Source organism: Colius striatus, chromosome 18, assembly GCF_028858725.1.
Source record: "Colius striatus isolate bColStr4 chromosome 18, bColStr4.1.hap1, whole genome shotgun sequence".
Classification (NCBI taxonomy): domain Eukaryota; kingdom Metazoa; phylum Chordata; class Aves; order Coliiformes; family Coliidae; genus Colius; species Colius striatus.
The window spans coordinates 128178-373315 of NC_084776.1; the positions used below are offsets into that span (position 1 = coordinate 128178).

The 245138-nt window shown below is 44.3% G+C and overlaps 12 protein-coding genes and 1 long non-coding RNA gene across 37 annotated transcripts; 7 read left to right on the forward strand and 6 right to left on the reverse strand.

Annotated features, from left to right (window-relative positions):
• Positions 1–14288: 14288 nt before the first annotated feature.
• Positions 14289–18682, reverse strand: LOC133627149 (uncharacterized). Its single transcript, XR_009819964.1, has 4 exons — positions 18263–18682; positions 16429–16734; positions 16163–16278; positions 14289–15497 (listed from the first exon to the last, which is right to left on the reverse strand). It is a non-coding gene; the product is annotated as an uncharacterized LOC133627149 (long non-coding RNA).
• On the forward strand, positions 18640–45983 carry CSNK1D (casein kinase 1 delta). Of its 6 annotated transcripts, none has more exons than XM_062010460.1 (10): positions 18640–19180; positions 20890–21108; positions 29007–29117; positions 29990–30138; positions 30600–30828; positions 31197–31367; positions 32040–32188; positions 32708–32879; positions 36415–36554; positions 42895–45983. In XM_062010460.1, exons 3-10 carry the CDS (start codon positions 29102–29104, stop codon positions 42943–42945), a joined length of 1077 nt encoding a protein of 358 aa, XP_061866444.1. In that variant the 5' UTR covers positions 18640–19180; positions 20890–21108; positions 29007–29101; the 3' UTR covers positions 42946–45983. The 6 variants fall into 6 exon arrangements, with proteins under 6 accessions (XP_061866444.1, XP_061866445.1, XP_061866447.1 ...); XM_062010461.1 differs by having other exon boundaries at positions 18640–19012; XM_062010463.1 differs by having other exon boundaries at positions 18640–19012; positions 20931–21108.
• A 5842-nt stretch (positions 45984–51825) lies between these two features.
• SLC16A3 (solute carrier family 16 member 3) lies at positions 51826–64066 on the reverse strand. Of its 2 annotated transcripts, none has more exons than XM_062010589.1 (5): positions 63898–64066; positions 57036–57279; positions 56422–56565; positions 55288–56055; positions 51826–53990 (listed from the first exon to the last, which is right to left on the reverse strand). In XM_062010589.1, exons 2-5 carry the CDS (start codon positions 57256–57258, stop codon positions 53704–53706), a joined length of 1422 nt encoding a protein of 473 aa, XP_061866573.1. In that variant the 5' UTR covers positions 57259–57279; positions 63898–64066; the 3' UTR covers positions 51826–53703. The 2 variants fall into 2 exon arrangements, with proteins under 2 accessions (XP_061866573.1, XP_061866574.1); XM_062010590.1 differs by lacking the exon at positions 63898–64066 and adding an exon at positions 58621–58723.
• On the forward strand, positions 62980–94828 carry CCDC57 (coiled-coil domain containing 57). Of its 11 annotated transcripts, XM_062010593.1 has the most exons (11): positions 69044–69236; positions 69375–69467; positions 69632–69853; positions 73964–74065; positions 75535–75721; positions 77280–77380; positions 79545–79773; positions 81000–81136; positions 84209–84331; positions 85700–85922; positions 93543–94828. In XM_062010593.1, exons 4-11 carry the CDS (start codon positions 73991–73993, stop codon positions 93761–93763), a joined length of 1296 nt encoding a protein of 431 aa, XP_061866577.1. In that variant the 5' UTR covers positions 69044–69236; positions 69375–69467; positions 69632–69853; positions 73964–73990; the 3' UTR covers positions 93764–94828. The 11 variants fall into 11 exon arrangements, with proteins under 11 accessions (XP_061866580.1, XP_061866575.1, XP_061866581.1 ...); XM_062010596.1 differs by lacking the exons at positions 69044–69236; positions 69375–69467 and adding an exon at positions 62980–63279; XM_062010591.1 differs by lacking the exons at positions 69044–69236; positions 69375–69467 and adding an exon at positions 64183–64407.
• A 2079-nt stretch (positions 94829–96907) lies between these two features.
• On the forward strand, positions 96908–137005 carry FASN (fatty acid synthase). The gene is made up of 43 exons (XM_062010588.1): positions 96908–97048; positions 102826–102972; positions 103764–103916; positions 105032–105205; positions 106089–106289; positions 106731–106853; positions 107470–107585; positions 107843–107977; positions 109909–110368; positions 110735–110922; positions 111660–111849; positions 113119–113213; positions 113631–113765; positions 114062–114265; positions 116238–116353; positions 116794–116969; positions 117307–117498; positions 117767–117847; positions 117939–118124; positions 118407–118586; positions 118825–119028; positions 120028–120338; positions 120490–120873; positions 121703–121867; positions 122066–122184; positions 122291–122445; positions 122793–122996; positions 123982–124132; positions 124609–124787; positions 125357–125476; positions 125625–125747; positions 127070–127293; positions 127556–127757; positions 128716–128867; positions 129344–129435; positions 129588–129739; positions 130022–130264; positions 130686–130874; positions 131391–131618; positions 132066–132286; positions 132869–132967; positions 133090–133341; positions 134089–137005. The coding sequence occupies exons 2-43, from the start codon at positions 102846–102848 to the stop codon at positions 134224–134226; spliced, it is 7539 nt and encodes a 2512-aa protein (XP_061866572.1). The 5' UTR covers positions 96908–97048; positions 102826–102845; the 3' UTR covers positions 134227–137005.
• Positions 137006–138549: 1544 nt separating this feature from the next.
• DUS1L (dihydrouridine synthase 1 like) lies at positions 138550–152827 on the forward strand. Of its 2 annotated transcripts, none has more exons than XM_062011069.1 (13): positions 138550–138857; positions 140389–140497; positions 141412–141462; positions 143154–143266; positions 144004–144086; positions 144254–144357; positions 145310–145454; positions 146053–146149; positions 146512–146600; positions 147328–147494; positions 148624–148661; positions 149820–149895; positions 152675–152827. In XM_062011069.1, exons 1-13 carry the CDS (start codon positions 138621–138623, stop codon positions 152728–152730), a joined length of 1365 nt encoding a protein of 454 aa, XP_061867053.1. In that variant the 5' UTR covers positions 138550–138620; the 3' UTR covers positions 152731–152827. The 2 variants fall into 2 exon arrangements, with proteins under 2 accessions (XP_061867053.1, XP_061867052.1); XM_062011068.1 differs by lacking the exon at positions 152675–152827 and adding an exon at positions 150213–150546.
• A 3156-nt stretch (positions 152828–155983) lies between these two features.
• On the reverse strand, positions 155984–165218 carry GPS1 (G protein pathway suppressor 1). 5 transcript variants are annotated; one of them, XM_062011062.1, is made up of 14 exons: positions 165066–165218; positions 163115–163207; positions 162476–162657; positions 161269–161433; positions 160952–161087; positions 160715–160792; positions 160328–160388; positions 159869–159954; positions 159329–159423; positions 158136–158241; positions 157720–157800; positions 157462–157599; positions 157090–157224; positions 155984–156354 (listed from the first exon to the last, which is right to left on the reverse strand). In XM_062011062.1, exons 1-14 carry the CDS (start codon positions 165189–165191, stop codon positions 156280–156282), a joined length of 1557 nt encoding a protein of 518 aa, XP_061867046.1. In that variant the 5' UTR covers positions 165192–165218; the 3' UTR covers positions 155984–156279. The 5 variants fall into 5 exon arrangements, with proteins under 5 accessions (XP_061867046.1, XP_061867050.1, XP_061867047.1 ...); XM_062011066.1 differs by lacking the exon at positions 165066–165218 and adding an exon at positions 164717–164928; XM_062011063.1 differs by lacking the exon at positions 165066–165218 and adding an exon at positions 164577–164684.
• A 223-nt stretch (positions 165219–165441) lies between these two features.
• Positions 165442–173346, forward strand: RFNG (RFNG O-fucosylpeptide 3-beta-N-acetylglucosaminyltransferase). Its single transcript, XM_010195301.2, has 8 exons — positions 165442–165932; positions 166789–166837; positions 167347–167449; positions 167773–167926; positions 168904–168992; positions 169081–169246; positions 170456–170541; positions 170764–173346. The coding sequence occupies exons 1-8, from the start codon at positions 165507–165509 to the stop codon at positions 170828–170830; spliced, it is 1140 nt and encodes a 379-aa protein (XP_010193603.2). The 5' UTR covers positions 165442–165506; the 3' UTR covers positions 170831–173346.
• A 950-nt stretch (positions 173347–174296) lies between these two features.
• On the forward strand, positions 174297–176784 carry DCXR (dicarbonyl and L-xylulose reductase). Its single transcript, XM_062010548.1, has 8 exons — positions 174297–174380; positions 174479–174576; positions 174694–174848; positions 175142–175184; positions 175506–175605; positions 175757–175821; positions 175916–176033; positions 176488–176784. The coding sequence occupies exons 1-8, from the start codon at positions 174323–174325 to the stop codon at positions 176589–176591; spliced, it is 741 nt and encodes a 246-aa protein (XP_061866532.1). The 5' UTR covers positions 174297–174322; the 3' UTR covers positions 176592–176784.
• On the reverse strand, positions 174695–184185 carry RAC3 (Rac family small GTPase 3). Of its 3 annotated transcripts, none has more exons than XM_062010550.1 (6): positions 182009–182138; positions 179682–179753; positions 179295–179412; positions 178593–178655; positions 177978–178137; positions 174695–176714 (listed from the first exon to the last, which is right to left on the reverse strand). In XM_062010550.1, the coding sequence occupies exons 1-6, from the start codon at positions 182041–182043 to the stop codon at positions 176677–176679; spliced, it is 486 nt and encodes a 161-aa protein (XP_061866534.1). In that variant the 5' UTR covers positions 182044–182138; the 3' UTR covers positions 174695–176676. The 3 variants fall into 3 exon arrangements, with proteins under 3 accessions (XP_061866534.1, XP_061866535.1, XP_061866533.1); XM_062010551.1 differs by lacking the exons at positions 174695–176714; positions 182009–182138 and adding exons at positions 176779–177860; positions 184104–184185; XM_062010549.1 differs by lacking the exon at positions 174695–176714 and adding an exon at positions 176779–177860.
• On the reverse strand, positions 184011–195211 carry LRRC45 (leucine rich repeat containing 45). Its single transcript, XM_062010547.1, has 17 exons — positions 194986–195211; positions 193968–194029; positions 193032–193102; positions 192544–192722; positions 191124–191252; positions 190560–190672; positions 189593–189651; positions 189395–189472; positions 188531–188666; positions 188179–188256; positions 187895–188006; positions 187650–187720; positions 186680–186772; positions 186036–186128; positions 184966–185139; positions 184724–184871; positions 184011–184336 (listed from the first exon to the last, which is right to left on the reverse strand). Exons 1-17 carry the CDS (start codon positions 195191–195193, stop codon positions 184140–184142), a joined length of 2001 nt encoding a protein of 666 aa, XP_061866531.1. The 5' UTR covers positions 195194–195211; the 3' UTR covers positions 184011–184139.
• Positions 195212–195233: 22 nt separating this feature from the next.
• On the forward strand, positions 195234–196950 carry CENPX (centromere protein X). Its single transcript, XM_062010554.1, has 5 exons — positions 195234–195308; positions 195584–195635; positions 195708–195761; positions 196039–196127; positions 196262–196950. The coding sequence occupies exons 1-5, from the start codon at positions 195279–195281 to the stop codon at positions 196274–196276; spliced, it is 240 nt and encodes a 79-aa protein (XP_061866538.1). The 5' UTR covers positions 195234–195278; the 3' UTR covers positions 196277–196950.
• On the reverse strand, positions 196751–239150 carry ASPSCR1 (ASPSCR1 tether for SLC2A4, UBX domain containing). 2 transcript variants are annotated; one of them, XM_062010552.1, is made up of 16 exons: positions 239031–239150; positions 238895–238950; positions 237826–237937; positions 234335–234435; positions 227385–227442; positions 226491–226564; positions 225306–225738; positions 220270–220409; positions 217868–217949; positions 216767–216833; positions 215816–215878; positions 215456–215508; positions 203014–203065; positions 202239–202308; positions 201733–201920; positions 196751–200362 (listed from the first exon to the last, which is right to left on the reverse strand). In XM_062010552.1, the coding sequence occupies exons 1-16, from the start codon at positions 239127–239129 to the stop codon at positions 200349–200351; spliced, it is 1662 nt and encodes a 553-aa protein (XP_061866536.1). In that variant the 5' UTR covers positions 239130–239150; the 3' UTR covers positions 196751–200348. The 2 variants fall into 2 exon arrangements, with proteins under 2 accessions (XP_061866536.1, XP_061866537.1); XM_062010553.1 differs by lacking the exon at positions 238895–238950.
• Positions 239151–245138: the final 5988 nt, after the last annotated feature.

A 245138-nucleotide genomic window follows, 5' to 3' on the forward strand; every position in this document is an offset into this window, starting at 1 on the left:
TTTGATTGTTTTTGGAGAGAGTTGGAGGAGATTTGGGGTTTTTTGGGGGGGATTTGGGGGCTTTTGGGGTTTTTGGGGGATTTATTTTGGGGGGACTGGAGAGGATTTGGGGGTTTCTGGGGGGCTTTTGTGTTTTTTTGGGGTGATTTGAGGGGATTTGGAGACTTTGGGGATTGTTTGGGGGGATATTTTGGGGGGTTTGGGTGGATTTTGACATTTTTGGGGGGGTTGGAGAGAATTTGGGGGCTTTTTGGGGGGGATTTGGGAGGTTTTGGGATGCTCTGGGGGGATTTGAGGGGGATTGTTGGGATTTGGGGGCTTTTGAGGTCGGGGGGAGTTGGGGTTTGGTTTTTTGGGGGGATTTGGGAGGCTTATTTGTGGGGGTTTTAGGGTGGGATTTGGGTCTTTGGAAGGGGTCAGAGAGGATCTGGGGGATAATTTTGCGGGGATTTTGGTTTTGGGGGGCATTTTGAGGCATCATTTTTGAGGGGGAGGATTTGGGGGGGTTTTGGGGGGATCCCAGTACCTTTGAAGCAAGTGATGAAGTTCTTCACTTTGGTGTCATCCAGGAAAAGCTGCAGAAAAAAAGGGGAAAAGCCTCAAAATCCCAAAGCAGGTGCAAGGGCCAAATGGGATCTGGCTGGGATCCATCCAGGGGCCATCCAGGCTCTGCCCTGGGTCCATTTACAGTCTTTTTATGGGGGTTTTGTCCAGGATCCATTTTGTCTCTGGGCTGGGATCCATCCAGGTTGTGTCCTGGGTCCATTTAGAGCCTTTTGGGGAGGGGTGGGTTTGTCTGGGATCCATCCAGGCTCTGCCCTGGGTCCATTTAGGGTCTTTTGGGGGGCGGGGGTTGTCCAGGATCTGTTTTGTCTCTGGGCTGGGATCCATCCAGGTTGTGTCCTGGGTCCATTTAGGGTCTTTTTGGGGAGGGGTTATCAAGGATCTGTTTTGTCTCTGGGCTGGGATCCATCCAGGTTGTGCCCTGGGTCCATTTAGGGTCTTTTTGGGGAGGGGTTATCCAGGATCTGTTTTGTCTCTGGGCTGGGATCCATCCAGGTTGTGCCCTGGGTCCATTTAGGGTCTTTTTGGGGGGGGTTGTCCAGGATCTGTTTTGTCTCTGGGCTGGGATCCATCCAGGCTGTATCCTGGGTCTATTCAGAGCCTTTTGGGGAGGGGGAGGTTGCCTGGGATCCATTTGGGATCCATCCAGCCTCTGCTCTGGGTCCATTTAGGTCTTTTTGGGGGAGACTGTCCAGGATCTGTTTGGGTTCTGTGCTGAGATCCAGTTGGGATCCATCCGGCATCCATCCAGCCTCTATCCTGGGTCCGTTGAGGTCTTTTTTTTGGGGGGTTCTGCCCAGGATCCATTGGGGATCCTCTCGGATCCTTACAGACACCCCTTTAACCCTATAGACACCCACATATATCCCTAGAGACATCCCATAACCCTACTGACACTCATACAGACACCCCCTTAACCTTACAGACACCCCCTTAACCCTATAGACACCCACATATATCCCTAGAGACATCCCATAACCCTACTGACACTCCTACGTACCCCTAGAGATACCCCCATAACCTTACAGACACCCCCTTAACCCTATAGACACCCCCATAGATCCCTATAGGCATCCCCCATAACCATATAGGCACCCACATATATCCCTATAGACACCCCCATAACCCTACTGACACACACACACGTATCCCTATAGACACACACATGACCATACAGACACCCCCATAACTCTGTAGGCACCCACATATATCCCTATAGGCATCCCCGAAGCCTATAGACACCATATATATCTCCCCATAGCCTTCTCATAGCCCCTATAGCCCCTTCATAGCCCCCCATAGCCTTCTCATAGTCCCTGTAGCCCCTTCATAGCCCCCCATAGCCTTCTCATAGTCCCTGTAGCCCCTTCATAGCCTCCTCAGAGCCCCTATAGCCCCTTCATAGCCCCCCATAGCATCCTCATAGCCCCTATAGCCCCCTCATAGCCCCCCATAGTCTCTTCATAGCCCCTATAGCCACTATAAACCCCTCATAGCTCCCATAGCCCCCCATAGCATCCTCATAGCCCCTATAGCCCCTTCATAGCCCCCCATAGCCCTCATAGCCCCCATAGCCTCCTCATAGCCCCCGTAGCCTCAGCATAGCCCCTACAGCCCCCCATAGCCCCCCATAGCCCCCTTATAGCCCATATAGCCCCCCGTAGCCCATATAGCCCGCCGTAGCCCCCCGCAGTCCCCCACTGACGGGCTCCAGAGGGAACGAGCAGCACCGGCCAGACGCTTTTTATTCACACGCCGTGGGGGGAGGGGCGGGGGGTGGTGCCTCTGGACCCCTCCCCCCAATCTGGATCCCCCCCCCCACGCCCCCGGCCCACGCGCGGGGAGGGTCCCACAGCCGCCGGGGTGGGGGGGCTCGGGGAGATGCTCGGAGTCGGCTTCATAATAAATAAAAGGCTGAAACGGAAAAAAAGGGAGAAAAAGGGGAAAAAGAGAGAGGGGAAATACAAAAGCTGAGGGGGGGTAGGGTTAAATGGGAACAGAGGAAGTGGGGACCCCTCCCGGCCCTGGGGGACCCCCCCCACACACCAGTGTCACCCCCCACCCTCCCCCTGTGCCCCCTCCCCCCCACGCCTGGCAGTGAGCAGAGCTGGGAGGTAGCGCTGGGGGTCCCCCCACCCCGGGACCCCCCTCACCCTGTGACATCCACCTCGGGGACCCCCTGCGCCTTGGGGACCCCCCCACCTCGGTGACCCACCTTGAGGACCTCCCCTCCCCCTGGGGACACCCATCTTGGGGATCCCCCCTCACCCTGGGGACCCTCCCTCCCTACTTTGGGGACACCCCCACCTTAGTGACACCCACCTTGGGGACCCCTCCACCTTAAGGACTCCCACTTTGGGGACGTCTCCCTTCACTTTGGGGACCCCTCACCTTAAGGACACCCTCCCATTCAGTGACACCCCCCCCCCCCACCTTCCACCTTGGGGACATCCCCCTCAACTTTGGGGACCCCTCCCACCTTAAGGACTCCCACTTTGGGGACCCCTCCCCTGGGGACACCCACCACTTTGGGGACCCCCTTCCTTGTGACACCCACCTTGAAGACCCTCCACTTTGGGCCCCCCCCCCCCCTTCCCCTCCATGGCTCCCCCAACCCTGAGGAGAAATCAGCATCTGGGTTGATAATTAGGGGCTTCTAATTAATAACTCTCGTTATACATCTCTGGACTCTGATGGGTGTCCTGTCCCACCCCACCCCCTCCCCACCCATGGGTGCTCCTGGGGTGCCCCCTCCCCTGTGGGTGCCCCCCACCCTCACCATCCCATGTCACCCGACGGCACTTGGGGGTGGCTTTGGGGGGCTTGGGGGGCACCTCCCGGTGCCAGGTGGGTGGGGATGGGGGAGATGAGGGCACTGAGGGGTCCAGGAGGGGGTGTTGGGTGCCACTGGGGGTGGGTGGGTGCTGGAGGAGGTGATGGGCACCAAGGTGGGTGCAAGAGGAGCAGGAGGAGATGATGGGTGCCAAGATGGGTCCAGAAAGAACAGGACAAGATGAGGGGGGCACCAAGCTGGGTTGGGCAGGGGGAGGTGATGGGCACCAGAACAGGTCCAGGAGAAGCAAGATGGTGCCAAGATGGGATGGGCAGGAGCAGGAGGAGATGGTGGGCACCAAGATGGGTCAAGCTGGGCAAAGAGATGAGGGGCACCAGGACTGGTTGGTCAGAACCAGAAGGAGATTGAGGGTGCCAAGGTGCATCCAGGAGAAGCAAGAGGTGATGGGGGCCAAGATGAGCTGAGCAGGGCCTGGAGAAGGTGATGGGAGCCAAGATGGGCTGGGCAGGACCTGGAGAAGGTGATGGGGGCCAAGATGGGCTGGGCAGGACCTGGAGAAGGTGATGGGGGCCAAGATGAGCTGGGCAGGACCTGGAGAAGGTGATGGGTGCCAAGATGAGCTGGGCAGGACCTGGAGAAGGTGATGGGTGCCAAGATGAGCTGGGCAGGACCTGGAGAAGGTGATGGGAGCCAAGATGAGCTGGGCAGGACCTGGAGAAGGTGATGGGAGTCAAGATGGGCTCGGCAGGACCTGGAGAAGGTGATGGGAGCCAAGATGAGTTGGGCAGGAGGAGATGAGGGGCACCAAAAATAGGTCCAGGAGGACCAGAAAGTGATGGGTGCCAAGTTGGGTTGGGCAGGACCAGGAAGAGATGGTGGGCACCAAGATGGATCAAGCTGGGCCAAGAAGAGATGAGGGACACCAGGAGTGGTTGGTCAGCACAGGAAGGAGATTGTGGGTGCCAAGGTGGGTCCAAGAGGACCAGAAGATGATGGGTGCCAAGATGGGCTGAGCAGGAGATAAGGGGCACCAAGATGGGTTGGGCAGGAGATGATGGGCACCAAAATGGGTCCAGGAGGACCAGGAGGAGATGATGGGTGCCAAGGTGGGTCAGGTAGAGCCAAGAAGAGATGAAAGGTGCCAAGGTGGGTTGGTCAGGACCAGGAGGAGATGATGGGCACCAAAGATGGGTCCAGCAGGGCCAAGCAGATGTGAGGGGCATCGAGATGGTTCCAGGAGAAGTGGAGGGCATCATGAGTGGCAAAACATTCCCAGCAGGACCAGAAGGACAGGACAGATGCCAAGATGTGTCTGGCAGGACCGAGCAGAGATGGCAGGATGCCAAGATGAGTTGGGAAGGACCAGGAGGAGACAATGGGCACCGAGTCCAGCAGGGCCAAGCAGAGATGACAGGATGCCAAGATGGGTTGGTCAGGAGCAGGAGGAGGTGATGGGCACCAAGATGGTTTGGTCAGGAGCAGGAAGAGGTGATGGGCACCAAGATGGGTCCAGTAGGAGCAGGAGGAGGTGATGGGCACCAAGATGAGTCAGTCAGGAGGAGGTGATGGGCACCAAGATGGGTCCATCAGGAGCAGGAGGAGGTGATGGGTACGAAGACGAGTCAGTTGGGAGCAGGAGGAGATGATGGGCACCAAAACCAAGCAGCGATTCCAGATGCCAAGATGAGCTGGGCTGGACCAGAAGAGATGATGAGTGTCAAGATGTGTCTTTCAAAGCTGAGATGATGGGTCCTGTGGTGGGTCCAGCAGGGCCAAGCAGACATGGTGGTGCTGAGACAGGTCCTCTGGGGCCAGGGTCAGGTGAGATGGGTACAACGCTGCCGGGGATGGCCACCGTGACCTCCCCAGCTCCTCCAGCACCCCAAGGGTGGGCCACTGGCCACCACCAGCCACCCAGGGCACGGGGGGCATCCCCAGCACCCACTCCTGGGCCAATCCAGCTCCACCATGAGCCCCCATGGGCTGGGCCTCTCCTGGCACAGGGCCACTTGTCCCTCTGGTCCCCTGATGGACCTTCCCTGGGTGCTCCACTCCCGCACCAGCGGCTTCTCCCACCCCTGCGGGTGCCCACAGCTTCCAGCACCCTCCCCCGAGGCTGTCACCCACTCCCCAGCACACCAGGGCTGGAGGTGCCACTCGTCCCCCTCAGAGAGGTGGGCAGTGAGATGGCCAGAAGGTCGTGGGGTGGGGCCACTGTGGCGGGGTGAGCAGGCCACGAGCCGCCCAGCACCCTCCTCCCGCGGGGGTCCAGGCTGGTGCTGGAGGGGAGGGGGCTGAGGTGGGGCTATAGGACACCCTCCATGAAGCTGGTGTCCAGGTGCTGGATGAGCACCCGCAGGAAGGACATCTCCTTGCGGGTGTTCTCGAAGATGATCTGCGGGTCGTCCGACTGGCAGCGCAGGCAGTTGGGGGCCATCACCATGGCCAGGTTATTCACGTCCATCTTGGTGACGGCCACGTTGGCCGGCTGCACGAACACCTGGAGGAGCAGGAGCAGGGTGGGGATAGGGGAGCAACAGCTTGGACCTCCTGGTTCTCTGATGGAGGGTCACCATAGGGTCACCCCATATCAATGTGGGGAAACCCAGGTTACCTCAAGAGAGGAAACCAGGCTGGGAGGTCACTCTGTGGTGGGAGGAGAAAGGTGGTGATGGGTGAGGACCACATGGACCTTCTGGTTCCTAGATGAGCTGAGGAACAATGTGGTGTTGCCTCAAAGACACTGGCTTGGTGTTCTGGTTTAGCAAGGAGCAGCTTTTGGCTTAGTAACAGGGGGAGCGGGTTGCAGTGAAGACCCGAGAAAGAGTTTGCGGACTCTCCCCCGGCTCCTGGGTTCACACCCACCTCCGGCCCGGCTGGGCCAATCTGGCGCCTCTGCCAGCACTATTTAGGGGACGGGAATTTGAAATGCGAGGCAGGAGGTGTAAGAGTGACACGAGATGGAGGCGACCATGCAGACCCTTCAGCCAGAGAAGGAGGAAGGAAGGAGAAGCAACAGACCAGAGACCCCTCTGCAAGCCGTGGCGAGAATGCAGCTGTGCCCCTGCAGCCTATGGAGATCCATGGCAGGAGCGAGAGTTACCAGCAGCTCCATGTGAGTGAGCCCGGACGGGAGAGGAACTGTGTGGGGAGGGGCCATGGCCCAGGCCGTGCTGGAGAGCCTGCACGCCGCAGAGCAGCCCCACACGAGAGGCAGAGACGAGCTGCAGCCTTTGGAGTCAGTGGGCATCGGAGCAGCCCGTGCAGGGCTGCCATGCGTGTGAGTTACCCCACGGACTCGCAGGGAGGGCTGGTGTGGAGTTCACCTGTCCTGAGGAGGGACAAACGGCAGAAGCTATCGGGAACAGACTAACTGAAACCCCCACTGCCTGTCCCCCCCGAACCGTTCAGGGGGGGACAAGGTAAAAACCCCGGGATCAGGGCTCTGAGCCCGGGAAGAGGGGAGGGGTGGCAAGAAGGTGTTCTTCAAAAGGCTGGTTGGACTCTTCATTGATGTATTACTCTGGGTTGTTTCATTTTGGTTATGTTTTGGGTTTTTGGGGGTATGTTTTAGTTGATGTTGCATTAAATTATTTTCTGTTTTCTTCCCCAAACCGAGTGGCCTGCTCTGTTTTGTCCTGAACCTTAAGCGGCAATTAAGCTCTCCCTGCCCTCGAGCAGTCCTCAGCCTCAGGTACTCTAATCTTGGTCTTTGTTCCCTGATGGGCCTAAACCATGACACAGACACAATAGATCACAAAGACACCACAAAAACACAGACAGCACATTGCAAAGGGGATCATTTCAATGGAGCAATATTACTACCTCAGAAGTGACAACATTCACAGCAAAAAATTGTTCCTAGAAATTGTGCCAACTCCCTTCAATATCTGCTCCTGCTCATTTCTATGTCTTGCTACCAACGCCCACAGCCATTTCCTCCAGACGACCTCCCGAGTCGGCTTCCCTCTAAAAATACACCTGCCAGGAAAATGCTCCTCGGGAACGGCGTTCCCGGAGGAGTGGAGAATCCATGGCCCTGCCTGACGAAAACCCCGGCCCCTGGTCGCTCCGAGCCCAAACTTTGGCGATGATCGTCGCCTCGCAGAGCAACCGGGACCGAGGAAAAAAACCCCAGCCGGAGGGAAAAAAAAAAAAAAAACCCTGGCTGGGGATTTTTTATTCTATTAAAAATGTGAAAATTGAAAAACCTGAAAAAGAAACAATTTCAAACTGCAATTCAAACCCCATAACCCCCTCCCCTCCACCCCACCGAACCCTGCCTCAACTCCACCCTCCTCCTGCCCACCCACAGCAATGGCACCTCAAAGCTACGTCACTCTCCAGAAATATCATTTGCGAGGGCCTCGAAGGGGGCCCTGCCTGCCAAAGCCTTGGCTGTAAACAACTAAGACAACTACATACAGGGTAAGAGAAAACAAACCCCAACCAACAGCAGCTTCATTACTATAGGTTTCATCATACACACGCTAAAGGCAAAAACAAGGCACAGTTCTGCCACACCAACACCTAAACATTCTACCGACTAGACCCTTCTCCCACAGCCTTGATGCTACACAGCTCTGTCTGAGGCCAAAGCATCGGGCTTCAAAGTAATAACTGACACGCTGCTTCACACCAACCCCCATAACCCTTGGCTTTGCTTTGATTCCAAGAAACTTGACACGAGCGCTCTCCCCAGGAATCCCGACCGGCCCCTGATGCTGACCTCACACTCTGCTTTACCCTACATGCTCAGGCAGAGCGGCTCCACTCCACACCCGTGGGCAAACACCGACACCACGTGAAAGAACACATAGACAACATAAAGACAACAGGGAACTGGGCTCAGAGATGCCCCGGCCACAGATGATGTTGACTGGAAAGACCTAGAGGATGCTACATTGAAGGGAGAAGGCTCTATAGTGGCCTCCCCAAAGAGGGTAGATGAAATGGACCAGGCCTGCACCAGAGGACCGCCCCGGACCAGAGATCCTGAGGACATGAGGAAGAAGTCTGGGTCCATGCAAAGGGATGGCTGAAGCACGGAGCCGCTGATGCGGCCAGAAGCGGTACTGCAGAAGAGTACGGTCGGGAATCTTCCAAGATGTGAGATGGATCTACGCTTAAGGATGGCTACGCAAGAAGAGCTTGACTCACACTGCATCAGTGATTAGTGTTCAAGACCCTGAGGATGCTGCCCGAGATCCAGACCTTGCCGCTGAAGAGCAAAGAGTGAAGAACGAGGAGGCCCGAGGAAGCTGACATGGGGAAGTCAGACGACATGAGACATACACAGAGGCTGGAGCCGCTCTGCCTGGGCCATGCTGCCATTGTCCTGAGAAGTAACTGCCTCCCTCTCCTTAACTTGTGGGGACTGGCTATGGAACATTGCTCTCCTCTACACAACCTTTGAAACACCTCCCTCTGACTCCCAACCTTGTTCCCTCCTCCCTGCCCCAACACTGCATTGTCCCTGTATTTAACTGGCAAGCACAATAGAAACTTGAAAACACAGCAAAAGTCAAGTCGCTACTGAAGCCCAAAACCATACTCACTCCACAAAGCCCCAGGCACGCCCCAAAGCCCCTGAAAACCAAAACTCCAAAGTCCAGGCTCTACACAAAAACCCTCTCTGTAACTCCTACCCTTGTCCCCTCCTCCCAGCCCCAACACAGCATTATCCCGGTACTTAATTTGCAAAGAATCACAGATCCGATTCCAAAAGTTGGCGGGTGCCACTGTGATGCGCTGGAGAACTTCAAGATGTGAAGCCGATCCACAGTTTAAGTTCCTTATGCAAGAAAAGCGGCACCTGACCAGCACTGAATCATGAGGTTTGTTCTTCGAGACCTCAGGGAAGGTGCTCAAGTCACGTGCCGTGGTCCTCAAGTGCAAAGAAGACTTTGAGATTCGAGGAAATCCTGAGATGGAAAGGACAGACAACACGACAACCCACACAGAAGCTGGAACCGCCCTGCCCGGCACATCCTGACTGCCTCTTAAAACCTAACCCTAACTATTTCCTTGCCTAAAGGAGGGGGTTCCCAAACAACCTCTCTCCACTGCTACCCTAAAAACCCCATCCTGCAATTCTCAACATCACCTCCCCCTCCTTGCCCCTCCCCGACCCTTTCGCTCAACTTAACTTGCGTGATGCTCTGAAGTCCATCTCTGTGGAAATTACGTCGCTCACTGAGGCCTTTCTTCGGGTGCCACGTTCTTCCTGGGGGTCGGCAACCTGATCAAAAGAAATCCCACGAATGGGGCAAATGGTGAGCATCGCATCAGTCTACACCGATCTCTGCTCCGACAACCACTCCCTCCAAAGGCAGAGGTGTTCCGCTCACCCTGCTCCTTCCGGAGTCCCACACGGCTGTCGTCATCCCTTAGGCGCCGGAGATTCAAAGACAGAAAATAACTGTGGCGCTTCTTCGAATGCGCCGGCCCTCACACCCTCGTCGCTACCGGCCCGGCTCACTGCAAATGCTCCGAAGGCTGCCCTCATGGCCCCTGAAAAACAAGAAAAACAATTCACTGCCTTGCAGCAAGACAGCTTTAAACACCATCGGGGATCACACTTGCCTCACATTTTCAGCCTCCTCCTCAGTGTGTGGCTTCACCCTTCCAGGCATCTTATGGCACCTGCGAAAAGATACAAACAAGAAACTAGAACACATGATGAGATACTGAACAAACCCACAGGGATCCCCAGCTCTGGCTCCTTTACCTCGGCCTCTAGCCCTCCACCTGGCTCGTGGTCCTGCTGCATCAGGCTGAGGGTCCTCCTGTGAGACACAAATGAGGAAATCTGGTAAATTCATCAACCATGATCCCTGAAAACAGCTGCTTTAGCCCCCGGTCTCCACTCACCTGGCAGAGTCCTCTCAGATGCCCCTGTCCTGCCTCCGTCGTGCCTTCGAACCCTCAGAACAGAACACAAACACAGCATCATGTATCTCAAGACAGATAGACAATAAGTAACCCAAAGGCACAACCACAAACAGTTCCAGAGCTCAACACTCTACAAAGCTGCTCAGAATTCAACTCCAGCCTGTCATGACAGCAAATCCCTAATGTTGGGCCTCACATCCCCTGGGCAGAGCGGCTCTGAGCCCGACATCCATGTGCTGAGACCGACACTGCAGGGAACATGGACACTGACATACAAATAGGAGACAAGTCCCGGTGACAGAACACCGAACTGGAAATGCCATTGAGCAAAAAGGCCCGTGGGGCCGAGATGCTGAAGCCAGAGGATCCTGGAGCAGCCCCACACAGGGGCAAAGGTAATGGCCTGGGATGAGAAGTTCCTGTCCAGACAGATGATGGATGCATGAGAAGCCTGGCTTCAAGGCTGAGAAAGCCACAGATGAAGGGAACTAGACTCTGTCTGAAAAAGGATGACTCGAGAACGCAGCGGCTGATGTCGTGGAACGGGACCAATAGAAAACTTCAAGATGTGAAACCGATCCATGGTTTCTGATGCCAGAAAAGCAGCGGCCGATCACCACCAGAATGGTGAGAACGACGATGAGAGACACCCGAGTCACGTGCCATGCTCCTTGAACACAAGGAGGATTTCAGGACCTGAGGAAGTTCTGAGACACAGAAAGCAGACTACAGGACAACACACACAGAGGCTGCAACCGCCCTGCCCGGCCTATGTTAGCTGTCTCCTAAAAGCTCACCCTAGCCCTTCCCTTTCCCAAAGCAGATGGTTCCCAAAGAGCCTCTCTCCTCTGCTCCCCTAGAACCCCCACCTTACGATGTCCGACACGGTCTGCCCCTCGTCTCCCCCTCCCCGATCCCGTCCCTCAACTTAACTCTCGTATAGTCTAAAGCCCATCTTCGCTAAAACCAGGGTCTGCCTGCGGGCGCCACGCTCCTCTTGGGCATCTGCAAAGAGAGAAAGAGAAACCCCACAAATGGGGCAAGTGGTGAGCATTGGGGTGACAGATGTCAACCTCCGCTCTGACAGTCATCCCCGATAGCCTGAGAGGTTCCACTCACTGGTTCGTTCCCGAGTCCGACACCGCTGCTGTTGTCCCTTAGGCGTCTGAGATTCAAAGACAGAAAATAACCATGGCGCTTCTCCAAAAGCACCGGCCCCGACACCCTCCTCGCTACCGGCCTGGCTCACCTCAAATGCTCTGGAGGCTGTCCTCACGGTCCCTGAAAAACAAGAAAAACAATTCACTGCTTTGCAGCAGGAGAGTTTTAAACACCAAGGGGGATCACATCTGCCTCACCTTTTCAGCCTCCTCCTCAGTGTGTAGCATCACCCCTCCGAGGCATCTTATGGCATCTGCAAAAAACACAAACAAGAAACTAAAACACATAACGAGATACTGAACCAACCCACAGGGATCCCCATCTCTGGCTCCTTTACCTTGGCTTCTAACCCTCCATGTGGGTCATTCCATCCTGCTGCATCAGGCTCGGGGACCTCCTGCGAGATACAAATGAGGAAATCTTGTAACTTCATCACCAATGGCCCCTGAAAACAGCTGCTTTAGCCCTCACTCTCTGCTCACCTGGCCGAGTCCTCTCCAGTGCCAATTACCTGTCTCCATCATGCCTTCGAACCTTCAAAACAGAACACAAACACAGCATCATGTAGCAGTACATCTGCCCATCCCCATTTTCTTGCTCTCCCCACGCCATCGCCCACTTTCTCTCGGCGATCCGCTCGATCCCCAGGTCACTCTCTGGAGTACAGCTTTTTTCTCTGCGTCTGCGAAAACAGATAGAAAACAAATCACCCAAGAGCCCAACCACAGACCAACAGTTCCAAAGCTCGACACTCTACAAAGCTGTTCAGAACTCAACTCCAGGCTGGCATTACAACAAATCCCCTAACGCTGGGCCTCACACCCCCTGGGCAGAGCGGCTCCGAGCCCGACGCCCACATGCTGACACTGACACTGCAGGGAACGTGGATGCTGACACAGAAATAGGAGACGAGTCCCGGTGACAGAACGCCAAAATGGAAATGCCATTGAGCAAAAAGGCCGGTGGGACTGCGACGGTAAAGTGAGGAGGCTCTAGGGCAGCCGCACGCAGAGGCAAAAGCAACGGCCGGGGATGACAAGTTCCTGTCCAGACAGATGATAAATGCACGAGAAGTGTGGCTTCGAGACTGAAGAACGAGAAGATGAAGGGAACTAGACTGAAAAAGGATGATTCGGAAGCGCAGTGGCTGATGCTGTGGAATGGGACCAAAAGAAAACTTCAAGAGACAAAAATCAACCCGAAGTTTAAGCTTCTAATGCAAGAAAAGCAGCTCCATATCGGCACCAGAATGCTGAGAATCATCCTTTGAGACAGTAGCGATGATATCTGAGCCTTGAGCACAAAAAGGATTAGGGGACTCGAGAAAGTCCCGAGACACAGAAGACAGACTCTGGTATATGACACACAGAGGCTGGAGCCACCCGGCCCGGTGTACACTGGCTGCCTGCTAAAAGTTGACCCTCTCCCCTTCCTTGCCCATAGGAGATGGCTCCCAAATGGCCACTCCCCTCTGCTCCCTTTAAACCCCAAACCTGCAGTCCCCGACCCCATCTCCCCCTCCCTATACTCTGCTTTCACAGGGCCAAAGGGTCGATTCTGACCACGTCAGCTGACGTGTTCCTGAGAAATAGCTGAAAGGATCCCCGCGCCCGGTGTTACAGGCGTCACTGCGCATGCGCAGCTGCAGCGCCGTCACGGGCGTCACTGCGCATGCGCGTGTCTCGGGTCGCAGGACCGCAGTTTGTCCACATGGCGGCGGTACCGAGCACCAGCTATTACCGGGCGCGGCCGTTCCGGCTCTTCGCCACGGGATGGCGCTACCGGCTATCGGCCATCGACAGGGGCTGCGGTACCGGCTCTTCGCCACGGGATGGCGCTACCGGCTATCGGCCATCGACAGGGGCTGCGGTACCGGCTTTTCGCCACGGAGCGAAGGCACCGGGTAAATTGTCAGGGTCGACGCTGCAGCGCGCGGCTGCGGAGCTGCACTAACGGGCCGTAAGGCGGGCACTCTGTCAAAGCCCTGGAGGTGGTGGGGCGGTGCATCTTCAGTTACATTACCCACAATAATTGTTAGAAGGCAAGGCAATTTTGGTAGAACATAAGTCCCCCGGGTTCCACCCATTGGGTGTCAGAGGGGCCGCGGGCGGCTGGGCTTAGACTCTGAGTGATATCCACATCAATCTTGACAATCGATACTGCAGGACAACTATAATCCAGTGAATGGAACACGAGTAGTCAACAGCCAAATTACAACTAACGTTAACATACCAAAGACAGTTCTGTATACTGCAGAAGTCAGTCGCTGATATTCGAAAATCACAGTTCACCTACCAAGGTATCAAGATACTAGAGCTGCCAGAATGTTTTTAACTTAGCAGCCAGCTTACTATTAAAGGGATTTGTGTCCCTGTTGTATGGAACCAAGCATATACCCAAATTCCAATACCAAAAGTCCCCATGAGGCACGGAAGGGGAGGAAGTTACTTCTCAGGACAAGTACATACTTGACGATTTATGACTTCTTAGATTAGCAAAGAAAGGGTTAGTTTGGAGAAGTAGAGTCATTAGCTTTATTTGTTTTTCACAATTGATTCTTCTACACACAGAGCATATGGTTACCATGAAAGTCAGTAGTTTTAAACATTCGTTCGCTTGGTAACACTCATTTAGCAGCTTCATGTTAATGGAAATAAGGAAAAAAATTAAAAGTGGTAGAGGGAACAAAAGTAGGCGCAGAAGAAACAATTAAAATCAATTGGTATTAGGGAAATAAAGGGGAAAAGTTGTGAAATGAGGACAGAAACTAAAACAGATACAGAAAGAAAAAAAAAACCTAGGAAAGGCAATGGAAACAAATAGAGCAAAGACAGCAAATGGATAGAAGGCAACAGACAAATTTAAAGGCTGAGAAGATTAAGGAAATAATAAAAACATTGAAAATTAGCATGAGTGAACTAAAATGGACATTCAGAACAGAAATCTAAGCAGCCCGGGTTGCATTCTTCGGGAACAGAAGGCCATGACCTCAGCCCCACAGCACATTACCCTCTGCCCCGGACCCAACAGCTGGAAAAGTGGCCCCAGGGCGTAAAGAAGGCGACAAAGGGTTGTGCCTTTGCGTCTGGCAGAAATGCCAGCGGTGAGTCTGCTTTGAGGCTCAGTGCCCTTTATATATAAAATAAATAGAGAGATTTGTCTATTCCAACACTTCACAGCCTTATATATAGTTTAAGTAATTATTTTCAACCCCCTCTGCATAACATGTTTAGTTCCGTGCTTTTAGTCTGTACCACCTGTCTTCTACTGGAGCTATGTCCCAAGGAGGATAGAATGACAGAACAGAATTGGGTCCTGTGAGATCCCTTTTCTAAAACGTCTCTGGTTGCAAAGCAAATGGTTTACTATAAGCTCCTGACAAGCTGGTCCTCTTGTTAGTCTCTCTGTAAGGAAAAAAAGCAGCCACAACAAACTAAACAAAGACATAATGTAAACTTAAAAATTTAGAAGATACTTACCAGTTGAGAAAGAATTTTTAAAAAGGGAGGCAAGGTAGATAAATTCAGATGTGGGACAGAAAAAAAAACAACACAAAACATTTGATAAAACCTTGTCTCCTTTCTGTGAGGTCGAGGATTCCCCCGTACTTTTCTTGGGAGCGTGTTTGGAAAACTCCCCTCTGAGCGCAGACACCCTTCCAAGATACCCCTGTCATTGACAGTGGGTGATTTTCTCTCAGTCAGCTTCAGAGGGTAAGTACTATTAATCTCTACTACATAAGTAATCGTTAAGCCAGCTTTAAACTGTTTGTTCAATTAACAATGAGTAGTAGCTACAGTCCTAATATCATGTAGTAAGTGTTCCTTTAACCCCTCACCAACTTAAGCACAAACCCTATATATTTACCCTGATTGAGGCTGTGACTAAAACATACGTCCTATTCCAATCGTATCATCCTGTTAAAATAAAATTCTGTTTCGTTATACTTTCTGAGTTTGCCACCCTGACCCTGGGCACAGGGGATGCTGAGCTGTGGTATCGAAATGTGTCTGCGAGATGAAGGCGCCGGGGCGCTTTGCTCGCCCTGATGTCGCTCTTCGGGGCTCATCTTGTCCCTCTGCCTCTGAAAAACAAATAGAACGCAAGTCGCCCACATGCTGAGCTGCAGACAAACAGTTCTGGAGTTCTACTTTCCCTTCAGAGTCCAAATCCACCTTGCCATTCAATAAAAGCCCTAATGTCAGGCCTCACCCGGAACCCTTAAAGCCTTGAATGTTCCATCTGCTTCTCTGCTGATGAACAGCCACAATCTCCAAGAGTTCAAGTGATTTCCGTAACTGCTACGAAAGCGACCCTCTGCCCGCCCCGCCACCGCCCGGTCCTTCTGACGGGACTCTACAACCGCTGCGGAAATGGTCGAGGCTTAGAGACCTACACTCGGTGCCCATCTGCCCGGCCCGACTCTACAACCCCGGGCAGAGCGGCTCCGAGCCAAATGTACGCACACAGAGATGGATACCACGTGGAATGTGGGCAATGTGACGCAAAAGTGAGAAGACTTGGCGAGAAGGACACTGGGACCAAAGACGTGATCGAGCAAAAAGACCTACAAGTTTGTGACTCTGAAGCGAGGAGGCTCTACGGCAGCCCCATAAAGAGGTGAAGCTAACAGCCCGTGATGAGAAGTTACTGTCCTAAAAGAGACGATGGATGCGAAAGAACCCAGCCAGAATGACAGGGACAGATTCATTCAAGATACTAATGCTAAACCCTTGGAGATGATCTTACCTCCGGTCCCACTAAAGGAGATGACACTAGCAACTCACACAGCTTATGACAAGAGTGCTGACAAACAGAAGGTATTGGGTTCTACCAAAGGAGGAACTCCAGCAAAACGCAGTGCACTTGGAATAAAAGAAAGAAATGGCACACTGTTAAATCCTCTCGCTGCCTCTGAATGCTCAATACAAATATGCTGACCTCAAAAAATATCTATCCAAGTTTACTTTCTAAAATATTCTCAGCTCAGTCTGGAGCAATCTGAAAGCTCTTACCTCATTTGGCATTCTCTGCTTTGCTTGAGGTCCAAATGCACCTTCCCTAACAGATTAACTTCAGTCAGGTTCTCGAGAGAGACATCGGCAGCATGCTGACTCCAGGGCAGACCGGGAGCAGAATAATCTTCCCTGGGTGGGGACCGTGGCTCATACACCTGGCTCCTGCCTGCTACTCATCATCGACACCAGGGAAGGAGGGGGGCGTTCCACCGGGAGCTGTAAAGGCTGGAAGTGGAGTGGCAGTGTGATTTCTTCTCTGCCTCAGGTTTACAGTGTGTAAAGCACAGGATGGAAAGAGGCAGCCTGCCAAGAAAGGATGATATTGATCACATAGTAATGATTTAAACTTGGCTTTCCCAGAGTATAGACCGAGAAAATAAATGCCAACCTAAACCATGCAGGATAGTACTTTGTGAAGTGAAAAACTATCAAGACCATTGAACTTGAACCTCTGCCTCCCAGCCTCACCAAGGGCATGTTTTATGAAATGGATGGGATCACAGATAGTGGTGACTCCACCAATAAAGAGGCAGCAAGGGGGCTTAACAGCACCAATCAGAGCTTTGCAAAACCAGGCTGTGCAGCAAAGGGGCTGAAAGGACCAATCAGAACTTATTTGACCCTTGTTTGCTTTTAGCTCAGTACATACACTTAACAGGTTTATCAATATCAACTTCTCTGCCCTCGGTGGCACAAGGTTGGAGTTAGAGACATTTAATGTATGACATAAGGCAGGGTATATGTTAGAGAGAGCAGGGGAATGGGGAAGTCTATACCCTCACCTAATGGGCAAAGGAGGACGGTCACGAGTGGTTGGGAAGTTGGGAGAAAAACAGGCTGCACCCTGCAGCAAGTTGAGACCCCACAGGGGAATGAATGTGCCAGTGGGCTCTGTCTTAATTCAAATAAAGCAAAACACACCTCCATCCTGAAGGCTACCCACCTCCAAGGTGCCACCACTCCTCCTTCAGCCTGCACCCTGAATTTTTTGTAAGCTCTATCCTTTAAATGTGAGTTCATGAAAGGTGAATGCGACAGGACCAATCGTGGCAAATTTGGCATCGCTCAAAATTGAAACCAAGCCGCACCTAAGCTCCCACCTTGGGTGAGGAGAGTTAGAACACAAGGGGCTTTATTTTCTGCCACACTACTCATCCCCTTTTAAGATCACAGAGACATTGTAAAAAAGATGAAAATAGTCAGCCAGAAGATAAGAAATGAGAAGAAAAAAACAAGTGGATGCCAGAAAAAGGGTGGGAAGCCCTGCAGTATCCCAGACGAACACAGAGTTCTTGCTTGGCTTTGCAAAACCCTCAGGGCCGCAGTGCCCTGCAGCTTCTGTGCTGCAACCCCATCTAGTGCCATGAAACTCCGGCTTTTCCAATGGAGAGAGTACCCAGCAGTCAAAAAGGTTAAAAATGGGAACAGATATCGGATAAAGGCTGACATATTTTTAAAAAAGAAAAAGAACAAGATTAAGACAAGGGTGGAACAAGGTGAACTGGAATAGCAGTGTAAGAAATGTTGCTGTTGTTTTTGCAGGAATAGAGCCAAAGACATTAAGACAAAGAATTTCTACCATTATCTGTTTCCTTGTAGTGTTAAGCGATTGGCTGATGAGTCTTAAATCTTAAGACTGTGGGGGTACGGGCGTTAAGATAAAAAGCACCAGGTATCCCCTGAAGGCACTGTAGGCGCCTCGGGAAGCACCTAATCAATGGGGAAACGGGGGGGAGGGACCTTGCGGCCGGGATAGGGAATAAAAAGCCGAATGTTGTACCCGTCAGGTGTGCCTACTAGCTAGGACACCTGCTCTTGCAAGAACGCTTACTGGAAGTGCTTCACTGCAGAGTCCGACCTGAGTATTTCACGAGAAAACTTGTTTCTTACAGCAGCAAAATCAACAACAGCAACAGTGCAACAGCAGCCGGCCTGCTGCACGGCCCCGCTCGGGCCTGAGGGGAAGCTCTGCGTTGGGTCTTCTTCTTTCCGTTACACTGGCCGGTTTTGGGGCGCTTTCCTCCGCTTCTGGCGGAACTGCCGCACGCGGAGCTTCTGCTGCGGAGAGCCCACAAGCGCCGGGCCAGCTGGAGGACCTCAGGCCCACGGAGCCTGCCCTTGGGAGGACTGAAAGGTGCCCTGTCCAGAGAGTGTCATTTCCGGGAGCCTCAGCGGCACTTCCTGTTTGGTGGAGGACTTGAGATCCATGGAGTGCGGCTCCTGGGGGACTGAGCGACTCGGAATGAGGCGCCGCTCTGGCCCCAGGAACTCGCGGTCGAGGGGGCGCTTCCGGGGCTGCCGGAAGCGCACGTGACGGCACGGGCCGGTGCCGACGCGTTGGTGGCGGCTGTCGGTGCAGCGCGGGGTTGTCGCCGCGAGATGGCGGAGCGCCCGTCAGTTCTCCGCGCTCTGCGGGCAGCAGTGGCGGGTGCGGAGCGCCGTCGGAGCCCTGGCGGTGCCGGTTCCCCCCAGGTCGCATCTCTCCGGGGCTCTGCTTTGCGGCGGTACCGGTACCTCTCGCCGCGAAGGCCACGGGGCCGGAGGCACAGGAGCTGTCCCGCGGGCGTTCCGTGAGGTAACGGTAAGTTACCGAAACGGCCTCGTTTGCTCATTCCCTGTTCCCGCGGCCGCGCCCGGGGAGGAGCCGCGTCTGGATCCTCGGACGCACGGGGACGAAACCCCGAATAACGGAGACGGGATGGAATAGCTGCTGTCATCGCAGAGTCGCTCAGGAGGCCGACTAGGAGGTGTAAGTACCATCGTTGCGGTGAGGGATGATCACATTGAGCTGCCCGCCGCGGGTCCTCCTCCTGCTGTTGTTACAACGGTGCTGCTGCGACACCGTTATTGCACAGATTTAATGTTGCAGCTGTTAAGTGGGAATTGTTCGTGATGCCCAAACTGGGTTATAAATGCTTTTAAAGTTCAGTTTTACTGTGCACTGATAAAATTTACTATATCCTGGTTTTCCTTGAGTTCTACCTGGGAGCGAAGACATGGGTTTTACTAGTAGTCATGGTGGGGAGTGGCATCCTGTCTCGATGAGAGTGTAGCAGGGTTTAAAGTATGACAGTGTTTTAGAGTTACGTCGTCGGCTGCTGCTAAAATAAGTTTACGTCTGTGTGCTCTTTCTGGGGACAGAGCTGCAGTTGATTTTTTTTTTTTTCAATAATTCTACTTTGTGGGGCACGGGTAGATACTGGTGTCCTGAAATCAAAAGATGGCTTTTTCCTACCATCTCAGCTACTGCTGCTATTGCTGGAATACACTGAGGAGTACCATTTGTGATGGGATCTATCTTAACTGAGTAATATCCTACAGGTAGTAATTGCTTCAGTTCTCTCTAGATCTTTTAACCTCTGGCCTTCCTTTTAAATAAAGCCCAACAAATATTTACTTTTACACAGCTGTAACTTGGATGTTAGTTTTATACATAAATGCACCGTGTCTACCTAACAGCTATCTCTTTCATTACTTGCTATCAAAAGTGATCCATGTGTTATACCAATACTGAATATCTGGATAGCTCTGTGTCTTCTGCCTCAGTTTTCAAAATTTGCAAGAATATAATTGGTGATACTGTAAAACCTCGAGGTAATCGTGTGGCTCTCCTCTTCGATTGGTTTGCTGAAAAATGCAGCACTAAATCTCTTAATTTGAAGAATTTTTCCCATTGTGGAATTTGCAGTAAAATGGTTGACGAGTCTGGTACTGCAGGATGCGGTACTATGACACGTTCCTTAATCTCCCTGAAGTCCTGTACAAATCTATCTACTGTGTTATGTTCTTCATCAATTCAATTTTTTGCAACAAGGAGCAGGGTGGTGTTGTATGGAGATTAATGTTTCGTGACCATACCATTTATCAAAACCTCACAAAACTGGTTTTGAATACTTGGACATGTGTCACTGGGGATGGGTTACTGTTTTATTGCTGGGGGAACACCTTCCCTTTGTTTTTATCTGCAGAGGTTGCACCGACTTTGATGATCCCTCATATGTTCTTGCACGACTCCACAATATTTCTGCAACTCCTTTCAATTCTGAAAGTGTTTCTAATTCACTTTTAGTTAGATTTTGATTTTCTTTTATCACATTCACCCTCGTAATAATTGAATCTGTCCCTTCTGTTGGCAACCTTATTTTCACATGGAAGGCCTGCAACAGAGCTCTTCCCAAGAGACACCCTGTCGAGTCTTCAGCAAGTACCAGTCTTCCTCATACTCTCTTCATTCCAATGGTCTTGTTTTCTAATGTCCAGTGACATTAGAAGTTTAGTCAAGAGTCCTTTTTGCCTGCCCTGCTATGCCTCCTACCAATACTTGGTCTTTTGCACAGCATCCTTTGGGTACATAACTTAGGAGCGACAGGGTAGCATTAGCATCTACCAGGAATACTATTTCTTTACTTTCAATGTTCTGCATTATATGTCCTTCTTGATTTGATTTTTGTTTTCCAGAGGGAGTATGTAACCGGTACCGCTTCTGGACTTTCTTCTAGTCACTGGGAACTTGCTTGGGAATGCTGATCAGATCGATACATTGGTCCTTCTGCACCGCTCCATGAGGACGCAGAAGGCAGTCCCGTTGCATGTGTCCCAAGTTCCCACAGGAATAACGTTCACGAGCTGCTCCTGGGTTTCTCCACCGTGGACTTGGTACAGAACACACGGCATCAGGTCAATACAGTCCCATCCTCCTCCTTCCCCAGGGAGCCCATTCTCCATTCCTGTCCTGCAGTTTCTTTTGCCAGCACTGCTGCCGATAAATTTGCCTGCTATTTCTTTAACTTCTCTTTTGCCTCTATTCCTCTGTTTATTTTTTTCTCTCTCCCCTTCTGTCATATACAAACATTGATACACTCAGTAGCTGTGGTGTATTTTGTCCTTGTCAACCCAGCAGATGTTTCTTTAACTATTTCTGGCTGTCTGGGGCTGCCTGTCCCACAAATAAGCTGATAGCGAGTGCCTCACGGAAGTCCCCCTCCACTTTAATAAAGCTTGCCTGAGTCTCCCCAAATAATTGCTGGGGTGTTCATCCATTTTTTTGTCAGTATTCCCTCACCTTTGTCTGATTTACTCCTATTTCAGCACAGGCCCATGTTGCTTCTACTAAGTTTTGCAATGCTTGTTCATGAGCAGCCTTTCCCTTTGGTCTGCCGTAGTCCCAATTACGACTGGTTATGGGTCCAGAGGCTCTCCCACCTCCTCTTTGAGCCAATTCCCTATCTTTTTGAAATATTTTTTTCTCACCAGCTCAAAATAATTCCCTTAGTAATATCACAGTCTCCCCTCCGTTTAGGTTATACCCAGTATCATGTAAGGTGGGAGCAATTACTGTCTTAAGGGGGCTGCACAGCAGCCAGAGGCTGGGGGTCACTTTCTCTCACAGATGGTTCTGGTCGCTGCTATTCGAGTTTCATTCTGGAGGTTTTAACATAACTAACAACTGTAGAAATTAAAATACCAGAAACCAGGGATGCTGGCGGGAAGAAGCCACAGACACCCCACGGCATGATGGCATTTGGACAAGTGCCACAGCCCAGGTTGGGCACTCTGAGATTTTTGCCCTCCAGCTCCACTGGCCCCTATTTTTCCTGGAACCCCAAATTCCTGGAGGAGCAAAACCGCAGATACTCCCTTGGCCAACAGAAGCTGTGACTGCAGGGACGCAGGCAAGCAGCGGCAGGGACGGCTGTGCCGCAGCACGTATGCTGCGTGATGCTGAAAGGCCGGGGTGGGTCTCACACCCCTGGTACAGAGAATGTTATTCTGCAGGTGACGCAGAGCTGTCTGTAGCATCTGCACGACACACTCACCGCAGCACAGTTGGGGTTCCTGGATAGAAAATTAGGGAACCCCACACGGCGCTGCACCTGTGCCTCCCACACACAGGACTGGCCACCCAGCCACCGGGCAATGCCAAAACCGCAAAGCCCCTTGAATGCTCCAGTCGTGCAAACCAGTTACTGGGCCTAGCACTGCTCTGCTGCGGCGTTTATCTCGCCCCATGCACCCCCACGGCCACATCCTGTGGCCATTGCTGCAGAGCAGATGGGACCGGTGGGAAAGAAGTGGCAGGAGAATGAAAACCGTATTCTGGTTTGGGTTTGTGGTACACCGAGGAGCCTGGTCCTTTGGTGTGGCTCTGCACTTTGTGTTCAGCGTGGAACACAAAGCTTTCCTTAAATATATATAAATCACTTCAGATTATGTATTAATATGTAACGAATATATATTAAGATATATGAAGTTCTGTTGGATAGGATGTGACTACATCATTTAATGTTGTACTGGTAGTAATGAGCTTCACTGGGAATGACTTGCTGTAAATGCCAGCAAGTCCAGCCCAGTCACTCTGGCTCCAAAACAAGAGGTCCCATGGGGTGGAAAACACGAGGGTAGGGCTGAAAATAAGAAGTCACCAGAAACTGTCCTGAGCTTTGTCATTTGCATCTGAGCAGTTGGAGCGGTGGGAATGAACAAAACTGAATGCCCAGAGAGATGGACTGTGGTGCAATGGGCTGGGGATGGAGCACAGCTGCATAGGTCTTCCTCTCAATATATGGGATTTTGGGGCATTGTAATTACCTCAGCAGTCCTGCTGGCCTAATCACAGAGAATACAGGCGTGACTGGGAGAAAAACAGCCAAAGCCCTGCAATGTTCAGTACAAAGATCCCTTCCAGTTTTGAGTCAGCAGTGCTTTAGAAACACTTCCCGTGCAAAAAACGCAGCCATCTTCCGTAGGAAAACTCTACGATACCACATCCTGACATGTAAAATGTTTTGCTGGTATTCGATCGCTCTCTACGCAGCAGGACTCAGACCTTGATAGTGCAGGGAGGAATATGCTACACATGCCAGCCACCTGAAGAGGGATGGGACGGTCCCATCAGCTTCCTAATGCGTGCATTCGGCGACTCACTCCTCCGTGTGCACTGACGCTGCAGGCCCCTAACAACCACCCTCTACAGAAAAACATGGGTACCCAGGTACTCACGTAGCCTAATACTCCTGCTACGGCCCTAACGCTTACCGCGAGGCGCACACTGCAGCTCCGGCTAGACAGGCGAGGGGCGCGCGGCCGGCAGCCACGCCTGAGCGCCACAGCGGACGGCGCCCGCCCGCCAGCGCCGCGGCGCCCCGCCCCCGTTGCTAGGGAAGTGAGGTCACGCAGTATGGCGGCTCGGAGCCGAAGTGGCTGAAGGCAGGTCTTGTGGGGAATCCGCGTCCATCCTTCCCAGGAGTTACGGTGCCGGTGCTGCCTGTGTCGCTGTTAGCGAGCGGTGCGACCAAAGGCGCGATGGCATCAGGAACCGCAGGGCTGTGAGGCAGCAGAGCGCGAGTCGGCAGGGAGGACAAAGTAACAGAACCGGGTCGGGCACGAACCGAGCAGCCGCCATGGAGCTGAGGGTTGGGAACCGGTACCGACTGGGCCGAAAGATCGGGAGTGGCTCCTTCGGGGACATCTACCTGGGTAAGGCGAGTGTGTCGCTGGGGACGTACCTGGCGGGTCTGTGGCTCTGTGGAGAGCGTCGGGGGCCGGGGGTTGAGGTGGACTCTGCTCGCTGCCGTGCCAGCTCCCAGCCCCCGGCGATGCTGGGCCGGGGGCAACCCCCGAGACCTCATTTCACCCTGTCTGGAGCGCAGGTTGTGCTGCCGTCCAAGAGATGCCCTTTAATATGAACTACCTTGCTAGGGGCACAGCGACAGATTCCGTTGACATCGTGTCCTAATTTGGACAGCGCAGAAGTCGGGAATTTTGGCTTATTTAGCTGCCTCTTCCCATTGTTGTCTTGTGACCTTGGACACCGTTAATCTTTTGATCTGTAAACCAGGAATAAGGGTATAAATCCTCTCATTTGGAAAAAAAAAAACCCAACAAACCGAAACAACTCCAACCCAATACCGACCATGTTCGGAAAAATATTTTGGGAAAGAACCGTGTACATCAGGGTTAAACATCACTGCAGTTGACTGGGAAAAATCGCCGTCATGGGGATGTTTGTTTCTCCCGCAAAGCCTAAAAAAAATTACACAGCTACAGTTGACGAGATTACCGTTAAAAAGAACTTCTCCGATCCTTCAAAGAATGCTTGTAGTTTGGCTATCCTGTTGCTTAAATGCAGTCTTAATACCTTATTGCGTATATCTTATTGCCTTCCCGTGATTTCTATGAAATTGTAAAATTTGCAGCATCGGCATTGTCTCTGCCTGTCTGTTTATGTAGCTCGCTGTCGTAACGGCTCACCCTTTATGATTATGACAAGCAATGGTGGGTAAGTTTTGAAAGCAAATGTTTTTAAAATAACATATTCTGCAAATTCTCAAATCATGTGTTAAATCTAGAGATATATAAATTGTATAGCCTACCACATAGAAACGAGTACTCTGCGTTTGAAAATTGTGGTAACTGAGAAAAGAAAGTAAAAAAGTTGGGGGCGGGATGAGAGGGAAGATGGAACTTACAGGGGCTCAGGCATGTTAATGACATACGTCTGGAGGGACTAACTAATATGTGTGGTATGTTTGGCAGCATACGCAGTATGAGAGGTGGTTTTTCATCCTAGACAGCAGTGCTTCATGTTGCAGTGCACAGCTCTCTTTCCAAAATAATTGGTTAGCTAAAGCTGCTTGTTTACAGATAATGAAAAACTAGTTGTGTATGCCTGGTGAAAAAAATCTGTGTTTTTAGCTGAAGGCCTGCGGTTGTCTAGAGGCGGAGAATGTGTTTGTTTCTCTCTGCAATGCTTGCATAAAAGGTCAAAGACTGTCGTGAGAGAGACGGGGGTAACGCTTGTGCAGAAAGTCTTCATTAGCTACCATTGGGATTTTGGGTGTAGATTAAGACAGTGATTCAGTTCTGAAATTTAGTTTCTTAGATGATCTGATAAACTCCTACTTTAGCTTTTAGCTGCTGCTCAGGCAAGTCAGTTTATATTATAGTATAATTTTAAATTGCAAGGAAAATAAACATTTTTATCTTTATGTGTACAGCCCACACCGATAAAGCTGCACAGGAATTAATAGTTCTCTGTATATTGGTACTACTGCCGTGATGCACTTTGCACAGGATTTGCTCATCCTCATTTTTTTCTCCTTTTTATCTCTTTAAGTAGCCAGCCTGGATTTACTTTTAGAGCTTGCTGTTACATGGATTTCTTTTTCTCAAAAACTGAAGCCTTTTGTAGAGGCCCAGTTGGTTTGACGACTGTCATCTGGTACAACAGGCACTTGAAATCTGTGCTTTTTGTGGCAATGAAAGGAATTTTTTTTAAAGAAAAACTAACGGGTTTCTACTTATTTGTTCAGATTGTGCAGTAGGACATGAAGGCCTTAAAATAACTTTTAACGTTCTTTCAGCAGTCAGGGTTATTTCTCTCTTTTTTTAAGTACATATGCTTTCTGATAGCCCCTAGTGAATTTGTAGATATCTCAATGTAAATTTCCATCTCAGTTCTGTGCTTTGAAAAGGAAGATCTTATTATTACATTATCAGATCGGGAGACTGGAACGTCTTCCTTATGAGGAAAGGCTGTGGGACCTGGGGCCGTTTCATCTAGAGAAGAGGAGACTGCTGGGGGGGTGGGTCCTCATTAATAGTTACAAATATCTAAAGGGTAGGTGTCAGGAAGTTGGGGCAGCACTTTTTTCTGTTTTATCTAGTGACAGGACAAGGGGTGATGGAAAGAAACTGCGACGAGGTGATGGAAAGAAACTGGAACAACAAAAAAAAGTTCCATTTAAATATAAGGAAAAACTCTTTCACTGGTCAAGTGAGGGAGCCCTGGCACAGGCTGCCCAGGGAGGGTGTGGAGTCTCCTTCTCAGGAGGTTTTCAAAACCCGCCTGGACACGTTCCTGCTTGGCCTGATCTAGGTGGACCTGCTTCGGCAAGGAGGTTTGAATAGATGATCTCTGGTCCCTTCCAACCCCCACCATTCTGTGACTCTGTAATTACTTTTGTCTGTTTCCAGTCCCGCCGTTCTTTTGTTGGTTTTGTTAATGCAGGAGTAGAGGGGAAGGACCTTATTTTTTTCAATTAGTTCTTTGGAATATGGAGTTGATGATTCTGTTGTTATTGTCCTAGTTCTTTCGTATTCTCTTCTGTTCTCCCTCATGCCTCAAAATACGTCTTCTGGAACTTGGAATGGCCCCAGCTTTGCTTGCTTGGAAGAGCGGGGTCAGCGGGACAGAGTTTTGAAATGTAAGGCTCTGTTGTAAATAAAGGAGTGTGGACATCTTTAAAATGATAAAATTTAGTGATTTGTACCTGCGTCTTTTGAAGGTACCTTCCAGAAGCAAAGATGAAATTTGTGGAATCACAGATATTATAAACAGTGTAAAACAAGGGCAAGAGCATCGGGAAGTGAGGGGAGAGTGCCAGAGTAAGCATTTGTTTTATTGCTCAGTCCACGAGGTCAAATAGTTATGAGTCTTGAAGGCAATGCAGTTGCTGTGCTTTCATTATTTTTGCTCTCTATATAATTTTTTCTTAAGAATGACTTTTGTGTTGTAAACTAGTTGAAAAAAAAAATCCAAGACTTTCCTTATGGGAGAGGATGTCGCAATTCCAAGTACGTTGGAATTTTTCCATTTTAAAGGAAACACTTTCGTGACTAGGCTTTCGCTTACAAATGGTGACTTCTCATTTTACTGCTCGTTACTGCTTTTTAATTACTGACTCTTCTTGTAATACTGCTTCTTGCTACCTCTCAAATATTATATTTTCCTTAAAGGAAGCTAGGCTTTTGGTAGTTATGGAATGATCTTAGAAATTCCATCTGGATGTTTAAGTGGACTCGGATATTTTAATTTATTTATTTTAATACGAAAATTCAGGTCTCAAATGAGAGGTTTTATATGGAGTTCAGGCTAAGGATCTTGGCTACGTTAGGTGATAAAGGCCTCTCAGGAAAAGAAACTTCCTAAGAGATGACCTGCTAAGTTGAGACCGTGGTCTGCCTAGTAAAGGTTTAGTACTGTGTTGAGCAGAACTCGATACTGCTAATAAAGGTCTCGATTCTTCCTGCAGGTTTTTGTGTTTGTACTAATCAAACATAAAACTCTGTAGCTGTCTCTAAAAATTAGTATAGGCAGACTGCAATTGGTGTCTATTTTGAATTTGAAAATTTAAAAAGAAACCAAACCCAGCCCAAACCAAAACTCACTCTCTGGGGCTGATCACTCATGGAATAGTATTGTCTTGGGTCCACACTTTCCCTGATCTTGGCTACTGTGGAACTGAGGAGAACAGGTACTAAATGTAGGGATGAGCAAGAAACCACAGAGTTCTGTGATTCAAAATCAAGACTCCTATTTGTTTGAGGTGGGGATTAGCTCAGAACATAACGTCTTCCTCTTTGTGTTGTTGATCTGTCCAGTTACATTTCTGGATTGATAGGCACCATAGCTCATTTAGAGTTCACCTAAACAACACATTCATAAAGTGTGAAAACTTTAGATTATAGATTGAAGAGTTTCCAGATCCTGCTACAGCACTGTGACCAAATTAGCCTGCTGCCTGTTCTACCAGTTACTAAGTGTCACATGGGACGGATATATTCTTTTTCTTTGCATATTCGAACTGTTCACCTTGAGTTGCGCTTATTGTAGGTAGAGTGAGCTTCAGATGGTTTGTTTTCTTGCGGTGTATTATGACATCCCCAATAAATATTGATCCTGGTGTTCGCTCAGAACAGCTCACTGTACCAGTGGTGCCACTTTAATATTGATGTATGCATGCTCACAGAAAGACATTTTATTAACCTAGAAAACCAACCAAAAAAACTCGCTTTAGATAGAGCTCATAGATAATTCCATACACCAACAGTTGCTTGTGAAATGAAGAGTCATGCCCATTTCAAGGTGTGTTAGCCTGTCTTCGTTAGCCGTGGTTAGCCTGACTTTATAGGCAAAAAGCTAGAAAGCTCTGCTGCTTAATCTCAGGAACAAGATTTTACAGTTAAAATAGTTAGATCAACAGGTAAGCCAATTTTTCGGTCTCTGGATTCCTGAGGCAATAATTTTATTAGATTAAAAAAATATGTAGAAAAGAGAAGAGACAAGTTCTTGATTCTAAATGGTCCACCTCCCAACCAGATAAAATCATGAGGCGTCAGAATACATCTGGAGTATGTTGAGATTTAGAAAAGTTGTAGTCTCTGTGTCTGAGATGTGAGAGGAGGTGATCTGAATTCCTAGCCTATCTTACCTTGGCAGGGGTATATGCTGCACCTATAAACATTCATTCTGAGCACTTCCACCGCAAACTGGAACTGGAAAGACCACCCCTCAAAAGATGCAGTCTTTTCTTTATTTTTCAAGTGGAATAGCAGCAGTTTTGGCTTCTCCTGCTACGGTGTCTGATAGATGTGTCATAAACTGCCAATCTGTTTGAGAGAATATGTAAGACTTTAGAGGTATTTTTACATAATCGTGTCTGAAGGTATTGAACAATTGCTGGATGTTTGCTATCAAGAAGTAGTTTGTCAATATTAATTTTGTTTCTGTCTTGACAAAGAAATGCATCCTAAAAAAGTATTTTGACCAGTGTTTTCAATTCTTCTTGTTTTAGGAACAGATATTGCTGCTGGGGAGGAGGTTGCAATTAAGCTGGAATGTGTGAAAACCAAACATCCTCAGCTCCACATCGAGAGTAAAATCTACAAAATGATGCAGGGTGGAGGCAAGCAAATTATTTTCCTTCTTCAGAGATTTAACTGATTTTTTGTTATATATGTTAGTATTATGTCTTCTGAGTTAAAAATATCTCCTTGCTCTGAGAATTTTAAGACAGGGTGGCCTCAGTAGTAGAGTGAAGTAGTTTTGTGGCTGCTGTGTGGAACTCTGCTAGGATAACTCACTCGTATGTTTTAAAACTCTGCAAATAACATGGGACATAAACTTTGTGTAGTTTTTTTGCTTTTGTTCCGTAGTCTCTTGAGTTCTTTCTGAAGCTCAGTATCTCAAGTGCAAAATACAGTAATCGTACATCTAGGAATGGATGATAGTGTGTATTTCCGTGTAGTTATGTTTTAATTCCCGCATCATTCGGTCAACCCGCTGCAAAGTCAGAGGTATTTTACGGTCATCTTATAGACTTTGATGCTACAAAGTTAATTTGTATAGTCTGCAGTAATAATATTCAGCGGTTTGTCATTGTCTTTATTTTCAGGCTTCCAGTTTGCTTCTTATTGCCGTCTTGAACACTACATGAGTATTAATACTTGTAAAAGGCGTAACATTCAAATCCAAAAAACCCCACTAAGTACTTTCAAGTTATGAGCTAAGCACAAAGGCTGGGAGTTTTCTGGAGAAGAGGAAAAGTGCTATATTCAGACCTCTGTTTATATAATTTTATATTGGTTCCGCTGTGAAATTGTCAAACTTTTCATTTTTGAATGGCTTAAAGTAGCATAAACTATTGAGTTTCATTGTAAATACAGACATTTTCAGTAACGTCCCTCTTAGAATTCTTCTTACTAGCCTTGAAGATTTGTGTATATGAACTGTGTTCATCAAATTGTTATACTGAACAAACTCTTTCATTTTTTCTAGTGGGTATTCCCACAATTAAGTGGTGTGGAGCTGAAGGGGACTACAATGTAATGGTGATGGAGCTGTTGGGACCGAGTCTTGAAGATCTCTTCAATTTTTGTTCAAGGAAATTTAGTCTCAAGACCGTCTTGTTACTTGCTGACCAGATGGTAAGAAACTGCTTTGTTGATTTGATAGCGCAGTGTGTTGTGATATTGAAATTTCTTGAGGGACTGTAACCAGCTATGTTTTATTCTTGTAAATTAGAGGTGAATAGGCTGTATCATTAATGGAAAGACTCAAAGTTAGTTTTGTTTCTGTAAAGTGTCCCATCAAAAGTGGTTACAGTCTTAATTTGATTTTTGAACGCCAGATCTGCGCTGTTGGCAAATCAGGTGTTGCATTGCTGAAAGATGGAGAAAGCTTTTGGGAACAAATGTGAAATAGATAAAGGGAAAGAGCTGGAGAGAATGTTTATTATCATCTTCTAAATTATGTTCTCCTTGATGTTTTTGCATGTTACAATAAAAAATTCCTTTGCCTTTTATCGTTAAGACAGCATTGCTAGTGTTGTTCTAAGAAAAAAATGAAATGTGTATGATGATCTTTTTTTTTCTTCCTCTGTATTTAGATTAGTCGAATTGAATATATTCACTCCAAGAACTTCATTCACCGAGATGTGAAGCCAGATAATTTCTTAATGGGCTTGGGGAAGAAGGGCAATCTTGTCTACATAATAGACTTTGGATTAGCAAAGAAGTATCGAGATGCGCGAACTCACCAACATATTCCGTATCGTGAAAATAAAAACTTAACGGGAACGGCCCGTTACGCGTCCATCAACACTCATCTTGGAATTGGTGAGCTGGTGAAATCAATAAATAGAAGCTTTAAGTGTCAATGCGCATAATTTTAGTGCAAGTGGGTATTGGTTTATAGAAACATAGAAGACAGGCCCTATTTCTGTCAGTAGCAGTGCAACGTGCCTGGCCTCTTGTCTCTTGATTGGGTGGGATTCGGTCAGTTTGTAATTCTCAGGAGTTAGCACATTTTTTTAAGAATTGCAAGGGTGATGGGCTTTTCCTTGTGCTAGATGACTTTATTGTGGGCATAGTAACTCTGTTATCTCTTGTTTTTCTAGGGGTTTTTGTGACAGTCTTGTTGCACAGTCTTTTGTTTTTGCGGTTTTTTTGAAACCTAATGAGTCCACTTTTTTATGCTGTTGTAGAGCAATCTCGCAGAGATGACTTGGAGTCCTTGGGCTATGTACTGATGTATTTTAACCTGGGCTCCCTCCCCTGGCAGGGACTGAAAGCAGCAACAAAGAGGCAGAAATACGAACGTATCAGTGAAAAGAAAATGTCTACACCCATTGAGGTTTTGTGTAAAGGCTATCCTTGTAAGTTATGCTTTTGTGATACTAGGCCTACACGTTCGTGTTCTAGTGGTATTTCTTTTTTTCTTTACGCTGATTTCTATCAGTCTTTTTTTACTGCTTTTTTTTTTCCAGAATATTACAAATCTAAAATTGTGGTACTTCCCATCTAAGTCTCGTTCATAGAATCAGAGAATCATAGATTAGATGGGCACTAAGACTTAGATGGGAAGTTTGTAAGGGTCCCCTAGATTTTGTGAGGTAGCAGACATGAATCTTTATGTGACTTAACAACAAAGAGATGCCGTTCCATGTCCTGCAGGAAATGGTGTTTAAATGTACTAAAAGCAAAAACCAGGCAAAAAAAAAAAGTCTTTTCTTTGCTCAACTGTAATTTTAAACCTGCCCCCAGCCACAAGTGTTTGTTGAAGGACACTAGTATTGGATCCTGTCTGCTCTCGATGTGAGATCTATGCCTACTCTGTGACAGACAAATTATTTCCTTTTCAGCATTGACTTGATAGACGGGCTGTAGTGTTGCCATCAGTAGATTTCTAGTGTTGGGTCATCATTCTTTTTCTTACACTTAGGAGATTCCCTGTTGACTTTGGGGTGACTGGGGTTTGGGTTTTTTTGTAATTCTGTTACAAAAAGCAAATGTGAAGGAAAAAAAAAACAGGCTTTCTTTTATTGCAGCTGAATTTGCCACATACTTGAATTTCTGTCGTTCTTTGCGCTTTGATGACAAACCAGACTATTCCTATCTAAGGCAATTATTCAGAAACCTCTTCCACCGACAAGGGTTCTCCTACGACTATGTGTTTGACTGGAACATGCTGAAATTTGTGAGTAGCTGACGTAGCTTTCAAAAGTACTGTTGGTTTGGGATTTTTTTTTTTTAATTGTAATGGTATTTTATGTTTATTTTTTCAGTTTCAGTATTGCCTTTTTCCTCCCAGAAGCTCTGTTGTCTAGAAAAAAAAAATGAGGAAAGGCAAGAGGTACAGAAGCCACGAGATAGGGTTGAATGACAACTAAGTTGGAAATTACACAGTTTTAAATGTGTAAGGCTTCTGAGATACCTCCTTCAGGACAGTTGCCAGGCTAGGTTGCAGAATTACTGTTTTCTCCACCTTGATCTTCAGCACGGATCATTTGCAACTGTTGAGGAGGTCTCCAGCTACCGTAACACTATATGCATACATCAGCATTTTGAAGACTATCCTAGCAGTTTTATGAACAAAATTTATGGCAGTTCATGAGAAATTAAAACAAAATCTTGAATGTCCTAGCAAAATTCAGTTCACTGGTTGTCTGCTTCTTTATTTTCAGAATTTTTTTTGTTCATTCATCTTGACTCATAGGGTGCAAGCAGAGCGGCTGAAGATGCTGAACATGAAAGACGAGAACGAGAGGAGAGATTGAGACATACACGAAATCCAGCTGTGCGTGGGTTACCCTCCACTGCATCTGGCAGGCTGAGAGGAACGCAAGATGTAGCTCCTCCTGCCCCTCTTACCCCAACTTCACATGCTGGTAAGTAAGCAAATCATAGAATCATAGAATGGTAGGGGTTGGAAGGGGCCTTTAGAGATCATCTTGTCCAACCCCCCTGCAGAAGCAGATCAGCCTAGATCAGGTCGCATAGGAACATGTCCAGGCGGGTCTCGAAGACCTCCAAGGAAGGAGACTCCACAACCCCTCTGGGCAGCCTGTTCCACTGCTCCATCACCCTCACTGTGAAATGTTTTTTTCTTATATTTAAGTGGAACTTTTTGTGTTCCAGCTTCATCCCATCACCCCTTGTCCTGTTACTAGCTACTGTAGAGAAAAGGGATGCTCCAATCTCCTGATACCCACCATTTAGACGTTTGTAAATATTAATAAGATCCCCCTTCAGTCTTTTCTAGACTAAAGTGCCCCAGTTCCTGCAGCCTTTCCTCGTATGAAAGATGTTCCAGTCCCCTGGTCATCTTGGTGGCCCTGTGCTGGACTCTCTCCAGAAGTTCTCTGTCCCTCTTGTGCTGAGGAGCCCAGAACTGGAGACAGGACTCCAGATGAGGCCTCACCAGGGCAGAGTAGAGGGGGAGAAGAACCTCCCTTGACCTGCTGGCTACACTGTTCTTGATGCATCCCAGGATGCCGTTGGCTGCCTTGGCCACAAGGGCACGTTGCTGGATCATATTTAGTTTCTTATTGATCAGGACTTCCAGGTCTCTCTCTGCAGAGCTGCTCTTCAGCAGTTCGACCCCCAGCCTGTACTGGTGCATTGGGTTGTTCCTTCCCAGATGCAGGACTCTGCACTTGTCCTTGTTGAACCTCAGGAGGTTCCTCTCTGTCCAACTCTCAAGCCGGTTGAGATCCTGCTGCATGCCAGCACAGCCTCTGGGGAATCAACCAGTCCTCCGAGTTTGGTGTCAGCGAACTTGCCAAGGGTACCCTCAGTCCCCTCATCCAGGTCGCTGATGAAGATGTTGAACAAGACTGGCCTCAGAACCGATCCCTGTGGAACTCCACTGGCCACAGGCCTCCAACTCGCCTCTGTCCCATTGATCACCACTCTCTGAGCTCTGTCATTCAGCCAGCTCTCGATCCACCTCGCTGTCTACTCCTCCAAGCCACACTGCCTGAGCTTTCTGATGAGGATGTTGTGGGAGACAGTGTCAAAAGCCTTGCTGAAGTCAAGGTAGATGAGATCCACTGCTCTCCCCTCATCTAGCCAGCTGGTTATGCACTCATAGAAGGCATCAGGTTGGTCAAACAGGATTTCTCGTTGGTGAATCCATGTTGACTCCCCCTGATAACCATCTTTTTCTTCATATGTTTAGTGATAACATTCAGGATGAGTTGTTCCATCACGTTTCCAGGGACTGGAGGTGAGGCTGACCAGCCTGGAGTTTCGTGGGTCATTCTTCTTGCACTTTTTGAAGACCGGCGTGACATTGGCCTTTCTCCAGTCCTCAGGCACTTCGTCTGTCCTCCACAGTTGTTCAAAACTGATGGAGAGAGGCTTAGCAATCACATCAGCCAGCTCTCTCAGCACTCTAGGATGCATCCCATCAGGACCCATTGACTTACGAGCCTTAAGCTTGGCCAACAAGTCTTTAACCTCTTCCTCTTCCACCCAGGGCAAGTCCTCTGCTGTCCTGGCCATCCTGTTATCCTTGCAGGACTGGGCTTTCCAAGGGCCAGCCTTAGCCGTAAAGACTGAAGCAAAGAAGGCATTCAGTACCTCAGCCTTCTCTGCATCCTCAGACATCAGGGCACCCTCTTTGATCAGCGGGGGGCCAACATTCCCCCTTGTCATCCTTCTGCTGCTGATGTACTTGAAAAATGCCTCATTACTGTCCTTAATGTCCCTGGCTAAATTTAATTCTAGAAGGGCTCTAGCCTTCCTAGTTGCACTCCTGCATGCCCTGGCAATGTTCCTATACTCTTCCCAAGAAGCCAGCCCCTGTTTCCACCTCTCACAGATGCTGCTTTCTGCCTGAGTTGACCCAGCGGATCCTTGCTCATCCATGGACACCTCCTACCTCCTTTTCCTCCTTTCTTTCACATTGGGACACACTGATCCTGGACTTGGAGGAAGTGGTGCTTGAAGGTTGACCAGCTCTCTTGGGCACTTCTACCTTCTAGAATCATATCCTGTGATAATCTGTCCAAGCGGGTCTTTGAACAGGCCAAAGTCGGCTCACCTAAAATCCAGGGTCATGGTCCTGCCTCTGCCACACAGGATCTTGAACTCTACCATCTCGTGGTCGCTGCAGCTGAGGTTGCCTCCAACCTTCACATTCCCAACCAGACTCTCCTTATTTGTCAGTACTGGGTCCAGCAGCACACCCCTCCTCGTTGGTTCTTCGATCACCTGCGACAGGAAGTTGTGGTCAACAATCTGCAGGAACCTCCTGGACTGCGTGTGCTTGGCTGTGTGGCTTTCCCAGCAAATATCAGGGTGGTTGAAGTCTCCTGTGAGGACCAGGGACTGTGATCGTGAGGCAGCTCTCAGTTGTTCGTGGAAGGCCTCATCCACTTCCTCCTCCTGATCAGGTGGCCTGTAGCAAACTCCTACAGCAATATCGCCTGCCTTGCCCTGCCCATTAATTTTTACCCGTAAGCACTCTACCCGCTCCTCATCCCCACCCAGACAGAGTTCGGTACACGTTAATTGCTCTCTCACATAGAGGGCAACTCCATCTCCTTGCAATCCATAGCCATCCATGGCCGTGCTCCGGTCACGGCAGCCATCCCACCACGTCTCTGTGACCACAATGAGGTCATAGCCCTGCATCCGCACCCACATCTCCTGTTCCTGCTGCTCATTCCCCAGGCTGTGTGCATTGGTGTAGAGGCAGCACAGGGTCTTACTCAAACACGCAGGTTTCCCTGGACGGGTTCAGGAGATTCCTCCCCGGTTTGGCTCTCCCTCAAGGGTAGTCAGCCTTCCACGTCTCAGGACAATGTGCGGATGAAGGGCACTTAATAACGCATTCCCTGTCCCACCCTGTTTCCCGGCTAGAGAGGACAGCTTGTTCTATTTTGCTTCTACTCCCACCCCCCAAGTCCCTTAGTTTAAAGACCTCTTTATTAAGTTTACTAGCCTACTCCCAAATACCGCAGTGCCCTGATGGGAGAGATGAATCCCATCCTATCCTATCAAGCTATAGTCCCCAGGGAAGGATCTGTTGTCGTAGAATCCAAAACCAGCCTTTCAGCCAGGAGTTCTGAATGCCTGAATAGGTGCATCTTGTAGACTACTATAATTTGCAGTTTGTCCCTAATTGTTGGAAATTCAAAATTAGAATTAGGAAGCCTGATTGGTATTTGTCTCTGATCAGTATTAGGCTTTTTAGTTTGTTTTTTTTTCTCTCCCTCTTACCCTGAAGGTAACTGCATATGCTCATGACCTCCCAATTGCTACTCAGATTTCTGTTAATTGTAAAAAAAAGGCCTTGATTTCTCTTGTTTATCTCTGGAGGTTTTTATATGCAAACAGCGAGAGTGCAGTTTTTCCCATGACTGTGTTAATGGCCTTATTTCTTGTTACAAGAATCTAATGCGATTTTTCTCACAGCCAACACCTCTCCTCGGCCGGTATCTGGTATGGAACGAGAAAGGAAAGTGAGTATGAGATTGCATCGTGGTGCCCCAGTCAATATCTCGTCGTCTGACTTAACAGGCCGACAAGATACCTCTCGCATGTCAACTTCGCAGGTAAAACAAATTGCTGTGTAATGGAAAAATGAGGTTGATGAGTTAATTTGCTGAAAGAACCAATCAATGTGATTTCGTATTGATTATTCACGTGATGTTTACTCATATAAATACTTGACATTTTAACTGAATTTTGTGATGGAGCTGTAGACTACTGTAAAGAAAGTGTCTTTTTTTTTTTTTACCTTACCAGCAATAAGCACGAAATACAATAGTATTAATTCATTGCTGCATGACATAATGCAAAGTCCTAGAGATACAGCATTTTTACCTACAGTTGCGGTGATTAGCTCCTTAGCTCATTAGTCTTCTCAAATCTATTATCAATGAGGAAGCGGAATAAGTTAGAGGCAGTTGTGAGTCACGTTTCAAGTTCGACAGAGCAGAGAATATTGGTGCAGAATAGACTAGAAATGGCGAAGAACAGAAAAGTGCAAAAGTGAAGGTACACTGTGGTGCAGTACGATAATTCAGAGCTGATAAAAAGCCACGTACGTGGATGATGGTTATGTCACAGAAGGCTCATTCGAGGAGGATGGCAGGAGGCTGAATGATATTCATACCTGTAGTCAACACTGAAATCATCTTTGCTGGTCACAGTGACTTAGCAAAGAGATTTTAGTAATGCTTTTGTTTAAGACTCACAAACAATGTTTAAATATATTTTTAACTCTTTATGTTATAGCTGAAACATTCTTTTTCCAGGGTATTGACACAGATTTGTCCTAAGTAGGGTGTGACCTGGCTTTGTACAGCTTACCTTCAGCCTTACCTACAGAACAGGAACTCGCCTATACTGTAGGCATGCTGCAATATTACTGGGAGAGCAGTCTGTTATGGGTACTGGTGCAGTCACCTGGAGGTTTTCCCATCACACCTCAATGCTGTGCTGGAATTCTAGCTGCATAATGTTTTCCATCGATTCATTTTCTTCCTCGTTGACAGAGCATCTTGAAAAAAAATTGAACTTGGTTCCTTTTGGCTGCGTCATTTAATTGGCAGAGTTAATTGTTTTGAGTAGTACATGTTCTTACTTAGAAAATCTTACTGCTAGATGGAGGCCAGGTGGGTATCTCTAATGAAGACTGAGATTGGAGAACTAGATTGGAGAAACGATTCTGCTGTAACAAAAGTGAAGTTGGATTTTTTGGGGTTAGTGTTCAGCTGAATTAATTGTTTCACCATGTAGCTGCACAAACGCTTGTGCTTGCACAAGGGGTGAATGGTTTTGGAGCAGTAATGACCGGTTGAGTGTAGGAGATGGGTGAGATTTTCTGTGTTGCCTTTGGTGGCAGTTTCTGCAGCCTTAAATTGTTCACTGCACTACAGTTCTTGCCACTGGAAACTCTCACATTGATATTTAGTGCAATATGTAGTGTGTGGATGGCAGAGAGTGGGTGCAGACATCAGGAAAAGCTTTTTTACTATGATGATGGGCAAGAACTGGAACAGGTTGCACTAAGAGGTTGTTGGGTCTCTGTCTTCTGAATTATTTGGAACCCAGTTGAACGTGGTCCTGTGCAGCCTGCTCCAGTTGACTGCACGTGGGATAGTGGGATTGGACGAGACGATCTCCAGGTATCCTGTCTGACCTCGACTGTTCTGTGAGGTGTTGATGCCAAGTTTCCCCTGAACTTTAATATAAAAATGGTTTCCTGGCAAAGTGTGTAGGTCCAGGGTTTGTCTCTGGCATTCTGGACACATCCCAGATGCTTTGTCTCTTTTACCAGTCAGATAAATAATTAATGGGAGCGGCAGAATTAAGTGCAGTGATGTTACTTAACTATGTTAGGTGAGAGTACATCTTAAAATTTTTTGCTATATTACTGACACGTAGTTCAGTGTGCACTTGATGCTTTTCTAAACATTGTACAGTATGAGTAATCCAGGTGAGTTTGCAGATATGTTTTGGTTCTGCCTAACTCTTAAAATGGGAATATTCTGAGATTGTGTAGGACTGTGAGAGTTTTTTGAGTAGTCTTTGGATATCCAGATACATAGTTTGTGGTGTGGGCAAACAGTACAGTCTGGCTTAATGGCACATTTCCATACACACTGTTTTGTCACTCTGTTCCAAGTATGGGATCACCCAGTTGACTTCTTTACAATCCCAGTGGCAGCCCACTCAGAGGAGATCCCCACTGGGCTGCCACTGGGATTGTAAAGAAGTCAACTGGGTGATCCCATACTTGGAACAGTGGGGATCTCCCCTGAGTTTGTTCAAATTAATCATTCGTGATCTGTTGTATTCATTTAGTTCTTCTCAAGGTGGCGAACCACTGCTGATCTCCCCTCACGGTGAGGGGAGTAACACTGAGTAACAGTGTGTCTCTGTAGTATAATGTCATCCGTACTGCTTCTTATGAGAGAACGATAAAAAACAGCAGCTGTTTCTCCGTGCTCGTTCCAGAGTGTGTGAGTTTGCTTTGTAAGCCTTAAGTAACTATGCTATCACTGTTCCTTTTTCAGGAAGTGCTTAGACCATGCTCCTGGTAGAAAGCAGCTTTTAAAGTTTACTATGCGAGATCTATAGATGTCATGTTAAGAATTACTTTTGTTAGAGTTGTTAATTATAACCTGATAAATTGGATTTTTTATTTTATTTGGATGCGTTGATTCAGTAAAGCTAGACATACAGATATTCTGTATAGAACCCAAGTTGTCTTGTGGAAGATAAGTCTCAGAGAAATGTGAATGCTCACAGGAAAATGGTAGTTGGTAAGGAGAGCAAAATAGGTATCACGTATATTCCCCGCCTACTGTCCGCATAGTGCCTAAATCATTCTTACTAGAAAGATTACCACTTTGTAATGCTGAGTAGCGAGTGTTTATTGGATTAACAACTAGCATGCATATGAATTGGTTCAGGAAATATGTTTCTGGTGAAATTATATAAATCCTGTGGCACATGTTGTTTTACGTGAAAGTGAACGCAGCAGCTGAAAGCCTGGAGGTCGTGAGATGTTGAATAGCGATAAACATTAGTGAGAGCTGGGCAGTCCTGTAAAGCCTATTCGAATAAAATGTATATTACTGCAGCACTCCAAAACCTTATGAGGATGAAGGAGCGGAGCCCTTTGTCCTGTATGTGGTATGCAGTGACTGAGGAGTCTTCAGATGTAAGGTTGAAAAGGTTGATGTCATAACGAAAGGGCGTAATTTCATCCTTGACTCTGTGTGTGATACGACAGTGAACAGAAAATGAGAGGTTATTTCATGTCATTAATGAGATGGATGCCGGAATATTATGCTCGGTTCGGTTCTCTGTATCTTAAGTTGTTGAAAAATTTTAAGTAACACAGAGCCATAAAAATTGAGTTTGGGAAAACACATTGTACAATGCAAGAGTTTGAAATCAGTCTGAAAGGTAAGAGATCATCTGGACTTAGTAGGTGTAGTATTTTAGAGACAATGATTTTAACAAAAACTGATATTTAGGTAGAAAATGTGTGAAAAACCTATTGCATAAAACCACTCACCTTCAAAGAAAACCAAAAAACTGGAAGTCTACATGAAAGCAATTAGCCACCGAAACAACTTTTAAAAAGTACATCATCTGGCCCTTTCCATCAAAAATGGATTCATTTCTAGGTGGTGTATTCAGATCTAGCAAGCCTCAGCTACATGTCTATGTACAACAAAGAGATGTGATCTGTGCAGAAAATCATTCCAGCTGTTCAAAGATCCTTCTGCTCTTAGGTCTACAAATGACTTATTCACTAAGTCTCTTTACATAGTCTTTAAATGTTAAGAAACATAGTAAATGAGGTAAATGAGTATTCCAGTAAGGGCTGCTTTGAATCAGTTCCGTTGGTCCACAATGCACAGATTACATCCTGAAAGCAGCGATCGTCTCAAGGGTGTAGTAGGGTTCATTTCCTTTCACAGACTGTTTGATCCGACTGTTTATGATATACAGTAAGTTGTTTTAATTTTTTTTTTCTGAATGTAGCATGTTCAACACCAAGCTGTGTGTAACTCCTACTGCTGATAGAGATATTCTCTCCATAGTTGGGAGAAAATATTGGCGTGCTGCACAAAGAAATATTTGATTAAGTCTCTTTGATGGGAGTAGGTTCTACAAGATTGTAACCAACACCAGCGTTGAGCAGCTGAGATGTTGTACCGTTTCCCGGGCTGAAAAGAAACATGCTTCCAATGCCTCTGCATTTGTCATCTCATGAGCAAATCTTTCTCCTTATATCCATCCTCACAGGCATCATACTCAGCATTGTTCTTCTGACCCTGGCAGCTTTCTTTGAGGAATAACAATTTGTTCCTTTTACGTATCTCTTAATATTGAAAGAAATGTCTTATAGAGGTATAAAGTCAGAGCTCCTCAAAAGACACATTTGCTACTGCAGTTTTAGGTTGGATGTGTGTTAGACATCTTTATATACTGGGGCAGTGGAACCGTTACAAATTGCTGTCTTTTCCCCTACCTCAGAATAGCATTCCTTTCGAACACCACGGCAAGTAGCTGCTCGTCTCCTTTCGTTGGAAGGCAGCACTGGGTGAGTGCTTCTCATTGGACACCAAAACTTTGTATGGGGTGGGGAAAAAAAAAATCTTTGGAAACATCCAACTTCGGTTCTTCTCCTCATGTTACAAAATAGCCGTGCCTGTGCCTTCTGGTCAGATGCTTGGTGGAGCATTGTTTTTTCTCTACCTTAAAACTAAATTTCCTTCCAAAAATGGCATTTTTGCTGCTGTTCCTCTTGGACTCTTAAGCAGAATTGAGCAAAATGGTAACTTTAATAGTGTCTAAAATTATTCAAGCATTGACGATAAAATAGCAAAGTGTAAATTTTAGCTGTGTGGGAATTACCTATCTTTCCAGGAATGTTCATGCAGCAGCGTGACATCCATTCAAAAACCACATCTGCTTCTGAATTGTAAAACCAAAATACTTGTGTGAAGATTCAATTTACTATATTACTCAAATGAGGCTCTATCTTGTCATTAATGGAATGTTCTACTACGGCCGTTTCCATTTTTCACTGTTTTATATTCTTCTCCATTCGTTATGAGCTGACATTTTAAAAATACTCAGATCTATTCAGATCTGTATTTTAAAAATGTTCACATAGCGATGAGAATATTTTGAACGTGAGCATCTCAGGTAGACAGACTTGGATTTGGGTATTTAGAACTTCTTTCCACTGTTGAGTGTAGTAGAAGTTTCTGCCTTTCTGTGCGCAGCTTTTGGCTTTTTAGTCTGTTCTGCTTTTGGCAACAACAGGTTTCATCAGGGAAGTAATAAGTTTCAGTTGGAATCTGAACCTTGATGGCTGAAGGATGCTTTCTCAAGTATTTCAGGAGCTTCTTTGCTTTGCTTCCTCATTAAAAAAAAGGCTGTTCCTTAATAAATTCTGTTGTATAACTCCGTCTGCCGCCTCACTTTCTCTATAAAGCCTCAGCTTGCGCTAATCCAGTATCTCTAGTTGGTGAAGAATCCTGCTGTTCCTCTTCTGTTTTCTCCTCCTGCTTTGTATGCTTGGCTGACTCTGCGCAACGTGCTTTGTAAACAGTTTTTAACATTAAAAAGATCCATCTGTGAATGTCGGCTTAACACTTTAAACAGTTTCAAGTTCAATTATCAGACTTTCATCATCAATTTAAAAAAAATAATTAAAGAGAAAAAAACAACCAAACAAAAAAAGGCAGACCTAAAGCTTTGCATTGGAAAGCTTGTGTGCAGGATACGTGCAGATTCTGATCTACAATGTGTCTACATTGCTTGGCCTCTACCGTATGCTTTGTTGTCTGTAGCTGTTCACAACTGAAATTAATACTGAATACGGATTAGACTACTTAAGACCTTTCTCACTTCTTAAATTGGAGTGATGTGTGGTTGTTTTGCACAGTGAAAGTATTCTTGAAAGAATGTTACTCTCTCAATGGAGTCGGTCAAGCTATGGAAGTGATACGTCCTTTGATACAGTGTCCCATGGAAAATGAAAAGCTGTTGAAAATAATTAATTTTTTTTACCCTCTTAGTGGGTGTTTTTTTCCACAAAATAATTATTCATTCAGGCTATTTGTATGCATTGGCAGCGTTTTTTTCATCTGGTTTGTTCTTCCGTGCATGTTTATGCTTTGCTTACTTCAAACCATCCCTTCTGTCTGGAAAGGTGAATTTTTCATGTTAATAATACAGGAGGAAAATGCAGGCAACTTCACCTAGCTACAGGTGGGTGTGAAACATTGTATAGCTCTTTGTATTTTAACCTGGTACACTTACCTTTGGCAACAAATTATTTACAAGTACATTGAGAGCCACTTTTATGTTAACTGGGAGGATGTGTGCTGATGTTGTCTTGTTTTTTGGCTTTGGTAGATTCCTGCTCGGGTAACTACCAGTGTTCTCCAGTCTGCTGTGCACCGATGAACATTATTTTGCCATGGAGGGCAGATAATGCATGGCTGATCTCCTATGTTACCAATGGCTTTACTAGCAAAAATACCCTAAACTAGAGCGGAAACATTACAATTGGAGTTCTCCATGTGACTTAAAAGGCCCTTGGAGGAACATGGACAGACTCCAGCAGCTGCCATTACAGGACGCTTTTGCCAGAAACCCAGTGACCTTAAGAGAACCCTGTGGTAACGGGGCTGGATAAGAAAGATGGTTTACAGAGTTGACCGCCTGTTATCGGATGGCCGTTTCCATTTTCCCTCCACAGGCGGTAGACTTTACCCCCTTTTTATTATTCTACTGTAACTATAAATCTTTTACTTGGTTTAAGAAAGTTTTTTGTATCATTTTGCTAAAATTATTGGCTTAATTCTCTGTAAAGAACTCTTGCTTTTGTCTGATTTACAAAATGTAGAATATAAACAAACCTAAACTAAAGACAATGACTTGAAATTTCTTGCTTAAAAACATCGATCTGGCAGGGAACGTGTAAATGAATCAAAACCATCTGACTTATTTTAAATGTTTACTTATTTGTATGGTCCCATTCTGATCGAGACGGTTTTCTCGTGACATTTTCAAAACTGTTAGAATTTTACTGTTTGCTGTCTTCATTCCCACTTCACTTTCCATGTAACACAAAGGAATTTTTAATGCTTGTTCTTTTTCATAAAAGATAACTAAATTCCCTGCAGGATATTGTAAGTATAGTCGAGGTGGTGATAATGGATTTCTCTTGTTGTAAAGAAAAAGTGAAAGGCTCTAGCATTTGATGGATTTAGAAATTGAAAGCTTGTCCTATCTCTCTGCTTCGTTTGGGTAAATGGATCGTTTCAAACATTGTTTTTATTGGTAAAATTTTGTTTCCTGCACTCTGAGGCGGGTGAGCTTGGAGGGTGTTGCAAGTGGAAAATACACGTTGCTACTGAATCTTTGCTGAATTTGCACATTTCGTTCAGCATCCACGTGTTTAAAGATTAGTAAATAAATTGATTTAGGACTTCTGTTTTGTGCCAAGACTCAGAAAAGTTAATTACTTAATTTTAAAAACATCCTCAAAACAACTTCTTCTTGCTGTGAAATCCTGAGAATTTTTGCAATTTGGGTGTGTGCCATATTTCATTTCTAACTGTATTCAACCTGAATGTCCCCTGAATCATTAGCTGGGAATGAATGAATCCACACGCTTAAGTTGTCCAATAAACTGTTGCAGATGTTGTTTGCACCTGCCGGTTATGGAATATGGGAGATGTTTCCTATAGTTTGTTACTGTAAACAGTCTCACAAAATGAAAGTAGGTATTCTGTCTTCACAGTACTTGTAACAGTATCAGAAGTACTGTGTATACCAAAATGACTGAAGTAATGGGAAGATCCGTGTTGGAAATGAAAGCGTACGCAGAGATTTTGTTTGAACAGTTAGGTATTTTGAGAAGTTCTTCTCTGCTTGAAAACAAATTTCTTTAAAGGCCTATTGGTCTTCAGATTTTTATGAAGAGTAATTTTTATTGTTTTGGTGGTTTTCCCTTCTCAGAAGTCGACCTATTAAGGATTAGTCTTTGGATGTTTTCAGATCATTGGCTACTTGCTTGTATGTACTCTGGATCTGACTGGGGAAACCTGTGTTTGGGGAACAGCATAGTGGAAAAGCTGAAGAGTTTTATCCGTGGATAAGTTTGCATAAGAGAATTATTTCCTCAGTTACTATAAAATTCAGTATTTTAGGCATGTGCGCTATTATTTGAACAGTTTTACACTTCACTGTGCTTTCCTTGTAAATATCTGTGGTTAATAATGTACTGTTAGAAGGACTTAAAAAGGCAGCCTCTTTATTCTCTCTGTATCTGGAACATTAGATTGCTGTACTATACTTAAAAGTTGACTGCAGATTTCTAGAACTGTACTCACTTGTGGGCAATTTTTGTCCTTCATAATAGTTAAATTCCATCATGCAGAAAATAATCTGTCTATATAAACCTGTGTATTGGAAACCATATCTCAGAGCGCTTCGTTTGTACTACCACTGTATTTGTGTACTTCAGCAATTGTGTAAATACAATCATAATAACTTCTGGTTAAGTTTGGTTTTACTTACTTCCAATGAATCCTTACTCTTGGTGCAACTCCTTTTTTTCTTTTTTCCTTTTTTTTGTTTCTGTTTTGATCTGGGTTTTTTGTTAAGGAGTGTCTTTAACTACAAAGAGCATTGTTGCAATCATGTGAAGACATTGTTGTGATACTAAAACTTTGAAGGATTTCTGTAGTCACGGTCAGAATGCAGCAGTCAGGATATGCTGAAGGAAAGAGAAGGCATTTGCTTCTTTGTTCACAATAAGCTTCTCTCTCTTTAAAGGTAAATGGTTTTGTTTGGATATTACTTTTTTGCAGAAGTAGTTTTTACAAACGCTTTCTCCTAACACATAACATTCGAAGTATGGGAAGAGAATTGCTATGGACACTTGATCAGATATGGGAGCTAAGATAAAGGCGAGGAAAATATTGAGCTCTACCCACAAGGCCACATATAATAAAAGGGCTGTCTTTTGCTCTGTGGTTCTCAAAAGTCTATTCGTAGTGTGAGGACAAATGCACCTTCAAGAATTGACTGTTTCTGATTAGCAGGCCTTTAAAAGCTGGAAGGATATTTAATTTATGCTTACACTTTTCATTTAGAACTGGCTGTGTGCTTTTATATGGAAAACACTACGCGTGCTGCTGTTTTACGTTTCTGGACGGTTACAGAGTCCCTGAATTCTTTATGGTACACATACTCTGAAAACAGTTGAAAATAAATGTCACACTTTAAGAGAGATATTAAATAAAAGCATTTAAGGGGCCCATATATTTCTCATTAATTTTATCAAAGTACTCAAAATGTTCCTTGGACAAAGGCATGTGGAACTCAGAGGCATATCATCTTTCATTCTCCACTGGGGAAAAATACCATAAGCACAGCTATTGTCTTCTTTTCCCCACGTTCCAAACGTCCGAGTGGCAGCTCCTCTATACAAATCTGTCAAAGGTACCACTTCCAGAAATTGAATTTCCCAAAGGAATCTTTACAATGAATTTACACACTTGTAAGTAGATTGTGGCTAGAGCATACGTGTTCATTTCAAGAATATTTATTTTCTCTTTGTAAAATAATGAAAGGTAATTATTTTATTAACTTTTGCTTTGCAAAAGCAGCACTTCCTTTGAACAAAGTACCAAGTGAAAGCAGACAACGCTGTTGCTTTTTTAATAGTGCTGACCCATCTAGTCAGAAATCTAGATTTAATCCACTTGTGAGGAAGTGTAATTTGCCATGAACTTAATCTTATGGCAAAGTAGCTTCTAAAATTCACCAGATGAAACAGGTTAATAATAAAAAGGTTTTGCTGTTAAAGAACGTAGTACACTTCACTCTGGTTCACTCAAATTACTGGCATTGCACGTCTCTGTCTAGATATAAGTGATTGTATGAACCCGAATTGTATGGACTATTTGTGTTGTTGACTAGTTTTGTACCAGGAGAATGCTCAAAGGCCCCATCTTCAGTTAGAATCCTTTTCACAACAAAATCGTACTAACCTTATCAGCAAATATTTGCACGGGGGTAATATGACTTTTTTTTCAGAAACTGATGGGTTTTTCCTGCTTAATCTTATTAAAACTGGTATACTTTTTTTTTTCTTTCTTTTAATGAAACCATTGCATGCTGCAGGCAGAGAGACAACAGCACATTAGATGAGATCTATATATACACGATCTACAACAATATGCACTCTGGGAAAACAAAGCAAAACAAAAACCCCCCACGAACTTTTTTTTTTAAGATACTGTTCTTTGTTAATCTCATTTTGGGCAAATTTTTGACTCAAAATGCATAGAAAATACATAGGCCTGAGGAATATAACCATAATGGATAAATAGGAATGGGGAAAAAGCAGAAATTATGTATGTCATCCTAAAGCATGAAGCCCTAGTCTACTGTGTCTTTGCTGTGACTAATCCAGGATACTTGGGGTGGGATGTAGACCAAAACGGCGATTAGTTCGGTATGTTATGCACTAGAAAGAAAATGTCTCGTCCTGATCTTATAACTAGATAAAACAGTTTAATTACAGTCTTCAGCTTGATTCGGAGCTGCAAGGGCTCAAAGGCAGCGCAGAACTTCTGCAGTCTCACATAATCCTTAAGGAAAAGATAAACCAGCTATTCACAATATTTTGAGGTCACGTGCAGATGTTTGGTTTTTTTTAAAGACCACAAATAAAAAACATTTCTCTGCTCTCAATGCTAAGAAACTATATTTAAGTTTGTCTGATCTTAGGACACGTTTTTCGGCAAGACTGAGAAGTCTTTTCCTATTTAGGAATTTTTACTACTAAAATCTACATATGCATCTTCACTGTATCCAGAGTTTTCCAGTGAAAAGCTTTAAACTGCTGAAACAGTTCCGTACTGCTCCAAAGCATCCATCTAAGGACAGTGAGGAAAGCTGCCAGCTGGAATGTTGCTGCGATGATGAAGATCAGTCAAAAAGACAAACAGCACGTAAACTAGAGGTAAGTAGCTTTTTACTCGGTCTAATTTTCCATACTTCTTCAGACGACTGCAGGACTGCCAACCCCACAGACTGCATCACTAAAGAGATACTTTTAAGAGCTGTGACTGTTGCAGTAGATGCCATTTTGCTACCTGCATTCTATCCCAGGAGCGTTGAGAAACCTTCTAAAATAATATATTCCACAGCCATTGCTTCTCATATGCAGTTCCTCTCCTATTGTCAAAGTTCTTTACTCTTCACATGTTGGTGGGTCGCCTTCCTTCAACAGATCCAGCAGCAGAAATACAGCTGTGCAGCTCAGGTCATGTTTGTTTTCCTCCACAGCGAATGGCTTGACTCCTTTCTTTCAGACTTCAAAAGTACCATAGGCAAAGATAAACTTTTTGGTTTCTCTGTCACAAGGATGTGCTGACTGCATGCTAATAAATTCTGTCTTTTTAGTCTACCTGGTAACATTCCTGTAGTAGGATATGTTGTGTTCTGGCCAGATGGGTAGCAAAGCAGTTGATTACACCTTCAGTCTTGCCACAAACACTAGCATAAAAAAGGTAGTCATATCTTTATTCAGACATGACGTTTAATGTGAACTAGACCTGTGATCTTTTCACTGTGAATACACAAACTTTTTAGGCTGAGACTAGAGAGATTTGTTCAAAATTTCTTAGCGGAGATACTTAGAATTAGGTACAAATAGGTGTGACCCTTTCAGATAGCTTCTAGACAGACAACAAAATGTAGGTCGTTACACTGGAGAGACTGAAATTCAAATTCATTTGGCTGTAGCCTTGAGATTGTACCCTGACGGGCCATAGCTGGGTACCGTAGGAGCCAAAAAAGCTCCCCCATAACTGTATTCTTAAACCATGTTTTCTTGGGAGCTTTCAAGTTCTAAAAGAGCATCACTTCACAATAAAGACCTACCTTGCTGGTAGGTCAGTACTCTGAATACTTAGGGCTTTTTAAGTTATAGCAGTTCATAAAACTTTACCGGCAAACAAAATGTAGAGCATGCTTCAGAGGACAAGAAAGACACTTTCTACTTGGAGCACCACAAAATTAGTAGCTATTATTTCCACATTGATGCTTTAAAATAGTCTTAAGGATTGTTTACAGCAGGAGACAATTTCCACTTTGGCATGGGCCAAACTATGGGGCATGGCAAAAGTGGTCCCTGTGCCCATGTTAAATTACGGCTGTCCGTAATTACGGCTGTCAGCTTGATGTCACCTCTTATTTTCTTCTCTGTAAGCACTACACTTCTGTGTAGCATATGCAAATGAAGCCCAATCTCCAAATCTAGTTGTTAAAAGATTTTTTTTTGCTTATTTTCTCACACCCACAGTTTTTGACAACCAAATATTTATTTGCTACATCTGCAATAGTTTACTAGAAAAGCATTTTAAAAAATCTAAATATAAATGTACACGTTACATTAAAGTGCATTAAAAAGAAACAAAAATCATCTAATTTGCACAAAACTGTACTCCCATAATCCTAAAGACAGAGCAGACACAGACACACAACACATGACTCGGTACTCACCGCTGTAACACGTAAGAGTCTGCGCTCTCCTGAAAGCCCTGTTTGTGATTGGCTACCAAAATGAAGCTTTTTTTTGGGATGAAACAAAGTTGCTTGTGTGGGTGTATTTTGGATTTTCATTTTGAAGCTTGATTGTTTGGTATGGGGAGTATTTTCATTTATTTTAAGAGGGTGGTTTTCCATTGTCTACCACATGTTTGGATGGGGTTTAATATGAATAAGCACAAGATCTGTCCAGTCCATCGTACCATACCTTCACACCATCTCAAGTCTCAGCTTTAGGGAACCTGCTGCTTTAGGAACTGCTGAAGACTTGTAGTAATGTATTTAAGGACTGGAGAAAAAGAAACTCTAGAGATTGCGAATTTTGAACAGATAAATGCATCACCTGAAGATTTATAGTTCCTCTGAGATCTAGGCTGCAAATAGCTGCAAGGTATTTAGAAAATTTTAAAAAGCAAAATTACCTTTGTGTAAGAGGAGTAAGAAAATAGTTTTAACTCTGCATGGTGAATTGTCTAATCGGGTAGACCATCTCTGTTCTACTCTACTTTTTTTGCATGTTTGATATATATAGATTGATACATACATTTATGTATGATGTATATACATATATGTATGTATGCACACATATACGCACCTCTTTATATATTCCTTGTGTGTTTCAGACATTTATACACAAACTCTCTCCTTGCATTAGGAAATTAAGATCATTACATGACCAAACATAGAATATTTTAACCATAAATCCTATAGCATACCATTTATAGATTATACAAAGATCTTTAAATTACAGTAGCTTGTACACTAAAAGACTGTTCATTAGTTTCAGATAAATAATCTAAGAAATATCTTGTTTTATAAGTATTATACTTTTTTTTGCCCTTGTGTTTTCCAATTGTTTGTCTGAGACCTGAATAGAATTTTGAATAGATTCACAAGTCATGTGTCTAAAGAAATTTTATGTGTTCCAATAGTGCATGATGCAAGAGCAGATTATAATGTTGTCTTTGGGATGCTGGGCATTTCATTTGTGTAATTACCCACCTTCCCTTTCCCCTTTTTCTCCTCTTTTTTTCAAATCACATTTTAAGCAGGGGAAGGCTAAACAAAGGTTCATCGAGGTACATGCTGCATGGTACTGTTCTGCTTGTGTCCCTGGGCAGTTAGTGTCTCTTTAACAATGCTTCTTAACTCCAACCATGCACGTTCTCAAACTAATGTGAAAGGGCCCATCTCACAAACTGCTCTTAAGGGGAGTGTTGGTGGTAGTGGTGAAAGAAAAAGTGTACCAAAAATACTTGGAGATGTTTAAAAGCAATTCCTTGTGAATCTACAATAAGCAAGATTTAAGTTTATAAGGATCCAAGCTAGTCTTGGGTCAAATACAGTCCTCCTTCTATATGTAACAGCTCCTGGCTGGTGTTCTGAGACAGTGCTGAGAACTGAAGGACTTGCTGCCTTTTTTTTTTAATCTTTTTTTTTTTTTTAACACCTTGGGGTTGGAAGGAAGGAGGCCTGTAAAACAGGAGCTCAATGTAAAAGCCTTGCTGGCCGTGTCCATAGGAGCAGCTGGCTACGTGCCTCTCAGCACAGTCCAGCATACCGGCCCACAGTTGTCCAGGCTGATGCCCAGGTTTCCTTCCCGTCGGTATAATCAATTTCTTTGCAATGAAATAAAGACAGATGGCTCGCACACACCTGGTATCAACCCTGAATGGGACATAATGAAGCAGAGACCTTAACTGGCTCCAGAACTCCGAAGTACTCTCAAGCCTGCCAGGTTCAATGTTGCTAAGAGCTCTGTTAGGGGTTTCTTGTCTCTGTTGATTTTATAGCCTGTGTGAAACTGCTAAGCAAATCGAATTCTGACTCTCATTTCTCAAGGCTGACAAGAGAGTCCTGTGATTTTGGTCTCTGTCATGCAGTAAGCATCTCCTGCCCTCACAAATACTGCGATCCATTGGCAGGTCTGTGCTGAAAATAGCGCAAGAGCACAAGCAATGCTACTTCAGAGTAGTTCATCTTTGAGTCGAGGAAAAAAACTTGTATAGGCCAACGAGGCACTGTCTGTGAACACTAGATTTGCTTTAGAAGTTATTTGTGGTGTGTTGTTGAAATGTCTTCGCCTCGTTTTTATAACTTCCTCTTCTGTCCCAGTAACAAAACTGTAAGGTAACACTTGCTGTTTCCAGCTTAACCATAAAGGCATTATGTATGGAAAATGAAACATAGTCTGAATAGTGAGCGTGATAAGCCCAGATTTTCAAGATGTTACAGACAATCTGCAGAATGTTTGGAAATTTAAAATTGTGCCAAAACCTGGTGTCAAAGGAAATTCAGTTCTGTGGTAACAGTATAGTATTGTCTAGCAAAGAAACACAGTCATCAAAACCTGCAGCGAGACAAAAATGGCTAGTTGAGAATGGGAATTCACCTTTGGGAAGATGTCTAGTTTTTGCTTTTAGAAACAGAACAGGGAACTCCAATCTGAAAGCTGTATCAAGCCTTCACGTGTCACCCGAAACAGCCTCCAGGGATACCCATAAACTGATAGGTGGATTCCATTTTCCTCATGCCCTTTGGATGGAGCAGTGTTGTGTGCTTCCTCCTGGAGCCAGCAGTGTTACGTTTCAAGAACCGATTTAGTCTTTAGCGAACTGGAGCTAAGTATGGTGACCAAGTGCTTACGACTAGGACATGCCAGCACAATTCCTTGCCAGTAATGAAAGGTTTTTAAGTAATGCGCTAGAGGCGATATAAAAATAAACAGTTTATTCAGTGCAGCAACCGTTTCTTTTTAAATTTACTTAAGAAAAGGAAAAGATCCTAACTTTTTAATTTCTATGCAAGGTTGTCCTAACAATGTGAAGCCATTGTGGCAAAAACAAAAGAAAAAAAAACAACTACCATAATGGAAGTGGGTATCTGAGAGAGTTCCATTAGGGAATGGTTTGTGGTTTTGGCACTTTGTTAGATTTACTGTGTGTTTCTGTTAAAATGGTCAAGTATGAAATAACTAATTATGTTACTTTTGAAAGGGATACAGGGCTTTAAAGGATGAGGATCTTTTAGTTTTCGGTTATTAAACAGAATAATTTTGGCACCTGAAAGCCAATATTCCTTTGCTACCAATAAGAAAACTGAATTGAACCAACTGAAAACTGAAAACAGTTGGTCTCTTTTGAAGATTGTTACTGCAGTCACAAAGCCTAGAGAGCTTTTTAGAAACATATCATGCAGTAGCATGATTTTGTATAAAAATATATTTCTTGAATGTGTTCGGGTGGGAAAAAAAAGAGAATGTTTCCTTTTACCTCTTCTATTCAGTGTCCTCACAATGAGTCTTTTCCCTTTCTGCGTTTCTTCAAATGGGCTGTCACTGCTGTGTCTGATCTGTTTGTTTCTCCTCTTTCCTCCATACCAAAGTCAGAGAAGATTTTAAGCCTGCCCAGAGACTCTTCATTCTGTTTGTGCAATGAGTAGCAGAGCCGACCTCATTCTTGATTGGTCCTTATGCACTACCGTCATAAACACGATCAACAGTTATATCGTGTTACCTCAACCAGAAGGAGTGGCACCTTGAACTTCATAGATTAAGCAAAAAGGATAGGGAAATGAGGTAAAGGAAAAATAAATAAATAAATAGAATTCACACCTTATGACCTTTCTGTGTTCCTAACATTGTGTTTTATAAAATAGCTAATGTGTTTCAAAGTAGTCCAGTCCCTTCCCTAAGTATACCCATGCTAATTTCTAGGTCATCTGGAAACTTACACTGTTTATTTCATATACAAAATGGACACTCTTTCAGAAGATTCTGCTAAACCTAATGACCGTCTCCTCCCTGTTACTTGTAATATTTTTCAATGCCGCAGGCAAACTGTTCTGAAAACCATGTATGTAAATGTAGGCTAACTTTGCTTACGGTCTGACAGGATTGATTCTGCTCATTTTCGTTTCTTTCATTACTCCCTTGGATTACTGCTTGTGTGATCTGCAGAGGATAGTATCTGCAATGTGCCTTTCCACATACAGTATTTCCAGATGATAATTACAAATATTACAGGCTTAGACAAAACTCAGAAAGACACTTACATGAATCAAAGTAACATATATTACCAAAATTAAATTAGGACTGAACTAATTATTCTAAAATTTTTTAAAAAAAGTTAAAAAAACCTAATGGGGAGACTTGTAAGTTCCTGAGATTTTTCTCCGTCTCAAACTCTTTCCCCTTCACAAAGAACACAGAAAGGGAAATTATATTTAGCTGCACAACACAGCAATTTCACCAACATTGTCTGAAAACATACATACAATTCCATTTAAAATATAATCGTCTTATGTCTCTTCCGTGTGAGCAGTTTCTGGTGATGCATAGCAAGACTCTACTTGTGTTTATAAAAGCTTTTTAGTTTACATAGAAAGTATAACCATGACACCCCACCTTTTACTGATAGAGCTAATTTTCTGATAAAAAGTTTATCTAGCTCATCAGCTTTTGGAGGGGCCCGATGAGGTGACCAGCTTCCAGTTAATAAAGCAGATGACCCAGCCCTAAACTAGTTCTATTTCTAAAATAAATAGCAATGAAAATCTTTCTTTTCTAAACGCTTTGTCGGTTTCCTGTCATGCTCACACACACGTTTCTGGGTTAGTTACAACTTCGCCATTTTTTTCAGGCTCATCTTTCAGAAACTGCTCCACTTCAATAGAGTCCACCTTGGCATCTTCAGGAGTTTTGTCTTCAGATTTGTTTAATTCCTCTCTTTCTGCTGCCTCTTCTTTTGTATGTGGTTCTTCTGATTTTTTCTTGATGCAGAAGAAATTTCCCAAGGCCAATACCAGGGCAGAGGTGGTAACTTCAATTCCAGCAATAATAAAAACAAACATGTACCTCCCTGTTGCATCCAAGAGTTTTCCTGAAAAAGACAACACTCCAGGTAATTAACAACTGTGATTGTCTCGCCATAAAACTTTCTCTGCTTTTTTTTTACACATTTAAATGACTCTGGTCTATCTATGACTATCTAAGCAAGGTTTTTGAAACAGCATTTTAACAAGTCTGTCACAAAATATATCTCAATTATTTCAGTTCAGTTTGTTCGCTGACATTATGTCACATCCCTGCACACAGAGAGTCACTCAATTCAGCTGGAATACAAACAGCTTCGCCTTCGTATGCGAGAATAAAATGCCATATATTTCAGATAAAAATATGCACATCCATGGCTGGGATCTGCATCATCGGCTTCCTTTCTCTCCCAGTCTCATTTCCTTTCCTGCATGGGCAGTGCACTGTCTGCTTAAAATGCACATCTTATGTCATAGTTGCTCTGGAGTAACTGACTGACTGATGCTTTAGTCAAGTTAAATTTTCCCAGGACTTAGTGGAAATGAAAGAACGGGAGGGAGGATGTGAAGAAGTGCCTCTCCAAACCTGAAGATCAGAGGGAGTAGTGCATAGTACTGTTTTTCCCATGAGGGGTTCTGTCACAAGATACTTGGTGCTTTTTTAATGTCCAATATAAATATTAAACATTTTATGGCAGTGAACTTGGTGGGGTTTGGGTGGGGTGTTTTTTTTCAAAACCAGCTCTGTAAAATGTATGGTCTCTGCCGTACTTAATTTGCAATTTTTAATTCAAATTAGGGAATCTGAATATTTCATAATGTCCCCTTATTCTTGGGTTGTGGCCTGTCTTCCTTAAAAGAGTGCAGTTTTATAGTTCTTGTAAGATTTTTTTTTCCCCCTTCCTCCTTCTGACCTCCTCTTTCTTCCTCCTAATCAACTGTGGCTTTAGAGAATCCATCCTACTACTTTCCAAAGAAAATTGACAAGTTTCATATTCTGAATCTCAACTCCAAGGAGGTCTGATCTTCCCAAAAGTTACTCGCTGTGTGTATAAAACTCATATAATATTAGCCATGTACTAATACGAGATCCCGTGTAGGCTTTCAGTGGAGAAAGAGCAGCATATCTAGACTGCAATTCAATCAATCTTGAAACAGATCCAAGAACGAAAATATCCATCCCACCCTGTCTTGGACTATTTCAGATTGTAGCTATAGAAAGTCATCGAAGCATGTGCAACGCTAACCCAGTATGCACTTCTTGAGTGACTTGTGTTGTCTTTTTGTCTGCTGTCTTATCACACAATTCGTGTAAATGGATGCAGCGCAAATTATTTTGAATTCTGGCCTAAACAGAATACTTACCCGCTGATGGTGGGCCAATTAGAACAGCCATAGCTTCTGCCAGGAGCACTAAACCGATGGCACTGGAAAACTTCTGAGTACCAACAATAGCCATGAGAACTTCAAACTGAAGAGCACCTACCATTCCATAAGAAATGCCAAAGAAAATGCAAAAGACCACCAGGCCACCGTAATCGGCAGACATGGAACCCATGAGATCTGTAAAGCCATTGAAAATCATAGCAAAACTGAAAAGGTAGACACAGCGTGGTCTAACCCATTTAAGACCAGCTACCATTCCACAAATAGGCCGAGCGAAAATATCAATGAATCCCAGAATAGTCAGAAGAAAAGCTGCTTTGGTGTCTTGATACCCTAAATCCTTGGCATAACTTACAACAAAAACTGGGGGAACAAAGAGGCCAAGCACCATGATAGATGCTGCTAGAGTGTAGATTACAAAACCACCATCTTTAAACACACTGAAATCCAGAAGTTTTTTCTTCACTTTCTTCTCAGCTGGTTCTTTGGTAGCTTCAGACTTTTTGGGTGGCTCCAAAGGTCTCATTAGTGCTCCGCATACGCAGCAGTTGAGCAGCATCCCACCCAATATGAGAAATCCTCCTCTCCAACCGTACTCATGTTGCAGAATCTGTCCCAGTGGAGAGAGAGCGCAAAGAAACACTGGACTCCCAGCAGCAGACAGGCCATTGGCTAAGGGCCGTCGTTTGTCAAAGTAACGATTTAACATGATGAGCGAAGGCTGAAAGTTTAGTGCCAGACCCAACCCTGTAACAGAATGTACATAAAAATTAATACTGGCCTACCATATCACTGTTTAAAAAAATATAATTACAGTTTTTCTGATTCATGACTTTAAAAGAGTTTTATTTCAAATGGACAAAAGGATTCTGAGGTAACATTTTTAAAAGCATTCCATGTCCATAATATTCTTGTTATTCAGTGGATACACTTCACTGATAACAGCAGTGACTATTACACATACCAGAAAAATTAACACTCATTAAAAAAAAATGACAGTTTAATTGCACATTTAGCTGCCATCTTTATAAAAGCCCATTTGTCACTTATACAAAATTCTGACCTAAAGCTAAGACATTGGCTAACTCATTTTCAACCATGCACGCTACTTACCAGTAATCACACCTGCAGTTAGATAGATCTGAACAATGCTCGTGCAGAAGGAGGCTATCACCATCCCCATTGAGGCAAAAAGGCCACCCACCAGCATGACAGGGCGACATCCAAAGCGATTGACGCATACACTACATAGTGGACCTAGGCAAGAACACCAAGTTACAATTGCTGAGATAAACCAATTTTTGCAATTACTGATGGCAGTTTGCATTTCTCGTTTGTGGAGTTGGCGATGTTGTTTACATCTGGAGTCGACCTTAAAGGTCTTCTCCAATCTAAATGATTCTAGGATTCTTTCTGTACTTTGTACTGTCAAGGCTGATCTGTAAGAGGGTTCTTTCTACAGTCAAATACTTAGTCTTTTTTTGTCTTCAGTGCCACGCAATTTTTCTTTTTCGTCATCTTTAGTAGCTACTGAGCATTGATTTTATATGCAAGCTGGATGTGCTAACCAACTTTCAGATTTATATGATAAATAATAATTCTTCTTTGAATGCCTTACTTGCACACAAAAAATGATATGCAGTCACAATTCATGCCCTAAATGGCTGTATACTTTACAAGCATCACTGTATGACGCAATGCCGTTTCCAAACCAGAAAACTACCTACCTGTTCCATAAAGCATGGCCAAGAGAATGGAGGAAATCCATGCAGTGTCGCTATATCCAATGCCAAATTCCCGGATAAGCTCTTTAAAAAAGACACTAACTGCCTTAGGAAAGGCATAGGAGAATCCTGTGATGATAAAACAGCCAAAAAGGACAGCCCAGCCCCAGCCTCCATCAGGAGCTTTAACACCAGATGGACCATCATCAGCTACTACAGCTCCCATGATGAAGCCGGAGAGTGTTCCCTAAGAAACAAAAAGGAATTAAAGTCAGTAGATGAGGGGGAAAGTATCTAACCAAAATAGGCAGAAATCGCCCTGCAGTTAAAGTTACTAATAGGATATGGATCTGTTTTAAATATGAATCTTGAAGATGCAGAGAAATTTTGACTATTCCTTGTTCAGGGTTAGTCCTTATAAAACTTGGAAAAACTACATAAAAATGAGATGCGCACAGTTGGGTTTTTAAATGAACATCCATCCCCTCACAGCTCGCTCAGTCAAAACTGGATTTCAACTGAGTCACCATTTTGTAGTAAAACTGAAGGCATTACAGCAATTCAGGGGTGTATTTGATTTTCACAAATACATAATAACTACTGCATTAAAGTCTGCAGGACTTTTCATAAAAGGCCTTGTAACGTGAAGCTCGTGGACCATTCACTTAGGAGACCTGGATGCAAAATCCTGGTGCATTACAGGTATTCTGCACAATAGCAGACGAATCACACAGGCTTGCTTTTCTCTGCTGAGGACAGTAATACAGCCCTGATGCACCGATATCTTGAAAAGAGAGACAGCTCCCTTTGAGCTTCTAATGACCTATCAGTCTTCACACATCAAGTAGGTACATAAACTAAACTGCAATGAAAATCTGCACAGGCGGGTTTTGTGGATGATGGGACTTAGTAACTGCAGCAATGCTCAGTATCAGCGTCTGCATGATACTTCCACTGATATTACATTGTCAGCACAATTTTTAACTTTTATTCGATGACTCTTCACATCTTCTGTACGCAGCCACAAGCATCTTGGCATCTAAACAATAAAATCTCTCCTGAGAATGTTATATACTAGACAGCAAAGCTGCAAAGCTTTAAGAGAGATGCAAGGGGATAAAAAGACACTGAGAAGGCAGATAAAATGTCCTTGTATGTAGAGAGTGCTTGGAGGTATTGCATCACAGCAGTTACCTTTTTGTGGGGTCTATGTATTACAGAAGTCTTGAAAATGTTGACGTGAGCTTCTAGCAAGTTATACATTAAATCATACATGTACAAAAATGGACCATTTCTTTAAAATGCAATTGATTACTCCTAACAGGTCAATGTTTCTCTACAATGGTATGTAAAAGGGAAGCACAATTGCACATCAGAAACGGCGTTCATTGCTGAAGAATGCTTCTGCTTTCAGAAGTATAGGTCTGCATAGTGATTGTTGTGCATCGGGAATTACATAGTTCTTACAGCTGCACTTCATAACCAGATTACTATGGCATAACGTTCTGGCCGATACAGACTCGTCTGGACGACAGAGCACCGCGCAGGCCTGTATGAACACACTATGGCACTTAGATTAGGAACTTACCGCAGCAGCCGGCGTACCGAGCCCGGTGCAAACGCGGCCTGGAGGAAGGCGCGGGTACCCCCTGCGCCATCTGCACGGAGCTGTGGCGCCGCACGAGCGACGGCACATGGCGGCCCCGCGTGGCCTCGGCGCTGTGACGTGCGGCGGCGCGGGACAGCCCGGGAGGGGGCGCGCGCGGCCGGCCGCCGCACTGAGACGTGCGGGACGTGACCGGGCGGGCGGGCGGGGCGCTACCGTAATTGCCGGAGAGGCAGCGGCGCGCATCGCGCAGGCTGCGCGCCCGCCCCGCGCGGCGCGGTTTCCCCGGCTGGGTCGCCGCCGGGCTAAGGCCACGCTCCCGGACGCTGCTCGCGGCCGCGGCACGCACGCCGCGGGGCCCGGGTTTCTCAGAGGCGGTGGCAACACTCCCCTGCCGTTCTTGTGCTCTTCCTTGCCCAGGGGAGCAGGTTAACCTGCAAGGGACTTATTTTATTCCACCAACAGCCCTTTGCGTGCCCTACGAGGAACAGATACTAAAACGATTTTATGTTCTGCTGTAATGAAAGAGCTGGACTTGCAAACGTGGGGGAACCTGGCCTACTCCCAGCATTTCATAAAAATAAATCAACGGGGACAGAATAACGTCCATTTACTCTTCCTGACATGTCTATTACCATGTTTTTCTTAAAAATCACCATGAAACAACACAGCAGATCTTCAAACACCATCTTTTTATGCACACGCATACATCAACCTTGTTCATGTGGTTTCATCCGCCTGTAGTTCATGTTAACACATCAAAATTAAGAGACCATTAACCAGAGCTAAATGAGCCCTGTCTCCGTAAACACAGCAAAAGTTCCCTTCAATCTCCTGTGATGTGCCTTGCTACAGTAGACTGTATTCACCTCCTTAAGAACTAGTAAGGAAGAAGCCAGGAGGTTCCCGTGTGAAACGTGCAAACTAGGAGGGGGAGGTGAGCTCATGGTTTATTTGCACAGGCGAAGTTTTTATTCCTAATTTCACTTCAGCACTGGGATACTGGCAAAGCCTGCTAAGACAGGAGGCTACTGCTTAACTATTTCAACAGTTTGTTTTGCTTTGCTTTCTGCTTTTGATAGCTCAGCCCTGCTTAGAAGCAAAGGATTAGATTTAACTGGCTGCAGCTGTTTCAGTATCTCTACAACAGACGTTGACAGTAGTTACTCCACGTTCTCGTATCATAAATGGGTTCTTGCTTTGGTAAAGTGTAAAACAAAAGGATGTAGCTAAATCTATGGGGTTTCATGCTCCTGAGATTATCTTTCCTGTTGCCATGGAAACTAATGCAGGATCAGTTTGGAGGAAAATATTAGGTGATTGTAGGGTACCATTGTGGGCGATGTGTTTGGTGCGATGATACTGTGTATATAAAAGGGGAGCATTTTTGTTATAAAAAGGAGCAGCTAGACATGGCAAGAATCTAATATTGGTGTGCACCCAATACCTTTATTGGCCATCAAACAGTACTTTATGGTCAGAATTATGTGTAGGAAGGACATTTGTGAGTATGCAAGCTGACCCGTATAGCTTGAGAACTTTCCCTGAAGTATTGTTTTTTTTCACTATGGCAGAAATCTACCCAACCTTGGATTCCTAGAATAGAAATAAACAATGGCTATCAAAACTAAAACAGAACTTTCCATATAGGGAACCCAGTTGAGACTGGAGCTCAGTCTAGAATCTCACTAGGCTGAAAACTACAATTGCAAAATGAGGAGATGGTCTAAGCTGAGCAATGCAGAAATCCTCCTTTGTTTTTTATTGGTGGAAGGGAGAGAATAATGATTCCCTCTTCATAGGGTGCTGGGAGTATGGATACACTGAAAAGTGTAAGCTGCTCAATCCTGTCTTAGGAGTCATAAACCTCCTATATTTGCCCAAGGGTAGGAAAATCTAAGCAGACTAAAGAAAATATGTATGTTATCCTTGGTTTTGAGTGAGGAATCCTAAGACTGACCTACTCTATTGAAATTTTGCAGGGAATGGCTCCTGTAAAACCAATTTTATTTTTATATCATTCAGACCGTGGTGATGGCTAGCCCTCTACACATAAAATAACTACCCTTTGCATTGACATCACTGACATGTCTATTCAGCATGACTTTAACTTCTGATGCTCTAAAGCACTAATACATGTATCTTTATCTATTACAGCTCATTCTTAGGTATTTCTCACAAGCCATTTTGACTTGCCACTCGTATGACATAGTAGTGCGGTTCTTTTGGCTTATCCACTTAAATACCAGCCAACTGAATTATACATTAATTTCCAAATGCTGCTGCAAACTCCTATTACCTACTAAATCATTACCGTATTTATCAATGCCTGCCCTGACCTCCTGTCCTCCAGACGAGGCCCTGTAGTAACTTTCACTCTCCCATTTTGGCCTCCTCTGTTTTATCAGAGACAGTTTTCCAGTTCTGCTATATCTGCCTTTCTTAAGGGTTTGCCAGCTTTCACCATTACCTCATCTCTCTCTCAAAACTCCTGGATAAACCACACTGGAATTCTGTGCTGTGTATAGAGCTATAGGTGATATTCCATACCAACACTTACTATTAAACAATCTCTAGTCCCCACTTAGCCTCAAACCATTTTAGTGTTCACTGCTACAGCACAGTAACATACCTCAAATTTGCCAGCTGACTGCATGACACAGTAAATTCACACTACAATTTTAGGTACAGCAAATAAAACTAACCAGTATATTACCTGAGCAAAGTGCTCTACAGAGCAAGTTGTGCTTATATATTTATTTATTGTATATATACAATGAAAATGTTAGAATCCTGTTCTTTACATTGTCTGGCAAAACCAGATTATATTATAGTTTTTGTTTCTTAGAGATTTTAAAATTTTTCCTTAATGAATATGTTATCAACAAGTACCCCTAACTTACATTGGGCCACAAGCAATAGAATAAGCCACCGATCTGCATGCTACCTCTATAAAGAAGATGTATTAATGTGGCTTTCTTATTAACAAGAAAGAAAAGCTCTTTTGAGATAAATACTTGCATTAATTTTTTCTTTATTTACAAATACAACAGTAACTAACAGTTCAATCTTCTCAGGCACCACCTTTGAAACAGATATACTTTTTCTATAACAATAGCATTGTCAGCCTTCCTATTTGATGTCTCCATATCACATGCCCAGTTTCTGGAGAAGTGGACTTATTTATCTAAAGCCTATGGGTTTTCATACACCGCATCCATTACCGTAAGTGCATTAATGTCAGCATCGCAGCAACCAGAGAGCATATGGCCTTTCTGTATGCACCAAAAAAGTGACAAACATGCCTTCGGTTGCACTTGAATTTTCTGGCTGCTTTCAAAAATTGGAGTTGCAGAATCCCAACCTCAGTTGAATACTTACAATTCATTCTTTGTGTATTATGAAAATTAATTTCAGCCTTGCTGCTATGGTGGCCTTCGAACGTGTCAGAACTTCAGAAAAATGTAAATTATTGCCAATTTTTCAGAGTAGAAAAAAATATCCATATTTAGCCTAGTATAAAACCAAAAAGTTATAGAGATAAATACTAATTAACTGTCCGGCCTTGTCACTAGCTGGGCATATGAGCTAAATTTTGTGGAATGCAATGGAACTAACCCTATACAGACTAACTCTTCCAGGCACATGCACTGTATCTCAAGCTAGGTTACCACATGTAGCTGAATTTAGTGGGAAATTATCATCTGGCCAAGCAGTGTCATTTTACACAATCCTTTTGGACGGTGCAGCTGCACGATATGGTCTCATACATTAAGATACACAAATTCACACTTCAGTCACAATTTTAAATGTCACCTTAATATTTTTATCATTTTCCTTGAGTTACACTTCTGACAACCCCAACAGGTGTACTGTACTCATAGAGTGCCTTACATTTTTAAACTGCTGACTGTCACGCCTTAACAAACTACCGCTCCCTCTGAAATAAACATTGCAAAATCATACACGACTTCACTCTCTGACATCCTAAACTAAACGGTTTTCCAACTGCTTTACACAAAAAGCACGCAAACACGCTGACCAAGGGTGTATTTCCACAACTAGTGCGCCGGTGAGGAAGTTGTATTGATGTCATTCAGCCTCACCTTTGTGCTTGTGTGCGCTTTTTCTTTTCTCCACAGGACCATTTAGAATAAGACAAGCCCAAGACTTTGTCATGTAGATTACGACCAGAAGCAAAAAAGGGCTTTTTCCCAACAGATGCAGAGGGTCTGCTGCCGCCCGCCGGGTGGGGGAGGAGCGGAGTCGGGAGAACAACACTGGCGGTCGCGGCGCCGCCAACGGCAACGGCCACGGCCGCCCGCGCGGCGCTCCGGGGCGGGCACGTAGCCCGCGCCGCCCGCAGCCGACACGGCTCCCGCGGAGTGCTCGGGTCGCCGCCGCTGGTGGCTCACGCAGCCCAGAGACGTGACCGCGCGATTTCACGTCCAAGCTCCTCACGGATCTCAGAGCGCTCGCAGAACCGGGTAACGGAGCTCACGTTCGGGACTCCGGCGATGCCCTTATGAGGGGACGGTCCCTCAGACCGCGCGTCGCTCGCTTTGGCGGATCTGAGCTGTCACCGCTGTGACAGAGGGAACTCCGGAATTCACCCTCCGGGACTCGACAACAAAATGAAAGGTGAGCGGCAGCGAAGGAATCGTGGAGGTGGGGATGGACGCGGAGACGGATCCTCGTCGCCCCATACCGGTCGGAAGCCAGCGATGGCGGGAACAAAGCCCGAGCTGGCGGATGCCTCACCAGCCACCGGCGCGGCACTGTACGTGCGCCGGGGCTGGCGGCAACGCGCGCCTAGGCGTGACCCGACCGCCAAAGGGGGGACAGCGCTCTCCCGCAGCACCCGGAGCGGGGCTTGGGCGCCAGCACCGCTCAGCGCCCGGACAGCGCCTTTAGGCTGACACCGACGGGCAGCGCGGTTTTACCGAGGCAAAAATGAGCTCGGCTGGCCCGATGTGCGGAGAGAAACGCAGACGGCGGGGAAGGGAGATCGGGGATGCGCCCCGCCGTCCCGCGTGCGGTGGCGCCCAGGGGACGAGAACAGTCCGCGCCGTGCCCACTGCAGCCCCGCGCAGCCTCGCGCTCGCCCAAAGCTTCGGCCGCGCATCCCGGACAGCCCCGCGCGGGGATGCTCCCTCGCCCTGCCCGGCGCTCCGGAGTCGGTTCGCCGGGCTCCGAACCCGCCCCCGGGCGCCAGCCACGCACTCCGCAGCGTCGCGCACGACGGCTCCTACTCAGTACCTGAGTCACGTCCCGCGCCTCGGCTTGAAGATGCCCGTGCTCGCGCCGAACGGCTGCCCCGCTTTCCCCGTGCGCCCGGACGGACCCGCCCCGGCCCGTCTGCGCCCCGCCGGCTGCCGAGAGCCTCGGCGCGGCGCGTCTGGAGCCGCTCGCCCCTCCCACGCCGGAGCGGGGGTGCCGGGTCCTAGCGCCGCCACGTGACCCCTTCCCGCCGCTACAGGTTCGCCCGCGCAGGGGCGCCTCGGCCGCGTGCGGCGCGGCCTGGCTCCGCCGGCGCCCCGGCAGCGGGGCCGCGGGAGCGGCCTGGGCGCTGAGGGCCGTTGGGCCTCGGGCCTGGAGCCGACACGGGCCTTGCGTCGTGATGTTCCACCCGCTTGGGATGCTGCCGCGGCTGCCGAGAGGAGCAGGGCTGCGCAGTGAACTTAAACGTATGAATTGGCTTTCGCAGGCGAAGTTTGTATCGTGGTGCCGGTCCGGGGGGCCATCGCGGTTTCTTCATTGTCTTCTCACGTGAGACTCTTCAGAGTTTACTTTCTTTTTTGCTTACTCGCTTTTGATTGTGATATTGTGCCTTCTGCGGATAACTTAGAGGCTTCCCTCCTCATCCTTCACCAGGGGGACGCCGCTTGCAGATATACCTGCTTGACGTCTCTTCCCTTTTACATCCCGATGGAGTGGGTTTTCTGCACCGAAAGTGGCTGTACTGCTGTTCGTATAAATGTTGAATTGTAAAGCTGAATGTCTGTAAATATCGCTATTACTTAGCATCCACACAAGTTGCAATGGACTTCTAAAGCGCAGTACAGAAAGTGGCACTCCTTAAGTTGCTCAGGGCTTACAGAATTCGGGAGTAGGTGCTCCATGGTTGGACTTGGTGATCTGGAAGGTCTTTTTCAACCTAAACGAATCTATGATTCTATGATTGATGCCACCCATTTTAGGATACACAGGGGTGGGGCTCTAACTAGCAGTGGATAGATAGGATACGGGATTGTTTTGTGAGAGCTATGGTGTCGCACAGTAGCTTCGCAGATTTTAGAAGCTACTCACTGAAATCAAGTGATACGGAGGGAGAATCGGAAACTTTCAATACCATGGAAGTATCCATGCAACAGAGGGCATCAAGTACACTCTTGGTTAGCATTCAGTCATAGAAGACTCACCATTTAAGAGATCAGTGGGTTTTTTTCTAGGCGCAGAAGGGTGTCACTGCAGTTCCTCTTTCAGAGGTGAACATCCGTAGGTCGCAGATCAGTTGCTGAAAAAACTGACTGGTGACCTATTCTCTCACTTTTGTAGCTAACAGCTCCTATTGTGTTTGAGGAATGCATTTTCCGTAAGAGATGTGTTCACAGAGGATGGTGTGCCAGGGTAAATGACAACCCTCAACATCAGCACCTAGATCATTGGGTTTGATTCTGTATTGAACAAGGCAGTAGTGTGAGCAGAACACGGGGTGGCTGTGCTTGCAGAAGCCTGCACGGATTCTGGATAACGTCATAAACGGTTGGAACAGAAAAAGGCACAAAACCCTTACCTGTTAGATGGACTTATGTTGTATGTGTTTAAGCATTAAATATGCAGTATACTTATGCTTATGAGTAAAGAGAATATTGAAGTGCAGCAAAGAGAACTCAAAAAACAGTGACACGAGGTGTCTGAACTACAAAAAGAGCTTTGAAAAATTATTCTTTACAGTCCTAATTTTTTTAAAATTCAGCATCTTAGTATTGTTCATCTGTAAGTGCCACTTGCTACAGATACTCTCAAAGTGTTGTGGACCTCATGACGTTGGCTTATACTTAATAGATGCTAGATTCCACCAACCCTCCACTAAAAAAGCTTTTTCGCTCTGTAATGCCTTACCTAGTATCCAAACAAATAAGGATCCCGATGGGTTCTTTTTTAACATATTTTGTATCGGTAAAGACAGAGGATGCTGGAGATTTTTGCACAGTCAGGCTTCCAAAAAGGCAGAAGTGACTGGAATGTTGTTGTTGTGGAGTATAAATAGGAAGAGGGTAGCTGACATTAGGACAAAACTTCAGTGCTGTGGAACTTAGGGCTTCTGATGGCAAGTGTCTTCCCCATCACCTCCTGAACTGTAGAAATGCTTCTGTGCATTCTGTTTTGGGAGGTTGTTGCTTCATGTTCCAAATTCCAGCTGTACTCTGCTATTCCTGTGGTTTGTAGGTGAGTCCCAAATGTTACCTTAAAAGTACCTGTAAACGTTCATTCTTATTAAGCCTTTCTAGATATTTTAAGGCTATATATTCTTATCTTATCTTGAATGGAGTTTCTTGCATTAATTTCAGATTATCAGTGTTTTTAAGAATGTTGACAGAAGCATGGAACATTTAAAATTGTTTCATACATGGCTAATTGCGATGCACAATGCACACACCTCTGCCTTTGATTCAAAAGGTAAACGTAGCAAGTCACACTGTACAAATAGCCCTGTTAAGATCTTTACTGCAAAAGGGTCAGTAATATTCAGAGTTGAGATTTCAATAGTTTTTTAGTTTCTTTCTAAAGCAAGTGTGAAAGTAAGATCTCTTTATGTATAGACTTTCAGGGTGCAGTTGAGGAACATTAACTATACCTACAAAGATGTGTACAGTCTCCAAAAACCCACATTTGTTGGTTGTACAGGCAGACGTGGAAAAGAGAGTCATGGAAATCAAATTCTTGTAGCCTGGATGAAACTGGAATTTAATTGTGTCAAGTAGTTCCTAAATTACAGGACCTAAATTTCAGAGAGGTTCAGAAGTTCCTCTGGAGTTCTTTGCAAGCTATAAAGTAGACTGCTTTCATTTAGAGGATCATATTTAAAATGTTAGTTGTGAATTTTTAATATATGTTGTTTGTATACTGTATACCAAATACATTCCTCAGGGTTCCATGGAGATGTTTATTCGTTTGAAGGAAAGTTGCACTTGAAAGGCTTTTCTGTATCACATTTTAATTTTTATGTTTCATCAAGGTAGACTATGTTGGTAATTGTTTACTAAGTCCTTGCATGATATTTCTCATAAATCTGTTCCTCTGATTGTCCAAGTAAGCATCTTTAGAGTGTGCCATGGCTCTCATGTGGACTATCTTGGAACCAGTTTTCCATAGAAACAAGAATGAGGGTGGCAGGATAAATAGTTTTTGTCATCCTGAGTCTTGTCTTGATACCAAGTTGGGGTGTGCTAAGTTGGATATAGCCTTTGGACTGGAATCTTAAAAGTGCTCGTAGAATATTTGTAGCCAGGGTATACTCTGCTTTTCTTCTCTGAAGTGCAGCATTTTCACAGGGTGGGTGCATTTTATTTCTTTGTGAAGGTACTCTTAACTGTTGCTATTTCACAGTACACTGATGGGGCCAAAGACTTGTGCTCAGAAATTGTAACTCCGAAGGTGGTTCTAAAGGTGGCTGAAATGTACATTTAGCCTAAATCTTACTTGAACTCACTACTGTTTGAGAAGAACAGAACATCCGTCTCTGTCTTCTAAATTCCTGATCATTTTTGTTGAAAGGGAAAAAAGGTTCATTTCCATCTATGAAACCATGACATTTTCTGCATTCATTTTAGGTGTATACAGGTTTCAACATTGATACCAAAAGCCATGTTGTAACTTTTTGTAGACTGTATCTTTTTGACTCACCATTAGGATCAAAATTTACCCATTTCAAACACTATTGAATCACTGGAAACTACCAGTTACTCTTTTGTGGAAAGGACGTGCCTTCACATGACTAGGGGCTGTCTGAAGGTACCCTGGAGAAGATGACAGCTAATTTGAAAGGGGTGGGGAGGAAAGGTTGCAAACGACAATGCCGTTTATAGGTTTTGCAAGTCTGGGGTAAGACACAGGGAGAAGTATGCCATCAGTCAGTATGGTGTATGGATTTAGACATCTGCCTACTATGTACTGATTGTGATGAAATCCTTTGAGAGGCCCACTGCAGACCATAAATTATGCTGAACAAATGAACTAAATCCCTTTAATAATTGTAGTATTCTGAAATTACATGTATATATACTTCATGTAGCTAAATAGAACTTTATATATTTTTTTAAAAATCAAATTATTAGTTCTGATTCTAATTTTCAGTAATAGTTACTAATGGAAATAAACACCTCCTTTCTTTAGGTCACATGGGGTGAGGAAATATAGTTCTCTTCTGGTGGCCTAAGAAAAGATCTGTAAGAATTACTGATAATATTTTCTTTAAATTAGTGTCCTTCAGATGTAATTCATGCAACATTCAGGTTTCTGAAAGGTCTCCCATCAGGCAAAGCTGTTTATAGAATCCGGAAACATGAAAAAGTGACAGAGCATTACAGGAAATTTGCCTCATGACTTCTAGACAAATGAGTCATCTAGAGTGACTAAGGGAAAGTCATGCTTTACGCCCAGTTCTTGTGTTGCATTTTCCCCTGTCTCACGGAGACAATGTAGTCCGGTTTAGCTGATATATATTTTAATAATGAAATGCCTTGGTAGCAGAACAGATCTGTGCCGTGTGACCTTGTGTTGCAGTTGGCCTGAGCTTGTTTCACAAGCTTTTTAAAGTTTTTCACAGAACGCAGTGGGAGTCAGGAGAGAATGGGAAGTTTATTCCCTGTTTGCTGTCATTCCTAAACGCTGTATCTGAAATGTGCAAGATCCTTGATGATCTGCGCTAGGGAGGAATTGTTCAATACTAAATGTCTGATAAACAAAGCATTTTAGGAAGACGAACAAGTAAATGAGATTTGAGAACGTGAAACAAGTGTTGGCTGTGCTTTGGGAGAAGGAGGTGTTACTGAAAGAGACCAGGGCTATAAAGGGAAGTGTGCATATGCTCACGGTGGGGAGGAGGAGCTGCCGGGCGTTAACAGAGAGATTAAATGGAGAAAGGACGGGAAGAATTTAATGTCAGATGTCTGGAAGTGAATGCAGTGAGAAAAACCAAGAAGCGCTGGTTTGTTAAGCACGAAGGGAGGCAATGAGGGGAAACGCGATCCCTAGCAGAGCTTGTGCTGGAGCGTGAGGCGGCTCGCAGCCCAGGAGCGCGGAGCGGGCCGGGCCCGGGCGCCGCGGAGGTTGAACAGACGGCTGGGGCGGAGCGGGACGGGGCCGGCAGAGCACACGCGGGGCCGCGGTTGCCATGGAGACGGGCACGCCAAGGCCTGGCGGAACTCGCCGCGGTTCCCGTCAGGCGCGGCCCGCGGCCGCGAGCGGAAGGACGCGCGGGTTCGTGCCGGGAGGAGCCGAGCCGCGGCTGGGCCGCTCCGCGGGTGCCATCGGAAGGCACAGCGGCCGCACAGCGTGTTATTGTGCCGCAGGTTGTTCTTCAGAGCTCCCAAGTGCGTCTTACGCCGTTTTCTCTGGGGATCTGTTTTCTTTCTGTACCCTTACTGCTTCTAAGTGCCTTCTGTGCGCTGCCACTGCGTCCCAGGCGTTGTCTCGTGCTACCGTGTGCTCATCTCTGCTGCCTCCTCCAGGAGACTTGACCGCGTCAGTCTGCCTGTCACGTGCTTTCCTGCCTCAGAGCATCTGACCCTCTGGATCCTCCATGGCCACAGCTACACTGTTAGGTAGTTGTACAGTCTCATTGTTGCAAAAAAGGAAAAGGAAATCATGTACTCAGGTGGTCTTGGTTCTGTCACTGCTTCATCAATGAAAACAGTTGTGGCTAGACACACTTAAGTGATACTAACTATATGTCGGTTTCTTTCACCTCTTTTTCTCTGCCTTTCAGAACTACAGAAAACCTGATTTATTACCTCTGTTGGTTTGTTATGCACACTCTTGGAACAATAAGGATATGCTATAAGGATAGCAAGGAAGAGAGAGGCAAGAACAGCTCCATAAAGCTTTACACCCCTTTGGCAAATAGGATTTGTATGGAAGTCTGAAGGTTCTCAAGTACTACACTGAAATGTTCTTCAGCATCACCTTGTTCTCCTTATTTGGTTGAAAAGTAAGTAGCTCGCACATGGCATCTAACTTCTTGTTGTTGAAGTAGCATTTTAGTGGTAACACTTACGGAACCTCCAGTGAGTCAGACATGCCAGCTGCATTCAATTTTGTGTTATTTATGGCCAAACCATCATTTTCCTATGGTAAAGAAGCTGATACGAGTCCCATTAGGCCCTTATGTGAGGGAACAGGAGTACTTATCAATTGCCTCTTTCTGGATGTGCTTGGAGAAAGTGGTTGAATTGTAATGGGTATCTTTGCTGTTAGGTTGTATGGGTAAACTGTGCTTGTTGTAAGATCATGCCTCTTACTTATGTGTATGCTGTTTCCTATTAAAAGGAATTTGTTAATGTCAGTGCATATAGGTTTTTTATCTTTATTTGATTTGGGTGGAGAGAGGAAAAGAAGTCAGATATAGGTAGTCTTTTTAACTGTGGTAGCCATCAAATGCATTGGAGCAACAGTAGCTGAGAGGAAGATAACAGAAAGAAAAAATCTGTCTTATCATTGCATGTCAAAGGCAGGGAGGCAGTGCTGTTTATGGATTTCCACTATGGTGACTTCTACAAAAAAAAAATAAATCTATTTCTGCTTACCCAAATGAAGAGGGTACTACTTACACTATTTTTTCAACAAAGATTGTCAACGAGAAGTAGAATAACAAGGAAGAGAAACAAAATTTTATTTTAATTGTCTTAGGGCTGGCTGTGAAATCTAGGTTAGCAAAATTGAAAGATCACCAGGTCCTTTTCTCCTTTACTAGTGTTTGAGTGTACCTGGAAAGAGCAAGCTTGAATTTTTTTATACTTGTCACATCAAATGATCAGAGACTTTTTTTTTTTTAATAATAATGAAGAGTTAAGAGTTGTCTAGTTTGTTTATGAAGAAAAATGTTGTTTCAATTGTTGCATCCTTTAGCATAGCATAGGGAGTTTGCATCATGTTTGCTAAACTGGAAATCTCTCTTTCATTTAAAGAGATTAAAGAGCCACTATTTGAAATTCACGCTTGTCTGATTTGTGTTCTGCATCCCAGTGTTTATCCAGATGAGATTATCTGTGACCACTGACACAGAATAATACTGTAGAGTTAGAGAAGCTTTATTGCTGTATAGGCTCCAGATATTTGGGAAAAATCTGTGGAAAGATCTGAACAGAAATTACTTTTCTCTCTCCTCTCCCACGACTCCCCTCCCTGCCTTTTCCTCTGCCCCTCCCCTCTCCCTTCTTTAGTTTTTTTAAGTGATCTCAACAGGGGTCTGGAAATCCTCAAAGGTCACCAGCTGGTTTATGTTACTGTCCTTTTGGTGCATATGCAAAATCATTTAAAGTCAGCAGGAATTTTATATGGAACATAGAATGGAAGGAGGAGCTTGAATACTATAGCAGATAGTAACAGAACAAGGGGTGATGGGATGAAGCTGGAACACCAAAAGTTCCACTTAAACATAAGAAAAAACTATTTCACCGTGAGAGTGACAGAGCAGTGGAACAGGCTGCCCAGAGGGGTTGTGGAGTCTCCTTCTTTGGAGGTCTTCAAGACCCGCCCGGCCATGTTCCTGTGCGACCTGATCTAGGTGAACCTGCTTCTGCAGAGGGGTTGGACGAGATGATCTCTACAGGTCCCTTCCAACCCCTACCATTCTATGATTCTATGAGTGTTTGACACCCAACATTGCCTCTTTGCCAGGCTGAGCTGGACACTGATTGCTGAGCAGTACAGCAATTCTTCTGATCTACCCTGCCCTGGAGAGTTGTGGGATGAACAAGAGTGATATAAAAGTGTCTGTCTATACTACTCTGAGACAATTTCTATTAAAATTTAAATGCCTGAGTGTTGACTATAGGATTCAAGTGAAGTGTAAATTTAAAAGCAACATCTAGCAGAATATGAAAGTGAATATGCATTTACTTGTTTGTGACTAATTCTAGGTTGCAGTTCTGTCTATGTAGTTATAATAAGATCAACCTAACCAAATGCAGCGGTTGTTCAACTATGTAAAGTAACTGTCATTTGGGTTGAAAGTTATCTGAAGGTTGTATGATATCAATACGTGTCTGTTCATCCATGTAACATGCTGCACCAAGCTTTGCACGGATTAATCCAAGGCTTGAAAAGGTTCTGTGTATCATTAGACAGTTTACTGGTCATGGTAACAGTATCTCTTTGAACTTACTTTGAAATGCTGACCTCACTGACTTTCTTCCAGTGTATCTCAGATGAACTTCTTTTTTCTCTTGATTGCAAATAAAAATACTGGGGGGAGAAGAAGAAAAGATATGAAGCTACTTCCATTTTTAAGTGTATGTAAAAGCTTGTATTTCCCTGGGCAGCCCTTATTTTGCAATTTCTTTTGTAAGAGAAATTTTTGAGTGCAGGAGGAACTCTGTTATACTTAAGTGAAAGTCTTGCACTACTTCTTAGCAAATCACCAATATTTCATATGCAACTAACTTTTGAAGGATAGTTTTGAGAAGTAGGATATGCTGTTTTAGTTGGTTTTAACTGGTGTATGAGAAAAAACATTTATCATGGCTATTTCTTTAGGAAGTTATATCTTGTGCTTATGTTTTATTATTTTTTAAAAATTTACATGTCTGTGCCTCATTAGGTCACCAGAGATTGGTCTTTAGTGTAAATTTGTTTTATCTTTGTATATAGTTCTAGAAACAGTCACATAGATCAGAGTATGTGAACCTGAAACATCCATGGAGAGAAAAATCCAAGAACTGGAAAGATAACTTGCTTGTTAGAAGCGGGTATAAGAATAGGGACAAAAAATGATATGTTGCTGTAGTGCCACCTAGCAGTCCTGCTTTCAGTTTTAAAATTAGAATGTTCTGGTTTAACATTGCTGTTAGTTGTATAAGGTTTTTTTTTTCTCTTTCGCCTTAAGTTGATGAAATTTGTAACAATTTAGAAAAATACGGCCTGCTTGTGTAGTAGCTGTTGCTTTGCTTGCCTGACAGCTGCCCCTTGTAAGGAACTCATAAGATTGTGTTTAGTAATCTGGGATTGTGCAAGATTATTTTATGTAGACAGCACACTGCTACATTTGTTAACCTTGAATCTGCAGGAGGGATCAGCATCTAGAAAGTGTAGGCAGCTTTAGACAAGATGGGTAAATGTATGTTGGTTATCATGCTCTTAATTGGAAGGCTTTTTTTCCCCCTTTGTGGTCTTATATTACTGTCATTTCATCATGAAAAGATAAACTTAGTAAGAGTAAAATTTGACCTTGAGCTGTGATATCTTAGGGAGCCATTATGCCACCTCTGTATATCGTGGACTTTAAAGAACAACAAAACCTTATTTGTTTTTGTATAAAAGCATATGGGCTCCTCATCTAATATATGCTATTTCTCCTAACTTTTTTTTTCTTCCTCTAGTGTGATATCTTCATAGTTTATGACTTAACAGCTGAAGAAGCGCATCTTACATACTTGCCATTAGGTCTCTTTCTGTTAGTATTTATTGGTCTCTATTTAAAATTTTTAACAGAAATTGTGGGAAAAAAAAAAGGTCGAAACAGCTTATTTAGGGGTTTTTTTGTGTGTGTGTAGGTCAAGACTGTTTGCTTCTACTTGCTAAGTAGAGTGTCCAGTTAAAAAACTAACGGAACAACCAAACCCCACAAAACAAAAACAAAAACTACACAGCTTTTATCACTGGGGAGATACAGCACTTTTCTGTTTCTCTAAAAGTTAAAAGAAAGTTCAGATATTTCCATAATGGATAATTTTTGACATGTTACAAATACTCAAATGTCTGCAAAGGAATTGAACAGTAATGTCTGGAAGGCAGTACATTGTTTTTTCTTTTAAAAAATTTCCCCCCACCCCCATGACTATGGGGTGTCATCCTGTTTTACAAAGGATGCCAAAGGATGCTGATGTGTTTCTTTAAATTCCCCTTTGCTGCAGTCTGCATTAAGGCACCTACCACAGGCCAGATGATAGGTTTCATTCAACACATTCTGCTTCTCCTTAGAGCAGAGAAAGATTACGCAATGATGAAACCCCTTGAACAGAGTTTAAAATAACCTGTGGCAGTATAGTGTTTCCATCAGTATCATTGTACTAGTATTACCTATCTGTTGCTTCCCTTGTAGGAACTGCTAGCCTAATTTGATGCAGAAATGAAGAAGAGAGAATGCGAGTTTCAAAAGCAAACAACTGAAATGGGTAATTTGGATCAGTCCCATGAAGTTAAGGTATTTTTTTTTTTGATCTATCATCTTTTACTCACAGAATGAATGCATGTATTAACAGTCTTAAGTCATTCTTGTGTGAAACACATGAAAAAAATTACTGATGCTGTTTTCCCTCCACCTATATGTTGGACTAATTGCTTCCAGGGTAGCGGGAAGCGAGGGTATTTATGGGATGTGTCATCATTTCATTCATAGTGACTGTTTTTTTCCTACACAATCAAAACTATATATTGGCCCGTGAAAGGCTGGTCTTGCCCTTCTAAGGCTAGTAATAAAATATAGACATCTCTAGCCTGGAATACACGTAGATGAAGTGTCATGAGCTTCATTGTAGCAAAAGGAGCAAGCTGAATATAGACAGTTACTCCAAAACAGGACAATGTACTCTACCATCATAGCACATGAGAATGGGAAGAATAATTTTCTGGAATGTTCCTGAGCCTCTGTGTTAGTGGCAAGTCAGGGTAGATTTTAAAGTTGTAAAGCTAAATTATTAAAGCAGTAGTTCACAATATTAATTTACCACCTGCGTAAAGCAATGTCTTCTAGTATGACAAACTATTTTTTCTTTCATGGTTACTTCTTGGAATATATATATTTTTTAAAAGCTATTCAAAATAGCAAACTTAATGCTGTTTTGAAGCCATGCTGAAGGATAATGCACAGTGAGTAGAAAATTGCTTTTTGTAAAAGATGAAAGGTAGAGTGTTCTGCAGTGCACCCTACTGGGCAGCTACAGGTGCTCAACAGTGTAGGGTGTTGATAGTTAAGAGTATATTAACAGAGCTCGTTGAAAAAAGCAGTGTTAAGCAAGCCTGATGGTTTCTGTATAGTTCCACAAGTCAGGCCTCAGTGTCTTTTGTGAAGGCAGAGCTTCAGTCATTACGTGACTGATGTTCCTTTACACTGTTAGCTTATCTGTAACTGATGTGTACTTATTTCAGAATTTAAGTCCTTAGAGGGTTTCTAGATGTCATCCATTGTCCAGGTTGTCTAGACGTAATCCATACTCTCCTTCCCCCTTTCCAGTTTAGGAAAGGATGTTGAGCTTCTTAATGTTCTTGTGAGCAAATGATCTCCAATGACATTTTCAAGAATTTGGCAGGTCAGAAAGAGGACTGCTGTTGAGCCAGTAAGTTCTTTGAGGAGTTGAGTGTCCATGATTGGAAGAGATAGAGGTAGCACACTTCAAAGAGCAACAGTGATAAGACAGAAGCATTTCTGTGGCCATCTTCCTCCCCATCTGTTCCTCCTCTCTCATCTCAAGTTCTCATTGTTGCTTTTCCTTTTTTGTTTCCCCTGGCATATCCACAGAATAAACAGATCTCTTTCTTTTCTTCTTATGGTTCTTTTCTCCCAATTCTGTTCACAGACTGAAAGTATTAGGATCTCTGCATGTGGTGTTGTGAATAGAATATGTGCTGTTCATTAAAGAGGGACTGTTTTTACGTTGCACTTGTATTTTACAGATATTTCAATATGATGGTAAAAATTCTCTGAGCAAAGATATTTCTACCTTGGAAATAAAAAAACTGCAGGAGCAGAATGCCAGCCTTCGGGCTGCTGTTGCTCAAATGAGGAAAGAAATGGAGAGTCTTGATGAGCAGATGTTGTCCTCTCTTCCTCTGACGGAAAACAGACAGCATGCAGAGCAAGGTGAGTACTCTTGCCATAGAGCTGTAAATTCAATTTAGGAAGTGTAATGTTCACAGTCCCGACCTATGAGGAGTACCCAGTCGAACAAATGTGTAAAGGTCATGACCATGGGGTTCTCAGGATTCCACAACATAAGTACACAGGGATCTGCGATTCTGAGAATTTCTTTATTACAAACTACTACATAATTATTAGTAGTAAAAACAAATACACACACATGCTATAAATACTGCAAAATTTCCTCTAGGAAAGCAAATTATATATATATTTATACATATGTATATTCCAGGAGTAAGGCAAATATATGTGTATTACAAGTTATTTCAGAATTCCAACTAGTGAAGCAAATGTGCAGAATCATGGAATTATGTTGGTTTGGATCACCTGGTCCAACCGCACTGGCATGGCCAGAGACATCTTTCACTTGGTAATGGGATAACAAACTCTTATTTCTTTTGTGTTTTTAAAAACAGGCAAGACGTAATTTTTTTCTGTAAAAATAAGATGGATTTGATGAAAGGTATTTTGACGTGCCAACTATTTTGCTGTCATTATGCTTCTCAGTTTTAGTGTTGGAGTGAGACTGGATCTGTATGTTACCAATTTGTGGAATTGGTTTTAAACTGTCATTTATGTGATAGTGTGAAATCACAAGCTAATGAAGTGTGCAAGCATCTTTAATAAATAGAAACATATTCTAGCTTTGTTAGTAGTGACAATTAAAGAAAAACCTGCATTAATTTTAAATAAAAAGACAAATTCAAGCCTGAGAGTTTTTGTCACAGGTAGCTAAAGTTAGTCCACTGTTTTTTGAAGACATTACAGTCCAAAATGTAAAAGGTTTACCGCTGCTAGAGGTTAGGTGTAACAAAGAGAAGCAAAAATCTTTGTCACATGATAAAGATAAGCTTTCAGAAATGTATTGTCGTTTTCTTTATGGCTGAAGTACTTTGTTAAACTAAAATAAACTCTCCTTTTTAAACTGTCCTTTTGAAAAATGTACAGGGATTATATTCAATTAGTAAAAGAGGTGATAATATTACGTGTGATTTTTATTTTCTTTTAAGACAATGGGAGAGTAGCTTGGAGGGGTACTTCTGGTTATATACATCAATGTGTTCAGACTTGCATTTTTACTGGAACTAAGAAGAGATTTTTTTTTTTTAACCTACTGGTATTTTTCAACTGTGATTCAAAGAAGCTACTGTATCTGAATTATTCTTGCTGTACTCAGTATTGCTGGTTTCCCAAGAATTGTTAAATAAGGCAGTATTGGAATAATTTAAAACTCTGTGCTTCTTCCCTGCAATTTGACTTTTCTAATGTGTCATTACACTGTGTCAAACAGTGTCATTAATGTGTCAAACATTTCCGTGTTGCATAGCTGACCGATACTTGTGTGCTGTGAGACTATACTGTTTCTTCAGCTCTGTTCACATCTACTAAAGTGATCTGCATGTACATTAATGAGACAAAGTTCTGAAGCAGCCATCATTAGGAAAACCTATACTCTGTATAAATGCATACACATTCATATTATATACCTCTTCTCTTTTAGGTTCAGTGTGCACAAACAAAATTTCAACTGAAACCCCTTTGAGCAGTATCAAAGTCAGGTCAGCTAACTCAGATTTTGTAGTAAGTCCAGACACAGAAAAGGTATGAAGAGGTTTAAACTGCCTAAAATATCTGTATGTACGTGTATGTGTCATTAAACACTTAGCATATTGGTTTTATCTGAATAAATATTAAAACCTGAAGCAATATACACTTAATGTGGTCAGTTAGTAATGAGTGTAAATTATGTGAGATACAGCAACACTTTTTTCAGCCAAACTTAGGCTCATTCTTTCCAGGGAGTAAATTTTCAGTAGTCATTCCCTGGCATAAGTCGCTCTTAATCTTTCAAGCCCTTCTTGATATTCTTCTCTTTCGAGTTCCAGGTTTGTAAACTGCTGTGTAGTTTAAACTCCTAGAGTTTCCCATTGTAAACCCATATTTTAGCCTTTTTAAAAAATACCAGCGTCCTTTAATATGCCTCGTAACAAACTCATTAGTGATGAAACTGTAGCTACTGGGTCACCGCTAGACTCTGGCGAGAAAGTCCTGTGAAGCCTCCCTTGGAGACACACGCAGACGCGGCTGAACGCGCGGTTGGGGGGCAGATGCCTTTTCCTTGGAGAGCCTCGGAGGAGGCGGTCGCGGCGCTCGCTGCCGCCGGGGGGCGGTACGGCTGCGCCGGCGGGGCCAGCCCGCAGTCCGGCCGCCGGGGGCTCCTGCGCCTGCCCCGTGGGCTGCCAGGGGATAACGCGACGTGAACAGAAGGAACTGAGCAGCGATTAGGAGCCCTCACCACTCACGAAAGAAAAGCTTGCCGGCCCTAGTAGTGTTTTTCCTTAGTTCTGGGATTTACAAATGTCATTCCCATTCTGCTATTTTAAAGAGTAGGAACAGTATCAGCAATGAAGTAGGACAGAGGCATCTCAGGAAATAAAGAAACTGAAGACTAGGACAAATGTCTAATACAATGTAAGGAGTAAGTCGCTATATATTCTCCACTGTCTGTCTCCCAGTAATTTCATGGTGCAGTAAACAAGAGTCTAAAGTAAGATAGGTTAAGAGACAGTTTTAAAATATGGAGTTTCTAATTTTCAGGTCATCTCTCAAATCTAGCTATTTATGTTTCATGCTTTAATCTTACTGTTAAGACTCACCAGTAACCATCTGAGTTCAAGAAAATGGAAATAATAACTAAGTAATAAATAAAGATGAGAGGTGCTGATTATATTAAAAGCTAAGAGCTTTAAGAACTGAAACAATGTTTAGATAACATTTTGGAGCCTTGGGAACCTTATGTAAAAACATGCAAAACCCTCCAGTTGCAGATCACGTTTAGTCTTAGTTGTGTCTTTTTGCTGAATATAGATGATTTGTTTGTTCCTGCTGTCAAAATATGTTTAGACAGTCGTTGGGTGCCAGTATAGACAACACAGGTTTTTTTTTTTTCTCTTTGACCATTTCTCAAATTAGATGAAAACTGAATTTTACACTAACTATTCTTTTACGTTGCAGAAAATGGTGTAGAAACTACTGTCGAAGATGCATTCTTTCTTTGCATTTTTGTAAGTGAGGATAGAGCCTCAGAAGGAAAGCAGGGAGTAGCTTTGCCTTGGAGACAGCAAAATAGGAATTGAACATTCTCTGTGCTAGAGATTAATCCTTTGTTTTGTGATGATAAACTATAATTGAAGGTTCAGGGCTGGAAATGAGAACAAGAACATTTTTGAGTCAGGGATGCGCATCTTCAGTCCAAAATGCTGAATTACTTGTGCTTTTTATGTATAGGCACATAGGAAATAGCAGATGTGCAGGCCAGAAAGTTGAAGTGAAGAAAATGCTGGAATTGTGGTTAATGCTGCCTTTGCTGATATTAAAGTGTAATTTCTGGTCTGTTTCTGTTATCTGCTTTGTTTCCTACTTGGATTGCACAACTACAATGTAGTAGACATCTAACAGTTTACTAGTTTACATCTCACTAGGATAAAGATGAGCAAGAGTTTTGTAAAATGATTTAAATGTATGTGTCATTTATGTGTGGCAGGGTGTGGTATTTAAAAAGATTACAGGGAGGTGAATTGTTCAGTGAATTACAGATATTTAAATTGATATTGAAAAATCTCATCATCCTCAAAAATGAGCTGTAAACTTCAACTTTACACTTTTTCTTCAACTGGCTTCTAATGTCTGTTTGTACAAATCTTTCAATCCACAGGTAATGCTTATATTTATTATAAGCACTGTCTGTTTTTTGGTTTTTTTTCAGAGGCCAAACCCCAAAGTTATTGAAGAAAAGGTGGTAGATTTTGGACAGCTGTTACCTGATGTAGATCCTGGTGTTGGTCTTCAGTGTGGTGTCAGTTGTGCTCTACAAGGAATGCAAAATAAACTGAAAGAAGCGGCAAGAAAAATCACAATTCTCAGCCAAGAGAAGCAGCAGCTGATTGAAATGGGAAACAGACTCGGGGCAGAACTCAGGATGGTATTAAAGGAAGGTAAATTCATTCTATAGAAGCTTATGTACTTACAATAAAACCTGAGAATTGGCTCATCCTTTGACCTGTGGAGAGTTTGGCTTTAATATGAAAACAAAGTGCTGGATCTGACTGATTCTTGATCTACATAGTTTGTGTGAGACTGCAGTGCTAATTGTTACGAGTGAGATTATTCCGTCTGTTGTGGTTCAGTTCTGGCTGGCAACACAGCCACTCACTCCCTCCCCCTCCCACAGGGATCTGGAAAAGAAAATCAAAACTTGGAGATTAAGATAAAAACAAATGTAATAACTAAATTAAAATAAAGTATAATAACAGTAAGAAGAATAAAATGTAATAGTAGTAATTAAGAGAAACAAAACCCAAGAAAAAGACAATTGATGGCCAATGCAATTGCTCACCACCCACTGACTGAGGCCAGAGCAGTGATCCACCCCTCCCAGCTGACCTCCCCAGTTTATATACTGGGCATAGAGTCCTATGGTATGTACTTGCCCTTTGGCTAGTTCAAGTCATCTGTTCTGGCCACGTTCCCTCCCAGCTTCTTGTGCATGCACCCGCCTCCAGTCCGCTCACTGTCCGGGCCAGGTGGGAAACAGAAATGGCCTTGATGCTGTGCAAGCACTGCTCAGTAATAATCAAAACGTTACGGCGTTATCAACATTGTCTTCAGCATAAACCCAAAATGTAGCTCTGTAGCAGCTATTAGGAAGAAAATTAACTCTATCCCAGCTGAAACCAGGACACTATCATAGGAGGTGCTAAGATAGGACAATGCCATCTGTAGGCAGTAACCTTTTGTTGGGGAACATCGTAGATGAAGGAGTTCCTGGTGCTTGGATGTCAGTGTGGGAACTGCAAGTTGAACTAAGACTTCTTTTAGGGGCATAAAAAGGGAGTTTATCTCCTGAAATAAAAACTAATGCTTCACAAAAGTGGAAGAGAAAGCAACATAAGCTTACTATAGAGTGCACTTGATTCAAGAGTATATCTAACGTCAGGAGATTTCACTGTGGACAAATAAGTTCCTTGTAACAGTTGCTCTGGCAGTGAAGCAAAGGAAAAAGTACGAGGCCTGTTTCTGCATAGCACTGAATCCATCTCTAATGAGAAGGCCTGTGTTCTGTTGTTCATTTAGATCCACTATATATACTTGCTGGGAATGTAATATTGATGATAAAATAACAGCAGAGAATACCTTCCTCAATATTTTCTCTCCTTTATAGGATTTTGGCGTCCTGTTAGCTCTGAGCGTTGCACAGTTTGTATTGCCTCTGGTAGTCTTCTGCCAAGAGAGCTTATCAAAAGAACACAGTGTCAGCTGTCAGCTTTAAAGCATCTACAGCACAGGCTTACAACACAGGTAATGATGCGCTCTCTGAAATCTAGTGATAGTGAGCAGTTCAGCCAGTTCTAATTCTATAACTTTCCTTAAAATTCTGCATTTAAATGTCTTTTACTGACTTTCACTCAAATCTTCCTTTGCTACCTTGCAAGATTTTTGTAGAATCGTGGCATTGCTGTGCTGGAAGGGTCCCATGAGGATCTTCCAAGTCCTGAGTCCCCACGGGGCAACCTTGAAGTTCAGTGATGTACCTAAGAGCATTGTCCAAATGTTTCTTGAATGTTGACAGGCTTGGGGCCATGATCCCTCCCTGAGGAGCTTGTTCCAGTGCTTGACAACCCTCTCAGGGAAGAACTTCGTCCCAATGTCCAGTATGAACTTGCTCTGATGCAGCTTTAAGCCATTACGTTGCATCCTATCACTAAACACCAGAAAGGAGATCAGAACTTCCCTCTTTGCTCCACCTTGGGAGGAAGTTGTAGGCAGCGATGAGGCCATCCCTCAGTCTCCTCTTTTCCAAGCTGAACAAACCAAGTATCCTCAGCACTCCTCGTAAGTCTTGCCCTCTAGTCCCTTCATTATCTGTGTTGCCCTTTTTTTGAATATTCTAATATTTCTCTGTCCTTCTCATATTGTGGAGCCTGAAACTTCACACAGTGCTCAACATGAGACCACATCTATGCTGAGTATAGGGGGACAATCGCTCCTTTCAAGTGGTTACCTATACTGTGCCTAATCCACTCCAGGATAGGGTTGGCCCTACTTTGTTGACCCATGTTGAGCTCATCATCAACCAATGCCCCCCGATCCTTTTCTGCAGGGCTGCACTCCAGCCTCTTCTCTCCATCTGTATAAACAGATAGGATTACATTGTCCCAGGTGTAGAATCCAGCATCTGCTGTTGTTAAATTTCCTATGGTTACGGATTGCTGAGTGCTCTAGTGTATCAAGATCTCTCTGTAAGGTCTTTCTACCCTCAGGGGAATCAATGAGTCCTGCTAATTTAGTATCATCAGCAAAATTACTTAATGTGCACTCAACTCCTGTGTCCAGGTCATAGATAAAAAACATTCAAGAGAACCAGCCCTAAAATTGAGCCCTGGGGAACACCACTAGTAACTGGCTGACAGCCTGATGTTACCATATTTACTTAAAAGGGTTACATTTGAGACAAAAAATACCTTTTTAAAACATAATGTTCATCCAAGGAATTTCAGAAACACTTGTATTAATGCAGCATAGATGCAATTAATTACAAGTGTGAGTTTGATAAAGCTTGGTTTTAAATATGTAAGATAGGCCATTTGAAAGATTTACAGTATGTTCTGAGATAAACTTGAAAGTGATTAATCAGTGAGCATATTTCTAAATATCTGCAGTGGTGGGTTTTTCGAATACCCTTGTCCAAATTATTATAATAGCACATTTTCCATATATGGAAGTGTGATGTATAATTAACTTGCCTTATTTTTTATAATTAAAATACAGCTTTTAATAGTTACATTGCAGCTTTTATCAGAAAGACAAATGGATAAATCCTAACTTCCCTAGTAGGTAGTGGTAGACTTCTCAGTGACTTTGATAGTTGGGATTTCAATATGTACTTTACTTAATTGATCAGCAGGTTTGTTCCTGTGAGGATTGAGTCAGAGCAGCTGATTGTCGTCGTAGTTTTGAGGGCAATAAACAGTGTTTTTTCAGAAAGGGTGAGGTTGTTGCTCTGAGGTATAAAACTCTGGTAGAATTATTAACCAAGTTCAGTTGGGGAAATACTTCCTCTGAGAATCTCTCCAGGCAACTTGTTAGTGTTTGATCACTCTCCCCAGTAACAAAGGTTGGGGTTTGGTTTGGTTTGTTTTTTTTCCCTTATACCTAAGCAGGGTGTCCTGTACTTCACTTATCTCCCCACTGCCTGTCTCTCCTCTACTGTGTACCACTGAGGGAATTCTGGCTCAGTCAGCTTTGCCTATTCCGAGATACCCATCAGATGCTTATACATGCTGAAAAGATCACTCCTGACCTATCTCTGCTAGAGGCAAAATAAGACCAACTTCCCCAATGTCTCCTCAAATACCAGATGCTGCACCATTTTGTTGATAATCTTTGTGGCTGTTTGCTGGACTTGCTCTGCTGTGTCCATGTCTGTCTTGTACTGGAGAGCCCAGAAGCGGACATGATGCTCTAAATGCAGTTGCACTGGTGCTTGGTAGAGGGAAATAATCACCTCCCTTGACCTGCTGGCAGTGCTTTTCCTGACGCAGCTCGGGATGCTGTTGGCCAAGGGCCTCAAAGATGCATTGCTGCTTCATGTTTAACTTGTAGCCTATCAGGTTTCCTGTTTTTTTTTTTCTGCTGAGCTGCTTTCCAGTGGTAATCCACCAGCCTATGAGATTGAAACTGCAATGTCTTTTGCCTTTGGGGAAAAAAATCAACTAAATTAAAGCTAATATCCTCTGGAGAATCCTGTTTAGTTTTAATTCTCTTTTTATGTGTTCTTATTTCTCATACTTGAAGTCAAGAACAGATTGAGAAGTTTGTCCAGGAATATGTCAGATATAAAAGTTTTTACATTCTAAGATCTCTGCAATAATCCTATCATGTCAGGTTGCACTAAAAATCACAACTGTCCATGAGGGATGTTAGCAGGGCTAATTAAAAAACCTTCTAAGTCGGTAGATTTAAGAAAACAGTAAAATGTTGAAGTGCAAAGATCATCCAGCGATTACATTTAAAAGCAAGTTATGACAGTATTGAATTCAGTCTTCTGTTATCAGATCTTTGTGCAGATGGCTCTCCAGCTTCTGGAGATAAAGAACAGTCATAAAAACTAGTCCCGGTCATGAGGGCTCAGATGTTCGAATATGAAAGGAAAGGGCTCTCCAAGCATCTAAAGTATGCAGCAGTATTTCAGCTGGGAGAGGCATGTATTTGGGGAAGAAAATGAATACATATGCAACAACAAACTGATACTATTTTTAGTGTGTACATAAGTATATTATATATATGATATTACTATGTTTTCTATATATGTATAACGTATTATTTATAAAGACCATGAGTTATTTGTGTTAACATAATGTTTCATATTAGGAGCTGCAGTATGCAAAGCAGCAGCATCCCTCAAGGATCTCTTCTCTACTTGCCTGCCCTAGCTTAAAGGAAGAAGAATCTCGAAGCAGCTATGGGGAAGAAACAGAATTACCATCCTATGAGGTACAAAGCAGTTTTATCATCAGTGTGATTTGCCTTCAGTTGGATTTTTCAATTGCAGATGCTCAAGAGTCATCTTGGCACAGAATCGAATTGGAGGCCTGTGGCCAGTGGAGTTCCACAGGGATCGGTTCTGAGGCCAGTCTTGTTCAACATCTTCATCAGCGACCTGGATGAGGGGACTGAGGGTACCCTTGGCAAGTTCGCTGATGACACCAAACTGGGAGGACTGGTTGATTCCCCAGAGACTGTGCTGGCATGCAGCAGGATCTCAACCGGCTTGAGAGTTGGACAGAGAGGAACCTCCTGAGGTTCAACAAGGACAAGTGCAGAGTCCTGCATCTGGGAAGGAACAACCCAATGCACCAGTACAGGCTGGGGGTCGAACTGCTGAAGAGCAGCTCTGCAGAGAGAGACCTGGAAGTCCTGATCAATAAGAAACTAAATATGAGCCAGCAACGTGCCCTTGTGGCCAAGGCAGCCAACGGCATCCTGGGATGCATCAAGAACAGTGTAGCCAGCAGGTCAAGGGAGGTTCTTCTCCCCCTCTACTCTGCCCTGGTGAGGCCTCATCTGGAGTCCTGTCTCCAGTTCTGGGCTCCTCAGCACAAGAGGGACAGAGAACTTCTGGAGAGAGTCCAGCACAGGGCCACCAAGATGACCAGGGGACTGGAACATCTTTCATACGAGGAAAGGCTGCAGGAACTGGGGCTCTTTAGTCTAGAAAAGACTGAAGGGGGATCTTATTAATATTTACAAACGTCTAAATGGTGGGTATCAGGAGATTGGAGCATCCCTTTTCTCTACAGTAGCTAGTAACAGGACAAGGGGTGATGGGATGAAGCTGGAACACAAAAAGTTCCACTTAAATATAAGAAAAAAACATTTCACAGTGAGGGTGATGGAGCAGTGGCACAGGCTGCCCAGAGGGGTTGTGGAGTCTCCTTCCTTGGAGGTCTTCGAGACCCGCCTGGCCATGTTCCTATGTGACCTGATCTGGGTGAACCTGCTTCTCCAGGGGGGTTGGACGAGATGATCTCTACAGATCCCTTCCAACCCCTACCATTCTATGATTCTGTGATCTTCTGGGACACTGAAAAATATTTGTAATTTTTAAATTTATGCATTGTTCCTGTACAAAATAGTATTTGTTAAAAAAACCCTGGGATTTCTCAATCACTTTTATGATGTTGTAATTAATCTTCTTACACAACCTCTCAAAATTAAGAATAATAATTCTCTTTCGGCTTGCTTCTTGCTGAAGTGTTCTATCTTTCCAAGACCAAGATGTCACTATGAGATTTAACCAAGTTTCAAATGTCTTTGATGTGAAAAGTATGTGTCTCTAACATTGTGTTTAAATTTGAACAGGTTCAGCTAGATTTCTCTATTGAAAATCATGGGCCAAAGAAACAAAAGGCAGATACATCCTCAAAGGTCAATCAAAGTCAGCCACTCAGACAGAATCCTAATCAAGCCCAGCAGATGCAGCTTTCTTCATCTAGAGCATATAATTACTGCCAAGGAGTTTGGCAAACTTCAGAACTGGGATCACAGCCTTCTATTCTCAGTCCTCAAAAGGACATTGACCAAGGTAAGCATGATTTGTGAAATAATCACAGCATTTGACTTCTAGAAGAATGAAGTACAGTAGTGGATTCTACTGGCTTCCACTATTTTTTTTACATGACTGCTACTGTTGTTACAGTCCACTAATCAAAATCTGAAAATCTAATGAGTTGACAGGAATTTCACTGTAGCCAGCAGAGGTAAGAATTAAGAGGAATGCCTATGTAGCTCTCTGGATTTAATGTCATTGGTGCAAATACTTAATAGAATCAGAATGGTTTGGATTTGAAGAAACCTTAAAGATCATCTAGTTCCAACCCCATGCCATGGGCAGGGACACTTTGCACTAGACTGGGTTGCGCAAAGCCCCATCCAACCTGCCCTTGAACACTTCCAGGGATGGGGTCATCCACAGCCTCTCTGGGGAACCTGTTCAGTGCTTCACCACCCTCACAGGGAAGAACTTCTTTACATCAAATCTAAATCTCCCTTCTTTTAGTTTGAAGGCATCATCCCTTGTCCTATCACTCTGTGCACTTTTAAAAGTCCCTCTCTGTCTTCCCTGTTGGCCCCCTTTTAGGTACTGGAAGGCTGCTGTAAGGTCTTCCTGGAGCCTTCCCTTCTGCAGGCTGAACGACCCCAACTCTCAGCCTGCCTGCACAGGAGAGGGGTTCCAGCCCTCTCTTCATCTCTCTTGCCTCCTCTGGACTTGCTCCAATGGGTCTATGTCCATCTTATACTTGGGCCTCCAGAGCTGAATGCAGTATACCAGGTGGGGTCTCTTGAGAGTGGAGGGGGAGAATCCCCTCCCTTGACTTGCTGGCCCCACTGGTTTGCATGCAGCCCAGGAAACAGTTGGTTTTCTGAGCTGCAAGTGCACATTGCCGGGTAATGTTGAGCTTCTTATCAACTGACACCCTGGAGTCACTCTGTGCATGGCTACTCTCAATGTGCTCGTCATGCAGCCTGTATTTGTGCTTGGGATTGCCCCAACCCATTTGCAGGACCTTCTCCCTTTATATTAAGTACTGCTGGAAAATGCAAATACTTCTCCATTTTGGCATTGTGTAAAACTTTACTGGGGCAGATACAAGTGTGTCTGTCTGAGAATTGCACACTTCATGCATTGCCAAGTGACTGTTAGATCAAATTGCGATTTGGCAAATCCTTGCTTAATCATTACTTTTGTGACAGATTAATAGCTACAATACTTCTTAGTGTGCTCTGACATAAAGGCTAAAAGTAATATCATGGGCATAATGTGGATATTCTATAGACACACAGTGAGCTAGTAGTTGTTATTCACTAGAATTTTACAGTCCAGTGCCACAACTTGGAACATAAAAATGTAAAAGCGGTCACCAAATCTTATATATGAGACAGTATCTTGACCTTACAGGTCTGACATTATCAGGGTTAGGATGAGAGGAGAAGGTAAAACCTAGGTCATAAACTGAACATTAATCAATGTTACACTTTAACAAAAAGCACCACGTGTGCTTGGAAATTTTATCAGGAGCACCATTTGTAAGATACGTGCAGTGATGTGTGGCCTCTTCCCAGGCAAGTTGTAAAAGAACCTTTTCACGGTAGCCATTGTGTTGAGCGGTGTATTGCAGATGAGTGTTACCGAAGTCTCCCAAACTGTTAGCCTGTTCAAGAATTAATCAGCAAAACTCTGGAAAACTGTTCTGATGCTTGTGGTGGATGGGACGAAAAGTAATGGCCTTAAACTATAACACTAGAAAAACTTGAAGGATGTCTAATAATGGAGTTTGTTCTCCAGAAGGATTGTAGACACTTCTGTATTAAAGGTCTTTATGAATTGACAAACATTTCTCAAGACAGTTCCAAGTAAAAGTGGCTTTTCTTTTTTAAGAAAGAGGTATAACATTTGATAAATTATTCTGGGGCTTGTGTGGGTTGTTTGGTTGCTGCTTTTAACCACCCAGTGAGGAATTTGGGAGAAGACAGAGCCGGACGCTGAGGGTGCACGGTGAAAAGGAAAGAGACAATAGACACAAATTGTGTCAAGATACTTTTGAGCAAGGAGTGACAAGCGCTGTGACATTTCACCCAGAGGCTCTTTCCAACCTACAATACATCCATTTTCAAACCAGTGTATAGGTGCAATGAACCATCTTTAGTAGCACACAAGAAAAAAAAAAAAGTTAAAGGGTTTTCAAAATGAAGAATGGATTATAAGTGTATTTATTCACAACAGCAGTGCTTTGCAGGGACAAAGTAATGTGCATTGACAGACTTGTTGGACTGGAATGGACATGACGCTGACAGTCATGATTCATGTGTGTTTTTTGTGGGGCTGGGACTGAACTAGGAAGAGTATTTCAGGTCAGGCCTATATTGACAGGATAAGCAAAAGGATGTCTTTGAAACATTACTGATAGTGCCACGCAGTTTCATGCTGCTGTATGCGTGATGCAACACCCCTGGCAGCCTTACAAGGACATCAGTTTCTTAACGTCTAGAAATTTCCAGCCACCGTTGCAAAACAATGTAGATTTTGGGGGATCTAGAGAATAGTGAAGGGGAAAGATGATACTGCCAATGTGAAGCATCAATAAAAGAGGGTATTTTCCTGAGAACAACCTTGATTTGATCTCTGCAACCAGATTTACCTTATGAACACATCTTACTCAAACATGCAGGCCCTGAAACACTGCATTGAAAATATAGAACTTTTAAAAAATCTCTTTTCTATTGTGAAGCTTTTTCCTCCAGGTCACCATCCAAATGTTATCCTTAATTCTATAGATTAAATTCTGCATTTCAGAAAACAAGATTGTGAAGGAAAACCTTTCTTTTGTGGAAGAACATCACGTCAGAGCAGTATATACAAAATTTTCTGAATATGCAAAATTTTCTAAACTGTTCTGTTTTTTAGCAGAGGCTTGCATTGCTTTTCATACCTAAGATAAAGAAACTGAATTCAGGCTTTCCTGTTTAAAACCACTCACTTGGATTTAATACATTGATCAAACACACGGTTGCAGTGCATAAGACCGTCATTAAGATGGAGGGAATCTGTACCGAGCTTTCACATACAAGTGATGCACAGACCAATTTGAAACCTTAGTTACAAAAAAAAAAGATTTGCAACAAAGCAGGCAAGTTAGTTTGGTTATTTAAACATTTGTTTTACAAGTTCAAATCTGCCACACCAGTTGCTGTGGGGCATTTCTGGTGAAACAGAAACAATTGTAGTGTGGGAATGATTTTTCTGAACCTACTGAAGAGCTTCATTCATTATTTTCGTGTACAAAACAGCCTGTTGGGACTGAAAATGGTTGGCATGTCAAGGAAGCCCTGCTGTTTGCTATATTTCCAGCATATGACACAATTCAGTGACTCTGTTTTGGAGTGTTTACAACTACATATTAACACTGAATTGCTGAAGTGGACTGTGATACCCTTTATTCATTTCCCCATTAAATTCGGAATTTATGGAAGCTTTCAAGCAAGTCAGAATTCTATGAGATATTTTTATTTTCTCTCTCCTCACTCTACTTGCTAATTTTCAGTTTGTACTGCAATAATGGGATGGATTTCATAATTTGTGTGTTAATTCTGCAGATAAGCAGAAAGAAAATGTTTCCAGAGAACACAGGTTCCTTGTTAGGTGTTTCTATTGTTCTGTATTACTGGCAGGAAAAGATCCTGCTAGAGAGGTGGACAGGTACAAGCCACAATGGTATTAAAAGACCAGTGTTACATACTGACATGGTTTAATGCTGGCCAGCAGCTAAGCACCATGCAGCCACTCACACACTCCTCCCACCTCTGACAAAAACAGGATACATACAGAGTATGGAATAAGCTGCTGTACTTGCTTTCCTTTTTATGTGCCCTATCCCAGAGATTGAGAGTAGGTGGGAGACTTCAATTGCTCGTCCATATTCTATGCATCTTGAACCCAGATGACAGGCCAACCCCAAAGGAAAGTTTCTTGACAGAGGGGTTGTATGCTTTCCTCTGAAAATCTTGACACATGTACAACCGTGTAATTAGCTCTGCACATGCCGCAAGGTTTCTCTGTTCACCTGTGGGCTATAGGGCCTTTTTTTATTTTGGAATAAATATTAGGCAGGAGGAGGAGAATCTTGTTAAACATTTCAAAAACTGGAATTTGTCTTCAAATGATTTGAATTAATAAAGACTTTACTTGTTGTCGGAGACAGTAGTTTTTTCTGGAAAGTCAAACGTCACCTATTAGAGTTTGACTCTAAGACTGCATTTGGAATGAAGCCAATACCATGAAGGGTGCTTTGTCCATGTGAAAAGCTCCTGATCAGCTCTGTCTCCTTGAGTCAACAGAGGTTGGGGTTAGCACAGAGGGAATAAGAGTGTAAAGTCAAACTGTATCTGCACTTGGAATGTCCTCGCTAGTCACCTCTTTTATATGCTTTTGGTGCAGGTGAAACTTTCTGTTTTCCATGCTAGAGGAGGGCTCCAGGCGCGTCAGATGGTCCCACTGTACATTTTGAGAGATGCCACCCCCACAAATACCCAGAATTGTGTCCTGAGTTTACGTTGTAACTTAACAAAGAAGGAGACTGGACTGCTTTGAAGCAAAGTGACTTTTCTGGTTTACTACTTGAACTTCGAGGAGTTTCTTTTACTATAATCCTCATTGTTACTATTACACATAAACCTCTGTGGTCTGAAATTCTACACCTTCTGGATCAAAAGTTATCTTAAGTGTTTCCACACTAGACAGAATTTCAACAGCTTTGACATCACTGACAGTTCTAAGAGCAATCCATGTGGGTAAAAAGCTGGCCAGAGAAAGTCTATGGTAAAATATTAACAAACGGAAAGAGCACTCTGGCTCTGCCTTCATTCCAGCTCACAGCAGAGAATGGCTCATGATTTCTTTTCTGTGTTGCATAAAACTTCATCTTTGAAGTGTTTCACAAATATTAACTAATCCCCTAGTTGTATTTTCTTCACTTAAATGTTCTTCACTTAAATAGAAAATTGTTTGAATTGGTGTTTCTTTAGAAGCACTGTTAGCCATAAGTAAATATCTAGTGACAAGTCTGTTAAATGAAATTTTCCACCTAGAGGAAATTTGAGTTTGCTCATGCACCATGTCTACCTGTACCTCTTTTGTTCTGAAAAAAAACCCCAAATCTGTGAATATTAATTTCTGATTGTAGTTAACACACATCAAATAGATGATATGTTAAGAATTTCAGTACACTGAACATTTAGGTCCATTTTCAAAAGCTGTTTAGGCTCTTAACTGTGATCTTAATAGGTCTTGTTGCCACTGTCACTTCTGAAAGTAAGTTACAGGGTTGTAAATTAGTTGTGCTTTTTCATTGTTTGTGAAAACTGAGCTGCTTTAAACTATTCTACTACATAGTGCATATTCATGCTGATCTTATTCAAGGTCTTTCATACATGCGAATTCTCTTCACATGTGTGTTCTCTTAGGATAGTTCTAATTCCGGGATGTTGTTTCTTTGGCTTTTTCTGTTTTGTAGAACTGCTCTTACAAGTTAGCAATTTCATGGTTTTAAGTTTCTGTGTTAACACAGATTTTTGACAGTCCAGAACTTTACAATAGCCACATAGAATGTTTGTGTTCTACATTGTTGTTCCAAACAGCCAAGTAGCCTCCACTAGTTAAAACTGTAGTGTCTGTATCAAGTGAAAAGTGTACAGAAGACTTCAGAGGAAGGTATGCATGTGATGCATTGATGCTTGTTTACTTTACCTTTGGATCTACAGGATTAGGGCCCCCCAAGTTATTTCTGAAAGACATCCCCTTGGTCGACTACAAAAGAGCCTTCAAAACCAAGGGAGTGCTTAAAAACAGTCTATCTGTAAGCAGCGTTGACTGTGTGCTATTTATGGATCTGCTCATTGCTGTTATTTAGATGGCAAACAAGAGGTAATCTCGTTATACTGCAGCTCCTGTTCAAGCAAAATAATCTTTGAAACTGTATCCAGTACCTTTCAGACCCTGCTGTGTGCACTGTTCTAAACTGTTGACATTGTGAAATTCTGCTTTATTATCTGCCAGATATGGTGGAGGTATAGGGTAATGTGCTGTAATGATTAAAGTCCTTTTTGTGGGCAGGAAAGTAGACCCAAAGGTCTTCCATGTGCTCAAACATCTTCTTAACCTTCTACATCTGTAGGTAACCACTAGGTGGCAAGCTGACCAACATGATTCCATCAGTGGCAGAAGAGTCCACAATAATAAATGCCACCAAGCTGACTCAGTGCAGAGATTGCACATGCATGAGTGCACAAGTTGGTTCAAGCGAAACCTGAACATAAACATTTTTTTGAAAAGTGTCATGGTTTGGCACTAGTCACAATGTCATGCTTTGCTAGAGCTATAACCTCTCAGTAGATTAATTCATTCCATAATTCAGTAATATTTTCTCTTTTCTTCCATGTGGAGATTTGTTTGGACCTTCTACTACATTCTGTTGACTATGAAAATTAATCTTATCCTAATAATAACAACTTATCTTTGTTGATTTGTGCACCTCATATCCCTGCTCTGCAATTGGGTAGTACCGGGGACTGAAGCTTGACGCGCTCAAAAAGTTCAGCTTGTAAAGAATGCTGTGGTGTGTGTGTTACCACAGGTATGTTACAACTACAGCTGTCTGCTTTAGCTGTCCACAGAAAACCTGAATATCTGTGCCTTGAAAAATAAGGTTTAAGTGGCTGGAGCCAAGCACCTGGAAAGGTTACCGGTAGCTTACAATTCATGTTGTGATTGACTAGTTCCACATATCTTACCTAATGAAGGATAAGTTTGTTGGAGATAGTGGTTTTCAGAGACTTACACGAGAGGCCGCAGAATGGACTCCGATTGGTACTAAGAGCAGTCTCCTTGCTTCCCAGCCAAGATGATACCTTTTGAGGCAGTCTTCTCTAGATGGTCACGACTTCTCTAGATAGTCACATGGACATTTTAGACAACTAAAATGAAGATTTCCACAATAAATGCCTTCCTCTGTGAGAGAAGATGAAAAAAACCCACCAAAAGATAATGGTAGTAGCGCAGCTTTGTCAAGCCTACCGATCTGCCTTTGAGCTCTTTGGATCATGCACATCCAAGCATGTTTTGCTGCAGCTTATATGGTTGCTGGTGATTTCTTGAAACAGATTAAACTATTGTAGCCAACCGCTTTGTTACCATTTCACAATGTGGGAACAGGTAGGTCTAACTTCGTATTGTGTTGACTGGTGTGTTGCTATTGCCTTGACTGACACAGATGTTCTCTCAAATGGAGAGAAGGATAAACTTGTAAAATGTGATGTTTAAAAGTGACTGAATATATAGGTAGTGCTTGACTTGAACAGCACTTCCAGCTGCCTTCCTTCCTCCTCTCTTAAGCAGTCTGATGCTAATGGAGCAAAGATTGAGCAGGAAATGCTGACATATTATACCACCAGCACAGCAGGCCTTAATGGACAGTTCTGTGCCTCCTGTGTACAAAAATTGTTCTTTTACTCAATGCCAGACTTCAATAGTGTGTCACTAGGGCAGCGGTATAATACAGAGAGAAAAAGTGTAAACCAGTTCTCGTCAGCTATCTGATCTCATAATTAAATGCAAACATAACTACAGAGTACTTTTTTTTTCTTTGAGCAGTGAAGTTTGAAGTTATACATTCAACTGAACACTCAGAATATCAGCAAAATATCAAGCCCAAGGATAAACTTGAAAAGCCAGCTGCAGATTTGGCAGTCAGAGGAACCAGGCTGGAAGTTCAGCAGAAGTTAAAATCCAGGAATTTCTCTCGTGCTCATCCCATAAAACCAAAAATCTTTTATAACGTGGCAAAAATCCGCAACTATAATATTAAAGACTGATTTCTTTGTTGGCAGCAAGTTCCAGATCCACGCTTCCTATTGACTTGCTTCAGAACCTGCAAATCAGGTACAAATATCAGCTTTATTTTTGTATGTTGAGTTGGGATGTTTGCAGCCAGGAGAGAGAACAAATACCTTGTGTCACACCATGAACCGTAAAGTAAAGGGTTAATCTGTGTACATTGTGAAATTACAGTCTTCACTGTTAATACCGATTTATTTTAATTATCTGTGTTAAATATTACTTGCATCATGGATGTAGAAATGCCTAGTTAATACATATGTAAAGCTTTGTGCCTTTAGGCAGGGCTTGCAGGTCTTTAGCTAGTATTTTGTTGGGAAACTGTAGATGTGATTTAAGCTTAGAAGTGGGATGCCTCAACCTACTTGAGGCATTATTATTTGCAATGCAACCGTTAATCCTGTGTGGCTATCTTACTACATGAAAGAAAGGGGTTTGAAAAGACTACAGCTGAACCTATATTGTTTCTCATCTTGTGCAGCATAGAGTTTAAAGCAGTGATAAACGTTTTCATTACCAACACTTAGAATTGTACATCAGTCTTGTAAGAATTAAGTCTTACCACAGATGAAGCTAAAAGAAAACTTGAGCGAGTTGTGATGTAAAGAGGGATATCTATATAGTTATGAACATGCCAGGACATTGAAACAAGTGATAATTTCCAGTAATGCAGAGCTGTCTTGGGATTATTTCAGTGATGAACTTTACAAGTAAAGGAAATGCACTTGAAAAAGAGATTACTTTTTTTTATTTTTTACTGTGAGAATGGTCAAGCAGTTGAATAGGGTTACCCAGAGAGGTTATGGAGCCTCCATCTGTGGAGATACTCAGAAACCCATCTAGACATTGACCTTGACAACTTGGTCCAGCTGACCCTCCTTGAGTAGAAGGATTGGATTAGGTGACCTCAAGAGGTCCCCTCCAACCTAAGCAATTCTGTGATTCTGTGAGTGGTATCACTGCAGTGAATAATCCTAATTCCTGCTAAAAACATATAAAATCTAAATGGGATTAATAAAGGAGGGGAGCTGCTTACCCATGAACACTGTTTTTCTGTAGTTTTTCTCTTTTTACAAATACTTTCCTGGTGCTGTTTACAAACTCTCTGGCATCTAATGATACAGTAGTAATCAATCTGAGAATTTGAATAATTATTTTACTACTCAACACTGAAAATCTTCTCCTAGTGCAAAGGTTCCATGATGTTATAATCGGATGCTAAATCTGCAATAAATTTCATTGAGATGTTACTGAGCCAATATGAGGCCTGAGAGACATGGTGAGCTTCTTTCTAAATCATTCAGTTACTTTAAAATCTTGTCATTGAATTCAACATTTAACACTGTTCATGAGCCGGACAACACACTGCATTCCCTCGAACCAGGCCCTGAATGAGCTCTTTCTGTAGCTCAAAGCATAGTGGCTTCTAACAAGTATAGGAATTTTGGCCTAGATCACACCGGTAAATTGTTCTCACTGGCTACTACTAGAACGCAGCTGGTAAATGCCAAAGTTTTTAATAACTGTAGCTTATCCTGAAAAATATTGTTTTATTCTCAGTTCCATGTTTAATATTGAACTGTGAAGATGTACAGCATTTCAGTACTATGAGGTTCTGTGCATTTACAGGTGTTAAAAGCAGTATGCCCTTAGAAAAAGAGCAGTTTGTTCGATAATCTTTGATGAGAAAAGAGTGGTGACAAGGTAGTACTGTGGATATTACTGAATTGCACAAAGAAAGGAGAGCCTATAAAAAAGAATTCCAGTTGATTCACAGAGTACTGCAAGGATAAAACAGAGTAAATTACTGATTGCTGTTGTTATCAGAGGGTAAAAATTTATTACAATACTGGGGAGTATATGGATACAGGCAAAAGTTCTACCCAGATAAGGTCATAGAAGAACTGCATTGCACAGCAACAGTGCTTTAGCACGGCCCTGGCCCCAGTGAAAAGTACTCATGGGAACAGAACCCCTGACCAAAGCACGTTTTAGCCACAGACCAAGCGGTGAGGCTGGGGCTCTGCACCCTGACACTTGGGTGTCCATCCCAAGGCAGTCACCGTCTGAAAGGACAGGTTTTCTTGTGTAGGGGCAACAGTCGTAGGCAATACAGAAGAAAAGTCAGTTTTCTTTAATATTCTGCCGTAATTTAAGGAGTATAAGTTATAGGGAGCATGGATGAAAGATGCCTGCACGCACAGCCCTCTTTCCCTTTTCAGTCCCCCGGAAAGGTGAGCCTAGCAGGGTTTGTGGTGCCCGCGGGAGGTCTCCCTCCTCCGAACCCGCTCCGCTGCCGCCAGTGACGGCGGCGGGACGGGCTCGGGCACGGGGCTGCGCATCCCTGGCCAGCGTGCCCCGTGCCCTGAGGTAACCCCGGGACCGCGCTCAGCCGGGGTGAACGACCGCCGCCGGCGGGCAGCGGCGGGTGCTGCTCGCTGCGCCGGCGGCCCCGGCCGTCCTTCAGCCGTCACCACATCGCCCTATCGCCTAGCAACACCCCACGGACCCCACCATTGGCAGGGCCGCGCCCCAGCCCACACGCACCCGCCTCCGGATTGGGTGCCGTCCCGGGATTGCGCGGCCGGCCCGGTGCTCCTTCCCTTTGTGCGCCGTGCGCGCGTGCGGGCGCTCCGCGATTCGGCCTCGCCGGGCCTGGCGCCGCCGAATCTCCGCGTCTCTGGCCGAGCCATGGTGCCGGCGCGACGCGGCAGTGACCCCCACACTGTGCACACCCGCGGGGACGTGGGAGAGGGACGCGAGGTCCTCTCCGGCGGTGGAGCGTCGCCTCCTGGCCTCTGGCCAGGCCGGCCCGAAGCCACGCGCCCCCTCAGCGCCCGGCCTTCCACGGCCTCCGGCATGGGCGGGGCTCGAGTTTGGCCCCGTGCCGCGCGCATGGGGGCCCGCCTGGCTCCCCCCGGGCCTGGTCTGGGCCCCCTCCTCCTGTGGAGAGGCTCCGGCGGGCAGGGGTTGGCATCACCCCGGGGCCGGCTCGGGGCGGCCCTGCCCCGGCTCTCATTGGACTGCGGCGAGGAGTAAACTGTCAGCCCATGTGGCGTGGCCGCCGGAGGAGGTGACTGCTTAAATAGCGGTGGGAGCTAGAGGGAGACAGTGAGGAGAGTGCGGAGCATCGCCAGTGCGCAGCTCGGCACTGGCCGCCGCAGCATCCGTGTCTACTCGCAGAGCCCGCCTCGCGGCAGTCCAGTCGGACGCTGAGCTGTCGCCAGAGTCTTCCCGGCACGAAGCCTTCCGCCCCTGTGCAGGTACCGGCGGGACAGCGACTGCGGCGCAGCCGTGACAGCGGCTGCCTCCGTTGGCGCCTCCGCGGGCCGCTGCGACCGGCGGGCGTGCCGGGTAGGCTCCATCTTGCCCTCTAAACCGCGCGGGGCTGCGTGCGAGCCTCGCTGGGCAGGTGGTGGCGGCGAGAAGAGACTCCTCTAGTTCGGCGGCCGGTTCCCGAGCCGCGTTCGCCCGTTCGGCGAGGCGGCGCAAAGGGAGGCTGAGCAGCTGCATTGTGGTGCTGGCGCTCGGCCATCTTGGCGGCGGGCGGCGCCGCCGCGACCCCTCTCCGCCGGTCCGGGCGGGCGCGGGGGAGGACGTGGGGGTGCGCTCAGCGACGCGGTCGCGGCACCGCTGCTCGGGGGCCTGCGGCGCGCCCGGCAGCACGAACGTTCCGGCCGTTCCCCCGCGGCCGCGCTCCGCAGGTGGCGAGGGGCCGCGCCCGGCGCGGGGCAGGGCGGCCTCGGCGACTCTGCGCTGTCGCAGCGCGGGCGCCCGACGGGCGGCGGGGAGCACGGGGCTGGCTCGGGCAGGCGCCGGGGTTGAATGGGCCGCTGTGTCCAGGCAGCGGGGCGACGGTGCTGCGCTCTCCCGCGGTGTCTGGCGTGGCAGGCTAAGGAAGCTTGTAAGGGAGGAGGTTCAGCGTTAGCTATTGCGAAAGGCGGCCTGTCAATAGGTACTAGGAAACCATCTCGGTAAAGGTCCCGCGTATGCTGCTAAACTACTTTTTTGCACGTCGCTGTAAAACAAACCACCCGGGTGAAATAACACATTGATCGCACACCAGCCTGGATTTGATGTTATTTTTGTCAGGAACGTGATCATCAACCCTCTTCTGCAGTTTTTATTCCTGTTTGCTTTTTTTATTCCACATTCCTTCCCTGGCATTGGGCCCTTGAGTGCTCCTTCAGAGAGCAGTGTTGGGGGCTTTGGAGCGTGCCTTGTCTTAAAACAAAAGGGACGGAAAGCCTCAAGCCACATGAGCAAAGGATTCATCTCTTCCTGTAGCCTCTATGCTGCTTGAAACAAAATAGTGGTGCATTGTGAGGGACTGCATTTAACGGATGAACTTGGAGCATGAGGGCAGTTACGACCAGATATTTGACAAACATGATACGGTGATCCTGGGAACTAACATTTTTGTACAAATCTATTTTGACTGTTTGGGAACCAACAGAGCTGTGGTGATTCCATTAGTGGAGTCTAACCTACTTTTCTCAAACAACAGCTCTGAACCAGATTGTGTTTCCTGCTAAGTAGTACATTTTAAATATGAAAACACACACCATTTTTTTTCATTTGTTTTGTAGTCAATGGGACAGATCCATCTTTGAAACAGGAGGCAGTTAAAAGGTGTTTGTTAAACCAAAGCTATGGCATACAGATTGATGATAGCCAAATGCTTTCAAAAAATTAAAAGCAACCTGTGTTTGCCTCTATTTTGTTTTTCCAAGACAGACGTTAGAGGTCTTCACAAGAGAAATTCCCATGGAATGACATTTTTTAATTGCAAATTTTAGAGGTGACGTACAGAGATTAGGAAAGTTGGATTATGATATCATACCGAAAAACTAAGAAAACAGTCCTTTTGACAACATCTCTGGTAAAGGAATCTAAAGGGGAGTCATGGATGTTTCATTTTACTATGGTAAAGCTCAAAAAAATTTTTTTCTAAAAATCAAGATTTGGCCTGTCTGGAAACGGTCGCAGAGTTGTCTTTGAAGGTTCTGTCTTGCCACAATGACAGCCATCGAAATGACAGTGAAACAAATACTGTGCTCCTGTCTAGGGAAGAGAACTGTGCTTCAGGCAAAATGAGATTTGGGGGTTAATTTTTTTCTTTGCAAACGGTTTCTTCCTCCTTCTCCCCCTCCTGTCCTCGCTGAACCTTAGATGGACATAGATACAGCAGAAGAAAAGGTATTCTCTTTGGCCATTGGCAAATGAGAGTGAGAGAAGAACTCGAATTTTACCTTCAGTTTTTAATTTTTCTTTCTTTTTTGTTCCCCATCTAAAAGCTTACAAGTTTCACAGATATTTTTGTAGGGGAAACAATAGATTAGTATAAAAAGAAGAATTGTGCAGCTGCCAGAAACTATGGCCAAGGATTAATATGTTCTTCCTGATTGGTGTGTTTGGTTTTGGGTTTTTTGTGTTGGATTAGTGAGACACTGAAAAATAAATGTTCTAAAAGCTATGGAGAACAGTACTTCAACTTTGATACTAGCATTAATCTCACGTGATACCAATAGGTGTCCAATACATAGAGAACAACGTTAAGAAGGTACAACCTGATTGGAGAAAGGAACAGGCGTCAATAAACAAACCAGCCCTGTCAGATGGCTAATGTGGGAGGCAGATAACCAGAGCACAGGTATAAAGTGATGAAAGTTGTTACTAGTCAATAATACCAAAAGGGATTGTTAGTTATTACAAGTCACACACTGAGTCAGCAGTGCATTATCATTGCCAAAAAATATTGTGTAAATCCAGTGAGGTGGTAGTTTATGCCTAACTGAGGTGTTGGACTGATATGTTGCGGGTGGGGTGTTTGCTTCTCCCGCCACCTCTCTGCTTGCTTAAAAATGCAAGCTGTCTGGGAAGAATTAACAAAATTCCGTTCAGGCAAAACTGTTGGGTAAATGAAAGAAAAAGGATGTTAACTGTCTGGTTGGATCCAGTGAAAAATAGCCTTACGAATTCAGATAATCCTGTTTGTCCCTCTTTGTCTCTTTTTCTTGGCTTGCTGCTTCTGATCACCTTGCTTATCAAATGCAGTATCTCTTCCGTTTGCTGTAGTCCAATCTCATTTAAAACAGCAATAGAAATAATTATCTTTCCCGATCTGTGCCATACTTCAGAATCTGTCAATGTACTGTGCATAGTCTAAAAATTACTGAAAAAAATAGTCTCTAATACAGTAAAATAACTCAGCACACCATTTGGGAGGAAAATCAGTCAACTTTTAAATAATCTATTTATTCTTTTGTCAAGGAAGATCAAAGACGTTGTTAGTAGCTGTAACATGCAATTTTAATTGCTGTTTAATCGGGAATGACTTAATATCCATGATTTTACTTCTTCTCTCTCTTGTTTTCCACAGGAAGTCATCATCATTATCATCATCATGCCTAGTGTTAAATCTGTGCTTTGTATATTATCTTAGAAGTAGGCATCTGGAACAATTTGAGTCAAGTCTAAATCTTTCCAGTTCTTTGTGAAATTAAAAAATCCTTAGGTTATGCCTCTTGCCCATTCACCCAGCTAAAATTAACTTCTTGGCTCTTGTTCTTCTGTGTTTTGATTACTGCAGCATCTTTGTCTCTACCTTTGACACAGTCTTGCTCAACTACATTCATAATATCTTGGCAAAAATTGCTTTGCTGCTAGATTTCATTGCTTCACTGTCTCAGAAGAACATTTTGTCAGGATGTACCTGGTTGGAGTTTTTCTGATACTCCAAGGAAAAATATATGGGATGGGAAGGAGCAATCCCAAAAGTGACATTTCAGTCCCCTGAAGTACAAATTATGTTTCTCTCCCTAGGGGTCATAGCCCAAACTGATGAGGCATAAAATTGAATCATAACCACAGTAGCATCTTGTATGTCTCCTTGTCTTAGGCTTAGATTGTAAGCTTCATGCCTGAGATCTTTCTTTCCCCTAGTGCAGAACAGCGGAGTTGTGGTCCTTGATTTGGTTCTCCAGGTACAGTGATAACACCAATAATAAAATGACTTGCTAGGTTTAGGTGAGTGGGAAAACTGAGAGGCTTTTCTTCCAAGCAGACTGGACTGGGCCAATTACTACCCACTTCAGTTTGGAAGAATAGTGTCTTACTAAAGGCCTTGCACATTTGGCCCTTAGTCCTTCCCTGTTTAATTGAACAGCCGAAGTGGAATGAAACTTCTATTGTCTTGAGTGTTTCACATAGGACTGAGAAATCCAATATGTCCTTTTGGGAGCACTTCTGTTTCTGTTCCCAGAAGGGATGGACTGGATGAAGTAACCATCTCCTCTCCTTCAGTGTTGCATGTTGCATAATTCCAGTTACCCCACAGCTCTGAATCAAGATAGCTGCTGAAGGAAGGGTAAAAGAAGTCAGCAGCCTCCGTGGCGGTGTGTTCCAGCTGGGCTATACCTCAGTTAACCAAGAGGGCTTTGCTTTCCCTCTGCACACCCCAGCCTCTTCCAGCTACAGGAAGGTGTTATGCCTGAGCAATGTGTGAGTGGAAGAGAGGCCTGTTTCATGACCAAAAGAATCAGGAACTCCTGAAAGAGGCTGCAAACCCACACCTAAATTAAATGTCTTGGAAAAACAGCTACGAAGTGCTTGCTCATCTAAGAGTAGCCATTAGTACTCTTTTGCGATGGAGCACCAGCAGCGCTTGAGCAAAGCGCCTGCAACATAATCTGCGATGGAAGTCAAGCTTTAGGTCTTCCATAGAAAAGTCTTTCCTTCAAAGTTACTAGTTTTAGCTGTTTGAACACTCAGTTTTCTTTGTGACTTTCACTTGTTAAATTCCCACACATTAAAGACTATTTCGCCTCTACTTACCAGAAGCATTATTGAAGGAAATACTGTGAATGTGTACTACCTCTCTGGTTCATGCGACCATGCTTTTATTTGTCTTTTTGTGTATCTCTCTAAAAATAAGCCATATGTATGGATTCCCCCCAGTTGCCTTCTTAAGTTCAAATTAATAGTTTCTAGATCATAACTGAGACATCAGATTAATTTGCCTTCCCTCTGCTTAGTTGTTAATATATTTTTAGTGTAATAGAAAATGAAATGAGTGTGTGTTTGACTGTACTATATGAGCTATCATTTGGTGGTGTGATCTGCAGACAAGGTTTGCCATGCTGCATCATGCTCTTTTGTGGTGTTTGAGATTGGGGTCTTAGAATGCAAATTTTTTGGAACAACGACTGACATTTTTTATCCCATCTGGAATCCAGATCTGTTCAAAGAACAGATTTATTTTTTCAAAGTACTGCTGTCTGTCACAAATACTCAGCTCGCCATTCCCAGTGCTGTGCATATGTGGCAGTGCAAGGTCCAGATGGGAAACACTTCATATATGAAACGTACTTCTTGTTTTGGGTATTTAAGGTGATGCTAAGTTGTATTGTGATATTTCTGAGTCTGAGGGGTTTTTTTTCTGTGGGTTTCTGTTGAGGTTTTTTTGTTTGTTTTGTGAAGTTTTGTTAGTTGTTTGGTTTTTGCTTCCCCTCCAACAAACTTTCTGATTATTGATTCTGAAGTTAGCGTTTAACTCTGGAATGATCGTAGAACTTGTTTTGCTACCTGTTAGGTTTGCATTGTAATTATGTCTTTTACTATATGTATTTCATCATTTCTCCACCCACCTCTGCTCTAGCACGTTAGTCTTTCTTCTCTGCTGACTTCACAGACTCTACATTTAGTAGAGCTAGACTTGTTAGTTTTCTAGTTTTCATGTAGAAACTGTTGGTTCTCGGAGTCCAGCACTCCTTCAGTTTTCTCATCCTTGTTGACCCCAATGAGCTTATGGTCCTTATGGTAGATTTGGTTAGTTGGGATGTCTTGGGGGGGTTTTGTTTGTTTCTTTTTGTTGTTGTTGGTTGGGGTTTTTTTAGTAGAGATTCCATGGGCTGTTCCTGTGTGGGTGTTTCTCCTTCAGATATGCTTGTAGGTTACAACATGTCAGGAAGACAAGAGATACATATACTCTCATTCTCTGTGTGAAATCTTACTATTCTTACTACTTTTTGGATCTTAGCAACAGGGAGAAGTCCAGAGATGGAGGACGTGGTGATTGCAGGCATAGCAGGAAAACTGCCAGAATCGGAGAACTTACAAGAGTTTTGGGAGAACTTGCTTAATGGAGTTGATATGGTCACAGAGGATGATCGGAGATGGAAACCGGGTGAGTGCTTATTGTCTGTCCTCATGGAGCCCTGAGTTCTGAGCATTTTAGAGGAATTAATCAGTGAAAAGAAGGGATTTATCAGATGTGAAACCCTGATGGAGCTCTGAGTTCACTGCTGATACATCAAGAAATTGAGGAACAGAGCATTTTTATGAAGGTCTCATGTAGTAGTACCAGCTTATGAGCAATATGTACCTTACTTCCAAATGATAGAATGCTCTAGTAGAGCATCTAGGTACCATGAGTCCTGTCTGACTGCCACACCTATCAACAGATACAGCAGATACAGCTCTGACTTTGTTTCTGCGATCAGAAGTTGCACAGGGACTCCAGTCCTGTGATTTAGGGGTTTTTATCATGTTCTTTTCTGTCTCATTCTTTTTCTGAAGTTTAGAAGATGTCTATGCAATTCAACCTACTGATTTGCAGAAGCAGAAAATAGCTTTTGATTTTGCTTCTAACTGATGACTGACTGTAATTGCTGATTTGGACTCTGTTTATGTGCTTGGTACAGCTCGCCAAAGCAAAAATGGTTGAACTAGATAAGTGTCTTTTTGCTACCATATCCAGGAGGGTCATAAAAACTACAATTGTTTTCATTAATGCAGCATTCTTATTTCCAAAAGAGTTTCAGTGAGATATTCATGCAGCTCTCCAGTACTGCAACAGGGAAGTAAGGTTTTGTGTGTAATTGAGAACTGATCATGGCCATTCTCTGCTTTGTCTCAGCTGGTAGCTGCTTCAAAACTGATGTAGTCTTAGACTCAATGTTGAATTTTTCTTGTCAGGAATTTATGGACTGCCCAAGAGAAATGGGAAGCTCAAGGACATAAGCAAATTTGATGCATCGTTTTTTGGGGTGCATCCCAAACAAGCTCATACAATGGATCCTCAACTTCGCTTGCTGTTGGAAGTTTCTTATGAAGCTATTTTGGATGGAGGTAAGCAGCTTGAATGATTGAAGAGGGAGCTCTATTGTCTCTGTGCAGTGAGTGCAGACATGGACCTGTATGATGAGATACCTAACAAGAGAAAGCCGTTACGGTAGAGAGGAGACCAAAGAACTGGTATGGGGTTTAGAACAAAGCTATTTTCTCTGGGATCAAAACTAGGAAATCTGTACTGACAGCAAATCTCCACCTGTGTCATATGGCAGAAACACTTAAAAAGTGAGCTTTTGTATGTTTGCTCTACCCTGGTACTTCATAACAGATTCCTTTGATACAGGCATATTTGTAGTGCAAAAGCAAGATATGACTTGTTTAGAATTCCCATCCATGGTCTAAAAGAATGGCAGATGGCCTGATGTATTCCCGTCTATTGGATGGGTTCATTAAAAGTTTGTGGCATTTGATCTGTATCTATAGGAGGTTTGCCTAGGAAATATGCTTTGAGACTTAGGAGCCTCTTTCCTCCTCCACTGACATTGTCTTGAGCTTTTGACTGACTTACCCACAGAGTCAAAAAGTTTATTCTTCTCGTTAGTCAGGTTCATGTCTGAATATAAGAGGTGCACGGGCAAAAGTTGAAAGGACTTGTTAAAATAAACACTTGCTCCTCTGCTACTAAGGCTCGGTCTGTAGGCTTGAATATCCCGTCTTGTACTCCAGATGTGGGCTTTTTGTGTGGATAGAGATAGATACTCATGTGCTCACGTGATATTCCAAGTGCTGTGATTTTTCTCCCTTTTGGTCTGCTCCTTTTATTTGCATTGGAAGTCAGCTGTTAGCTTACCTGATCAGCATGTGTGTCTTCTGTACATGGTTTTATTCTAGACTCTAGCAATGTCAAACTGAGCTGAAAAGCTAGCTCAAGACACAGTATATTCTGGCTAAAAGCCAATACCAAAGTTCTGGTTAACTGCAGTAAGACTTGTAAAGTCTGCAGTTAAAATACATAAAAGGTCACTATACGTGAGGAACTAATGCTGCAGGCCTGCCAGAAAGGGACAGTAGTGTTTCATGAACTAGTGTTAGCACACCTGATATAATAAGGGCAAGGGCAAACTGGAGAGATATGTTTGTTTACTGTAATCTACCTTCCAATATCCCCATAGGTATTAATCCAGCCACCCTCCGTGGCACAGACACGGGTGTATGGGTTGGTGCCAGTGGGTCAGAAGCTGCTGAAGCCCTCAGCCAAGATCCAGAAGAGCTTTTGGGATACAGTATGACTGGCTGTCAGCGTGCTATGTTTGCCAACAGGATTTCCTACTTCTATGACTTTACAGGTAGGTGTCCCCACCAAACCTGTCAATGCTAATCAGAAATTGCAACTTAAGCGTGATTGTGCCACAGTTCCTGTAGAGGAGTGGGATGGGTATGATGACGTAGACCCCTTTTGAAATGAGAAAGTAGCAGGCAACTATTGTAAGAAGGCATGTGAGAAGCAGAAGATATAACTGTGATAAGACTCATTGTAAGACTTTAATTTGATTGCTGCTAATGTGCATAGCTGGCATTCATCTGAAAGATGATGTCAGGAGGCCTTCATAAAAAGACCTGGGTCTTTTCTTCTGTTAGAATGACTACTGTTTGTTATCCATCTATGTGGAAGTTGGCTAGTGCAGAGGCAAACTGATTGAAACAGTTGGCTTTTTTGTGTGAAGTGGAAGAACTGAGAGCACTACGAAAGTGATGTATTTGAAGGCCTAGTTGTGACTTGAACCATGTGTGGCACTGAAGAAAGTGTAGGGGTGGGAATTTCTCTGAAGAGCAGCAGAAAGCAGAGATAATAACCAGGGTGGCACAGAAAGGGGGAAGGGTTTTTAATGGTGAGAATAGGGAAATAGATGAGACGTGCCTGTCAAGCTACAATACGTCCTTTTGACGGAGACAGATGTAATTTTGAAGAATATCCTTAAAGCCAAACTCTTTATGTTTGTTGGGTTTTTTTTTCACCTTTCTCATCCCTTGATACCTGGTAAGCTGCAGAGATGGTGTGATATTTTTCCCCCGTCAGTATTACGTGTTACGTTCTGAAGCAACTCTTACTCAAGACTTTTTTTCAATACGCTTCTCTTGTGATCCAATCCTTTAGTTCTTTTGAGAGCAGCTCTAAGAAATAAACAATAAAACTCAGCTCTTCTTTTTTTCCCCTTTCTGTTTCTTAAGGTCCAAGCATAACTATTGACACAGCCTGCTCCTCTAGTCTCATTGCTCTGGAAAATGCTTATAAGGCAATTTGTCATGGACAGTGCAGTGCAGCCCTAGTAGGAGGGGTCAACCTTTTGCTGAAACCACACACTTCTGTGCAGTTCATGAAACTGGGTATGCTTAGTCCTGATGGTGCCTGCAAGGCTTTCGATGTTTCAGGTAAGGCATTAGTACAAAAGGTTGTCGTGTTGTGTGAGAGGAACTTACTGTGGAGTCTGTGACCAGATACTCTGTAATACAGCAAAGACCCGGTCTCATGGTTGTTCCTAAGTGCCCTGTTCAGGACATAGCCTGGACCTGACGTGTGTTGCGTGCTCCATGGAACCTGGAAAACTACCAGTGGGGAAGAAACTGTATAGTCCCTTCCTCAGCCAGTAGCAAGAGAAAATGTCTGTCTCTCAATGGAAGCTTTCTGTCGTAATTTGTGATGAGCAGCAAGCCTTTCCAGGATATGAATTTTTTAAAAAGTAGATCTGCCATACTGTCACAGTGGTGTGTTGTATGTGGTAGCTCAGGAATGAGGACCTTACTGTGCGATGTTTTGAAACTTGTTTCAAAATAAAGCAGAATTAGGGACTGCTCTTCTCTTTCTGCACTCAGGAAATGGATACTGCCGGTCTGAAGCAGTCGTCGTCATTCTTCTGACCAAGAGATCTATGGCTAAACGGATCTATGCTACAATAGTCAATGCTGGAAGTAACACTGATGGCTTTAAGGAGCAAGGTAGGCCTTGAGCCTCTGAAAAGTGAGATGCCTGCAGAACTGTTTAGTCTCAAGTCTTTGCCATCAAAAACGGCTGTTGTGGGTGGCTTTTTAGATGTGTGAAGGGTTTTTTCGTTTGTTCTGGTTTTGACATGCAAAGTTCAGGACCCTGGTTTGTAAAGAAGTCGAAAGAGACAAGAGGTGGTTTCTACTGTACAAAGTAACAGCGGTGTCCTGTTGCTAGTTTAGCATTCCTTAGGATACCGTCACAGTAACTTCTGCACTGATGGTGGAAACGTAGGTGGTGGTCTGACTCCAAAGCTCTTTCCGTAATGCTGTTCCACTTCTCTCACTTTCCAGTAAAGGAGACACCAATCTTCACGTCTTCTGCTCGATCTAGACATCGAGTATTCTCTTAACTGGTATCTTTCCTCACTAGTCTAAATCATTGCTTTAGGTCAATTTCTGGTTCCTCTGCTCCTCTTCCAAAGAGCTTGAGAGGCTTATTGTGTTTGGTGCTTAGGTGTAAATCCTGGGTTTTTTTGGGACCTTGTATCCCAATCAGTTGAAAGAGTGCTAAAATCAGAACAGGAAGCATCTGATAGGAGAGAGGAATTAATGGCAATTTTGGTCCTAGGTGTGACATTCCCATCTGGAGAGATGCAGCAGCGGTTGGTCAGCTCTTTGTACAAAGAACGTGATATCAAACCTGAAGAAGTGGAGTATGTTGAAGCTCATGGGACAGGCACCAAGGTCAGTGTGGCTCCTTTGGGTTTAGACTCTTTTTCCCTTATTTTCTTCCCTTGCATCACTTACCACTCTTTTCTCCCATCAAATTACTCTTTGTTTTTCTGAAATGGACTGTATTTCTCCCTTCTACCAGTTACTGGAATATGTACTGCTTCACTACTTCTAGATTTTGTCCAAATATCTTACTCTTTCAGATTTCTCTTTTGTAATGTGTTTTTGAAGTGCTAGCTAATAGCCATTTTAATTTTTTTTCCTACTAGGTTGGAGATCCACAGGAAGTGAATGGCATTGTAAATGTCTTCTGTCAATGCGACAGAGAGCCACTGTTGATTGGATCAACCAAGTCAAACATGGGTCATCCAGAACCTGCCTCAGGGCTTGCTGCATTAGCCAAGGTAACAGGCAGCTTGAGAAGGAGAATTGAGGGAGAAGTGGAGCACAACAGTGTGTGGGGTTTTTAATGCTTGCTTGTCTAAAAATTTGCACTGATCCAGGATATGTTCACTGGTAATGAGAACTCCGGTGATTCTCATGAATTAGGTACTTCTTGCTTCACCCTGCAAATACCTTTTAAAAAGTCAAATGGCTGTTCTGCAAGCTGGGTGCAAGTGCTCAAGCAGCCCTCTGCCACATGCACGCACAAACACACGCATACGCCCATGCACACTTTGTTTCTCCCTTCCTGCAGAATTCTTCAGGAGCGTTAACTCTGCTCATAATAAAGGCTTTGGGATCACTTCATTGATTATCCTTACACTGACCTTCTAACAGAACCCTGTAGTAAGCAATTTGGGTTTGAGAGGTGTACAAGTAGAGGGATTTAAATGTTAGGAGTAGTGGGTAATGACCAAAGATAAGAGACAGCGTGGCCTTTAGTGCCAATAGAGTAGCTGATCCTTCTGGTTGTTAGTCAGGGATGTATCATCTGTTCCTCTTCTCTCTTATGTTGGCAAGAAGCTTGGTGAGCTCTTTGGGATGAGGCTACTATCTTGAGTAACTGCTTGTCTTAGCAACCGGCCTGACTACTGCTGTAGGCAGACAGTCATCTATTGGCTCTGTCTGCTAAACTGCTTAGCTGAAAGCTAGCTAATGTTCACAGTTAGTTGTAAGCCTATTACTGACAGCCTTAGAGCTGTGCAAATTGAAATAACATACACTGTCACTGCTAGAATTTTAGGCCTGAATACATACTACTTTCTGTGCATAGCCTCATCTGCAAGCAAGTCACGTAGTTGGCGATATCTGTCTCTCTGTAAAGGAAAGATTACCTTTTTTTGCACCTCTGTCTCAGACTGACACTTTCTTCATAGAAGGAATGATAACCGAGTCACAAAATAAACCTCTCCATTCATACTGTTGTATGTTAAAAATTGTTTAGTGCAGTCTTGCTATGATCTGTTAGGGCAGGATCATAACTTTCAGGTACTGTTTCCTTGTCTCTATTTCTCAGAGGATTCAGAACTGCAAAGACAAGGGCCACAATTTCTTTTTGAAGACTTCTCTGACAGCATGTTTTCTCATTCTTTCTCGTCAGTTTTCTCACTTAACTAATCAGAGCCCATGGCACCTAATAGAATAGACTCTCTTTTTTGCTGTGTTTTTATTTAGTTGTGTTGGGTCTCGTTTCCAGATCTGTCATCTTTAAAGCACCTGAGGCTTTGGAAGGATATTGGAAGCTGTGTGTCTCTTCTTGATCCTTTGAAAGCTGGGCAGTGCTTGGTATTTTAAGATTCGGAAGTTAATTAGAATGGCAGATCAGGTGTTTTGAGACACCTTTTTTGGCTCTGCCAGTTCTGACTAGTCCGCCACTCCTTCTTTTTTGGATTAAGAACACAACAAATGGGTGCAGAACATAGGAAAACTTCACTGGTGCTTCAGCTTGGCTCTTTTGCAGCAAAGGCAGAAATGGAAGCTTCCCTTATGATAAGGAAGAGCATGTGTGGCAATATGTGACTGGAGAGCAATGTAGCAGAGCATGATGAAGGGACAGGATCTGAAAGGGCAGAAACATGATGTGGTATTCCTGAGTAGCGGGACTCCTTTTCCAGCGAGACTGTGTAGCTTTCCAGTTAGGTTCTGGAAGCCAGACTTAAAGCTACCACCCTCATCTTCACTGCTGACTGCCCGCATAGACTTAAAATTTGCCTGGGTGGAGCAGATACTGCCTCAGTAACATCAATAATGGCTGTTCTCTGAAGTGTTGCTTTGTCCAAACGTAGAACTGCTTTAGTGTATGCTGTATGGTAACTTACAGTAAAACAATAACAACAAAAGAATGTTTGTTACAGGAAAATGTGGAGCACAAAACACTTTGTTTTTTTTCCAGATCGTTCTCTCTCTGGAACATGGAGTGTGGGCTCCAAATCTTCATTTCAATACTCCAAATCCAGATATTCCTGCCTTACAAGATGGCACTTTGGAGGTGGTTTACAAACCAACACCAGTAAAAGGTGGCCTTGTCAGCATCAACTCTTTTGGCTTTGGAGGTGCTAATGCTCATGTCATTCTGAGGCCAAATGTGAACAAACGCCAGCCTCTGGAGACTTGTAACACACCAAGACTGGTTCAAATTTGTGGCAGAACCCAGGAAGCTGTGGAAATACTAATTCAAGAGAGCAGAAAACATGGGGGATGTGTCCCGCTTGTAAGCCTGCTCAGTGATATCTCCACGGTTCCTGTATCCTCCATGCCCTACAGGGGCTACACAGTAATTGGCACTGAGAATGACATACAAGAGATTCAGCAAGTTCAAGCATCTGGTAGACCACTCTGGTACATATGCTCAGGTAGGTGTGCAGCAGTGGGTCTAGGCTTCTGCATTCCTCTGTAGATCCTGAGATTGAGCAATTAGCCTCTGTGCTCTAATGTTCTTTTCCTCTCTAGCATGAGGAAGAAGGATCTTGCAGCCCTAAGAGCCTTAAGACTCTTGCAGCAGTCTAAAAGATTTGTGTTTCCTGTATTTTATCTAATCCTTCCAAATTTGTTATTTTCTAATGTTAGCAAAGTCCAAGACAATAAAAAGTGATGCCTTATTTAGAGGATGTTAGACATGTAACATGCTCTTAGAATTGTTTCACTGGTAGAGCAAATGTGACATCTGCTCCTTTTATAGGGTGTTACTAAAGCTCACTTTCTCATTGCTTGTGCTGCAGGCATGGGAACGCAGTGGAAAGGTATGGGCCTGAGCCTTATGAAGCTGGATTTGTTTCGCCAGTCTATATTGCGCTCAGACAAGGCGTTGAAGAACACAGGCCTAAAGGTCTCAGACCTGCTTCTGCAGGCAGATGAGAACACTTTTGATGACACTGTCCATGCATTTGTTGGACTAGCTGCTATTCAGGTAAGACTCCAGAGGCTGATGGATGGTGTCATAGATTCAATCCACATAAGCATCCTCTGATAGCGTGTCTGTTTAGCTGGTAACACTTTATACCAATGAATGGAAGCTTGTTTTGTTTAATGTTAGAAATCTCCCTCTGATAGGAGGGAGTATGCACCCTGGAAGGTTTTGGTTCTGCTATTAGCAAGATACTTGGACACGTGTTGATCCTAAACTATTTGTTTATGTATGTGGGGCAGTTTCTCCATCTAAGAGACTAAGGAGTGCCTTTAAGTCTTATGTAAATGTTTGTGACAAGGGACAAGATTACATTGAATACCTTCAGAAATTTGTTTTGAAAAATAATTAAATGGTGGTCAATTAGGTCTCTCTCAATTCTGAGTGTTAAGGTGAGATTCACTGTTTTTCAGTAAACTAGAGGCAGAGCTTTTAAAGTGATCTGGAAAGCTGGTCTTGCCCCTCTTAATTTGCAGCCTCATGTTGTTAGAAATACTTTTAGTGGAAAGCTATGTAATGGAGAGGCCCAAACAATACTGGAATCATATAATCATTCTTGGGATTGCCTTTGGAGTAAGGCTGGAGCTGCAGTTGGAGTCGGGGATGGGGAATGGCAGTGAGGCCAAGAGGAATGTTTGCACAATAAAGTCCTTTTGTTAGTGCTCACTGCTGCTCTGTGCCTCTGAGATTGACACCTGCTTGCTCTGGCACATACTCACTAATCCTACTTTTCCTTGCAGATTGCCCAGATTGATCTGCTGAAGGCTGCAGGTCTGCAGCCTGATGGGATTTTGGGCCACTCAGTGGGAGAACTAGCTTGTGGCTATGCAGATAACTCCTTAAGTCATGAAGAAGCCATTCTTGCTGCTTATTGGAGGGGAAGATGTGTTAAAGAGGCGAAGTTGCCCCCAGGCGGAATGGCTGCTGTCGGTAAGTATACTCTTACCAAACAGTGATACAGAAAAATACATCTGATCTCTGTTGTATGGCATTGGAATAAAACTGAGTTCTAAAATGTGTTGGTAGAGACAATCATGTCTGTAAAGCTTTGGCTACTGTTGCCTCTTTTTTTTTTTTTTTTCTTCTAATACAGATCAGGTTGTTAAATATTGAAGTTACATATATAACTACTCTGACCTGGAATACAGCAGAATTTTGGTAATCCATCCAAAACTTAAGTAGAAATGGAGGGATTTATTAACAGATGACAGAGGCCTAGTATATAATCTCTTTGAAAAGAGAAGTGAAAATCTTAAGGCAAGGGGTGCTTTGGCTCTTTACATACGTGTGTACACACACACATGCATAAATTTAAATTTATTTTTTTAAGAAAGATATTTCTGACTGTCTGCAAGAGCAATGAGACGTGAAACCAGAGAGCCAGTATTATGCAGCAGACAACTGGCTAGCGGAACTTAATGCTGTTAGAATTCACTTGAGCTTTGGACTCAGAAGGTTTTTTTGTTGTGTGGCTTCATGGTGACTTACATGTTTAAAAATAATTATTATTGGTAGCAATGTTGTTCTTCTGTTTCTTATTATTGGACACAATGGTCAACTAAAAGCTAAAACACAAGAAAAAAGCTGTTGCACATCTAATGCAGTATATTTGACTAGATCACTTGTTATAATCCTAGGCTTCTTTCTTTAATGCTACAAAGGACTATCTACCTTATTTAGCCTTTTTTCCCCTCTTGCTATTACATATGTGCCACTCTTGTCATATAACTTATCTGGGAGTGCCGCACATAATATGTTTTTTATAACAGGATGTGGAGTTCAAGTTCTTCCTGTGACTTGTATCCATGTATTAATACATAACTGGATGCTGCATGTGTTAAGCTACTTTAAGCCACTAGAGCTGTCAATTTCTATGAATATTTTGTGGCTGTTGGTTTCTGTATGTCAAGCTCACGTGTTGTCTCCCCTACTCTAGCTTGGATTGCTAAGGGCAAGATGAGACAAAGCAATTAATTCTGTAACTTCTTTGAAAGTATGTGGGTTCCTCCTCACCTCTCCCTTAATAGTATGGTACAAAGAGTCATTTTCGGGAAAATAGTGGGATGTCTGTCTTTTCTCAAGAGTCCTCAGTTTTGCAAAATGCTGAATTCAGTGTAGCAATTGTGCATTAAGGTTGCCTTCCCATATGAGGCCCAGTGCTAGAAACACTTGTGTTGCCCTGAGATCTTTCTTCTGCAGGTCTGACGTGGGAGGAATGTAAGAAACGTTGTCCTCCAAATGTGGTACCAGCCTGTCACAACTCTGAAGATACTGTCACTGTTTCGGGGCCTCTGGTGAGCAAGGGACTTGTACAGGGCATATGGAATTTGTGTCTGGGACCTGTAAAGTTCTGGTATGAAGAAAGTGTGAAGCTGAGTTAAACCTCAGCTGCTTGCAAAGGGGAGCTGAGTTAAAATGGTGGGAGGGAACATGGTGGTTTATATAAACTTATCACTCAAATGTTCTATGAGAGGAAGTGGTGTTAGTTCCTCAGTAAGCTAGCAATAAAAAATCTGTTATGCTGAATAGTCACGTAGTCATGGCCGTAAGGAATGATAAATTTGAATACTGAGGAGGGCAATAATCTCGTCTTGGATATGATTCTCCTTAAAGGTGGCAAGTGATGAAGGACATGGGGTAAGAGTGACTTGTACAAATACCGAATATGTTGTGATCTTTTATTTTTAGTTCACTTATATTCTTCTTCTTAGGAATCTGTGAGTGATTTTGTAGCCAAACTGAAAAAGGATGGTGTGTTTGCAAAGGAGGTGCGCAGTGCTGGAGTTGCATTTCATTCCTATTACATGGCATCTATTGCACCAGTGCTGCTCAGTGCCCTGAAAAAGGTAATAATGCCAAACTGTGGCTCACATAGCTTATGCTCAGGCACCTGAATTTGAGCGTGCGTGATACTGAGCTTAAAGGTGTTCCTTTCTTCAGGAGGAGAGAAAAATCTCTTGAAAAGCCTGTAGACCACTAAGAGCTAAGGCTTGAAGTCCTATGGCCGCAAGCAGGAGGATGTCCCGAGCAATCAAGCTGAGAATGATGGCCTATGAAAAGACAGGGGCTGCTTGCTTTTGCGTGTCTTGTTATCTGTAACATACAATTTTTCCTCTCGTCCCTTTTCCTTATCTGTCTGTAGGTCATTCCTCACCCAAAGCCTCGTTCAGCACGATGGATCAGTACATCTATCCCTGAATCTCAGTGGCAGAGTGATCTAGCTAGGTATTCCTCTGCAGAGTATCACGTGAACAACTTGGTGAATCCAGTGCTGTTCCACGAAGGTCTGAAACATGTTCCAGAGAACGCTGTTGTAGTAGAGATTGCTCCACATGCTCTTTTACAGGTATTGTATTTGATTGTGGCAGTATGATACTGTGTTGATAGGCTGCTGTAGGGAGGAGATGGAGTCTGAGGATTAGCGAATTTCCCCCTCAGCCCCAGTTTTGAGAGCACATTTGTCCTCCAGTACTTACGAGTCTGTCTCTGTTTTACAAGGTCTTGATGAGGTTTTTGTGGAGGTTTTCATGTGATCTTTTTTTTTGTTTGGTTTGGGTTTTTGGGAGGGGAGGAATGTATGTTCATATTTCTTTTTAAAAGTCCCAACACACTACCATTCTCCCATCCAGCTGTCCTGAATTCATTACCATGCATTTCAGATAGCTGATAGTCAATTCTCTGAACTGTGCCGAAAGTAGGAAAAGCATTTAATTGTTTGGATCTAATGGAGACTGCATTTGAAAATTAGGATCAGGAAACGGGCCTTTCTATGAAAAAATCTGTTATCACAGTCTGTACACTGAATTTGACTTGAGGTTCTTGTCTTAGAAGATGGTGGCTGGTAGTAGTGTTTTCCCCTCTTCTCCTAGACCAAGTAGTCCGAGACCACAGAAGCTTTCTTCATAAACTCCTTTCCCCTAATGATCAGGTCGCTAAGAATTGATCTTTATGGAGCTAGATCCATACTAGAAGATGCAGAATACGAGGTACATTAGGATCCACTTGCTCTAAAAGATCAATGCTGTGGTCTCGTGCTTGTCCCCTAATGTCAGAGACCAGCTCTTTCCAGGACGATGAAGGACAGGCGGACCACTGCTCTTAGGGCAAGTGACAGTTTATTGCTTCTTCTTATGCTCTTTTTATAGTCAGTACATATCGCAAAGGTCATCAGTATAGGTTAACAAACAATATGAGTACGTATATTTTCTATATGCTACAAATCAATCAAATGTTATCTACAAAATTTATGGTACTGTTTACTACATTTTTGTGATATATGTTCCGTGGCTACAAGACATCTGGTGTCCTTATCATTGTTGTGTATACAGGATGTTTTTGCTTAAGTTAGGGGCTTTGTTTAAGGAGCCAACCCTTTCAGGCAGGCTTCCTTAGAAAAGATTAACCCTTACCAGGCAAATCCTTTCGAGGGCCATTCTACCCTTTCAGGCAGATTGGTCTCATCACCCTAAGTCTCAAGGGCTGATGTTTTTTTGTTCTATGGCATACAAGAGGAGAAAAGTCTTAGGAAGAATCATGGTTAGTTCTGAATTAAGTTTAGTAGTTTCACAGTACTTCTGAGTTCCCATCCAGTGTATATTCGTTATGTTGTGGTAGTTTTATGCTTTGAAACTGACAGGAAGGGAGAATCAGAGCAGACCTTTTGAATTGAGCAGGTCTTTTTCTCTGTAAAAGGTTATGCACTTAGCGTTAAAATCCATTGTGCAATTCTAGACTTCAATGCAAGTGACTAAGGACTTCATCAGCTGGGTTTGGGAGTTCTGTTTTTCTCTTCCTTCCCTTCCTTCTCCTGTTTAAAGACTGTGGGGTCATGTTGAAGAGAAGATACAAGTTGGGTCAGATGTTTAAGGCTACATGTTTTGATTTAATAGGTGTCGCTTGGAAAATGGTGTGGGATGCTTCAGACTACAAAGGGCTGCTCCTGGGAGTAAGGGCCTAAGCTGTGTGTCTGTGTATGCACAAGTGGGAGGCTTGAGAAGGTGATCTTGAAGTGCATCTTGAAGTTCTTGAAGTGCAGCTTTTGATTTCGCTTTACTATCTGCTTGTAAAAGGGAGACTTGTGTTTTGGCAGAATTTCATGAATATTACTTAAGTTCTGCTTTACCAGATGTGTGAGCTTTGGGGTTGCTGAAAGAGTGTGTGCTGCTCCTCCTTTTACCTGTTAAATGGTGTCCGTTCTAGCACCTAGCACAGAACTTTTGGCACAGAAACAGAAGTGGTTTGAGATCTATACACAAAAAAATTCAGAGACTAAGTAGTCAGTAATGCCTACCAGTGATTTATGGCCTCTACTTAACCAGGCTATCTTGAGGAGAACTTTGAAACCAACCTGCACCATCCTACCTTTGATGAAGAAAGATCACAAAAATAATTTGGAGTTCTTCCTAACACAGGCTGGAAAGATTCATTTAACTGGGTAAGGAGACTAAGGGAGGAGGGTGAGTGGGGTATCAGTTAGGAGAGAATTCAGATTTCTGTACTGGTGTGTGCATGCCTTCAAGGATGGAAATACTCCTTCAACAAAACTGGGTGGAGGGAAAAAATGATTTACATAATATGCTTTACATATTCAGCATGCTCACTTATGAAGTGTTGCTTTGGGTTAAAGACCAATTCGGCTGGGAAGGTGCCTTTTAAACATTAATCCCCTTTTAGAGGCTTAGGAACCTGGAACTAGCTCTTGGAAATAAACTTTGCATCTTGCTCATGGTTTGAATTGCAACTTTGGCTTCAGTAAGTGTTCACGATACTCCTGGAGAAATAGACGTGGAGCCCAAGACCAATTATTGTCTGATCTCTTGACTATTATGGTCAGTTGGGCCCTCGCCATTGTCTTGATCGTTTTTGTCATCTTAGGATAAATGTTCTTGGAAACAACTTATTCCCACGTGTGGAATACCCTGTCCCAGTGGGAACACCTCTTATTTCTCCATACATCAAGTGGGACCACAGCCAGGACTGGGATGTTCCAAAAGCTGAAGACTTTCCATCAGGTTCCAAAGGCTCTGCATCTGCTTCAGTCTACAATATTGGTGTGTTTGCCTGTTTATGGCTTTTTTGTTTGTCTCTCCTGCTTTACACCTGCATTTCTCCTGTAAAACTAGGAAAAGGATACTCAAAGCAGCATCCTTGAAGCCATCTTTTGAAGCGTAATGTTTGGTTTGGATTGGATTGCAAAAGATTGGATCTGCTTCTGAAATGAGATGAAAGAATATGCACAGACCAGGAAACTGTCTTGATTCAGACTCAGTAGTTTTAAGATCTGCATGTTGTTAGACAGGGTAGTGGGGGAAATTATTAGAACCTCTTATAGACCTCGTTATTAGGGTGGGGTTTTATTTTTTTGTTCTGCTCTTTATTTTTTGACAGATGTGAGTCCTGAATCTCCTGACCACTACTTGGTTGGTCACTGCATCGATGGCAGAGTCCTCTACCCAGCAACTGGATACCTAGTATTGGCTTGGCGAACTCTGGCACGGTCTCTTGGCATGGCTATGGAACAAGTGGCTGTTATGTTTGAAGAAGTCACAATTCATCAGGCAACTATCCTTCCCAAAAAGGGTGGGTGAGGAGTGCTGGTACAACTGCAAAACCATGTAATGAAGATAAAGGGAGTGGGATGAAAGAAATGCAAGGGGAAGATGGGGAGGAACAGAGGAGAAAGAGAGTGTAACATGACTGAACAAAGAAACTAATTAACACAGTCGAGTAGCACATGTTGTGGTCATCTTTATTACATGTTGTGCAGTCAGTCTGGAGATGGTGAAAGTGAAGGCTCTGCTTGACAATGGTAGCAATGGATGACTGTCTTCCTCAATCTTTCTTGCAGGATCAGTACAGCTGGAAGTAAGACTCATGCCTGCTTCCCATCGCTTTGAGGTGTCAGGGAATGGGAATTTGGCTGTGAGTGGTAAGTGAAGAAAGTGTAAGGGTATGTGCTGCCCCACTAAAATCCATTATTTGTGGATATTGATTCTTATTCTTGCCACTGTGCCCATCAGGTAAGATTTCCCTCCTGGAAAACACCGCTCTGAAGAACTTCCATAACCAGACAATTGACTTACAGACTCAAGCAGGTGTGAGCTCAGGGTTTGGCCTCTTGAAAGAAGATATTTACCAAGAGCTGCATCTGCGTGGATATAATTATGGACCAACTTTCCAGGGCGTTCTGGAATGCAACAGTGAAGGTGAATTTGATTTCTGTAGTAGGATAATGAGCATTTGATCTTTTAATTCCATTTGTGTTAACGGTCTATCTGACTGTTTTGTGAGGCCATTATACATTGTGTGATAATGGAGAACAACTAAGAGTTCCGGCAGAGCCCTGGGAAAGCTGTTCTCTCCGATGTAGAACTGAATATTGGAGTTCACGGGGGAAGTTGGGTACATACAGCAGACTTAGCATTTGGTAAACAGCGATTTCTGGCATCTGCCGAATGGCAGTCACAGTGAGGCTTCTTCTTCTGCAGCAAGCACAGGAAAAGTTCTGTGGAATGGAAACTGGGTGACCTTCCTTGACACTCTGCTACACGTAATAATCTTAGCTGAGACTGGACGCAGTCTGCGCTTACCCACCAGGATTCGCTCGGTGTGTATTGACCCAGCGTTGCATCAGGAGCAGGTGCGCCAATACCAGGACAATGTAGAAGGTAATGTGTCTCATGCTTGGGCTTATTGTAGCTTCTTTTACTGCTCTGTGGATGAATGTTTGATTTTTTAAGTAGTAGGGTGGACCTTGAGGGCCCCTCTTAGCCTTCAAGCTGTTGTGCAGCTCATGTTATTATGCAGCTTCCGTAACATTCTGACAGGACATTCTTCATCTGATTGCCTTCAGTGAAATACTTGTAGTGTTTGATGCAAACTTGGAATTCCTTCCTGCCTTTTCAGCTTTTGATGTTGTGGTGGACCGCTGTCTTGATAGCCTTAAAGCAGGAGGTGTTCAGATCAATGGTCTTCATGCTTCTGTGGCACCACGACGACAACAGGACCGTATCCCTCCTACACTGGAAAAGTTCTGCTTTGTGCCCTATACTGAGAGTAACTGTTTGTCTTCCAGTGTCCATCTTCATACCTATCTGAGGCACTGTAAAGGTAGAGTGGGATTGTTTTCTTGTCACACCAGGGGAATCTTCTTGCCTGACAGAAATGTCAGAGAGAAGCTGTTCATGCTACTTCAGAAGATCAAACAAAAAGTGTTGGTCTCTGTAGAAGACTTCAGGACTCCTGTGTCTGTATGCTTCTGCTAGAAGCTAAAACCTACTTCTGCATGAGGTATCTCTAGAATGTGGGTAGGAGTAAAGCCATGGGAAGGGGCATCTACTCTTCTGTAACAGTCAATAAGATATCAGGTGACACAACAAGTCATATTTATGGAGAAATTCAGCCTAGTTGCTTCAAACACCAACACTTCAGCTTTCTTGTTTTGTTTTTTGCTGTGAACTGCTAAAATGGATAAGCTCACCTTTCCCCTTTTGGTTGTGTGCACAAGAGCATATCCAAGGAGGGAGAACGGTTCAGTGAGCCACACCAAAAACTTTGCTGTAAGAATAGAATAGGTGCAGCTAATGGCTTAGTATAGTGCTCTTTGGATGGGGAGACATCCACTCAGCTCATTACTTTAAAGACCTTTTTATCAAAGGGGGAAATACTAGTATTTCTTTTAAAAATTAGTGATTAATTTTGCTGTATCTTATTTTTTGTAATGCTGTTTCTGATCTCAGTCAGCTTGAGCTATTTTTCATCAGGTTTTAAAGTAAAAAAGCATTTTAGTATTTTTGTATTGATGAGAACTTACAGTTTTCTCCCACAACTTCCTAAATTGGTCAAAAGTTTTCTGTTAGTTGCCCTCTACCAGTCAGAGTCTTGCCACAGGTGACTTTAGTGTTTTAGACTGTCCTGCCACAAAGCCTGCCTGTATGGGGGGGCCACAAGTACTGCACAACATGTAATCATGAACGTGCACTGGATTTCTGTGGCTACACTGATGATACAGGACACTGTCATTTGTGGTGCAGATCAGTTAATATAGCAAAGAGGGAAAGAAAAACCTTAAGAAATCTGACTCATCCTTTCGTTTCCCCTTCTCCATAGATCTGGTTCGTAGCTTGCCAGCTAAGGTGGCAGTGCATGGGGTCAAATTAGTCATCCCTGGACTAGAAACTGCAGGGGCTGCTGCAGAGCCTTCGCCCATACAGAAGGGCCTTCAGCATGTCCTTGCTGAAATCTGCCATCTGGAACTGAATGGAAACCTCCATTCTGAGCTGGAACAGATCGTGACTCGAGAAAAAATGCATTTCCGGGATGATCCTCTTCTCAGTGGATTGCTAGACTCTTCGGAGTTGAAGGCTTGCCTGGATGTGGCATTGGAGAACATGACCAGTCACAGGATGAAGATAGTAGAGGTTAGCTGGAAACCTGGGATGAGGCTATAGCTAGTGTTTCTAAGCCTTCTAGTGACCTGATCACATACTTCTATGGTTCCAGTTATAATTCTGGATATCGTTTGTATTTCAGCTTGTTTTCTGCTTTTTCTTCCTCTTTTTTTTCTCACAGGCTCTTGCAGGAAGTGGACATCTGTTCTCTCGTGTCAAAAGTATTCTGAATACTCAGCCGCTGTTGCAGATGGAGTACATTGCCACTGACAGCAACCTGGAAACTCTTTCTGAAACAGAGCTACAAGATGCTGGAGTTGTCTCTAGCCAATGGGATCCATCTAACCCTCCCTCTGGAAATCTGACCAATGCTGACCTGGTGGTATACAACTGTTCAACAAGTGTTCTAGGGAACACTGCTGAAATTCTCTCTAATTTGTCAGCTGCAGTGAAAGAAGGAGGGTTTGTTTTGCTACACACCCTTCTTAAAGGAGAAACTCTTGGAGAGATTGTCAGTTTCCTTACAAGTCCGGATCTAAGGCAGAAACACAGCTTCCTGAATGAGGTAAGCCTCCTGGCAGGACACGTAACTTCTCATTGGGTAGTCAGGAGTCTGCTGATTGCAGATGCTCTTGTGATGAGTGTTGAGTTGACACTGGTTACACGACCTTTCATTGAGGCCCTCTGCAGGAATGTGTAGTAAACACTTCTGAAGAAGAGTAGTGAATTTGCACATACTACATTGGAAGAGTAAACTGAGTTCAATCAGTAAAGCCTTTCTGAATGCATTTAAAGTGCTTTCTTGTTATTTGTGTATCTATATGTGATGTGGTCTAGATGGACCTGCTTCTGCAGGGGGGATGGACTACATGATTTCTAAAGGTCCCTTCCCACCCTACCATTCTATGATTCTATATAATCATGTCTAAACTTGGTGTTTCCACTTTATGTTTTGTGTTGGAGCCTGTACATCGTGTTTGTCTGGGGAGATGTGCCTTGCTGTTGGAATTAAATGCTAGATGTGTTTAAATACCTTATGGGATTTGACAGCATGATCGCTGTTCCATGTTTGGCACTCTTGGCAGTGTGGCAAGACTGGTTCCCTAACTAGGGCTTCAGGATACTTGCACTGCTGCTTTCTGAGGGTCTTTTAGGGAAGAAGGAATAGTCGAGACATGGGTAAAATACTGTTGGCGTAATCAGATATCTATTCATACCTGGGCAATACAGAACAGATGCCGAGGTTTCAAGCAAAAGCAAGAAAGATGCGGCCCCTGTCTGTTGTTCCTGGTGAAGCCTTCTTTGAGGAGACTCCACATAAACTGTAGATGTGACTTGTATTTTTAACTGACTTGTGACTTTCTTGTTAATCGTTGTTTTACTTGATTTGACAGGCTCAGTGGGAGGGCTTATTCAGCAAAGCCTCACTGAATCTAGTTGCAATGAAGAAGTCGTTCTTTGGCTCAGTTATTTTCCTGTGCCGCCGGCAAGCCCCTGCCAAAACACCCGTCTTTCTGCCAGTAGATGAAACCCATTATAAGTGGGTCGAATCCTTAAAGGTAGGAATTCCTGTGTCCTGGATGTCTGAATTTCCAAATCATTATGCTTTCTAAAGAAGATATTTAGCAGTGTTCAAAGACTTGTGTGTGTTCAGTAATTCTTCTTAAAATAGAAGTCATTAAATATCTGCCTTAAGGATATGAAGGCTAATTACTTTCTGTGGTTCCTACTAAAGCAGTTTGGGTTTTGTCCTGTAGGAAGTTTTGGCTGACCCATCAGAGCAGCCTGTGTGGTTGACTGCCACCAGTTGTGGGAACTCGGGAGTTTTGGGAATGGTGAATTGCCTCCGCCTTGAAGCAGAAGGCCACAGAATCAGGTATGGAGGCATGCCCTTGAGTCACAGTTAGAGATGAGATGTTTTTGTACTAGCTTCTCTTCAGGCCTGTAACGAAACAAATAACATCACAATTCTTGGCTTCTAGATGTGTTTTTGTTTCCAACCTGAACCCTTCCTCAGCTGTCCCACCCACCAGTCTTTCTTCCCTGGAGATGCAGAAGATTGTTCAGAAAGACCTGGTGATGAATGTGTATCGTGATGGAAAGTGGGGCTCCTTCAGGCATCTCCCATTGGAGCAAGGTAACTCCTTTGAGGCCTGAGAATCACTTGCACGGTCTTGAGTCTGAGCAGACTTTGAATACAAAATGAATAGCTATTGTTCCTACAATTATTTTCTTATAACTTAAAAATTATTGTATAATGGATCATTTGGAATTCTTCCGCCACAGCTTGATGAGCGGTAGCATGCTGTGGTGCCAGGAGGAAGGATGAGCTATTTAGGGTATGGGTAGTATTGCACGGTAAAAAGGGGCTTTCTGGAGAGAGAAGCAATTGAGCAATGGAGAAAGTAGCAATTACACAAGGAATTTACTCATTCGGGAAGGTATACGCCTGTGTTAATGTTCTTATTGTTCCTTCTTCTGCAGCGCGACCTCAGGGGATGACAGAATATGCCTATGTAAATGTGTTAACTCGTGGAGACCTCTCGTCTCTTCGTTGGATTGTCTCCCCACTTCAACACTTCCGTGCAACTAATCCCAACGTTCAGCTCTGCAAAGTCTATTATGCATCTCTCAACTTCCGGGACATTATGCTGGCCACAGGAAAGCTTTCTCCAGATGCTATCCCTGGTGAGTTAAAATTACACTAGAAGAAAATATATTTAGGTATTCCAATTCCAAAACTTACTTGTATAACCTCTTGAATGTTAGTTATGCAGAGTTAAGTGTATATCAGTTTCTATTTACCAAGAAAGCACACTTTTTCAAAAGGAAGTATAGCCCCGCTGCAGGACTGTATCCCAAAAACGTGTAAGTTCTACTTCTGGTTGCAGTCCCATCTTTCATGTGGCAAAACTAATAAACCTTGCTGTGAGGAAACATTAACATAGATACCAAGCATGAGGTGAAACAGCATAATGGAGGTTTCAGAGATGGGCAAGGTGCATACCAGAGTGAGATTGCTGAAGTTCATGCTGCCGTGCTATTGGACATGATCTGCTTTTAGAGGAGGAAAAATGCAACATGAAATATCGATCTACAAAGTGGAGGTGGTAACACTTTGCCTCATAGCGAGTTAAGAATTAACATAATGTCTTTAAAATGGTTTTAAAGCTCTATATAAAGGAGGGGGAGGGGAATACGGGGGAAAGTGCATTTTGAGATTCTTATGGGTGACTAGGTTAACTAGGGCTGGGTTTCCCTTCACGACAGATTAGTCGCTGCCTAAATTGGGTGTTTACAAAAATGAAAGTTTCACAGTGTATTTTTTGTTACAGTTGTCCTTTCTAGTCCATGTGTCACTGTTTTTCAAAGAGGAACAAAATTGCCTCTGAAACAAGATGTTTCCTTGAAATTTCTCAGATGAAAACTGCAAAGGAAAGCAATGTCACTGAGGATAAAGAGTTAAGATTTAACGAGACCGAGTCCTTTTCTTGTCCTTGACTCTTGCAGTGAGAAATTAACTTTGGTGGCTTACATGTACACAGAAAGAGTGCTGGGATCTGTCTACTGTCTCTGGGGTTCTAACTTTCAGGGACAATGGTTGTAGTGCATTCTCGACCAAGGTATTTCAGAAGAGAAATTTCCTTTGTAAAAGATGCTAATGTTCTTCCAGGTAACTGGGCTTTGCAGCAGTGCATGCTGGGCATGGAGTTCTCAGGACGGGACATGGCTGGAAGAAGGGTTATGGGATTGCTGCCAGCAAAGGGACTGGCTACAGTGGTAGACTGTGCCAAGAACTTTCTGTGGGAGGTGCCTAAAGACTGGTAGGTCAACTTCTGTTTTCTGGTTTGTATATGTGGTTGTTAAGATTTGCCTCCCTGTCTGAGACTGACAGCCGTGACAGGATAGATTTCCCCCTTGGGAAATGATAGCTGAGCTGTCATCTCCCGAGTCAGCTGTAGCATTTGGCTTAGATTCAATGCAGGAATTGAGTATTAGATTTTGTTCAGTGGGCTCCACAAGGTTCTTATCTTGTTCTTGGGCTCGTAGCTCCATGTCGTTGATTCTATGCTGGTATTTGGGTGTTGGCTATGTTGCTGGTTAGCTACTGAAATATTGTTGTGGAAGAATGAAACTCTTGTCTGTGCTTGGCCACTGTATGGTTGAGAACCATTTCTGCTTTCTGCTCTGTCTTGACAGTTTAACCTTTGTGTTGCAGAAAGGCAAATTTCCTTGGAAGATTCCAGTAGTCTTTTCCAAGACTAAAGATATATCCTCTGTCTTTCAATTTGCTTCTTAGGACTCTAGAAGAAGCAGCTTCAGTGCCTGTGGTTTATGCCACTGCTTATTATGCCTTGGTAGTTCGAGGTGGTATGAAGAAGGGTGAAAGTATCCTTGTCCACTCTGGCTCAGGAGGTGTAGGCCAAGCAGCCATTGCCATTGCCCTGAGTATGGGCTGCCGTGTCTTTGCTACTGTAGGTAAGTACTGAGGAGTACCAATGTTATGGGGGGAAGAAAACAAACCTAAATACTCTATATAAAATAGAGGATATTTGTGTGTGCATATATGTGTTTAGACCTTAAAAAAAAAAAGGTATATACTTTTTGCTCCCAGTGTGGTCCATGTAATTAGAACTAGCTTCTCAACTGAGAAGAGTATACATGGTAAACAGAGCTACTGACTGCACTTGAAAATTCCACAGCACAGACAAATTTATCTACCTCTGTACTCTATATAACCATAAATACAGAAGATGATCAAGACTTCTTCATTGTAAGTTTGGTAATGAGATCAAAGAATGCCTACTCATTGTAAGGCTTGGTCTGTTTTTGGTCCTTACTCTGGCTCATAAATGAGTAGTAATAACCAGATAGCCTTTGTCCTGAGGTTTGATACCTTGAGAGCCTGAAAGCTTTGAAGCACATGCTTGGTGGCTGCTCAGACTTACAGTCCTTGGGAAAAGGTGTGCAGATAGAAATAGTCTGTTTAATCATAAAAAAAATTATGGATAAGTACTGGCATTGTTCAACTTGTCTTCTCTTTCCAGGGTCCACTGAGAAACGTGAGTATCTTCAAGCAAGATTCCCACAGCTGGATGCCAATAGCTTTGCCAGCTCCCGAAGTACTGCCTTTGAGCAACATATACTGCGAGTTACCAATGGAAAAGGTAAGCTCAAGAATATCTTTCCTGCTTTTGTCAGTTGTGCCACATGATGCAGTTGCACTTTCTAAAGACAAAGTGAGTCAGTAAAAAGCAGGGTTAGGCCCTCAGCAGAGTTGAGTTTATTAAATAGTTTCTTCCCCTTTCCTTGCAGGTGTCAACCTTGTGTTAAATTCCTTGGCAGAAGAGAAGCTCCAAGCCAGTTTGCGTTGTCTTGCTCGACATGGGCGCTTTTTGGAAATAGGCAAATTTGATCTATCTAACAACAGTCAGCTTGGTAAGATGGGGCACTGGGAAACATACCTCATTAGGTTTAGCAAACATGACAGGGTAATCTCTGTACTCTCTTTAACACAGACTAATCTTCAAATTTAGAAAAGTTTTTAGCTGGAGTACTTGTTTCTGTGCATCCTGACCCTGGATACTAGGGAAAAGAGATCTGTACCTCCCTCTCTACCTCCCCTCTTCAGGAAACTGCAGAGAGCAATGAGATTGCCCCTCAGCCTACTCCTCTATAAATTAGATAAACCCAAAGTCCTTAAGCCACTGCTTGGCATACATGCCTTCCAGCTCCTTTACCTGCTCTGCTGCTCTTGTCTGGGCACATTTGAGTATCCTCACATTGTTTTTAAATTGAGGGGCCCAGAACCACGCAATACTGAAGGTGAGACCACACCAATGCAAAATACAGCAGGATAAACACCTCTTGACCGGCTGTGGGCTATGCTGTGTTTGCACCCCAGGATGCAGTTTGCCCTCTTCACTGCCAGGGCACACTGCTGGCTCCTGTTGAGCCTGCTGTCAACCAGCATCCCCAGATCCCTTTCTGCAGGACTGCTTTCCAGCCACTCCTCTCTCAATTAGTACTTGCGTCTGGCATGACTTGGTCACAGGTGCAGAATCCTTGCTAAATTTAGTATCATTGGTCATGTTCCGGTTTGTGAATGTTCATATTTCCAATGTTCCAGTTAATGCAGACCCTCACTGCAAGGCCTCTTGTCCCTCCAGTCAACAGCATCTCCCACTCTTTGATGGCACAGGGACAAGAGTAACCTGATTGATTTCTCTTGGATGGGAAAACAAATCAGAATGTTACGATGTGATGTGTTAGTGAAAAAATGACAAGAATGTGCTCCTGTTGTAGAATGATTGCAAATAGCAAGTTTTGACTGTCTCCTTTCTTATTCTAATTAAATTTTAAAATATCTTAGCATCATGGAAAACTTCCAAGAGGAAGAGTTTCTTGTGGAAATGGACAGGATGTACACGGTATTCTAGCTCCTCTGTGACTAACTCAGCTGCTACTAGACACAAAATGTCCTTTGTAATATCAGATTGACCATGTTGTAGCTTGACCCGCTATTTGTGTGAGTGGAGTTTCTGTTTAACTAGTCTGCTTTGTAAGAGATGAACCTAACTAATATAGTCTTTAGAGACTATATGCAAGAATGAGTATGGAAAATGTAGAATTCTAGCAACTAACAGCTGCTTTACTCCTCAGACTTTTGCTTCTGATGTACACAGAGATGTTTCTGAAGCAGAAGATAGTGTTCTGAAGTGCCAGCGGCATCAGGTCATAACCAAGTTACTTTTTTCTAGGAATGGCTCTCTTCCTCAAGAATGTGGCATTTCATGGGATCTTACTAGATGCAATCTTTGAGGATGGAAACCAAGAGTGGGAAGTAGTATCAGAGTTGTTGACTAAGGGCATAAAAGATGGTGTTGTAAAGCCCTTGAGAAGTACCGTCTTCAACAAAGAAGAGGTAGAAGCTGCCTTCAGGTTCATGGCACAAGGGAAACATATTGGCAAAGTGATGATCAAGGTAATGAGATAATGACTCTGATTCTCTGATGCATCTGTGGTCCTCTGTAGGCGACTATATTGGTTGTTTTCAATCCAGGTCAAGTTGAAGGACAGCACAGGTTTATTATTTTTACTGCTAACATTGTAATGAATGTAACTGTAAAGTCTGCCAATCTGATTGTACGAGGTTCATGTGCATTGACTGGAGGACCATAGCGTGGCAAAATATTAAATGCATTGTGTATCCGATCTTAACTGTTTTTTTTGGGGGGGATGGGAAGGTCCAAGAAGAGGAAAAGGAACGTCCTTTAAGAAGGTCTGAACCAGTTAAAATCTCTGCCATCTCCCAAACCTACTGTCCACCTACCAAGTCTTACATCATCACGGGGGGCCTAGGAGGATTTGGGCTTGAGTTGGCACAGTGGCTAGTTGAGAGAGGAGCACAGAAGCTTATACTGACATCTCGTTCTGGCATACGAACTGGTAAGCAAAAATGGTAAAGGAACAGGAAACGTCACTGCCTTTCGACAAACCTCAGTTTCCATTTTTCAGTGTCCTGTCAACAACTAATAATATCTTAATCTCTTATCTTCCATCTCATGTATATGTTCTCTCATTTTTAAAAAGTTGTTTTCCCCGTTATTGTAAACGAGGAAGTATCTTTTAACTTGACCTGTTTTCCAACTGCTGCTTTCTTTTTTTATGCTTCCCAATTCTATCAACTCATTTTCTTCCTTACTCGGGATTTTGTTTCTGCAGCCTTACCTTTGTTTTTACCCATTTACAAAGTCTGTATCCAGCTACCACACTGACTTGTCTAATGGCTGTAGCATGCCACAAGGAAAGGCCTATAAAATGCTTATTAAACCAGTTATGTGTGTGGATGCTTTTGCTCCTTCAGATAGCTCATCTCTAAAGACGTGCCCTACTATCTGGTAACATCAGTAAGCATTTTTGCTTCATTTTTAAGCCATCAGTTTGATGGCTTGAAAGTTTAAAGCCATGACATTGATGGTAGTATGAAGAAATACTGAAAGCAAATGCAGTCATAACAAAACTTCCCTTTACTTCCAAACTTCTGCTTGTGCCACTATAATCTGTTGCCTTTCTCTGATCTAACCATTCTTTCCTGTCTCGGTAAACAAATTCTTGTTCATTTCTCTTCGCTGTTGTACTCTTTCTTCCCTTTTTTTTTCCCTTCTTATGTTCTCCTAACTCCCTTCTCCACTCCGATCTATTTAGAATATTTCTGAAACTCAAGTGATTTCTACCTACTATTCAGGTTTTGTCCAATTTTCTTACTGTAGGCGAATCAGAAATTATTTAACTGTTCAGTCCCTCTGTAGTCTGAGAACTGTAATGAGCAGATTAACCAAAGACTTATGGTTTGACTATTTCATCACAGGCACTGTTCACCCTCTATGTTTTGGTTTTTTTGTAGGCTACCAGGCTAAACGTGTTAGAGAGTGGAAGGCACTGGGCGTCCAAGTGTTGGTATCTACCAGGGATATTGGAACACTCGAGGGAACACAGCTGTTGATAGAAGAAGCTTTGCAGCTTGGCCCAGTTGGTGGCATCTTTAATTTGGCTGTGGTAAGTGACAAAAATGCTTAGGACTTTTAAGAGACAGCAGCCATTCAACTGGCTTTTTTTACTGAGGGCAGTCAGGCTTCATACAATTTTAGATTGCCTTTCTCTGTCAAAGGACACTTTGGCGTTACGTGGTAACTAGAGGCTTACAGGCCTGTCCCCTTGATCTGGGAAGCAACAGTTTTCACCAGTAAGCTCAGATGAATGTTGCTCAAGATCCCAGGGTACAAGAAAAGTCACATACAGAACTTGCTAGTTGAAGGCTGCAGTGCAGTACTTAAAGGAGACTTACCAAAAGCCATGTCCATGTCGTATTTCAGGACACTCGGGGTAAGTCTATAAAGTTAGAAAAAGGCATTGTGCAGTGATATCCTCTTATGTCTCAAACCATATGTCAAACTTAAACTGAGAAACCGGACATAGTGAAACTGTACCTTTTTTTACCTTTTTCTGTCCCCACCCTACTCCCTCCTGAATAGGTCCTTAGAGATGGCATGATTGAAAATCAGACCCCAGAACTATTCTGTGAAGTCAATAAGCCCAAGTATTCAGGAACCCTTCATTTGGATTGGTAAGTGTCTGTAGAAGGGATAAATATGAACTACTTTTTATGGTCAGAATGCTGATCAAACTTACTCAGTTTGTTCTTGTGCTAGGCTTGCATGGTATCATGTAGTTAGCAGGTTTTTCTGATGGGATTTCTCTTTCCCGCTGTGCTTCAAGGGTGACTCGTAAGAAGTGTCCAGACCTGGACTACTTTGTTGTATTCTCCTCTGTGAGCTGTGGAAGAGGAAATGCTGGGCAAAGTAATTATGGCTTTGCCAATTCTACCATGGAGCGTATCTGTGAGCAGCGGCATCATGATGGACTCCCGGGTAAGATGACTTCACTCATTGTGCAGAATGACCTGTCTGCCAAACATACAGAGGAGAACCAGCTCACCAGAAACCTGTGTGTTTGTCTGGAATGACAATGAGTGTTGAAGGCTGCTGCTTCTCCTAGCTGTTACTCTGAGTCTTTCATGTGTGAATGGACACTCGCCATTTAACAGTACAAAGGAATTGCAGGCCTTTGCTAGGCTGTTTAACTCTGTTTTGTTGCTGCCATGGGCTTTAGTTAGTTCTCTAGTGTATTCTTTCTTCTGATTTCTCCTCCAGGCCTGGCAATCCAGTGGGGAGCCATTGGTGATGTGGGTATCCTTCTGAAGACAATGGGAAACAAAGAGGTTGTGGTTGGAGGAACCCTTCCCCAGCAAATCAGCTCATGCCTAGAGGTGCTCGATATCTTCCTGAATCAACCTCATCCTGTCATGTCCAGTTTTGTCCTGGCAGAGAAGGTCTCTGTGAAAACTGAAGGAGGCAGCCAACGGGATCTTGTAGAAGCTGTTGCTCACATCCTGGGTAAGTGCTTTTAGACAAGCAGTGCTGGGCGGTGTCTTACCATCTCAATGCTTTTGGAAAGCAATGGTGCTGCTGCAGGTGCTCTGATCAGCATCTTCTCCTGATTTGTCATGCGGATGTGGTGGTGGTGTGGACTGGTTATTTTTTTCCTTTAGACTGCTCCTTCTCTCCAGTAATCAATTTGTTTCTGCAGCATGGGCTTTTCTCCCTTAATGTGTTCACATACACATACAGTTCAGTGTCTTGGGTCTTGTTTAGAATGGACTGGTGCTTTTCTTCAAATGGAGGAGAAGAAGGAAAGGCCTCTAAGAACAAATTTTTGGGACAGCACAGGAGATTTCAGGAGAAAGAGGGAAGACTGCTAGAGGGGGCCAGAGCTGAAAAGGAATCGGCCTTTCATTAGTGTGTGGTTTCTTCTCAGGTGTCCGTGACGTGAGCAGTCTGAATGCGGAGAGTTCCTTGGCAGACTTGGGCTTGGATTCCTTGATGGGTGTGGAGGTGCGCCAGACCCTGGAGAGAGACTATGACATCGTTATGACCATGAGAGAAATTCGACTCCTTACAATCAACAAACTGCGTGAACTTTCTTCCAAGTCCGGGACAGCAGAGGGTAAGGTATCTGAATCAGGGCTGCTACTGCTCACCTAAGTCCAAACAATTAAGCTACCAATCCATTGCTTTCATCTCTGGTGACATAAGCCTCCATCAAATCATGTAATAAAGTTATAGCTGAAAGACTTTGAAAGACACATGTCACTGTACTTCCACTGACTGTTGGATCTGGCCCCTCAGTTCTGGGGGCAGGGTTTAAGAGCATGAAAGTTGCTTTCTTGCCTGGCTATTATCTGTCTGCTCACATTTAGCTGTGTGCAGGATGGAATTAGAGACCTTCTACCTGTCTGAGGATTGAACAATGCAATATCGTGCGTACTGTAAGCTAAAAAGTACGTGCAGTTGCTGCAGAGCAACTGACAGTAGGAAGATCCCCAAGTCTGTGCCCTGATGGTCTAATGAGCCAATGGACTAATCCAGGTCAACCCTGACATTTGTCCTTTAAGACTATGGATGTGTGACAAAGACCGATGCTGAATTTAGTTGTGTTTGTCTGATGTGCTTCCCTTCAAAGAGCTGAAGACATCCCAGATGACGAAGACAGGTCTTGGTGAACCTCCAAAACTAGATTTGAACAACTTGTTGGTGAACCCAGAAGGGCCAACGATTACCCGTCTCAATGATGTTCAGAGCACGGAGCGCCCTCTCTTTCTCGTTCACCCCATTGAAGGATCCATTGCAGTTTTCCACACTCTGGCCTCCAGACTTCATTTGCCCTGCTATGGGCTGCAGTGCACAAAAGGTATCTTAGCGAAAACATAAGTCCAAATTTTAGTTGCTTTATAGAGAGAGGTTTATTTCTAGGCTCTTAAGCTCTGAGGATCAAGCATCAGTACTTACAGTCTGCATAGGGTCATGTCAGACTTTCCCAGGTAACAAGAGAAGTACTAGGTTAGATTGAAGATTTTGTGTGTGGGCAAGTGAAACAATTGAATGGTACACTGAGTCCCTGACAGCAGATAAGCACACAGGAGAATAAGAAGGTATGCTGCTCTACCTGTATTTGGAAAGCAGAAACTTCATTATTCCTTGTCCAAAATGTTAAGTTGCTAACCATAATTTAGAAACTTGTCTCTCCAAAATAACCTAGATGTTTCCAACAGGGTTGTTTCTAGGTTCATGAAATCATCATTGTCTCTGCCAGTGTCTCTTCACTGGAATCTGTTTCTGTCTCTCTTCTGTGTTCTAGCTGCTCCCTTGGACAGCATACAGAGCCTAGCAACCTATTACATTGGCTGTATGAGGCAGATACAGCCCGAAGGACCTTACCGCATTGCTGGATATTCTTTTGGTGCCTGTGTGGCCTTTGAAATGTGCTCCCAACTGCAAGCACAACAAAATGCATCCCATGCACTCAACAGTCTGTTCCTCTTTGATGGCTCTCATTCCTTTGTGGCAGCATATACTCAGGTAAGAGAGAAAAATGAAATGTTCTGTCTGGGGGCCATCCTGTCTCATCAGAGCTCATGTTCTGGGAGATTTCTATTCTAAATGAGCCATCTGAAAGTTGATAGATTTTTTTTTTATGGGTGTTTTTTTTCCCCTAGACAGGGTAGCTGGGAGACAGCTCTAGACAGGGCATGCTCAGAGGTGGAAGCATATGGGGGACAGTTTCATTAACTGGCAAGGGCTAGGATACAAATCTTGCTTTTGCTATGACAAATCATAATATTAATCTGTCTTTTGGAAGATCCTGGAGCCTGAAGGACAAGATCCTTCTGTAGAAGTGCTTTCAAACCTTGCTTAAGCCTTTCCATTTTTGCTGTACTTTTTAGAAGATACTAGGCTCTTTGGCACTTGTCTCCTGTGGATTTGCTTTCTAATCTATTCACAAGGGCTCTTCTTTCCCCACCCCAAGCTTAAATCTCTTAGCTTTTTTTTTATTTTATACACCCTCACCCCCCTTTTCCCAGTTTAGACCTTTGTTTTTATCTAACATGCAAGACCAAGTATATCCTCCTCATGTTCATGTTTTATTCTTCTCTTCTCCAGAGCTACAGAGCCAAGCTGACCCAAGGAAATGAGGCTGCATTGGAGACTGAAGCATTGTGTGCCTTTGTTCAGCAGTTCACAGGCATTGAATACAATAAGGTAATGTCTGGTTTAGGGTATTTCATATCTCTCTGTTGCACAAGAGGAGTGTGGCTTTCTGTTTAACGGAGATAGATTCTCAAATATTGAGACTAATGGGGAAAAACTGTTAATATTTCCAGCTGCTGGAGGTTCTTCTGCCCCTGAAAGATTTTGAGGCTCGTGTGAATGCTGCTGCAGACCTGATAACTCAGACCCATACAAACATCAATCGTGAAGCACTCATCTTTGCTGCTGCTTCCTTTTACCATAAACTGAAGGCTGCTGACAAGTATATACCAGAGTCCAAGTATCACGGGAATGTGACACTGATGCGCGCCAAGTCTCACAACGAGTATGAAGAAGGTCTGGGAGGAGACTACAGACTCTCAGAGGTCAGTCTGAGGACCACTGGTGACTGCCGAGCTTCTCCTCATATTTGGGGGGGAGCAAATGGAAAATCGTCCGTAGTGAGAGTGAAGGGAAAAAAGCAACCTCTAGGGAATTATCGTTCTGCAGATGTCATGCTCTAAGAAGAATTAAAAGTCCCCAAAAGTAAATGACGTGATTGGTTCCAGGCATTTTCTCAGGGTCGTGTGGGCCAGGAGAAGGTCTAGCTTCTCTATTGGATAAGTGTGTTCTGTAGCTGACTCTTGCAGCTCTGGCATCTCCTATGCAATCAGACTTCTGACTTACATTCATTACCTACATTCTAGGCTAACTTGTATGTTAATAAAGTTACATAATGACCTTAAATGGAAATGTGTAGTGGTAGAAGAAAGATTAGGTGGAGGAGAGGGTTATTTGGTTCTCTTAAGGCCTTGGAAATAGCTACTTTGTCATTCATTCTTGGTATTGTAGGTAAATTATTCTCTTAGTACCAGGTTGGTTGGGCTCCTGCCCAGCTCACATTTGCATGGCTCGCCTGCCAGGCTGTCAGAGTGTTGTGCTTTAAAACACTGGTTCCAATGACCTGCAGCTGACCTATTAAACATGTCAGAGTAAAACTGGTACTGTTCTCAATGGAGTTTGATACAGACAGTGGTGTAAATAAGTAACTTGAAGCTGACAAACCCGACAGCTGGATGACCATCTGGTTGTAAATAGTGAATGTAAAATTTCTCTTTTTTGCATCTCTGCAGGTGTGTGATGGGAAAGTCTCTGTCCATGTTATTGAAGGCGATCACCGCACCTTATTGGAGGGAGATGGTGTCGAATCAATTATTGGGATCATCCACAGCTCACTAGCAGAGCCACGTGTCAGCGTCAGAGAGGGTTAACTGCTTCTCCTTGCTTGCTGTCAGTGGTGAAGAAAATGCCGACAACATTCCTTGTTATGACAAACCACAAGGAACTCTTCCTGTCCAACATCTCATCTGCTCTGCTCCCAGAACTGGGAAGTCCAGCTGAACTTGATTGGTCTTTTTCTCTTGTTCTTGCTCATCTTCTCCTTTCCCAACTTTTATGGGTTCTTTCTCCTCCTTTCTTTCCCGTGCTTTGTTTTCTCTTACTATCCCAGTCTGTGTTACTTTAGTGCTGTGACTCTGTCACTGTACACTGCTATGAGGGTTCCCCAGTGATGGTTGCTTCTTACACAGATGGCAGTGTGAAAAACAAATTTAGGAGTAGATTTGGTGTGCTCTGTATTGTTTTGTCTTAACAGTATTCCAAAGGGTATGTGATAGCACTTGTTGACCAAGCCCAGGGAGAGGAGCTGCAGCTGATTTCGGAGATACCTTTTTTCTGTGAAGAATCTGTCTGTAGTTAGGTCAGAAAGAGAATTCCATTGAGGCTTTTGTAACTATATTTTTTTAATTTGATATATTCTAAGTATTTATTATGTCAAACCAGAGACTTCTTACTTGGTTTTAATTTATCGTGGGTTAGAAAAGAAACATCCCTTTTCAGAGGGCAATGTTTATTCTACAAGGGGAAGTTGCCCATTTGTTTAAACCAAAGTGCATCTTTGGAACAATCCATTTTCTTTTGGGCTTGCTTTGTTTTTCTTCTTTTCCCACTGCCCTGCCTTGTTCAGAAAGGAAAAGGTTGAAAGGAGGGTTCTTGCCATTACCCACTCTTTTGATGAGTGGGGAGAGGTGAGTGGTGTGACAGATGCCACTGTATTGAACAGCCTTAACTTGGGTGTGATTAAAAACAGGCAAAGCTGTCCCTAGGCAGGTACTTTGTTTACATTTGTGCACGGTTCTGTGCTCTGCTGTATCAGAACCTCAGTAAAGCATTAAAACTATTGCTTGACCTTATCCCTCCCACTTCCAATCTTACCATCTAACCAGACATTTGTAAGGAGGCAGGAGATAAATAGAACTCTTCAGTGCTAACTGAACAAATCCTCCTCCTTCTGCTGTCCTGTATCCAAAGCTTAGGCAAACATACAAACATCTCCCCAAACCCCTTGCATATTGTATTTACCACAGGGCATGCTTAAGCCTTGTATATTCATTTCCTTGTCAGTAATGAGACTGGAGATCCCACATAAGTTAGCTAAGTAATCAGTTTGATGGTATGATTTTAAGATACGGTACCTTTTTAAAGGAAACTTGCATAAAATTTAATTAAATTTCTTGCCTTTGCTACGCTGGTTCTGTCTTTCCAAAATCAGTAAATCCTTGCTACACTTATGATACAGAGGAGACCTGGGGAGCAACAAAGCGCCAACTAGAAGGAGCTGTTGTGCCTCTCAGAACTGCTGTAGAACCTCACTTCTCTCCATCTTCATCCCCCAGTGAAGTATCGTGGTAGTGCAGGAGCATTCCTGTGACAGCAATGGGTGGCATTTCACTGCAGGTTCTGACCTAGTATCTCTTACTTACACCACCCTCTGTTGATAGTGGCTGGGTTAACTGGTTTTAGTTTTATGAAGTATTTCTTTTGTGAAATCTGAAATAAAACCAACATAATGTCAGCTTAAAGCATTTCTAAATAAGTCTTGTTCTTTTTACTTTGCTTTTTTAAAATACTTTTTAGTCTGAAGAATGTCTTCTCTTTCAGCTTTCTTAGTATTAAACAGAATTGATCACTGGTTGGCTTTTTGTCTTACTCTACCACCATTTCTTAATCCTGTGTTTCATCTGGAATATCTCATTTCTTGGTATAAAGCAAAAACTGCTGCTGGTATATCTGATGTGGAATCTGTAGAAATAATAACAATAATAAAGAAGACTTACTATTATGCAGCATGGCTTTGTGTTGCCATGATTTTGGTACCTTGGACACAACTCAACCACACGCCCACAAGATTGAAGAGGAAACTCTCAAAATCTAATTCTGGCTCCATTGTTGTGGATTTACTATCTGTAAACTTGGACTAAAAGCATCTACCTCAAGGTCATTGAGAGTGTTAGATTAGGCAATGGGTATAACTGCTATTAAGTTGTTGGTATGACGTCTAAATGTCAGGTGCTAACAGGAGGGAAGTGGGCAATGTGTGAGGGTGAGGTGCCTTACAGCTGCAAAGAGTAATACTGAAGAGGGGCTGTGGGAACTCGGCGTAGGTGCGTACTACGGGGCTTGGTTACACCTACTGCATACTAGCCATGCACATCCTAGCGTAGGGTATTACATAAAGCAAAACGCATCTGGGCTCATAGTGAGCCTGAATGTGTTGAGAGAATCCCATTTGCCTTTATTGTATTTAAAACCTTGAAGGAAAATGAATGGAGTAATTAAATAAGCCAACAGCATAACAGTTCTGCGCTAAGCGTAAGTCTGAATGGGCTGTGTGGGGAGAGGAATGACTGATGCTGTTCCAGCGGTTGAAGCAAAACTTGGACAAGTTCTCTGTATAAACATAAATGTGCATGGTCTCATCTAAGCAAAGCCTGAAGATACTGGCTTAGTAATGGAAGTTCCTCAAGAATTACTTACAATAAGCCTATATGCTCTCAATGTTCTTGTGGTTGTTTGAAAAGCAGAAGGTTGTTTTGGTTTGGGGGCTTTTTTTTCCCATCATTGTCTAACTATAAGCTGCTGCCCTGTAACTTGTTAATAACTGGCTCCTGAATACAGTGTGCCAAAAATAAAAAATTGTTAGTGCTGGTACTGCTTCTTGTCTCAGTCCATCAAATTGGCAGAGGTAGAACAATAGCATCATAATGCAAAATCAAATACTACAGATGCTTGTTTTGAGAAGAGGAGGGCAGAAACAAAGTTCTTCATATCTCCTATATGAAACTGAAGTGGGAGGCTGTTGTCAAGAGATACTCACTTTTCATGTTCCTCTTTAGCTAGCTTCACAGGCTTCTCTACCCCATGCTGCTCCTATCTTGAGATGGAAAAACAGTCTCCTGTTGGCCCTTTAACCTTACTGAGGCTCACAAACCCATATTGCTATTTTGAAATGGTGGGCAGTATACCTTAAATCTGCAATTTAAGCTTAAGAGGAAGAATAAGAACATGCAGCATATGTCACCAGCATTAGTGCTTTTGCTTTTCTATTCTACCCCCTCCTTAGGGGAAACACACTTCTCTTGACAGTGACAATAGCTAAAATAAATGCAAGAAGCATCCCAGTTTAATAGAACTGATGACTTTAAACAGCACTACCTGCCAGAAGAAGCAGAGAAGTGGTGTGATGCTGAGACAGAAGTCAAGTAAAACCCAAAAGATGTTAGGTACAACACTGATAAAGGAAGCAGGCATTTCTTCCTGCTGCTTTTAGAAGTTGCTGTAACTGAGGATCACGCACCTTGCCTTACCAGCAAATCAGGGTCAAGAGAGGAAAAAAACCAACCTTGAAGCAAGAGGAGAGAGGGGAGAGGCTGTGTATTTAAAATAAAAAGGGTGGAAGATTGTAGAAAAGAATCAGAAGAGCCTGAAGAACCTTAGCTATTTCTTGCAGCACGGTTCAACTCAGCCATGAACGCTAGAAAGCTGGTGATGGGGAAAAAAACGTATCATTTGACAGTGAACTTGAACTGTGAAGGCTGCCAAGGGACAGGCTCTTCCGTGAAGTTACATCGATGTTTTGGCTGCAGGAGAGATACAGCTTTTTTGGGTTTTTAATGTTCTGGAAGGTGCTGGCCGGGGACAGAGGAAAAGCTCCACCGTGCCCAGCTGCGGGGGGCAGGAGCTTCGTGAAAGGCAGGAGGCACGACCCATGGTCTTGTCTTGTATTTTCGGTTCAGTTAGGTGGATGATTTGCCCTGACCACCCAGCACCCAGGCCTGGTGAGACTCCCCTTGCTTAGCCCGAGTTCTAGCAATGCTCAAGAACCGCTTCACCTTGGCATCTGCTGGCGACGGGGGCCACGGCGCCACCAAACCCACTCCTCGGGCCGTACGCGCTCAGGTCGGGGCGGGCGGCCGCGCTGCCGGCCGCAGGGACAGCGCAGGGCCCGGGCGCGACCGGCCGCGTCTCCCAACGCCGCAGCCTCACGCACCGCGGCCGCTCGGCAGGGAGCCCGCCCGCGGCCGCCCCCTCCCCGCCGCGGAGCCTGTGCCCGGCCTCGGGCCTCCGCCGCGCGCGGTCCCTGCCGGCAGCGCCGCGGTTTCCGGAGGGGCCGGCGCGCGGCTGCACCGCCGAGCCGGCCGGAGCGAGATGGCGGTGGCACCGTCCGGCCGCCGCGGCGCCCCGCCAGGGCCCAGCGATCGCGGCAGCCCGCGGGCCTCAGGCGGCGGCCGCGAGCCCCGGGGCGGCGGCGCGGGGCGGGCGGGAGATGCCGAAGCTGCGCGGGGAGGCCTTCTGGAGGGAGACGTTGCGGAGCGCGCACTACGTGGTGGCGCCCATGGTGGACCAGAGCGAGCTGGCTTGGAGGCTGCTGAGCCGGCGCCACGGCGCCCAGCTCTGCTACACGCCCATGCTGCACGCCCAGGTCTTCCTCAGGGACGCCAACTACCGCCGCGAGAACCTCTACGGCGAGGCCTGTCCCGAGGACCGCCCTCTGATCGTGCAGGTGAGCGCGGCCGCCGCCCGCCCGACTGCCCCCTCGCCGCCCGCCCGGCGCTGCCGGCTGCCCCCTCGCCGCCCGCCCGGCGCTGCCGGCTGCCCCCTCGCCGCCCGCCCGGCGCTGCCGGCTGCCCCCTCGCCGCCCGCCCCGCTCCTTTCGGCAAATCCAGACGTTTTTCAAATGCGCGTCAGTTCAAGCTAGTCAGCCTCAGACAGATTTTAAAGGGGTTATAGAGGATGACAGAAATATCCTTTTCTTCACTTAAATGCTGCTAAGGCTGCTTAACCCGTGAAGATAAGTGTGTTCTTTCTGTTTGTCCTCTCTCTAGTAAACCACAGGGGCCTGAAGCGCTACACTTCTCAAAGTTTCGGGCCTCTACACCTCATCTTTAGAGACAGATCGCAGTTGGTCTTCTAGTCAAGAGTTGTTCCAGATCCGACACCACTCAGAGAAGGTCACAGTTTTTTGAGTAGTTCTCTGAAACCATGAGCTCTGTGCTTAGCTATCCAAAAAAATGATGCAAGGAAGATAGGACAGACTTTTAAGCTTGTGTTGTTTCTGTTTCTTGAGTACTGTGTGAGGTACTTCAGGTACTTCCCAAAGAGAGAAGATCCCGTAGATCTGGTAATGCATGGAAAGCGTCACTGTGAATAGAGATTTCCACATGTGGAAATCAGTTCAGTGGATGATGGTTTTTCACTCTGGAAGAGAAGTGTCTCTTCTGACTGAGGAGAGAGATGAGAGAAGCCTGTGGAAGTATAACTGGCTTTAAGATGGGACGTGATGGTTAAGTAAGGGTAGCAGTAGTTACAAAGTGCAAAATTCGTTACCTTGGGATGTACTGGGTGCTGAAAGATTGAATGAGTTTAGAAGGCAAAAGAAGGAAGGCTCTATGGAGGATTATTAGATGCAGGGACCATCACTGCTTCCAAAATCCTTGAAGATGCTTTCCAGCTCCTGCTGCTCTGTAAACACCTGTTGTTGACCGTTATCAGAGCAGGATGAGGTGGACCTTTGGGCTGCCTTGGTACAGCTTTGTGTATCCTTTTTCCATGGGAGGGAATTCCTTTTGGCACAGAAAAACATAGGTGGCGGAAATTTAAATATTTAGAAAGCTGTATGTCTTCTGAACACAGATGTTCAGCTCAGTAAGCTGTGACTGTGAGCTTGCTCTATTATCCTCCTCCCACTGGCCACTATTGGACACCACCTTTACATATTAAAATATTACAACTGTTTGTTCTACAGGGGACTTTAAGTACTGTTCCTTTTATGCTTGGGTACTATATGTCAGGTATTGTACAGATATTTCTTTGCCACTTGAATGCTCATCGTTCTCATTTTATCATTGGAAGGCTGAGGATCTTTAGCTGGTAAGTTTCACAGGTTTTGTTTCTTTGTTTTTGAGACATGATGTTTGCTATTATTAACTACCTATTGTGCCCTTAGCAAGTAGCTGCTTCATAACTCTGTCATAACATGTCAGTACTTGAAGAAATCTTTTGCCTGGTTTTTACACTTCTCTTTTCTTTCTGAGTTCTGTGCCAATGACCCGGAAGTGTTTGTCCAAGCAGCGCTGTTGGCTCAGGATTATTGTGATGCCGTAGACCTAAATTTGGGTTGTCCCCAAATGATTGCAAAGAGAGGTAGGTGTAAATCTCAGCCCCTGGACATACACGGAAATGACGTGTTTCAAATGTGAATGCTGGCAGGAAAACATCAAGAGGACCAAATTAAGCCTTGGTATAGGGGGGTGGCTGCAGTACTGCTGAAGTCAGACTTGTTACACCCACTTTCAACAGGTAATGCTTTGTAGTACCTAAAGCAAATATTAGATACGTTAGTAATTAATTCCAGCTTCTCTTTAGTGACAACACTTGTATCTAGAATACCCTTCAGAAAAAGTTTTTTTGGCAAGGGCTTAATTTTCTTTGTGATTTCAGTTGCTCAGACAGGTTTTTTTGCAAAGCTGCAGTTAGGATTATATTGCACAGCCATTTCAGCATCTCCTGCTTCCTTGATACTTGGAGAGTTACATTAGAATGTAAGAGGATAACACCTGCTGAATGCCTTAAAGGTATTGCAAAGATGGCTGTGTTTGAAAACCAGAACCAGTGTCTGACAGTTCTGGATCAGTTAGGACGTTGAGGAAAGATTTTTTCCGTAGCTGCCCGTTCCTCTTCTAAAATGTCTTTCAAAGACTAGTAAGAAATGAGTAGTGGTGTACAGGGCAAATAGGTCTTTCAGTCTCATCAGGTTTCATGCTGAAGGGATGAATATAAATCCCTGAAAGCTGGACTTTGAGCTGCCAATGTCAACACACCAGCTATAGGGAGCAGGAGTGAAGGTAGGGTGTGTGGATTCATCATTTATCCTGTAAATCTAGGGTGTCATGGGGAACAAAGTGATCCAACTTTTCCAGTTTGGGCAGGACAGAGCAACTCTGTTTCTGCCAGTGAGGCATGATTGTCTAGGTCTCTCTATGTTAATGTTTATGGAACCTCTGTACTTCAGAATCTTACTCTTCTGTACAAGTCTGTCATATGCTATTTTATTATAGGTCATTATGGAGCATTTCTGCAAGAGGAATGGGATCTTCTTCAGAGAATGAGTAAGTCTTTAGAGAGGCTTCACTTTGAGGAGATTTAGGGATCTGGGGGGAAGGAGGTGCACCATGTTGCTTCAGGGAGGGTTATATTCAGGATTTTTTTTCTTTCTTACTGTACTCTAGCATCACCCTCAGAATACCTGATGGTATCCCACTACAAGCTCAGACTAGATCTACTAGAAGACTTCAGTACCTGAAGCAGACTTTAGGTGAAAGTGAGTCAGTTAAGTCCCAGTCTAATGATGGCTTAGTGGCTTTGTAACTCAGAGCAGAACTCTCAGAGCCTTACTTCTTCACTTTGGAGTTCTGGATTGCCAGTATTTGTGTTTCTGTTTGATGCTACAGTTCCCCTTTTCAGATCAATTTAGGGTACTCCTTCTGTCCACATCACAGCAAATTATGCCTCTCTTCTAATTTATATAGGGTGTTTCCAGCCTTTCAGTAGCATTTGTGAGCAGTATTGGTTTTTTTAAGAAATACATTCACAAGTGATTTAAAAAGCAAGGGTTTGGTCACCATGTAGAGCTAAGAATGTTCCTTCACCCCACTTCAAAGCAAGTGTCTGAACCATGGAGTTGGAGAGACTTTTCTGTTTGCATTCCCTGTGGTCCAGGGAATCTTGAGTCATGTTTGGCATAAAGACACTGATGAGAACCTGGAAAGATAGCCACTGCTTCCCTGCCCAGCATGTAATATGGTTGTTAGGCCGCTTTTCTTAGGAATGAAAGATGCAAATCAGAACAGCTTCAAGGTGGGAAGAGAATGCAGGTCATCCAGTTGTGTGAGAACCCAGGCCTCTGAGTAAGACAGTTGTCTTATTAGGCTATTGTATAAAAAATGGACAAAGCCTTGTCTTCCTCCTTCTCCCCCAGCCTTCTTTAAAATGATGGAATACTATTTTTTGATTGCATTTTACACACCTTGCTTGTTCCTTAGGAAGGGTGATAGGAAATGCCTATCATTAGAGCTCCTAGGATTTAGATTAGAAGACAGCGGGTGACTTCCTACATTGTTCATCGGGGCTGTGGAAGAGAATTTCAGGCATGCCATTGCTCAGTGTTTTCTTGTTGGATGTCTTCCTTAGTTCTCATTTTAGTAGTTTTCCAATTCTTTACACTGTGTAAAGACTATGGGAGTGTAACCCCTTGTTCTAGGTTTCACCCTGACTCTGTAACCTGCCTTTACTACTCAACTAGGTCCACAGCCTACCTCAGTTAAAAAGCTCCTTCTTGCCTTGGACAAGACTCTGCTTCTCATGATTGTTTGGGTGATAATTTGGAAAGGTGCAAAGCGTCTCTTTTAGAAAAGGTGGACGAGTGTAAACCTTTTTGGCAGAGTAGGAGGGGTACCGTAGCCTGTGTTGACAGCAGGCCTGTCTCAGTGATTAAGATTTGAGGGGAGTGGTCCTTGAAAGTGAAGGTTTGTTGCAGTGGAAATGTTAGAAATATTCAATGCTGACTATTTTATGCCTTCTTGTTAGAACGCAGACTTTGTGCTTCACATTTTACTATTTCTTGATTAACCTTTGCAGTAAGGACTGCAGAGGACGGTGGTGGTTGTTTAAGCTGAGAGAACGGCACAGCATTAACTTTTCAGGCTTTTTCTGTACCATACCCAGTGTCAGATATTGAAGAGAGCAGGCTCTTTTTGTAGCATTGTGCAGCGCACTTACCTGTCTTTTCAATCTTTCCCAGTCTTACTGGCTAACGAGAAGCTCTCTGTTCCCATCACATGCAAAATCCGCGTTTTCCCAGAAATTGACAAGACAGTGAAGTATGCACAGATGCTGGAGAAAGCTGGCTGCCAGGTAAGGAGGCAGCTGCTCTCTGGACACGCGTCTCTGTAAAGCATCTGATGACCAGGTCTCAGTGTACTCTGGAGATGAGTAGGTTACGTTGTGTTACAGTCAGGGAGAATGGGATGCAGAGAGATTGCATGTATTTGCTGTCATAGGCAGCAGGTCAGTAGTATGATGTGGAAGATGTCATGATTTCAGTCTCTCTTGCAGTCGCTGCACAGTGCAGCATCCTTTGCTGCAGCTGTGTTTCTCAGTCTGACACAGGACTGCAGGAGGCAGTATGAATGCATGAAACCCACAGAAAAAACAGTATCAGAGATGACCACCACTAGTGAAGGAATAAGCATCCTTCTAGGATTTAACTCCCATTGAATTGGAAGAGACAATCTGTAGTTAGAGCCAGTACAGAGAGTGTTCAGGCCTTCTGCTGAGGAGCAAGGTAGATCCATGTATCACAAATTCCAAAGTGAATCACAAATGGGAGCAATACCATAGGAAATGTGTAGGTTCTCCCAAGACACAATCTTGTCATGCCATGGAGTAGCAAGCTGAAAGAAGCCCAAGACCATGCCATGGTAGGTGAGCTGCTGGTATTTTTCTGTGATACCAACATCCCTGCACTGTTGAAATAGCAGTGGGGATTCAGTGGCATCCATGCAGTGTACAGAGTGGAAGGAATTTTTTTGTGAGTTGATTTGTTCCAGTGGTTCATACATGTGAAAAGTAAATGTAACTTTATTTTCTAGCTGCTGACTGTGCATGGCCGTACTAAAGAGCAGAAAGGACCACTTGCTGGTGTGGCATCTTGGGAGCACATTCAAGCTGTCAGGTTAGTAAGCAGTACCAATCTTACTAGATTTCTGCTAACACACTGTGAAGGCAGATGTTAAGCAGAGCATGCACTGGCGTCGAAGAGCAAACAAATTTGTGTGACAGGAGTGGAATTTCTGGGTTGAATCTTAATTCCCAATTTTATGCATCTGATTCACTGTACAGAAAAGCTGTAAGCATTCCTGTATTTGCAAATGGAAATATCCAGTGTCTCCGTGATGTGGAAGAATGTATCCGTAAGACAGGAGTGCATGGTGTCATGAGTGCAGGTAAAGAAAATCGACTTTTACTTATAATAGATGAAAATATGATAGGATTAAGAGTATTCTTGCTCTCTTTGCAGCCCCTTATACATTTATTGAAAGCTTACGTCAGACTGACTCAGTGAACAGCTTAGATTGAAAGCCAAGTGGCCATTCTCTCTTCTGTTATACTGACTATCTCTTACCAGGACCAGGAATCATTCAAAATTTGTGAGAATTCTTATGTTGGGCTTGTGGAACCATCGAGTTAACAGCTCAAATCTAATTACGTGACAAAGGCATATGGAACTCTGTTGTCCTGGAATTTTTTTCATGACACCTGTTAATCAGTGAAATGATTTTTTGATGGATCTTGATGCAGAAGTGCATCCACTGATTAATATTCCTGCAGATGGCTTATGTTGGGAAGAGTTAGGGTAGACATCAGAAGCAGCTTCCTGTCACTCACACAGTTAAAGCATTTTTGGGGAGAAACATAGAATCATGTTAAAACATTTTTGGGGAGATCATAGGATCTTACTTTTAGAAAATACTTGTTAACAAAGAAAGTAGTAGAGGAAAGCATAGTGAGAAGCAATATCTGTGAGCTTGGGCCAGACAAATGTGAATATAGGCGTAAGAAGACACCATTTGTCAAGTGTCTAGCCACGGGGCAACAAAAGCAGTGATTTCTCTGTTAATTTTTTTTACTGTCTTCCTGTTGAGTTCAGATGCCTTTTTAGAAAGTTTACTTAGATATGAGCTATTTGGCTCAATTAAGTATTGTATAGTGAAATATAGTATCCTGAGGTCAGGTGAGAGTTTTGTGGACCCTGTGTTCCATTTTGTTGTTGTGATTCTACCAGCCAGTCAGACACATCACCCATGTATGCAGAGCTGATTGAGCTCCAGAGCCTAGATTTTGTTTTCTGTTTCAGTCTTGAAGCAAAAGGTTTGAGTATTTCTTTTCATTCCTTAGAAGGTAATCTTCATAACCCAGCTTTGTTTGAGGGTCGAAACCCATTGGTGTGGGAGATGGCTGAGGAGTATCTGGAGATAGTGCAGAAGTACCCTTGTCCATTGTCTTATGTTAGGGCTCATCTCTTCAAGCTCTGGCATCACACGTGAGTATCTCCAGAGAACTCTTAATTTTTTCAGGGCTCATCTTGCTTAGCAAGTGTCTGGCTTTTCTGGACAAGGATTTGTCTGGCCAGAATCAATATGCTGCAAGGTTCTTTCCTGGACCAGGCTGGAGAGAGTGTGGGCTGAGGCCTTTGCCCTTCACTGCACATCTGGGGAACAGGGCATGGGGAATGAACAAGTTACCACACGATAATCACAGCACATCAGCTACCACGTGGTAACTGCCCACATGAACACATGCACTTTATGGCAAACTTAAGTTACCTTTTTGTTCACTGTGAAGCAAGCTGTCTGCATTTATTGTGGAGTAAGAGCATGGCCACGGGCAGTTACTGAGAAGCGGCTGATGCATTCTGTGTTCATGTAAGCTTATCTCAAAGCACCTTGGTTATGTGCCGAGTATATACTTGGAAATATGGACAAGGTATGTGTGCTTTTCTCTGGACTTGAAGAAAATAAGCTTCTACCAAAGGCAAGTGCAGCAAGACAAATCCATAAAAAGCTTTTATAAAGACATTGTTAGTTGATCAGTCTAGCATTAATGAATAAATATTACTTAATGTTTGGGATTTGCCTCAGGCTTCAAGTTTACCAGCAGCTGCGTGAAGAACTTGCAAAAGTGAAGACTCTAGAGGGCATTGTGGATGTCAACAGGGAGCTGAAACTACGATGCCAGGTACTGAGATGCCAGGGCCCTAACCTCGCAGAACAACACTGTCTGCACTTGATGGGAACTTACCGTGTATGTCATGCAGGTGATGTCTGTTAGTCGCTTTATTGGAACGTTGTGGCTTACCAACTTTGATATTGGTAGTTTACTACAGCAGCAGTGCCTTAAGCCTGAATGACTTTACATTGGGTAAAGTTTATTTAGGAGTTACAAATCTGCATCAATTAATCTGCCTTAGTACAGGTGTTCTGCCTTTATTTAACTGTCCATAACTGTGAGTTTAAATTTCAGTTTGTGATTTTTCATAAGTATTAGTTAGACTGTTTCCCGTGAGCTCCAAGAAAACTGACTATAACTTTTTGCTGCAGGAAGAAATAGCTAATCAGAAAGAAGGAGAAAAGCCAAAAGAAGGGTTGCCTTTTTTCCACTGGATCTGTCAGCCATACATCAGGCCAGGGTAAGTTATCTAACATGAGCAGATACCCATAGGCCTTTCCCACTTGTACAGTCAGCACAGAGACACCCAGTTCTGTTCTAAGAACTTACATTCATTTGAATGTGTGAAGACTTTGATCTGTTTTTTCTTTTGTTCTGGTTATTGCTTTGTTCGTGGGGATGTTGCTCATTGTGTGCATCTTCTGCTTTAGATCCTCCTTTTCTCTCTGGAAAGTAAAACCCAAGAATTGTACTACAGCTCAGAAAGAGAACCTGATGTGCAACAAATGTGCTGCCTGACAGTACTTTATTGTTATATGTAACAAGAATGTTGCTGGTAACAGCAGGGCTGGCAAAGATGTGAACTAAACTGTGCTTGTTTTGTGGGGAAAAGCTTTTCAGATAGCTTGTTCCTTTTCTGTTGAGAAAATCGGGCTGAAGAAGAGAACGAGCCTGACACAATTAATAACTAAATAAATAACAACCGGGAATACAGGTTAAACAGATGCCTAACTAATCTAACTGGCCAACTTTCACTGACTTCCCAACCCCTATATCTGACAGTATGTCTGTTACTAACAGCCAGTGTTAACAAGCGTTGGGATTTTTTCTATTCCACTTCTATGGGCAGTGACACTTATTTGTAATGTAGCAATGACAGTTTATCCAGATTTCTGTAAAACAAAGCAGTGGGTAGGGAACACCTACTTGCTCTCTCAGCCAGCTTATGATGATATCCACTGTTTTAGGCCAAAGGAGAGATGCAAGGCGAATGGTGCCAGTGGGACTGATAAAGGTGTGCGAGGGAAGCGTGCTCTGGAAGAGGAGGAAGATGGAAATTGTGCGCTTCTATCAAAGAATAAACAAAAAAAGAAGTTAAGAAATCCAAATAAGACCTTTGACCCATCTTTAAAACGTAAGTTCCATTTATTGGCGTAAATGCTTGTAAAGTTGCTGATGCTACATTTCACATAAGTTGCCATTATTTGTTCTCCTGGTTAATGTAATTGTAGAAACTTCTTTAAAAAGAGAGGAGATTATTAGGAGATTTTGGTAGTAGGCAATGTGGTGCAAATTACATTCATTAGTAAAGAAAGCAAAGATCAAATAGGTCACTGATCCACTATAAGCATCTTCTTAAGATCAAAATGCTTTACAGACTTAACTACGGTTGTCACTAGTATTTGAAACTGAAATTTTTGTAGAATCATAGAATGGTAGGGGTTGGAAGGGACCTTTAGAGATCCAACCCCCCTGCAGCAGCAGGGTCACCTAGATCAGGTCGCATAGGAATGTGTCCAGGTGGGTCTTGAAGACCTCCAAGGAAGGAGACTCCACAACCCCTCTGGGCAGCCTGTGCCAGGGCTCCCTCACCTCACACTGAAATGGTTTTTTCTTATATTTAGTGGAGCTTTTTGTGTTCCAGCTTCATCCCATCACCCCTTGTCCTGTTACTAGCTACTGTAGAGAAAAGGGATGTCCCAACCTCCTGATGCCCACCATTTAGATATTTGTAAATGTTAATAAGATCCCCCCTCAATCTCCTCTTCTCCAGACTAAAGAGCCGCAGTTCCCGCAGCCTTTCCTCACAAGATGTTCCAGTCCCCTGATCATCTTGGTGGCCCTGCACTGGCCTCTCTCCAGCAGTTCCCTGTCCCTCTTGAGCTGAGGAGCCTAGAACTGGACAGAGGACTCCCGATGAGGCCTCACCAGGGAAGAGTAGAGAGGGAGAAGAACCTCCCTTGACCTGCTGCCCACACTCTTCTTGATGCATCCAAAAATTTTGTATACATTTCAAGCACATGTCCTCCTCTTTTACACAGGAGGATTAAAATTTCTGTGTTTGGATTTAGCTTAGAGGTACTTCAAATGTCAAACTATCTTTACCTTTGCACTGCTTTTAGATGTGCTGCATTTTTATTTCTAAAGGAGTCTGTCTGAGGCTGGAAAAGCACCCAGCTTTGCCCGAGCGGTTTTTTTTTAAATATACTAAATCAGTTCCCTCTCTCTCTCTCTCTCTCTCTCTCTCTCTCTCTCTTTTCCAGCCAAATATGCAAAATGTGATCAGTGTGGAAACCCTAAGGTAAGTTAGTGCCAGTGTCCATTAAAGCATTTCCAATGACCGTGTAGCAGTCAATGGCTCAATGTCCAGATGGAGATCAGTGATGAGTGCTGCCCCTCAGGGGGCTGCACTAGGATCAGTGCTGTTCAATATCTTCATCAATGACATAGCAGGATCAAGTGCACCCTCAGCAAGTTTGTAGATTACATGGAGCTGAGTGGTGCAGTTGATGAACCTGAGGGATGGTGGGACTTGGACAAGCTTGAAACATGGGCCAGTGTGAACCTCAAGCAGGTCAACAAGGCCAAGTGGAGGGTCCTGCACCTGGGTTAGGGCAACCCCGGTATCAATACAGGCTGGGAGATGAAGGGATTGAAAGTGTCCCTGCGGAGAAAGGACATGGGAGTGAGTACTGATGAGTGAAAAGCCGGACATGAGCTGACAATGAGTGCTCACAGCCCAGAAAGCCGGAATCTCCTGGGCTGCATCAAAAGCAGCATGGCCACCAGGTCAAGAGAAGTGTTTCACCTCCTCTGTTCCGGTGAGACCCCCACCTGCAGTACATCCAGCTCTGGAGTCCTCAGCACAGGAAAGACGTGGAGCTGTTGGAGCAGGTCCAGAGCAGGGCCACAGAAATCAAGAAGTCATTAGTTTCTGAGGGGGGTTTTTTTGTTTGTTTGTTTTCCTTTAGGGAACATAGCTGTTTCCATGACAGGGAGATGTTTTAAGATGCAAGCAGGGATGTAATTGCTGTGGTAATGTTAATTTTAGGAATAGCTACAGATGATAGCAAGCATCTCAGGCACCATGTTTCACAAAATACTTTTGCAGAGAACTTCTGCAATGTCATAATGCTTGTTCCAGATGGCTTATGACACCTGTGTGTCTCAGGCTACCCAACAGGCCACTGATGTTGATGAAGTTTACTGTGGATCGTTTTGTTTGCTGGGGTTCCTTTGGTGTTTTTTTGGTTCTTGCTGTAGAGTGGAGAGCTGGGGCTCCTCTCCCCATATAGCATCAACTTTGTCATCTAAATTAGACTGAGGTGTGACTGCTTAAGATACGAGATTGTGGGTTTTTTTACCAAAGGTCTGCACACACAGAGATGTATTGCTGGGGATTTTTTACTGCTTGTTGCACTAAATAATGATGATTTTATTTTCACCCTCATCCCAACAGGGCAATAAGTGTGTGTTTAACATGTGCCGAGGCTGCTGTAAGAAAAGAGCATTCAAAGAGACAGCAGATTGTCCCGGTAAGTGCAGCTGTCCTTCCCAGTCATTGAGCAAACCTCTCCTCTCCCATGCACATTCATTTACTTTTTATGGGATGTGGGTGTGAAAATCTACATACATAGCTATCTAAAATTTTGTAGTACCATTTTAAAAGACTTCTTTCCATGTATGATATTTCTTTTGCTTCCAAAGCCTTGGATGCATAGTTTCCAGACTCTGAGGACCCATTCTTTATAAACTATAAGGAATAAGCTGTTCTCTTTTATCAGTGCAGTCATCTCATTTCAGGTTCTTGGGTTTTTTTGTTTGTTTGTTTTCCCCATCCTTGCTTCTTCAGGTCATGGATTACTTTTTAAGACCAAATATGAAAAATCCCTTTCATGGCAGAGTAGTCAAAGAGTAATTCAAAACCCAGAGATCAGTCGGAAAGGAGATGTAGATGCTGTACTGGAGGAGGCTGGTGACAGTGCATTGTGAAGCTTTGGAAATGAATAGTTAAAGAGCTCCAGCCAGGCCTCTGCTTCCCTGGGCCAAAGAACATGCCATCTCCAGCTCACCGTCAGCACTTGCTCCACAGGTTTATTTTAAGTTCTGGAAAACTTATTTAAGTAAAAAGCTGCTTACTCAGGGAATTATCCTGCATTTGAAATAAAAAAAAAGATGCAATTAAATTTCTCATGCTGTGTTTTAAGGACTGAAAATGCTGCTTTTTTGGTTGGGGACAACCCCTGTAAGCTGCCATCACAACCTGCCACTTGTATGTTCATTAACCCTTCATGTCATGTCCTGTTTTTAATATTGAGAAATAAATTTCTTGGATTAGAACAACCTTTTGGTTCACTAAAAACAGCAATGTCAGAGACACCTTCGCTAATGGACTGTGTCACAGTTGTTTGGGTTTCTGCAGACCACGTTTTCAATGCATAAAGGAATCTAGCAGTACTTTGAAGACATGAAAGTAAAACTATAAGATATCACTATAACTACATTGTGGTTTAACAATTATTAGTTTTATACAGTACAATAAAGCTTCATGAGCCAAAGGTTGGGGGAAATAATATGCTGTTACAACCAAGCCTATGAACTGTTCCCTACTCAAATTCTCTTAATTCTATGATCATTCTTTCTCCTTCCAATCTGATAAATTATGTGCAAAGAATCAAAACCAGATGCAGGTCTACACATGCAAGTCTCCTACCTCACTTTTACCGTCCTTCTCCATGTGTCTCCTTGGCACTTGGTCAGTGAAGCTTTCCAAGGTTCAGGATGCTGTAAAGAATGGCAGCAGCAAAAAATACCCCCCAAAAAAATCAGCAGATGTTTAATAAATAGTCTCAAGATGGAGAAATCAAGCCATTCCATCTTAAGCTGGAATAAATAACGCCACCTTAGCTCAGCTTTGAAAGTTTATCTCCCTGTGGCCTGTTTTCTGTTCTGGATGCAGTTTACGTCACTGTGGGCTCAGTAACTGCTCAGAGTGCACTGACATCTCCTGCATCTGCAGCTTGAACATCGCTGCTGCACAGCTGCTACACTTTGTAGTGCACTAAAAGCAGCAGCCCTGTTAGTGCTTTCATTCTGGTAGCCTACTAAAGGGAATAAAGCGCTGATGGAGGGCAGAGCCTGTAGACCATGCAGTCACTATCCTTGGACTGGCAAAGCTGGCAGGTTATGAACAAGCCCTGTATAGGATTAGAGCCTTTAACTGTAAAATTAGCAGATCTTAATGTTCCTCTAAGGGAAGTGGAGAGCTGGGGGGTGGGAGGGTGGCAACAAGGGGCAAAAAAAGCACCAAGGGTAGTGTAGGGCACGGGGCAGGAGAAGGAAGGAAAGGGCCGGGGGGGGGGGAACAGGCTGGTGACACATGCCATGTCCCAGAATTCTGTGCCTGGACTGCGTCTTGAGCAACCCTTGCTGCCATCTGAATGGGTCACCTCAGTTGGATGTCAGGTTCTGATGGGTGCAGGGCCAAGCACAGCCCTGTCCCAGCACCTGCTTCCAGTGACTCACAGTTCTGCTTCACAAGGCCCAAGTGTGAAGAGGTTTGGCCTATATATATATATATATATATATATATATAAATATAATCTGTTAGATATTCCCTTTTGGAAGTTACACTGGGTCTGAAAAGAAAATGAATGAGAAATATGGCACCCTGGATGCTGGGTCTGCATAAAGCACTGGCGAAGTGTCTTCTCGGTACATGAGTGCCCATGCCTTGGGAAAATTACTGAACAGTAGTAAACCAAAAATACAAAGTGCCTCAAAAGTCAGAAAACAAATGCAGTACCATGCATTTATGAAAAGGGAAGACCCTTCCCTGTTTCACCCTCCTCAACCAAAAGGAGCTCAAGGCGTTTTTGTTTTTAAATGGCAAACACAGAACTTTGGAATCAGGCAATAACAGGCCCTGATCAGTTTATAAACCATTTGTAACACTTTTTTTGACTTCTCAACAACCATTCCCTGCTTAGGCAGAGCTGTGTTCATATGTGCACATGCACACATACCTCAAGCCCTGGCAAGAACAGCTGATAGTTCCTGAGTTACTGTGTTATAGTTTACAGTCATGGACTGGAACAGTATGCTGAAAACACACCCTAAACCACTAGTAGCTGTACATGACTTCTATCCATGCAGAAACATTCTAAAGCATTAATAATGAGAGCCCACCAGGTAAGATGAACAGCTTACTAAGCAGAGCACTGCAAGTCAAGCAGAGGCCTCAGCCTACTCTTATGTCAAACACCCTTATGCTCGCTCACTCCTGAGTTCAAATTTCCCATGCTGTTTCTTCAGGCACCTGGTGCAGCTTAACCTCTTTGGACATTTGTCTACATCTAGATAGCTTTTAAGTAGCTGTTCCCATCCATTCACACAGTCTTAGAGGTAAGAACTTCATGTCCATTTGGAGGCTGGATGTAAACGTTGCCTAACATTTAGTTGCGGCTTTCTATAAATTGTGACAATAAACATAGTTCAAACTCTTCTGTTGAGTCTTCCCATTTCATTTGCTCATTGATTGAACAAAATATTTTCCATGATATTCTGGCAATAGCATCTTCCAACCTTAAGCAGCTTGTTAACCAAGACTTTCATTAGCTTTCATAATTTCTTGCTATTTTATTCAAATCACATTCAGACACTGAGCTGGTAGGTGTTACCTTTGCTTGCCTTGGCAACTGGAACTAGCACAGAAACCGAGGGGGAGGGAAAGGGTGTGGCATTTACCAAGCAGACCAGTGATTAGCGTGGGAGAACCAACACTGCCTTATTTAAAGATAGGAACTTGAAACCACAGCTCCCACTTCCTGTGGAAATAGTCCCCTCTTCCTTCACACAGACATACTCTTTAAAGCTGTCAAGTATCCTGAGCTCCCTGGTTTGTTCAAAAAGTCCCCTTCTTAATAAGAAGCTAAATGTTCATTATCATGGAACTTCAAAATGCTTACCTGACCCCTTCCTGTTTATAGTTTCCCAAAAGCACCAGGAAGCTCAGTCACTCCCCTGCTCACTGTGCTAGAGAAAATGTAGTCAGAAAAGATATTTGCATGAGAAACAGCCACTGTGACCACACAGTCGTGGACTCGTGCTATGTGGGAGATTTGGGTTACATTCTTAACCACATAGTGGGGTTTTAGCACACATATCTCACAAGTACAGTCTCATCACAAAATCACCAGTGTGAAAAAAGGATCAGCCTAGCTGTAGGCTCCTAAATTCAGGAAGAGCCTTATACTTGAGAATCCTAATTGGACACATTTCTACACAGAATTAGTATTTAAGGCATATTTATCTTCACCCCCTCTTTCAAGGTATTTCTTCATAGACAATGCAGATCAATGCATATTTGACTCCTGTAGCATGACATGGCAGAAGACTGCAGTCCCCCTAACACAGAGCTGGCATCCTCCCTGCAACACCAAGCGACCTTTGCACATCTAACTTCAAATCACCATGCTAATCAGAAAAAATTGCATTGTGAACTTTCCAGACATCCCAGAAGCTTATAACCTTGTAATGAACAGGTAAAGATGACCAGTGTATCCATTCCTTGCTAAACAATGCCTGAGATTAGGAGGCACTATTGCAACACAAGTAAGGCCGAGCTATTTACCATTGATGTTGGGCGCATCTGCACCTACTCTAACTAGGGATTACTTTCAAGCTAGACAATACACTAATTATCCTCTTTAATTAAAAAATGGTGGCCTGACAGCTCAGCAAGGTAACAGCCTACTTTGTTTCTGTTTCACAGGCCCTCAAGGAGAGCTACACTATTTTATTTTAATGGGAGTAGGGGGAGCAAGTGGCAGCGCTCTCTCTGCCTGTAGAATGATGGTGAAAAAGATCCTTAGCCTCTGGGTTTCAGGGAGACTGGATTCTTGCATCTAAATCCATTTTCAAATGCACACAGGAGAATGTAGTAGCAGCTCACCTGACAAAGCCAATTGCCTTTATTTGGCAAACAGCTCATGAGACAACACATTAAAGAATGGTGAAAAAAAATAGTACTGTAAAACAAAGACTGAAAATCCCGGACCTCAGCATGTATTTACAGGGTACACATAGAGCAGCCCCTTCCAATGCTTAGCAACCCTCTCAGTGAAAAAGTTCTTCCTGATGTGTAATACTAAACCTCCCTTGGCGCAAGAGTTCTTCTCCTCAGAGATGGTGCCAGAAGCCTATTTTAGAAAGAACACAAAAACATTTAAGTAGCATTATAGGACTGAATGGCTTCCCCTCAGCATGAGCAGAAGGCATTAAAATTACTTTCCCAGCATTTCCACAAGGATATATAACAATTTACCTGAGGACTCAACTTGCTCTTCTCACTAAACTGTGACCTCTGACGAACCGGCTCTCTCCTTTCTCCTCTCAAAAGTGGGAGAATTTCTCTATGCCAAAATCATAAACATTTAATCTAAGACCTACAGGAACTATTGCTTCCGTTTTCAGCATCTAAATAATAAAGAACATGGAAAGCCAGACGGAGAGAGCACTGTTGCCATTTAGCAGCTGTGCAAATGCAGTCTAGGAATTCTGCTGTTAGAACATTCCCTCAAACTGCACTTTCTTCACAGCTCATCCAAGCTACATTTCAAACAGATCAGAAAGCAAAACACAACAGTCTACAAAACATCATCAAGCTAAACAAAAAATCAATGGCTTGAGATCAAAATATGTAAAGCCCAGCTCTAACACAAAACTCCAAGTACTCAAACTTTTTGATCCTGCTGTTTAATGTACTCTAGAGAACAACTCATTTTAAAAAAGGCAACAAAAGAAAAAAGCAAAAAAAAAAAAAGCATTCACACATCAACAGTATCATCTGTAGTCAGTTGCCAGACCAGTCAGGGCTGGGTCAACATTCTCAGCTTGCCTTCTGGATTAATAAATGTGAGGCTGCAGTGACTTGAGAAAACTCAGTGCATATCTCCTTTCATTAACACAGAACACACAAACACCTTTAATCCCTTTATAAAAGGAAAAGCAGAATAAATGCACCTGGAGAGCAGGCACCTAGACTGGCTGCTCACAGCTCTTCACGGGACTCAAGTAGTACTTTACAGCATTTATCCCTGCTACCAGAAGCAACCGTTGCACATGTTGGGAAACCATCACACCTATGGCAGGAAGACTGGACAAGCAGCAATATTTGCATGAAGTAGAGATTTACTGCTTTGACAACACTGGACCCCAAAGCCAGGTCATGGCACAAGTGGGAAACATCAGGAAACAGGCCTTTGAAACCAGACCAGAGAGAAAGAACCTGGATCCAGGTAAACACAGCACCCTAAAATAAAGGCCAGTGACTGAATGCATGGAAGAGGTGCCATGTTTTCTGCTGTAGGTGAAAAATCATTGGGTTTGTCAAAGGAAATCTCCTTTCCCGTGAGAACTCTGTCTCCATAACTGACAGCAACACAGTTGTAAGGTTATCTGGAGTAAAAAGAAAGCTCAGCATTGCTCAGAACCAAGGTAATACTTTCAGGCCAGCAAAACATATCTCAGATCACACCTGTCCACCCAGCTTGACACTAACTATTTTTGCAGGTTTGAAACAAGAAAACTAATAGCAGCTGAAAAAAATCTCAAATCAGCATCTGTGTGAATAACTTGACAGCTCTTTATGTCGTGGTGGGAGAAGCAGAATGGAAGAAGATGTTCTACCAAAACAGAAATGATGAGCCATTGCAGGGATAGTGTTTTTAGAAATAATTTCTTTTCAAGGAGAACTGAAGTTATTGGAATATTTGTATTATCCACCATCAGCCCTGACCCTCTCAATCCAAGCAAGAAGCAAGGGAGACAGGGACAGTTTGTGAAGCTCAGCAGTTAGTGGGTGAGACAATGGGTACAGTCCTGGAGGGACCATTTCTTTTGGTAGTGCACGAAGATTTTCACATGTTGGTGCTCATCCTGGACTGGCTGTTGGCTGGAGTAAGCTCCCCTTGGCTACCTTCTCTTGGAGGAGACTGCAACAAGACCAAAACACATCCTAGTTAGTGGTGTGTAAATATCCTGCAGAATGCTTCCTGAGATGTCAAATGAAACACAGGTGAAGCACAGCAGGATAACAGCAAGGGGAAAGCATATCCCCAACTCATAATATAACGATGGCTTTGCAAAGGTTTTGTGTTTACAACTTCCATAGTTACAGTTCACAAGAACTGTTCCCAAAACATCAAACCAGAACTTTTAAGGTACTCTTATTTATGACGTACAAGGTGCTGTTGATCCCCGAAGTCAAATCCTGTCTGTCATTTAGTTATCACAGAGATTAATATACTAAAGAACAACATGTTCTGTGGCAGATGGTCTGTCCTCTCCAAGGGCATTCTTTTGGAACTGTGTCCTGGAAGGAATACTCCAAGCAATTAATGCATATTTTAGTTCTTCAACTACAAAAATACTTCATTTTGATAAGATACAAGATATGTGTATCAATAATTAATTGGAATCATTTACTTAGAATCAACCCAAGCACATAAACTTCAAAGGACTTTCTGCTGTCGTTCAAGCAGGTCAACAAACAGGCTACAAACACTTGTTCCTTACTTAGTATTTACTGTTCTAAGAATTTGTTGAATCGTAAGCACAATAAATCCATTCCTCTGCAGCACCTTTGATCCATGAACTTTTATAGCTTCACTTTCAAAAAACACCAGTTAATCTGAAGAGTGCCTCAGAGCCCAGATGAGCCATCCCACCTTGACGTGGATCTGGTTGCGCAGCACGGCAGCCCGCAGGATCATCGCTTTGGCTCGCCGCTGAAACTCTTTGCCCATTAGTAACGACTTCTCAAACGTGGTGCTGCGCTGATCCACATCTCGAGCATAAAGAATCTGTAACCAACACAGAGAACTGTACACAGGAGCTATGACACGGTCCCACAGCAGGGAGCCCTTTCTGCAGGAGGGTAAAAGCTAAGGTACCACAGAGTCTGAGTTTACACAGAGACCATCTCTACTGACAAGACCAGACCCAACAGATGAATGCAGTTTCAAAGTGTCCCAGGAATGGAGAGTTTCTAATCTTAGTACAGCTGTTCAGTCTGTAATCTGTGGCTCAGGAGGGCTCACCTTACTGTGCGAGTCTATTCTGGCATTGATCAGTCCCTCCAGGATCAGCTGAGTCAGTTCATCCTCCAGAGCAGCCACCGTGGTATTGAACGCAGTGGCCATCTTGCGCATATCTGCCGACACATAGGGGCTGAAGTACTAGGAGAAAAACACATTCAGTTGCCAAGTGTACTTCCTGAAAACCCACGGGAAAAGCAGTTACAAAGACACAGTCTATCTCACTATTCATCCCCCTCTCGGGACTACAAGAGCAATCACCTGGATAAGGGCACGATTTCGAATCTGGGTGTAAAGTGTCCTGACATGAGGTGCAAGGTACATATCCAGCAGCAGGTTGTCCTGTGCAACCAAAAAAACCACATTAGAAGCTGAGAAGCAGCCTGGAAAATACATCCTTCCTATGTTCCTAGAACATTTATGTGCATATACTTAAACCTCGAGGATGTTACACTACAGCAAGACAATGTCATAAACCAAGAACGAAAGAATAGCAACATATCTTAAAAAAATTATAACCCTCTACTGCCAAACTACTCCCAGTTTCCATTCACCACGTCAGGAGACACAAGAGCTGAACCCTCTTCGTAGCTATTTTTAACAGTCACTGCTTCTCACGAACGGCTAGGAGAAGGGAACTGTTAGGGTCTGTTCTGCACTGCTCCCCAGCAACTCACCTTCATCTCATCCAGCATCTTCAGGCATGATGCGTATTTAGATTCATAGAACTTGAAGATGATGTCACGAACCTGTGGCTCCAGCTCCAAAAACAATTTGAAGGAGCTACAGATAAAGATAGCAGTGATCAGACATTGGAACTCACCACTTAAACATCCCACAATCCCATCTCCCCAAGTTGCAAACTCCCACTAGCATTTGAAGACTCCAAGAATATACTCTCTAACAGATCAGCCTGTTTTTGGCAGGGCTGGGAGCTTCGGAAACAGAGAGATCCACCACAACATCAAAGCTGCCGTGAAGGAAGGCAAGAGACTTTTGACAAATCAAGCAGTAGAAGTGTTTATCCACATAAAACAAAAAACTGAGTGGAAACGGGTCAAAATCAGGATACACCAACAGAAAATACAGGCCACATCCGTGCACACACTGCAGTCCGTGCTGGCCAGCTCCGTGTTGCCCTTTAGAGCACAGCCTTCACTAACAACAGCGTGCCACAGTCAGGTTAAGCACGCAGATGTCTTGGGAAAATAACCTATCATAGGTGTGGGAGATCTTTGGGATGCACGTCCTTTCTCAGTGCTCTCTCAATTCTCCATCACAGATTTCTGAACCTTGGGATCTCACCCTATCAATCAGACAATAAAAAAGTCAGGGTAACAATCCTTTTTCCAAATCAATTTCAAATTAGTGCTCCCACACACTTAGCTGACAGGAATTCAGTATCATTGCAATTCAACCTACGACACATAAATACCCATTTGCTTACAAAGACTGTAATTCTCTTAACCTTGTATATGTCTCAGTCAGATTCTGCTGCAAGTTGTATTAACACAATTAACATACAACAGAACAAGCAGTGACATGAAGGCAAATTATCTTACAGCTGCCTTCTCTAGGGCTCTGTCCCTCTGAGTTAGTATCTGATAAGGACTGTTGATGGAGACAGGAAACTGGGCCGTCTAAATGTTTGGTTTGACATGAGTTGGAAACTTCCACTATACTACCAAAATTTCACCTGTGCTTAACCACTGTATTTTAGACAATGAAATCACTTAATGCCAAACAAAGGCTCAGTTTCTTTTCTTCCTGTATGAGAAAGCTATTATTCCTGCCAGAATCCACTCTCAACCAAAGTCCCACATCCCTAAGATGCCCAGTACATACAGACTCCTCCCAAGGCATTTCCCACCTGCTGGAGATAACATTTCGTTGCAATTCCTGACGGTCAAAGGTAGCAAGGGCACAGAGACCACCATAGACAGCCACATTGCTAGGAGATAACAGCTAGAGAAGGAGAGAGAGAGAGCTGTCACTGATCACTAAAATGGCAGAATGTTGGAATTAAATATTCTACCTCAGGCCTTTCCTTCACGCAGTGACAAGAGTAGTCCTTGTGAAATACAGTGGAACCACTCAGCACACTTAGGCATTCACCCAGAGCCTGAGGAGTGACTGCCCACTGCTAAGAGAGCAGAAACCAATTCCAACAACCAGTCTTTTGACTGAGATACACAAATACACAAATCTCCCAGATCATTCCTATGTGATCTAGATCATTTGGAGAGCCCAAGCACAGACTTTAAAAAACACAATCAACCAACTTCAACAACAAAAAGCCCACAGTTCACAGCACCACCAAAATAACTACAATATCTGGATTTTACAACCTAATACTAAGAAGAATTACATCCTCTCCAAGACCTGTACATCACTCACTCTTGCTCCTCACCTCAGGGAAATCACAGTGATCAAACGATGCCAACAAGAAGCACTTTGCTGCCTGTTTGTACTTCCGAGCCGCTAGTTCAGCCAAGCCTAGGAACCAGAAAAAAATTAGTTCTTTGTTTATGACAGCATACAAATTAGGAGAAACTGCAAAATCTGGGGAGCAGGGCCGGCCCCCACATGGTTGCTAGTGCCTCCACTATTGAAGTGAGAAGAGACTCAGACAGTATCTAGCAGCCTTCGAATTATGCTGACTCACACTGGCATCCTATCTGAAGAAACAAATGGTAAAAACGAGTCAGCAGTTTCACCTCATCAGCTTTATTAAACTTCGCATTTCTAGTAAGAAAACACAAAGTCTGACAAATCTGAGGGAAAAAATAAACCAAGCACACACTGTTGTCAAGGAGCCCTATGGACACCTAAGAGGCAGACAACAGAGGAAGAGGAAGGATTCACTCACCTGCTGCACATTTCAGCTTGGTGAGAATTGCTTGTGTCTGGCTGTCTCTTTCTCCTCTTTGCTAAAGGATAAGGATAAGAAGTAATGAGCAAGCAGTACGAAAATCATTTTGGTTACAACCATTCTTGGAATATTTGATCCTATTAATTAATTTCCAAATCTCAACAGTAAGATAACTTCATCTTATTTGTCTTGAGAAGCAAGACAAATACAGCAAGAACTGAGGATGAGTCAGATTTCCTACATATATATCACGGGAGAAAATCAACAATGAATCTCAAAAGAAATAGCATAGCAGCCAGGGATGGATTAGAGGAAAAAGAGACTGTAATATGAAGGGAATCCTACAAAGAGAAAACTCATGCAAGTTAAACAGCATGACCTTACTTCTGCAATTTCTGGTGTAGACTCGGCCTTGCTCACATAGCTCAGAACATGGGACCAGTTCTGGAGGTAGACACTGACCTGCAGAGGGACAGACACCGTGTAAAATAGGCTTGGAGAAATGGTGCTACTTAGATAAGCAATATCACTGCAGACGTGAGAGATGTAACCAAAGTACAGGTGGACTTTACAGCAGATAACAGAAAGATGCCAAGTACCATTTCCTGCGAACCTTCCTACCTTGATGACATTGAGACACATGTTGATAACGTGTTTAGCACTGGTGCAGTAATCACGGGCTCGCGAGTAACACTTGAGAGCGTTGCTGAGGTCCCCACAGTCAAGGTAATGATCACCTAAGTCATCATGGCCTCTCCTGGAGCACAGAAATTAAAATACCAATGAAGTGTGTGCTCAGAAAGGGACACAGTCGGTTTGTTCCAAACAAGTAACTCAACACACTGACCTAAGGCACTGAATGCAGTTGACATCCTGTGTTAGGTGCCTGGAGGAGCAAAATGCTCTTCCTTGCTCCAGCAGAGCCTTCTGCATCTCACCTGATACTCTCCTTGATGGAGTTCCCTTTGTAATTTTTCAGATCTGTGTCCAGTTTCTCCAGTTTAAGAAGAGCTTTTTTGCGCGTGGCTTCAACCCAAGCTGTGTCAAGAGGAGGGGGTTCAATTCCACTATCAGGGACAGCATCAGGTGTATTCTGCAGTTCTCTGAAAGGAAAGAGTTTGAACGGGGATATTACACTGCGAACTTTTCAAAACAGAGGTGTGCCAAGTACCTGGCACTGTTACCCTAACAAATAGTACCAAAGAGAAAACAAGGATGGTGGAGAAAAATGAAAAAGCTTGCTGAGTGAAAACAGAAACATAACCATCACAGATGCTTACAAATTCTTCTCAGAATTACCCAGATTATCTTTGGCAGGTACTTTATTAATAAGCAAGTCATTGCTACCTTTAAAGAAACAACTTGCTCTATAAATCAATGGAAAGCAACTTAGTAACGGTGCTGTGATTAATTATGACATTCTATGAAAGTATTTAATGACTCTGAAGAGTCATTGGATCCAATCAAACATCTCTATGGGACACAGGAAGCAACTGTTTATGAGTTCTCTCCCTGGCTATATTGCAATGGCTTGACAGCAAAGATACACTTTACAGTGTCCAACCTCTTTTCCATTCAGCTCAGATTAACATATCTACCTGCACTGAACTCACTTTCCAATATTTTAAACAGAAAACCACATTTTGAGGTTTTGTGGGTATTTGTTTAGGCTTCTTGGGGCTTTTTTTACCAACAGTTCTTTTACATGTAAAAAAGCAATGAACATGCTGTTACACATACATTGTAAATACTCTATGGCAAAACAGACAAGAGATCAACAAATACACATAGCAACAAAAATAATGCAAAGACAGGAAGTCTGGATGTTAAGTGAAGGATCAAAGGCTTCCCTCAGCTGCAAGTCTGGTGTTCAGAGTGGGGCAGGCACAGATGGACAGCAAACCAAACCAAAGCAAACAGTCAGATAAGGTTTTAATTTACGAACACAAAAGCATCTAGAAGAGTCTTAATTTCCACAATCTACCTAAGAAAAGATAACTGTGTTCGTTAATATAAGAAGAAGTTGCAAGTACATAAACACACACACACATGCACATAGTGCATTACAGATGAAGCCTCCCTCTGAGGCACATCAGTGTTAACTCAGTCAAAAAAGACCCCCAGACTCCTGTCATCTCTTAGTACCTGGTGGCCTCGGACAACTTCCTGTGGATTTCTTCATACACATCAACATTGAAAGTTCTCTGAACAAAAGACAGTGCCATCTTGAGAGCTTCCACCCGCAGCTGTGGGCAGTGATCAGCAATGAACTGCAGCCGCTCAATCCGCATCAGGCCGCTGTAGCTGGACGCGTACTGCTCCAAGTCCTGCAACACAACCCGCTCTTAGGAGGCAAAGATGGAAACACTCAATCAGGGTACTACTCTGTAACTTGCACAGGTTTTCCTGCACGCCTGACCCCTTCATGGAGGGTAACACGACTACTGAAAGCACCTGAGCCTTGCTCCTCAAATAACAAGCCTCAAAATAAGGCAATGATGTCTCTGTAAGCAATCAGAGATACACTAAAGTGTTTCAGAATGGAAGCTGTGTCAAACAGGCAGTACACAGCAACTCACAAAAAAGCAATTCTTCCTTCATCTTAGAAGATGCAGTACGTGACCAGGAGCTACAGAGAGGTCACTGCTTTCTTACCCTATCTTGTTTGAAGAGAACCTATCAATCACCAAATAGGACAAGGAGTAAAATGGAGTTTTTCAAAAACCTTAAAGGAAAAGGTCATGTCCATGAAGTGTGATCCACTAACCCTTGGCCAGCACATACCAAAGTGGGGTTCTCCACCACATAGTTGATGTCAGGTGCATTTTGCTGATCTTCTTGTGGATCTACGTCAATCTGCATGGGCTCTACTGCACCCTAGAAGAGCAAAATGGGGTCAAAAGTAACAATACATTTGATCAGAAAACAACCGTGTGATCCAGCCTATTAAGAACTTGCTTACATACACATTACATTTGCAAAATGAAAACGCTCCTCAGCCTTTAGACACATTTTGGATTTTTCTCCAGAACACCACTACCCAGCATGATGCTTTGCCTAAACCAAGCTGCTCAGCATTTGCTGAGAGCATTTTATTTTGTCTGCTTGATTACTGACCTAGAAAGTGAAGGTGTCAATAAATGTGATCCTACAAAGTATCTCAGCTTGCATGCTAAATTCCAAGTGACATTCGATTTGTCTGCCTTGGGCTAGAGCAGGCATTACCATTCTCCTCAAGAAGCTCCAAAAGTCAAAGAGTACTCCCTTCAAAGAAAAAAAATCACATAAACCTTCCAGAGCTGCTTTTATGCTTAAAAGTAATATTTGTGGAGAACAAAAAAAGAAAAAAACAAAGACAAAAGAACTACACTAAAAATGTAACAAACAGAATGCAGAATGGCAAGTCCAGTTTCTAACAAAGGGAAAATCCATTCAAACCGCAGACGTTTATCATCAGTCAAACTACGCTGCTATAGTAGGTCCAAACGTTTAGGCAGATCCCCTTTTGCAGGACTAACAGCGCTTTATTCTCCCTAGAATATCTTGTAGTGCTCTGAACCACACGAGGAATCCCAGCAGCACAGGGACAGTTGCATCACCCGCGCCTCTTCACGCTCGGCACCAACTCACGCTGCAATCCCACAAACAAAACTGGCACACTGTCACCAAATTATTTTTCTCTCCCTCAGTATTCCAGGCTGAAATCCAGGAAATGTGTTCTTATAAAGTGCTGAATACGTGCAGATATATGTATGTGCACAAGCAACAGACAGTTTGGATAACTCGTGTCCGGCTATGCTCAGAGGCCACACTCTGCATTTCTCTCAACTTCCAGACAAGGTAAAATACAAGTGGGCTTAAAGTCCCACTAGCACATGTAAACTCAGATATCTTCAAGCTTCCTATTTTGGAGGGAAGGTGCAGGTCTACTTCGGAACTACCCATAAAGCAAATCAAATAACGCTCACTCCCCGAGATTTTCTGAGCCCAGAAGGGTGCCCTGTTGAAAGGGCTTCATGAGACCCCAGACAAGCTGATAAAACGGCACTCGAGCTGAAGTCTCCTGCTGCACTCGGAAAGAGGAGGTGCGACCTCTTGATCAGTGGTGCAGTACTGATCCGTCACTGACAAAGCAGCTGAGGTGGATGCTGAACTACTGCATGTTGAACTATTCCTCATTCCGTACCGCACTTCCCGCACCCCCACAGAGAACTCGGTGGTCACTAAAGGGAAGAAAGTCGGTGACCTAGCAAGAGCCTGCGCGGCTGACGGTCCGGGCTCAGCGCACCAACTCCCTTCGGGCTTTGCCCCCGCAGCGCAGGCTCTCGGTTTCTCTTCATCTGCCGCTTCGCTACACCCGGTTCTGCTACCCGAGCCCCACTGCACCTGCAACCGAAGGCGAGGAGCCCGCTCCGGCGCCGGGGGACGCCGCGGGGGACGGAGCACGCTCAGCCGGGCGCTGCTCCTCGCCAACGAGAACGGCGCCGGAAGCGACAGCGACGGGCCCGGCAGAAGGGCGAGCTGGGGCCCAGCACGGCCGAAGGCCGCTGCCCTTCCCGCGAGGAGGCCGCGGAGCCGAAGGGGAAAGGCCGCGCCGCGCCACCGGGAGGCCGCGCCAGGGCCGGGCCACCCTGTCAGACACCGCGCAGGGGGCGGGTGCGAGGCGCGGGCGCGGCGGGACCGGGCGGGAGGCGCGGCCGGGGAGCGGCGGCGGGAGGCGGCGGCGGCCCCGTACCTGCAAGTTAAAGACCTGGACGGGCAGCGGCATCCTTCCCCTCGCGGAGCCACTTCCGCTGGCCGCCCCGCCTCCCCGGCCGCCTCCGCTTCCGGTTCCGGGCCGCGCGGAGCCGCCGGGCCGCATCCGACAGGTGAAGCCCTTAAAGGGGCCGCGGTCTCGCCTCCGGCCGGCTGCACCGGGCGGGGCGCGTCGGGGCTGCGGGGCCGCCTTTCCCCCCCGCGGGACAGAGCGGCCTGGGGGTGCCCGGGCGCTTCCCCTCCGCCGGCCGCGGGGGCTGCCGCCGCCTCCCGGAGCCGGCCGCCGCGGGGCGGGGGGGAGGCCGGTCGAGCCGCCGGGCTTCTCGGCGCCCGCCCGGAGCCGCCGCCCGCCCGGAGCCGCCGCCCGCGGGGTCATGAGGCGGCCGCACGGCAGCGCGGCGCGGGCCCGCGGGGCTGCAGCATGAGCGGCTCCTGCCTGGGGCTCCGCAAGGCCTGCTTCCTGCTGTCCGTCAGCGCCGCCGCGCTCCTGCTGCTGCTGCTGCCTCGGGGGCAGCCCCCCGCCGCGCCCCGCCGCCGCCCGCTGCCTGCCGCCGGGCCTAGCAGGCCCCCGCCGCGGCGGGCGGGCCCCGGGGGCAGCGGCGGGCCCGGCACGCGGGCAGGCTCTCGCGGGGGGCCGGGGACCGAGGCTGGGGCGGGAGGCGGGGGCGAGGGCCTCGTCGTCAGCCCGGCGCCCCCGCGGAATGGCCGCTTTGGCCCTGCGGCCGGCGCGGCGAGGGAGAGCCTGGAGCTGAAGGACATCTTCATTGCGGTGAAGACCACGAGGAAGTACCACCGCAGCCGGCTGGACTTGCTCCTGCAAACCTGGATTTCCCGGGCGAGGGGACAGGTGAGACCTCGCCCGCGGGCTGGGGCGGGCAGCCGGGAGCCTCAGACCTCGGTGTTCCCGGGCAGCTGCCACGCGCTCTCCCCGAGTTGTTCCTTGTGTGTGTTAAAAAGACTGAGGAAGGTCGTCTTACCTAAATGATTTGTCTGAACTAACCTCCAAATGAGTTCATTGTTGGTTAAGCTACTTACTTGCAACGTGGTGTTGATGGTTCAAGCAGAAACAGCATGCTGACCTTTCTGTGGCTGGAAAGTGTCCCATGATAGTGAAGAACCCCTAGTGCAGGAAGCCAATATTTTGGACCAAGTAGTTCAGCAACTATAGGTTTTTCCAGAGAACAATGTAGAGTTTGTTCCTCTGTTTGGAAATTGCAGCTCATTCAAGTGCATTAAAGTAGGTTTTACCCAGCACTTGGGACAAGACAGTGTTGCCACTTAGTACTGTCTACCCTGACTTTTGTTCTTTCCTTTTAGCTTGCTTAACAGCAGTGGATGACTCACGGCCAGAGAGAGAGGAGATGAGGTTACAGGGGGAGGTATTGCCAAAAAAGACAGGAACTATTCCTGATAGTCTGGAACTATCAGGAAATTGGCTGTCTGTACTGTGTGATGAGGAGTGTAAAATCTTGGGTGTGTTACTGGACTGAGGCTCTTCTAGTTTGTAGTGTAAAAACCTCTTAAACAAGGCAAGGACTGAAGTTGTTGAGGTTCTCTCCACTATCATTCCCCGCCCCACCCAAATGGCTACTGTGAAATAAACTAACAGGGCAAAACATTCAGAGCTCTGAATGCAATGTCACAAAGTTGAAAGTAGTTTCTGAAGTTCTCAAATGTGGATACACTGTTTTTGTCTCCCACAGACCTTTATATTCACAGACTGGGAGGATCGAGAGCTACGCCTGAAGGCAGGTAAGCTGTGCAGCTTGGGTGCACGCTGTCTGTTGTAACTCAGTTTGGTTTCTGTCAGACTTTCCCAAATCCTTATGCTGTACAAGCAATTAGGGAAGTTAAGGTGGAGAAATGGAGACTTCTCCTTTCACAGGAGAATATGCTGTTCCTACTTACCACCTGGACAAGATGCCTGGAATTTCCTGAGTACTGGGTTCACCTTTGCACCTACTGCCATCATGTTAGTAAGCTTAAGTCTGTCTGGTCCAAAGTTATATTGGGTATTTCCTTTGCACACAGTCTCATGGCACTATTTATATCCTGTGCACTCAAGCATTTTCATGCACTCTGCAGCTTGCATGTCATGTGCACAACCCATGAGCCTTGCCCGTCCTGCAGTTTACTCTCAATGTGTGCACCATATGCCCTTCAGATGTACAGCACCAGTGCCAAATGTGCGCTTCTTTTGTAGTCTCTTTTGGACTATACATACTTCTCAAACCTGAAAGGGCTGATCTTTGTTTTTCTAGGGGATCATATGATCAACACCAACTGCTCTGCTGTCCATACCCGGCAAGCTCTCTGCTGCAAGATGTCTGTGGAATACGATAAATTCCTGGAATCTGGGCAAAAGTAGGTGAAACCCATTGTTCTGATTGACTTTGTTTCTTCAGGCTTCGTGTTCACAGGAAACTTGAGTAACTAAAATGTGAGGAGCACGGGGAAGGGTGCACAGCTAAACGAGCATCATCTGAAAGTTGAAAAGGATGATAATCTAATGGGGGTACTGACTTCAGCCACTTTCCTGAATTGATGCTTTCAGCCTCTAAATTTGCTAGTTCAGCACAATAGGAAATTCTTTCTGCTTGTGGCCTCAAAGACTAAGGCTGAGCTGTAAACCTGTAACTTTTTTTTTTTGTTACTGCTCTGTAGTAACTTTTTTGTTTTGTTTGAAGATGGTTTTGCCATGTGGACGATGACAACTATGTGAACCCTCGGACCCTCCTGCGTCTCTTATCAGCCTTCTCACACAGCCAGGATGTCTATGTGGGGCGACCTAGTCTGGACCATCCCATAGAAGCAGCTGACCATGTCCAAAGTGATGGATCAGTAAGCAAACTTTGCAGTTGTTCTCACAGACATCCTGATTTTCTAAGCTTTTAAAACTTTGAGAGAGTTCCTTGGATTCCTCTATGAGAACATGTGATTTAATCTGCAAGCAACAAACCTTGCAACAGTCATTTTTAGAGACAAGGTGCTGGGTTAAATGAGGCTTCCATCTGACCTCATGAGTATGTGCAATAGAGTATGTGGGTGGATACCTGTTTCTCTTCTTTATTTGCATATGTTGGCAATCCCCCTCATGCTGAGGTGAGTGGGGCCTCCTCACCTTGACTTCTTCCTTTAGTGGTTTTAGGGGTAGTGTTCCTTGTTTTAGGGTTTTGGGGCTTGGTTGGTTGTTCTGAGAGCAGTGGCACGTCGTCATATCTCTACCCAACCACAGATGGGTATAGAAGGCATTTCCAGTGCTGAGTGGTTACTAGGGTTCCAAGAAGTGGAAGCAAGTGTCTTAGTCACAAGATACATGTGCTAAAGGATGGGTCCTCCCCAGCTCACCTATACTGACAGGCCTGAAGAGAAATCAATCCACTGGCCAGAAAGTCAGTTTGTTAGGGAATACTCTGTACAACAAAATAGTCTCCTTTGACATGGAGCCAAATGAGTATTGGACCACCTTTGATTTCCCGAGGAATACTGAGCTGACACTGACACTTGGCTAGAAGGACCAGGGCACAGATGGAATTGGGTAGGACTGGGACTATAGTTTCCCATTTCATGTGTGCTACTTTGGTTGTGCTAACTCGATGATTTACCTGCTGTCAGTGTCAGGATAGAGTTTCATTTGAGAGAACAGCTATCCGGGCTTTCAGCAGCCTAAAGAAATAGGAAGTAATCTGTAGTCTTGTTCCGACTTAAGTGCAGTATTGTGATACCAAACAGAACCTCAGGTTCCCTTCCCTGCCTAGCTAACTGGAACAAAAGCTGATTGCCAGTAACTAATGTTTGTTTTTCTTGTTGCATTTCAGAAGACAACCGTGAAATTCTGGTTTGCCACCGGTGGGGCAGGATTCTGTATCAGCAGAGGTCTTGCCCTGAAAATGAGTCCCTGGGCCAGGTAACTACTGTTCCTAGCTGAGCTCCATCAATATGTGTGTTAGACTTGAAAGTGTATTTCATCTTCTCTCCTGTGCTCTACCCCACAGCCTGGGTAACTTCATCAGCACTGCAGAACGAGTGCGTCTTCCTGATGACTGCACTATTGGCTACATCATCGAAGGGCTGCTGGAGGTAAAGTTGCTGCACAGCCCATTGTTCCATTCCCATCTGGAAAATCTACAGAGACTACAAGGCGAGTCTGTACTGCAGCAGGTAGGGCTAAGCCTTATGTCCTGCTCTTACAAAAACAGCTCGATCTGAGCAGAAAGAATATGATCCACAGACTTGTTGCTCTACTTCAGTAAAGACAGATGCCTACAGACTTTCCATGAGTCACAGTAGCAGCAAGTGTAGAAGGAAGCAATATTTAGTTTGCCTGACACATAATAAAGTATTTCTGTCTTTGCCTAACAAAGTCTCAGTCTTAATTCATGCTGTTCAAAAAGACTAGTGTCACAGCTATAGCAAATACCTCTTCGATAAACAAGACACAGTTAAATGTTTGTTCATTTTTAAGAATAACTTGTCTGAACCTCAAGAAATTTAATGTTTCTTACGAAAACAATCAAGTATTTTTTTAATTGCTGGGATACCTTTTTCCTGATGGGCAGTAGATGGAGCTGTAAGGCTATCCAGAAGCTTTGTCTGCCTCTTAATGTTTGGCACTATGGGAAAACAAGAGTGTGGGTTTTGGCTGCAAACTGCTTGGTTATATTTTCCTGGCAATTGTATTAGGCAGCAGAAATGTACACTTGGAGACAAATTCTAGTGTGATGTAATCTCCTTTATGTTAGTTAATTTAACTGCAGACTGAATACAGACTTTCACTGGTGGTCATTGCTTCTCTGAGACTGTAACAGCTAACCAAAAATCTAGGAAATCTACAATTAGAAAATTTAAGTCTTCTTGTACCTGGCACTTGAAAATTTCTTAATACAATGCTTGTGTGGAAGAACAGCACTGGAGGTCCGGGGATCAAGATGTTGTTGCCAGGTTTGTCCCGTGGCAGTTATTTGTATGCCATTTAACACTCAAATGTGTTTATTTTTCCCCTCTATTCTAAGACACTGCTATTGTAGGCTTCTGGCAATATCTGATGAACACTGTTATTTAGTGAAGGTGCAGGAGGCATTGGCAGTTTGGGCATTGTAATGCATCTTATCCTTCAGGGCAATGCAACTTTCAGCTCCTTTGTTTATTCTCCCACATTGCCTTCAGAGGAGCAGTGGTCTATTTGATAGCTACCACTCTGCCAATATTGCTTATGTCAGAACTAACCAGTGTTTTCAAATGTAGCCCACTGATCCAGTTAGGCAGGATCCTTGGAGTCTTTCTTCATACCATATTTATAATCCTGCTATCCCCCCTGTCTGTGTTTCTTCATTAGTGTTACAGTTTCTGAATACTTACTTGCTTTTACAGGTAACCCTAAGTTATGGAGACCCTGAGAACAAACACAATGTTGTGAGTGTGGGAGGAGCCTTTGGCCTTCAGCAAGATCCAACCCGGTGAGTATCTCCTTCCAAAACAGGATCTCCCTGCCTTGTTCATGCTTATCAGCTGTAAGGTGATCAAATGCACTAATGGGGTTATCCTCACATGTTGGCTCCTGTCACTGTGCCAAAGGCAGGTAGACCCAACCTCTCTGCTGTGTTACTGCTGCACATTCCACGCTGCCATGTTCCTTGTGTGGAAAATTCCAATGTAATTTTTTTTTTTTTGCTTCACAGGTTTAAATCCGTCCACTGTCTGCTCTATCCTGACACTATTTGGTGTCCTGTCAAGAAGATGTCATAATTAACCAGTTGTTGGCACCTGCATGAGACAGGAGTTGTGGTGTACTTCTTTGATGCTTTTCTTTTTCCTCCTTCTGGGAGACAACCAAGAGGTATCTCCAAAGGAGGTAGCCAGATGCTTATTTACAGAACCAAGAAGGTGTGGTTTGTTCAGCTGCAGCCTGGGACATTCCAAGAAGAATCCCTGTTCTTTTGTCTCATGGCTCTATGTAGAAGGACTAGAGTCATGGGTGTACAAGTCACTTTACCCTTTTGTCTGATGTCATGTGAATCTGTGCTTGGAGACATCCTAGGCAAAGGCACAGTACTTGGAATGATAACATTCTTACTACTGTTAGGGGCTTTTAGAGGCCATTGTCTTGAAGCTGGAGTGCTATAGCAGACTGTAGTCCCCATGGTGACAAGAGAAGTGGAAGTTTTTACTTGTCTTTCTCGGGAACAGAACTCTTTAGGAGCTTCTGTGGCCTGCCACATTAAAACTCCAGCTATTGGCCGGAACAGGGTCTTTTTGAAACACCAATAATCCTGGAATCATGAGGGTAAACAAGGCTGAAAGCCTTTGTCATGGGAAAACCCTGTGTAAGGATAAGCTTGCACAGGACTGGATAAGAGTTGCTTACAGTGTGCACTCTTCCCCTGTAATCCGTGTGTACCTCCCATGGAGGTGATTATCAGACTTGGCTCTCTTACCAGCTGAACTGTTGATTGAGTTACCAGCAGTGGTTGTTTATGATGGTGGTCTGCCAGGTCCAAGGCTATTCCCTTGATATTTGGTACTGAAGAACTATTTGCCAGACTAGATGGTAATCATTCCCCGTGCTTTGCCCACAGCAGATTGTATGAGCTAGAGCATGCTCACAGGCTGATGAAACATGCCCTGTCTCTGAGGGAGGAGGAATGCTAGATAGCTGTAATGCCCCAAGGAGACTTTTGATGGTGTCATTTGAGGACCTTTAATTATATGACTGTGGTTTCTCCATTTCAGATAATATTTTTATTACCTTAAGGTCTAGATTGGTGTTTATTTTTACTCCTTAATGTTTCAGTAAACAGTTCATGCAATCATGAAAAGGACACTGCCCACTCACACAAAGGCAGAAGTTCGGTGTTGTAGCAGTATCACCTGCTGCTGCTTTTTCAAGAAAGTAAGCTTTGTTGTAAAAGTGGAAGAAATAGGGGTCTATATGTTTACTCTTTGGTTATCCCAGACTTTGGCCAGGTGCTACCTGACATGAACAGCATGAAAAAATATTTTGCCAAGCCATAGTCTACTCTCAAACTCTTCAGAAAATACTTGCTGTTTTCGTGCTAGAATCTGAGGCTGAACTGAGGGCAGAAGGATACAATGACATTGTCTAGCCCTGAAACTGTTACTAACAAACAGCTAGAATGTGAAGCTTGCAAAATTTTCAGGCTTCTAAAGAGCTGGGTTGAGCTGTACTGTGGACTTCAGCTAGCTGCTTAACTGCCTGTCATTTGAAAAGTGCTATAATGTAGGCAAATGCCTGCAGTGTATTCATGTATGAAACTTAGCAGAGGTGTCAGCTTGCTGAAATGCACTGTTCCCTAAACTCTGTTTTTTAAAATAAACCTTTCAGCGTTTACCTGGGTGCATTGTCCTCTGCATTATTGAATTCCACTGAGGAGCAAACAAGCTGACTGCTACTTGCTGCAGTCCCACAGCTCATTCTTAAATTTCTGCTTTCCTTCATGTGTGCTGAGGTGACCATGAGGTCTGGCGAAAAGAATGCTGCAGGGAATTGGGTCAAAGTCCAGCTAGTATGGTGGCTGTTCTGTAACAAGTATGCCTGTTTTCTGTAAACAGGAGGTCTCAGAGAACAGCAGATAGTGATGTGTTCTACCTCTTATTAGGTCTTCTGCTTACTAGACCTGAGGCATCCTGTGGCTTAATGATTTGTCACTCATAGCTCTGGAGATTCTTAGTATTTATAAAAATATCTTTTTTCTTTTTTAAACAAACCCCAAACTAAACAAAACACTTGAGGTTCTTGTTGGTGACTTGTCAACCTGTAGCAGAAAGTTCTGACATTTCATGAGCTCCTGATGAAGATTTTGCCTTCAGATGCCGATTCTGAACTCTTCTGTTGGAGGTTTTCTTTCTTTTCCACTGGTAGCAGCCTCTTGGAAGACATCACAGACAGGACAGCATGGATTGGATAATGATTGTGGCAAACTGCAGTTCAAAAATGACACCACTTTGTATGGATGGCAGCAAAACCAAGTAACAGATGTTCCACTCTGCAGTCGCTGATTACCCTGGACAAGGTGTGCCAAAGAGGCAGCACACTCTAAGCTGGAAGGGTGTTTAATAAACTGAAGAAGGACCCCATTCTCTTGCATAGCAATACAGAACTGTTCAAGCTTTCTTTTAAGGTTTCTTGTGTTGACATTACACGAGGCTGTGTGGAAATATCAGGACGCAGCTTTTAAAATCAAGCTACTGTTTCACACACAAAGTGATTCTACAAAATAAATATTTAAGTATGTGTAAGGCTACATTTTATCATGTTTCTTGACCCATTATACCAAAAATGGACAATAAACCCTGCAATCCAGAAAGCTACAGTCTCTTGTCAGGCTGGTTTGAAGCCAAATGGCCAAAAAGCACGTAAGTTAGATGGCCTGGATCTGCAGAGGAAAAAAACCACAGAGGAGACGAATTCTTGCATATAATGATTGACAGAGTAAAGTAAAATAATTGAAATAAGGAATGTTAGTTCTTGTAAACTTATCTTCCCTCCTTTCCTCTTCTGTTTCTGCCTTTACTAAATATACCCCAGGAGCTCTTACTTAATGTGAAGGTAATGTCTGTAATACTACCCAGTTCAGAGAGCTGTTACTAGTGTGCACAATTGTCTGTGCTTCTCTGCTGTTACACAATGCCAGCGTTGCAAGTCAGGTGTTGGAAGTAAATTGTGGTGCAACAGCTTAGCTTATCTATGACCCCTTGGCAAGCCCTAGCCTGATTTTCTGTTGTACCTTCTAGCACACAGCTATCACAGGTGCTGTGTGAGAAATCCTGTATGCCCAGGTCCTTGGGCAACTGGAGCCCAGGATTTGCAGCTGATTTTCTAGACAATGACTATTAGACTTGGGCTGTCGAGAAACTTCCTTGGCAAGTTCCAAGGGGACAGAGATGGCAGCCCTTCTCATCCGGTAAAAAGCCTCTTTTTCTGCGGCCTCTCATTATGATTCTTGAACACGGATCAGAGCCGTGAAAATGTCTGCGTGCTCCTGTCTCGTGGAAGGAGCCCAGAAATGGCTTCTGGACGCGTCCTTTCAGGGGAACGGCGGGCTGCAGCAGCGTGGGCCGGCGCCGTTCCTCCCTGGCCGGGGCTGGGGCTGAGAAGCAGCCGCCGCAAGGCCCGCGGCCCGCAGCGCTGGGCCCCCGCCAGCAGCCCAAGCCCTGCCCCGTCCGGCCGTCCCACCGCACCCGGCCCCGGGCCCGCCCAGGCCGCAGTCCGCCCGCAGCATGGAGCCGCAGCTCAGCTTCCGCGGCCGCCGGGCCCTGGTGACTGGCGCCGGCAAAGGTGCCGGGGCGGCGGGCCGGGGCCGGGGCGCGGGGCCGGGGCCGGGGGTGCGGGGCCGGGCCGGGGCCGGGGCCGGGGCTGACGCCGTCTCCCCGCAGGGATCGGGCGCGCCGTGGCCGTGGCGCTCAGCAGGGCCGGGGCCCGCGTCACCGCGCTCAGCCGCACCGCGGCCGACCTGGAGAGCCTCGCGCGAGAGGTACCCCCCGAGACCACCCCCATCCTCCCTCGGCCCCGGGACCCCCTCCCCGGGGAACGTCCTTCCCCGCCTCGGCTGCTCCGCGGCCCCCGACCCACGGCGGCTCGCTCACCGCAGTGCCCGGGCGTCGAAGCGCTGTGCCTGGACCTGGCCGACTGGGACGCGACGGAGGCGGCAGTGGGCGCGGCGGGGCCCTTCGAGCTGCTGGTGAACAACGCGGCCGTGGCGGTGCTGCAGCCCTTCCTGGAGGTGACGCGGCCGGCCCTGGAGCGGTGAGTGCCCCGGCCGAGCCTCGGCAGAACGGCCACCAGCAACTGGTGTCTCTTAGGGAAGGGAGCAGCTGCAGCGCAGGCACCGGGCAGATGTGCATCCTTGGAAAAGACTAACGTTCCCTTTCTCAGGACTTGTTGATTGTTGCTGCTTATGTCTACTTGCTTTTCTTTACCGTGTCGTAAATCTTTCACCAAGATACCAGCAGCGTTTGTCCTCTGCTGCCTCCCAAGTCAGCTCCTCTCTGACCCGGGCTACAACCACTCTTTAACTTTTACATTTGATTTATTTGTAGGTCTTTCGATGTGAATTTTCAGGCTGTGCTCCACGTTTCCCAGGTGAGGAAGAACCGTCCCTGCAGTCATCTCCACCAGCAGCAGTCACTGAGCTGTTCTGTGCAGCAGAGATAAGTGCCTACTGTGGGGGCTAAAGCGACTGCAGTTCATAGTCAACCTGACAACTTGCCTGTACAGCCCCTTCACTCTTGTACAGTCCCTTCACTCACACTCTTGTACATAGGAGACAGCGAGGACTGACCTTCTCCAGGTGTTTTTTCTCTTTTGCTTACCCTGATAGCCCAGCAAGGTTCCTACTGAATGAAACAATTTCTCCTGTTATGGCTCTGGCATCCCTGTTGTTTGTTTTCTCCCTCCCCCCAGATTGTTGCTCGGCAGATGATTGCACAGGGGGTGCCAGGTGCAATTGTGAATGTCTCTAGCCAGGCCTCTCAGCGTGCTCTGCGGGATCACGCTGTTTACTGTAAGTTTGTGCCCCTCCGTTTTGACTGGCTGGAGGGAGACCCACAACCACCCAGGCCTTGGCTGCCAGTTCAGGCCAGTGAAATACTTGTGTGTGTTCCAGACCAAGTGCTGTGCACTTAAATGCCTCCTGTTCTTCCCTTTTCTTGCAGGTTCCACAAAAAGTGCTTTGGATATGCTGAGCAAGGTAATGGCACTGGAACTGGGACCCCACAAGGTAGGATTCATTAGGGAAAGAAACGTGTGAAAGCTGAACCCGAGCCTTTCCTCTCAGCAGTATGGTTAGATCTTGTTTTTGCTCTTGGTCCCAGATTCGGGTGAACACTGTGAACCCCACAGTGGTTATGACTGACATGGGGAGAATTAACTGGAGTGACCCTCAGAAATCTGCTGCCATGATTAATCGGATTCCACTAGGAAAGTTTGCAGGTCAGTGGTGTAGATTTGTTGCCACTCTGGGCTCTTCTGTTGTATCCAAGCCTTCCTTCTAATTGACATCGCAGCCATAGGCACACCTTGCTTTTTTTGTGGGAAAAGTCACAACTCAGCTAAATGAGTCCTCAGCGTTTGATGAGGACAGAGCAAGAATCAACCTTATTTCCCCCCTTCTGCAGCTTTCTCCTCTCAGGACAAGTGAAATGTACTATTATATTGTTTATAAATATGACTGGGAGGGGAGCACAGGTGCTTGCTGTGAATGAAGTACCACAACAAGGAGTTTTTGATGTTCAGCTCCCAGATACACTGTCCTATATACTGACTGCATCAAGAACAGTGGGGGACAGAGACACTTCCCTGCTGCAGTTATGTGTAGAGGTCAGAGGCATACCTTTTCTAGTACAATTTGAGGTGTGCATCAGATGTTCTCTGTGTCTGGTTCCAGAGGTGGATGATGTGGTGAACAGCATTCTCTTCCTGCTGAGTGATAAGAGTGCTATGACAACTGGCAGCTCCCTGATGGTTGATGGGGGATTTCTTGTCTCCTAAGATGGCACCTGCACTTCACAGCTGGCCTTAATTTTCATATTAGTACTGCATAGATGTAAACTGGATAGAAAACAATGACACAGGCCTAGTCTTGCTGGAGAAGAGGGGCAGCAGGGCTGGAACCTGTATGAGAAGTGAGGCAGAAAATTACCTGTAGAAGGCTGCTAAATAATAAAGCTCACATACGCCGTCATGGAGAATGTTTATTGCACCAAATAAGGTTTTATCTTGTCACTCTACATGATGATTAGAAATTGGACCTGCCTTACTTCCAACCCTATTCCCCCCCTCCAACCTTTCAGAAGCTCTCCCTGTTCCATCCAAATCCATAGAGCCCACCTGCACTTTCAGTGGAAAGGGAAAGAAGAAGTTAGCAGACTCCTCATTGCTTCCTTTGCTGTCTTTAGTAGAAAAAAACAAAACAGAGGCAACAACCACAGCCCTGCTCTGCAGAGACTGGATTAGGGTGGGGAGGCCCTGCTTAAGACTGATGGGGGGAGCAGCACCACGCTGTCCTAGGGTGTGCACACACAAAAAGGCAAATGCATTGATTGCACAGGGCTGTTTCATTCATTGAGTTTGGCTAGTATCCAGTAAAGCACCTAATAATTAGTTCTTCAGCTTCATATCTCATTTACTTCTGGGGCTGGTGATTTAACAGTCTCAGGCACATATCTGCTAGAGCACCAATTTGTTAACTGTTAGCCACAGCAGGCTGGGCAAGGAGACCCTACCATTCTCCCAGCTGCTCTTGTCATTCAGCACCATTCCTAGCAGCTCCCTCCCCACTCCCATAAGGATCTTCACCACCTGTTTCACCTGCAAGTTGAAACCAGGTGTTTCCAGAACACGATGGATGTCTCAGCCCTTTCAGCTTGGAGTTCAGGAGAGCCAAAACAGCCTGTTGCCCCAAGGAGCTACCTTGCCTTCCCCATTATATCTCCCCTCGGGGCTGTCTCCTTCCCCTACTGCCCCTTCACATCAACACTGACGTTAAATCAAAGAGACATTTAAAAAACACTGACTTCGTACATGATGAAGGGCCCTACACCTCCCAGCCCCCTCCAGAAACACCCAGCTAATATGCAATCTGTCAAGAGGATGACAACATGCTGAGCCAGCACCGAGGCCACAGCCCTCAAAACACGGTGCACTTTTTGCCAGGCTTCTTGACGGGCGGTGGGCAGAGCACGGCCCGGATGGCTTCATCAAACACGGTCTTCAAGCCCCGCTGCGTCAGGGCAGAGCACTCGAGGTACTTTACCGACCCTAAGGGAAAAAGAGCTCCAGCTCAACCACTCCAGTCCCACCAGGATATCCTGTCCCTCACCCACTCCAAAATAGAAAGCTCAATGCCATGGAGATCTGCCAACACACAAGACTCACCAATCTCCCGAGCCATGGCCAGACCTTGGGGGTATGTGATGGGGGCCAGTTTCTTATCACGTAACCTTTCAATGGTGTCCTTATCATCCCTCAAGTCCAGCTTGGTGCCCACCAGGATGATGGGTGTATTTGGGCAATGATGTCGGACCTCAGGGTACCACTGAAACAGAGACACAGAGCAAGGAAAGCTACAGCAGTAGATGCAACCATGAGGATGCATTTACTACTGGGAACAAGGTTTATTCTGATATCTGGTATGGTGGCAAAACCTGAACAGGATACTTCTGCCTAGAGTTCTGAATATGCTCCGTAGAAAGATGGTGCAGATGTAATCATGAAGGCACCAAGACAGGGAATTGTGACAGTGCCCGGACAACTCTCCATACAGTGCTTCTCATAATTGCATTTTGGCTTCTAGGACATCCCTTCTTTAAGAAGCACATTCAAAAACCACAAAAACTTAGCCAAAATAGTCATGAATAAAAAGTATTCCCCTTTGAAAACCTGTGGACTACATCACCTCAAAACACAACTGCTAGAAATTTTGGGCTTGCAGGTATGGTACTGGGTGAACAAGGGGACTTTACTGTTTCACCCAGAAGGAGAACACTTTACCTTGGCTCTGACATTCTCAAAGGAGGCTGGACTCACGAGGGAGAAGCAGATCAAGAAAACATCCTGTGCAGAAACAAGAGAGTCAGCCATGAAGAAACAGCTAGAGATAATGGAGCAGGGGTGGAGAGGGAGTCTAACAGTAGACAGCCTCCTCCCACAAGCAAGGATTGCAGCTCTAAGTAATTCTTCCTCATTAAGGTGCTAAACTAACTCAAGAGAGGGAAAGAATGGACTTGGGAGTGTGTGACTTCATCGCCTTTTACAATGCCAGGCTCTGCATGTTCAGAGCCTGCGGCCACAAATACCCTAACGATGCTACAGGCTTCACCCCTGCTAGGGGGGGCCTATATTGGAATTACTACAGCCAGGAGAACACTTCTAGTGCAGCCCAAGAGGGAGCTGTGCCACAAAGAGAAAGGCAATATGGAACACGTCTTGGCTACACAGCAGCCCCGCACCATTTCTTTTACCTCAGTTTCTCTATGGTACACGTAACTGTTCAAATACCATTACAAAGCAGGGACTAGACTAAGACAATGTCTTGGGAGGAATTCAGCTGTGATACTTTTTCGACAACCAGAATTATGGTTTCATCTGCTGGAACTCAAGACCTTCCCCAAAGGACAATGGCCTAGTTGTCCTTGGGAGCTTCCTTGTCCCCAGGAGGGAGCAGTAATAAACCAGTCCAAGCCCAGCACTCACCGTCTGTGGATAGGAAAGAGGCCGCAGTCGGTCATAATCCTCTTGCCCTGCTGTATCCCAGAGGCCTAGGTTTACTGGCTTTCCATCTACCATGACATTGGCAGAATAGTTATCAAACCTGTCAAGAAAGGGTCCCTATCAGTGACAATCTTGCTGTGACCCAAATATCTCTATATGAAACCCAAGGGGGCAGTGAAACAGGAGAGGACATTGCGACACAGCTCCAGTGGGGACAGTGCACCCTCCTCACATAGCCACACCACTGGCATCCTCATGTGTGGAGTTCGTAGCCTGACTTGGGACAGCCTCTCCCCACCTACAAAATCAACTTTTACAGACACATGCATACAGAACAAAAAGCAACTGAAGCCCAAGGCCATTACTCACACAGTGGGGATGTATTCTCCAGGAAAAGCATTCGTGGTGTAACTGATCAGCAAGCAGGTCTTCCCTACAGCTCTACAGGGGATAAGAGTGACAAGCATAAGAAGGGTGCAGCAGTAGGCACTGTAAAACTCACCCTTTCCCCACAGAAAAATAAGGGTAGGTAAAGAGTTATCTCATGAGAGAGCACACCTGTAGCAGGCTGGAATCTGCTGGTTGTCAGGGACCAGACCTGAACTCACAATGTGCACCTGGCCTGAGGACTCGCGTGACCTTGCTCTTGCCCACCCCTTTTCCCCACCCACGCTGCCCCAGCAAAACACCAGGCAAAATGTCCTGGTTACAGGAACCAAAAGAGAGGGAATCAACCTGGGTTCTGTGCTGGGCTCAACACAGCCGTAGTCATCTAACAAAATTAGTAAACAGCGAGGTGAGAAAAGGCGCCACAACACAGAATTATTCAAGCTCCTCAGATACAGGAACTCAATGTCAATAAACACAAAGGAGAAAAATAAATATCCATAAATAAAAATGAGCATTGGTGTAGGTCACTGAAAATCTCCACTTCTGGCTTTGTTCAAGACAGGTGGGACTGGTCAAGCCAATGATGGTAGCTGGCAGGGACCTGGCTGGCAATTGTGCAAGCACATGAGCTTTAGTTAGCCCTGCAGGAGAAGGCAAAAGCAGAACTATACAAACAGGATAGGAGCATAAACAACCTCTTCATCACTGAAAGTTACAAACCGCAGAGAACTTTCCAGAGAAACAGACTGTGACTGCCACTGACAGGAAAAGCTGTCTGTTACACATGTCCAACAGACAACAAATAGCCAACAGAAATGGGCATCCTCTACCCAATTCTATAACTGCAGCAGTAAACAAGAGACACCAGGGGACCTCACAGTCCTCAGCCAGGATGACACAAAGCACAGCGAGAACCACTACAGAAGCCACACTGCTTTTCTCTTGTGTCTGGTCCCTGCTCTCAGAGAACAGGGAGATTGTGTAAGGAACCACTACACTAGCCACTCCTCCAACCTCTCTCCCCCCTAACAGGGAAGTCACATTATTCACAAAAAACACACGTATCTGTGATTAAACTGGCTTAATACCCAAATGAATCTCTGCACTCACAATTTGACCTTAAAGCAAAACACCGTTTTGAACATCTTCAGTCCATTTCCAACACGCTGTGCTCCCAGCTGTTGTTCTCCCCTCCACAAGAAGACTGTGCTGGTCTGGCGGGTGGCCCTTTTAGCCCCTATAGGCTGGAACCTGGAAGACCTCGATCCAAGTGTGTGCTAGGGGGTGTAGCATGCATGGGAGGGTGGAAAGACCAGACTCTGCCTATGACCAGTTCACAGTGAGATTTCTGTATCTCAGCTGTGCTTGCTGCAGCAATCAGAAAAGCAAACAGGAATTATGAGGAAAAATGTGCAGGACAAGCTACAAAGCACCATAAATCTACCGCATGCCTGCATCTTGCCTACAGATGTGTGCTCAGAAAAAAGGCACATAGGAAAAGCCTACAGAGAAGGGCAAGAAGGCACATAGCAAAACCAGAGACTGCACCATGCTTCACCGTGGAACACAAGCAACAAAAGGAGAAATGAGAAACACCTGTGAACATCCAGATTTTTAGGTAGGAATTCGTGATGAACTGTGCCCGTATGACAAAAAGCAGTGAAACACAGGCGCCTACCAAAATAACGAGAGACATTTAAAACGCATGAAAAGGTGTTCAATTCCCAGCCAGGACACTACAAGACGTGGAACCGAACCGTGCTAGTAAGAGGTGAAGACCCACGTTTATGAACTGAAAAGGGAGCAGCTGGCGCTGGGCAGCACCGGAGCAGGCCCCAGTCTCCCAACGAGTGGCGGCGGCGCCTTCTCGGCCCCGGCGCCCATGGCCGTGCCCGTGCCCGTGCCCGTGCCCGTGCCGGTGCCCGTGCCGATGGCCGTGGCCGTGCCGGTGGCCGTGCCGGTGCCCGTGCCGATGGCGGTGCCCGCGGAGCCGGGCCCGCGGCGCCGGGTGCCCCATCTCCTCAGCCGCCACCGCGCACACCCGTCGCCAGCGCCGCGGCGGCCCCGCAGCTGAGGGCTCCCGGCCGCAGAAGGGCGCAGCCGTCGCCCCCGCCCGGGCTTCTCAGCGCGGCGCCTCACGCCGGGCCGGGCCGGGCCTCGCCGCGCCTCCCGCTGGCGGATGCGGCTCTCCCGGGCCGCGGGGCGGGGCCGGCCCGGGCCCTGCCTCCCTCCCGCCGGCGCCGCCGGGCCCGGGCCCGCTTTGTGCGGCGCTGCGGAGGGCCGAGGCGCGGCCGCCGCGCACTCACCCGTCGCCCACCACCACACACTTGATCGCCTGCATCTGCCCGCGATGGCGGCGCCGCCGCGACTCCGCCGCAGTGACAGCCCGCGCCGCGGGGCGGGGCCGAGCCGAGCCGAGCCGAGCGCGGCCGAGCCCAGCCGAGCCCTGCGGCGGGGGCGGGCGCCCCGCCGGGCCCGCCCCGCCGCGCCGGGCTCCCGCCGGCCCCGCTCCGCGCCCGCCGCCCGCGCTGCCCCGGGGGCCGCCCGTGGACCTGCCGCCGCGGGCGCCGAGGGCCCGGCCGGGAGGACGGAGGCTCCTGCAAAGGGCGGCAGCGCACGTGCAGCGCCGGCCCAGCCCGCCCCTCGCCCGCCCTCTTCCCCGCAGCCACCGGCCCCGTCCCGCTGCCGCCCCGGGCTCTCCGCCTGTCCCAGCGCCGAGCGGTAAACTACTCGTGCGCTGCCCCTTGAACCAGCATGGGTTCTGCCCGGGCTCCCACAGCGCATAGCCCCTGGCCCAAGGATGAAGCTTTGAAACCCGGCTGCAGTGTAACTGCAGATTTGACCAGCATCTGCCCGGAGTCACTGAGGAACAAGAGTGCCGCAGTGCAAGTTCTGTATGAAGATGACTTGTAGATTCCTTCACCTCTCAACGTACTCCATACCAAGAAAAGAGAGAACTTGTGTAGCGGTACTGTCTCACAACAACCAGTGTTGCTGTTCCTTTACTTGCTGGTCTACAAAGCTGCCCCCCACCCCTATATTACCTAGCTATCAACACAGGCTTTCTCCTCTCCTTGGGATTGGGACCTAGGGTTTCCAGCTTCTCTGCTTTTACCACAGTCCAGAACCAAACTCTGTAGACATACTTAGCTTATTCACCTATAATCCAGGACAGACTAGCAGGATCTTCATAAGAGTAACACTGCAGCAGGTCCTTCCCTCCATCCCCATCAGCCAACCATCCAGCTTGTCACTATCCAGTGCTACATGAAAATGAAACCGCTCTTTATTAAAAAACAGAGCAAAACTCATGAAAAAATCACAAACAGAAATCAACCTGCCCACGTAGAAAGTTTCCTTTTCCAGTTGCCTCTTAAAATGTGTACTGCTATTTCATTTCTCCCACCACAGACTCACTGCAGAAACTCAGAGGAGGCTCTCATACTGCTGCCCTGACAGAGGTCTCCACTTTCTCTGATTCAGACCTTCACATCCCTTCCTTTCCTCCGTGACACATGAGGACTTAATGTTACCAGGAAAAGGAAGCACCTTCTCCCCTTTGCATACTGAGTAGCAGCTTCCCAGTAGCTCGTCTCCAGGGCAGAGCTCAGACAATTGCACTCAGCTCCAGGATCCTGAGAAGCCATCAGAACAGTTCTGGCATTTGTCATAATGCAATTAAATCTCGATCCATTTTGCCCACAAAACCTCCAGTGAGGGGCTGTGGTTCATAGTGCGTAAGCAAAGATGCTGACCTCTCACACCCAGCACCCCCCCTTCCATGCCAGTTGGTGTTGTATTGACTTGAACCAAGGCCAAAGGCCAGTTGTCCAACAAGCATATGGATAGCCACCGCACACATTACTACAGCCAGAGCCACGGACGGGTGAGGTAAAAGAGCCAAAGCAAGCCCCCTGTCAGTCACTGCTTCCATCTGTAAGCCCTGGGTATAAAAGCACAGGTGGGTAGGACGTGGTGTTTCCAGCAGCTTCAGGACCCCATGAGCAGAGTAAATGGCTCCTATCTACAGAGAACTGTAAACGCTGCCTGTTGTTTATCTGGTTTCCCTGTGAACAGCCCTGGCATCCATGCAAATGCTGCAGGGCTGCTGCCTGGGGGGAACACACAACCCCCTGGTAACAACAGGGTGTGCCGACAGACTGGTGTTGTATAAAAGGACACAGAAACTACTTCAAATGCTGTAGCAGTGCAGGGGAAGGGCTCCACACCATGACCTCAGACCTATGAGCCTCTATCCCAGCCCTGGACACTTGTTTCCTCCTCTCCTTTATGCAATCAGGAACAAGATTTCTGAAGAGCAAGGGCAATTTTCCATGTTTGAAAGCCTTCATGTCACCCCACTCTGACAAAATTGTCCCATTTTGAAAGAAGGGTCTGTACCTGAATTGCTCACCCTTTTCTTGACAATCCACACTCTCATTTCCTAGAACTGTGGGTTTCCAAGGGGGAGCCCTGCACATATGCCATGATGGCATTCTGCAAGAAACTTGCTCGCTGGGCCTCTTGTTCTCTCATCCTGGAGATGTCAGCCTCTTTCATTCTCAGCTTCTCCAGAAGTATAGAGATTTCACTTTCTTTGTCCAGCAGTGCCTCACGGTGGCTACTTGACAGGGCTGTGGAAGAAGAGCAGTATTAGTAAGGAAAATCAGGATGTCTCTAGAATAAACAGGAATGACATGTTATAGACACGTTAGAACAGGCACATGAAAAAAGCTGCATGAGACACTGTAAGAGGATTTGATAACAAGAGGTTATACGTCACTTTGTAAGAAATAGAAACATTTTGTTTGCTGCACAGCTTTGGGTAGTTTTGTGGGTCTTGGTCTCTATAAAATGAGGACAAGATTCCCTTCAAATACATCAGGATGGAGAGTAAAATTCACAGCTGTAACTCACAGTCAGAGAGCACTGTTGATGCTACCTGTAAGCATAGCTCAGTACTAGGCCCACTGGAGGTTAACTTAGCACTACCATTTGAGAAGCATGAAAGGATCCCTCACCTTTCATCTGTCTCTCCAGGGCTGCAATCTTCTCTCTCAGCCCGTCCTGTGCTGTGCGTTCAGCCTGCAGGTGTCCAATCTGCTCCTGTAACTCAACTTTCACTTTATTCACCTCTGCCACCTTCTCCTCTTCCTTGCTGTTCAGGTCCTGACACACAAAGACAAATCCGAGAATAATGAAGCGACTTTGGTAACTTGCTCTGCCCCTGTGGTGACCACATCTCTACTCCAGTCCAAAGTACCTGCTGAAGTTCCTCTAGCCGCCTCCTGAGTCCATCAGCCTGCAGGCCGAACTGACTGGCTTTGGCCTGGGCCTCAGCAACCATTTGTTTTTGCTTAAGGCAGAAGTTCTGAGCTTCATCCCGTGACTCGGTCATCAGACGCAGTTTCTCTTCTAAGTGTTCTAGTCGTTGCTGCTGTAAGACACAAAGACAAATGAAAATACATCAGTCTCACTCCGTTCCTGCAAAGGGATTCTCCCTTTTCTTCCAAGCACAGCGAATCTTTAGTTGAGTCAATCGTTGCTGAAGAACAAGTGCAGGCCATGGTGCATACGGTGCTTCTCCCTTGCATTCAGGAGTGAATCTGAGCTGCTTTCCTTTCTGTTGCTAGGGAAAACATTCTGATGGAGATGCTGGAAGGCCCAGCTCACCCACTGAAAAACAGAGGCATGTCCTTGGTAGGAGCACCAATGTCACTGCTAGTGTTCACAACTAATGCTCTGTCTTCACTTCCTCCAAATGCCAAATGTCTCTGAAACACTGCTGTACGCAGCTAAGCAACTGCTGTGTCCCACCACAAACACGTCAGCTTTTGTGTTTGCAATTCAGTATTTTCTTTAGTGATGTTACATTCTCATAGTTTTGGTGTATTTCCTCATCCTTTGTTCTCTTTGACAGCATGTTGACTTCATTGCCATTTCACAAAGTTCAATTCTACAGTGACGTTTTATCCTACAACAGTAGCCACCTGTGGAAGTTTTCCCTGAGTCCAGAGCAGCCCATGAAAGCTGCTGTTAAACAGGAGGACTGACACCTGGCTTTTAGCTTCACCACTTGACAACTTAAACAAAATTCTGCTCTGACAATATCCACATCAATTCCATTAGTACTAGAAAGCACAGAGTAGGTGGGGACGGTGGTTATGTCCTGAAGACAACTCAAAGCAGACTTTTCAGGACTCCTTCCTCAGAAATAATACTATTTCCAGGCAAGTGAAATCCAGAGCAGGGAGTTACTCAGCAGTTTCCCAAGACAAAAAACAGGCTAATCAGCCAAAGCCACTCCAGCCTGCACGCAGGTCTTGTCCTTACCTCCTCCAACCGTGCTTGATTCCGGACTTTTATTAACTCCTCCTCTGCCTTTCCTCGCTCAGTGAGTGAAGTTGCTTTGACTTGGCTCAGCTCCTGACACAGGAACATGAAAGATTGTTCCAGATAGAGAAGCTGCAACACTGGACAGAAAACATGAGCAGTTTCCAGTTGCAGGCAACAATGTGACACAACTGTCTCCCCTACTCAGGGGAAGGGAAGACAAACAGAGAGTACATGCCTCTTCTAACCGAGATTGACACCTAAATTCAATGAGAATTTCAGTTATATGAGGCCAAATAATGAGTGAAGCTTTCCAAAGACAGAGGAATAGGAGAGGGCAGTGTTGCATTTAGCTGGGGGAATAGATGAGGAGATAATACGCTACACTACTTGGCACCACATGAGAAACCTGTGAAGTCAAACCATGCTAAGAATCTTTACTTTGTTCAATCAAAATCTACAAGTTTCTCCTTAGAACTTTCTCCTTTACTCCAAAGCAGTAAAAATCATTTCAGCTGGTTAAGTGGTTAGCCATTTTCTGTTCTTTACATAGGTCAGCAAAGGAAGACTCCACAAAGCTTCCCTGGCAGCCTTCTGCCATTACTATCGGAGCACTCCAACATGCCTGGGGCATTCATTCTCACCTCCTCCAGAGCTATCTTGCTGGCCTCCAGCCTCTGGATCCTGTCCTGCATGGAACGTTCCCTGGCCTCAAAGTGCTGTGCCATATGATCCACCTGCAAAGCAGTAGCAACCATTTAGGCAAGTGACAGAAATCCACCAATTCTAGGCACAGCAGTATGGCCACTTGACCTGAGAAAGAATATCCTCTCACTGACCCACCTACTACCAAATAAAACCTCTTACCTCCCTCAGACCTCCACTAGGAAACTGTAATATAATAGAATCTGCCCTCTAAAAACTGAGAACTTTACACAGAGATCACCTTCCAGGCCAAGATGAAAGGCACAGAGACTGAGCTCTTGCCTTCAAGTGGTACAAAAGACCAGAGATTAATTTTCTAGTGTAATGTGGCTGACATCTTCCTGGCCTACATCTTTTCTTACAAGACTTCAAAATCTATTGCTGTATATTTTTTTTGTGAGATTTCACACATAAATACACAGTCCGGAGAGCAGTGGTCACAGCCTCTTGTCCCGTCCACACTCAGACAGAATGCTCCTGAAACATTACATAGAAGGAAAAAGCAAGCTGAGTCCCATTAAAGGACTGGTTTTATATAGCATGTATGTCTCAGTTTCCTCCATTAATGCCTCATTATTTCAGTAAGCATGGCAAGATTGCTAATTCCTAATTACGTCTATGTATAGCAAGACTGACACAAGGTCCAGCCTCCAAGCCTCCTTTGTAGACTCCTTTGTACCACTCTGGCCCATACTCTTGCAAGCTACAAAATCTTACTAGCTAGTAGAATGTCTTCAGTGTGATGTTTCCAGTCAGGCTTTGCTTGTAGAAATGGCCCATTATTCCCACACTAAGTCCAAGTCCACTAAATTTCTTTAAGAGCAGCTGACAGTAAACAATGACCTCCGGTGGAATCTGTATGTCCGGGCCAAAGAGAGACTAACCTCGGTGCAGAAATACCATTCCTACCTCTTTTACTCGAAGGGATTCCATGTCTTCAAGGCTTTGTTTAAATTTTTTCTTCTCTACCTCCAGTCGTTCTGTAGTTTAAAAGTAGGCATATCACAACTCTGGCACTCCTGCTATGCAGGCTATAGTTATACTCTTATCATAAACTCTTCCACCCTTTCTCCCTTGTCTGCCTTGCTCTGGACTTGAGGACAGTAAGCCCAGCCCACAAGGTGTACATCAACTGTTTCTGCTTCTCCACTCACCCTCAGCCTGCACATTCCGCAGCTTCAGCTCTGCTGTTGTGTTGGTCAAGTCTTGTTTTACCTGGAATAACTGATCCTGCTGAACTCTGCACTTCTTCTCCAACTCATCCACCTACAAGGAAATTACCACCACAAAAGATTTTATCTATTAGCAGAGAAAGTTGTCTGTATAGAACAATCAGCAGAGACATAAACAAGGATCAAAGGAGAGGACGTACAGACATACAGAGCAGGAGTGAACAATGTTTAAGTCCTGCTTCTCAGCCTTGGACTTGCTTTCCTACCTGGTTTCTTAGAAGGAGATTTTTCTCACTGGCAGCAGACAAGTCATGCAAAAGCTTGCCTTCCCGATCAGCACTTTCCTGCAAGGAGAATCCAACTAAGAACCTCTAACAACCATAGTTAATGCACTATTAGTCTACTCAAACCAACACCCAACTGAATCCAATCTCCTCCATAAACACTGTGGCTCCTCTCCACACCTCACACTCACAAGACAAGAACTTTTGTCATGACAACTGTTTTTAACTCACTAAAAATTATGCTTGTCTGTCCCCTCCAGCATCCCCAAGTCTACATAAACAGGCATGACCTGGAACCTTGCTCTCAAATGTAACTAGTACTTATCTGGCTCACCTGCTTTTGCTGCTGGAGCTCCAAGAAGTGGTGCTCAGCCATGCTGGTTTGTTCCTGTTTTGCTGCATTCAGTAGCTCTCCCAAATTGTGCACCTTCTGCTCAGACAGAGCCAGAGCAGCTTCAGTCATCTGCAGCCTATACGCAGAAACAGTCTCTAGAGTCCTTTGTAAAGAAGACACTTCTAGTGAGCCTTCTATGCTACCTGGTACAAGACGTTAACACATATTTTGCAGTGGATGACATCAGGATGGCTAAACGAGGCATTTTGTGCCCCTGGGAAAGACACCACTTATTTCTGCACCCAGCAGCCTCTGCAAACAGTGAGTGACCCAGAACTTCTCAGAGCCTGCTGTACCATTGTGTTCTCCCTGTATTATCTTCCATGAGCTGTTTCCGCGCCTGGACCCCTCATGGAGAGCACAGCTGGTTATTTCATACCACTGCAAGGTTGTTGAAAATTAGGGACAGAATTCTAAACACAGACAGGAGCAATTTGATTAATCTGTATGAAGGACATACCCACGCTGAGGCATGGTGTAATGAAATGTCCTCTAGAACTGAATGACCAGCTTCATCAGTGTTTGAAGTCTAATCACTGTCACGTGCATATGGCTCTACCTAACATTGCTTTTTTAAATTCACCTGCTTTTACACCAATGCACTGTAATTTTACTGAAAAACAAGGTAACGATCAAGGTAAACCCAAAGGACTGAACTGACCATAATTTCTGGATATGACTGCAGAACTATATGAAATAGTAAACAAGCCACTCAATGAGATTACCCCCCCTTTTAAGAGCTCTCCTCAGCACTGCCTATACAGCAGAGAACAGTGGGAAAGCTAAAGTTTTCCTCCTCCATACTTGGCTTTCAGTGAATTCATCATAGAGTGTTGCTCATCCAATGCTTCCTGCAGCTGGCTGACTCGTGCTGCAGACACCCTGCATTTGGTGGGGAAAAAGGCAAAAAATAAGAGAAAAGGATGGGCGATTTCTGCCCAGAAATGGAGGGGGCTCAGTTCTGCTATCAAAGAGCAGAAAGCACTCAGAAATGCAGCTCACCTGTCACTCCTGGTTATTTCTTCTCTCTGCTTGTCTATAGTGTCCATCAAATCTAAGAACTGTGAACAAGGCAAACATCAGTGGGAAAACAGCATCAATTTGAAGCATCTGTGTTTCTCACCTTTCTTCCCCTAGTGACGGCTGAAGACAAATCAAGCCACTCTATTGAAAGCAAACAAACTGGAGATTTGATGAATTCATTATCAAATCCCACTGAGGCCACCAGCTATAGTGACTCAGCACCATTAGGTGTCAGAAGGAAAAGAGTCATATTTCTAGGGTTTCACCACTTGAAAAATATCAAACCAGCCGCAAAAGAAGAACTGAAAACACAAATATGGGTGAAAAAATCACTGAAACTCCTCCAGAATCCAGAGTATGTTCAGTAAGATGTGTTCATACCCCCATACTGTCATGGATTTGACTCCTAGGCAACCTAGCTCAGAGGAAGCACACAATCTACTGAAGCATGCTGTGTGTCCACCCATAAAGATGCACACACAACTTAAAGTGCACAATAACCACAGAATGGTTTTGGTTGGAAAAGTCCCCGAAGCTGCTGCAGTCCCAGCCCTCCCCTCACCCTGCCAAGCCTACCACTAATCCACGGTCCTCGGCACCTCAGCTCCACGGCTTTGGGATCCCTTCAAGGGCTGGGCACTCCCCCAGCTCGCTGGGCAGCCTGGCACAGGGGCTGACACCCCTCTCAGGGAAACAGTTCTGCCTCAGCTCCAATCTTAACCTCCCCTGGGGCAACTTGAGGCTGTTTCCTCTTGTCCTATCACTTGTTACTTGGGAGAAGCAGCTGACCCTCACCTCACTACAGCCTCCTGTCAGGGAGCTGTAGGGAGTTATAAAGTCTCCTCTGAGAGAGGAGTGCTGTCACTTAGTGTTTCATGGGGACACCAAGGGAAAGCGTAGTATTCCAGCTGCCCCATTTGAACTGACATCACACAGTATTGCTGACCTGCTTGGTCTTCTCATCCTTCAGACTCAGAATCTCCTTGGCTAGCACAGATGTTCGGTTCTGGGTCTCACTCAGGATAGTCTGACGGTCTTTGTTGTGATCCATGGCTTGTTCTGATGCAGAGAGCAGAAGAGCATGCACATTTCTAAAGCAATAGAATAGCAAGCAGTACTGGAAAAGATAGCACTGTCCTGTTTTCAGCTGGGACAGAAGAGCCATTCCACTTCAATGTGGGTAGGATGACAAAGGACATGCTGCATTAGCCATATCCAAACCTGGCTACTTAGAAACAAACTAGAGCCTGAAAGTCTCCTGTATTCACATGGCACAGTAATCTCAATCAAAACTACTTTTTTCCTCTTGCCGCTAAAAGTGAAACTTCCCACCTGACCAGTTCTCCTTACAAGACAAGAGGAAGCAATGTAAGGCACTGTGTAAATGCTGTTGAGAACAGCACCGGAGGATGAACGGCTCTTTTCTGAAGCAGCGGGTGCCCTATATCTCTTAAGTAATGAAATTGGAAAGGAGTTACTGATTCCTTCCTCTTCAACAAGTAACACTTACCTACAGCTTTCAGGATGTCACTAGGAACATTGTTCCCAGCCAGCTCCAGCCTCTTCAGGGTCTTGTTGCTGTGCAGACAGTTCAGCAAAGCTCGTCCCCCCAGAAGACCAATATTATTCCAACGCAAATCTAAGAAGAGAGAAAACTTTCACCTCAGCAGTCATGCATCTGCTGAGAAACACAGGGCTCAAGAGAAACAGTGCTTCTCATTCATCTTGTCCCAGTTTTGGCTGGGCCAGAGTTAATTATCTTCCTAGTAGCTAGGGTACAGTGTTGTAGTTTGGATTTAGTATGAGAGTAATGTCCATAACACACTGATGTGTTTAGTTTTTGACAAGTAGTGTTTACACCAAGTCAAGGATTGTCCAGCTTCTCATGCCCTGCGAGCAAGAAGGCTGGAGAAGCACAAGAAGTCAGGAGAAGATGCAGCCAGATGATCCAAACTGTCCAAAGACATATTCCATACTACTGGATGTCATGACTAGTATATAACTGGAGAGAGTTGACTGAGAGAGGTGAATTGCTGCTCAGGGACTGGCTGAGCAGCAGTCAGTGGGTGACTGAGCAATTACTTTGTGCACTACTTATCTTTCTTGGGGTTCATTGCACGCTCTTTTGGTTATATTCCTTTTCTCTACTAATTACTACCATTACCTTTTTAAACGTCAATTAATAAGCTGCTCTTATCTCAACCCATGAGGTTTACTTTCTTTCAGTTCTCCTGCTCATCCCACTGGCGATGGGGAGGCAGCTGCTGGCTGGGGTTAAACCACAATAATCTACAAGCATGGCTAATTCCAGGTGTCTCAGCACAAACACAGGCAAATACTGTCTCCCTTTTCAGGATGAATGAGAGGAAGGGAAAATGATACAGCAGGAAAGGCAAAGATGAATCTTACGTGCAGCTAAGTGCAGGAAGCCATTACAGCTCAAAAGGCATGTAAGTCTGTCCCTCACATTTTCATCTCAGGAGTCTTCCTACCACAATTTGTGGATGACAAAGAAGTGGCACCAAGAACCATGTTTTCCTGAAGGAAATTCTGGCAAAGTTCCTTATTAAAGACAAAGTAAGTGTGAAGTAAGACTCAAGAGTCTGACACCAGCCATGTCAACAACATCTACACATAGAAATTAACCCATTTCCTCCACTATTAAGAATTGTTCTGCTCCAAGCACACAATCTTCATCTGCAGGTTTGGTTCCAGAGATTTCAATCACAGTTACCACTCTCTAAAGGCCATGAGCCTGTGACCTCTGTTCCCTGCACAAATCCTGCAAAGAGCTACAGACTGACAGGAACTGAGAATGACACTGACCAGCTGGCAGAGACTGGAGCAAGCCATAACAAACCTGAAGATCTGTGTGTGTGTGTTTGTATGCATGCACATATGTAGGTGAGCAATGAACTAGTCACTCTTACCCAGCTCCTGAAGACTGGCATTTTGTTTCAGTGCCATGGCCAGCTCTCCAGCCCCTTGATGGTTGATCTGGTTATTGCGCAGATCCAGCCGCTGGAGAGAGTTGTTTGCTCCCAGTCCTTGGCAGAAAAAGGAGAAGCCCTCCTCCCACAAGCCAAGGCTGTTCCATTCCAAGATGAGGCTAGGAAAAAATCAGATGAGATTGGAGTTCATAGAATAAACAGAGAGTTGCAAAGGCTTGAATGTTACCTGGGCCACAGTACTCATTTGAACACCCAACTCCGCTAATAGATTCAGCTTCAGAGAGCAGGACGCATCCTCCAAAACAGCACCTTCAGGTCTCACTCCTTTACCTGTCCCATCCCTCATAAGAAACTGCACCACTTAATAGTCTTCCTATTCCAGCAAAAATACACCCTCAACCCTTTACTAATGTTGTGCTCCATCTGGAAGGAGTGACAGAAAGAAAGGTAGGTACAATTTTTTTTACCTCCTGATGGATTTGTTCTGCCTAAGCAGTTTTCCCAAAGCCTCAGCTCCCATGGTTCGCAGGTTATTGCCCTGAAACAAAAGTCCCAGATGTTCAATAGCCTATACCCTGTCCCAGCCCAGCTGTCTCACCACATACCACCAGGTGCACCCCAGCTGTAACTCTGATTTGAGTCTGTCAAACACAGCCTGAGTAACTGCTGTTTCACCTGTCAGTTTTGCAGAAAACTGAAGACTCCATGGGAGGAAGAGCAGATACAGACACCATCAGCCTTGTAAGGCACCATGACCTCACAGAAATCACAGGACAGCACATGATCAGAACAGCCCACAATGGGACAGAAAATGCTGATTATGGATAACATGAATCACTTCAACACACCTTCACTAAGAAGGGCTCAGCTAGCACCAGCACAGATGAGAAAGAAAGGTGTGATGCAGTTTAGGGCTGTAGAGTCAAGGGAATAGCTATAAGCCAGAGGAATACAGAAAGTCATTCTCACAGTAGAGTGACTGTCGTGATTGAAAATAGATGCTTACTTCCAAACCCAGGCTACCTAAAAGACACTGGCAAGCTGTAGAAATCTACAGCTCAAGTAAAAATATTATAGACTCACTAAATAATACAGAAACCCAAAGAAAAGCCTACAAGTACCTCATCTGACAAAGCAGCAGCTGACAAGAGATACACAGCAATAACTTCCTATCAACACAAAGTGACTCAAAACAGACAAAGATGAGCAGCAAAGTAACTTTGAAAAGTGTGACACAGTGTTAAGCAGGCAAGGACTAAGCCCCTTAAATACAAGAACTTTACAAGATCACACATCTCGTAGAACAATCCTGCACCGGGGCTATAGACTTTTAATTCTGAATAACCTTGTGCTCCTATTTCCTTCCTCACATCTTTGTCTTAATTTTATTTGATCGGACTCACCTTCAAATCTAAAGATCTGACTGTGGTGTTGGAGCAAAGACCATGCAACAGAAGTTTTACACCTGAGCAGAAAAAAAAAGACAAGCTTTTTATTTCATATTTGTAACCCTCTGCCTAAGCTGGAAGAATCACAGAACGGCAGGGGTTGGAAGGGACCTTTAGAGATCATCCAGTCCAACCCCCCTGCAGATGCAGGGTCAGGTCGCTTAGGAACGTGTCTTGAAGACCTCCAAGGAAGGAGCTTCCACAACGCCTCTGGGCAGCCTGTGCCAGGGCTCCCTCATCCTCACCGTGAAACAGTTTTTTCTTATGTTTAAGTGGAACTTTTTTGTGTTCCAGCTTCATCCCGTTACAGAAAGCATCCTTTCCATCAGCCCGCTCACAAGATGTGGCTGTGATCAAATACACAACTCGGTGAACGGTCACTTGCTGGAAAGCACAAGTCTGAACTTTCAGGGCAAGTTTTTTAACATACTCTCAGAGAAAGAGGTGCCTGGGTAGGGAACTGTGTGTCACTTTCTGCACCTTCCTAATGCAGCCACAAACATCACCCATGTCCAAACAAGCCATGGAGACAAGTGCTTGCTGGCACACTTCAGTCCTGCTCACGCAGCGGGGACGAGCAGAGACTCACGCCACCTCCTACAGGATCCCCACCTGATGCTTGCTAGATTTAACGATCTGGTGATTAGACCTAGCAGATTGTCATCTGAATCCTCTTGTATCGGCAGCCGCCATCGACCCCATCTATTGAAGGCCAACAATAACTGACGTACTCTCTAAGACGTAAGAAAATAACCTCTGGTAACCAAGGAGCTCACGAACAGCTTCAAACTACGCCGCCCCGCCGCCGCGCAGCCTCAGGCCGGGCGCGTCCCGCAGCTCGACACACAAACGGGCCGCTCTGCAGCCGCCCCGCCCGCGAGCTGTGGCGGCTCCAGCCGGCCGCCGGGCCTCGCTGACCGCGGTACAGCCCCGCCGTCCCCGCCCGGAGAAGCCGCCGCGGCCCCGCGCCCACCTTCCTCGCTCAGGCCGCAGTCAGCGAGCGCCAGCTCGGCGAAGGGCGCGGCGCCCGGCAGCAACCGGCCCAGCGCGCCGCACGTCTCCAGCGACAGGCCCTGAGCCGCCAGGTCCAGGCGGCCGCGGCCGCCCTCCCGCAGCCGCCGCAGCACCGGCTCCTGCGGCGCCGCGCACAGCCGCGCGTAGGCCCGGCCCCACTCCTCCATGGCCGCCGCCGCGGCCGCGCTACCGCCCGCCACAGCGCAGGCGCCGCGGCCGCTTCCGCCGGGCGGGGCCGGGCCGCGCGCGGCCATGGAGCAGCGGCACAGCGGCTTCAGGAAGGTGCGGGGCGGCGGCGGCGGCTGCGGGGCGGCTGCGGGGCGGCGGCTGCGGGGCGGCGTGGGGCGGTGGCTGCGGGGCGGCGGCGGCTGCGGGGCGGGGCTGCGGGACTGCGGGGCGGCGGCGGGGCGACGTGGGGCGGCGGCTGCGGGGCGGCTGCGGGACTGCGAGGCGGCGGCTGCGGGGCGGCTGCGGGACTGCGGGGCGGCGGCTGCGGGGCGGCGAGGTCGCGCGGCCCGGGCCGCCCCCGCCACGCTCATCCGCTCTTCTCCGCGCAGGAGACCGTGGACCGGCTGCTCCGCCTCCACCTCCGGGACGGGAGGATCCGAGGTAGCGGGGCGGCCGCGGGCGGCGGCGGGGCGGGGCGGGCCACGGCCTTCCGTAAGCGCTTTGTCGTTGCAGTTAACGGCGAGGCGCAGCTGTTGATGGCCGAGATGCTGAAGGTCTTCGTCCGCGGTGAGCGTGCGGAACCTGCTCCCAGGGCTGGACCCAGGGTCGGCCGGAACTGGCACCGGGGGGCCCGTTATTGGCTCGAGGGGACACACAGCCCCCGGCTGCTGCGGCCACAGCCCTGACCCCCCTCCCTGCACCTTCCGGCGTCCCGGGACAGCCTCCCCGAGGGAGCTGGGGCTGCTGCTTCCTGCTAGTGAAAAAAAGACCCCGACACCTTGTCAGGGCCTCACAGGTAATATCTCTCAGACCCCTCTCACAACTCTTTTTGCTTGTACTGTAGAAGCAGCAGCACGAGCGGCACGCCAGGCTCAAGCAGAGGATTTGGAGAAAGTAGACATTGAGCATGTAGAGAAAGTGCTGCCACAGCTGGTATGTAACTGGAAGCTGAACTGTACTTCAACAGGATAAGGATGGAGGCTGAAGCAGCTTAATCCTCTTCCTCTCAGGAGACGTTTCAGGGACCGAGCAGACATGCTGACCGTCTTACTGCTCTCTCCTTACAGCTTCTAGATTTCTAGAGGCCTCATGAAGCACGTGTGGCCTGCCAGCTGGAGTTCCTGACCTTACAGAGACCATCTGGCTCATCCTCAGAGTCTAGGTCTAGGAAGAAGTGTCACCTTTTTCTTTCTCTGCCAATTTTGCTTCTCTCTCCTTCACCGAGCATGACCAAGCCCGAGGCAGCGATGCTGTCACATGCTGTTTTCGAAAAGAGGCTGCCACATGCTTGTTTGGGTTGGCCAAGTGTGTAACTGCCTTCCATTACTCCTTTAACAGTAGCCCATACTTCACAGCACGGTAAGATGCTGTTGCCTTCTCAGCTAATGTGAGAAACAGGTGCTGCTTCACAGAGGCATGGAAAGATTTAATGTCTGGAAATGTTGTCCAGGCTTCAGGCTCTCATCACCTCAGCAGGCAGCTGTGGCAGAAACTTTAGGTCCAGCTCCAAGCCTGTCTAATGAATAGGTTGTTAACAGGAGCTTAGTCACAGGCTCTTGCCAAAAGCAGGTAACTGATCTTTATTTTATAAATAAACAGTGTCTGTCCCTCACTACCTTCCAGTATTTCTCCAGGGCTGTGACATCAAAGAATGCTTGGAACCTTTTAACCATTTGATATTCTCCTCAGAAGCTGCTTCCCCTCTGCTATAAATTTGTTCTCACAAAGAAACATCAATAAATTAAAACCAAGTCTCCCTCCCTTGTGTAAGCTCTTTGCTGCAATTAATCATTAAAAGTCAAGTTGCTTCAAAGACTTGCAAAGTTTCCCCCTCACCCACCCTCTTCTTGAAATCTTTGTAGGACGAAAGGAAAAAGGACAGAATAACAAACAGCATGTGTTAGAATCCCACATCATGGGACAGCCTGGCCCCTCAGCCAGCGGGGGGGCTGGGGGGGAAAGCTGTGAAATAAGAAACCTTACACATGTAGTCAGGACCCACACCACTGAACTGGCTTTGTTGGGAAATATGGAGCTGGCTGCACGAAAAGCAGCTGACACCAGCGTGTCTGCAGGACTGCAGGCTGCTGTTGGAGGGCTGCACTCTTCATGATTCGTAATAGCAAACAGTTTTTTTCCCATTGATAGCCGTAGCAGGCAGAGGCTCAGGGGGTCACTGCACTCTTTCAGCAGAGCTATCAAGGTCATCGCTCAGGACACCGGCCGCTTGGAGACTTCAACTAAAACCACAATTTAATACATGTTCTTTCTGATGACAGTACCAGCTTAAGCAGTGCCCCATTCCTCTGCCCTGCAGCCTCTTTGCCAAGGCAACTGTTTGTGCAGCTGTACAATGAAACCAGCGAAGGAACTGACCTAGTTCAGCCTTCAGCCCCACAACCATATGGTAAAAAAAGGCAACAGAAAATATCATCAAAGCAAGTAATACTACCTTTGAATGCTCAAAATCCCCAGAGATGAGTTCAGCTACTACACAGAAGTGGTATAGGATGAATTCCAGCTCATCAGGTATCTGCATATTGTTCTATGTCAAAGTAGGAATCCTTGTAGCAACAACCTCAGTGAAGAGCCTGCAGTTTTAAATACCAGGACATCTTCCTCTTAAATAATTCACTCCTTTTTTGCCTTTTATATATTTCAAATCCTCATCTCTCCCCCTACTCTGAGTCCTAATGACACACAGGTCTCAGTGCTGCCACCCTAAAAAGGCTGAAGTTCTCTCCCCAACATACCTGGTTTATACACAAGGATTCTTGACTGAAGAGGATTGCTGATGTGAATGGTAGTAGTAAAGTAGTATTTTAATAACAGCAGCTAAAACTACCTCTTCTTTGCATAAGGAAAGGGGAATTAAGTCCTCTGGTCTAGCTGTTAAGGTACCAATTTTTCACTCTCCTGAAGGAGAAGTAGATTAAATTGGGTTTGATGCATGGCAGAGTTACACAAGGGATAAGAAGGGGCACAAGTGACTGAGGTAATGCACACAGCAACATAAAGCCTCACTCAACCCATGGAATTGCCCCAGTAATAATAATGCTGTTCAGGTCCCTGCATTTTTCCTTCTGTGTTCCAATATCAGAGGTATAGTTACAGTGCTAGCCCATTGTCAAAACTGGTGGAATCAAAATAGCTCAGCAAAGCAACATAGTGCTGTGCTCTTCAAAAAACAAGACTAGTACATCCGAAAGCAAGCTACGACCTCAGCCAGATTGCTTGTCTTTATTCTAACCCTGTGAGTCAAAGCCACCAGCACAAGTGTATCGTCACTGGTCATTAGCTATGGCTATTAGTTGCCCCTGATATATCCTGCATAAATTCAGCAAAGCAGCCCTAGCTACAGTCTACCTCTGACTGGTGGAATGAGTAAGTCTGACATAGCACCTGAACCAGGATACAGATATTCCTGTGGAGAGTAGGCCCAGCTCATACCTGATCTGCTAAAGTAATAAACTTTAATCATTATTTTAATGGTTTTTTGTTTTGCTGTAGTGTATTTTTATAGCGTGTCAAGTGACAGAAGGGCTGACTGTCCCTGGTGGGGATGTAGAGCAGCAGCTGAACACAGTGTTCTTGCATTCCCCACTGCCAGCAGCTGCACACATTTCCTGTTTGTGTTTGGATGTCATATCAGAAATCAACATTTTTGATACAGCAGTCTGCTCCCTTCACTTTGAGTCTCCTTTTTCCTCTTCCACCTTTCTTTCATGCCTCCCCCTCCCTCTGAGTTTCTTCAAAGCATCTGGGAGCATTTGGAAGTAATTAGACCTGAAGGGAAATGTTGGCCAGGCTGTGAGACAGTGACGAGTGCCAGGAACCCTGGGTGCCCTTTCTAGTCACTTTGAAGTTCATTCAGATGGTACAAAGCTCTGTTTTGCTTTGTTGGGGAAAAAAAAAATAGGAGGAAGGGAATGAGGCATGACAGGCCCATTGAAAAGGGAGCAGGTTCCTGCGAACTGACAGAGAAACTGAGTACCAGGGGAAGAAGCATACTATCAAAGAGACCGACAGAAAGGCCTCCCATGGCCACTCTGCTTTATTACATCTACAAATTGTGCAGATGCCCATGTAGTTCGGGGAACAATTGTCTATACAGAGAAAATGGAAAACATGTTATTACCGTAACGTGGGACCCCAGTTGTCCAACATGAATCACTGATCCATGGAGAAGACTTCCAATAAAATACAGCACCATGGCTACTGTGGCACTATAGAGTTCATCTCCAGTACAAGTGCAACTCTAACCAACAATGTTCATTCCCATACAACATCTACAGGAGGCAAAGGTCTGGACTAGTGCTTCCCACTCTACACTAATTGCAGAGCAGAGCACAGCTACTCTGCCATGGAAATGCTCAAGTGATAGAAGTCCACTGATCAAAGGTCCCGTGAAGAGACCTTTTTTTACTGGATGGAGTATTTTCCTTGCTGTAGCTGTAATTATTGATGTTAATGACACGTAGTGAAAATAAAACATGGAGCTTCTGACAGAAAAACTCCACATGCATTCATTCCCTTCACAGATACCTGTGTTCTTTGTTAACAAGCTTCCGGTAACTGAGAACAACACAAGTGCAGTGGACCAAGAGGTTCACAGGAAAAGCCCATCTGAACTGTTTTAAGTAACCTAAGTGCTTCCTGTTCACCCACTTTCTAGACATATATGCCCAGAACTAGCAGCAGCACTAATCCCAGCCAGAGAGCAGAGAGAAGTCTTTTCCTAGGCAGCACAACTATAGGTAAAACTAAACCATATTGTATCTTGTTTCTAGGATTCAGACAGACAGACTCAAGTTATCTCTGAAGGCAGAACCAGGAAAAAATGAATTTAAAGATATGCATAGAAAAAAAATCCTTCACGGAAAGTACATTTCCCCCTTAGTTCTCTATTTGTATTACTTGCATGCAACAGACCTCAAATTTAACCTCTAACTTTGCTTCTGTAGTCATGAAGATCACAAATAAGCCTTCCATTCCTCCAGAAGATGAAAGTGGCATCTGAAACAGCAATTTTATATTTATAACTAATGTTCATATAGATTAGATCTCTCCAGGGCCACCAACAGCTTCTTACACATTCTGAAAAAGTTCCTGAGGAAAGGGGCACAGCTCACTGATCCAACAGCCCAGAATGGTTCACCTCTTCCCACCTATAAAATAAACGTAAGAGCATTAAAACACTTAGCCACCTAACTTCCACTGTATCATTTCTCAATAACATGATCTGGTTGCTGAGGGTTCTAGACCCTGCTGTGCTCAGGCCACAGTCTGGTAGCACATGAATACATGATAACTTTCAGAGCAGGGAACTTCATCCTACATATTATCAATTTGGATGTTTAGAGCATGTTATTAACCTTTCATATCAGCTGTTAATAAGTAACCTGCAGATGTAGGTGAGATGTTATTTCATACTTTATCCAGATAATCTTTGCTCAGTTCTACTCTTCAGTGGAATGTTTCAAGCACACTGGAAACAGTAAAGATCCTGTTTCCCACACAATCTGCATCAGTATCCCAGTACCCCTCTAAACCAGACCAGACACAGCAGGGAAACACACCAACCCCCTGTTGCACCCTTCCAGCAATCATTTCACACCTTATGCTAAGCCTGCTGGAGCTGATGGCCCCACAGTATCTTCAAGAATCAAACACTAAATTTCTCACTCGGGAAGTTAACATTTGGGACTATTAGCCAGAGAATTCCATATAATTCTTCCCGGGTTTATTGCCATTGAATATTTTGGGTTTTTTCCCTCCTCCTCTTTGTCACTGCATCAAAAAGTGAATATTGCTAATGGTTTACTTCAGGAATCCTAGTGACTTCATATTTTGTATGAATCCTCACATAAAACCACACACTATTAAAACTGTGTGAATTTGTATGAATTCTCACATAAAACCACAAGCTACTGGTTCTGGGATGAAAAATAAGGCTGAAGTTTTCTGATCAATGTAAACCAAAAAGAATCTCTCCTAATGGAAACTTGGTTGCAATCTTAACTATGGAAAACCACTACTGTTTTGCAGTGAAGATTAAAACCAGAAAAGACCAACTCAAAAAAACCAAACCACCCCACCACACCCAAAATATCAAAAGAGAGAAAGAAAAGTACTAAACCAGACTATACCAGCAAAGGAAAAGGAACAGCAAGAGATTTAACAGATGTCACGGGCCCTTGGTATGCAGAGTATCATGCCTATTAGTATCTGAACTACACTAGCATAGCTAAGAACTCAACATGTTAAGCCTAGAATATAGTTTAAAATGCTGCAAGCGTACGGATCGGACATCAGACTCAACAATGTCCAGGGCCTGTGTTCAGGTACACATTCAGGTACTTTTCCAGTGAAGGTTGAGGTTTAAGACACAACCTGATTTGTGATTGGTTAGTGCTGAACCTGATGTCCTGCAAGCCTTATGTTGACACCTTAAAGAACATCCAACATGTTTGGCACAGAGGAACCTGTCCTTCCGGGGAGTTCAGAATGAGAAGAGTTCCCTCTGATTTCATGATACCTGGCAGCTTCAGCCATTTTGGTAGTTTCCCAGGGGCCCTTCTCAACACTTGTGGAGCTCCGTGCACTCTTGCTGGCTCTGACTGCTCATCGGTCTTTTTGTCACTTACTATTTTGGGTTCAGATAGGGATGGAGCTGTTGATTCTAAAGATGATGAAGCAGAAGGAACTAATGGTTTGGACAGAGATCTGAGGAAGAAAATAAACAATTAGAATTAAGTTCCATTTTTTTCCATAATAGCTGCTTGTACCACCACCACCTTCAAACTTATATTCAGCTTGATATTCAGCTTCATTATAAAAGCCCTAGGATTTACCTAATTTAGTCAATGAAATTCTACTTTGCAAAGAAAGAATAAAAAAATTATGAAGTCAAGTATGAGCTTCAGGAGAAAATTAAGTCCTAGTATCTCCAGAACACATTTCTTTGTAGTAAGACGGGCTCATTTCATGCTTCCCATCCCTGAAATGTTCACCCATTTGCAACTCTATTTAGTCCCAACATACCTGGCTACTAATAAATCAGCCGCAGAAGGTGACACTGCAGAGCTCAACAGGTCTGATTTCAGGTAACAATCTGTTTAAAAATGAAACCCAAACACTTGTTTAGTAACATAGAGACTCCAACCACCATAGAGTCCTGTAGCTCTCAGAGCAGCAAACACCCGCTGTCCCCATTGCCTTCCCCCAACTGACAAAGGACACTTTTAAACCGTTTTTGAACAGAGTTTCTTTCATAACTCAAGGTGCCCTATTTCATCATTCAAATCTCAAGATCTTGACGTTTTCTTTCAGTACTCACTGCACCTCAGAAACTTTTCCATGAAGCCAAAGCATGCTTTAATCTCTGAGAGAAACAGAGATTCTAAGCCAGAGATGTCAAAGAATCAAAGATTCAGATCTGTTCTCCCATCTGCAGCCAGTCCGCTACAATAGGAGGTCTGAAAAGTGTTTGTTTCATAGTCATTTGTCTAGTTAACATTTTTAACAACAGGATTTCCTGCTACACAGTCGTTCTATCATTCTTGTCCTCATGGCAGACAATGCCTACTCCATAGCCTAACAAATCTCCTAAGAAATGCACTGTGTTTACATTTGTGCTCTAGTGAACTGACCATGCTAGCTCTGAAAGAGCTTCAGCCTTTCAGAATGGGAACATTTCCCACCATTCTCAATGACTGCACTATCTTTTGTTGGAGGAAGTGTAAACCTAAGGATATAATTCTTCTGGTTCTACTATGGGAGCTACAAGGCCAACTGAAGACAGAGGAAATCCACTCACCCCTGCACTCCTCAGATCCAAAATGAATGACAGCGGTTGGAAAAAGTTTAGCCTGCAGCAAAAGGGGAAAAGAAGATATCACTGATTGTAGGTGCTTTCACAGTTCACTGTGAACATAAGAAACAGGTTAGACAGACAAATTGACAGAGTTCGAGCTGAAACATCTAGAATTCAGAAACGGCCGAGCCTGGGCAGAGCTTAGGCTAAGCTCTAGCTAATGCACAGGGCAGAGTAATATATGAAGCAAAACTCGGTGATCTGTTCTACTGCACTGAGATAATGAGACCTGTACAGCAAGTACTCATTGAGCTGAAGACTTGCCATTTGCTTTCCTCTCTCCCCATAATATAATGTCTCAGGACATTATGTTTCACTCACACTCTCCACTGCTGAGCAGAGAGCATGAGTATGAGTAAGAATTTCCCAAGACCTAAGTACTGATAGTAAGAGAAGGAAAATCCAGCTATGCCCTCAGAAATCTATTTCAAATTATTCACTTACAGCTATACACTGACTCTAGTTGGAAGCTGCCTAATTGCAACAGCTTTCCAGGATGCAGCCTACTCTTTTACAAATACAGCCTGAATTCCTAGTTCCTGACAGAATAACTACCACATTCAAACATTTTTTTAATCCATTTAGCTCATTATGTGACCTAGATAACTACAGGATTGCCTTTCTCATGTCTGCATTTATCAGCCTGATTATCTTAGGCTTCATCTACAAATGTTACTAATGATTATTTTGTATTTACGTATCTACCTCCAAACCACATAAAAATAACAGAGTGTGGCCAGAACTAATTCCAGCAGAACACCAGCATTAAGAGATCTATGTTTTTCAACAATTCCTCTCTGACCTACTGTGTGGCACACCTTAAATAAAAGCCTATTTATAGGTCTTAAAGCAGTGAATCAAGTCAAAGAAAGTCCATGTATGTAAACTTATTGAGGCTGTGATCTCATACGTCCTGTCTCCATATAGAAAGGCCTATGACAAAAGGACAGTGCCACAGTGCCCTGGTTGACCACATCAGTGGAAAGATGGGAGACACTGTCTGTCTCACCGGGAACAGCCCCAGAAAGCTATGCACTTTGAAATCTATCTCTTTACCTACCTTTTCAGTGCTCCACTACAGCAATTTCTGGTCAAAAGCATACACAAAAAAACCACATACACAAAAAACCCACATTCAACAGAGTTCCCATTAGGTTATAATCTAGGAGAACAAACTCTCCCTTCTGCAACTTAGAAGTGCAATGAAGACAGAATCAGCTTTTGCCATTCTATCTATCAACTACCACACTTTGCAGGGGAAAAAAAAAACCACCCCAAAATAATGAAACCACAAACCAAAACCCAAATAAATGGAAATGTCTATAGTTCTAGTCAGCAGGCTTGGTTCCTAATTTAACCTGTCTGTAAAGTTACTACCCTTTACACTGTCTCCCATTTTACAGTTTCCCCCATTTGAAGGTGTATACCCATCACACAGGAAGAATGAGATGGCAACTGATGTCTCTCAAGTTACTCAAAATGTAATGCACCTGACAGCATCCAGCTTGCTGCAGTTCATTTGCGTTTCTCTAATTTTAAATAGCAATAAATCAGAATTATAAAGCTTTTAAAAACTTATGTTGACAATGGCCATTCTCATCATCATCTCCTTTCATTGCTGTACACTCAGTCTCTTATGTCATGGCTAAATAGCTTTATTCAACTACCTCTGCATAAACATATACTGACTAAAATTCAGTACTAAACATTAATTACGTTAAACATACTGATACATTAAATGACACGATACTGCTGAGAAGTCATTTGTCAGCAGCACAAACGATGACCTACTGAACACATAGTTGTAAACAAAATAAATATTTTCAACTGCCCCTAAGTAACATAAAGGGAAAGGTTCAAGCCACTAAGATGTGGTGAGGGATATGGTTTTGATTAGCGATGGGCCTGGCAGTGTGAGGTGAGTGGTTGGACTTGATCATCTTAAAGGTCTTTTCCAACTGTAATGATTCTGTGTATCAAAATTAATTAATCCAATTAAAGAAGTTCAATTACTTCTTTGGATCAGTTTCATCACCAGGAAGACTGAAGGAGAGTAACTGTTCTCAATCAACAACAAAATACAACCTGGTAAGACTGCACAGCTAAAAGGACAGAGATATCCTGCAACACAGGAAAAACTCCTGCAGGGATTAACACTACATAAAGAAACTGGCTGAATCAACTAATTTAATCTTTCAGAAGGCCTTATACTAAGAGACAGGTAGAGAAACCAAATCATGGCAGTGTAAAAGAGGTACGTACTGTCATAGCCAGAACGTGTTCATTAATGTTGATACATTTACCCCGGCAAAATAACAACAGGAAATTTTTCGCTTTGACTCAATTAAAACATAAATAGATAAAAGCAAGCAACTGACCTACTTGGTATCATTAATGCATACTAGGGAATTGTGCAGGGCAGGCTGCCTACTCTTGAGATTCCTTGAACCTTTGTTGCCATCACCAGCATAGCCAGGATACTAGAATGACGGTCCTTGGACCTGATCCAGCACAGCAATTACCAGAACTCAAAGGATCCCTGATCCTCATGGAGGAGTCTGTGGATTGCTGCCTAATACAGACATTGATAAAACTGTATTAACTGAAGGCAATTTGAAACAGCTTCACCTATCTTCCTGACTACAAACTTCAAATGAGTATGTGGTGTTACCACTTTTTTGCATTAATCCAAAAGCTGTAGTAGGCTTTCACATACAGTATGGCTTACACCACGTCAGACTGAAGCAGGGAGACATTCGTCAGTCTGCTTCAAGTCTCAGCCCCTGCTAAAGCAGCCAGGCATCTCCACATCCTTGGACTGACATTTTAGCAGAAATCATTATTTATTAGATCTTTTAACACTTCACTCCTCAGTCAACATGGCCTAAGGTTGCCTGCTCCAGGCACGGCTCTCCATAAACTTTTTTAATTAAAAGTACCAGACACAGTTTAGAAACTCCAGAGAAAACTCTTGCAAGAGCTTTGATGTTTCCGCTGCATTCGTCTGAAGGGATCCCTCTATTTAGGAAATGGGTGCCTTAAAAAGCCCCCCCCCATACACACATATACAACTCAAGCCCTTTTACACACAACATCCTTTTCATGCCAGCTGCAAGTTGGAAAATGAGGTTTTTGTAGCGTGTTAGTGTTGGAATTTTTTAATAACCTCCTCTCTCTTTTTTTTCCCCTCCCAACCAATTATCTTGGTAAATAATTAACATTCTGAAGGAGATAAGTAAGCACAGCATCTCAGAGCTCAAAGCCCCTTAGTTCAAAGCCCTGCCCTTTTCGTTTCCCTGCTGCCACCACTGAAACTTCCTTGTCAATCAAGCACTGGGCACACACATCAAAGCTTCATGTGGGAATGGCCCCAAGGGGTCACAGAAAATTCACGGCAGGGCCTGCATGAGGCACAAAGAGAAAAAGAGAGTTAGAAACACGGACCAAGAGCTAGACAGACACACTCAACCAGACAAACACACAGACAGAACATGCCCCAGTATAAACTTCTACCCTATTTACCCACAGGTTGACAAATAACTATAGTTCTAAGTTTCAGGTTCCACATCCACAACCATTTCTCACTGCTGGCAAAACATCAGTCCAAATGTTTCAGTTCAAAATCTTTTAATTGAAGGAAACTTGAACCAGAAAGCAGGTCAGTAGTATAGAGAATGTAACCTCCTTCTCATGTTTTCTCTGCATCCCTATCCTCTCCTAGGCATCAGCCAACATAAGAGTCTCTTCTTACACAAAAAGTTCCTTTTCTTCAGTTGGCTCATTCATACAGGCCTTTGTCTAGCTTCCTTTGTGCAGAATTCTCAGGTACCATCCCAATTTCATCACTTTCTGAGGATTCAGTACAGAGGCAGCTAGCTACATCTCACTCATCACCCCAGGAATCCTCTAACTAGTCACTGGCAGAACATAATGCTGTCTGAGATTTTTTTGTAATACAAAAGTATTTAAATCAGCACCAATTTCACATAAAAAAAAAAAAAAAACAAGTGGAATGATTCCACCAGCCAAGGAATGTCTTGGCATAAAGATGAGAAGGCTTTAGCAGCTGTGGTCCAGGAAGACATACGAACCCAAAGCTGGAGCCTTTCATACTCTCTAACACTGCTAAGAATGCAAGGATCAAATCCTGAGCAGAGCATCACCTGAAAACTATCACAAATGAGGAAATACCAGCTGACTTGAGAATATAGTTAGAATATAGAACAACAGCTCTGCAGTTCTTAACCTCACTGCATAGGATTCTTACAAGAATAGCTGTGAATCAAAACAGAAACTTCTTAAGAGCCACACTGAGTCTGCCAGATTGACCAAAAGAATCACAGTCTGAAACAAATATTCAAGAAACTCCATTCAATTATATGCAAAGAATTACTACAACACGAATAAGTCAACAGTTAGTTACTATAATCAAATATCTAGCATTTCTCTTCTTTGCTGCTTTGATTTCCTGACAAGGATACAATGCCATTCTGACCGGGAAAATAGATGCTTTTCATCTCTCAAATTGTAACATTCAAATCACTTTGTGCAAGGCACAGTTACAATACACAGATTACTATTTTTATTGCAATAGCACCTAGAAATGAAATTGTAAATGCTGTCCAATTGTGTAATTATATATATGTACTGAGCAGCAACATGTACTAGAAATAAAAATATAAGAAAGTATGAGGTTTTGGGGGTTCCATTTGGTTGGAGGAGGTTGGTACAGATGAAAAACTGAGACCTGAAGAGCTTATGTAACTAATTCAAATTCACACAGGATGGCAGTAGCAGAAAAGAGAACTAAATATGTAAGTCTCCACAGTGCCATCCAAGGCCTTAATCACAGGACAGCATTCCTCTGAAAGGATCACAAAGTCACCGATGAGGCAAGAACTGGAGGAAGCCAATGTCCTGCTCCCTGTCCTCCCCGCTTCAGGAGTATCATCCCAAACGACCAACTCCTCCGATTTTAAAAATATCTAAACACAGCTTCATCGATTCACTTGGTTCAGTCACAGGAGTTTAAATTAACACTTTCCATTTCTGAAATCCGAAGACCAGTCTGTTACTCATAAAGCCACATTTAGTCTGAAACGTTGCAGCTAAGTAACTCAAAGCTTTACTTGAGACACGCAGAGTGCAGTTACTCAGACACCATAGTGGTGAGCGTGGTTTGTGACAGCAGGGCATCCTGGCCATAGAGTGATATCCTGGGGCTCCTGCATCTTGCACTCTGTGATAAAAATATCTACACTAGAACAGTATTCCCCTGTGAATCCAGAGGTGATACACAAGAGAAACATTTCTGCATTGTTCTACTGCACATTTTAGTAACTTGTTCTCTAGAGCACAGAAAAGACTTCAGGCAGAAACTTCCTGAAATGATGTCTCAATATTTCCTCCTTCACTTAGGTATCTCCAGACAAACACCTTAAAAAAATCCTCGAACAGAGTATTACAGAATACATATATATTATTACCATGCAGCTATTCTGTTCACTGACAGAGCGATGCTTTCAGACCAGGCAGAGACTGCTGTCTAAAGGGAACTTGCAGCTGCCAGAATGAAAAGCATTCTTTCCGTTACATGATCTGAAAAGATTAGAGTGCCACAGGTCTGCTATTAGTTTGATGTTAAAAGATGAATAAGAAAATAAGCACTTCAAAGGAACACGCGCATGGAAGGAGAAATCCAAGCTACCAACATGAAATACTGCACAGTACACACACCCCAAACACATAAACTAGCTCTTGGAAAATTCAACCGGAAAGCCGGTGGATCAAAAGCTTCTCCAGTAAGACTGCAAAGCATTGCTGAAACAGAAATAAACATCACAGTCATGGTGAAAGGGGCAAACCGACTAAGTGGTTTGTGTTTATAACCTGAGAACAAAGCTGCTCAATGTGAACTACAACTGCCAAAGAAGATAGATATTCTGCAGCCAATATGGAGGAGGTCTGATCCAGCTAGAGCAGGGGACCTTTAAAACTCATAGGGCAAAGATAAGATTTGAAAGTACTATTTAGAGAAGGAAATTTAAGAAGGAATCCAGGTATAAAGAGCATTCCTTGAATCTAAGCTGAGATCAGAAAGATCTGGCCTCCGAAACTAACAGCAGAGGAGAGAACATTTGCAGCAGAATTTCCACTCTAAGTCACACAAGGAAGGACTCACCTGGACCGAAGTACCAAGCCTTGAAGCCAGAATAAGAAGCAAGCATGGACAGCCTTTGCAAGCATGGCTAACGGATTTCACAAGAAAAACAGGAGGTAAAGAGTGCTAACAAAATCTAGTCAGATGAGAAAGTCCTGATCAGATAAGTAAAGGGCTAAGACTTCACAGAGAAAGGTGAATGCCGTCCTCTGGGCTGGATTAATTTCACTCTTAATTGCAATTTTCTTCCCTGGTGAGTGGAATAACCACAAGGCCTGACAATGGAAATACCTCTGACGGACTGACTCTGATGAAGTAATTGTTTCTGAAATTACATTCAGACTCTTTCCAAAACCAGAGAAGGCTTCACACCGCTCAATTCATAGTCAGCTTCACTGAACAAGCACGCCAGATGTATTGCCCAAAGTGGCATTAACATAGGACATGAAAACAAAACCAAAGGCAAAGAAAGGAACAAACATCTCCTCTGGATTTCTGCTCCACTGTACACACCAGAGCACTCTACACTCAGTGCACTCTAAGATCTGATGGAAGATTCAAATGTTTATGTGGAAGCCTGTGGACTCCTTTTACCCTCCACAAGACAGACGACAGCCCCTTGCTCTCTGCTGCCTTGGCTTTTCCAGTGACTGGTATTCTTACCTTCTGCTAACTCTTTCCTAGTATTAACTCAGCAAACAATGATTTTTTCCACTAACATACCCCTAACACAAATGCTTGTTTCTGAGAGGAGAAAGAAGCTAAGAAGCAACTCTGAAAAGCTCAGCTAGCCTAGAAAAACACAAATAAGCAACCAGAGCTATAAGGAACCCAAAGCCAAGTGCTACAACAGGGAAGCCTGCAGTTGATCAGTTCTGGAGAGCAGAACATTATAAAACACTTCAAGGGACACGAGGGTAAAGCAGCCAGCAAAAACAGCAATAACAAAAAATCAAAGCAATGCCTTGAAGTCTTTATAGGTTCCAAAAACTCCATGTTGCTGCCAATCTGTGTGCTCACTATACTGTAAATACACACACATTTCAGGAGAATTTGCTTCAGACAGTTCTTTCAGCCCAAGAATCTTGGCAAACATTTGTCTTTTTTTTCCCCTAGTTTTGCTAGCAGTGTAGACGTTCTCTCGTCATTGTAAGTGATCATATGCAATGAATGTGGTTCCAATCTTATCAGCTTGAACAGAGTGACAGCGTAGAGAGAGAGCAGAGTGTTGATAATATGGTACTCTACCATCTGCAGTGACTCCTGTTACTGGCCTCAGCACAAATTTCAGTCATTTATAAATATTTCCATGCTCAAAAGTGCTTACATTACTGCCCCAAGCACCATCCATTTTTTTGTTTATAGACAGTACCAAAGCATTCTATAGAGAGGAGGATAGCCTACTGCAAACTAAAGAACTGGGAAAGCTAGGTGCAACTCTGTGATTCATGTCTAACATTGGACAAGCAATCCAAAACAACCAAATCCCAGTCATACCACGGAACAACCAACCCCATCCTCTACCCTAGCAGAGGGTGGGAGTGTGATACCATCAGAAATCACACAGGCTCTGTGACAAGAGGTTTCTAAAACATCCAGGCTGGCAGTAGTTCATGTCCAGAACGCTCTGTGCTTGGGCTCAAGTAGGCTCTAAGTTTCTAGAAAAATCCTTTTGAAATTCATCAAGTTACCATATCCTTGCAGATTGCTGCTAGAATTCCCTATGTACCAAGGCATCTCCCAAAGAAAAGGACAAAATACAAGGCAATTAAGTAGCCCATGACTAAACTGATGGTAATAAACAACAAGATGCTTCTCTGCCACAGTCCTACTTAAAAGCAATAATAGTTCACTAACATTTAGACATGACGTAAATGCATGTCATTGTCACACATCTCGAGAAGATACAAGACCTAGAAAACCAAGAATGAACTGTGCTGAAGCCACAAGCCAACTTCTATTCCTTTACTCTTTGATTTTCTAACTATTTATCATTTTCTGTTTCTCAAGAGCTTGAACATCACGTTTGGGGAACGTGAACCTAACAGGTCCCTGAGAACAAAAGGAGAACAAACTGAATTTTAAAAAATGGAAAAGCATTTATGGAACAGGATAACTGGACAAAACCTCGTGTTTTAAAGGTAGGAACTCTAAAGCTCTTACAATTTCAATTACAGCTCATAGTTATCCTTGAGATAATCAGACTTCTGTGCAATCTTCCTTATGATTGCTTTTGCTTCCTACCTCTATTTTGGTATGCTATCTTCTGCTCAGGCAAGAAGTGTATGAAAGAGTGAACAGCTCGATAAATATGAAAGTTAAAGGTTGAAATGGATGGATAGATACGTGGTAGTATCTGCTTTGGAAAACCTGTTTTGAACAAAAACTTAGATTTCTTACCACCTAAGAAATATCTCATTACAATTAAATGCCATCTTTTTTTTTTTTTTTTGAAAGCATCTTTGTAAGGGAACCACATCAGGTGCAAAGCATTCCAGAGGCTATTGCCAACACTATGGACACAGCACCTGGAGCAAAAGCTGTGAATTTTGGCAGTTACTTGATACAATTTTAAAGAGCTCTACTACTGATCAACAATTCCCCTGCTCAACCTTTTGCATATCCTTAAAAAAAAAAACAAACAAAAAACAAAACCAACGCCAAACTCTCTAAAAAGCTCGAGAAAGGAGCGGTTCCATGACTTTACCTGTGCTCTCTTTTCCCTACAACATCCATGAGAACTGTATGCTCCGCAGCACTTCGTTCACCAAGGGAGGTTTAGATTGGAGAATAGGAAAAACTTTTTCAATGAAAGAGTTGTTAAACACTGGCACAGGCTGCCCAGGGAGCTGGTGGAGTCACCAACCCTGGAGATACTTAAAAGACTTGTAGATGAGGTGCTGAGGGACATGCATTAGTGGTGGGCTTGGCAGTGTTAGGTGAGTGTTTGGAGTTGATGAGCTTAAAAGTCTTTTCCAACTGAAATGATTCTAAGATACCAAAACACATCATCACTCTGGAACATTTTTCATTATTGCTGAGAACTGCAAGGTCCTCTTAGCATAAAAGATCCTCTTCCCCCAGCCCGAAAGCCACAGATTTTACAAAATACCTTAGCCCCATGCCTTCTATCTAAACAGAGCAGCTCTGTCTTTTCATCTCTTCTCTTCCAGATAATGGAAACAGAAGAGGAGCTCTGACTGAAGTACAAAAGGTTTCCCTTCCATAGATCACATGATGCCTGAAAGGGGTAAAGTCTACACCTAACCCACCCATACAGAGCCTAACCCCATCCAGTGCGGGACCAGGCACTGCAGCCTGCTCTGCAGCCCTCAGCCCTGCGCTCTGTGGATACTGACCTGCACAAACTTCTTCCCAGACTGAAGATTTCATAGTTTGGAAACCAATACTAGAGAGCAAGTGAGAAGTGGCGAGCAAGTCCTGCCCTCAGTGCTGCCCTATCTGGCCCAATACCAGAAATATCACCTCTCTTGCTCCTGGTCTGGGCCAGTGTCATTTCTACCAAGAGCATCAAAGCTCAGGCAATGCAGCTCAGGTAGTAACAGCTGCCTATAAAAAGGACATCCAACAATAACACAGTTGCCAAGGACACAAAAGCCAGAGTACCTTCCACACCCGCTTCTCCTCAGAGAAGAAAGCCCCCTTCAGCCCCTGTTAAGCCCTCAGGTCCACAGCAGTGGAAGGGAAAGCCTATCCCAGCAGAAGATGTTACGGCCCAGGGCCTTCACAGACTCAAGGCAAGTTACTGATGAAAAAGGATTTACACTGGTAACAGGGAGCAAAGCTTCACCCACAACCAGCTGACCTGAACTGGGATAAGACACCATCCTAGTAAGTTAAGAGCACTGTGGTGTCTGACAAACAGTACGGGTAACCAGAATGGTATGACAAGCTCTCAGCAAGAGTTGTTTTTGTCCTGTTTGATGTTTCATCCAAATCAAATGTTTATAAACACACAGAATCATTCCTGCCATAACAGACCATGACCTGAAAGGGCTGAAGATCGCAGGCAAGGGACACGGGCTACACGGCATGGCTACTGGCATCAAACACAGCTCTTCCAATCTGCAAACCCGTTTTACGTAATGGCCACTTTACACCCAACTACATCAAACAAACTCAAGGCTTTAATGCACATGCTTGTGTGCTACTCCCCAGCACACATTCCTGGCAGTACCAAAGCCATTGCCCCAGAATATAAAATTCTCAACATACAGTGGAACCCAACCCCGTCCAGGCACACTTTTTGTTCTGCTCTCTCTCTTCACACTGTTTTACCCCTTCAAGTCACTTCAGCCCCTTGCAGCCTTTTCCTGCTTACACCTCACCCTGAACAGTCATGTATTTCTTCACGTAATCATGTAATCCCTCACACCAATCAATTCCTCTGCTGTTTCTTGCCAATTCAGTGACACATCTTCCCTTATTGCTAGAATTCTCTTGAACCACTCTACACTTTTATTATACAGCACCCTGTGACAAGAAACCCTCCACTTCAGTTTTGTGTTGCGTGAACAACTACCTTCTTCCATCTAGTTCAGCTCCTGCTCACCTCACGTGATGCCACTCTCTGTTGTACTGCAGACAGTAAGAAATCAACTCCTTCCACCTTCTCCTTGATATGTTATTTCTTTTACAGTCACCCTTGCCTACTTAGTTTTAATTCATGCAGGAATTATTCCAGACCTCTGATGATTTCATTCCCTTTCTCTGCACCGTTACCAGTTCCTTTTTAAGGTAAGAGACCAGATCCACACAGAGTATTCATGACACAAGCAAAATCTGGTTTCATACAATGACACTTGATATTCTTTATTTTATTACCTATTTTGTTCTGAATACTTTCAGTTTTGGGAAGGAGATCATTTCAGTTTTGACCACTCTTCAGTAATGAGATGATTTCAAGCTTTCAAGCATGATATCTTGAACAGTCACAGTTTTGTACTATAGTCAAGGCTTTGCACCATTGTGTGACACAGCCAAGTGCTTCAGACTCAGGAAAGCTACTGCACAGCAATTCTTGAACTACAGAAGCAAACAGGGCTGAGATACCCCCAAGGGGCTCAGGAGTCCCTAGGAAGCTAAACCTATGACAGGCATGGTGACAATACAAGGAATTCCAACATCAACAAAACCACTCCCAAAACTTCAAATTCTAGCAAAGAATTCTTAACAGGGTATCAGGAACGGGAGAAACTTCCCACTGCGAACACAGAAATTCACACTTTGCTCCCTGAGCATTAAATAGTCTAAAAGCAGCTGCATGTGGATCTCTTCCACATGCCCTGGTCAGGAAGTTGTGGAATTTGGAAAGCTCCATTACAAACAACTTCAGAGGCATGCTAATCCCTACCTAATTCACCATGCTGCCTGAAAAGTCCTTTTCTCTATCCCTCTCTCTGCCCCATGCCTTCTGCTTCCCTGGGGTTATCAAGCAAAACCTCTCACCACAACCTGCTTGACTCTTTACCCTTCAAAGGATCTTCACTGCATCACTCTAAAACGTCCATGAAGTTCTGAATGACAGAACATTCTCAACAGCGTAGGTTTCAGGCAGGGTCACTGGCAAAATCACTCCACCAGTTTCTTAACGCATGTGTGATTCACATAATCAAGAATCTCTGACCTGAGACTTCAAAGACTACCTTGGCACCTGCAAAAAACTTCAAGAATCTTTCAGCCTCTGAGAAAAGTTACATAGAAAGTATGTATTCTTCAACATACAAGATAACTGATTTGATAATCACTATGTGAGAATTTATTTTAAGCTATCAGGTCAGATTAACAAGTCTGACTTTCGTCTAATATAGCCTCTAGCTCCTGCTGTAGAAATTGACAGCAGCTGCCTATCCAAACCCAGCCTCACATCTCTTACTGTACCAGTCCAGCTACAGACATAGCAAATTCACATCAGCTCAGCTCTTCTAATAATGTTTTGAGTTTAAGTACAGTTCAGACTCCATAAAGCACTGAGTGTAGGTATGAAACAATGTGAACCCCCCCCAACCGTGCCAACGATATGCCCGTGCATATTGCTGTACAAGGTGGACCTCTTCTGGTGAAGAGCTTGTGCTCCAAAACACCTGCTTCCATTAGTCTTGGCTACACAGAAGCCTACAGGGGTAACAACATTATACTGCTTCTTACAAAAGTAACTAAAAGTAGCAAGTCAGGGAGAAACACAGAGCACACATGAGTTCTTACCTCAAAAAGTGTCAAACTTTCATTGTTCAAGATGATTCTGGGAGGTGCAACAACTAAAGTTAAAAAACAAGTTACAAAACAGGACCACCCAGCAGTCAAAACAATAAATACAGCAGGTATGAGAAGGATTATTGCTCTTTTAAAGGAGTAACACATTCCCACTGCCCACATAGGCTATTACTGGGCAGAAACATAAGGTGGCTAAGAGAGCATGTTTTACCTTCTTTCCACTTCAACGCTGTCTTTGGGGAAGGAATTCCTCCCCAGGTCACATCTCACGGTATCACCAGATCCCATATGCACCACAGCTAGGAACAGGCTTTGTAAAGTAAGGCTCAATATTACAAATAGCACACTCACACAAGTAAAATGGTAAGTCTTCATCTGCAAGGTGTCTTCTTACAAAGTCTCTCAAAACACCAACTGTGAAAAAAGGAGAATGGTTTGCTGAATTACACTCATTTCCTCAGATGCTGAGCAAAAAGACTAACCTCTAAGAGCAGAACTGTCCTCTACAATGTATGTAGATTGTCTTTTCCCAAAAAGAACACTGTTAATATTAGAAAAATCTTGGAGAAAACAAGCAAACAAACCAACCCAAACCCACTTCTCTCTTAGCAAAATGGAAAGATACCAGTGAAGTTCTCCTTAGGAAATCCAATAGCATCTGCAAGATTTGCAGAGATCAGTCACGTGAGACTGGTGATTAGTTATTAGTTATTGCTCCATATAAAAGCATTAAAACAATTGTGTGGGTAACCATCACTGCCAGCTGAGAGTAAGAGGATCTCCACTAACAACAGTAAGAGCTATCTGGTGTATAGTCCGAATGCTTTTTGTGAACTGATGGAGGCAGAAAGGTTCATCCCCTGTATTCTTACTACAGTATGTAAAGCTGCATCTTCTTCCTGTTATTTTGGTTTTGTTTTCGATCGAGAGGGGGTGGTGGTGTTTTTTGCCCAAAATATTTTAAGCATTAACATAGAGGAAGTGTCCAAACTCTTCTGAGTAACATAGGATTTGGACACAGAGAGAGCAAGGCAACTTCTTGAGCACAAATATTTTGCCATCAAATAGTCTGACAGTCTCCATCAAGTACTACTGGAAACAAACTCCCCTTAACTAAGTTAATTACCCATGACTCTTTTCTCATACCATTCAGGGGCCCCCATAAGGACTGTGTAACTAGCTAATGTTGCTTTTTCAGAGCAGTATTATTTCACCTGCTCCCAAAAGAGAGCCACTCTCTTTTGTCATGCGACTAACTAAGGGAGATCAGCTGCAGCTACAGAGACTGGAGATTGCTCTTACCAGTTTCACTAGGAAGGAAGAACCCCTGCAGAACATGACGGTCTGGAAAATGGACTCTCAACGCCACCTAAGTCAGAAGTAAAGCACATTAGGTCAATTGTTTATGGCTGTTCTGTAACACCTGTCCTTGTCTTAGAGATTGCATGAAAGACTGGGGTCTTTTTGAAGGAAATATTTGAGATTTACTGTGTTGCTCCTCAGAGAACAAGGGCTGTCTGCTTTTCAAAGGCTGTAAGACAGCTAGTGTATAGAAATGGTATGGCATCCAACACAGCAGCACTTAACTCAGAGATTAGGAGCTCTCTGTGCTAAGTGATATACAAAGCAGAAAGGCATGGACAGGTACATACGTATCAGTGCTGCTAGCAGCAGGTATCTTCCTGTCACAGATCTGAAGTAACTCTTGCCATTCTGTTTCCAGCACTGGTCAGAAAGTGCTTAACTTGGAAACTTTGTCTCTCTTTTTTTTTTTTAATCCCATAGAGGACCAAAGACAAAAACTGCATCAGGCCCCTATTTGCAGGGAAAGATATCTCCAGTCTGTAACATTTTATCATTTAACTTGTAATGAGATATTATCCAAAAGTAAGAGTCTATAAAGGGGGGGCAGATAGAGGAAAGCTCAGTCATACAGAATCATGTGCACAACGTAAGGGTTTTGAAATACTTGGAACAAAATAAAAGCAGCTATATCGCCTGTTACTCAGCCGTGTTGGTACAGGTCAGCTGATCTTACATGGCACAAGTGTGATGCAAGTCCCACAATTAACAGGGACAGGAATTCAAAAAGTCATAGAATCATAGAATCACAGAATGGTAGGGTTGGAAGGGACCTTTAGAGATCATCCAGTCCAACCCCCCTGCAGAAGCAGGTTCACCTAGATCAGGTTGCACAGGAACATGGCCAGGCGGGTCTTGAAGACCTCCAAGGAAGGAGCCTCCACAACCCCTCTGGGCAGCCTGTGCCACTGCTCCATCACTCACGGTGAAATAGTCTTCCTAGACGAAGCTCAAGATCCTGTTGCTCACAGCTAATTCCCAAACTTACTCAACCCCTGAGACTGGACTAGCCAGAGGGATCAGAAAAACAACAAAGGCTACCTTTGGGTAACGCTCTAACTTCTCCTTCAGCTGAGCTTCCCTCAAAGATTTTGTCATCAGCGGAGCTTCTTCCAGGCGTTTCCTAGATGCATGGGAAGAAGACAAGCTGTCACTTCAGCAATTTTAAGGTGTATTTGTATTTTACTAAGAAAGTGAAAGCTCCGAGCAGGACTGGTAACTGCTCAACGGTTCCATGTATCCCTCACAGCATTTGCCTCACCTCCTGTGGTTCCTACCCTAAAATCTCATATATGAACTACTGAACATCAGCAATAATAGTGTATAAAATTACTTTACTTGTGCAAGTTTAAAAGTCAGTTCCCTAAAGCAGATGCCAGAAAAGACACTAAGAAGAGAAGGGGAATGTTTGCATAGACCACTCAAGAAGAGATGGACTTACAAATCCAATAAATCAGAGACTAGAGTTGGATGTGATTACTCCAGGGAGGGAGAAGAGCTCCTGAAGCTGAAAAACAATGCTGGCACAAGAAACTAATAGGTATTAATTAGCAACAGAGAATCAAAACAAAAATGAGACACTTCAGGTCATTCAAAGATTGGCATTGTAGACTGGTGTGTTTAAAAGGAGCAGTGGGCAAAAAAAAAAAAATCAAAAAAAGAAATCTACCTGTACTTAAGATGAAACAATAAATTCAAGACAACAATCATATCTTTTCCTGTAAGTAAAGAAGTAAGCTTAGATCCAGCAGATCCCCCGTTCAGCTTTAGTCCCTTCTCCTTGTTTCTGTGTCACTCTGAATAACTAATTCAGTAGGCTAGATTTCGGTGAAGTATTTGATCATGTTACTCTGCCCAGGGATTTGCAGGTTAATCTCTTACACATGTACAGTCTGAAAGACCTCTTTTCTTTTTTTTTTTCCAATCAAGGTATCTCAGGAATAGCTGCTGAACAAAACTACTACAACCTTACATCACCAACTGTGCCCAGACTGTTGGCTGGTACAGCACATTCCAAGATGCTCTGAAAGTGCCAACTCACAACCTGAAAAGCAAACATGAAACTAACCCGCTTCATCCCTTCTTTCTGTACAAATTGCTGTTTCATGACAATCCTCAGCTCTTTATGAAGTCAGAATTAAATTCTAATTGCATTTAAAATACTGCACTGTATGCAGATAATTTTTGTTAAGATTTCATCAGCTGAAATCAGGAACTGGTATCAGTTTAATGTGTAACTGGTCTTTAATTTTATTCCTGGCCATGAAGAAAAAAGGGATTACAAGCATCGGCAAAATTGGAAACTAGGTCTTTTTTTGAGGGGGCTGTAGTTCCAGTAACCCCTAACCAAGCGGTCTTACATTTGTACCACTAAACACTCCAGACCCACAAGTGGCAGAGCAATTTTCAGGTCAGTCTGTGTACTCATATGGAATTAAGTGGCCTGTGCGGGAGAAAAAAAATCAGCTCTAAGTAAAAATCTCAACTCCAGCTTGGTTACAGTGTCCCACTGTCTCAAAAAATGTTTATAATGTTTAAAGGAATGTTATGATCCACTTGAAACTAAACATATTCATGAAATTAATTTCTTTAAGGAATATACAGACACCAAAATGCTGTTGTGATAGGAAGGGTAATTTATCTTAAAATGAGTTTTTTGTTCAGAACTGGCATAAGAGTACAGTAGTAAAACTGTGAATATTTGACAGCAACCTACATGAAGAGTGAGATGCATACTTAGTTCAGCTTCCTACATTTCTTCCTCCTCTTGGTGTATGCTTCAAACATTCTCACATCTCGATTTGTGGCTAAGACTGATTTTGCTTTATATCGATTTAGGTAATATCTCAAAGTTGGTCTTTTCTGACGAGGCCTAATAAAAGGTTCAATCTGTTACTGAAAATACAAGGTGTTTCTTACTGAGTGAAAAAACTGCTAGCTACTGATGAAGTCAATGGGAGTTACTCTTACAAATATGGTTCATTGTGTTCCTGTATTTGTCCATCACAAGTTACAAATTCCATTCGTTTAACTCCTGATAGTTAATGTGAAGTCAGATCAAAACAGCAGGAACTCACCACTGCTTTGGGCCTCCAGCAAATCAGAACACATCTTACTACAAAGGCAGTGTCTTCACTTTCAGAAGGAAGAAAGGCATCATAGACAATTCATGATGATATTTCCAAGATCCTCATAAAACCCTTATCCCACGTGCAAACACTCAACTGAATCACACAAAAACATGCTCTGTCACAGAAACAGAACACAGCCCTTGAACTCAAATAGCATAAAGGGTACAGATTTAAAGTGATGATCATTAATTTCACAGTAACTTATCTACAACCCTCTTCTCAGAGATCACAGACAGCTATAGGTACATAGTGTCACTCAGCTCTACGAAAGGATATGGCACAATCTCAGTCACCAGCAGAAAGGGAACTTGCCTCTCACTCTGCAGCTGTGACAAACGTTTCCGTACATCATCCACTGTGACCTCAAAAAACTCATCAGGAACCTCTTCTGGGACAGCAGGAAGTTGTTCTAGTAGGTCTAGGTGACATACAAGTGGCTCTCGTTCTACAAGCTACAGAATGAAAATGAGTTTCAATTAGTCTTAAATGCATTGCTCAGCTTATGCTATCAGGTTCACAAAAAGAGTAAAAGGACAGTATTTACAAACAGAAATACAATCACTACTGTGGAAATCACATCACTAAGATCAGACTAAGGACACAGAGGTAGTCAGTGTTGTCATTCTTCAGAGTTGATGGAGCTCGGAGCACAATTCCTTCCCACAAGCAGCAGGAATCTGTATTGTCAGATGAGTCACACTATAGCAGTTAGCTGCTCGCCACTGTCAGTACACGAAGCCCAGGTTAATAATCTCTGCAGTCATCTAACATAAGGTGAGATGACTCCTGCCCTGGTAGTGCCCGTGGAATCTCTTCAATACAATATTCTGCAGCTGAACCATACCTCTAGCTAGTTACAAGCTTGAAAAAAGTACTCCGAAATTACCTCAAAATCTCTCTCTGCTCAATGCCAAACCTCCCTCTGTAGATTAACTAGCTCTTTACCAGTCTATAGGCAGTGTACAGCTTACACAGGTGCTATTTTTCATACCACAAACTATAAACTGCCCTTCAAAGCTCTTCATCTGCCATGCATGTCACATCGTATCTTCTGTTATCTTCACATTCTCTTGCCACAGAACCAGGCACTAGTTCCCAACAAGTGCTCACTCCACTTCCTCTAACCTAGACAGTAATCCTTTCTTTATTTGACAATATAGTTTTTGACCTGTTGAGTTTTATGAACTGAGCCACTGAAGAGCTTCATTGTACATGTGCAGAGACTTCCCTTAAGACAGTGAAATCCTCTTGTTAGGACTTGCAAAGTACTTAGCACTGAAATCAGCCTTTGTTGCAGGCAGACAGAGGAAGGGGAGCAGTTCCCTGCAACAGAGGTATTCAATCTGTTTATAGGCAACTTTCCCTACATCCCAGATGCTGAGGACAGGTCATCCAAGCAGCACACTGACCTTGAACAGCCAAGACAGCTGCACAGCAGGCCACAGGCTGACTGGATGCTCTGCTCCCCCTGCCTCCAGAACACAAACTGGGAGCTGGATATTATGACGGCAAACCTTTCAGCACAATTGCGTCCTGGACCATAATTGTGGCTGCAGTTGTCAAAAAGACCCCAAACAACACAAAAATCTACAACTCTCAAAAAACCTCAACTAAATGATCCCCCCTGTCCTCATCAACACCTATTAGACAAACAGCATTTGCCGTCTCTGAAGGGAGAAATTATATTAGGTAACCCTTCCAATCTAAAAAAGGTCAGGTACTGGCTACTTCCCCTCAGGTCAAAAGCAGCAGCTGTGTCAGTATGTGAATATAAACTACTACAAGACTCAACTACACAAGAATCAGTTACACATGTTTGCTCTTGAACAATTCAAAGTTTTAAGGTCACAAAAATGTTTAAACACGCAAAGCCTGAAAAAAGCAGGACAGTGTACTGCAGACTACAGGAGATGCAGGGAGGGGAAGCGGCCCATAACTGAAGGGTCCCAAGAGTACAAACACTTTGATAGTTAATACAGCATTTCTTCACAGTCAGCTGCCACTCTAACACAGCTCTAGGCTCTATGAACAAAATGATGCCCATTTCTTCAACCCCTATTCCCTCTTCATGTACTCTTTCCAATCCTAATTAATGCCTGAATGTCCTCCCTCCATCTGTTCCATCCATTCTTCCTTCCCCCAGGCACGGGCCCCTTGGGAACAGAAGGAGTCTCCCTCAATTGTCAAAAGCACAACACAAATTACAAGGCAATGTTCACTCTGCTTGTGGGCACTAAAGAGTAATTTGAGAAATTAAAAGAGCGAGGTTGTGTGGGTGGGACCCTGGGCTACTTTTAGAAAGTTGAGCAGGGTCAGCTCTAATGAGTGGGTGAAGAAGTCTGATTGCAGCTTTCCCTGAGCTCAGGGGGAGGAATGGCCAGCGCTCAGGAGTGATCTTGAGCATGCAGAGCCACCCTCTGGGAAAGGGCCTGTTGCACAGTGGTCCTAACTGCTGCCCACAGCTGGTCTGGTAAAGTTAGATGGATGCAAGTCACCAGACAAGAATCCACTGGCCTCCCCAACAATCAGGTATGCTTCCATTTCCTCAAGCAGGCTTAAGGTTCATTTCATTATGAAGAGGTACCCATTCCTGTTGCTCTACCAGTCCTCTCCTTCTCCAGAGTCCAGATATCAACTTGCACTTCTTTCTTCATCCATTACCATTTGCTCACTCAGGTATTTTAAGCACAGACAGAATCCAAAAGCTAACTCCCTCCAGGGATTTACTAAAAGGAGGCTACCATGTGCACCAACTCGCTTCCCAGCTCATGACACATCTCGTGTTCTCTGCAGCCCTTGACAAAAGACACCAATCTCCTGTAACCAGAAACAGCCACCACACAGCAGTTTCTACCTGCCACTGCTGTGGCAGAAAGCAAGCTGAGCATTGTGTTGCCACATTTCTCTCATTGATACCTTTTAGAAGCAAAGATAATGCATTATGGTTTGTCACCTCTATTCTTCAAAGTCTCTACTTCTACTACCATAGTTGAGATCAGCAGGCTGAAGCCATCTATTCACAGCAGAGTCTACTAGGCAGTCTGCGTAACTGCAGCCTCTGTGATAAAGCCAGGTGTCAGGAAGAATGCAGTTCACTTGTAGGAACCACCCTGGGCCTAAGTAAGAAGGTAAACTGAGGAAAACTTTCATTTTAAGTGAAGTAGTAGCTATTATGCTTCCCACAACAGCAAGTTCTCCCTGGAGACTCACCTCATCCCCACCTCAGGGAGCTCTAATCTTAGGAGCAATCTGGTGTAAAGTTACCTTCTAATAATTAATGTTCTGACATCAAAGTCAGCATGCAGCTGTCTGTAAACCATCTTTAGACCAAGAAACTAAGGGACGCCGGCACAGATTTTATCCAGCCTCTCTCTTTAGCTTCAAAAGCCACACACAGGCAAAGCATTAATGGGAAGATTCTTTTACAAAAATGGACCTTTGATGTTTAAAAATAATTTGTTTTGTTTTGGGCTTTTTCTTCAGGACTGAAAAGGGACAAAAAGCAGATGCCATGTGGATAGTCCTGCTCTGTTGTTGCTGCTGAGAGCAAGGAGAGCAGAGGATGGCAGGAATGGAGGAGGGAACAAAATGTAATCAATCAGCAGCAAAAGCACCAGAGATCAAAGGGCTTGAAAGTAGCCGTCAAAATCACATGCTGTTTAACACAAGAGCAGAACCCCCCCCAACACAATTTGCAGCTGCTTCCAAAGCTGCTCTCAAACTGGAAGAGAGGTTGGCTTCAGAAGTGCCTCTGAGTGATCTGCCTGGACTGTAATTCTGAGAAAGATGCCAGATCACAGGTCTTTAGGCCATTGCTGTCCATCTCCGTGCCCAACAGCACAATTTCACATTCAGCTGCAGCCAGTAAAATGATAAAATGAGTTCTATCTCTCCAGCCAGCCTACAGAGAAGTGTGGACAACAGAACTGGTGAAGAATACTACCACAAACCCTAATATTTCTTCTTTTTTTACAGACACAATCAAAACTCCTCTTTTCCAGATCTCTCATAGGTGAGAGTGTCATTTGAAGAAAGCAATACAATAGACAGGAAAAGTCACTCAGTCTGTTCAGTTCTCCATGCTCAGAGTGTGTTCCAAAAGGCTACATAACACTGACTCAATGGACCCAAGCACATTTCTAATATACTGAAGTATCCACTGGTGGGTTTGCAAGGTCACTTTCTGCTACATATTTATAACCACTGTAGAGTCCTTCCAGGGACTAGCTTCTGCCCCTAAACAATTCAGAAAATCAAGAATGCACTGCAACCATAAAGTCAAGCAAGGTAGAACCTCTGCATCAATGTACAGCATATATAGTCTTGCTAAAGTCCTCCTGGATTGAGTTGCCTTTGAATCTCACCAAGCACTCTTTCTTTCTACTTACGGCTATCCAATTTTTTAATCCCATGGGGCTGGGTCAGAACCAAAGCTAAATACAAAACTCCAGCTCTAGGAGGTACTAAAGATTGTGAAGCAATGAAAGCGATATCTGAACACAAAAGCCTAGTGATAATGAGTGCAGTGAAGAGGCAATGGAAAGAACCAGTCACAGAGAATCCAGCATGTCAAACTGCCAATGCACAAAAACATCAAGTTACTAATTTAATGCCTCCTGTACTTAATTTTACCCTACTTGCCAGAGACATCCAGCCTGGCTGAAGGCATTGCATTCCATACAGCAGCCCTACAGAAAGCATACTTAACATCATTCAAAGGCCATCCTGCGATGGCATCATAGCACTCTTGAGCCCTCACATCTGGTATCTCTACATGGGCCAAAACATTTTTCATTTTGACCAGTACAGTTTTAATTGAGACATACCAACAATGACATGTGCAATCTGGCTTTCTGGGAAATGGGTTAGAGAGAGACTGACTTTATTTAAGCAGCAAGACAGAAAACACTTTTATAAGCAAGTAGAAATAGAGAAGGAAAAGGATGGAAGCAGGAACGCTGCTTGTCTTTAGCAAAACTAGACAGTAGAGAGCAATTACTCCTAGCAAATAGGAATCTGAGGCACAGAGATTGAGGCTCTTCTGGATTGTACTTTTAACACAGTTATGTTGTCTCTATTAGAATGCTGTTGTGGATATCTCAAGGTTCAAAGCTTTGATTGCCTCTGTACAGCAAATTCTTAAAACTCCCATCCTTCATACTTCCTTACAGTAAACTGTCCAAACTGTAACATTTCCCTTATGAACTCTTGGCAGAACTGTGTCACCAAGGCACCCTGCATTATGGGGGAAAGGTCTTAACTACGGAAAAAACCTTTTTCATTGTGGGAGCTCAGCCTCAGGCAAGGCAAGATAAAAATGCCCTCATTGCAAACAAATATTCCCTTACCCGTTCTTGCTCCTTTCCTAGTTCTTGGCTGTTCTTAGACTTCTTTGGCTTAGAAGGGCCTCCAGGACTGGAAAAAATTGTTGGCAGCTTTGAAGATGGCATATCTGGCCCAAGAGATGGAGCAGCTACCGAAGCGTCTCCCAGACGTTGTCCATTCCCCAAAAATGGGACCAATGGGGTAGATTCAGACTCTGAGGAAGGCTGCAGCTCCTCCAAGCTGGCATGAGAGTCTCCAGTTGAGTCCTGCTTGTCTGTGTTCAAGGACACGGCCACATCCCCGTGTTCCAGTTTCTCTGGGAATGTGTTTACTTGAGGTAGGGGCATATCCACTGCTCCTTCAACAGAGTGTGGTGTCTGTGTCAGTTCATTACACTGCATCATGGCACCCACAGCTTCCTCCTGACCAGATGAACTGCACTTCTTCATGACAACTCTTTAAAGAGACCAAGAGGAATAAACTCAAAATCATTTATCCTAACAGTACTGCACTACCCATGCTCAGTGTGACCATGACACAAAAAAAAGACACTTAGATTCAAATATGTCTGTAATTTAATGATTGGCTCCTTCCTGACACTAACAACAAGCTCCAATTGCTCTGAAGTTGGGGCAGGGGGCGAATCAGGTATTTGTGAAAAAAATCCAACAGAACAGGAACTACCCACACGCAGGAAGAAAACTCCCTGCCAGGAAAAAACAGCAGTCAGTTGTACAGCACAGCTTCTCATCACTTCTGCCATCTGCATTTACTGCAAAACACCGGCTGGGTCACAGAAAGGCTATCACTGTCCCCCACTTCACCCTCCCAAGCAGTCAGCAGGAGGCACTACAGCGTCTGGGAGTTCAATGCCTGAAATCCAAAGCAGGGAAGAATGAAGTAGTAGATGACTGTCCTCTCAGACAGACTTTTAATGCTGAATTGTCTGTTTCAGTCACAGAAAAAAAGAAAAAAAAAGACAAATAAGCTCCTTTGATCTGCAAATGACTGGTCAGTGCCAGCATGTGCAGCTCTGGGAAGCACACCTGGGCAGCAGTTTCAGATAAACAGGCAAATGCAGTAGTCACTGAGTGCCACGATGTTTGTCTTTTTGAACTTTTTTCGTGCCTTTTTTTTTAATATTTGGAACAAATTTACCAACAGAGTGGAAGGTTAAAATAAAGAATTCCAACTTTGCTCCTCCCAACCTGATAATGGCACTGCCTCCAGTCAGGCCAAGCGACTTCAGGGTTGTCTTCTCTAGGGCATCTTTTCCTGCTATCTGCAACAAAGAGGTAAGAAAGCAATGATGGCAACTGTCTACCTGAGAGAGCATTTAAAGTGCTCTTTCTAGAAAGAAGACTGTATCAATGCAGACATCACACAGCACCAGAAACTGCTCAATACACACTTTCTGCAGTTGGAAAGGAGCTTTTAATCCATCTCTATTCACCTGTACTGCTTTACCAAATTCACTGCTTATTTAATGACCTCAAGGGCAGATTATCTACATATACCTCTATCCCATACATGGATCCAAATTGGATCCAACCTCAGCAAAGTATTGTTTTTATGTCAGGAGTCACAGGTAACATCTTGGAGCTGAAAGACAGATTACTTCAATACATACACCTCCCATCTGCTTGCAATGACCTGTTCCAGAATAAAGACGATCAGTCTAGAGAGGTCAGTGGGAAGTGAAGGGGACAGCGAGAGAGAGCAAACTCCATAATAGGCACATACAAAATATTAAACAAAACATTAATAGCAAAAGATCAAAACACAGAGAAAAGCAAATATTTATTAAAATGAAACCACTGTTTTGACTCCAGCTTTAAAAGAAGTTGGAAAGAAAAACACAAACAGGTCATTGAGCAAATTTTATGGGCTCAGAGGTCTAAACGGCCGAGGGTTATGTTCCAAGAAAGTTTTTTTCCATACAGACATGTCATGCTTTGAAAAGACTAACACTTTTCTACTTCCCCTCTCAAGAAGGTTCAAAAGAAACACTTTCCAGGTTGGAAAGCGGAGCCAACTTTTTTTTTAATTATTTTTTTTTAGGGACAGAAGAAGAGACAGTGAAGAACACTTTGCTGACTTACCTCATCTCGCATGTAAACACAGACAGGAGAGAATTCACCACGCTGTTCCATAAACTCCCTGCAATAAAGAGCAAAACACTGCAGCCTACCCCCTCCAAAATCAATGTAGAGCAACAGTAAAAGTGAAATTAGCAACGCTCTCCTCCATGTTCCTTGAACAACAACCACTACACAGTCCACAGAGTCAGTTTTAGACACAGACATAAGGTAAGGAACTTGCTCCAATGCATTCACTGTTCCTTAGACACAGCCCTGATAGCTTTCTAAAATAAAAGACAAAGTTAATGCTCAAATTAGTTGAACTGATTAGGTAAATCTGAGCACATCATTCTTCATGTGCCTCCATACCCGATCTGAAATATGACTTAATAATACTTACTCTTTTTAATCCCTTATCCGAGTTAAATAGTTTATTACACTTTAGACTGTACTTTCATTGGGGACAGGTCAATTTCTTTCCACATATGCACAGCAACAAACAGAACAAAATACTGCTCTAAAGCAAATAATCTGAAGACAAAGAATTTCCTTGTCTTGGTATCAGATAGATTACAAAAAAAATAAAGAGAAAGCAGAAACTTTCAGATTCTGGAGACTAATGACAAAACAAAGCCAAAGGAAAGGCTGCTGCAGTAGACAAAGTGAAGCTGAACCCACATTTAAGCATTTCATGAGCACACATTATCACAAAGTCAGAATGGTTTGGGTTGGAAGGGACTTTAAAGATCATGTAGTTCCAACCCCCCAGCCATGGGCAGGGACATGCTCCACGACACCGGGTTGCTCAAAGTCCCATTCAGCCTGGCCTTGAACATTTCCCAGGAATGGAGTATCCACAACTTCTATGTGCAATCTGTGCCAGTGCCTCACCACCCTTACAAGGAAGAATTTCCTAAGGTTTCATCTAAATCTGCCTTCTTCAGTTTGAAGCCATTACTCCTCGCCCTATCTTAGCAATAATGCAAACTGCACAGGAAGACTGAAGGACTCTTAGCATGGAGAAGGAGAGGAAACAGCAAGATGTTGCTCTTGACAAGATGCTACTCTTCCCATTTTACTCTAGATAAGCAATTCTGAGGCATTCAAGTAGAAGACAAGCTTTATTAGACATTTGCTTGATCAAACACAGAATATGGACAGGGCAAGGACAAGTGCTGCTTGTCACAGCAAGTCCCAGCTCTCTTTCATCCAGTATCATGCAATTTCAAAAGAGAGTACATGTGCAAAATCCCATAACAGGGATTTCAGATGTCTGTAGAAAAGTAAAAAGCCTTAAAGAATTAACCAGTATATTACACCAAAGCACTGAAATCAGGGAATCAGATTCAACAGCAAAAGAATCTCTCTTATGTTGGTTTCCCCTTCAGCAGTCAAAGTTAAACTCAAACTGAAATCAGGCAAGAATGTGGTAAAATGTGAAATTAAGGAGAAGAACAGAGAACTGATGAGATTTAACCTTCTCCATAACACTCTAGTAGCTCTTATTAGCACATTCTGTCCCAAGCTCTCTGCCACTGAAGTTGCACCAGAACACCCCTGGGTAAGGAGCTGTATATACCATCTGCACTGCAACAGCTGTTTTATTGCTAAAAGCAAAACAGCTGAAATTCTTCCTCATAGTAAACACCCTTGATGTTAGTGCTCTCCAGAGTCCAGTCTCTGGGGTGAAAAAAAAAAAACAGCTTTCCTCTGTGCCTCATCCCACCAGGAAACACTCACCCATCACCTTGCGTGACTTGAAAGAAACCCCTTCTCTGCAAATCACCGAGAAAACAAAATCCACTTGACAGCCCAGAAGCGACACATCCTTGCTTATCTCCTGACAAAAGAGGCTAAAGCTAGTCCCAGAAGTGAGCTTGTCATTTTATGCCCTATTATGTCAGTGTTGGCTACTGAACTCATGAGGAGCTTTGCAAACGAGTGACTTACAGGGTTATGCGAACACAAACACTTGCCCTCAGCCACCTCTTAAGTGACCAGGTTCTAGTCCCTGCAGTAAATTTCACAGGAAAAAAAGAAAACCTGCAGAACCCTGGCAGCTTGAAAAAAATTAGGAAATTAGGGTTTTGGGAAGATATTTCTACTTTGTTTCTCTGCATTGTTCACAATTCTGCAGTAGCAGTGATAGCCACACAGCTTCCTGAATATATTTGCAAAGCATTCATCAACTTGGTGTCCTAGTGTCACAAAATCTAAGCAGAAGCTCAGACTGCTTACATACAGTGTACTGCTTACATCTACCACTTGTACCTTCAGGGACTCATTCTCTATCTCATGCTTTAGCTTGTGAGCATCATACCTGTAGGACAAAACAGGGAGTAACTATAAGAAAAGGATGTCAGAGACCAAGGCTGGGTTCATTTTGACTTTTCCTAGAAAGGAGTTTAACAGAGTTCCACTGAAAACATTCTGCCTTCAGCACCATGTAATTTAAACATATGCATTTTGGAAAGCATTATTACCAAACTCAAAGTTTTCTCCAGGGTTTATGTAGGAAAAAGGTCCCTTAAGTGACAGTGAAAATCCATTCAGCCAACCGAGCATCTGTATCTGAGGTGACTACGTACAGTACACAGTATGTCTGCACTGTGGCCACACGGTCTACTGCTGTTAGAAAGGCTTCTTTCTACTTCATGGCTGGTAGTCCACAAATAGGCAAGCAATAAACCCAGCCATTATGGAAAGACCACTTTAAGACAGGGATAACATTTTCTGTTCAGGTAAGAAGGAAGGAAAATAACCTTTAGCATTTTAGCAATGTGCTTGCACGGCAAAAGACAAATCTGCACATCCAAACGTATCTTACTACTTCCAATGCAGCAGTTCCAATAATTCTAAGTGCCATCAAAACGTTCAAAGTTACTTGACAACAAACAATAGCTTTGACAAGATTATTTTATACAGTCTTTCTATCAATGTCCAAAATGTGTCACACGTGACAGCTTAGAGGAATATATACACAATCCATGCCTTCCATAATATTTTAACATTAATCTACTTAGCCCAGCATAAAGTTGCAAACCAAACTGAACCGGGAATCAGTCAACCAGTCTACAGAGTTGAAAATGAAAGGAAATAGCCATTAAGTTCCAGAAAAAATAATCAAGGACATTTATATTTAGAATCAAAACTCATCTTCAATGAAATGCAAGTGAAACAGTTGGAACTAGAAGTCACCCGGGACTGCGAGAGACCTAGAAAACTATGATACTCAATCCTTGAGTAATCCTCAGGAGTAAGAGCATATCAAAGACTTCCAGCTGGAGGATGTGGAGGCACAAGCCTGTTAAGCACAGATCAGAATTGAGATTTCTGTTTGGTTTAATTGTAGTAATCCATCTCCCATTTTGATCTAAGGTGAAAACTCCATCCTTTCTAAATAAAGCATGCAACAGCATGGTGATATGAGACAAGATCAGTCACAATGAAACTGAGAAGCAAATTCAAACAGAGTAACTAACCTGTAAAACCAGTCCTGAGGGTCTGGTCTGGTTTAGGGAAGCCAGGGGCTGAGAACTACTTCCAAACCAGCTGCAACAGATCACAAGGGGTTTATGGTCCTGACGTACCATTCTTTAAGAACACTTCTCCTGGTCACTACACCAAACCCCATTATGCAGAAAGGGACAGACATGCCCAGAGCATCCAAACTATTACATTCAAGCTTCAGATTATGAAACAAAGGTAACTTTCTAACTCAAGATGAATAACCAAAACAACATTAGAACAGGCCTGCCATCATTTGCAGTTCTGCAATTAGTTATTCTCTGCAAAGGACAGAAAGCCATATACAACCCTTTGCAGGAATCAAGATATTAAGTTCCTAATGTAGAATGAGCATAATCTTGTCATTCAAGATCCAGGCTCCAACCTCTCTCACTCCTTTTACAGCAGTAACTGAGTTAGTTCCAAAGGCTAATGCTTGACGAGGAAAGGCAGGAAAAAACACCCAAAATCATCTCTTGAACGCAAGATTGGAACAAAACAGAACCTAAGAGACTACCTTCAGAATATCACAGCCAGCTGTTTGTGCTTGGGCTTTTCCAGATAATCCAGGAGAGACAGTCATCCCTACCTTATTTTCAATAGTTTTTGCTTCCAACCAGGATCAGTGTATCCCTGCAGGAATCCTCAATAAAAATACACAAACCTTAAAGGACTGTTGAGACAATGAGGGAAACAGTACAGAAGCACACAAAAGGCAGATGAAACAATCTAGAGGAATAAAAGCTTGAATCTGAAGTTGCCTATCTATCAGGAAAGGTGGACGATCACTATTTAGGAAGAGAGAACCCAAGGCACAATGGAACACATCCTCACCATCTAGACCCATAAGAGAGTAAATCAATTTGACTTACACAACCTAGCTTAATTCACCTTCCCAAAACCACTTTCCACTTCAATCCAAGCAACTCTTTGGATTGAAAAGTCTTCTAAAAATGTATGGAAAATATCTGAACTTAATGTATGACACCACAAAAGTAGCAAAGAGCCATAGACATTGTCAAAACTGTCTTCAAGTGTCTAGAATGCAATTGCTTCTATGTGAAACAGGCTGCTGAAGCTGCCAGACAGGCAAGAGTGGGAGACAGAAAAGCAACAGTTCTCCCAGGCCTCATGCTAAAAGGATATACAACGCTTGGGCCCTTGACCAGCCTCTGCAGAACAGACTCTAAGCAAAGATCCCCCAGAGATTTATTTTTGTATAACTCTTGGAAGCCAGCAGGCTCCTCCTCCAGCTGCTGTTAATCCGTTACATGCATTCACTGAGGCAAGCACACACATCAAACACACTGTCATTTCTTTGATGTGCTATTCTTCAGAAGGGGAACGGCAAGCAGATTAGATTCCTTCATGTAGTGATCTGACAGGGCCTGTAAACATCTTGTGCAAGGACTGCCGCACGCTGAGAGGAGGAGCAGCCTTACAATAACTTCCAGACCTTCTTCAGACCCAATTAGCCGATGGACACTGGAAACCCAGGGGAAATTCCAGTGGATTGAGAATACTTCCCCTCACGCACTTAGAGCAGCTGAGCATTCCAGAAAAACGTCTCCAGTCGGAAAGTTCAAGGAAGAATTCAGAAAAAGTCAACAACTAGCTGACTGGTTACTCAACTGAGTCAAAACACACTAAAAAGCAGCAAGCACAGTCCATGAAATCTATATGGATGGCTATAGACCCAGCTTGTTTTGTAATTAAGTCCCACACAGCATCTTTGCTGCTTGTTAAACTTAATAAAAAAATCTGCAAAGTCTATCCAAACTTTGAGCTCAGCTTCCAGCAGGCAGAAAAGAACAGCTGTGTCTTATGAAATGAAATTAATACTGCTTAGCACATTGTGGCAGCTAGAAGCCTAAAAAGAGCATGTACATTAACTATGAGTATTACAATAACCTCTATCAAATAAAACCACTCCAAAGGCGCAAAATTATATAAAAGTTCAGAATTTAAACAAAACAAATAACGAACTAATGCATGAGGAAGCAACAAAAAGGCTATTTGTCACTGTCCATAATCACCACCACCACCAGTCTAGCAGTTCTCAAACTACAACTAGCACTCTTCTCCTCTCAATGAATACAAAATATGTAGTAAGGTACAACAGAAGCCTTGAAACATCCAGGAAAATTACACCTGACCCTTTCTGCTAAGATAGCAGAAAACAAACAGAAAATCACTGGAAGGCTGGAAGAATTAGTTCCTTCACCTTGGAAACAGCTGTGGAACAGCTCCAGTCACACAATTCAACTGTGCAACCCTGACTTCATTGGACATCAGCTGACTCAACTCTAGAACCATGCTGCTTCAGCTATTTCAGCTGCAGTGTAGGACAAGCAACTTTAAGTAGTTAAAGTAACTTATGCTAGTACATGTTAGTCTTGTACTAACACATTCCTGTAACCAGTCAATTACTGTGGCTCAGCTAACAGGTGACAATCATTGTTTTGCACCCTGCACTGTACCCTGAATGCTACTGCACCATCATCCTTCCTATTAACTACCCATTTCTTAGCTGTTTGGGCATCACAGTCTTGGAGACTTCAGAAGTTCCTACATGGAAAGTTACTGTCTCTTTAGAGGAGTATTTAATTGGTTTGAGAAATTAACAAAAGTGGTTCCTGTTTGCACAATACCACAGCACAGCATCTGTACAGATGAGCAAGAGACTCAAATGCAACAAAACAACCAGTAAAAGGTGAGGAATGTAAGCAGAAGAATGAGTTAGAAATATGGGGACCTGAAAATGATAACTACAGTAGAAAAGATGACATTTGGGAATTCCGCTCAGAATAGAATGGCTGTCAGATTTTCAAGGCTTCACCTTCCAAGCCGTGATAGAAATGAAAGAACTGTCTTTGGAGAAAAGTTCATTAGCTTGACGTTTCAAAACACAGTATTTTTACATCAAAACTAAAGACAAAAGAAAGAATCCAATTTTAACTGGATGCAAATAATAAATACCTATGCCATGTACACATTCAATAAACGCAGGACCAGAAATTCTGCTGTTTAAACAGGACCCAACCAGTCTTTTGGAAGATTCCACACTAGCCTGTCGAGAGCTCCAGACTTCCTTGATGAACTCAAAAGCAGTAGCAACTCACTTAAAGAACCCCTTCCACCACATGGAACTGCAGCACAGAAATACTGGTGACAATCCAGGCTACCATCTCAACTCTGGCAGTATCTTGACTTCAAACAAGTTTGTGTAAAAGACAGACACGTCCCTGAACCAGGAGTGCTATTCCAGAACTAAAAAATAATAACGAAATTACGGAGCATCAAATCCAAAAGTGTAAAAATATCTCTGTTGTAAAGGAAAAAGCATGGTCAAATAAATACAAATTCTACAAATGTGCAGGATTTAGCTGGATCACCATAACAATAACTAACTACTGCCATGCAGAGATGCATCCAAACAAGTATTTTCTCACTGCATTGCTCACCTGATCTTTGCAAAATGCTTGAGAAGTTCCCACAAAGTCTGTTGACAGAGAAAGGTGTCTTGTAAACGGGAGCCATCATCTAACTGTAATGCAATCCGAACCTATGGCAAAAATACACTAAATTAATAGCAAAATCATTTTTTTTCATTCATAACTTTTAAAAATATTTGAATGATATCTAGAACTTGCTATGCAAAAACCCAAGACTTCTTTCTAAACACTTGCTGCAAAGGGTTACACTAGTTACCAATACAGAGAGGTATTACATATTTTGTGTTAGAAATTAATATTTAGAATAGTTCTATGCTGCCATGAGTATGAGTATTATAGATGAAGATCTTAAGAGAGACCCAAGGAGACAATATCCACTGCTTTCACCTCACCTACCAGGCTGCTCATTTTAACATAGAAGCTTATCAAGTTGGTCAAGCATGACTTCCCCTTGTTGAATCCATGCTGGCTACTTCCTGTCGCTCATGCTGGAAATGGTTTCCAGTATTAGGTGAGGCTGACCCACTTGTAGTGCCCTGTGTCCTCCTCCTTGCCCTTCTTGAAGACAGGAGTGATGTTCGCTCTTCTCCAGTCTGGAAGTACTTCACTCATTTGCCATGATTGATCAAAGGCAATCAAGAGTAGCCTTGCAGTGACATCTGCCACTTCCCTCATCACTCACGGAGGTATCCCATCAGGGACCATGGACTTAATGTATGTTCAGTTTGCTCAAGTATCCCCTGACCTAAGCCTCTTCTACCAAGGGCACATCTTCCTTGTTCCAAACTTTCCCCTGGTCTCTGGGACTTGGGATTCCCGAAGGACAGTTTTGCTAGTAAAGACTAAGGCAAAGAAGGCATTTGGCCATCCCCATGTCCTGTGTAAACAAGTTCCCTGCCCTTGTTGAGCAATGGGCACACATTTCCTTTTGTCAGCTGCGTACTCAAAGACACCCTTCTTGTGTAAGCATGATGGGGAAGGGTGAACATGGGGGTAGGTGCAAGCATGATGGAGGAGAGACAGAGAGATGGAGAAAGAAAAAAAAAGACACCACACGCTCCAGCAACCGACTGTGATTTCGTTGGAGGAATATGTTTGTCATCTGTCTCAGCTCCTACCAGTCCTTGCAAGACTGCAAACTGTGATCGGCTGGAGACAGGAATTTTTCTACATAGAGGAAACAGTGGTATCATCATCAAGTAGCCAACAGAACTAAGTTGTTTCATCCCACCAGTAACACAACCTCCCGGTTTCTCCTATGCTGGAGACAAGCCTTACATTACTCTCAGCCACAGCGGAGCGATGACAGCTGACATCATCATTCTGTAAGAATCCAGCCCAGAAATTCAGACTACCAGTTGCATCAGTTTTTGGGCAACAGTTCAACACTAAACATATCACGAAAGTCCTATTCAGTCAATCACAAAAATCTTCCAAAAAATCCCAGTCTCTGTACAAGACAACAGACTCACCAGTGTGCACTATCTGCCAAGTTTACAAATGTATAGAGAAAAAGATGGTAACTTTAAGACTAGAACTGTACTGATGGCACCCCTGGACCACCTGCCACCACAAGGCAAATTCATTCCATTTTTTACTAAACATCAGTCTTACAGAAATCAGTTATTTTTATGTGTGAAGGCAAATCCAAAAGCATTAGATATTTAAAATATCAGATTTAGTGAACAACTTGTAATTCATCAAAACCTGTGTTCTGTCTCCAGGGCTAACTACTGCCAACGTACCACAGGAAAGCACACCTACTGCAACACAAGACTCAGAACCAAGTTCATCCCAATATGACTGCAGCCAGCCTGCATGACTTTGTCTCAGCTGTCACTATATACAAGGGCATAACACCACTGTCAGTTCTAGGCACAGTTATCCATCTGGCTTAAACTTCCTACTGTATTTGACATTAGCTCCCTGTGGCAGGAAATTCTTTTGGTCAATTGTTCTGTATGCTGTCGTCCATAAAATTCTTTCAAGTGATCTCTCTTCTCTTAGTTTATGGGACAGCAACTCTGTTTAGACTGCAATCTTCACAGGCATTTACAGCAATGAACATTCCAAGAGAAGCCTCAGTTTTGTAGATTTTTCATTGAAATACAACTAAACATTAACAATCTAAACTTACATTAGCTCTTTTGTGATCTAAAGTAGTGATTGCATGTTATAGCCCCAGTCCTACAGTGCACATTCCCTCTCAGCCTGTGATAAGCTGCAAGTACCATGGGAAAAAAAAAAATCACTGCTTTCCTTCAGTAGGATACCTCCCAAACTGGATGCAAATGTCAGATAAAGCCAGCGCTGTACGGTTCCAACAGAAACACTTTCCTCCGGAAGACAAACTCCATGCCATCACAGGTTTTTTTTTTTAAGTGAAAATTTTAAGCAGATGCTACCAGCCTTCAGTTTGTCTTTTTTAACCAAATACATCACTTAGAGCACAAACTTCTTTCTACCACAAAGTCTGAAAGAAAGTACCAGTGCCAAAATAAAGCACATGGAGGTTTTACAGAAAAAAAAACATGGACATCGGTGACCCCCAAAATTACACGGCAAACCTACACTCAAAGAGAGCAGAGACTCTGAAAACTCCTCACAATGCAAACTTTACTTTTCAATGTATGTATCAGTTTATGCTTGTGACAGCTAAAGCAACTGCCTACAACAAAACACCACTAACACAATCTGGGAGACAGACATTAAGAGATTAGCACTAATAGACCTGAAATCTTCACAGAAATTGAGAGGCTCCCTGTGATGCAGTCAGTAAGAAAAGAGATGTCTGCTAGCGATAGACAAATTTTCATTCCCAAGCTACTAAGATTATACATTCTTTTTGCACATAAAGTGTTTATGCTTATTAACAACAATGCATCATTTTTCACATTATGCCTCCAGCTGTTTTGATGATATGTATAAAATATTTTAAAATCCCCTCCACGTGACAGCAATTCCTCCAGAACACGGCATCCATAAGCCCCTTGCAAACTATACTCAACAGGCACATTTGGCAATTGCTGAACACAGCACGTCACAAAAAATTACAAAGCTGTGTGCACACACCATGAAGAGCAGTGCTGGGAAAGAAGCAAGAGACAATCCTGCAAGAATTCCAGACTTAATCAAAATCCAGAGGCAGAAAACAGCAACTGAAACAGAAATTATGAAAGGGAACAGAGTTAGTAGCTCAACTGCTGAGTCATCAGTGATGTTTTAACTGCTTATACATTCGTGATGACTAGTTTTCCATCTCCCTAGAAGACCTCCCTGTCCTCCAGCACACAGCTGGAACTCCACCATCATACAGATGTAAGGAAAGACTTCCAGCTACAGAATCACCATTTTCTACCATAATTCAACCAGTCTTTGGGTAGTCTACCACTCAAGCATTGGCCAAGACTAAACATGCTATTGCTCATTAGATCTGATGAGATCATACCCAACACAACAGGTAACTGGACAAACCAGGTCACACTGTGAAGTGAACATACCGTGTTTCCGGCTCCCACTCTGTTAGAGACTGGCACCATCTCCAGCTTGGCATTGTTGGGCAGTCTGGCAAATCTCCACTGCAAAGAGAGATCCAACACACTCCTCTGAAACCTGAAGAAGAACATAGCCCATGAAGACACCAGGAACCATCCAATACCACCTTCAGCAACTACATGGACTAGCAACAATGCAAAATCCAGGTGCTGAGCAACAGAATTACCCAAAGGCTGACTAGAAGCCATAGAGCGTGACTCAATAATGCACAACTGGTAATTCAGAAAACAGTCACCAACAGAAATTATTCTGCATACTAAAAAAGCCGTAGTTTGTAGAGGTCACAGATGAACTACTCGAACATATATTCCTCCTCAGGCTTTAAGAGAAAACAGTAATTGAATGCCCACTGAAGCCTGGAGTTCACTGTTAACTGCAGGTTTTTTACTGCCTCTCAGACAAATAACCTCTTGACTACGATACAGTAACAGCAATATGGGCAAACCACCAGGCAAGAGAGGAGTCCTGGGAACCAACAGAACTGCACGTGTGGGGAGCGACATCTTAGTGTCACACAGAATCCCAGTATTGATCCCAAAAGAGAAGGGAATTTGACACATGGAAATCGGGAGAGATAATCTGATGAACGGATAACTGTAGGAGGATTAACTGAACCACGGTTCGTGGATCTCTCTCTCCCTAGGGACAACTGTTCACTGTCCTCGTGTACCATCGCACAAGCCCCGCACAGCTGCGACAGGGACGAACACGGAGACAGACTTCAGTGAGCAGCTCGAGGATCAACGCATCGCTCCCGGCTCCCCACCCGCCAGCCACCCCCGCGCTCCTGACGCGGCCCCGCGCCTTGCGGGCCGCCCTCCGGCAGCGCCGGGACCGCGGGCAGGCCGCGGGCCCCGGGCGTGCGCCTCGCCGGCAGCGCCGGGCCCCGCCTGGCCCCGCACGGCGGCCGCAGACGGGGCCTCTCCCACCGGCGGCGCGGCGCAGCCTCCAGCGGGGCCCGGGCCCAGCCCGCCGGCCCAGAGGCGCCGAGGCGGCCCCGCGGTGACCACTCACTTGAGGCCGTACTCGCCGGGGCTGCCGCCCTGCTTCCTGCAGACCTCCTCGAGGATCTGCGGAGAGAACAGAGGACGTCAGGGCCCGGCTCGCGGCCCTGCCGCCGCGCCGCCGGCCGCCCCCGCCCCGGACCCACCTGGAGCAGCACCGTGCCGGGCCCCACCCGCACCGTGACCCGGCGCCCGCTGGGGGCCAGCACCGACACCACGGCGCCCCCCCCGCCCGCCGCCGCCATCTTCCTGCCCGCCGCCGCGTCGGCCCCGCGCTCTGGGGCGGAGCTGGGCCCTGGCCCGGCCCGGCCCTGCCTGCAGCCCGCGCCCCGCCCCGCCGCAGCCGACGCGGGAGGGATCGGTGGCGTGCGCACGGGTCTCGCTGCGGTCGGGGATCGGCGCGGGCGGCCCGAGGCGGCACGGGGAGGGGGCCGTGTGGGGTCAGGGTCGGGGCCGCGGCGGGAGCCCGGCGCGGGGGCGAGCGGAGAGGAGTGGGACCGCCGGCACCGCCGACCCTGGGCGCGGAGGCAGCGGGGTCGCGGCGAAGGGCCCCGGGGAAGCCGCGGGCTGCGGCGGCCCCGACCCGGCCCGGCCCGGTGCGCTCGGGCGGGGCGGAGGCGGCGGGGCCGTCCCGCGGCTCAGCGGGGCGCTGACGTTGCCAACCGCTCTTGACGGCGTGGCGCAAGTCCTGTTGGGTTCCCAGGCTTAGGAAATAAAATAGATTCGTTGTGTTGGACCTTATCTTGCAACGTATGCAGTAATCCCCCAGATCGGAGCACCCCAGTCCTGAGAACGCAGCAAATCCTTGTAGGCAGCAGCACACGCACCGGCAGTTTGTCCCCCAAGTCAACAGGGCCTGTCTGGGGGCTGAGCACATCCACACTGAACTGATGGCAAGAAATCTCTTCTGCAGGCTTAGGCTCTTGTCTCATTACTCAGCAGTGATGACAGTGACTAATAACTCTGAAAACATTTACGTGTAGGAGAAATGTACTCCTTGGCAATACATAAAAGCTATTGCAACAACCACATTTGGAGAGAAGAGGCCAGTGTCTTACCGGGTTCCTGTTGTCAAATGAGCGTCTGGGAGTGTCACAATCAGGACAGCGGTGGAGGACACGTCAGGATATCCCACTGTGTTGGAAAGCCACTTCTGGGTGTCTCATGAGTAGTGCTGCAAACTCAGCCGTGCTGCCAAGGTGACTGCAGCTGGGGAACCAAGGTTATCCTACATTTTACGACACAGTTTCTCAGACTTTATTTTCATTCATGAGCTTCCCATTCACTCTCAGCACCAGCTTTTTGGCATCAAAGGTGCTCTCAGAGATTCAACTACAGTCTGCTTTGTTTGCTATCATTAAAAAAACCCTTAGTTTGGAAAACCACTGGGATTTATTTAGCCTAACTTTCCACCACATGGCAAATACTTTCTGTGCTTCTTCTATATTTATCATATATGTTTAAGCTTGAGTCCCCACCACTGCCCCCAGCACCCACAAAAATGTCTGCTTGGCTTGGCTTACAAAGGAAAACAATCCTTTTAAGAAAAGACACTTTTGTAAAAGATAACCCTTGCTCATTTTTACCATATCAGCAGTGTGAGAGAAGGGAGGAAGAGAGGATGGGAATTTTGACAACGGAGAGGGACCACTTTACTTACACTCATGGATTCATGAGTCCACCTAATACCATGACAGCTCAATAAGATGTAGTAATAAAGGATGTCCTGGTATAAAATGTGTTGTTTAAAAATAACATTTTAAAATATTTTTACATTCGTTCTTTCCACTCCACTGGCAAGAGTCAATGTCATATCACTTACATAACTACAGCATTCAGGATTTGGCATCCCAGTCCATGTCTTTTAGTTCCTAAACATGTTAAAATGCTTTAAGTTAATGTTTTTACTTTCAGACCTGAGGTGAACAAGGGGAATATATATGTCCAGTAACCACAGAACAGCTGACGAGTAACTTCTCAGTCCACATCGGCTGAATGACTTTCAGTCATGTGTCGATATTCTGTAAGTTGTCTGTGTGCACTTTGTGTTTTCTTTTTTAGCTAAACAACTATGGAACTTTCTGAATCTACATAGTCACAACAGCTATATATGGAGGTATTCATAGAATCATAGAATGGTAGGGTTGGAAGGGACCTTCAGAGATCATCTAGTCCAACCCCCCTGCAGAAGCAGATCAACCTAGATCAAGTCACACAGGAACACGTCCAGGCGGGTCTCGAAGACCTCCAAGGAAGGAGCCTCCACAGCCCCTCTGGGCAGCCTGTTCCACTGCTCCATCACCTTCACAGTGAAATGGTTTTTTCTTACGTTTAAGTGGAACTTTTTGTGTTCCAGCTTCATCCCATCACCCCTTGTCCTGTTGCTAGCTACAATAGAAAAGAGGGATGTCCCAACCTCCTGATGCCCACCATTTAGATATTTGTAAATGTTAATAAAATCTCCCCTCAGTCTTTTCTAGACTAAAGTGCCCCAGTTCCCGCAGCCTTTCCTCGTATGAAAGACGTTCCAGTCCCCTGGTCATCTTGGTGGCCCTGTGCTGGACTCTCTCCAGAAGTTCTCTGTCCCTCTTGTGCTGAGGAGCCCAGAACTGGAGACAGGACTCCAGATGAGGCCTCACCAGGGCAGAGTAGAGGGGGAGAAGAACCTCCCTTGACCTGCTGGCTACACTGTTCTTGATGCATCCCAGGATGCCGTTGGCTGCCTTGGCCACAAGGGCACGTTGCTGGCTCATGTTCAGCTTATTATCAATCAGGACTCCCAGGTCTCTCTCTGCAGAGCTGCTCTTCAGCAGTTCGACCCCCAGCCTGTACTGGTGCATTGGGTTGTTCCTTCCCAGATGCAGGACTCTGCACTTGTCCTTGTTGAACCTCAGGAGGTTCCTCTCTGCCCAACTCTCAAGTCGGTCGAGATCCCGCTGAATGGCAGCACAGCCTTCAGGTTAATCAGCCAGCCCTCCCAGTTTGGTGTCATTTTGGATGGTATTGCTATCATCCTCCTTTTACTTGTCAGTTCTCAGCTTGTGTAGCCAAGAACTTTGCTCACACTCTGAAATTCAGCATTGCATAAGGACGTTATGAATCATTGTCCTCTCCAGGATGCTGTTCTCTAGGGGAGAGGCCTACATCTTAGAAGAGCATCTTGATAAGAACATCTACACTGGCTCACATCAACGTAATCAGAATACTGCTTCTGACAGCAGCTTGAACAGTAGCAGAGCAGGAGACTCTGCAATTATATTTTCACCAGTATTGGCTTCCCGTTTTCAGCAACCTGCATCATCTAGACTACTTGAGCCAGGTTGTTATCAAACGTAATGGATCTTTCTGGCATGAGTTTGCCCAGGCATGTTTTGAGCCCATCTAAGCTTTTGACATCCACAGGATCATGAGGGAACGGATGCCACAGTTAAACTGTGTTGTATGACAGAAGTGCTTCATTTTGGTTGATTTAGAAGTTCTTTCTTGGTGTCCTCCAGCTCTTACTAAGAAAGAATCACTAATCATTCTGAGATGTGTTTCTGATCGTTCTCTACCTTTTTAATTGCCTTTTGCTGTAGGATATGTGAGGAGGCAAAAGGGCAAGATTATTCTGAAAGTTGTCACACTTTTGCCTATGAAGAGTGCAGCAAATGCCTATTGTGTACAAGTTCTTCTTGGTCTTTATAATAGACTTGCTCTGCAAGTATCTAACACAAAATGAAGATATCTTGTCTTTCCACTGATTAATACCTTCAAAGAAGTTATGATGAAGAAGAGACAATTAAAATGACTAAGTTTATTCCAATGATTATTCAGCTTCTGGGGTGGCCCGGCCGTTTGATTTTAAAATACACATTTTTGGTTTCATGGAGCTCTAAAAAATGATCTTGTTTCTGGATGAGGGATCGCTCCTATTTAATGTCTGAAGCAGGCAGCTGTTCCCTATTTCACATTTGAGAGTGACACGTCCCTTAAAGAAATGTTGTTCCTGTCAAAAGACATTTATCAGTGTCATTTGAGCAAAACATTTCCAAGTTGTAGAATTAGAGATGAATCTAGTTTTTTACAGCATAATCAGAGAGTTGCATGGAGGTTAAGGGTCACATTTCATACCTAGAGCCTCTTCTAATCTCAAATATTTATCTGAAATTAGAAGCATCAGGAGAGAAAGAAGAGGAAGATAACTACAAGCTGGAGTTCACTAGAGTGCCACAAAGAAAGAGGAGCTCATTAAGGAATAGCTGAAAATACCCTTAACAGTTTGGATTTCTGCCACTGTTGGGATGAACAGGATGCCTGCAAATCTGGCAGGTGAGCTTCAGCAAAAACGACATCCACCACACTTAAAACTTTTCAGAAACTGTATTTCATTAGTGGTTCCCTACAACCCCCTTTCAGGCAGCTGTTGCTTTGCATTAGATACGTATCCCTGGCGTTATGTGGGTTTGCATTCTGTCACACACCCACAGAGAGAACAATGCATAAATTTGCTTCTCTCAATAAAGCATGGAACATGCCTCCACCCCCACACCCCCTTTTTTTCTTTATTTTCAAAGGGATAGGAAATTAACTGTGAACGTCTAGAAATGTATTGTAGCCTATTCTAAAATATGATACAGAACAATAGCTACTTAACAGAGTAACAACGATTCTGAAAGCTACTCCCTCCTGTCTGTACCAACAGTCCATGCTACTGTCATGCAGGGACCTGGGCACATTTAAGAGAGTGGTTCCTACTGGAGCATCACACAGCACATTATGTTCATATGAATGGTATAAATGAGCTCCATTAGTGGGTCTGAGTTCCTTTACCCTCACCCACTGCTGATGTTAGAAGAGATGGCAGTGTGTAACTGTGCAAAAGTGGCATTTTATCTGTCGGTGCATGCTGGTCTCATGCCTCTTCTTATGCTTTTGATCAACACAAGACCCAAGAAACAAGCCAGAGAACTTTGACTAAACCAGAGCAGCACAAAGCCCTTGCTTGGGACTCCAGGTGTAATCCTCTCAGTTTCTAGCAGCGAAAAGTCAACCGGGCAAGTCCTGGAGCTGCCTTGGTCCTGGCAGAGTACTAGGGAATTCCAGAAAGTTCTCGTTTTGTATTGTACAGCAAAGTACAACAAACTTTCAGCAGACAGAACTACATTAGGAGATACTGGAACATATTGTACAGGATATTTCTTTTTGAAAGACTTTAAATGAAATCTGCATCTCCCTTAACGTTACGCCCAAGCATTAAAAAGCTCTTGCTGGCCTCCTATCTGCCTTACTCCTATCAATAAAAATGCCCAATCTCCAGTGCCTGGAGCAGGAATACAATTCTTCCAAAGCTGTTTCTGAGCTTTCTCTGCTACTGAGACACGTCAATTCATTGTAGAGTGGCTCTTATTGAAAGATTAAAACTTAGTGCACCTCCTGTGCTGAAGGATAGTGTTATAAAATTGCCTAAAATCTGCAAGCACTTTGATGTTCTAAGTTCAGTATGTGAAAGAGTTCAACTGTACCAGATTTAAATGTCTGGAAGTAAGAAAGCAGTCTGTCACGCCACAACCTCACAGTCTTACTCTCTTCTCAATGGCCTTCTTGCTCCTTCATGGCAATAAGAACATTTTACTGGGATTTGGAAGGATGGCAAGTAAGAGTGCTCTGAAATAAACTCTCCTGGGTTTCCTGAACCAGGAGTAGTAAGAAAGCTGAAGAGGTCTCAGAAAAGAGCCAAGAAAGGTAAAAATTTTAATTTCTTTGTTTCACTTCTTTAGACAAAGGCCCAAAGATCTGCCAATTTAACATGCATTCACTCCTCTTTGCCCTAAGGCTTTTCATTTGTATATAACACTCAGTCAGCCCTCAATGCAGTAATTCGTACATGTTACAGAGTCCAGTAACTGCAGACCTCCCCAAAGAGGAGCATGGAAACCAGGAAGGATCCAAGCCTCTCACTGGGATGCATGGCAGCACTTTCTCTAAACAAGTAAGATGGAGTTCAGCAGTTTCATCCTTCCTGTTTTCTTGCTGCAGTCAGTGGAATATGAGGTCCTGGAGCTGTTTTTGCCAACTGCTCCTGAGATACTGAAGAACACTTGAGAATTTACTGATTGATCTGGTCAGACTTTGTGCAAACCAAAGTTTCCAGCTATACCTCTGCTCAGGCAGCTGGACAAACTCTCTAACCTGCTATAACTAGTCCTAGTGATGAATGGTTTGTTATGGACTGTGGGGAATGGATGTTTGGGCTGGTGTAGAAAAAGACATGA

Bases quoted from the DNA above. Each gene is read 5' to 3' on its own strand.
- SLC16A3 (XM_062010589.1), bottom strand. From the start codon at position 57,258: ATGGGAGCTGTAGTAGCTGATGATGGTCCATCTGGTGTTAAAGCTCCT. The intron at 56,056-56,421 runs GTAAGTAGCGTG...ATTCTGTTACAG, and splicing joins AACTGCAGGTGTGATTACTG to GGTTGGGTCTGGCACTAAAC. The intron at 53,991-55,287 runs GTAAGTATTCTG...TGTCTTTTTCAG, and splicing joins AATTGGCCCACCATCAGCGG to GAAAACTCTTGGATGCAACA.
- ASPSCR1 (XM_062010552.1), bottom strand. From the start codon at position 239,129: ATGGCGGCGGCGGGCGGGGGGGGCGCCGTGGTGTCGGTGCTGGCCCCC. The intron at 234,436-237,825 runs GTATGTTCACTT...TTTTTGCCATAG, and splicing joins GAGTGGGAGCCGGAAACACG to GTTCGGATTGCATTACAGTT. The intron at 216,834-217,867 runs GTAGCCTTTGTT...CTTCTGACTTAG, and splicing joins AGTTAGAGCGTTACCCAAAG to GTGGCGTTGAGAGTCCATTT.
- RAC3 (XM_062010551.1), bottom strand. From the start codon at position 184,183: ATGTGCAGGGCTCCCCCTTGGAAACCCACAGTTCTAGGAAATGAGAGT. The intron at 178,656-179,294 runs GTGAGTGCTGGG...GTTTCTGCACAG, and splicing joins CTCTTTCCTATCCACAGACG to GATGTTTTCTTGATCTGCTT. The intron at 178,138-178,592 runs GTAAAGTGTTCT...TCTCTGTTTCAG, and splicing joins TTGAGAATGTCAGAGCCAAG to TGGTACCCTGAGGTCCGACA.
- GPS1 (XM_062011062.1), bottom strand. From the start codon at position 165,191: ATGCGGCCCGGCGGCTCCGCGCGGCCCGGAACCGGAAGCGGAGGCGGC. The intron at 161,434-162,475 runs GTACTAAGAGAT...CTTTCCTTTCAG, and splicing joins AAGTTGTCCGAGGCCACCAG to AGAACTGCAGAATACACCTG. The intron at 160,389-160,714 runs GTAAGGTCATGC...CTTATCCTTTAG, and splicing joins CTACACCAGAAATTGCAGAA to CAAAGAGGAGAAAGAGACAG.
- LRRC45 (XM_062010547.1), bottom strand. From the start codon at position 195,193: ATGGAGGAGTGGGGCCGGGCCTACGCGCGGCTGTGCGCGGCGCCGCAG. The intron at 192,723-193,031 runs GTAAAAAAAATT...ATTTTTTCCTAG, and splicing joins CAGAACAAATCCATCAGGAG to CCTCATCTTGGAATGGAACA. The intron at 186,129-186,679 runs GTGAGAATGAAT...TTCCTGTGTCAG, and splicing joins GCAAGATAGCTCTGGAGGAG to GAGCTGAGCCAAGTCAAAGC.
- CCDC57 (XM_062010596.1), top strand. From the start codon at position 73,991: ATGAAGAAGAGAGAATGCGAGTTTCAAAAGCAAACAACTGAAATGGGT. The intron at 74,066-75,534 runs GTATTTTTTTTT...TGTATTTTACAG, and splicing joins ATCAGTCCCATGAAGTTAAG to ATATTTCAATATGATGGTAA. The intron at 77,381-79,544 runs GTATGAAGAGGT...GTTTTTTTTCAG, and splicing joins TAAGTCCAGACACAGAAAAG to AGGCCAAACCCCAAAGTTAT.
- DUS1L (XM_062011068.1), top strand. From the start codon at position 138,621: ATGCCGAAGCTGCGCGGGGAGGCCTTCTGGAGGGAGACGTTGCGGAGC. The intron at 144,087-144,253 runs GTTAGTAAGCAG...TTCACTGTACAG, and splicing joins GAGCACATTCAAGCTGTCAG to AAAAGCTGTAAGCATTCCTG. The intron at 144,358-145,309 runs GTAAAGAAAATC...TTCATTCCTTAG, and splicing joins GCATGGTGTCATGAGTGCAG to AAGGTAATCTTCATAACCCA.
- FASN (XM_062010588.1), top strand. From the start codon at position 102,846: ATGGAGGACGTGGTGATTGCAGGCATAGCAGGAAAACTGCCAGAATCG. The intron at 122,446-122,792 runs GTAACTCCTTTG...CTTCTTCTGCAG, and splicing joins GCATCTCCCATTGGAGCAAG to CGCGACCTCAGGGGATGACA. The intron at 131,619-132,065 runs GTATCTTAGCGA...TCTGTGTTCTAG, and splicing joins TGGGCTGCAGTGCACAAAAG to CTGCTCCCTTGGACAGCATA.
- CSNK1D (XM_062010457.1), top strand. From the start codon at position 23,832: ATGGAGCTGAGGGTTGGGAACCGGTACCGACTGGGCCGAAAGATCGGG. The intron at 23,908-29,006 runs GTAAGGCGAGTG...TTCTTGTTTTAG, and splicing joins CTTCGGGGACATCTACCTGG to GAACAGATATTGCTGCTGGG. The intron at 32,880-36,414 runs GTAAGTAAGCAA...TTTTTCTCACAG, and splicing joins TACCCCAACTTCACATGCTG to CCAACACCTCTCCTCGGCCG.
- RFNG (XM_010195301.2), top strand. From the start codon at position 165,507: ATGAGCGGCTCCTGCCTGGGGCTCCGCAAGGCCTGCTTCCTGCTGTCC. The intron at 165,933-166,788 runs GTGAGACCTCGC...TGTCTCCCACAG, and splicing joins TTTCCCGGGCGAGGGGACAG to ACCTTTATATTCACAGACTG. The intron at 169,247-170,455 runs GTAGGGCTAAGC...TTGCTTTTACAG, and splicing joins GCGAGTCTGTACTGCAGCAG to GTAACCCTAAGTTATGGAGA.
- DCXR (XM_062010548.1), top strand. From the start codon at position 174,323: ATGGAGCCGCAGCTCAGCTTCCGCGGCCGCCGGGCCCTGGTGACTGGC. The intron at 174,849-175,141 runs GTGAGTGCCCCG...ATTTATTTGTAG, and splicing joins ACGCGGCCGGCCCTGGAGCG to GTCTTTCGATGTGAATTTTC. The intron at 175,606-175,756 runs GTAAGTTTGTGC...CTTTTCTTGCAG, and splicing joins GCGGGATCACGCTGTTTACT to GTTCCACAAAAAGTGCTTTG.
- CENPX (XM_062010554.1), top strand. From the start codon at position 195,279: ATGGAGCAGCGGCACAGCGGCTTCAGGAAG. The intron at 195,309-195,583 runs GTGCGGGGCGGC...TTCTCCGCGCAG, and splicing joins GGCACAGCGGCTTCAGGAAG to GAGACCGTGGACCGGCTGCT. The intron at 195,762-196,038 runs GTGAGCGTGCGG...CTTGTACTGTAG, and splicing joins GCTGAAGGTCTTCGTCCGCG to AAGCAGCAGCACGAGCGGCA.